Consider the following 288,358-nt stretch of genomic DNA (forward strand, 5'->3'; position numbering starts at 1 on the left):
ATGATATAAAATGATCAATTATCCTTACACGTACCACGTCGGACACTTTTCACGTGAATCACATGAGTAAAAACGACAGCACATCCAATGCACTGCCGTTTTATACCTTGTGTACACGACACTACCGCCACCTATATACGTGCATATCACTATCCAATGACTGCTGTCACCTCAACGTACGTGTGTGTGTGTTTGGCGCAGTGTCGCAGATTTGTAGCATAAAATGCCACAATTGAGTTACGTAGGTTATTTTCAGGGGACCAGGAGGACTAATTAGCGGTAGACAATTGGTAACTTGGCATTTGTGGTGCAGGGCGGCTGGACGCGTGGCAGCGACTGGTGCGGCAGCAGCGGGCGCTTCACGGGCGCCTGGTGCAGGTCGGCTCGGCGCCTCTGGGGATGAGCAGCACGCCCTGCTCTGCTGGAAGGCCCGTGGCGGTCGCTCACCACCTCAACCTCACAGACGTACACCGAGTAAGCCGCTGGACCTCGATCCTGAAATTTTTGCGATTAACTTGAACTGCCGCGCACATCGCATATGTGACTTTTGGGAGGAGCGCCGGCCCCAGTTCGAATTCACCAAGTGGCATGTGTTTGGACATTCATTCAATCCAGCGTTCATTCTTACTGAGGACATGTGGTACAGGTACAAAGTGAGCTGAATACCAAATGTAATGAAAATGAAAAGAAAAAGGATGATGGATGATTGGGACATGCAGTCTACAGGAAACGTACTCACATCGACTTGTACTTGCACGCTAATAGTTGTCACCATCCGGCTCAGCGTGAAGGGGTACTTCGTACCTTGGTACAAAGGGCACGTGTCGTTTCTGACGCTGAGACTTTGCAAGCTGAACTGTCCCATCTTGAAGTTACGTTTCGTCAAAATGGTTATAGTGATAGACAGATTGAACGTGCGTTGCGCTATCGACCAACTGTATATCGGGTGATTGATGATAATTCTGAGTCGACACCTAAGTCTATTGGCTATTTGCCTTACGTAGGAAACACTTCCAAGATCGGTTGTATTATACGGAAATACGATGTAAAATGTGTTTTCCGACCTCTATCTAAAATCAGAGCGCTTTTGAGCTCTGTTAAGGAAGATCCTGGTCTGCGTAAGGCGGGTGTATATCGCATTCCTTGTAGCTGCGGCATGACATATATTGGTCAAACTATCAGGACCGTGGAGGACCGATGTACTGAACATAAACGGCACACACGATTACAGCATCCAAGTAGATCTGCTGTTGCCGAACATTGCTTGGATACTGATCACCACATGTTATACACTCCTGGAAATGGAAAAAAGAACACATTGACACCAGTGTGTCAGACCCACCATACTTGCTCCGGACACTGCGAGAGGGCTGTACAAGCAATGATCACACGAACGGCACAGCGGACACACCAGGAACCGCGGTGTTGGCCGTCGAATGGCGCTAGCTGCGCAGCATTTGTGCACCACCGCCGTCAGTGTCAGCCAGTTTGCCGAGGCATACGGAGCTCCATCGCAGTCTTTAACACTGGTAGCATGCCGCGACAGCGTGGACGTGAACCATATGTGCAGTTGACGGACTTTGAGCGAGGGCGTATAGTGGGCATGCGGGAGGCCGGGTGGACGTACCGCCGAATTGCTCAACACGTGGGGCGTGAGGTCTCCACAGTACATCGATGTTGTCGCTAGTGGTCGGCGGAAGGTGCACGTGCCCGTCGACCTGGGACCGGACCGCAGCGACGCACGGATGCACGCCAAGACCGTAGGATCCTACGCAGTGCCGTAGGGGACCGCACCGCCACTTCCCAGCAAATTAGGGACACTGTTGCTCCTGGGGTATCGGCGAGGACCATTCGCAACCGTCTCCATGAAGCTGGGCTACGGTCCCGCACACCGTTAGGCCGTCTTCCGCTCACGCCCCAACATCGTGCAGCCCGCCTCCAGTGGTGTCGCGACAGGCGTGAATGGAGGGACGAATGGAGACGTGTCGTCTTCAGCGATGAGAGTCGCTTCTGCCTTGGTGCCAATGATGGTCGTATGCGTGTTTGGCGCCGTGCAGGTGAGCGCCACAATCAGGACTGCATACGACCGAGGCACACAGGGCCAACACCCGGCATCATGGTGTGGGGAGCGATCTCCTACACTGGCCGTACACCACTGGTGATCGTCGAGGGGACACTGAATAGTGCACGGTACATCCAAACCGTCATCGAACCCATCGTTCTACCATTCCTAGACCCGCAAGGGAACTTGCTGTTCCAACAGGACAATGCACGTCCGCATGTATCCCGTGCCACCCAACGTGCTCTAGAAGGTGTAAGTCAACTACCCTGGCCAGCAAGATCTCCGGATCTGTCCCCCATTGAGCATGTTTGGGACTGGATGAAGCGTCGTCTCATGCGGTCTGCACGTCCAGCACGAACGCTGGTCCAACTGAGGCGCCAGGTGGAAATGGCATGGCAAACCGTTCCACAGGACTACATCCAGCATCTCTACGATCGTCTCCATGGGAGAATAGCAGCCTGCATTGCTGCGAAAGGTGGATATACACTGTACTAGTGCCGACATTGTGCATGCTCTGTTGCCTGTGTCTATGTGCCTGTGGTTCTGTCAGTGTGATCATTTGATGTATCTGACCCCAGGAATGTGTCAATAAAGTTTCCCCTTCCTGGGACAATGAATTCACGGTGTTCTTATTTCAATTTCCAGGAGTGTATTTAGGTTCAATCTATATTTTGTACTCACTAGACTGTTCATTCGATTCAGGAGATTGTATAATTCTTCTTCACTTTCACTTTTCACTTATGATACACGCATGGGAGAAGCAAGGTTACCCAAGAGACTCATGGGTTCAGCAGTAGAGGGCAGGAGGAGTCGGGGTAGACCAAGGAGAAGATACCTGGATTCGGTTAAGAATGATTTTGAAGTGATAGGCTTAACATCAGAAGAGGCATCAATGTTAGCACTGAATAGGGCATCATGGAGGAAATTTATAAGGGGGACTACGCTCCAGACTGAACGCTGAAAGACATAATCAGTCTTAAATGATGATGATGATGATGACTTTCACTTAGGATAGCAATGTCATCAGTGAATCGTCTCATTGATATCCTTTCACATGAATTTTAATTCGAGTCCTGAACTGTTCTTTTATTTCCATCATTGCTTCTTCGATATACAGATTGAGCAGTAGGGGTGAAAGATTACATCCCTGTCTTACATCCTTTTTAATCCGGGCACTTCGTTCTTGGTCGTCAACTCTTATTATTCCCTTTTCGCTATTGTACATAGTGTATACTACGCGTCTCTCCATGTAGCTGGCCCCTATTTTTCTCAAAATTTCGAACATTTTGCACCATTTTACATTTGCGAACGCTTTTCCCAGGTCTAGGAATCCTATAAACGTGTTTTGATTTTTCTTTAGTCTTGCTTCGATTATTAACCGCAACGCCAGAATTGCCTCTCTGGTGCCTTACCTTTCCTAAAGCTAAACTGATCGTCATCTAACACGTCCTCAGTTTTCTTTTCCATTCTTCTGTAAAATATTCTTGTCAGCAACTTGGATGCATGAGCTGTTAAGCAGATTGTGCGATAATTCTCGCACTTTACAGTTCTTGCAGTCTTGGAATTGTGTGGATGGTACTTTTCCGTAAGTCAGACGGTATTTCGCCAGACCCATACATTCTACACACCAACGTGAATAGTCGTTTTGTTGCCACTTCCCTCAAAGATTTTAGAAATACTAATGGGATGTTATCTATTCCTTCTGCCTTATTCGATCTTAAGTCTTCCAGAGCTCTTTTAAATTCGGATTGTAATACTGTAATCCTGTCTTTTGTATATCCTGTTTCTTCACCTATCACTTGATTGGTCAAGTCTTCGTCCTCACAGAGGCCCTCGGTGTAGTCTTTCCACCGATGTGCTGTCTCCTCTACATGTAACAATGAAATTTCCATTGCACTCTTAATGTTACCACCTTGCTTTTGAATACACCGAATCAGTTTGATTAACGGATAACTCCATGTTTAATGACTCGTACTCGGTTGCTGGCGTGGATGGCGAAAAGGGTGCGGTCCACTAATTATGCAGAACACAGAATGCCTGCGTTAAAGTTGAATACTACAAGGACAGTTCCAGAAGTATATTCCGATGCTGTTCGGTGTGCTGTGGACTGGGGGTAGCGGAGAGATTTCAACATAGCTGTGTCGCCCGGCTAGGTACGAGTTTGGCAGTGCCGCGGAGAGGTTACTGAACTGTTGTTTGCAGTGTAACTGTAACTCAGTGACCGCCATCACAGGAAGTCCAATCGCTTTTGAATTACGTGTTATAACCTGAAAGCTGTAGATCTTCATAGTGGACTGCGTACAGTATGCCCAGAGAACATTATGTCTGATAGTGCTGTAAGAAAATCGTGCCGTTTGTTTTGGGAAGGTCAGACGAATGTCCATGATGAAGAATAAAGTGGACGATCACCGGGTGTGACAAATGAATTTGTTTCAAAGGTTAAACAAAGAATTTTTAAAAAATGACAATTCATGTCTGCAGAATAGTGTGACAGTTTTCCTCAGATATCACGGACAGCGTTGTTCGACATTGAAGCTTGGTAATCACAAATATCGTGCCCGATGGGACTCAAGGCTTCTGGCTGCTGCCCACGAAGCGAAGATGATGGGATTCGCATTAATGTTTCCGATGAGGTACGATCTACATCTAAATTTGCATGATTATTCTGCAATTCACAATTAAAAGCCTGGCAGAGGGTTCATTCAACCACCTATAAGCTATTTCTCTGCCGTTCGGCTCTCGAGCAGCGGGAAATACTAACGTTTAATACTTTCTGTGCGAGGTCTGATTTCTCTTATTTTATTGTGATGATCCTTTTTCCCTATGTAGGTGGACGCCAAAAACATATTTTAACTTTCCAAGGAGAAAGTTGTTGGTTGAAATTTTATGAGAATCCTGCCACAACGAGAAAAGCCTTTCTTTTAATAAATTCCACCCCAATTCGTGTATCATGTCCGTGGCACTCTCTCCCCTATTTCGTGATAATATAAGACGTGCTGCCCTACTTTGAACTTTTTCGATGTCCTCCGTCAAACCTATCTCATGCGGATCCCACATTGCACAGCAATACTCCAGAAGAGTTCGGACAAGCGTAGTGTAAACAGTCTCGTTGGTAAAGTTGTTACATTCTCTAAGTGTTCTGTCAACAAATCGAAGTCTTTGGTTTGCTTTCCCAACAACATTATCTATGTGACTGTTCCAATTTCAATATTTTAAGTATTTAGTTGAGTTTACAGCTTTTAAATTTGTATGATATATTGTGTAACTGAAATTTTGCAGATTATTTTTAGTGCTCATGAGCATGACTTCACACTTTTCATTATTTAGAGTCAGGTGCAACTTTTTACACCATACAGATATCTTGTCTAAATCATTTTGCAATTCGTTTAGATCATTTGATGACTTTACATGACGGTGAATGTCACAGATATCTTGTCTAAATCATTTTGCAATTCGTTTAGATCATTTGATGACTCTACATGACGGTGAATGTCGCCATCACCTGCGAACATTATCAGAGGACTGCTCAAATTGTCTCCTAAATCGTTTATGTAGATCAGGAACAATAGAAGGCCTGTAACACTTTCTTGGGAAACACGAGATATTACTTCTGTTTTACTAGATGACCTTCCGTCAACTAACTGTGACCTTTCGGACAGGAAATCACGAATCCAGTCACACGCCTAAGACGATACTCCGTAGGTACGCAATTTAATTTGAAGTCACTTGTGAGAAACCATGTCAAAAGCCTTCTGGATATCTACAAATATGGAATTAATTTGACGTCCCCTGTCTATAGTGCTCATTATTTCGTGAGAATGAAGAGCTAGTTGCGTTTCACGAGAACGGTGTTTTCTGAATACGTGATGGCTATTTGTCAATAAATCGTTTTCTTCGAGGTGATTCATAATGTTCGATCACAGTATATGTTCCAAAATCCTCAGTTTTGTACGAAATTGTGACTTATAACTTTGATAATCAGATGTTTTGTGGACGAAGGGACCCAAAGCTTCTGACTGGTGTCCAGCTAATGAAGAGGATGGGAACCGCATTAACGTTTCTGATAGGGTACGATGTAGAACGAAACGAATTCCTCAGTCATCTTCTGGCTTCGGATGAAACATAGGTTGCTTATGCCAATTTGGAGATTAACCTTTGAACGGAGCGCGGTCACACTAGCTAACCTTTAAAGTTTCGTGAAAAATTTTGTGCACGAAAACCGATGAAAATTTTTTTGGGATAGAGACGGAGTACACCTTGTTGGATTTATTGAGCTGTAATATACTGAACTTCGAAATTTACGGGGAAACCCTAAATAAACTCAAAAGGGCCATCCAGAACAAAGGTGTGGGCTGCTGAGTTCTGGCATCGTTTTAGTGCATAATAGTGATAGGCCGCGCGCTGCAGTACTCGCACCTTCCTAAATGTTGATTTAAAAGTTTCGTCTAAGAATCCTCCGAACAGCCCTGATTTATCAGCCAGTGATTTTCGCCCGTTTCCAGAATTGAAACAATACCTGACGTCACAGCCGTTTTTAGATGGCGATGAGTTAAAGAATAGTGTTAACGGATACTTTAGCCACACGTGGCAAAATTGTACAACGAGACCACTGAAAAACTCGCTGTTCAATATGGAAAGTGCCCTAAAGTTGGAGGCAATTAGGTGGAACAAAAGCAGCTAGTTTTACGTTTAAGTTGTACATATAGAAAAAAGCCTTTAGAGTAATGGCGTTTTATAAATTAACGAAACTTACTGAAGATATTTTAATTGCGAAGTGTTGTAACTAACGACCAAAGCGTCTAGATCAGTGATGGTCCAATGAGGTGTTTAACTCGCGGAGTGTATAGAGTGTAGCTCAGGCTGGAGGCGATATTGGTCGGAGAGAAAAGGGCCACTTGCCTAGGATGTTTTTAATTATTCTCTGTATTTTGAAGTGTATATGCGTGTTTATGTCAGCAAACGCGTTTCGTTTTATTGAAATAAAACATCATCAATGGTTTGTAATGAAAGATATTTACAATTCGGTTTGTTTTCTGGGTCGAAATAAAGTTCGCTAAAAAAGCTGTTGATTTCACCTACGGTATTTTATGTCTGGTTTTCGCTCATATCGCCTCTGCTTGGACATTTTTGAAATATTTCTTCGTCTGGCAGTGTTGTTTCTGGCCTAATACCGCATAACTTTGCAGAACTATGCATTTCTTGATGAGTAACAGGTCCTAATGTAGCACCACTATTGTTTGTTTGTATCTTCCTGACTAAATATGCCTCGCGTGTTTTGTGTAGCATTATTAACTTGGCCGCTAGTTCTTTCTTTGACATAAAATTTTTCTCTTCCTCTACGATACGTCATATGTTTGTTGTTGTTGTCGTGGTATTCAGTCCAGAAACCGGTTTGATGCATCTGCCCATGCTATTCTATCCTGTGCAAGCTTCTTCATCTCCCAGTGCCTGCTGGAACCTACATCTTTCTGAATCTGCTTAGTGTATTCATCTCTTGGTCTCCCTGTACGGGTTTTACCCTCCACGCTGCCTTCCAGTACGAAATTAGTGATCCTTTGATGCCTCAGAACATGTCCTACCAACCGATCCCGTATTCTAGCCAAGTTGTACCACGAATTCCTCCTGTCCCCAATTCTATTTAGTACCTCCTCATTAGTTACGTGATATTCCCATCTAATTTTCAGTATCGTTCTGCAGCACCACATTTCGAAAGCTTCTATTCTCTTTTTGTCTAAACTATTTATCGGCCAGTTTCACTTCCATACATGGCTACACACTGCACAGAAACTTTCAGAAACGACTTCCTGAGACTTAAATCGATTACCGATGTTAACAAATTTCTCTCCATTAGAAATGTTGCCAGTCTACATTTTATAACCTATCTAATTCGACCATCATCAGTTATTTTGCTCCCCAAATAGCAATACTCATCTACTACTTTAAGTGTCTCATTTCCTAATATGTTTGTTATATCGCGTAATTTTGCTATTGCGTATTTACTTAATGTGTAAGAGAAATGAAGGTGTAATGACGAAGGCACGAATGGTGAGTATGTGTGTGTTTGTGGAGGGAGGGAGGGGGCTTCAATGATGAGTGTACAGTAAGAAAAAAGTAGTGGAATGGAGAGAGTATTGGAGGAAAAGGGAAAAAGGGGTGAGGAGCAAGAGGTGAAAGGAAAGGGGGAGGTGTAGAGGGTGAGAGAGTGTGATGGGAACGGAAAAAATGTTTTTTTTCCTGTCATTATGCGATTTTTTCAATTATTTTATACCGTTTCTAGTTGCCAACTTTTATCTGGTCATTGAGTAACTGTTTGTTGTTGGTTAATGCTTCGTGTATCTGAAAGTTTTCTTGAAAATGGAAGAGATGTCAGTTTTTACTCATTTTATGACGTCCATATCTTTTTTCTGTTTTTGTGGCCTACGGCATTACTGTTTAATGTGGTCTGAAAATGTTGAATGGTTTGTACTGTATTTTCATGCTCTCATGCGCTCTTTATATCTTGTCTCAAATGTCCTGTCAGTCGTCTCAATGTAGATTTTTTTTCAGTCTCTGCAAATAAGTTGGTATCTGTTTGGTTTCGGTTTCTGTACTGAGTTCTTTGTTTTGTAGGAAGTGTTTATGCCCCCTTTTTTTTAAATATATTACGTATTTTGTATGTGAATGTACTGTAATCGGTCTTTGTATGCCATTTTCTTATGATTGTGCTGCTTATATGTATTGTTGTGCTTCGGTTTGTTTGTTTCATCATTTGTGTCTTTCTTTGATGATGTTTTATTTCAATAAAATGTAATGCGTTTAGTGACACAACTCGCATTCTATTGTAGTCGCCAAAATGGAATTGAAGCATTTTCAATAATTATAAAGTAATAGAGGACAATATGACCATACAAATTAAAAAATTAACGGATCTTACTTTTCGAATAGGATTCATATTTAATATTCCATCAGTATAATTGTTTTACGAGTTTCTATTTTTAGATGCTGAAACGGTGCAACCTGACCTTCACAGGCACATGTCACTGTGACAGGTGGGCTGTTACAGCAAGTAACATACGTGAACAAGTCGTCTGGTTATTCGCGTGCCATTTTCTTGTGTGTGGCGTTATATTTATGGAGACCACTTGGTCTTACATACGATTTTCTCTATCCGTTTAACAGGTCGCGTGTAGCGCATAGGTTTCCCAGTTCCTTTCCCACGCTCGGCCAGCACCGCTGTTGAAGCTACTAGAGAGTTGTATATATACTGAAGCGACAGGGACCAAAACAAGAGCACCGATGACAACTCGCATCCTCCCTGGAACATTTTCTGCTGTCCGCTTCTCGTAGCAGATCTTGTTTCCGACGGTTGTTACGCTGTAAAACATTGCTTGACAGGTGCTGTTGCGTTGGACTCGCAAATGGAAAGAACGAGCCATGTTTTTCTGCGTAAAAACCCGATCAACTGCATCGACCGCAACGCCAGAGAAAAATCGTTCCCGCTTGACTTACCAAACAGAGTGTGCGGTCTGTAAGCCTGCACGCTTGCGATCAATTAGAAAGTTAAGTAAAGTACTTGTCAATGAATCAAGACGCTGGTTGCTTTTTTTGCGTCGCAGTGGACTGTTTACACAGCGCAAGAGGTGGCACAGTAGCTGGGAGGTTCAGATGGTCGACTGGACATTCAGATTTCTGTTTTCCGTTGTTTCCTTAGGCAAATACTGGGGAAGATCCCACGAAAAAGACTTCCTGGAGTCTGTTTGCGGCTATTAGTACATTTCGGTGGAAGACAGCAAATTAGTGCACGTGTTACGGTTAGACAATGACTTCTGAAAGTTCGTACAGTACTGAGAGAGTATTTGGGCATAAATTAGTTTTGTCACAGATCTTCTGTATAGTATGCTATCTCAAATATACGTACCTAGATCCGTAGGTTTATATTTTGAGTACTGAGAAAGCAATTACCGGAAGTGTGGTCAGATATCAATATCCAAAAGGCAACTGGCAGGCAGTTTTTCAGTGCATCAAATCGTTGCTACATATTAGCCGTAATGTTTTGCTCGTTGGACACCGGGATCCGACCATACGCCCGATTATCTAAGCGTGTCTGCCTGCTCTGTGGGGGACCTGGATAGAATTACGAGTTGCGCTAAGGACTTTTTACTTGGGTAGACTAGTTCAGTGCTATTCTTCCGACCCCATGAGGAAAACACAGGAGCTGCTGGAAGGAGAAGTGGGAGCTGCGGTCTCGAAAGCCGATACTGCTCTTAGGGAAAGCGATATATTGTCTACACACACCTCAATAATACCGTCTTAAATAGTCTCTTAAGCGGGTGGTTAAGCGAAGCGTCAATAAATGGCCACTGAATTTGTCCCAGAACTGAATAGGCTAGCCAAGTTATGATACAGAGAGAACTGGTAATTTTGATAACTACTTCAAGTGCTGTGCCCGTAACATACCTACACCGCGTGATCATACCCTAGTAACTCGGCAGCTTAAGTGGCTAATTCCAGTATTTTCCTCTGGTAAAGATTTTTCATACGTTCTGTAAGTGTGTCGTAAACAAGCGGAGAGTGGTACTGGACTCTAAAATTGTTCTAACACTCGTCTTGTAGCAAATTAACGTAGGCTGGGATGACAAAGTTTTTGCTGCGAAATGGTTCTTTTTGTTTTTAATGGATATGGATTACGTACCTGAGCAACACATTGCATACCGAAATTTGGCAATGAATGGATCTGTATTTGTCAAACCGGTAATGAAATGAAACATTCTGTTAAAATGTGGCTGTGGGTCTGTGGTAGATATTTTTAAGGAAGTTTTCCACATAATAATGGCCGCCGTGGCAAATGAATTAACTGCTACTCCAACGATAGTGTCGTCTGGAATAATGTGGAGTGGTTTGAAATTTAATCCACCACATTGACGTAGCTGCTGAACGAATAATTTACATCACCACTTTACATCAACGTTGCTTTAATTTACATAACCACTTTTACATCACAGTTGCTTGTCAAAGCCGGCCGGAGTGGCCGAGCGGTTCTAGGCGCTACAGTCTGGAACTGCGCTATCGCTACGCTCGCAGGTTCTAATCCTGCCTCGGACATGGATGTGTGTCATGTCCTTAGGTTAGTTAGGTTTAAGTAGTTCTAAGTCTAGGGGACTGATGAATGGTTCAAATGGCTCTGAGCACTATGGGACTTAACAGCTATGGTCATCAGTCCCCTAGAACTTAGAACTACTTAAACCTAACTAACCTAAGGACATCACACAACACCCAGTGGGACTGATGACCTCGGAAGTTAAGTCCCATAGTGCTCAGAGCCATTTGAACCATTTTTTTGCTTGTCAGATACTGGCAATGAAAAGTCTTGCACCATCAAAGTACGAAACGATTACCAACGTGTTGAGAGCACCTGCACAAGCTACAGTACCGGATTCGGCTACTGTGTTCAATAAAGCTCAACGGAATTTAAAATTCAGCGATAAATAAATAATTTTGGATAGAAGTACAATGAAAAGCTCCAGGTTTTCCAGCCGGATGTTATACGAGTGTCATTACCACCATTTTCTGACGAAACCTGAGATGCGAGAGCTTTTAATCAGCAATTATTATTGTTATAGTCTTTAGACCGAGGACTGATCTGATGTAGCTCTACGCGTTAGTTTACACTGAGGTAACAAAAATCATAGTATACCTCCTGATCTAGTGTCGGACCTCCTTTTGCCCTTCATAGCGCAGCATCCCGAAGTAGCATGGACTCAGCAAGTCATTGGAAGTCCTCTGCAGAAATATTGAGCTATGCTGTCTGTAAAGCCCATAATTGCGAAAGTGCTGCCGGAGCAGGATTTTGTGCACGAACTGACCTCTAGATTAATGTCGGGATATCTGAGTGGCAAAACCATTCGTTCGAATTGTCCAGAATGTTCTTCAAACCAATCGCAAAAAAATTGTGGCCCAGCGGCATGGCACATTGCCATCCATAAAAGTTCCATCGTTATTTAACATGAAGTACGTGAATTGCTGCATATGCTCTCCAAGTAGCTGAACATAACCATTTCCAAGGAAAGATCGATTCATTTGGTCGCCGGTCGAAGTGGCCGTGCGGTTAAAGGCGCTGCAGTCTGGAACCGCCGGACCGCTACGGTCGCAGGTTCGAATCCTGCCTCGGGCATGGATGTTTGTGATGTCCTTAGGTTAGTTAGGTTTAACTAGTTCTAAGTTCTAGGGGACTAATGACCTCAGCAGTTGAGTCCCATAGTGCTCAGAGCCATTTGAACCATTTGATTCATTTGGTCCAGAGAATCGCCGGCTGGTGTGGCCGAGCGGTTCTAGACGCTTCAGTCTGGAACCGGAACCGCGCGACCGCTACGATCGCAGGTTCGAATCCTGCCTCGGGCACGGATGTGTGCGATGTCCTTAGGTTAGTTAGGTTTAAGTAGTTCTGAGTTCTAGGGGACTGATGACCTCAGATGTTAAGTCCCATAGTGCTCAGAGCCATCTGAACCATTTGACCAGAGAATCCAGTCCATTCCATATAAACATAACCCACACCACTACGGATCCACCACCAGCTTGCATGGTGCCCTGTTGACAACTTGGCTCCATGGCTTCGTGGGGTCTACGCCACACTCGAACCTTATCATCAACTCTTACCAACGGGAATGGGGACTCATCTGACCGGTCCACGGTTGTCTAGGGTCCAAATGACATGGCCTCGAGCCCAGGAGGGGCATTGCAGGCGATCTTGTGCTGTTAAGCCGTCGGCACACGGACCGTACTGTCGAACGTTAACGTTGAGCGTGCCAAGTTCAACGTGCTGCTGAACGCTCAGGCACGATGCGACTTGTGCATACGGTACGTGGGTACCAACGTGGTATACGCCATCGCAACGCACTCCAGCGGCAGTTTGAGGGATGTTTCTAGTTCGTAAATCACACTGTTTACTCAAGGGGCGCGAGTAAAATTCCCACGTTAGCTCTATTAAAACGCACATTTCTTCCATCGTCCAGGAAAAGGATAGTACCATGTCCAATCAATAAGGGCACAGGCTTAAAGTTCCATTACATACAGTGCGGTACAAATTTGGAATACTTCTCCGCATAAGATAAACATTATTTCATCATTCGCAGATTTTAGTAAAACCCCAAGTCAGTTTACTTGATCACTGTTCCTACCCAGTAGCAGAATCTTTGCAACATGTGAATTACGAAGCGTAAATGAAAAAGGAGCAAAATATCTTTTTACAAGTAGCGCAAGCTGTCCTGTAGATTAAGCCAAACCAACAAAGTCACCCCTCAAAAAAAGGTGAACTTATATTTACATAACATCAAATGTTACAGCATATAATTATATAAAACTAACCATAATGTGTGAGAACTAAATAAAAACGCGAATTTTAAGAAAAAAAAATGTTTAGGAGTAAGAGGACGCGAACCCCCGCCCTACCAATAATTCGTCTCTAGGCAAAGCCGTTACTCATTACCCTAAACCAGCAACAGGCTACTATTCCTTAAAGATATTGTGTTACCCCTTGCTAAAAACGTTAATCGAAGATAATTATGTTATTAATTGGAATTTAATTATAACAAATTGCACTAAGAACAATGCGTTTTGGGTGGATCTTCAGTGTGTCGCTAACTTCTAATAGCCTACTCTCATAATACGCTCATTACAATAATTCTGTTGCCATGAATACGATGTTTCTCATTATTTTATTGGAACGAATCACACAGCTAACAACGGGTTTTCCAGTGATTCTCAGTTTACTGGTGCTCAGAAACGGCATACATACGTATAGACTCTAACGAATGCCAATATGGCGACTCACAACTCTGTACTGAAGGGAGACGGCGTGCGTGTGACGTAGGTGGCGTTGTGCCATCTCATTGGTCAACGCTCAGCCGCACGCTCAGAATAACTGACATGCCAGATATTGCTCTGCACGTTCGGAAAGACTCCCGAACGTGCTATTCCACGCTATGACGTCAGAAACTGGGTACGCTCAACGCTCAACGTTCGGATGCACGGTCCGTGTGCCGACGGCTTTAGCAAAGGTACTCGTGTCGGGCATCTGCTGCAACAGTCCATTAACCCAAAATTTCGCCACACTGTCCTAGCTGATACGTTTGTCGTACGTCCCGCAGTTATTTCAGTATTGCTTGTCTGTTAGCACTTACAACTCTACGCAAACGTCTTTTCTCTCGGACGTTAAGTGAAGGCCGTCGGCTACTGCGTTGTCCGTGGTGAGAGGTAGCGCCTGAAATTTAGTATTCTGAGCACACACTTGACACTTTGGATCCCGCAGCACTGAATTCCCTGACGATTTCCGAAATGCAATGTCCCATGTGTCTAGCTCCAGCTACCCTTCCGCGTTAGCGTCTATTAATTCCCGTCGTGAGGCCATGATCACGTCAGACATCATCTCGCATGAATCATCTGAATACAAACGACAGCTCCGCCAATACACTGCCCCTTTATAACTTACGTACGCGATACTACCGCCATCTGTATAAGTGTGTATCGCTGTCTCATGACTTGTCATCTCAGTTTATCCTCTGCAATACTCTGCATCAGGGCATAGCATTGGTGCTTCTATCCGTTTGCACCTGACTGATATATTTGAGGCTTCGTGTCCCTTCACAAGCCTTACCTCTATTGGAATGGAAATGAAGTCCCATGCTTCTTTACAGAGCGTAGGGGAACGATGCGGGAGACCCGCACCGCCTTACTAGGCAAGGTCCTAATGGAGGTGGTTTGCCGTTGCCTTCCTCCAACCGTAATGGGGTTAATGATGATGATGAAGACGACACAACAACACCCAGTCATCTCGAGGCAGGAAAAATCCCTGACCCCGCCGGGAATCGAACCCGGGACCCCGTGCTCGGGAAGCGAGAACGCTACCGCGAGACCACGAGGGCGGACTTACCTCTATTACCAAATTATTATTCTTGTTGCCTCCTTTTGCGTCAGACCAACCTATCCCTTCGTCTAGTCAAGCTACAACCAAAGCTCTCATCATCCGATTAGGCTCAGTACCTCTTGACTGATTATCCAATCCACCCAAAAAGTCATTCGTCACATCACATTTGAAAAACTCGTCTTATTACCTGTAACGCTTATCCTCTACGTTTCCCTTCCACGTAAGGCTGTACTCCAGATAAATACTTTCACAAACGGTTAAAATTTATGTTCGATCCTACCGTGATATCCTCTTTCAGAATAGCTATATAAAAACTGTATTCTAAGTCCTGCCCGCGTAGCCGCCCGCATTAGCATGCCGCTCCCTAACTTCAAAGAGGCCCGCCGGTCCAGGCGGATTAAAGATGAGAGCATGTGTCCTGGCAGCCAGTCTGGATATGGTTTTTTAAGAGGTTTCCCATATCCAGCTTGCTCAATACCGGGCTGGTTAAGACTCTTATAACGTGAGATGAACTGCCCGCCACGTTTTCCCCAGAGTGTAGGATAAAAAATGGTTCAAATGGTTCTGAGCACTATGGGACTTAACATCTGTGGTCATCAGTCCCCTAGAACTCAGAACTACTTAAACCTAACTAACCTAAGGACATCACACACATCCATGCCCGAGGCAGGATTCGAACCTGCGACCGTAGCGGTCACGCGGTTCCAGACTGAAGCGCCTAGAACCGCACGGCCACAACGGCCGACCAGTGTAGGATATTCAAACTCGTTTACATACACTCCTGGAAATGGAAAAAAGAACACATTGACACCGGTGTGTCAGACCCACCATACTTGCTCCGGACACTGCGAGAGGGCTGTACAAGCAATGATCACACGCACGGTACAGCGGACACACCAGGAACCGCGGTGTTGGCCGTCGAATGGCGCTAGCTGCGCAGCATTTGTGCACCGCCGCCGTCAGTGTCAGCCAGTTTGCCGTGGCATACGGAACTCCATCGCAGTCTTTAACACTGGTAGCATGCCGCGACAGCGTGGACGTGAACCGTATGTGCAGTTGACGGATTTTGAGCGAGGGCGTATAGTGGGCATGCGGGAGGCCGGGTGGACGTACCGCCGAATTGCTCAACACGTGGGGCGTGGGGTCTCCACAGTACATCGATGTTGTCGCCAGTGGTCGGCGGAAGGTGCACGTGCCCGTCGACCTGGGACCGGACCGCAGCGACGCACGGATGCACGCCAAGACCGTAGGATCCTACGCAGTGCCGTAGGGGACCGCACCGCCACTTCCCAGCAAATTAGGGACACTGTTGCTCCTGGGGTATCGGCGAGGACCATTCGCAACCGTCTCCATGAAGCTGGGCTACGGTCCCGCACACCGTTAGGCCGTCTTCCGCTCACGCCCCAACATCGTGCAGCCCGCCTCCAGTGGTGTCGCGACAGGCGTGAATGGAGGGACGAATGGAGACGTGTCGTCTTCAGCGATGAGAGTCGCTTCTGCCTTGGTGCCAATGATGGTCGTATGCGTGTTTGGCGCCGTGCAGGTGAGCGCCACAATCAGGACTGCATACGACCGAGGCACACAGGGCCAACACCCGGCATCATGGTGTGGGGAGCGATCTCCTACACTGTCCGTACACCACTGATGATCGTCGAGGGGACACTGAATAGTGCACGGTACATCCAAACCGTCATCGAACCCATCGTTCTACCATTCCTAGACCGGCAAGGGAACTTGCTGTTCCAACAGGACAATGCACGTCCGCATGTATCCCGTGCCACCCAACGTGCTCTAGAAGGTGTAAGTCAACTACCCTGGCCAGCAAGATCTCCGGATCTGTCCCCCATTGAGCATGTTTGGGACTGGATGAAGCGTCGTCTCACGCGGTCTGCACGTCCAGCACGAACGCTGGTCCAACTGAGGCGCCAGGTGGAAATGGCATGGCAGCCGTTCCACAGGACTACATCCAGCATCTCTACGATCGTCTCCATGGGAGAATAGCAGCCTGCATTGCTGCGAAAGGTGGATATACACTGTACTAGTGCCGACATTGTGCATGCTCTGTTGCCTGTGTCTATGTGCCTGTGGTTCTGTCAGTGTGATCATGTGATGTATCTGACCCCAGGAATGTGTCAATAAAGTTTCCCCTTCCTGGGACAATGAATTCACAGTGTTCTTATTTCAATTTCCAGGAGTGTATGAGTCATGATGAGAGTGAAGATTTGCAATTATATGTATTGAAGGATTCATCGTAAACATGGGTGTCTGCTCAGCTGTAAACTACACTAACCATTTGAAAAATGGTTTTCGCTTGTTTAAATATCCATGTGAACGAAGAAAAATATGGGCCTATGGGCCATAAATTGTGGCAGAGGTATCTGGGAACCAGAACCTGGTACTCAATTGTGTACTGGAAGTATATGTTAATAAACGTAGTTGTGAACATGGAATCACTTCTATACAACTGCGTCTCCCCCCCCACCCCCCAATCTAAAACTACATTGAAAGAGTTCATATCAAAATGTTTCTGTTTTTGTGATATTTTTGCAATTGGGAAAGTGGAGACGAATATTTATTGTGATTTATTTATACATCGTTATCGTATACATACATCGTATATATACACAAACTGAGTATTGCGTAATCCTATTTCTTGTGTGTGTGTGTGTGTGTGTTTGAAGTTTACGGGCGCTAAACAGCGTGGTCATCAGCGCCCAAACGCATAAAAACAAGAACACATGCAGTGAAGGGACTAAGACAAACAGCGAAGAAGGAGAACGGCTAAAACACACAGACCTGATGCAGTTCCAAATCCTCACACACAGAGGCAAAACGAGAGGAGAAGGGACACACTAAAAAGGAAAGGAAACACAAGGAAAAGAGAACAGAAACCGAAGGGAAACAAGGAGGTAATCGTGACTGGCTGACCTCTTACCTAAAACCTGGGTGAGCCAGTCACCCAGCAGCACATTAAAACCCTCTCCCTAAAATCCGAGGCAACAAATTGGACAGGACACAAAACCGTAAGACCTTAACTACAGTCGTTGCGTCATCTTGTAAAATAGAGGGCAAATCCGGTGGCAAGGAAACCACCGCCCTCTGGTCAGAGAATAAAAGACAGTCAAGTAAAATGTGGCGGACAGTAATCTGGACGCCACAAGAACTGCAGATTGGGGGGTCCGCCCGCCGGAGTAAAAAACCATGCGTTAAGGGACTGTGCCCGATGCGGAGGCGAGTGAGGAGAACCTCACCCCGCCTGCATGACTGGTAGGACGTACGCCATGGCCGCGTGGTAGCCTTGACCAGACACAGCTTATTGTCACCGACTGCCAGCCACTCCTCTTCCCACTGACGCATAACACAAAACGCAGGAGGGAGGTAACAGCATGGAGGGGGACGGCACATTCAAAAACGTGAGGGAGGGAACATGCATCTTTGGCAGCCACATCCGCCAGTTCGTTTCCCCTAATACCCACGTGCCCCGGTACCCAGCAGAAGGACACCACCTTCCCCTGCCGTTGCAGGTGGAGGAGGGCATCATGGATGTTCTGGACGACCGTATCCGCTGGGTACAAGTGTTGCATGGTCTGAAGGGCACTCAGGGAGTCAGAACAGATGAGGAACCTAAGACTGGGAACACACCGCATCTGCTCCAATGTCCGCAAGATCGCAAACAATTCGGCATCAAAGATGGTAAACGCTGCAGGAAGCCGTAACTTGACGACTCGATCAGGGAAAACAACAGCACAACCAACAGAGTCCCCCTGTTTAGAGCCATCCGTAAATACTGGTACATGGTCGGGATGCTGGTTTAAAATATCATAAAATAAGGATATAGATAAAGTAGGACGAGTGGCGATTATGATATTTTTGTAGCAGACTGATCATTCCGAGGGAACCTACTCAAGTAACATAACCTTCACAGAATAAAGTTTTGGCCACAACTCAACAAGCAACAAATTTTCTGTCTTTCGTCTTTTTGTGTTAGTGATAAAGATATTTAATAACACTGCGAATTCCAGACACACAAATTTGCGTGCGTTTGGTGGGATTAGGGAGGGGAGGGGGGCGGTAGTTACGTAGGCAAGAACTAATTTAATCTAACGAACAAAAAGTGACATAAAATGTTAATTTTGAGTACTAGGCCTATACGAACATATTTATAGAGTTGAATTCATGCATGGTACAACTCCCCATCTCTACAATAAAACTGTCACACTTCTTAAATTACCTACTTATGATTAGAAAATAAACACCACTCTTGCAATTTGCTATATACGGGTAGAAACAAATGTATAGGCAGAGGGTATTACTGCATAACGCCAATATTTGAAGACATTGGTACGGAGTTGTTAACGCATTATATTAAATATTTAGGAACTATCACGAAAGTTAGGAGCCTAGATTTCTATAGCCGTGTAATTTTACATTCCAGTTCTTCTGTTTTACGAAAAAGGCGGCCTCTATGCACCTTAATTACTGTTCGGTACACTTCATAAATGCAATATCAAATTTTTTTTAAGAAATTTTGTAAAACGTTGCTTGAATAGGTTAACCAACCACAAGGTAAACATTGCCGAATACTCAGAATTGACGAAAGCATGGCGGACGATTCAAAGTGGTCTAGGAGCTCTGGGGCTGGTACATACGCCACGTGTCAGAGTCGGAAACGCTTCAAAGACATTCGCACATTTTTCACGTGGGATAACACAAAACACACACAGAGTTGGGGTACACAGATTCCGTTCCGGGAGAAAGGGTTGGCTACACCACCCTCTACTGCAGCAATTAATATGGCGAACCCGAGAAGATAAAGGGCTGGAAAAAGAAGATTTTATATCCTGTCTGCTTCTGCTATCGCCAATTACGAGGGCTCGATAAATGTGAGTGGCAGCACTGTCGTAGCATGAGGGATGTGCCTCTCAGTTGAAGTGTAGTGAGTCACGAAAAAATCAAATGGCTGGAATCACTATGGGACTTAACACGTGAGGTCATCAGTCCCCTAGAGTTAGAACTACTTAAACCTAACTAACCTAAAGACATCACACACATCCATGCCCGAGGCAGGATTCGAACCTGCGACCATAGCAGCAGCGCGGTTCCGGACTGAAGCGCCTAGAACCGTTCGGCCACAGCGGCCGGTTAGTGAGTGACGGATGTGTGATTCAGTTGCAGGTTCCACTGTCTGAAAGTGCGGGAGGCCAATTCAAACGCCCTAACGCTATTTTCAGGAAACTCGAACGACGTGCGTGGGTCGCAATTGAAGTGATACGTGGTCAGGGCGCACAACAAAGGCTTCTGGGACTGCGTGGAGCGTGTGGTGATGCAGCATTGCTATATCGTACGGTGTTTCGGGATGGCAAGGATGTCATTCAAGATCGGCCCCGTTCGGAACGACCCCCACGGATGACATGAAAATTGGTCTCCTCGCCCCTCTGCTGGTCTGCGCGTGAGGTAGCTGCAGAGGTAGACGTGTGCCATGAAACAGTGCTCCACATTTTGCACGATATTCTTTAGTGTAGCAAAACTGCAACAAGTTGAGTACAGCATGCATTCGGCCGCTGTGTTATGTGGCTAGTAGCTAGTGGGAATGATGCGTTATCGGTCAGCCGTTGAAACTGCGGTATTAGTTGACCTTCGTCCTCCATACGACAGCTTTCTTTACAAATTCAGGTATTAAGGGTTAATTGTAATGTTTACCGTTCAAGTGCGCCCCGACAGTATGCGTCCTGTGAAACACACACAAAATCTCTCCTTTTTGTCTTTCTTTACCGCGGTGTTATCGAGTAAATTTTTTCTAATGACGGAAATAAGTCGTGTAACAGACACGGAGATAGAGCACCTGCTTTTAGAAGTTGACGATAATTTCGGTGACAGTTCTGAAAGTTTTCAAGATATGGATGTTGAGGCTAGTGAAAGTGACTTCGATTCAGAATCAACTGAGGACGAGACAGTACTGTAGCGGATGGTACCTAGTGCATTCGTGTGTGCTAGTTTAGTTCGAGATCAAAATTTGTTCAGTGGCTGTAGTGGTACAGTTGTGCCTCTAAAACAATATGATGTGATGAATTGTTTTATGTGTTTTGTGAATGATGCTTTGTGGAAAATAATAGCTGACAAACGAACTTATATGCACAGCATTTCATAGCTTCTCGTCACAATTTATCAGTACGCTCAAGCGTTCGTAGTGGGCAGGACACTACAAGGGTTGAGGTAAAAACACTTATTGGAAATGTCGTGTGGCTAGGGCCTCCCGTCGGGTAGACCGTTCGCCTGGTGCAGGTCTTTCAATTTGACGCTACTTCGGCGACCTGCGCGTCGATGGGGATGAAATGATGATGATTAGGACAACACAACACCCAGACCCTGAGCGGAGAAAATTTCCGACCCAGCCGGGAATCGAACCCGGGCCCTTAGGATTGACAGTCTGTCACGCTGACCACTCAGCTACCGGGGCAGACCAAAACACTTATTGGAAAGCTAGTACTTCAGGTAATACTTCATAGACCAGAATACAAGATGTACTTTTGGAAGAGAGAATCAGGTGACACACGTTTCTTCATCTTTTGTTGAAGTTGCTGCAGTTTGATGACAACACCTCGTGTGGTCCACTAGTCACTATCAGTAGAAAAGTATTCAAAATTCACTCGATTATGGAGCATCTGTGGTTTAAATTCAGATCAGTATACATGCCAGAAAGGAACACAACCGTTTGCGAATCGTTGTTACTCTGGAAACAACAGCTTGGATGAGGCAATTTATTCCATCAACAGCGCAGCAGATTCGGGGTCAAATTTTACGAACTTTGTGAAAGCAACTCCTGGTATGTAAGTGACTGTATTGTTTACACTGGAAAGGACATTAAATATGGTAGCCACTATCCAGAATAAAGAATAACCTCTGGAATTGTTTTGGAGCTTGCACATGTTCTACTAGATAAAGGTCACTGTATTTATCTCTACGCCGACCGGTGTGGCCGTGCGGTTCTAGGCACTTCAGTCTGGATCCGCGTGACCGCTACGGTCGCAGGTTCGAATCCTGCCTCGGGCATGGATGTGTGTGATGTCCTTAGGTTAGTTAGGTTTAAGTAGTTCTAAGTTCTAGGGGACTGATGGCCACAGATGTTAAGTCCCATAGTGCTCAGAGCCATTTGAACCATTTATCTCGACAACTGGTAGACCAGTCCAGAAATGGTGGGCAAACTAACCACCAATAACACCGATGTTGTCGGAACTATGCAGAGGTTTTCCCGACTTCATAAAAAAGGAAACAAAAACTGAAAAAAGAAAGTACATAACAGGGTACAGAAGTAAGCAGGTGATAATTAAAGGGTATAGCAAAACTGGTGTTATGATCAGCACTTTGCATAATGATACATTTTTAAATGTATACTCGAAGAAGGGAATCGTTCAAAAGCCACATGTTGTCTTAGATTACAACGAGAATATAGAAGGCGTGGATAGGTGCGATTTTCAGTTGCACAGCTACCAAATGGCCAGGATCAGGCGGAAAAAGTATTATCAGCAGCTTTTCCGCCACTTGGTGGACGTAGAAAGCTTCAGTGCATACGTTCTGTGCAAGAAGCATGATGGCGAATAAAGTAGATTGACGTTCATGATTAGTCTTGGCGATCAGATGACCATATCTTCACCACAACAATGGACGTCAGCAGGACGCCTACCTAGAGTAGGAAGTTCACTGAGGCTTTTTGCAGATGATGCTGTGGTGTATCGAGAGGTTGTAACAATGGAAAATTGTACTGAAATGCAGGAGGATCTGCAGCGAATTGACGCATGGTGCAGGGAATGGCAATTGAATCTCAATGTAGACAAGTGTAATGTGCTGCGAATACACAGAAAGATAGATCCTTTATCATTTAGCTACAAAATAGCAGGTCAGCAACTGGAAGCAGTTAATACCATAAATTATCTGGGAGTACGCATTAGGAGTGATTTAAAATGGAATGATCATATAATGTTGATCGTCGGTAAAGCAGATGCCAGACTGAGATTCATTGGAAGAATCCTAAGGAAATGCAATCCGAAAACAAAGGAAGTAGGTTACAGTACGCTTGTTCGCCCACTGCTTGAATACTGCTCAGCAGTGTGGGATCCGTAGCAGATAGGGTTGATAGAAGATATAGAGAAGATCCAACGGAGAGCAGCGCGTTTCGTTACAGGATCATTTAGTAATCGCGAAAGCGTTACGGAGATGATAGATAAACTCCAGTGGAAGACTCTGCAGGAGAGACGCTCAGTAGCTCGGTACGGGCTTTTGTCAAAGTTTCGAGAACATACCTTCACCGAAGAGTCAAACAGTATATTGCTCCCTCCTACGTATATCTCGCGAAGAGACCGTGAGGATAAAATCAGGGAGATTAGAGCCCACACAGAGGCATACCGACAATCCTTCTTTCCACGAACAATACGAGACTGGAATAGAAGGGAGAATCGATAGAGGTACTCAAGGTACCCTCCGCCACACACCGTCAGGTGGCTTGCGTCTTAGAGCCAGGCATTTTCCAGACCTTCTGCCGCCCAGAACGAAGGAAAAACCAAGAAAGTGTGTGGTGTGCACGATAAAAGGCCTTCGCAAAGAGACTTCATACGCAATAAGTGAATGAATTTGACAAAGGCCGAGGAAGCCTACGTTTATAGACTTGATACTGTTGCGCAGAACGTGGAGTTTCTTTGTGTGCAGTATGTTGCTTTAAAATGTTTTGCACTGAAAGCGACTTGTAATATCGTGAAAATAAATTTTGGTTAACTTCTGCAACTTATTTTATTCATTCCCACACAATATCAATTTAAATTCAAAAATGATAACATGAAGGAAAACTTTTGTGCGTGAATACAATGTACCACCGCGCCAGGGTGCGCTGGCGCATCGTTACCCACTAAGGACGCCAACTACGTACTTAGCAGGTTAAATGGGACAATCCAATGAATCAAAATGCCCTGGTTCTACTCACCCATAGAACCAGTTAGTTCAAATGGCTCTGGGCACTATGGGACTTAACTTCTGAGGTTATCAGTCCCCTAGAACTTAGAACTACTTAAACCTAACTAACATAAGGACATCACATACATCCATGCCCGAGGCAGGATTCAAACCTGCGACCGTAGTGCGGTTCCAGACTGTAGCGCGTAGAACCGCTAGGCCACTCCGGCCGGCAGAACCAGTTGGTACCAAAGTGATGGTTATTGTGGCTTGTGTTACCTTTTGGTTAATCCCACGTTGTACCGCAGGGACAGACGGACACTGCGGCCTACTAATGCAATTTCTTGCGGCATCACCTACGTCCCGCACCGAGAAGAAAGCGACGGCACTTTCTGGCACTGCATCCCATCATCATTAATGACAGGGTACGATATCACGCAACGAATTCCGTGCAGGAACTCCTGTGTACCTGGGGGTGGGGCATACTGAAACATCCATCACTTCACCGAAATGAGTACGTGAGATTACGACCTGTTCGCCAAAATGAAGGAATCTCTTCGTGTCACGTGCTACAACACAAGAGAAGGCATCATCCATGCCATAGGGCGGACCTTAAGAAACATCGATAGAGATGGACATGCTGACGGTGTTCAACGCCTTTCATCTCCGTGGGGGAAGGTGATGGACATACGGGGTGACAATATTAAGGATATGTGATATGGTGAATGACTGTCAATGAAGTCTGGTGTGAATTATAAGAGTGTTGTCACTGATTTTTATCCAATCCACTATTTTGCTGTCCAGATAACAAAGCTCGTTTATTTTAATTTATTTTTTTTTGAGTCTCAGTTCCTAACGTAATTTCCTGTTGCCGCCTAATGATGCGGCTCCTACCATCCCCCTGTTTTATTGATGTTCATCTTATAACCTCTTTTTTGACACTAGCCATTTCGTTCAGTTGATCTTCCAAGTCCTTTGCTGTCTCTTACTCAACTTTAATTCCTTTACCAAATATCTCCTGGGTATCCTGCAGTGCTCACTCTGTGTACAGACTGATGAACACGGAATATAGGCTACATCTCTGTTTCACTCCCTTCTCTGTTAGAACAAACAACTATGTCCTTCATTTGACGGTAGGGTAAGTCTACATCACACAACAGGAAAAAAAATCTCCGTTTTTAAATGCAACGTAGCAGAATTTTTCAGAATATTTCAGAAACAATAACGACAATCTCGCTATCATGACTGAACAGGTTGAAATTGACCAAAGCTTTTACTCAGTAATTGTAAAATTGTGTGTGAGAGTGTCAAAGCCTTTAGCCAGAAATGTGAAAGCAGGTGCTTTTAAATTCAGATTGCAGTGTTTGATGTAGAACCGTCTTTGCTACCCTCCTTTTAAACGCGAACATAACTGTGCAAAATAATTTTGATGAATGTGATATCAATATTAATCTAAACTGCATCTGAATAGCCGGCCGCGGTGGTCTAGCGGTTCTAGGCGCTCAGTCCGGAACCGCGTGACTGCTACGGTCGCAGGTTCGAATCCTGCCTCGGGCATGGATGTGTGTGATATCCTTAGGTTAGTTAGGTTTAAGTAGTTCTAAGTTCTAGGGGACTGATGACCACAGATGTTAAGTCCCATAGTGCTCAGAGCCCTTTGAACCATTTTTTGCATCTGAATATTGGTAAATAAGATTGAATATAAAAAATGGTTATCAAGACTACTCAGGGTGGCTTTGTAATGAAACAGTCACACACAATGACTAAACGTTACATCAGCATCTACACCTACGTGATTACTCAGCTATTCACAATAAATTGCCTGGCAGAGGGTTCAATGACCACCTTCAAGCTGTCTCTCTACCGTTCCACTGTCTAACGGCACACAGGAAAAACCAGCACTTAAATTTTTCTGTGCGAGCCCTGATTTCTCTTATTTTATCGTGATGATCATTTCTCCCTATGTAGGTGGGTGGCAACAAATGTTTTCGCAATCGGAGGAGAAAACTGGTGATTGAAATTTTATGAGAAGGTCCCGTCGCAACGGAAACGCCTTTGTTTTAATGACTGCCATTCCAATTCACGTATCATGTCTGTAGCACTATCTCCCTATTTCAAAACGAGCCGCCCTTCTTTGAACTTTGTCGATGTCATCCGTCAGTCCCACCTGATGCGGATCCCACACCGCACAGCAATACTCCAGAATAGGAGGGACAAGCGTGGTGTAAGCATTCTCTTTACTTGACCTGTTGCACCTTCTAAGTGTTCCGCCAAAGAATCGCAATCTTTGGTTTGCTCTACCTACAACATTATCTACGTGATCATTCCGATTTAGGATATTAGTAATTGTAATCCCTAAGTATTTAGTTGACTTTACAGCCTTCAGATTTGTGTGACTTATCGCGTAATCGAAATTTAGCGGATTTCTTTTAGTACTCATGTGAATAACATTACACTTTTCTTTATTCAGGGTCAACTGCCACTTTTCACACCATACAGATATCTTATCTAAATCATTTTGCAATTCTTTTTGGTCACCCGATGACTTTACAAAATTGTAAATGACAGCATCATCTGCAAACAGTCTAAAAGGGCTACTCAGATTATCTCCTATGTCGCTAATATACACTCTTGGAAATGGAAAAAAGAACACATTGACACCGGTGTGTCAGACCCACCATACTTGCTCCGGACACTGCGAGAGGGCTGTACAAGCAATGATCACACGCACGGCACAGCGGACACACCAGGAACCGCGATGTTGGCAGTCGAATGGCGCTAGCTGCGCAGCATTTGTGCACCGCCGCCGTCAGTGTCAGCCAGTTTGCCGTGGCATACGGAGCTCCATCGCAGTCTTTAACACTGGTAGCATGCCGCGACAGCGTGGACGTGAACCGTATGTGCAGTTGACGGACTTTGAGCGAGGGCGTATAGTGGGCATGCGGGAGGCCGGGTGGAGGTACCGCCGAATTGCTCAACACGTGGGGCGTGAGGTCTCCACAGTACATCGATGTTGTCGCCAGTGGTCGGCGGAAGGTGCACGTGCCCGTCGACCTGGGGCCGGACCGCAGCGACGCACGGATGCACGCCAAGACCGTAGGATCCTACGCAGTGCCGTAGGGGACCGCACCGCCACTTCCCAGCAAATTAGGGACACTGTTGCTCCTGGGGTATCGGCGAGGACCATTCGCAACCGTCTCCATGAAGCTGGGCTACGGTCCCGCACACCGTTAGGCCGTCTTCCGCTCACGCCCCAACATCGTGCAGCCCGCCTCCAGTGGTGTCACGACAGGCGTGAATGGAGGGACGAATGGAGACGTGTCGTCTTCAGCGACGAGAGTCGCTTCTGCCTTGGTGCCAATGATGGTCGTATGCGTGTTTGGCGCCGTGCAGGTGAGCGCCACAATCAGGACTGCATACGACCGAGGCACACAGGGCCAACACCCGGCATCATGGTGTGGGGAGCGATCTCCTACACTGGCCGTACACCACTGGTGATCGTCGAGGGGACACTGAATAGTGCACGGTACATCCAAACCGTCATCGAACCCATCGTTCTACCATTCCTAGACCGGCAAGGGAACTTGCTCTTCCAACAGGACAATGCACGTCCGCCTGTATCCCGTGCCACCCAATGTGCTCTAGAAGGTGTAAGTCAACTACCCTGGCCAGCAAGATCTCTGGATCTGTCCCCCATTGAGCATGTTTGGGACTGGATGAAGCGTCGTCTCACGCGGTCTGCACGTCCAGCACGAACGCTGGTCCAACTGAGGCGCCAGGTGGAAATGGCATGGCAAGCCGTCCACAGGACTACATCCAGCATCTCTACGATCGTCTCCGTGGGAGAATAGCAGCCTGCATTGCTGGGAAAGGTGGATATACACTGTACTAGTGCCGACATTGTGCATGCTCTGTTGCCTGTGTCTATGTGCCTGTGGTTCTGTCAGTGTGATCATGTGATGTATCTGACCCCAGGAATGTGTCAATAAAGTTTCCCCTTCCTGGGACAATGAATTCGCGGTGTTCTTATTTCAATTTCCAGGAGTGTAGTTCAGGTACAATAGACGGCCTATAACACTTCCTTGGGGAATGCCGGATAATACTTCTGTTTTACTCGATGACTTACCGTCTATTACTACGAACTGTGACCTTTCTGACAGGAAATCACGGATCCAGTCGCACAACAGAAGCGATATTCCATAGGCACGCAGTTTGGTTAGAAGACGCTTGCGAGGCACGGTGTCGAAAGCCCTCTGGAAATCTAAAAATATGGAATCAATTTGACAACCCCTGCCGATATCACTCATTACTTCATGAGTATAAAGATCTAGTTGTGTTTCACAACAACGATGTTTTCTGAACCCGTGCTGACTATGTGTCAGTAAATCGTTTTCTTCAAGGTATTTCATAATGTTCGAACACAGAATACGTTCCAAAACCCTACTGCAAATCGACGTTAGTGATATGGGCCTGTAATTCAGCGGATTACTCCTATTTCCCTTTTTGGGTATTGGTGTGACTTGTGCAATTTTCGAGTCATTAGGTACGGAACTTTGTGAGCGAGCGGTTGTATATAATGGCTAAAGAAGGAACGAAACTGCTAAGTTCATTGGTCCCTAGACTTACACACTTCTTAAACTAACTTATGGTAAAAACAACACACACACCTATGCCCGAGGGAGAACTCGAACCTGCGGCGGGAGGGGGATCGTTTAGGTCCTACAATTATTCTTACCTTGCAACGGATAACTCGGTTCTGTACTGCAAGAATGATGAGGTGAATGATGAACTTTAATAAATCACTACGCGGCAGTCCGCCGTCTTCTCTTGTTAATTAAGCTGCTATAGCAAATTAATTTTTTGTCCTCTTTCAAAATGATAATCATTGTTCAAGCAACGGTGCAAGGCGTGACAGGGCAACCTTTTACCAAAAACCCCTCATTTAAAGAGCGAGGATGAAATTCAGTGTAATGTTTTATAAATAATTAGAAGAGTACTTTGAAATAATATTACATCGTTTTAATTACTCAAAAATGACCCTAACTATTGTAAATTATGTCCTTTCCTTAGCTTTGTCGCACATCGTACAATTTACTTTTGTACACGATCTTCAATCTACAGCAGTTTCACTCTTTGCCTTTTGATGAAATATTTTAACTAAGAGTTGAGGGAGGAAGGTAATTAAAATACTGAACACATGACTTATAATTCACTCTGGATACCAACACGTAAATACAAGCATCAAAATAAGTTTTGCATCACCCCGGTTCCCAGAACACCTGAAGACAGGCGTTGACTGTGGCTATTGCATCACAGACACAGTCCCTTTGACTGCTCAGAGATGTCACTAAACCTGCCCAAAGATGTAAATAACTATACATGAGCAGCGCCTATTAGGCGGAGGAGTTCCGACAGCCGATCAGTTCCAGTCATTCAACCAGGAAGGAGATACATGGCTCATTTTGTCTGTAGTTCAACCATGCCTAGACGGGAAATACTGCGGTTCGGTCGCGTCCGAATTGTTACTTTGTGCCAGGAAGGGCTCTCAACAAGTGAAAGGGAAGTGTCCAGGCGTCTCGGAGTGAGCCAAAGCGATGTTGTTCGGACATGGAGAAGATACAGAGAGACAGGAACTGTCGATGACATGCCTCTCTCAGGCCGCCCAAGGGCTACTACTGCAATGGATGACCGCTACCTGCGGATTATGGCTCGGAAGAACCCTGGCAGCAACGCCACAGTGTTGAATAATGCTTTCCGTGCAGCCACAGGACATTGTGTTACGACTCAAACTGTGCGCAGTAGGCTGCATGATGCGCAACTTCACTCCCGATGTCCATGGCGAGGTCAATCTTTGCAACCACGACACCATGCAGCGTGGTACAGATGGCCCAACAACATGCCGAATGGATCGCTCAGGATTGGCATCACATTCTCTTCACCGATGAGTGTCGCATATGCCTTCAACAAGACGCCGGAGACGTGTTTGGAAGCAACCCGGTCAGGCTGAACGCCTTAGACACACTGTACAGTGAGTGCAGAAAGGTGGAGTTTCCCTGCTGATTTGGGTGGCATTATGTTGGGCTGACGTACTCCGTTGGTGGTCACGGAAGGCGCCGCAACGACTTTACGATACGTGAAAGCCATCCTCAGACCGATAGTGCAAACATATCGGCAGAATATTGGCGAGGCATCGTGCACATCTTGTGAATGACTTCCTACAGGATAACGACATCGCTCGACTAGAGTGGCCAACATGTTCTCCATACATGAACCCTATCGAATATGCCTGGGATGGATTGAAAAGGGGTGTTTATGGACGACATGACCCACCAACCACTCTGAGGGATCTACGCCGAATCGCCGTTGAGGAGTGGGACAATCTGGACGAACAGAGCTTTGATGAATTAGTGGATAGTATACCACGACAAATACAGGCATGCGTCAGTGCAAGGGGACGTACTGCTGGGTATTAGAGGTACCGGTGTGTACAGCAATCCGGACCACGACCTCTGAAGGTCTCGCTGTATGGCGGTACAACATGCAATGTGCGGTTTTCATGAACAATAAAAAGAGCGAAAATGATGTTTATGTCGATCTCTGTTCGAATTTTCTGTACAGGAACCGGATCTGTCGGAACCGAGGTGATGCAAAACTTTTTTTGATGTGTGTATTATTGAACACAATGAAAACTTTACATCACAGTTTACCCTTTGCTTTCCTAGTAAACTATTTTTAACTAACAGTAGGGAAAGGGGGGGAAGGCAATTTGAATACTGAACACATGACTGATAATTCACTCTGGATACCAACACATAGATATTATTAAACACCTGAAATCTTCGCATTTCCTTCTTCGTGGCAATTCGCAGACACTCTCTCCATGATGCTCCTGTAGCATTTTCGATGTGAAGTGTTTGATCTCTTACAGTACAGCGCTGACTTGGTTCCCTCTGAGTTTCAGCTATGCGCACAATAACTGCTGGCAATAAAGACAATATTTTAGTTCAGATAACGAGCTGTAGACAAGTGTAGAGAATTGGCGGAAAGCACAGGCGGCTGCCGTTTGTGACGAAAGTATTGGAAAGTTGGCACAACGCTACAACGATTGTCTAAATCGGAACGGCGACTCGACTATGTAGAGAAGTAGCTGGAAAATGTAGCTAGTTGTTGCAAATAAAACTTTTTTGATTTTCAGAGTGGTTTCCATTTCGCGGCGGACCGAACGTTACTTTCCTATTAGCCTTCGTACAGCCTTTGGTAGCAGAAGAATACATATCACTCATGTGTTCAGGCATTCAAAATGCTTATAGTGGCAGTCATACCACATAAACCGTCAAATGTAACAAACTGTCAAATGTGTAAAAAACTGACGTTTCTGGTAATATGTACACCTTTCAAGGTTACAGGTGTGAGATGGGTCGTCTTCGCGGGAGCAGAGACTGCGGCCGACTATTCTTTGGAGAGTGCCCCTTCAGACAGCGATATGTTCCTAGTCCAGGCCACCGCTGGCACTACTGTGGATGTCTGGCGGTCTCGGGGAAACTGGAGCAGGGCGCTTTTTGGGCAGTGGTCCAGTGGAAAGTGGTACGCCCACCACTCTCCATCCATGGCCTACGACCTAGCAGGCATGCGCCTCGTCCTCGCCGTCCTCGCGGTTAGTAGCCTCGCATTAGTCAGTATGCTGATTGGTGAAGAACTTCATACTTTCACATGTACTGTCAGATTAAAAGCATGTGGACACCTATAACTGGACATTGATATGGAGTGTGTCCACCCTTCACCTATATGACGGCATGCATTCTACTCGGAACACTTTCAGTGCCTTATCTGAATCCCTGTGATGGAATGGCAGCCCATCCCCCCTCAAGAGCCGAAACCAGAGAGGGTAGTGATGCTGGACGCTGGGGTCTGGAGGGAATTCACCGTTCTACCTCACCCCAAATGTGTTCCATTGGATTCAGGTTAGGACTCTGGAGAAGCCAGTCCATTTCAGGAATGTTATCATCCACACACCGGTGTCTCATAGATGCTGCTCTACGACAGGGTGAATCGTCATTTTGATACAATCATCTCCGAGCTGGTTCTCTACTGGACGCAGTATAAAACGCTGTAAAATATGTTCATATCCTTCCGCAACAAGTGTTTTCTGTAGTTCAATAAGGGGATCACAACCCAACCACGAGAAACACACGCAAACCATAACATCACCTCCTCTGCGCTTCACTAAAGGCGCTACAAATGATGGTATATGCCACGTCTTGTAGGCGAGCCAAGTCGGGCGGGTTGCGTCAACAACTCGCTAGGCGCTCAGCGGGCAGGGCGTCACTATGTTTTGGCATTTTTTCAAACTGTTGCATCCTTGAGCCCCCGGTTCGCGATGTACGCTCCCCGGTTACAGAGGTCGAGGATCACACTTTGTTAATAATTATAGTACAAAGTAATATCTGCAGATACAGTTACATTTTCAGCTAGTGCATCAAGTCCCTTCATCCAAACATGAATTTTTTTCATCATTACTAACTTTTATACAGGAAAGTGTATACAAAGTAAATGGCATGTTACTACAAACATAGCTAGGGCGATGTACGGAACCGTTCCGCTGTGAGCTCTATCTGCAACAGCATTGAAGCACTATGCCTCGTCGACGCTGCCACCGCATGCCTGTCTACAAACATATTATTAGCCTCGAGAATAAACTTGGAGGAAGTAGAACAGCCCAAGCAGTTATATTAAATGGACCTATATTCTTCCGTGGCTGCAGGGCTAATTTTACTCTGGATGTCGCTACTGGAAATTCTGGTAGTGGTTGCTTTGCCCTAGCCATCGTTCGTTGTGAAAACGCCTCCCTTCCTGGACTTGAATCTTTCGCCGATCGAGATGTCATCGCCTACATGTGGCATTGTGGTATTGACCCGAAGAAGCAAAGTAGATGTGGCATTGTGGTATTGACCCGAAGAAGCAAAGTAGACCTAGCTATGTTTATAGTAACATGCCATTTACTTTGTATACACGTTCCTGTAGAAAAGTTAGTAATGATGAAAAAATTCATGTATGAATGAAGGCTAGCGGGCAGTGCGACACTATGTTTTGGAATTTCCGAGGGCTGTTTTCCTTTCAATTGTAACTATTCACGGTCTCTGGACGTGCAGTCATGTACAAAATTTTGTGATGGTAAATATCGTTCTCCAGGGATCCGCCAAAGCCAAACCATTCCTTCTGATTGGCACAGGGTATAGCGTGATTCTTCGCTCCGTATCACTCTTGTCCAGTCATCCATTGCTCAGTGGCGACGCAAGCGCCTCTTAGCACTGACTACACAAATGCATGGCTTATGAGGAGCTGCTCGATCATTGCACCCCATTATTTTCAATTCCTTAAATAAAATAATTTTGCTAATTGGCCTACTGGTAGCAATTTGGAATTCACGAGTGATCCCTCCCTCCGATTTCATGCGATATTTTACAACCACCCTCTCTGATCCTCGGCGGTTTCCGTCCTTCATGACGTGAGATGTGCCTAGTCTTGGCTCAGCTATGGTTGTTCCTTCGCGCTTCCGCTTCATAATGACACCACCAACAGTCGACATAGGCTGATTTAGAAAGGCTTAAACATACTGACAGATTTGTTACTCAGGTGACTAGCCGACGTTCGAAGTCACTGAGTTCTCCCGAGCGACTCATTCTGCTCGTCCAGCTTTTTACTGACAACAGAGCACTCTCTGTTTCCTTTTATACTGGCTGGTGCGCCTCTCGTGACATGGGGTGATTAATTAGGCGTCACGTAGGGGTGTCCGGATACGTTTGAGCAGAAAGTGTAGGTCATTTGCTTAGCGGTATCACCTTTCAACAAACCCTGGCCTAGACAATTTGTCCATCACACGAAATGAAGAAAATGCTGATAGTTTACTACAAATGTCGTAAGTAATGTAACTAATTTGTTGCATCTGTGGTTCCTAAACATATCAAAATTTTAATACTGTGTTAACACAAAAATAAAGATAATCTTGTCCTTTTCATTCTTATTTGTAATGTATGCATTTGCTATTTAGACATGAAATTAATTTTTAAACGAACATTTAAAGGCAATGTAAGTTCAGTTCAGAATTCAGGTCAAAAAGAGAGAAACAATCTTGAAGAAAATGTCCAAAAGTAACATGATCATTGTTTTGTATTTCTGATACATATTTTGCGTTGCTGTTTGCTACTTTCAGTAGTCCTGCAGTGTCCATCCCCCACCCCCCACCCCGTCCTCTTTTTCAGGTATTTGACCACCACTTTCAAAAAAGTTTACTTTTATTTGAAGTACTCTTTTCACTAAGGCCATGTACATCCGCTTTCTTTCTTCTGACCGCTGTTTCTTCATCCCCTTCAAGATTCTTTTAGCACATGCGTTACTGGTAAGAACTGAATATAAGTATGATGTAAGCCGAAGCAAGTTGGAACGAGAGATATCAATTGCAGTATACTGTTTAATGAAATCTACCCAGGTGTGGTCTTCTGCTTTACTTTTATCAAATCCAGCATATGCATTCAGGAAATCACAGAGTTCATTGGACAGCTGATCGCCACCCATGTTGACATTAAATTTGTTGGCAACGTTTTAAACATTGTGCCATTGCACACGAAAATATTCTTCTCAAATTGAAAAACTTGTGAGCAAATTGAACACATTGTTCATGGAAAAGTCATAGTTTTGTGATAATTAATCAGTGTAACATGACAAGAAAGATTCTCTATCTTTTTCAAATAGCAACCTCTATGATTTGGTATTTTTTCGAGGAGTTCATGAAGTTTATTTCCTAACAATTTATCTTGTTAATCGCTCTCTAGCTTGCTCCTCAGGTTCCTTATTATTCCGTCCAACTCGACAAAAATAACCGAGTTGTTTTCCAGGTTTTGAACAGCAGGTTCAAACAGGGGGAAAATATGTTGCAGAAAACGTAGAAAGCATTCAAGAAGTGATTGTTGAGTTTCTTGAGAATCGTGCTCCCCATTTAACGTCATAAAACACCAAATCAATCTTGAAAAATCTTTGTCACCATTTCAAATAAAATATGACTTAAAGGCAGGCTATAAGTATACAGTTCTGTCAATTGCAGTAAGTAGCAGGAGCCACCTTGTATGGACATGTTGTAACATGTAATGTTACACGTATTTAAGTGAGCTAATCAGCCCTCTTGGTTTGGTATTGAGGAGAGGTAAATTTGCTTGCTCAGCTGGGTGTGAGTCAGCGGGGAAAGAGGATGCGCGACCACTTCAGAAGAGCTCAGGCACCGAGGCAGTCAGTGTATGGCTGGACATGGAGTGCAAAAGATGCACCGTAAATGGCGAAATTTAAGGCAGTCTGAAATATGGGTTCTTACAGCTTTTATTAATTCAATTTTTTTCCCTTTATTGGGTTTCGATTCCCCCTAAAGGGGGCGGGCTGGCAGCAGCTTATTACGCCGCTCTTCAGCCTACAGAATTTGTTTTAAAAAGATGAAGATAATAAAAAAATAATAACAGTTGGCGATAAAATCGGTGACTTAAAGGTAAACATGGCAGAAAATTCTGGAGCGTAAAACATAAAACACAGGGTCGATGAAGCTAATAAAACACACAGGAAGCAGAAAAACAATAGACAGACAATTAAAAAACACGGCGACAGTCTGGGTTCTGTTCGCAAGAGATATAAAAAGCACATCCAGTGACAGCATGATTTCTGTTCGCAACACTGTGGAAGGACGCACAACACCGAACACTCACTTAAACACTGCGCTAAAAGTTGGCACAAATACGACATACCACACCCGAGAGCAGGTGGGGGGAAACCGGTCAGATGACGGGAAAAAGGGGGGGGGGGAAGGAGAGGAAAAGTGAAGGGGGAGGGGGGAAAGGAGCCAATGGAAGAGGAGGATCCATAAGAGGGGTGGTGGATTAATTCAACAGTAATTTACAGTTTCATAATAAAGCAAATCTGGATACATTTGCGAGCTCAGAAAAATGAGGTGCATCCAGTAAGGCAATAATATTTTCAATATCTTTAAGGGGAGCCGGAGGTGGTCAAATCCAAAAAAATACAATTTTTTTTGCTACAGAAAATTAATTGGAACATTCCTCTTTAATTTAAACTTTGAATTATTGTTCTACTCGCCCTAGAAGTGGAGTTATTACCATTTTCCCCCACGCCTGCAGAGGAAATGGGCGGCCGCTGAATGCATCTAACACCCTCTCGTGACTTCCTGGCGAACTGCTTGGGATTTTATCGGCCTGTTACGCATACAGCGCCTTATGTTACACATACAGCGAGTGTGCAAGGGTTGGCTACATTGTTTTCTGTGACAAATGAAGCGCTAAGAGGCTCAAACAAACTTTGGGTTCAAGTAAGCTCAGTGATGGAAAGACAATAGGAGGGAGAGGCAGGCTTACTGATGAGGTGATTGAACGTCTACAGAGATACCATGGGTATGCTATAAGGCAAAATACTAGTAATGTTAGTGACATGCGAAAAGCAGTGTGGGCATTGTTCCTTCATACTGCCTCTTCCAATGAATACCCTCAACAAAGCCTGTGCCCAAAAGATTCCTGGTGCAAATATAATGCAAAAAAGGACTTTGATCACAAACATGGTTTGCCAGCAGCTGTGATAAATGCAATAAAACCAATTTTTCATGACTTAGCACAGCCATAATTGTTACACAAATATCTACACGGAAAGACGCAGAATCCTAATGAGAGCGTAAACAATTTGATTTGGAAAGTGATTCCTAAAAGGGTGTTTGTAAGCATAAAAACACTGCACTTTGGCATTTATGATGCAATAGCAACCTACAACCAAGGGAACAGTGTGAAGTGTGAAGTTCTGGACGCATTAGGATTTACAGCTGGGGTGAACACTGTACGAGCACTAAGAAATATTGACAGAGAAAGGATAAGAGGAGCAGAAAGAAGAGAAAGGCATATGAAGTATGATGGAACAACAGGCCAGAAAAGAAGACAGAAGAGGAAGCTTTTGGAGGATGAAGAGGAAGACCCTGATAATCCATCCTATAGTGCAGGAATGTATTGAGAAACTTTGATAGCCATTTACCGTAAATTAGAATTTTTCGAATGTAAGGAACATTTGCTCAAAATCCACTCAAGCTAGAGAGATGAAAATTTTATACAGCACTCCTAGAGGTCAAACTTACATTGTAACATAGCCATTTGGCAATATGTTCAGTAGTTTCATTTCAGTTTAATTATAAAGCAATTATTTGTAAAAAAATTTGGGTTATTAAAAGAAAAAATAATTGGAAGGAAACTAGAAAAGATACTCCAAAATCCCTCTGTCATAACTGCAATAATAAACCACTCTATATGTAAAAAAAAATTCAAATTTTTCTATTTGGTAGTTTATTCATAAATGTTCCTCAAACTTAGTGATTTTAACATAGGCAGCATAGGCACCTCCGGCTCCCCTTAAAACAACAGAAGTTAATAATTTACGTTTGTATCCGTGGTCATCTTCCGCAGCAGCTGTTAACATCTGTTACTATAGATTATCTGTCTTTAGCTGGCTGCCATCTAATTATAAAGAATTACACCAAAGGCGTTTCACTTTTATTTACAGAGCATCGTCTACAGTTATTCTGATAGCACCAGTCACCTTTTACTCTCCAGTGCCACCCTTTTCATTTTAAGGTAATGCTCAGTTATTTGTTGTATGATCCGCTCGTATGGCTTATCAACGCTCTGCCGAGATCGGGTGAATCAGTCCCAGATGAAATCTGTACGGTGCATTCACGACTGTTGGTCTGGTACATTGCTCAACCTGAGTGCGGTTTTCAGGTGACTGCCTAAGTTTGTTTACGGAAATGCTGCGCTATTCCAACACCACTGCCTCAGAAAATGCAGTACACGAAAATCTACATTACAATGACACGTAGAACAGATGAACCACACGGCTTTCCTTCTTTACGTTAACTGACTGCTGTGGTGAAAGGAAGGGCATCCACGCACTATGTTAAAATAAAAATCAATTTGCCGAATCACGAAAACAGCAGATCCCATATGACGGGATAAATGGTGGGCAAGAGGGGGTGAATTATGCAAATGTAAGTTTTCGCTCTCTGGCACTACAACACGAACAAACTGCGGGTTGATGTGCTCAGGAACCTGAGAAAATTTTATTGCAGAGAATGAATTACACCTCCTGACAAATAGAAGTGGAGTACCTGGAAGGTAGCGAAATGAAACTTTTGAGAGGTGATGATGTTTTTTGTGTGTCCATCTTTGGCAGAAGATGTAGGTTGGGGCTGGCCGCAGTGGCCATGCGGTTCTAGGCGCTCGGTCCGGAACCGCGCGACTGCTACGGTCGCAGGTTTGAATCCTGCCTCAGGCATGGATGTGTGTGATGTCCTTAGGTTAGTTAGGTTTAAGTAGTACTAAGTTGTAGGGGACTGATGACCACAGATGTTAAGTCCCATAGTGCTCAGAGCAATTTTTTTGTAGGTTGGGAAGTCGGCTGGTCAGTTTGAAGTAAACAGCAGTACACCATCTGGCGAAATTTTGAACATTTTATTAAGCTCAGGTTTCGATGTTACATTGCATCGTCATCAGGCCCCTGTATAAACAACAATACAGTCAACACAATAATCAACAATAATGAAGAGGACAATGATCGGATGAACGGACAATAGTTTTGGTCAAGTAAATATTGCCAACAGGTCATATGATAAGTATATGAGAATCAATTAATAGGGAATATAACAGAAAATAATTGCCAAAACTGAATTAAGCAAGGTGCATCATCAACGTGGATGTAATAATCAGTAACTGGAATACATAAAAAATACACTTGCGTCCAAAATTAAAGCAAAAAACGAGAATTTTGCAAGGTTGCATTTATTTTGCCACAAAACAGTATAAACAGATGATAGTAAAATAGACACAATGTAAAGAAACTGCAACAACGGTATAACTGTAGACAAAAATGTTTATTTGCAACCAAACGGATTTGCACACACATTCTGACAACTGGCAAACGTGCTCAGTATGGTGTGTGTTCATCTCTGGCACCAGTACAGGCCTGATAACGACGGAACATATCTGTGAATGATTTTATCAATCTCATGTTGAGGCAATAACGTCCATTCTTTCTGTAGAGCTGCTCACAAGTCTTAGAGAATGGTTGGTGGATGCTGATGTGTGCAACCCGTCTCCCTAGTTCATCCCAGACATGCTCTATGAGCTTCGAATCGGGAGAGCGAGTAGGCCACGCCATGCAATGTCTTCCGTTTCTAAAAGAACATCAACCATCCAAGATCTCTTCACGGTAGCTGACAGTAGCTAAACCTCTGCTGATTCACCCTTACTATAGCATGAAGAGATATTCGAGTGGACAACATAATCACCGCCCACACCGTTAGGCATCCATCTCGATATCGGTCTCTTTACAATTCTTGGAATGCGTACAACAGACACGGTTGCACGCGCACAACAGATTCGCCGTAGCGAAAATAGCACTGCACCGCGAACGCACAATGTTGCTTCAGCTGGTGCGACATGATTGCTGACCTGTATCTGGAATGAAACTTGACACTCCGCATTACTAACAGACGATGCCACCGTCTCTGTATCTTGTTTTTGCGCGTGTTATCCAAATCTAATATCGTCAAAACATTGTGAAACACCCTGTAGTTTAGACAACGCTAGTAGAAACTGCTCTGTAACACTTCCTTGAAGTACGCCCCACACCATATCCAGTTTTAACGGTATAAACGACTTCCTGGGTTCAGTCTGTTAAAAAGTTCAGACCAATATCATAAAACTTCCTGGCAGATTAAAACTGTGTGCCCGACCGAGACTCGAACTCGGGACCTTTGCCTTTCGCGGGCAAGTGCTCTACCAACTGAGCTACCGAAGCACGACTCACGCCCGGTACTCACAGCTTTACTTCTGCCAGTACCTCGTCTCCTACGATCCAAACTTTACAGAAGCTCTCCTGCGAACCTTGCAGAACTAGCACTCCTGAAAGAAAGGATACTGCGGAGACATGGCTTAGCCACAGCGTGGGGGATGTTTCCAGAATGAGATTTCCACTTTGCAGCGGAGAATATCATAAATATTGCAGGCTCCTGTGGCAGAGAGGTTCTAGGCGCTTCAGCCTGGAACTGCACAGCTGCTACAGTCGCTGGTTCGAATCCTGCCTCGGGCATGGGTGTGTGTGACGTCCTTAGGTTAGTTAGGTTTAAGTAGTTCTAAGTCTAGGGGACTGATGACCTCAGCTGCTAAGTCCCATAGTGCTTAGAGCCATTTAAAAATCATAAATATTCCGATATGCCGCAGATATGTGTTTTGCGTACTAGGTAACAGTGCGGAACTGTTTCGAAGGATTTCCGTAAGAAACATGGTATCAGTCTATCTCCATTACCCATTTTCTCGATTTTTTGTGCGAAATGAGCGTACAGATTCCAGAACGAATCTTTCCTTCTACAGTTAAGTGTGCGCTAGTTTTAAAACCTCCTCTCCTCAATATCCTTTCTCCCAAGAGAGCTCGTCTTGTGAAGTATGGAAGACAAATTTTGCGAAATTTGGAAAGTAGTGTAGGCGCCCCGGTGGTCCCGGTCGCCTACGGTGGACTGGAGGCCGAGTGGTGACCTCTCCAGTTGACAGGATGCTAGGAAATGACTGTGGACGCGTCAGAAACACCAAGGAAACATTATTAATTCATGACACCTTTATTCCTGGTATGTACAATGTGGCATACGTAACACAGGCTGGTCGAGCTTGGTGATATCAACGACCTTCCCCGAGTCCTCGCTGACTCAGAACGATGACACCAGCTCCGGGCCGCACCAGTCTTGCTAGCGCAGCACTGCGTGCTGTGACGTAGCGATGGAATGCCCTTACTTCGGCCGCGTGTGGCTGTCAGCGCCCAGCTGGCCAGCCAGCTCGGCGGCAGACAGTAGGCCGCTGCGCACAGGAGGCCCCGGGTTGGAGTCCCGGCGCTGTCGGCACGAGAAGCGTTCTCCCTGCTCCTCCTGGTGGCTCGTCCGTGGTGGACGGGCGGAACGAGCTGCAGTCCCCCAGCATTGTCGGCTCACCCGGTTGTGACTACAGATGCACAGGGCCTAGGCCCCGCACAATCTCGACGACGGCTCACTGATGTGGTCAGCATTGGCAGCGAGCGAGTCTGCCGCGATGTCTGCTAACCCTGGGTTTATGATTGACAGCAGCAGCAGAGAGGAGCAGAGCTGGTACTGTCCCCTGCCGGCCGCGGTGGTCTAGCGGTTCTGGCGCTGCAGTCCGGAACCGCGGGACTGCTACGGTCGCAGGTTCGAATCCTGCCTCGGGCATGGGTGTGTGTTTGATGTCCTTAAGTTAGTTAGTTTTAAGTAGTTCTAAGTTCTAGGGGACTTATGACCTAAGATGTTGAGTCCCATAGTGCTCAGAGCCGTTTTTTTTTTTGGTACTGTCCCCTCACGTCTGCTGCTGGATGGGCCGCCCTTACTGCAACACCTCCTTAATAAAGATTAACATGTCGATCACCGAGCTGAGCTCTATGCAGTAACCCAGTACACGTCTAACTGCAAGTCTAACTGCGAGTGCCTTGTTGCTGTCAGAGCTGGCGTATTTAAAGGAAGCACGTCCTGACGTCATGCTCGTTTGTAATGAACGCATTCGTTCCACTTATACTGCTGATTCATCTGTCGTACTCGCCCCTTAGGTGTTCTTGTGACAGAGGTACGTGCTGTTACGGCAGACTTACACGAAGGTATGAAATGCAGTACAGCTGACGCTATACCTCTGTCTTACACTCTATGAAAGTTTCCGTCTAACACAAACCCGCGTGCTAAGCAATTCTCTCTCGCCTGTTGTGTGTAACCAGTCCATTGCCCCTGCATGATGACACATTCCGATACATGCGCAATCCTCTTACCCCTTGGCTAACCTACTGCCTCTGGCTCTCAGCATAGGCAACGAAACTTTGACAATATTCCACGTTTCCAACTCTTTACTATTCTGCGACACTACAGTAGGAAAGGATTATTGGTAAAAGTGAAATGGTTAGTCGTGCTTCGATAGCTTGCTAGTTAAGGCCGTTACCAGTTTCATGATTCAAGATCAGACTGTGATATAATTTTCATCTACCAGCATCATACAGCATCACATATCTGTTGGCGTCCGTTTGATAGGTCTGCAATTCTGCGCGTCTGTCCTGTGAGCCTTGTTCTATCTTGGACCTATTTGCACCTTATCCAATCAAGTGGATTTTGCATAAGTTATGGACGGCCAGTCATATAAGCGTGTGTAATATGGTACTTTCAACATCTCAGTTGCTTTTATACTTGTCTCATGTCATCTGACCTGAGCTGTCGCCTCATATAATATTTTACATAACTAGCAAGAGAAAACGATTACTAGTTAAGCACATCTTGTGTGTCATGTGAAATTATCAGTAGCTAATCCATCGGTGTGCTTTCACAGAACTGTAACTCGCCTCACTATCTCGACAATGAAAGGACTGCAGTGTTGGTTATACGAGCAGATGAAGTACAGTTTGGTGCAAACTCTTCATAAAATTTTTAGGCGTTATAAGGGCTATTTTCTGTTCTCGATTTCAAACAGTGAATAGATGTAGCATTACCTTATTATGTGTCACCTGCACATTTAGTTCACCAGTAAGATATATACTGAAGCAGAATTTAAAACTATGTTGCAGATTCCTGCGAATACTACGGAATATATCATCGAACACCCACCAGGGTACGACTTCTGGAAAGTACTGGCAGACATCTCGAATATTACGTAAGTACATTGTATGTATGTAGATTATCCGTGGCTCTCACGAACCATGGAGTTTGCCATGGTGGGTTGGCTTGCGTGTCTCAGCGATATAGACAGCCATACCAAAAGTGCAGCCACATTGTAGGGGTATCTGTGGGGAGGTCATCCTTGTATGGCTCCTGAAGAAGTTCAGCAGCCTTATCGGTAACTGCAGTCTGGATGATTTATATGACATTGTAACAATAGCTAGCAAGCCAGTGACGACTGGCTTCTGCCAAAACAAATTCAAGAATCATGAAATAAGGTTGTATACGTGAAAGAGACCTGGACAGACAGGAAGATTTGAGGTAAATCACATAAGTAAAAAATCAGTGAAGCTGGAGACAATTATCGAGAATCTCAATACCGACCCGTGTGCTCTAACAAAATGGGCGCAGGATACAAGGTTAAAGCTCAACCCATGCAAAATCCAAACACTGGTTGTTCATTCTAGGGTTATTAATCCGAATTATCGGGAATCCCTAACGTCTTTAAACCTAAGTGGGGCAAATGCCAATTTCTCTCCTTGAGCAAAGAGTTCAGGAGTCATAATAGACGAAAATCTGATTTGCTCTGAGCGTTTAGCAGCAATGTGCGAGAAGGCATCAGCATCCGTCCATGCCCTAGAAAAATATAAGAAGCTCTTTCCTCTTTAGCCGAAAAAGAAACTTGTATAAACACTCATACTTACAGTTATTGATTACTGCCTTATTATCCTGCAAGGCCTTTCACTGGAACGAGTTATGAATGCCTGTATTCGTTACATCTGCGTTATTCGACTTCTTGATCATATTTCACCATCATATGCATTGATATCCTGATTGCATGCAGACAAAAGCAGAGATTTTCATATTCTCCTCTCTACCTACCCTCTTCATACCCTCTTTCTATTGTCTTACCAAATTACACTGTCCCCCCCATATCTCTCCTCAACATTAATGCTCTTGTCCCCAAAATATAACAGCAACATCTGTTCCCATCAGACAAAAATCCTTTCTGTACCACTCCATCGTTCAACCACTTTCTCGAAGTCCTTCTCAGTTACAGGAGCCTGACTCCCGAGAAATCTCGCGGATTATACAGGGTGCCCCATTCAAAACTCCCTGATTTCAAAGACCCAGGAAAAAAAAACGGTAGACGCGACAATGAAAAATGCATCACATTGTAGAGCATCTCAAAGAATTTATTTATTTATTGTCAATACACCTCTACATATGAACCATTTGTAGCATAAAGAATATTTACTCTACATTCAATTTCTTGCCAAGTTCTTTGCAGCATTTTTTCTATTATTCCTGCAATCGCATTAGTGATACGATATCCCAACATAGGAATATCGTCCACTTTGGTGGCATACAAGCGGTCCCTCACGAATCCCCACATGAAGAAACCAAGCGGCGTAGTGTCGTGTGAACGTGGTGGCCAGGCAATGGGTCGTCTGCATCCGATCCAACGATTGGGAAATTTCCTATCCAGGAACTTGCGAACAGCCGATGACCAATGCGGCGGAGCTCCATCTTGTTGAAAAATGTTGGGTTGCAAGTCTTGTATTTGAGGGTACACAAACTGCTCCAACATGTCCAGATACACTGACCCATTCACTGTTGGTTCCGCAAAAAAGAACGATCCAACAATCCTGACGTGCATTAGCCCGCACCAGATGTTTAGTTTAGGACTATCACGAACGTGTTCAGTGACAACGTGCGGATTTTGCGAACCCCAAATCCGAAATTAGGCCTGTTAACCCGTCCTGATAGATGAAAGGTTGCCTTATCTGAGAATAAACATCTTTCCAGGAAGCTGTCATCCATATCAATATGCTGCAGCATATCTGCAGCAAATTGTTGTCAGCATGGTTTGTTGTTCAGCGTCAGATGTTGCAGACTTTGCACTTTGTAAGCACACATATGAAAACGCTGGTGAACTACGTGATGCAATGTTGATCGAGGTACATCAGGTTGCCTAGATGGTTGACGAATTGACTTACGTGGGCTTCTTATAAACGTTTGTCTCCTGTCCTTCGTTGTCTCTTCTGAAACTCCATAACGTGCATCGCCAGAATGTCTGAGAACATTTCCTGTTGCCAGAAACTACCTATACCATTATTTAATTTCTTTCACATCAGGTGGATTATAGTCATACACACGATGATAATTTCTTTGCACAGTAATCGGCGATTTTGTTTCTGCAAATCACACTACTGCTTGCACGTCCTACTGTGGAGTCACCATTTTCATTTCATGTGACCATGCTGCACTCTGGCGACGACACTTGGCTCTTCTGACAGGGGAATATAAATTCTTTGAGAATCTCTACAATGTGGTGCATTTTTCATTGTCGTATCTACTGTTGTTTTTCTCTCCTGGGTCCTTGAAATCAGAGAGGTTTGAGTGGGACACCCTGTATTAGGGAAGTGAATGACATCACCTTCAGAAGACAGTTAACGACGTATTTACAAGAGCAACAATAATTATTACCACTGTCCCTGTACGTACTCGTTACCATTGTACATCCTTCTTTCCAACCAGATCTTCCTCATTCCTAGCTGGTCTAGTCTTTAAAATTCCTTTCCCCAGAATTCGCTATAAAAAAGTCTGTTTTATACATCTGTAAATCCTTTTTGTATCTGCCACTATCATTATTATTATTATTTTGTTTATTAATACTATTACTATTACTATTATTATACTCATTAGTGACAACAACAGCAGCAGTAGTAGAAATACTGCCTCTATTTAGTTTGTTAGTTCATAGTCAGTATGTTACTCACATTTTCACTATAAACACTTAAACCTTTTGAATACGGCTTGTCATTGTAAAATTGTTATTTCTAAGGTAACTGTGATGCAAAAACGATACTGTATGGGTGAAACCCAGGTCCAATATGAGAGATGTCATGATGTCCCTAATCAAATCAGGTTAAATATATAAATAAAATAAAAAATAAAAATAAGTAACAGTAAGAAGAAGATATCGAAACAAGATTTTAAACTGCAAAACGTTGTCAACGGAGTGTTTGGTGATAGTTTAAGGAGAGCGGTAGGTATTTGTGTGAGATCGTCCGTACGTCTTGGTCTACTTCTCGTCTCAGTCCACTGATACTTGTGCCTCGTTGATCAGTTTCTCTTTCTTTATTTCCGATTAAGTATACTGGCAGAAATTTGTGGTCTTCGTTGGGTAGTGATAGTAATGATCCCATGTTGTGATGTATTTGTCCTTGGATGGAAAAAAAACATAATCGATTTCATCTCTGTTAGTGCTGATCGAAGAGACCACGAAAGAAGTCATTTGGAAGCAGAATTTGTGGGCTTTTACATTTTGAGTAAAGTGTTTTGATTCTGCAGTTTCCCCAGTCATTTAATGTAAAAATTCCTGTGGAGGTGCTTGCAGTGGTGGTAAGCCGAATCGTGTGACAGAATCCTAGTCTTTTTTTACTGAACTTTTTCACGTTGCAGCACTGGCAGATGTCAATTTTTCCTATTACGACGGGTTTAAGTTTGTTATATTCTTCCGTCGGTTCGTATTGGAATACTTCATTTGTTAGGTTGCACTGTTTACTTGTCCTCCACCGTGCTTCTCGTGGGGTGAAATTTTCAGCGCTGGCTTGAGTTCGCAATCTTTTATTATAAGATTGTGTCGCAATTCTTGATTCTTCAATCCGTTCACTTCGTTGTTCTTCGATTTCTCTGCTTCTCAAGGTGCTCATTATCGTTCGTTGGGAACTTAAACGTGCTTCGCGCTGTTCTTTTTGTTTTCGCCGTTTTGCTTCAGAAATGGCAAGATCTCAACTTTTACATTTGGGCATTGTCTAAAATATAAATAAAATTAACTTTTTATTAACAAATACTCCAAGTACACTTTACACACTTTTCAGACTTCATTTTAGATTTGTATTTAGTCACTGATTTACTTTGACTACTCACACTTCACCATTTGTTTTTATTCACTCACTGCATTACTTCTTCGGTTGCTACCTTCGCTACTGATTAGAAACTGACGTTAGAACCCACGACAGGTCTTTATCAGTAAGTAGCCCAATTCCAGAACGTACCAAAAAGGCTTCGAATGATCCATAATGTTCCAGAACATTCCACAACATCAGAGAGAGTTCTGGAATGTTCCACAATTATCTGAGATGCTCCAGACTATTTACGAACATTCCAGAACATTCCGGATCTTTGTGGAACATTTCGGAACATTCTGAAATGTTGTGGAATGCTTTCGAATGTTCTGGAATGTTCTCAAATACTATCGAATGTTCTGGAATGTTCTAGAAATTTCTAGAGGATGAAGGATCCCAGGCCTTATATGTTCAAAATCACGCCCTTCAGGTAAAAGAAGGAAACCTTCTTCATGGGGGGATAGAGGGCTACTGAGCTACATAACTCCCTTGAACGTACAGGGACTCTTTTATGAGTTTTAGCGGGACGTACACTGTACACTTAGGCTTGTAGTATGTATTGGATGTTGATTACAGGGTGCGAGCTAGTTCCATTGTGCAGAGAGTACGATTTTATCTGACAGGGAGAGCTCCCCAGTAGTCCGATCGAGTTTTCGTAACCATCATCTACACAGTGATCTAGACGAAGATCCCAGCCGTCAAACCCTGCAGTCATTCACCCTGCTGGGCCCTTGTCTGTGAGTTATTGACGAAAAAAGAATTTGTGAATTTTGCAAAACGCTTAGTAGTGTTTAAAAGCAGTGACATGTTGACCCTTCCTTTTTTTGTAAATTTTTGTCGAAGTTTCTTGATCTTTAACTTTATTCAGTTAATAGGTTTAAATGTAAATTTTTACTTCTGTTCCCTTATGACATCCTATTAATCGTCATATCTACTTCTTCATTTGCTGTCATTTTTATTTATATCATCTTCTTCCTAGTGAAATCTTTGTTCATGACTTTAATTAAGGTTATTATTAATTTCGATTTAATTTGTACAGTTTTATCACCGAGTTTTTCGTCCATGTTATTGCATTCATAATTTCATTTCCTCATTTTGCATGAATTTTGATATACTTATAACCCCTTCTTTCATCTAAATCATCTGCGTTATTCTGTCCACAGTGCAACAGGATTTTAGGCTATATTTTAAGTGACTGTGCGACGATTAGAATAAGAAAACGCACGTTTTGCAACGAAAACTACATTTTTGACACCATTAAATAGTCAATATAAATATACACTCCTGGAAATTGAAATAAGAACACCGTGAATTCATTGTCCCAGGAAGGGGAAACTTTATTGACACATTCCTGGAGTCAGATACATCACATGATCACACTGACAGAACCACAGGCACATAGACACAGGCAACAGAGCATACACAATGTCGGCACTAGTACAGTGTATATCCACCTTTCGCAGCAATGCAGGCTGCTATTCTCCCATGGAGACGATCGTAGAGATGCTGGATGTAGTCCTGTGGAACGGCTTGCCATGCAATTTCCACCTGGCGCCTCAGTTGGACCAGCGTTCGTGCTGGACGTGCAGACCGCGTGAGACGACGCTTCATCCAGTCCCAAACATGCTCAATGGGGGACAGATCCGGAGATCTTGCTGGCCAGGGTAGTTGACTTACACCTTCTAGAGCACGTTGGGTGGCACGGGATACATGCGGACGTGCATTGTCCTGTTGGAACAGCAAGTTCCCTTGCCGGTCTAGGAATGGTAGAACGATGGGTTCGATGACGGTTTGGATGTACCGTGCACTATTCAGTGTCCCCTCGACGATCACCAGTGGTGTACGGCCAGTGTAGGAGATCGCTCCCCACACCATGATGCCGGGTGTTGGCCCTGTGTGCCTCGGTCGTATGCAGTCCTGATTGTGGCGCTCACCTGCACGGCGCCAAACACGCATACGACCATCATTGCAACCAAGGCAGAAGCGACTCTCATCGCTGAAGACGACACGTCTCCATTCGTCCCTCCATTCACACCTGTCGCGACACCACTGGAGGCGGGCTGCACGATGTTGGGGCGTGAGCGGAAGACGGCCTAACGGTGTGCGGGACCGTAGCCCAGCTTCATGGAGACGGTTGCGAATGGTCCTCGCCGATACCCCAGGAGCAACAGTGTCCCTAATTTGCTGGGAAGTGGCGGTGCGGTCCCCTACGGCACTGCGTAGGATCCTACGGTCTTGGCGTGCATCCGTGCGTCGCTGCGGTCCGGTCCCAGGTCGACGGGCACGTGCACCTTCCGCCGACCACTGGCGACAACATCGATGTACTGTGGAGACCTCACGCCCCACGTGTTGAGCAATTCGGCGGTACGTCCACCCGGCCTCCCGCATGCCCACTATACGCCCTCGCTCAAAGTCCGTCAACTGCACATACGGTTCACGTCCACGCTGTCGCGGCATGCTACCAGTGTTAAAGACTGCGATGCAGCTCCGTATGCCACGGCAAACTGGCTGACACTGACGGCGGCGGTGCACAAATGCTGCGCAGCTAGCGCCATTCGACGGCCAACACCGCGGTTCCTGGTGTGTCCGCTGTGCCGTGCGTGTGATCACTGCTTGTACAGCCCTCTCGCAGTGTCCGGAGCAAGTATGGTGGGTCTGACACACCGGTGTCAATGTGTTCTTTTTTCCATTTCCAGGAGTGTATTATTTCGTCTTCTGTTTTTTAATAGATAGATCGGCATTTTCAAATATGTAAACATTGTAGTAGATAAATATAATTATATTCACATTCACAAAAGTTTCCAGTGGAAAAAGAATTATATAAAAATGAGAAAAAACGAAAGAATTCATGCAATGATTGAAATGAGGTGACAAAGCAATGGAAACAAAGAATTACATTTAAAGCCGTTAACTGATGAAAACTTGTGGTGAAAGCTATTTCGATAAAGACTAAAAAATTAAAAATTTAGAGCACCTGACGTGATTTGAACCAACAGCCTTCACCAGATGGAAGTCCGACCCTGTCCATTACACCATACAACCAGTTTACGAAATTACCTTCTTTTTGAGCGTCACGTAAAATCCCGGATTTTTTTCGTCGATTACTTGAAAATGTAGACCTGACGGATTGAGTGGGGTGCAGGGTGTGCTTCCCAGGATCTTAACATACATCAAAAACTCGAAACCACCAGTGGGCACCTCTCCTTATAAGACTGCATTTTACTTTCTTCATCACATTCTCTACGTTTTAAAAACATTCGTTTCTAGTAATCTTCTTATGGGCACTGATAACCTGGACGTTGACCGCCCCTAAACCGAAATACAAGCACACGCACCAGCCCACCCAACCACCCACCCACCCACCCACCCACACAGACAGACACAGACACACACACATCCACACACAGACACCCACCCACACTCACACACACACACACACACACACACACACACACACACACACACACACACACACTCAAACCCATCCACACACACACACACACACACACCCACACACACCCACACACACACACACACACACACACACACACACACACACACACACACACACACACACACACACACAGAGAGAGAGAGAGAGAGAGAGAGAGAGAGAGAGAGAGACAGAGATAGCGATAGAGATAGAGAGAGAGAGAGAGAGAGAGAGAGAGAGAGAGAAACTGGAACTGTCTTCGGCCTGCGTCGGCACTGTCAGCACTGTGTTGCCAAGTGTCTGCCAGATTGTGTGAGGAGGATGCTGGGGCGTTGCAGGTACGAGTTGCGGGTGCCGGCTGACGGGGGCTTCGGGCGCGAGGTGGGCGGCAGGTGGGGCGGCCTGGTGGGTCTGCTGCAGACGGGCGACGCCGACCTGGCCGTCGAGCTGCTCACCTTCATGGTGGAGCGGTCGCGCGTCATGCACTACATCATGCCGCTCTACGCCGACAGGTAGCTTGTTGTACTGCAAACAGTGTATTAACAGCAACAACGTATTAGCAAAATTTTTGCCAGAATTAACCATTTACACTACGGGCCATAAAAACTGCTACACCAAGAAGAAATGCAGATGATAAACGGGTATTCATTGGACAAATATATTATACTAGAACTGACATGTGATTACATTTTCACGCAATTTGGGTGCATAGATCCTGAGAAATCAGTACCCAGAACAACCACCTCTGGCCGTAATAACGGCCTTGATACGCCTGGGCATTGAGTCAAACAGAGCTTGGATGGCGTGTACAGGTACAGCTGCTCATGCAGCTTCAACACGATACCACAGTTTATCAAAAGTAGTGACTGGCGTATTGTGACGAGCAGTTGCTCGGCCACCATTGACCAGACGTTTTCAATTGGTGACAGATCTGGAGAATGTGCTGGCCAGGGCAGCAGTCGAACATTTTCTGTATCCAGAAAGGCCCGTACTGGACCTGCAACATGCGGCCGTGCATTATCCTGCTGAAATGTAGGGTTTCGCAGGGTTCGAATGAAGGGTAGAGCCACGGGTCGTAACATATCTGAAATGTAACGTCCACTGTTCAAAGTGCCGTCAATGCGAACAAGAGGTGACCGGTAACGTCCACTGTTCAAAGTGCCGTCAATGCGAACAGGAGGTGACCGAGACGTGTAACCAATGGCACCCCATACCATCACACCGGGTGATACGCCAGTATGGCGATGACGAATACACACTTCCAATGTGCGTTCACCGCGATGTCGCCAAACACGGATGCGACCATCATGATGCTGTAAACAGAACCTGCATTCGTCCGAATAAATGACGTTTTGCCATTCCTGCACCCAGGTTCGTCGTTGAGTAGACGGTCGCGGGCGCTCCTGTCTGTGATGCAGCGTCAAGGGGAACCGCAGCCATGGTCTCCGAGATGATAGTCCATGCTGCTGCAAACGTCGTCGAACTGTTGGTGCAGATGGTTGTTGTCTTGCAAACGTCCCCATCTGTTGACTCAGGGATCGAGACGTGGCTGCACGATCCGTTACATCCATGCGGATAAGACGCCTGTCATCTCGACTGCTAGTGATACGAGGCCGTTGGAATCCAGCACGGCCTTCCGTATTACCCTCTTGAACCCACCGATTCCATATTCTGCTAACAGTCATTGGATCTCAACCAACGCGAGCAGCAATGTCGCGATACGATAATCCGCAATCGAGATAGGCTACAATTCGACCTTTATCAAAGAAATCGGTTGGATACTTCCTCATGTCAGCACGTTGTAGGTGTCGCCACCGGCGTCAACCTTGTGTGAATGCTCTGAAAAGCTAATCCTTTGCATATCACAGCATCTTGTTCCTGTCGGTTAAATTTCGCGTATGTAGCACGTCATCTTCGTGATGTAGTAATTTTAGTGGTCAGTAGTGTATATAACGCATAATACGATTAATTTATGAGGAAATACTGTAATTAAGATTGGCATTAACATGAATTCCCAGGAAGAAAATAATACACAGTTATAATATTTGCAATGAAATGCAGGTGTTTGTATGACCACGAACTTTATATTTAAATTCAAAACAGTAGCAAAACTTCAGATGAACTGCTGATTTACTTCCGTTCTTACATTAACACTATCTTGAATTCTAATTAGTTTATATTCTGTTATTATAGGTAGAGGTATACAAAAGCTATAGTATTTGTAATGAACTAGAGCTGTTTGTATGAGCATGCATTTTATATTGTGTGCTCAATAAATGTGTGAGGTCATAATCCTCTTCTCGTCAAAGGACTCAGACTTCGCATGACAACATGAAGAGGCTCTTGCATTAAGTCAGTGTTTGTGAAACATGAAATTTTTGCCAGGTTGTGACTCGAGACCTGATTTCCCACTTGCTACGAGCGCTCCCCTTAACCTTTTCCGCAATCCGAGCATGGCTCCAGGTCCCATCCAAACCTTCATATGTCATGGAATCACAACCCTTGCGCTCACACGGTTCCTGAATCCCTCACAGGGAGACAAATCCTGCATCGTCATTTTTGACCGTCGAGGTATGGATGTATCATTGGTGGTTACAATGTCTCTCACAATACGATGTCCTTGAGACATGATCTCATGCCTGATAGACATTGCATTGTGAAGGTACACTATATAAAAAGACATTGTACCCATTAATAAAGCACACGTGAAAGTTGCACCCATACCGTAGTAACCTGCATCAAACGACTCTTCGGAATTTATTTATTTATCATAGTCCACTTTCTTGGTAACAGCAATGGACCGTTAGGTACAAAATTACATCTTTGTGTATTTTAAATATAATATATTTTACTTTCTCACATTTTTGGTCTGTTACTAACACTGAATTAAGTTTAGAATGTCTATATTACAATTTTTTCTTATCTTTATTTATTTCTAATACTATTGCTCTATCAGTAAATGCTACTGTACAAGTAATTCACCTATGGGATCTCTTTGCACCCTAGGTGTCACTTTACTGTGACAGAAAGAGAGCCATAGGTTCTCGTTATTTCAGCTGACTTGACTAATTTTACAGTTATCTTTAGATTTACTGCTATTATTATTGTTACACTCATGTTCAGAAGAAACAAAATACGTTGAACGACTAGAGATAGGACGTTTCTGTTCACAGGACATGTACAGAAATTATTAGCATTTGAACCATGTCGGCCCGTAGGTTGAAAATCAACATCGATATCGCGGCGCAACACCACCTACCGGTAAAATGCACCTGCGGCTCTCTTTGTCGCTATAAACCGAAGTGTGACTTCGTCAGCCGTGCAGGATACCTCGTAGACGTATGCGCGTACCGTACCGTCAAATCAGTGGAGTGAAAGAGAAGGCATTATAGGCATGAGAGAATGTGATTCCGGCCGCTGTGACCGAGCGGTTCTAGGCGCTTCAGTCCGGAACTGCGCTGCTGCTACGGTCGCTGGGTCGAATCCTGCCTCTGGAATGGATGTGTGTGATGTCCTCACGTTAGTTTGGGTTAACTAGTTCTTAGTCTAGGGGACTGATGACCTCAGATGTTAAGTCCCATGGTGCTTAGAGCCATTTGAACCATTTTTGAGAGAATGTGATGCATCCATTTCGGAAATTGCTGTTATTGCGAACGCTACTTCTCAATAATCACTGCCAGTGGAGGCGGCGGAACAATACTCTCTGGCGCGATCTCTGGCGCTGTGGCTCAGTGTAGCCACCTTTCACAGTACAACGGGCCTGTGTAGAATGCTTCACAGAAGACTGTAGAACACGACGAGATGGGTTAGGTCGCACCACCCAGAGCACCCTCTGAGAAGATTGACATGTCATCCGCATCCGAATAGCATTGCAGGACAGATCTGCGTTCTCCCCGGCTCTGGCGCAACGTTGGAACGGTGTAGCACCTCATACACCTCTACGCCAGCCTCTGACGAATATGCAGAAACATTCTAGATGGCAATGGTGTATGGAACGACGTTACTGGGGACAGGAATGGCATCAGATAGTGTTTTCGGCCTAATCCAGATTCTGTTTGTCTCAAAATGACAGCCGCATTTTGAAACAAACAGAATCTGGATTAGGCCGCATTTTAACAGAATTGGGGAGAAGAGGAGTTTGTGGCACAACTTGATTAGAAGAAGGGATCGGTTGGTAGGACATGTTCTGAGGCATCGAGGGATCACCAATTTAGTGTTGGAGAGCAGCCTGGAGGGTAAAAATCGTAGAGGGAGACCAAGAGATGAATACATTAAGCAGATTCAAAAGGATGTATGCTGCAGTAGGTACTGGGAGATGAAGAAGCTTGCACAGGATAGAGTAGCATGGAGAGCTGCATCAAACCCGTCTCAGGACTGGCGACCACAACAACAGCCGCATTTTGGTTCGCCGCAGACAGGGGGAACGGTATCACAGTGACTGCATTCACACGAGACGTACGGCGCCAACTCAAGGCCTTATGGTATGGGGTGCTGTTGTTTTCAACCACAAACCACAGTTGGTGTATGCCGGCCGGAGTGGCCGAGCGGTTCTAGGCGCTACAGTCTGGAACCGCGCGACCGGTACGGTCGCAGGTTCGAATCCTGCCTCGGACATGGATGCGTATGATGTCCTTAGGTTAGTTAAGTTTAAGTAGTTCTAAGTTCTAGGGGACTGATGACCTCAGAAGTTAAGTCCCATAGTGCTCAGAGCCATTTTTGAACAGTTGGTGTGTGCCTAGGGCACTGTGGCCAGTGTGACCTATGTGAATGACATCCTGCGACCTGCAGCCATACTCTTTCTACACAACACCCCAACGCCAATTCATGGTTCTGAATGAACATGTCCCTTCTTGGTGTCACAGGAATTCAGCCTTTTTCCCTGCCCCGCCATATCACCGGACTCGTCCGCAATCGAAAATGTGTGGGATATAGTGAAACAAGAGGTGCAGTGCTGTGACCCAGTGCCAACGATCACAGATGAACTTTGCGACCAGATGAATGCAGCAAGGGTGGTTATATCACAGGACGCCATTCGCCATAACGCATGCGATGTTATCAGGGCCCATGGCAGATCCTGTGCCTACTAGGCAACCATACACATGCTGAACCGAGGTGACTGAAATGCTAATCATTTCTGCAGAACATAAGAACATGCCCTGTCAATATGAACGTCCTGTTTTCAGTTGTTCAAGGTGTTCTGTTTTTTATGAACATGAGTGTACAACAGTACATACTCTTACTACAATAACAAATAATATAGCTATTACAATTGCAAAGAAAGTCCTTATTCCCACCACTACTACCTTTACTTTCTTGAGCAACTACTACTACCACTACTATCACTAATACTTTTATCAAGATTATATTATGATAATATAGTGGTCACTGACTCTCACAGAACACTGGAATAACATATTGCATTGTGTAGCTCATCTATTTCTCTTCACTGTGTCTGAAACACACACACACACACACACACACACACACACACACACATACACACACACATATATATACTGTATATATATATAATTTACTAATAACAAGATGTATCTACTTCCCTATCTTCCGTGCCAAGTCAGCCACCCTGTCGGGTCCAGCAATGTTTTGGTACCTCCAGATAGCATGGCGACAGATCAGATTGCATTACTCATATTTTACTGATTCTTTGGGTCTTCTAAGCTCGTGGCCACCCACCTTCACTGGACCACTTGGTCGTAGTTGCATCAGGCTTCATTCTCGTTGCGTAGGGTGGTATGCAGGCTTGGTCGCCTCCGCATTGGTGTCTGTTGACTGTAGTTAAGTTTTACTCCTCTTGAGACAGCATCAGCTACAGTATTTAATATATGAGAGTTCTCTTTCACACAGTATCATAACCAGTCTTACTTCTTAAAGCCCATCAAGCAGTCCTTCGACTAGAAGACATTTGCATAATACGTGTTCTGTTGTGTTCCTTTCGCCGTAGTCTCTTCCCAATCTCCTCTCCGGAAAGATGGTCCATTTCGGAAGAGTTATCAAACGTTTTTTCCCAAGCTGGAACCAAAGTGATAAAGACCGGAGCATGTAAACCTTTTTTCCCGAACATCTCAGGACAGTTATGAATGAATCAATCCAATCCTGGCCGTTGCACAGTTCATTTCCGGGCTGGTCGTGTCTCCTGTCCCACATACTTAACAGCGCATCTCGCTCCCTGCGGTCGATAACTGCCAATGCGGTGAACATAGATCTCCCGAACATATCGTGCTGTACTGTGAGTGATACTCACACACACATATGACGAAACGTAACAGGATCACAACAGAAACTGTACAACACACACTCACGCAGATGGGGACACATAAATGAACTAACAGACCGTATCTGCAAGACAAAACACACCATCTATAAATGAATGGTGTAAGGTTCGTGACTGATCAACAACAACTGCGTAAGCTGTGAATAACTTTGGTTTAATGTTGCAAACTTATCACAGAAATACACGCATTTACACAGTTTACAATGTGACAGTGTTATGACAGTTGCCAAACAAACGCATCTCGTCCTCAGAAAGTGAAATAATCCTAAACACAACAATGGGAAATTTTAACTAGAAGTTTGCTTAAAAAATTATTCTTACGACTACATCATATTGGCCGGTACTACGATAAATCTCGTTTAAAGTTCGGAACTATTTAGGATGACAATCAAGTCTACGGAGGATGGTTAGTTTTGTGACAAGTTGAGCAAAAGATTACCCAAGGTTGCTCGAGTTTACAGTGGACGCAAGCTGGTGAACCAACAAGTTTACGCCTCTGCTCGCGGTATTTACCTGAGCTGAGATGAGCTGTCGTCTGCGTGGCTGCTCTCGCCCACTGAAATCCCTATAAATCTAACTAAGCCTTTGCTGACTTTTTCAGCAGAAATTCTCCCTATGTTTCTCGAGATGCGAGAAAACATGCACTCATCCCTAGTCTTGGAATATGGCGATATGCACTTTCATGGCTGGAGCAGGGTGCATATTAAAATGCCCTCTCAGTCCTTGCAAGGACAATTAACTAACTGGCTGGTTCGTTTCTCCACAGTGGGAGCTCAATGATGCTACAGCTAATATCTAGCTGAATGTCAGCCGCCGTGAATGCAGTGACCACTCAAATTTCTCCTCTGCGTCGTACAGAGCGTTTTGCGCCCTGTTCTGCACTTGACCCCAGTTCAGAGAAGAGTCCAAGAAAATTTCGCTCTTGTCTTTCTCGTAGCCCTACTCTCTCCCCAGCTGGATTCTTTAGTTATCCACATCACGGTTTTTTCAGCCAATAGGGGCATTCCTCTTATTTTGTGGAAACTCTCTACTAATCGCAAGGGCCCTACCATTGAACTGCGCCGAAATCTTGGGACTTTTTCATAGTTCGTTTCCGCCAATCGAACATTTCATGCCCACTCAGATGTGTACCATTCGCTGTTTGCATGATCAACTGCATCACTGGTTTTGTTCATATCCATGTGGAATTCTGAAACTCAGTTTTCTAAAGCTTCTTTCTGTCCTACTTCTGGTGACCCATTACTCACTCTGTAGTATGCGTCACCTGTCCAGTCGCTGACCCCTGCCGTGGGATGCCCCCCTTAAGAGCTTTCCGAAGTATCTCCTGGGGTGCAGCCTCTGCATCTGCCCGCACTGACTTCCACACAAACCGTTTCCTCTCGCTACTTCTTTCACCTTCAGCTCATTGACATGCATTATATAGGAGTGGTGTGTTAATACCGTCGATTGAATGTCATCCCTTTTGCATTACATACTTATAGGCAAATCTGCCGAAGTATGTTAAGTGTCACATTCACCTTCCCGTTACGATGTATAAAACTCTTATGTAAGGTGCGAAATTGACCTTCACTCATTCTGCCACCTTACAATGCGACATACAGACATCGCAGCAGTCGATTGGTTTCGTTCAGATGAGGACAGCAATACACGGGTCCACTCTAACATCGAGGAGACAGCACACAGAGAAGAACATGTAAAAAAAAAAAAATCCAAATATAGGAACAAACACCAAACGAACAAAAGAGATTTATGTTATAATACGCTAGTACCCAGTTACTATATTGGGCACCAAGTTAAACCACTAACTGTAATGACAGATTATTAGTTCAGAGCATAAGTTAGAACGACAGTGCATATATAATAAAATACACGATGAGGCGCAACGCATAGCATATACAACACGCATCAAGAGTAACCCTGTATCACATAGTATACAGATACCACGTAGATTCAAGTATTAAGGAGATTAGCATATGATCATACTTTAGCAAGTAATGTATAGGGGTGTTGGGCTCGAGGGCACACTTCGACACCTCCTCCCTGGGCTGCACAGGTGGAGGGACATCAGCTACTTACTCCATCGTATCTTCTTTTATCGCTCTTATTAAATCATCATAATGGTCGTATCCGTGTTTGGCGACATCGCGGTAAACGCACATTGGAAGCGTGTATTCGTCATCGCCATACAGGTGTATCACCCGGCGTGATGGTATGGGGTGCCATTGGTTACACGTCTCGGTCACCTCTTGTTCGCATTGACGGCACTTTGAACGGTGGACGTTACATTTCAGATGTGTTACGATTCGTGGCTCTACCCTTCATTCGAACCCTACGAAACCCTACATTTCAGCAGGATAATGCACGACCGCATGTTGCAGGTCCTGTACGGGCCTTTCTGTATACAGAAAATGTTCGACTGCTGCCCTGGCCAGCACATTCTCCAGATCTCTCACCAACTGAAAACGTCTGGTCAATGGTGGCCGAGCAACTGGCTCGTCACAAGACGTCAGTCACTACTCTTCATGAACCGTGGTATCGTGTTGAAGGTGCATGGGCAGCTGTACCTGTGCACGCCATCCAAGCTCTGTTTAACTCAATGCCCAGGCGAATGCCGTTATTACGGCCAGAGGTGGTTGTTGTGGGTACTGATTTCTCAGGATCTATGCACCCAAATTGCGTGAAAATGTAATCACATGTCAGTTCTAGTATAATACATTTGTCCAATTGATACCGGTTTACCACCTACATTTCTTCTTGGTGTAGCAGTTTTAATGGCCAGTAGTGTATTTTACCTTCAAGATGAAGGTAAAATGTCATCGTAAAGTATTAAAAAGATTCCCTCCTAGACGCCCTCCGCTAGTACAATCCTGGGATGTCTATTTCTTTTCGCAGGGAGAGGATTTGACCAAAAACCTTCAAAACTACTCTTATCACGCCGAGAGAGAAAAAGAAATCACGTCCTGAGATGACTGCATCAAAATACATTCCATTGTAGACCAGTTCTACATTCTGCTGAGTGAAGTGCTGCATTGTGAGAGAATCTAATGAATGTAAAGCAAGTCTGTCTTCCTACAGGAACCTTAAAACAACCACGTTGGTTGGTTGGTTTACATGTGGCGACCAAACAGCGAGGTCATCGGTGCCATCGGATTAGCGAAGGATGGGGAAGGAAGTCGGCCGTGCCCTTTCAAAGGAACCAATTCGCTATTTGCCTGAAGCTATTTAGGGAAATTACGAAAAACCTACATCAGGATGGCCGGACGGGGGTTTATAGCGTCGTCCTCCGGAATGCGAGTCCAGTGTGCTAAGCACTGCACTAACACGCTCGGTAAAACAAGCACGTGACTGTAAATATGTGACGATTATAGCGTGTGCAAGGTGCCGAGAAAATTACTGTTTGCCCTGTTTTACGATGGATAATCAACTGTAAAACAATAATAGTATTTAATTTTACATACGAAGCACTCATACACGCCTTACAGTTCCTTCACGGAAATTATTTCAATTCCGTATCTTTCTTTGCCTTTTCTTTTCAGGCTTTTTATGAAAATATTAATTTATAAAGCGTATTGAGCATTCTTTCGATTTATCTGTAGTGAAAGTACCGAAAAAATGTCCACGTACGGACACGAATCCAAATTTCTGCGATTACAGTTCTGTAATCTTTCCGCTGCGCCAACCGCTGCCTGGAAGCTAGGCCAGCACGGATGGCTCTCGCCTCTCCCGACCTGCGCCAAAAACGCTGTTTTTAACCAAACGCCTGGCCATCTGAAACTCTCGCTTCTCTCACTTTCATTTCTATCTAAGCGCTGTACGTATCATAAATCTGGATGAAATTAGTGATGACGAGTAAACGCGATCTCCTTGTGAGGCTCACCCAATACTTTTTAAACGGGAGGGGGTGGGGGGGGGGGGAGTACTGTAATAGACCAAATGTAGCGCGGGAAAAAAGGGAACAAAAAAATGTATCACGAGACTTTGGATAGATGACTTCAACAACAACAGCGAATGAGGCACTCCGTCGTCAGGTCACTAGTGGCCTAACGGGACCATCCGACCGCCGTGTCATCCTCCGTGGAGGATGCGGATAAGAGGGACGTGGGGTCAGCACACCGCTCTCCCGGTCGTTGTGATGGTATTCTTGACCGAAGCCGCTACTAATCGCTCGAGTAACTCCTCAATTGGCATCACGAGGCTGAGTGTACCCCGAAAAATGGCAACAGCACATGGCAGCCTGGATGGTCACCCATCCAAGCGCCGACCACGCCCGACAGCGCTTAACTTCGGTGATCTCACGGGAACCGGTGTAACCATTGCGGCAAGGCCGTTGCCAACAACGAATGAGGAAAAAACACATTATCGAGGTGTGACCACGGCGTGATGCAGGCAGACGCTGTTCGTGCGCCGCGAGCAGGTGTCTCGGCGGCCCGAGTGGCGGGTGTTCGTGCAGCCGCTGTCTGGCCGGCTGTGGGCGGCGCTGGCAGGCGCGCTGCTGCTGTCCGCAGTCTCCCTGGCAGCCGCCCTCGCCTTCAGAGCACGGCGCGCCGCCTCTGTCCCCAGCGACGCCTTCCTCTACTCCGCCTGCGTCTTCACCGTGGAAGGTGAGCTCAACACCCTGCCAATACATACCGTGCCATCTCTCCAGTAAACCAAGTAATACTCGCACATGGAAACTGGAATACGCATTCATGAGCAACCATGTAGTCTATTTACACTCTCTGTGTCACCCTCCACGACAGCAACTCCCGTATCTTTCATCCCACTGCTGGCGTCCCCAGGGCCTCCGTCCTCTCCCCTCTCCTCATCTCCTGTACACCAACGATATGTCTGAGCTACCCCCTCCTGTCCACCTCCTCCAATATGCTGATGACGCCGCCTTCCTGGCTCTGTCCTACACTTCAATGGTCCCAACGCACCCTCCAAACCCACCTTGACCAGTTCACCACTTGGTGTAGCCAGTGGTTCCTTAATCTCCAAAACCCAGGCAATCCTCTTAGGCTGTACCATCTGCTCCTTCCGTCTCCATGATTTTTACCTCACCATTTATGATCGTCCCATCCACCCCACCCCTACCCTGAGGTTCCTTGGCCTCACCCTCGACCATCACTTCACGTGGACCCCTCATCTCCTGACCATCCAGCAGGAAGCCTGTTCCTGCCTCCGCCTCCTGAAACTCCTGTCTGGCCAGACATGGAGATTGCACCTTCCACCATCCTCCACACCTACAAATCCCTCATCTCTCCTATCCTCTGTTATGCCAGCGTTGCCTGGATCTCTGCCCCCCCCCTTTTATAAGGCCCTCCAAATCCTAGAACGCCACGTGCTCTACCTTGCCTTCCATATCTGCCTTCCTTCCCCCACACGATTCCTGTATGACCTCATCCCCTTCCCCCACCTCTTCCTTTTCCTCTAACATCTCCGCATCCTTTTCATTGTCCGCAGGCTTGATCCCCACTACCCCCTGATTGCCTCCTTCCTCTCCACCCCCCCCCCACCAATTGCCGCGCCTCTATCGCTGTATTCCTCCCTCTGTCCACCTCCACACCCTCCATCTCCTTCATCAGGGCAATTTCAAACACCTACCCCTCCCAGATGTTGAACTTTGCCGTGACATCTCCCCTTCTTTCCAACTGTAATATGGCCTTGTTCCCCCTTCCCCAGTGACCCCCTTTTCCTCTACCCTCCTTCTCCCAGTGCGGATTTTTCTCCTTCCCCCCCCCTGCATCCCTTCACCCCTCCTCGACTATTTCCTTTCCACATCCTTCTCTCCTCCCCAGCCCTTTTCGGCGCGCCCCCCGCCCGTCTCCCCCCCTCTCCTCCCATCCCTCCCTTCTTCCCTTCTCCCTCGTCTCCATACCCCTGGCAGATTCTCTGTTCGCTCATCGTCATCAGTTTGCTACATCAGTGCTGTGTTTGGCGTTGTCCTCCTGTGCATAAAGAGCTGTGATTTTAATTGGGTGCTGGACTTGTACATAGCATTACTGTCAGTGACTGTTATGTGCTATGTCATGTATCAATCCTTTTATGATCTGGTCGTACTTGGCCCTGTGTTCTTTAATTGTCCCAGTGTGTGGTTTATTTGTGTGCACTACTTTTTTACAGTATGCAGTTGCCCTTCTTTCTGTCTGTTCTCTTCCGTATTGTTCACCATTTTATGTCTATGTACGCCTTATTTTCTCCTTTCTGTTATTTTAAATGTCTTCTTTTGTATAATTTCTGTCTTTCGGCGGAAGAGCAGTGCATATGCTGCTGCCAGCCCATCCCAGATGGGGCATTGGAATACAATAAAGGAAAAAAAAATACTTACACTCATTGAGATAGCTCATTTAGTAAGATCCACACTAGTAACTCTACAGTTATAAGAGAAGGTGGGAAACCTGCTCCCTTGGCCGCAAGTGGAATACACTGATGAACCAAAACATTATGACCACCTGCTTAATAGCTTGTTTGTCCGTGTTTGGAGCGAGGTACTTCACTAATTCTGCTTATCAGAGATCCGACAGTTTGTCCGTAGGTCTGTGGAGCAGTATGCCGTTAGACGTCGACGCACAGGTCATGTAATTTTTGTAAATAACGTGCCGCTCATTTTCGTACGCAGTGATGGCACCAGATAGCGACCCAGATGGGTTCCATAACATTTACACCAGGCGAATTTGGTCGACGAGACATCAACGTGAGTTCACTATAATGCTCCTGAATCTACTGTAGCACGGTTCTGGCTCCAAGACAGAGACAGTTATACTGCTGAAAGATGACATCGTCTTCGGGAAAGACATCAACCATGAAGGGATGCAGATGGTTCGTAGGTGTCAGCGTGTCTTCGATTACTACCGCAGGTCCCATGCAAACGCAGGAGAATGTCTGCCATAGCATAATGCGGTTCCCACTAGCATGCATCCGTGACGCGCTGCACGTTTCGAGCTGCCGCTCACCTCGATGACGGCGTTCGTGGAGACGACTGTCGACCTAGTGTAGCGAGCCGACATGTCTCCATTGATGGACGGTCGAATTCCGATGGTCCCGTGCCCACTGCAGCCCTAATTGACGATGTCGTTGGGTCAGCATGCGAACACATACGGGTGGTCTGCTGCGTAGCTCCATTTTCTACAATGTACGATGAACGGTGTCCTCCAAAACATTTGTGCGTGCACCAGCATTGTGCTCTTTCGGCAGATGCCACAGTTAACTATCTGTCGTACTTTACAGAGCAGACAACCTGCGAACCCTCCTTTCTGTGAAGAGTCGTGGACGTCCACCCATTTAGCGCCTAGTGGTAACTTCACTGCCCTATTTCTTCCTGTACGTGTTCACGACAGTAGCACGTGAACATTCGGCCAGCATCGCCGTTTCCGAGATACTCGTTCACAGGCTTTGCGTAATACTAATCAATCCCCGGTCAAAGTCGCATTTGCAGCCCATGTTTTCGGTAGGATGATCACACTTCCGTTTCTTGTACTCTTACATACTTTCGTTACAGTATCACGTGCCCGCAACATCACCAGGCGGCATCTAACGTCGCGGTGGGTAGTGGTCATATGTTACGGCTCATCAGTGTACCTCGTTGGAAAACAGTCGCAAGTGAAATAGTGGAAAGAGTGCATATCGTGCCACGTCCCTGGCAAGCCAGAAGGCCAGGCTCCGATACAAGTGTCCTGGAAACGTCGAACACAACAAAGTTAACCCGTTCTCGACGGAGTTCGCAAGGAAGCCTACGCGAGACCTTATGGAACAATACTACCTCTCGTTACTCGGAGGCTAATTGCAAACATCCAGCGAATGTGGATCAGCAGCTGCCAAGTGTTACCTTCCCGTTTAAGGTAATAGTTGTGATTTCCAGAAGACAGATGTACCGGAAAATTCTACATCTACATACGTACTCCGCAAGCCTTCGGATGATGCGTGGTGGATGGTACCATGTAGCGCTACTGATCATTTCCTTTCCTGTTACACACTCAGATACAGCGGTGGAAAAACGACTATCTACAAGCATATTCCTCCACTCGCGCGCTAATGTCTCTTATTTTCGTGTCCTTGCGCGAAATGTACTTTGTCTGCGGTAGAATCTTTCTGCCATCAGCTTCAAATGTCAGTTCTTAGAATTTTCGCGATAGTGTTCCCCGAAAAGGACGTCATCTTCCCTCCAGTGAATTCCGCTTGAGTTCGCGAAGAAATCTTGGTAATAATCGTCTGCTGATCGGATGTACCGGCAACAAATGTAGAGCCTCGGAAGTGCTTCGATATACAGGAATCACCTGCTCTTTTGGCCAGTCGCTCGAGACCATTGCGCTGGGCAAAAGACCTGGTGGGGATCGTAAATACTCGATCAGTACTCGAGAATAGGTCGCACTAGCGTCCTATAGGCTGTCTCCTTCACAAATAAACCACACTTTCCTCAAATTTTTCCAGTAAACCGTAGTCGACCATTCGCCTTTCCCACTATCGTCCTTACGTGCTCAGATTTCATATCACTTCGCAACGTTACGCCCAGATATTTAATCGACGTGACCGTGCCAAGTAGTAGAATGCTAAGGCTGTATTCCAGAATCACGGGATTCTTTTTCATACTCATCGCCATTAATTTACATTTTTCTACATTTACAGCAAGTTGATATCCATTACATCACCTAAACATTTTCTCTATGTGATCTTTTATCCTACTACAGTGACAAAACGGCGACACTTTCCCGTCGAGCATCATCAGCAAACAACCCCAGATTGCTGCTCACCCTGTTCGTCAGATCATTATGATGAACACTCGTCGTCGAGGACAACGTACCGGTCTCTTTTAGAGAAAAAGTCTTCTATCCACAAACATATCTGGAAACCTATTCTGTATGTTCGTACCTTCTTCAACAGCTTGCAGTGGGGCACCGTGTCAAACGCCTTCCGGTAATCTAGGAATATGGGATCTGCCTGTTGCCCTTCGTCCATTGTTCGTGGAATATCATGTGAGAATAGAACAATCTGAGTTTCGCGCGAGTGATCCTATCTAAATCCGCTCTAATTTCTGGAAAGAAGCTCTTCCGTCACAATTTTTTATATTCGAATTGAGAATACATTCAAGAATTGTGCGGCAAACCGATGTTGACCTGTAATTGTGCGGATACATTCTTTTACCCTTCTCATATACAGGAGTCACCTGCTCTTTTCCCCAGTCGCTTGAGACCTTGCGCTGGGCAGAAGATTCGTGACAAATACAAGTAAGAGGCCAACGCCGCAACTCAATTGGGATTCCATCCAGACCTAGCGACTTATTTGTTTTCAACTCTTTCAGTTTCTTCTCTACGCCAAAGGTGTCTATAAGTATGTTCTCCATACGGAAGTCTGTACGTCGATCAAATGACGGTATAGTGATTAAAATTCTTCTGGGTATTATGCCGTGTCATTGCTAACAACAATAATAAACTAAAACCGACGTTTCCTTCCTTCCTCAGGGCACGACTGGTTTTGCATGGAGATAGGTGCTCTATTTATTACAGACTATCGATGTCTGACGTCACTGTTGTAAAACTTTTAATTGGCCCTCTAATATGATTGGCTAGTCATGACATAAGGGAAGATGGAAGGAAAGAGACTATTCGTGGATGTCCATGTCGTCAACGATTGGTAGCTGTCCGCCAATCAGCGTTCGGCTTCTGGTCGGCAAGTTTTCCTCCTGGTGTGCGCGGAAGTGGACTGACAGTTGCTCTACAGCTGTTTGTGCAGATACGTCCGTGTCCCGTGTAGCTTCTGCCCCGCGACCGCTCGCGGCCCGTTGGACTGGGATGGCCGGCAGCCGGGAGTCTGTTCAGAAAATGGTTCAAATGGCTCTGAGCACTATGGGACTTAACATCTATGGTCATCAGTCCCATAGAACTTAGAACTACTTAGACCTAACTAACCTAAGGTCAGCACACAACACCTAGTCATCACGAGGCAGAGAAAATCCCTGACCCCGCCGGAAATCGAACCCGGGAACCCGGGCGTGGGAAGCGAGAACGCTACCGCACGACTACGAGCTGTGGACAGGGGAGTCTGTAACCATCTTCTCTGTTGATGTTGTCAGGCTGCTTAATAATTTAGATCGCCTCTCGTATTCTGCGTTCTCGCTTCCACGATTGTTTCGCCAGTACTCGGGCTTCCTGGAACCTGATAGGTTGTCCACAGACACGGTGGTGTTCCGCTATCGCCGATTTATTATGTTGCTGTAATCGTACATAGCGTTCGTGTTCTGCTACTCGTAAGCTGACAGATCTCCCTGTTTGTCCTATGTAGGTAGCTCCGTACTCACACCGTAGTTCGTTAACACCTGCAGTGTTAAGATTGTTGACTACATCCTTGGCGGAACCTATCATTTCTTGGATCCTGTGACTGCTTCGAAAAATCGGTTTGAAGCTTCGTCGGCGGAGGACGTTGCTTAGCCGTTCACTGACGCCTGGCCTCAAGGTGAAGCGGAATTGGGAAACTTCCTCCAGCACTTAACTAGCCTGCACAAAAATATAAAATTCACACATTTGGAACATTTCTGGATGTGGAGGTATACAGAGCTGCCGAAGGTAAACTGGGACACAAAGTGTACCGGAAACCAACGCACACTAATCGGTACCAATTAAAAGTTTTACAACAGTGACGTCAGACATCGATAGTCTATAATAAATAGAAGCACCTATCCCCATGCAAAACCAGTCGTGCCCTGAGGAAGGAAGGAAACGTCGGTTTTAGTTTATTATTGTTGTTAGCAATGACGCGGCATAATACCCAGAAGAATTTTAATCACGATGACAGCGGCCGCGGAAGCCTACGTTCTTATACACTCCTGGAAATTGAAATAAGAACACCGTGAATTCATTGTCCCAGGAAGGGGAAACTTTATTGACACATTCCTGGGGTCAGATACATCACATGATCACACTGACAGAACCACAGGCACATAGACACAGGCAACAGAGCATGCACAATGTCGGCACTAGTACAGTGTATATCCACCTTTCGCAGCAATGCAGGCTGCTATTCTCCCATGGAGACGATCGTAGAGATGCTGGATGTAGTCCTGTGGAACGGCTTGCCATGCCATTTCCACCTGGCGCCTCAGTTGGACCAGCGTTCGTGCTGGACGTGCAGACCGCGTGAGACGACGCTTCATCCAGTCCCAAACATGCTCAATGGGGGACAGATCCGGAGATCTTGCTGGCCAGGGTAGTTGACTTACACCTTCTAGAGCACGTTGGGTGGCACGGGATACATGCGGACGTGCATTGTCCTGTTGGAACAGCAAGTTCCCTTGCCGGTCTAGGAATGGTAGAACGATGGGTTCGATGACGGTTTGGATGTACCGTGCACTATTCAGTGTCCCCTCGACGATCACCAGTGGTGTACGGCCAGTGTAGGAGATCGCTCCCCACATCATGATGCCGGGTGTTGGCCCTGTGTGCCTCGGTCGTATGCAGTCCTGATTGTGGCGCTCACCTGCACGGCGCCAAACACGCATACGACCATCATTGACACCAAGGCAGAAGCGACTCTCATCGCTGAAGACGACACGTCTCCATTCGTCCCTCCATTCACGCCTGTCGCGACACCACTGGAGGCGGGCTGCACGATGTTGGGGCGTGAGCGGAAGACGGCCTAACGGTGTGCGGGACCGTAGCCCAGCTTCATGGAGACGGTTGCGAATGGTCGTCGCCGATACCCCAGGAGCAACAGTGTCCCTAATTTGCTGGGAAGTGGCGGTGCGGTCCCCTACGGCACTGCGTAGGATCCTACGGTCTTGGCGTGCATCCGTGCGTCGCTGCGGTCCGGTCCCAGGTCGACGGGCACGTGCACCTTCCGCCGACCACTGGCGACAACATCGATGTACTGTGGAGACCTCACGCCCCACGTGTTGAGCAATTCGGCGGTACGTCCACCCGGCCTCCCGCATGCCCACTATACGCCCTCGCTCAAAGTCCGTCAACTGCACATACGGTTCACGTCCACGCTGTCGCGGCATGCTACCAGTGTTAAAGACTGCGATGGAGCTCCGTATGCCACGGCAAACTGGCTGACACTGACGGCGGCGGTGCACAAATGCTGCGCAGCTAGCGCCATTCGACGGCCAACACCGCGGTTCCTGGTGTGTCCGCTGTGCCGTGCGTGTGATCATTGCTTGTACAGCCCTCTCGCAGTGTCCGGAGCAAGTATGGTGGGTCTGGCACACCGGTGTCAATGTGTTCTTTTTTCCATTTCCAGGAGTGTATAAATGACGGTATGTTTGCACAATCCTCCTGCGTGAATGATTTCTTAAACGCTTGCTTTAAATCTTCGGTTTTCCCACTGATGCCCTCTGTTGCCGCACCAGACTGGTCAACGACTAGTCTTTTAGCGATTTTGTGTAGGGCTTGAATGTTGTCTGGTTCTCAGCAAGATATTTTGCTAAGGTATGACTTATTATTCATCTGGGAGGAGTAAGCAAGACGGTGGGGTAGTGGAGAACCCAGTGACGAACGTGAGCTCGACTCTAAGGTTGTTTACGAGATAACCAGCTAAAAGACGGAAGAAGCCAAGAATGTGTATCGGTGCATGGGAGCTGGACAGCAGCGACTTTAGTTGGTCTTAGGCTGGTGTTGGTCGTCCAAGGAGAGAGAGCCTGGAGTGCAATGAAAGACATTAAGACAGCAGTGGGTACGCTGCAAGAAGAAAGACGCAGAGCGTCGTAAGTGGAGTGGCGGGAAGTGGTGCGACGCTGTTCTAACTCTAGGCACTGTTCTGAAGGGAACTTGTAGTTTCATGGCTGAGGAAGGAACTTTCAAATGGCTCTAAGCACTCTGGGATTTAACATCTGAGGTCATCAGTCCACTAGACTTAGAACTACTTAAACCTAACTAACCTAAGGACATCACACACATCCATGCCCGAGACAGGATTCGAACCTGCGACCGGAGCAGCAGGGCGGTTCCACACTGAAGTGCCTAGAACCGCTCGGTCACAGCGGCCGGCAGGAAGGTACTATTTTCTGTAAAGGACTGGAGGATCCGTAGTTTTTATGTTAAAATGAATAGCTTCAAAACAGCACATACGAGTTCCAAAGGGAGTTAAGCCACTTAGTGAAGTTTTAGCAACTACGTAAATTAAGAAACGAAGCTTGGAACTGCTGGGGATTACTCTAATAGTGAACACTGGATTTAAACTTCATAAAAGCTCTTCACTCTTACTTTATATCGACGTATTCGTATTAGTGGCTAGTCTTTCCTAATTTGAAGTAGTTTTAGGTATTTTGTGTTATCACTACATTCCAATGTGTTCAGTTATATTTGTGTGAGGGTGATGTGAGTGAACGGAAGAGTCGTTCATTTAATTCGATTGATTGTCGTCCGTTTCCAACGTTGGTACCCCTACAGTTCACCGATTCTTTGAACGGATGTTGGGTCCTCGAGAGATGAGCAGTCAGAGGGCCTCATGTATGGCAGTTCGTGAATTACCTGTGTCTCACAGGGCATGCATATAATAAAGCCGTATAGAGTCCTTTTTGAAATATTCAAGCCGATATATTTGAAGTAAATAATAAAAGGACTCTGAATAATATTATAAGGACATAAACGACAAATTAATTAATTAATTATGAAAATGTATTAAATTAGCTTCAAAGAAAGACTATATAGATTGCAATGTAATAAAACATTATTTATATTAGATGAGATTGTTTTTTTTTGTTCTTGTACGTACCGAATAATTCAAGTGTAAATTCTGTGCTTAGTGGAAATATATTTACAAAAAGTGAGTGCATTGTGTTACTTAAAGAACCCATGCAAACAATTCTTCTTGAATTAATAATTGCAAGATGTTATTTAGCATTTTTTCAGTCTCTGTGAAGCGAGCAGCGATGATCTTTGACGGGCGACAATTGGCCGCCATTACGCACGTATTTAAATTTACTTTTTGTATAACATATCGCCACCGCCGGAGCAGAAAGAATCATTTCAAGTTATTCAATTAACTAAAGTGTAAAGCTTCACTAATTTTATTTCGTCAAAAAATGCATACTTTCAAAGATACGATTTATTCTAGGTCAGTGAACTTAGCCTGCATTACATTTCGCAGAAAGCATTTGAAATAATTTGTAGGGAGCCTGGCGCTCATTTGAAACATAATTTAATATTTATCATTGACCACCTAATCAATATTTTCTTATAATATCCCTTTCTTGTGTTTCACTTAGTAATAATAATAATAATAATAATAATAATAATAATAATAATAATAATAATAATAATTAATAACCACAAAAAGGAAGGGATTATATAGCCGGCGACCCAATTTTTTAGTTGTGTGCTCGGAGGTTTGACATTAAAGGCAGTCGAGAGTGGTTAGTTTAATTTAGGTAGCTCAGTAAAGAGGTTATACGTCATATTATGGGCAACTGTAACAGCGATACCTACCGGTCTGTGAGTCAGCATTTTACCCTGATGAAGGCGCCCACGCATCGTGGTGTGGACTCAACAAAAGACTTTAGGGACGCATCCTGATCCTCGGAATTTCCACCGCCTTTCACAACTTGCAGACATTGCTGCGCTCGATGCACTCACGCCCCCCTCAATGGCATTCAATTGCTGTTAACCAGAACTGGGGTTGGATAAACCGCAAGGACCAGGGAGGAGGATGGGGGCCAAACATTTCTGATACTCCTCGCACCATTATTACGCAGTTTAAAATCGATAAAGGGGTACATCGCACTGGCTGCGAATCTCCTTAGCAGTGCTGTTGGGTAGAATGCGATTGTACATTACCGAAAATTCGGTTCCAATAAGGTTCCCTGGCAAGAGAGAATTGCAGATGTTTTCAAGCCCCCTATCATTGTATGCGAATATCCTCCATTCGAAAATATATCAGCCTCTAGAACACTACTCTCCCTCTCGTTATATATGGAATGTTCATTTAGCGGTCGCAAATTTAATCAGGCTCGTCGGTAATATATTTGTATAAGGTGGCAACGGTTTTGCACCTTACATGAGTCCATTTAATGACTGACAGCGGCGCAATCGCTTGGTAGATAAGTAGTTGTTTGTTGGAATAATACTCTAAATTACGGTGTAGGAAACGCATCGGCACGCTGGCTAGGTAATACGACGAGAATTTTGCGATTTTGTAATTATAAGATTCTGCGGAAAGGCAGTGTGCGAGACAGAGCTCGGCTACGTCCCCGGCTAGCCGCCAAAGGCCACAGCCTGACCGTATGAATGGTGAACTGGGGAAGTTCTGTAATCCGTTTAGAGAGGCCACATTGGCCGCCAGTCTCTGAGGGACGCGCGGCTGCAAGTGTTCAAGTGTTTACCAAAACAGAGCAATGGATAGCTGGACGGGCTTTCCTGAGCGTGCTCTCGCCTAAGTCCCACTAATGTTACGCCTTTGAGTAGCTCAAGAGGGGCAGGGCAGGAGTTCCGAATAACAAAACTTTCAATGCAGGAGTCTGTGTTCGCTACGACGGGGAATTTGCCGGGAAAATCTTGAGTGGTCTCTCGGGAGAAAACTTACAGTAAACGTGTTATTGCCCACACCTGTGGTTCTTCCCAGCCGGCGTGGGAAGAGTTTACTTGTGAAATTTTGTAGAAATAAAAGAATTGAGGAAAAGAGTTCTATTCCCAGGCCGTAAATTGGTCGGCAGTGGCAAACTGGGTATTTTTAGAGCTTCTAGTGATGTGATTCGCTCGGTAAAAGTTGAGGTGGGAAAACAGAGGTGAAGAGCGATCTTGCTCGACTCTCTGTGGAAGACTTCCGTTCTGGGCTCTCGTACTGAGAGGGCGTTAGCCAAGTCGTCTCCCGTCTGGGTCTTTCGCTCTGAGAGGACGTTAGCAGTGCCGACTCATTGGTGACGGAAACATTGTCGCAATTAGAGAAGTTTACGGACAGCAGTCTGTTGTTCGAATACTGTAGGAGTGGACTTTCCGAGACGGCACACGCCGACCGCATTGCCGCGCCGTCGCCATCGGAGACCGCCGCTACAACAGGAATATTACGGTGAGATCTCTCCCGCTTCGGCCTGTGTTAGGAGTAACGTTAAATAGTTGGATCAACTGCAATTGCTGTTTCCACAGAGGTTTGAGGATACTTTGGGATTCAGTGGTTCTTCGTATTTTACGTTTGTGTCCATGTCAGTTGGTCAGCCAGTTTATAAGAGTTCCCGTCTTGTACCGATTTTGCCACAGTTCACTGCCAGTGCCAGTTAGGAGGGTAATTTGTAAATTGTTCATTGTGTTTTATTCAGCATTGATCTGAAGGTTATAATAAAATTATTGTGATGCAGTAGAGCCTTTACCTTCAGTAGCTGATCCTGAATTTGCCGTTATGCTTATTTTTTATATTTGTGTATGTTTTTGATGTCATTGAACACCCTAAGTGTTCGTGATCGATCATGTTTGGAAGGAAAAATAGGTGAGATTTATTGTCAACACTACCACAGCAGATTAATTAGGGGTGACAGGGCCACATTTAAATCTAGCGTTATCCATTTTTGCGTACAGTTCCACTCCCAGTTGTTTGTCACAAGCAAAATCGGACAAGCAACGGGTGGGGTGTTACAGTTGAGGATAAAAAAGTTACATAAAGATGTATTGGGGAAGGTCAATACCTGTGACCCCGCAGTTGTTACCAGTATTACGCTCCTGTTTCGATCGCTTGGTGAATGTAGGGACTCCAGAGAGCAAGTCGCACACATCATCCCACGCTAAGATCATTCGCAACAGTTTACGTCAGTTCCGCAATGATGGCCTGCACACGCTGTCGTGATATGCCCCATTCCGATGAGTCTCGTCGGTTGCCGTACGCGGTCGTCCACTCCGCACTCAGCTGAAAAGACTACTAATAGGTGCATCACAGTGCGGTAGTGAATGGTGCGACAGCTGGAGACTTTCGCCAAAGCTGAAGTACGCCGGAGCGTATGATTCTTGCGGGTAAATCGTTTAAACTGCTCACAGGTTCACCTTGAGATTCTGGCGATATATGAACCAAATGAAAAGTCGGGTCCAGCCTTAGTGAAATGGAGCACACTATTAGGTCAAGGCCACACAGACGTTGATGATTCTGATCGATAAATGCAGATCTTGCACGATCCGATTTCCATGTTATCGGAAAGCTGAAAATATACCCGGGAGGAAAAATTTTCCAAAGACGAGGACCTTCACACAGCGGTTTTCGAATGGCTCCGAGACAAAGGAGCAGTATCCTATCGTCGATGAATTGAACGGCTGGTGGAACATTTTAGTCGGTGCTTTGAGAGAATTGCCGACTATGTTGTAAAGGAATGTCGTGTATGCGTCACTTTGAAGTGTAATGAAGCATTAAATAAAAGTTACTTGGCCTGCCACAATAATGTGTAACTTTAAAAGCGGCGTCTTGTCCGTTAAAATGATTCGGGAATGACAGGACCTCCCCTTTCACTATATAACGTGGAGTCTGCTCACAACTACCCTATCAGTGTGATTTTCCCTTATCTAGAAGGGAGGACTTGGGTTGAATTTCATATAGATAACCAAATACAAAAGGTGACAGGTGATTCGGACGTCGTAATACTGCGCAGAAAATGGATATAACTTTTCGGATGAACACCCGGTAGTTCACAATTAATCAGTGTCGCCGTGGAAACCCGAGAGGTCACCGTCACTTTACGCTCGCCCTGTCGCTTTGTAATAGTTCTGGCTTAGTCAGCCATCATATTAGGCTCCAAGAAGCTGTTCCCAGAGCAGTGGAGATGCAAGAAGTATATAGATGACGAAATGTGGTGAGAGGTACCTGTTCAAATGGTTCAAATGGCTCTGAGGACTATGGGACTTAACTACTGAGGTCATCAGTCCCCTAGAACTGAGAACTACTTAAACCTAACTAACTTAAGGACATCACACACATCCATGCCCGAGGCAGGATTCGAACCTGCGACCGTAGCGGTCACGCGGTTCCAAACTGACGCGCTTAGAACCGCACGGCCACACCGGCCGGCGAGGTACCTGTGACAGATGTTAGATTCGGCACCATTCCCGTGAGAAAGACCGCCTGCATAATGCTACTGTTCTGTGATTGTCTGCTGTGTTCGGAGCAAGAGCGCCAAAACGTTATAGTTATTATTATTAGTTGAACTAGTTCAAATGGTTCAAATGGCTCTGAGCACTATGGGACTCAACATCTTAGGTCATAAGTCCCCTAGAACTTAGAACTACTTAAACCTAACTAACCTAAGGACATCACACACACCCATGCCCGAGGCAGGATTCGAACCTGCGGCCGTAGCAGTCCCGCGGTTCCGGACTGCAGCGCCAGAACCGCTAGACCACCGCGGCCGGCAAGTTAAACTAGTCATTGGAATGACTTCACTTTTTAATATAAATATCTGTGAACAGCTGACTATCAATGAGTCATTTTAGAATTATTAAAAACAATTAAAATCAAAAACAACAGACTGACGAAATTGCAGACGAAGCACTTCGGAAGCGTTCGGGTCACGCCTTTTCTAGTATGGCGCGCGAAGTGTTTCGGGCTGTTCGTCACTCTGGATTAGGCAGTCGAGAAGAACAGACATGTTGTCTGTCGTAGGATGTGTTTCAAATTTTTAGTTAAGTTCCTGTTCGTCACTCTGGATTAGGCAGTTGAGATGTACGGTCATGTTGTCTGTGGCAGGATGTGTTTGCCAGTTTTCAGTATTCACTCCGGTAGTCACGAGGCACAGACACGTGCCACAAGTAGTGTAAAGATACATTTTCGTAAACATTGTGTTTATCATGTACTTTGCTGTATCAGAAGATGTTGTATAAAGATCATGTAGTCTTCTCGTGTGGCTGTATTAAAATACGCGAGTGGCATCCCAAAGAAGTGATACATTATTTCAGACCAGAACCTCGCTAAATGTCAGTTTCAGCCTCAAGATACAGAACCTACGACCTGCGTGCTGTTTTCTGCGCTGGGGACATCAACTTGAAGACAGCAGGTTAGTGAACTATAACAGAACCTTCGTATTCCACACAGTGCAGTGGAAACAAGTAGGCGCCTCACGCGTACTGCATGCACAGAACAAATGTGCCGAGCGACACGTCATCTGCGGTAATGCAGAGGAGGATGATCGTTATTAACACCAACAATCAATTCATTCTTCCTTTCTTGCGGTAGCTTGCACGCCGCAGCCCGAGTGGGCAGTCGAGCCACGCGCCTGCAGGCCTGCAGTGTTGCAGTGACCACTGGCTGCGCAGGCTCCCCGCTGGTGGAGAGCGGCCGCCTGTCGGTGCGGCTGTGGCAGGTGAGCGCGACCGCGGCCGCCGTCGTGGTGCACGCCGCCTTCTGCGGGGCGCTGGTCGCCACCGTGGCCGCCCCCAGCCACGCGCCGCCCTTCAGCGGCCTCCACGGGCTGCTCCACAGCGACGACTTCAGCCTCGTCGTGGAGGCCAACACTTCCGTGCACTTCTACTTCCAGGTCAGCTACTGCATTAATGGTCGAACTATGTAATGCATTCTAGCGCACTGGCTCGCGTCACCGAGTACCCAGTTAAACCGTCCGTTCACATTAACGTGACCACATGTCAATAGCTTGAATAATCAACTTTCAGCTGCTAGATTCGCTGGGAGACGTGCAGGAAGACAATCAGCGAGGTCTTGGAAGGTACAGACAGCGATAAAGCGATGTGTAGCCATGCCTCTGTTACGGGTCAGTGGCACGAACAGCACGATCGAGGTGGTCACACAGATTCTCAGCTAGGTTTAAATCCGGAAAGTCTGGTGGTCAGGGGAATGTCGGAAAGTCATCCTGGTGCTCCCCGAATCACGCACGTACAGTACAAGCTCCGTGACACATTGCGTTGTCCTGTTGGTTACTGGCCATTAAAATTGCTACACCACGGAGATGACGTGCTACAGACGCGAAATTTAACCGACAGGAAGAAGATGTTGTGATATGCAAACGATTAGCTTTTCAGAGCACTCACACAAGGTTGGCGCCGGTGGCGACACCTACAACATGCTAACATGAGGAAAGTTTCCAACCGGTTTCTCATACACAAACAGCAGTTGACCGGCGTTGCCTGGTGAAACGTCGTTGTGATGCCTCGTGTAAGGAGGAGAAATGCGTACCATCACGTTTCCGACTTTGATAAAGGTCGGATCGTAGCCTATGGCGATTGCGGTTTATTGTTTCGCGACATTGCTGCTCGCGTTGGTCGAGATCCAATGACTGTTAGCAGAATATGGAATCGGTGGGTTCAAGAGGGTAATACGGAACGCCCTGCTGGATCCCAACGGCCTCGTATCACTAGTAGTCGAGATGACAGGCATCTTATCCGCATGGCTGTAACGGATCGTGCAGCCACGTCTCGATCCCTGAGTCAACAGATGGGGACGTTTGCAAGACAACAACCATCTGCACGAACAGTTCGACGACAAATGTTCAAATAACTTACGGGTTTGCTGCCGGGTGACGTCGTCGGACACCGCCGATATTTCGACAGGAGCACACCCTGCCATTCTCAAGGCACAAATGCAAGGAAGAAACAATGTGCAAGCAAATTTAATACCTCGGTTCATAGAGGAGAAACAAGGAAGATACCACATACAGAACAAGTGTCAACACAACCAAAGATAACCAACATCAGAAATATCGATGGTTACTATTAATCAACAGGTGAGGTAGCACTAATTTTGTCCCTCTGTTTTTTGAGGACAGACAGAGCCGGATTCCAAGCAGCATTTAAACAAAATCCACCATCTCTGTTAATAAGGTTGCTTGATAGTCTGATTTCAACAGCTTCCTTAATAACACTATCCCAATAGTTTGACGAGCAAGCCAGAATCTCCGTGTTGTTGTATTCCATAGGATGACCGGTGTCAAGGCAATATTCTGCAATAGCGGATTTGCTCGGCTGTTGTAAGCGTGTGTGACGCTTATGTTCAATACACCGGTCTTCCACAGTCCTGATTGTCTGACCAACATATGACATGCCACAACTGCAAGGAATACGATAGACACCAGCCTTACGCAAACCAAGATCATCTTTTACGGACGCCAACAGGGCCTTAATCTTGGAAGGTGGTCCAAAAACATTTCACATCATATTTCCGTTGCCGCCCGCGGTGGTCTAGCGGTTCAGGCGCTCAGTCCGGAACCGCGCGACTGCTACGGTCGCAGGTTCGAGTCCTGCCTCGGGCATGGATGTGTGTGATGTCCTTAGGTTAGTTAGGTTTAAGTAGTTCTAAGTTCTAGGGGACTGATGACCACAGATGTTAAGTCCCATAGTGCTCAGAACCATTTGAACCATATTTCCGTAAAATACGGTCAATCCTGTTGGAAATGCTTCCTGCGTAAGGCAAAAAGGCCGTAGACTTAGATGCCACTTCGTTGCTATCGTCACTCACCCGTTGCACAAAAGGCTGATGGCGCAACGCACGTTTGATCTGCCTCTCACTGTAACCATTTTGACGAAAGGTGACTTCGAGATGTGCTAGCTCAGCTGCCAAACTTTCAGGGTCTGAGATAACGTGGGCCCTGTGAACCAAGGTGCGAAGTACTCCTTTACGCTGAGCTGGATGGTGACAACTATCAGCTCGCAGATACAAGTCAGTGTGGGTGGGCTTCCTATAAACAGAATGTCCCAACGTACCATCAGTCTTCATTTTGACCAACACATCAAGGAAAGGAAGGCATCCATTCATTTCCACCTCCATAGTGAACTGAATATTCGGGTGGATTGAATTCAGAGGTTCCAAAAACCAGTTTAAATTCTCACTACCATGAGGCCACGCAACAAAAGTATCTACATATATGAAAAAATACGCAAGTTTCAAGGTCGCTGACTCCATTGCACGTTCTTCAAAGTTCTCCATAAACAAATTGGCCACAATAGGTGACAACGGGCTTCCCATTGCAACTCCATCAGTCTGTTCGTAGTACTGACCATTGAATAAAAAGTAAGTGGAAGTCAGCACATGTCGAAACAAATTTGTTAATTCGACACCAAACTTAACCTCAATTAGCTGCAACGAATCAGAGAGAGGAACGCGAGTGAAAAGAGAAACCACATCAAAACTGACTAAAATATCAGAGTCATTCACACGCAATCCCTGTAATCGACGTAAGAAATCTGCAGAGTTCTTAATGTGGTGTTCACACCTATATACTAGTGGGCTCAATAAACTAGCAAGATGTTTAGCTACACGATATGTCGGAGCACCAATATTAGAAACAATAGGCTTCAACAGGACAGCCTCTTTATGGACTTTAGGGAGGCCATATAATCTAGGTGGTACAGCACAGTAACAATTAAGACTCTTGATAGTCTCCTGTGACAAAGAAATTTTCTTCAGGAGACTATTTGTCTTTCTCTCAACACTCTTAGTGGGGTCAGCACCGATTTTGCGATACGCCGAATCAGAAAGTAGACACTGCATCTTTTGAATGTAATCGTGCTTGTTCAACAAAACGGTGGCGTTACCCTTGTCCGCAGGTAAAATAACAATATCAGGATCCATTCTAAGTGAACGTAAAGCAGCCGCCTCAGCTGCTGTAATGTTACACTTGGGTGGACGGGCCCCAGTCAACACTTGACAAGCTTCCCTCCTAACCTCTTCTGCAGCCTCGGAAGGTAGTTTATAAACAGCCTGTTCGATAGAACTAATAAAATCAACGACTGGCAAACTCTTAGGCGTCGGTGCGAAGTTCAAACCTGCACATTTTTTCTTCCTTGCATTTGTGCCTTGAGAATGGCAGAGTGTGCTCCTGTCGAAATATCGGCGGTGTCCGACGACGTCACCCGGCAGCAAACCCGTAAGTTATTTGAACATTCGATTCGCCGGGAAAAGTTAAGGTCTCACAGTTCGACGACGTTTGCAGCAGCATGGACTATCAGCTCGGAGACCATGGCTGCGGTTACCCTTGACGCTGCGTCACAAACAGGAGCACCTGCGATGGTGTACTCAACGACGATCCTGGGTGCACGAATGGCAAAACTTCATTTTTTCGGATGAATCCAGGTTCTGTTTGCAGCATCATGATGGTCGCATCCGTGTTTGGCGACAACGCGGTAAACGCACATTGAAAGCGTGTATTCGTCATCGCCATCCTGGCGTATCACCCGGCGTGATGGTATGGGATGCCATTGATTACACGTCTCTGTCACCTCTTGTTCGCATTGACGGCACTTTGAACAGTGGACGTTACATTTCAGATGTGTTACGACCCGTGGCTCTACCCTTCATTCGATCCCTGCGAAACCCTACATTTCAGCAGGATAATGCACTGCCGCATGTTGCAGGTCCTGTACGGGCCTTTCTGCATACGGAAAATGTTCGACTGCTGCCCTGGCCAGCACATTCTCCAGATCTCGCACCAATTGAAAACGTCTGGTCAATGGTGGCCGAGCAACTGGCTCGTCACAATACGCCAGTTACTACTCGTGATGAACTGTGGTATCGTGTTGAAGGTGCATGGGCAGCTGTACCTGTAGACACCATCCAAGCTCTGTTTGACTCAATGCCCAGGCGTAAAAAGGCCGTTATTATGGCCAGAGGTGGTTGTTCTGGGTACTGATTTCTCAGGATCTATGCACCCAAATTGCGTGAAAATGTAAACACATGTTAGTTCTTGTATATTATATTTGTCCAATGAAGACCCGTTTATCATCTGCATTTCTTCTTGGTGTAGCAATTTTAATGGCCAGTAGTGTAGACGCCATCAACCAGAGGAAAACAATCTGCATGTCCCGGTGGATATGATCTCCGAGAGTAGCTCTATACTTGTGTGGGTCCATTGTGCCTTCCAGAATGACGAAAACATTCCCCAGACAATAACACTCCCTCATCGGGGCTGAACCCTTCCGACTATCCGACTTTCTGCCCGATGGAGCATAAAATGTGATTCATCTGAATAGGCCATCCGACACAACAAAGCGGACGTACAGTTGCAGTACTGGCGTGCAGATTACAGCCTTCGTCACCGATGAACAACAGTCAACACTGGTGCGTGAACCAGGTGCCTTATGCGTATTGTAACTACCGTTGCATGCTGTGTGGTTCTTTAATGTCTACAGCAGTGAGAAGCAGATGCTGTTCCTGAACTGAGGATCCAGATATTAATCCATTCTACAATAAAAATAGACAAAATATTGAATAACTTTGTTGCTGTAATTGCACCGTCAGTGGCTAACAATAGATTTGAATGTAGAAATATACACAGATACAGATGATTTATAAATCTGTCATTCTTCAATACAATGTCCACTCAGAAGATGTCGAGCCCTGGTTGCACTGAATGTCCGTAGATGTTATTCAGCTGGTTCAAATGTTTCAAATGGCTCTGAGCACTATGGGACTTAACTTCTGAGGTCATCAGTCCCCTAGTACTTAGAACTACTTAAACCTACATAACCTAAGGACATCACACACATACATGCCCGAGGTGGGATTCGAACCTGCGACCGTAACGGTCGCGCGGTTCCAGACTGTAGCGCCTAGAACCGCTCGGTCCGGCTGGCTCGAAAGCTTCTATTCTCATCTTGTCTAAACTGTTTATCGTCCATGTTTCAATTCCATACATGGCTACACTCCATACAAATACTTTCAGAAACCACTTCCTGAATCTTAAATCTATACTGGATGTTGACAAATTTCTCTTCATCAGAAACACCTTCCTTGCCATTGCCAGTTTACATTTTATATCCTCTCTACTTCGATTATCATCAGTTATTTTTCTCCCCGAACAGCAAAACTCGTTTACTGCTTTAAGTGTCTCATTTCCTAATCTAATTCCCTCAGCATCACCCGACATAATTCGACGACATATCATTATCCTCGTTTTGCTTTTGTTGATGTTCATCTTATATCCTCCTTTCAAGACACTGTCCATTCCGTTCAACTGCTCTTCCAAGTCCTTTGCTGTCTCTGACAGAATTACAATGTCATCGGCGAACCTCAAACATTTTATTTCTTCGCCTTGGATTTTAATTCCTACTCCAAATTTTTCTTTTGTTTCCTTTACTGCTTGCTCAATATACAGATTGAATAACATCGGGGATATGCTACAACCGTGTCTCACTCTCTTCCCAACCACTGCTTCATTTTCATGGCCCTCGACTCTTATAACTGCCATATGGTCTCTATACAAGTTGTAAATAGCCTTTCGCTCCCTGTATTTGACCCCTGCCACGTTCAGAATTTGAGAGTACTCCAGTCAACATTGTCAAAAGCTTTCTGTAAGTCTACAAATGCTAGAAACGTAGGTTTTGCCTTTCCTTAATCTTTCTTCTAAGGTAAGTCGTAGGGTCAGTATTGCCTCACGTGTTCCAACATTTGTACGGAAACTAAACTGATCTTCCCCGAGGTCGGCTTCTACCAGTTTTTCCATTCGTCTGTAAAGAATTCGTGTTAGTATTTTGCAGCTGTGACTTATTAAACTGATAGTTCGGTAATTTTCACATTTGTCAACAACTGCTTTCTTTGGGATTGGAATTACTATATTCTTCGTGAAGTCTGAGGGTATTTCGCCTGTCTCATACATCTTGCTCACCAGATGGTAGAGTTTTGTCAGGGGTGTCTCTCCCAAGGCTGTCAGTAGTTCTAATGGAATTTTGTCTACTCCCGGGGCCTTGTTTCGACTTAGGTCTTTCAGTGCTCTGTCAAACTCTTCACGCAGTATCATATCTCCCTTTTCATCTACATCCTCTTCCATTTCCATAATACTGTCCTCAAGTACATCCCCCTTGTATAGACCCTCTATACAGGGTGAAGCGAAATTCGCGCACTCGGGCTTTGCAGTGCGACTTCTCACGTGTGAGCAATAAAAAAATGTCTCTCACAAATTTCGCCTGGCGATTACATCCGGCAGAAAAAGGACGTTAAAGGGCGGCAGTCTGGCAACACTGTAATAACATCTATGGTAACTACTTGTGTCATCACGATCAAATCGTGCTGTCCAGTTGGTGGAGTGGATAGAGTTTTGGATTAGCGCGCAGGAGGTCGAGGGTTCAATCCTGGATTCGGCCACATTTTTTTATTTGCTAATTTCATTCTGACATTCATACTGTAGTATACACCGTTTCCTAGGTCACACCTATCCTAAATTTACTACATTTTGGAACGCTGAACATAACAAATATGTGGTTAGACAAGTAAGAAATAGACAGTCGAAACAAATGACATGTCATAGGTCAGAATAACTACAAAAACAATATCAATTTCGCGATGATAGCACAGTACAATAACACAACATCTACTTGTCATTTATACTACATGTAATACGAGCACTTAGATGACGCACATTAGCAACGAGCGACAATTATAATGTCCATATCAATGACTGCATGACCTTCACAACAGAATACGTAGACCTCAGTATAACAGATACTCAAAGCGATCTACATGTAACTGCGCAACGAGCCGGATCGTACAACTCTGGACCCTTCGCAGCAAAGCTGTGCCCACAGTAACACGAGCAGCGTGAACACGCGCTACCAATTCTTCCACAATCGATGGCGGAGTAGAGTAAATGTGCTCCTCCAGATGTTCCCACAGGAAGAAATCCAGGGGATTTAGGTCAGGTGAAATGTGGTGGCTACACAACTGGACCTGCACGTCCGAGCCATTTCTCCGGAAATGTTCTGTCCAAATACTGTCGCACGTTAATTCCAGAGTGTGGAGGTGCACCATCATGGTGGAACCATATCCTCTGCCGAACATGTAGTGGAACATCTTCCAGCGCACCAGGCAGATAGTTTGAGAGGAATGCACGATACATTCTTGCAGTTAACCGTTCAGGCAACATGTAGGGACCCAAACACCTGTCGCCCAATATTCCAGCCCAGACGTTGATATCAAAGTGATATCAGTGGCGGGCTTTGTTCATATTGAAGACACCCTCACGAATGAATACCGTTTCATCCGACCATATCGCGGTGTTCACAATGCATCGTTGGCTTCCTGTTGTTAAAACCATTCACAGAATTGCAACGGCTGATGGCGATCTGCAGGATGCAGGTGTTGCGTTAAAGCCCATGCTCGTGTAGCACGTTTACGACCGTGCATTGCGAGACACGCCTTGCTACTTTACATGTAACTCGCTGAGGTTCTTGGCGTATGACCTCCAGAATAGCTTCCTTAGTAGCTGGAGTGCGTCGAGTCGTGTACGACCTCTGTCACGCGATGGTGGAAGGAGAGAATCTGACTCCCGAAGGTGCAGCGCGAGACCACGAAACACATTTTGATCTGGATTGCGTCGACGAGGATATCTAGTAGCATATTCACGAGCTGTAACACAAGCCCTGTTATCAGATGCACCAAGGACCAGAAGCACATCCACATATTCATCATTTGTGTGTGCCATACGTCTACCACACTGATTTAGAGGTTTACAATGAAAAAATTCGACACGTGTACGCATGTACATTGGAGTCTGTCACGGGCGCGTCACTCCGCTCGCATCTAGTCCGTGTCTGGTGGACAGTGCATACAGTATAAACAAGCCGTCAGCCCTGCGCGCCGTTCCACCTGACGCGTATTACCCCTCTGACAAATATTGTTCTGCATGACTCATCCCGACACCGTTAGTTATGGAATGTTCGTTTCGAAATACACTGTTTCCTTAACGGTAATAAACGGGATGTTTCCAAAATCCCATTGATAGAATAATAATAACAATAATAATAATGATACTAATAATAATAATAATAGATCACATAACATCAACAGATACGAAGAAAGTAAATTGGAAAAAGAAAACACTACATGGCAAGCACCGTATCATCTAACACAGCCACACATCGATCAAGACACATCCAACACATGGCTAACAAAAGGCAATATATACAGTGAGACGGAAGGATTCATGATTGCAATACAGGATCAAAAATAAACACCAGATGTTACAGCAAGCATATTATTAAAGATCCCGATACCACAACAGATAAATGCAGACTTTGCAAACAACAAATAGAAACAGTAGATCACATAACAAGCGGATGTACAATACTAGCAAATACAGAATACCCCAGAAGACATGACAATGTAGCAAAAATAATACATCAACAACTTGCCTTACAATATAAACTTACAAAACAACACGTTCCCACATACAAGTATGCACCACAAAATGTACTGGAGAATGATGAATACAAATTATACTGGAACAGAACCATTATAACAGATAAAACCCCACCACATAACAAACCTGACATCATACTCACCAATAAAAAGAAGAAATCAACACAACTAATCGAAATATCCATACCCAATACAACAAATATACAGAAGAAAACAGGAGAAAAAATTGAAAAATACATCCAACTGGCTGAGGAAGTCAAGGACATGTGGCATCAGGATAAAGTTGACATTATACCAATTATACTATCAACTACAGCAGTCATACCACACAATATCCACCAGTACATCAACGCAATGCAGCTACATCCAAACATATATACAACTACAGAAATCTGTAATTATTGATACATGTTCAATTACCCGAAAGTTCCTAAATGCAATGTAAGATATACCGTACAGTTAAAAGGAAGTCACGCTTGATCAAGGTCCGCGTCACTTTCCATTTTTAACCAGACCTAAGGTCTGAGATAGGAAAGAAGATAACAATAACAATAATAACAATGCATTGAGATATGTACTAAACAGCAGGCAGTTACCGGACTCAATGCTGAAAGGCATAATTAGTGGGACCATGGTGATAAGACATACAAATACGAGGGTCACTCCAAAAGAAATCCACACTATTTTCTTTTAAATTCTTCTTTTATTCTACATGTCTGAAAGTTTTACAGCGTGTAGATACATCCTTTAGGAACAGTATTTTCATTTCTCCACATAATTTCCATCCCTCTCAACTGCCTTACGCCATCTTCGAACCAGCGCCTGTATACCCGCACGGTAAAATTCTGGACCAACCTGTTGGAGCCACTGTTTGGCAGCGTGCACAAGGGAGTCATCATCTTCAAACCTTGTTCAACGAAGAGAGTCTTTCAGTTTACCAAAGAGATGATAGTCACAGAGCCAGGTCAGGACTGTAAGGCGGGTGCTTCAGTGTCGTCCATCCGAGTTTTGTGATCGCTTCCCTGGTTTTTTGACTGACAATGTGGTCGTGCATTGTCGTGCAACAGCAAAACATCCTACTTTTGCCGATGTCGTCGAACACTACTCAGTCTAGCTTGAAGTTTCTTCAGTGTCGTCATATATGCATCAGATTTTATGGTGGTTCCACTTGGCTTGATGTCCACAAGCAAGAGTCCTTCGAAATCGAAAATCACCGTCGCCATAACTTTTCCAGCAGAAGGTGTGGTTTTGAATTTTTTTTCTTGGGTGAATTTGCTTGATGCCACTCCATTGATTGCGTCTTCGTCTCTGGTGAAAAATGATGGAGCCATGTTTCATCATCTGTCACAATTCTTCCAAGAAATTCATCTCCACCATTCTCATACTGTTCCAAAAGTTCGCTGCATACCGTTTTTCTTGTTTCTTTTTGAACCACTGTCAACGTCCTGGGAACCCCCTTGGCACAAACCTTTTTTTAACGCCAACACTTACAGTATTCTGCAAACACTTCCTTCCCCTATCCCAACGTAGCGTGACAATTCTTTCACTGTGATGCGTCTGTCAGCAGTCACCAGTTCGTTAACTGTGTGCACATTGTCTGGAGTGTGTGCAGTACGAGGCCTGCCGCTGCGACAATCCTCAATATTGCCGTGCCCGCTTTCATCACGTAACCTGCTTGCCCACCGACTAACTGTACTGCGATCGACAGCAGCATCTCCATACACCTTTTTCAACCTCTTTTGGATGTTTCCCACTGTCTCGTTTTCACAGCACAGGAATTCTATGACAGCACGTTGCTTCTGACGAACGTCAAGTGTAGAAGCCATCTTGAAGACATGCTGTGACGGCGTCACTCACGGGAACAGGTTGAATCAAGTTTGAAAACAAGCGGGAGGGATGTGTCTTCACAATGTCACAATGTAAAACTTTCACACATGCAGAACGAAAACTGTATTCTTGTATTCTTACAAAAATAGTGGTTTTTTTTTTTTTGTAGTAACCGAGATTGGACATTATTCGCAAAGCACGTTGCTAGTCCTGCTGGTAACGGAAGGACCTAACGAAATGTAATGGATATGAATGAGGCAATAATAATAGTTGGTACTAACCTATGGGACCATTGGAGGAGGGTACAAAGAAAACATATTTCGCGTCGTGTAGATGAAGTAGTGCAGATAAATTCACGCCCACGACGTGGAAGGGGCTTCTTCCAAAGCTGACCGACCATTTCTACGATTGTAGTATGTAAGTGTAAATGTTTTCTAGGGGACCCGCTGCTATCGCTGTTGACGATTAAGATGCCAGATACTGTACCGCCTGGAGTACACTTACCAAATAAAAAACATATGCCTCACCCAGGATCGAACCATCGACCTCCTGCATGCTAATCCAAAACTGTATATACTGCACTAACTGTACATCAGAACTTCAAGTTGCTGACAATGGTATTTACCATACATGTGGTTACAGTGTTGCCAGATTGCCACTCTTTAACGTCCTTTTTCTGCCGGATGTAATCGCCAGGCGAAATTTTCTGAGAGACATTTTTTCATCGCTGGAATGTAAGGAGTCGCGCTGTGAAGCCCGAGTGCGCGAATTTCGCTTCACCCTGTGTACTCTTTCCTCTTTTCTGCTTCCCCTTCTTTGCTTGGAAGTGGGTTTCCATCTGAGCTCTTGATATTCATACAAATGGTTCTACAACTCGTTACAGCTATAATTATGAGTCTGAAAATGATGTAAATATTGATGTTCTTCAGTACACCGTCTTCGGCCATCTGCAGAAACCAGCACGGTTTTTGGAAACAGCGGTCATGCGAGACACAGCTGGCCGTCTTTGTGCATGATATACAACAGGCTCTAGATAACGGCTCCCAGGTTGATGCCATATTCCTCGACTTTCGAAAGGCATTCGCTCAGTTCCGCACTGTCGCTTGATCCAAAAAGTGCGCGCTTACAGTCTATCCGATGACATATGAAGTCGGATAGAAAGTTTTCTAACAGACAGAGAGCAGTATGTCGTCCTGAATGGGAAGACTTCAACAGAAACTAGCGTAACATCAGGTGTGCCCCAGGGCAGCTTAATAGGTCCGCTGCTTTTTACGATCTACATAAACGATCTGGTTGATGGTGTTGACAGCGTCATTAGACTGTTTGCTGATGACGCTGTAGTCTACAGGAAAGTAGTATCACATGAAAGATGTGAACAAATCAATGAGGATTTGCAGAATATAAATGCGTGGTGTAATGCTGACAGTTATCTCTCAATATTAGTAAGTGTAACCTACTGCGTATAACAAAGTGAAGATCCCCATTAATGTACGAGTACAAAATAAATGCCCAGTCTTTGGAAGCGGTAATTTCCGTCAAGTATCTCGGTGAGACTATTCGAAATGTTCTCGAATGGAACGATCAGATTACGCAAGTAACGGGTAAGGCGAACTGTAGATTGCGGTTTATTAGTAGAATCCTGAAGCGATGCAGTCCTTCAACAAAGGAAACTGCTTACATACTTTAATTCCTCCAGTCTGTATAGTTTGTCTGTATGGGGCCCTTACCAGTTGGGTCTGATTCAAGAGACTGAGAAGGTCCAAAGAAGAGCGGCAAGATTCACCTGGTACATTTAGCCATCGCGAGTGCGTTACAAATCTCACAGAAAGTTTGAAGTGGGACACACTTGCAGATAGACGAGGCGTTAAACGGAAGCGGCTGCTCACTAAATTCCAAAATCCTATCTTCGCCGAGGATGTAGAGAATATATTATTACCACAATCTTTCAAATCGCGCAATGATCAGTGAACCGTGATTTATTTTCAAAGAATATTCTTAAGAATTTATTTTATTTACTAGCGATTCAACAAGAACATTAACACGTTTAATCACACTATGTAAGCATGGAAGTAGTTGACAGGGAGTGACTGATGAAATCATAACCAAATTCCTGTTTACTAATGGGAATTTTATTCACTTTAATAGTGCCTAAAAGCATTTTTTAAAAGAAAGATTTAAAATTATATTTAGAAAGCACCCTCTAAATATCAAAGTTACAATTTATTCAGAGGCAGAAAGAAACAAGTTTGACTGTATGAGCTTTCGGGCAGAGAACCTTGCCGTTCCCTTTTGACACGGCCGTAGTTGCGACCACTCACAACAGCCTCTGAAAGACTACACTGGTGCAAATCTGCAACACACCAGATTACTTTAAACTAAGAGTTTAAACAATTTACACAAGCACACAAACTATTCCCTCCCCCTCCCGTAGGGGGAATGGAAATGGTACAAAACACTAACAATTAAAATATTAACCTTACCACCGAAGGTGCAACTTGATTTTAACTTCTAAGAAAAGTCTTACGGTGAAAGGGTGGCTACTATATACTAAAATCATCATTTAAATAAAAACCCATGAAATGCAATCTTATAATATTCTACAAGGTTGGCCAAACAATAGTTAAGATGCTCTACAGTACACAGATACCGCCTCTCAAGATCATAGGTAATAATATCAAAGTTTCCAAAGATCAAAACATATTTCAGGTATTAGGCCGTTGCAATCCAACGAATAAATTCGTTAACACACAAAATCCGACAAACATGACAGAGGCAGCTACTAACGCACGGTAGATTGATAGGGAGATTACCGAACAACCCGAACCGCAGGTTGCTCTAACCCGCCCCTACTCCACAAGGGAAAAAACGGACCACCCAATTTATAAACAATTACCTTCCCGCGGGTGGGCAAACGGAGAAGAATGGTGGCACGACCCTAACGCAAAATGGCTGGTGACCTCACCAAGGAAACAAGTAGAATTTAACAAGAGTAAATCAAACAACTTATCATCAATCACTTAACTTCTAATAAAATGCGATTTCTGGAGAAGACCTGGCGCAGCACCCCCAAATCGCTCTCCCGAACCGTCCGCTGCCAGCCGCTTCAACGGACGCAGGAAGGCGCGCCGATCTCCCGTCTCACGGCATCGCAGCTCTCACCGGCCAGACTGATGTCGTGGGTTGACTCCTGTTGCTCTCGTGTCGACCGCGAAGTCACTACCCCTCGCTATACGCCGCGGCCCACTGAACTGACGTGGCGACCTCACATGCGCCGACGCTGAAGACGGACAAGTCATCCTGTGTCTCAATGCGCGACCGACCAAGCGATCGATCCAATCGCCATTGACCATTGCCTGAGCAAACTCGAGTAGACTGGTGGCCTAACGCGCAGACTCAGATGCAGAAACTAAGCCCCGACCGAGCGACCCCTAACTGAGTTCTCTTACTGGCGGAGTGGAAAGACTCTCGTTTTGCCGGCTTTAAAGGTTGATCCGAACGACAGACATACTAGCACTCCGAACGACAGACAGACACTAACTGCCTAACAAATGCGGACGAGAGACAGACTGGCAAGCTCGGGACGAGAGACTGACCCAGACTGACCAACTGGCGAGCTCATAGCGCCCCTTCAATGCACGTGAACAGGCAACCTTTCCCCTTTCCCACCAGAGGGAGACAGCAAAGCTGCGATTGCCACAGCGGCGCCAGCGCCAGAAACGGAGGGCGACTGCTTCACACTACGCGCTGCGGCGCGCTCTTCAAAACCGCAATTTTTACCACGGCTCAATCAGCATTCAAAGATAAGGGAAGTTAGAGCTCGTACTGAATCGTTCAGACAGTCGTTTATCCCTCGCGCGATCTGCGAGTAGAACAGAGTGGGGGCATAAGACTTTGGCGCGAATAGCATAAAGCTTGGTGGCTAGCGGAGTACATATGTAGATATGTAGATGTAGAAACCACTGTATTCATTCACAACAGTATCTCCATGAATCAATACACAGCTGAAATTGTTTTAAAAGTGTTTTAGAAGTGTTTTTCGGAATTGGGTTTAGTGCTGCGGCACAATTTTCTTGTGTGTCCTTAACTGTGTTGTAACTTTCATTGCCAACTTCAATTAGACGAACAGCTAGAAGTCTCCATCTACATGCACATATAAATAGATACTCCGCAAGCCACCATACGGTGCGTGGCGGAGGGTACACTGTACCACTAGTCGGCTGGTGCCAAATCGAGCGATTACGGCGGTGAACCAGGACTGCAATTCGTTTGCTGGTCAGACACTCATGCACTATCTTTGTCTTGTGGGATGGGTGTTGGCGTGGAGGAGTGACCATACCTTTCGACATTCAGATGAATCCGACGAATTCTCGCCCACGGATAGAAAACTAAAAACTTGAGGCTGCCTCGCTGGTCCACCGTCAATTTTCCGCAGACTGACAGGAATATAGTGTATTGAGAAGCACTGTGTATGTCACAAGACCTACTGTCTGGGCAGGATGAGGTGAAGGTTCCAGCATGGCACTTGGCTGACGTGGCATGGTGTCACCCACCTGGGAACAACCTCCTCACTTTCTATTGGCCAAGCAAGGTTCCACTATACATAGTAGCACGAAATTACCTTTGCTGTGATTGGTTAAATCGCTCGAGGCAGACGCTGTCTTGAGTCAGCAGGAACTGGAAGGTCAGGGCTGGTAGCGTCAGTCTGGTAGTGGAGGTTACAGTGGACAGTCGTATCGGTGGTGGCTCTCGCCAGTTATGTTAATTATTATGTTATAGTTGAGACTGACAGCAGGCGTCACGGTAGACGGTCGAAACAGTAGTGGCGTTTGTCAATTTTCTGCTAAAATGTGTTAATAAATGCATGAAAAGGGCTTAATCTGTAGTTGGTGAATAGTGCGGTCTCGTATCTGAGCTAGAATATGAGAGTGACTTCAGAACTGTAAGAACAAACGATTTTTTTGTAATGCCAGAGTAATAAGTTTCCAGTGGACATCATAGTTTTGTTTCTGTATGCTCTTTTCTCTACCTGTTGTATCTTCAACCAAGGGCGTTTTGACCAGGCTGACGGCGTAGTCAAGGGCAGCCCTGTCTCCCTTGATGACCAGCTCTTTTGTAAATGATTTCGAGGCACGAGCTATGTGGACGATACTTTCATCGTGTGGTCTTATGGGGAAGGTTAATTAACGGAGTTTCTGTTATGAACACACCAATAAAAGAGTTTCGCACCACCTCGGTTCCGAGAGTTTCGGAACCTGTACAGAAAATTGGAATAGATCTAACATAAACATCATTTCTGCCCTTTTTATTGCTCATGAGAACCACACACTGCATGTTGTACCACCATACAGCGAAACCTGCAGAGGTGGTGGTCCAGACTGCTGTATACACCGGTACCTCTAATACCCAATAGCACGTCATCTTGCGATGATGCATGCCTATATTCCTTGTGGCATACTATCCACAAGTTCATCAAGGCACTGTTGGACCAGATTGTCTCACTCCTCTACGACGATTCGGCGTAGGTCCCTCAGAGTGATTGGTGGGCCAAGTCGTCCATAAATAGCCCTTTTCAATCTATCCCAGGCATGTTGATAGGGTTCATGTCTGGAGAAGATGCTGGCCACTCTAGTCGAGCGATGTCGTTATCCTGAAAGAAGTCATTGACAAGATGTGCACGATGGGGGCGCGAATTGTCGTCTATGAACACGAATGCTTTGCCAATATGCTGCCGATATGGTTGCACTATAGGTCAGAGGATGGCATTCACGTATCGTACAGCCGTTACGGCGCCTTCCATGACCATCAGCGGCGTACGTCGGCCCTACATAATGCCACACCCAAACACCAGGGAACCTCCACCTTGCTGCACTCGCTGGACGATGGAGGCAACCCGGTCAGGCTGAAAGCCTCAGACACAAACACTTCTTCGTCGATTGGTTGAAGGTATATGCGACACTCATCGGTGAAGAGAACGTGGTGCCAATCCTGAGCGGTCCATTCGGCATGTTGTTGGGCCCATTTGTACCACGCTTCATGGTGTAATGATTCGAAGTTGGACCTCGCCATGGACGTCGGGAGAGAAGTTGCGCATCATGCAGCCTATTGCGCACAGCCTGAGTCGTAACACGACGTCCTGTGGCTGCACGAATAGCATTATTTTACATGATGGAGTTGCTGTCAGGGTTCATCCGAGCCATACATAATCCGTAGGTAGCGGTCATCCAGTGCAGTAGTAGTCCTTGGCGGCCTGAGCGAGGCATGTGATCGACAGTTCCTGTCTCTCTGTATCTTCTCCATGTCCGAACAACATCGGTTTGGTTCACTCCGAAACGCCTGGACCCTTCCCTTGTTGAGAGCCCTTCCTGGTACAAAGTAACAATGCGGACGCGATCTAACCGCGGTATTGACCGTCTAGACATGATTGAACTACAGACAACACGAGTCGTGTACCTCCTACTAGTGGAATGACTGGATCTGATCGGCTGTCGGACCCCCTCCGTCTGATAGGCGCTGTTCATGCATGGTTGTGTACATCTTTTGGCGAGTTTAGTGACATCTCTGAACAGTCAAAGGGACTGTGTCTGTGATACAATATCTACAGTCAACGTCTGTCTTCAAAAGGTCTGGAAACCGGGGTGATGCAAATTTTTTTTTTTGATGTGTGTACATCACATCATCTAAAGTCGTAACAACTTTCGATTCACTATGGAAATAGGGAAAGAGGGTTGTCTGCCTTTCTTGGGTGTTTTAGATAGATGGAAGAATTATGGCTCTCTGGTGCTTTCGGTATATCGTAAGCCCACTCATACTGAAGTCTTTTTGAAAGCGTCAAATTGTCACCATCGTCGCAAACTATGAGTGTGCTTAAAACACTTGCACACAGAGATTACACAGTCTCGAATCTAGATGGTTTGCCTCAGGAGCTTGCGCACCTAAAGACAATGTCCAGGAATAATGGTATTCTACTATCAGTTGAAAACTAAGAACCAGGAAATGGATAAAGAAGAGAACACGGCGGCAAAATCTTATGCTTTTCTTTCATTTGTGGATAACATTTCGTTGAGGGTAGCAAGAGTCCACCGTAAATTTCAGGTGAATATGTTTTTCCTGCCACCAGCTAAGATTGCAGATCTTTTGGGATTGGCGATGGACGATGTTTTACTGCGAAAGGCCGGAATTTACGAAATACCTTGTCAGTGTGGTACGGTTTACATCGAACAGTCCATACGCACCGTTGAAGAACGCTGCACTGAACATCAACACTGCACTCGCCTTTTGCAGCTAAACAAGTACGATGTTTACAAATATTGTATTTCTACTGGAAATTCAATGGAGTTTGAGAAAACAATGGTTCTGACCACAGCAACGTCTTTTTGGGACTACATTACTAAAGAATCCGTGGGAACACGCCTGGCGGAAAATCTGATGAACTGTGACTGGGGCTACCAGTTTGACAGTGCACGGAACCCCATCATGTGGACGATTTGCTCTAATCGAAGAGACCGAACGAGGTGGCGCAGTGGTTACCACACTGGACTCGCATTCGGGAGGCCGACAGTTCAAACCCGCTTCCGGCCATCCTGGTTTAGGTGTCCAGTGGTTTCCCTAAATCGCTTCAGGCAAATGCCGGACACGGCCGATTTCCTTCCCCTTCCTTCCGTAATCCGGGCTTGTGTCCGTCTCTAATGATCTCGATATCGACGGGACGTTAAACACTAATCTCCTCCTCCTTCACCTCTCATTGAAGACGACGGAGTGAACCAACAGTCGCGACGGGCGGTAGCGCAGCTGAGTTCCGCAGTTCCACCATCGAGGGCGTTGCCGCCGGCTATTGCGGTCCGTCTGTTAACTTGATTTTGATGTAAGGGCGGAATACTTACAGCGCGCTATATATTGCGGAACTGGGGACGTCTTCGACTGGACCTCTGCCTCACCTAAATTCTGTAAGTCCCTCGAAATCCTGGAAAGACATACACTCAGCCTCGCCTTCTGCATCCGGTTACCGTCCGCAGCTCGCATCGTGTACCAACTCATCCACTTCCCACAACACCTTCTCTTCCTACAGCACATTCTGATCCGATAGATTAATCACAAAACCCAGTCCCAGCACACGTTTCCCACCTGCTAATAACCAATCCAGAGGCACTGCTGCGCCTATACGTCCATATTCCACCCTCCACACGTCCGTGCCTTATTCATCCTCTCCCTCCGGAATTTTAACCGATTTTCACATCCCAGCGATAAAATCCGCCCTGAGATATACCCCTCCTTTCAAATCTAATCGCAGTGCTCCACCTCACTCCATTCTCCCACTTTATGCTTCCCCTTTCATCCACCTTGCTAACTTCTAGACGCTACATGCTGTTGTACAGGGTCCCATAGTCATACCCATCATCACACCTTCATCATGATAATTTTTTGATGTGCCGCCCAGCATCATCATTACACCATATTTCTCATTCATCTGTGACTATTTTTAAAGCGCCAAGCCCGTAGGTTCTACGGGACAGCGTATTTTGTTGATTAAAAAGTACTGACTATCGATATGCGATGTTTACACTGATTTTTATTAGTTGCACGAATAGATGGTGTGAATGTGCGTCTAATTTTGGTGGTATTTGTTCGTTATGAGTCACCGTTTTCGCCTGCGGGAAGAGCACATTAGTGACATCCTGTGTAAGAGAAATGGCGCGCCGTGGTTTATCTGATGAGGAAATTGCCGATTTGCTGAACTCTTGAAGACATTGCTGATGCTCTAGATGGTGAACATAATTTGGACGACACAAGTGTCTTTGAAGGCGACTGCAGTACAATGTGTTTAGTCACAGAATTGTAGAATGGTGGCGGATACTGTTTTTCCATTTGCTCGTACTAGGAGTATTGAATGCATTTTGGTTACCTAGTTCATTTCAGACCAAGAAAATGACAATAACTGATTTCATTACCAATCTTACCAATTGCTCCAAATAACTGAAACTGACTAACACATTTACCGTCCAGAAGGAAAAAACATGCCACTCGTGTATGCTATGTTTGTCCTTGAAAAAGAAAGAGAGAAAAATGGGAAAGCAAATCGCAAGAAGACACGTTATCAGTGCGAACAGTGCTATGTGGCGTGTTTATAGGAACCTGGTTTAAAGCATTTCATTCGAAAATGCAGTATGAATCCATGCAGAAAGTGCTACTGCATTTAAATACGATGTTCAGCACTGATCATTATATACTTATGAACTCATTTACTCTACCTATATGAATGTGTGACTTCTTTAGTTTTAGGAAAATAGTGTCATATATAGTAATATAATTTGCCCATGTTATACCAGACAAGGTTTTGTTCATACTTGCATATTAAAGAAAACAAGGTAGACTAAAGATACAGTTAATTTTGCATTTGTAGGTTCGATACTTTCCAAGATATAAACTTTTGAACACAGCTGGAATTGCCCGGATTCTGCGGACATGGACAAGTATTGGGCCTGAGAGTGTTAAAAAGCATCAATATCTGTAATTTACAAAATCGTCGTTGACTGAAACGCGTTTTTATGTAAAAATCGCATTATCGTCCACCTACGTATTTTTTACAAAATCTTCTGTTATTGCTAACTTTTCTGTATTTTAACCGTCTTTAAATACATTTAGGTTAAAATCGAGAATCGAGATCGCAATAATATTTGTTTATTTACCGATTTCGGCTTACGTTAAAGGTATCTTCAGAAATTTTGGCCCGCTATGGCTGGTGCTGGCGGCTCCTCGGTTTTCTCGTGATCCCACGATTGTGCTCTCTACAACCAGTAAATATACAAATATTATTGCGATGTCGACCGCTGATTTTAACCTAAATATAGCACCAATCGCTGTACTCCAGGGTCAATTTGTCTAAATGTATGATCTTTGAATAAAGTTTATGTAACCTTTGGCGGAACAGCGGTTTGTATCCGCTGCCAGCCAGCTCCCATTGTGGGGAATTGAAATAATAGTAAAAAAAAAAAAATCTTCGTCAGTCTTCGATGGCTCACTAAGCATGACTGGCAGGTGCCCAGCTGAAATATTGTGGAATGTGTTTTTGTTTGAACATTCAATTCGCCTGGAAAATTTCAAAATTCACAACGAGTGTACTATTGACCGTGCTGTGATTAAAACCACAGGAATTTATACGAAGTGCATTCAAGTTCTAAGGCCTCCGATTTTTTTTCTCCGGACTGGAAAGAGAGAGAAACATGCGCATTGTTTTAAAATGAGGCCGCGTTCATTGTCAATACGTCCCAGAGATGGCAGCACTGTACGGCAGATGGAATTTTACTGCCAGCGGCGAGAATGAGAACTGTTTTAAATACTTAAAATAGCGACGTTTTCCTTACTTCAACAGCGTGCAATCATTCGTTTTCTGAATTTGCGTGGTGTGAAACCAATTGAAATTCATCGACAGTTGAAGGAGACATGTGGTGATAGAGTTATGGATGTGTCGAAAGTGCGTTCGTGGGAGTGACAGTTTAATGAAGGCAGAACATCGTGTGACAACAAACCGAAACAACCTCGGCCTCGCACAAGCCGGTCTGACGACATGATCGAGAAAGTGGAGAGAATTGTTTTGGGGGATCGCCGAATGACTGTTGAACAGATCGCCTCCATAGTTGGCATTTCTGTGGGTTCTGTGCACACAATCCTGAATGACGACCTGAAAATGCGAAAAGTGTCATCCAGGTGGGTGCCACGAATGCTGACGGACGATCACACGGCTGCCCGTGTGGCATGTTGCCAAGCAATGTTGACGCGCAACGACAGCATGAATGGGACTTTCTTTTCGTCGGTTGTGACAATGGATGAGACGTGGATGCCATTTTTCAATCCAGAAACAAAGCGCCAGTTAGCTCAATGGAAGCACACAGATTCACCGCCACCAAAAAAAATTTCGGATAAACGCGAATGCTGAAAAAATGATGGTGTCCATGTTCTGGGACAGCGGGGGCGTAATCCTTACCCATTGCGTTCCAAAGGGCACTACGGTAACAGGTGCATCCTACGAAAATGTTATGTAGAACAAATTCCTTCCTGCACTGCAACAAAAACGTCCGGGAAGGGCTGCGTGTGTGCTGTTTCAACAAGACAACGCACCCGCACATCGAGCTAACGTTACGCAACAGTTTCTTCGTGATAACAACTTTGAAGTGATTCCTCATGCCCCCTACTCACCTGACCTGGCTCCTAGTGACTTTTGGCTTTTTCCAACAATGAAAGACACTCTCCGTGGCCGCACATTCACCAGCCGTGCTGCTATTGACTCAGCGATTTTCCAGTGGTCAAAACAGACTCCTAAAGAAGCTTTCGTCGCTGCCATGGAATCATGGCGTCAGCGTTGTGAAAAATTTGTACGTCTGCAAGGCGATTACGTCGAGAAGTAACGCCAGTTTCATCGATTTCGGGTGAGTAGTTAATTAGAAAAAGAATCGGAGTCCTTAGAACTTGAATGCACCTCGTAAAAGGCATCCTCTGACAAAGATAAATTTTATGGTCTTTATTGCAAAGTAGTTAAGGATTTTCTGCAATTATCACAATTCCAGCTCCACATCTACACGAGGCCAGGATCGAGCGCAACCCCGCGGCGATGAGTAGGACTACTCTGTTACGACCAGAGACCGGGGCACCACGCAGTTACTGAAGCAAGGAGAGTACTGTACAGTCCCGGATCGAATGCGCTCTGGGCGTTAGCGACCGTGGCTGGTTCACAGGCTAGTCCGAGTGTCGTTTTTAGGCGGTTTCTCATGCTCGTTTAGGCAAATGCTGGACCGGTTCTCACTTCCCGTCTCAGAAAACCCATTGCACTAAGTTAAAATACGGTCATACACGGAACACGGTTTACACGATTCACAAACAGTTGGATCGCCCGACCTCCCTTCCTTAGGTAACTGAGGGCTGCTGTGACAGGAAGGACATCCGGCCACAGAAGTTAAGTGAAATAAATGTCAGACACCAAATATATATTATACCTGTAAGCGTGACTGCTATGATATCCTCAGTTGCACAGTAGGTTCCAAACCTCTAGCGGGAATACAGGAAACGCTGCGGGGAATGAGGTAGATGGATTGGGATGCTACTTTGTATTGTGCGATAAGTTGAGAATCTGGGTCGGACGGAAAGCGTGTTCAGATAGCCGAAACGATTAAGACGACCGCCCGCGTAAAGCTGGAAAACCAGATTCGAGTGCCGGTCTCGTAGAAATTTTCAATTTTCTCCATTGAATTATTTCATTGGCCAATTGCGGCTAACGTCGGTACATCCCACGAAATACGAGGGCTTTTAATAAGTACTGCAACGCGTTTTTTCTCAGCCAATTTCGACTGAAAAATGCGGAATTCGTTGTGGGACAGCGAGGAATATTCCCGCTTCACCTCCTATAGTTTCATGAAGTTTCGATAGGCCTTCAAAATGGCATTTTTACCGCGGTGTGGTCCAAGCAGAGAGTTGTCATTGAATTTCTTTTGGAGGTCCAAGATGCTACTCCAGGCGGGTGTAAAATGAATGTGTGCAACGGAAAATAATAAACACTAAAATGAAGATTTGGCCGTGTCTGACTACCCCCTGAAGCAGAGCTTAGGATCTCTTAATGGACTTTAACATATAAATTACAATCTAAACAGAAATGAATGATGAAGGCAACTGATCCTACTAAATGATAAACGTAGTTCCTGCTTATATATCTATTATAGATTAAAAACACTCTTTATAATACAACGTTTACATTTCCTACATAAAATCACTAATCAATTGCCCAACTCTGCTCCTTATTATGAGTGTGCCGTCTAATATCAATAACGCGGAATGACAGACATCATCTACGTACGAAACACTAGAAGACACTGCTTCCAAAGATGATCTACGGTGTTGTGGAACCTCAGTGGAAATAAACTAACGTGATCACAGCTGTTTAGCTTTTATAGCCCTAATAAGCCGAATCAATTCGCGATATCACCGTATGTACTGCGTCCGGTGCGTCGAAGTGATGTTTCTCGTACTCGTCTGCGACGATGGAAGAACTCCACTCAAGTGGCAGACTCTGCAAGAGAGGCGCTCTGCATCGTGGTGTAGCTTGCTGTCCAGGTTTCGAGAGGTGCGTTTCTGGATGAGGTGTCGAATATATTGCTTCCCCCTACTTATACCTCCCGAGGAGATCACGAATGTAAAATTAGAGAGATTCGAGCGCGCACGGAGGTTTTCCGGCAGTCGTTCTTCCCGCGAACCATACGTAACTGGAACAGGAAAAGGAGGTAATGACAGTGGCACGTAAAGTGCCCTCCGCCACACACCGTTGGGTGGCTTGCGGAGTGTAGATGTAGATGTAGATGGATATTATGGGTTTTCTAGATAAAATAGTGGGGAATAATAAGTTGCACTGGAATAAGACCAACATGCTTTCAGCAAAAATTGTTGCTTTACTTACTGAACACCCATCGTATTAAAATAAGTTTTCTAAAATTTTACATCGTGCCCGTCCTACATGGGGTAAACGCTAACGAAAAGAAGAAGAAGAAGAAGAAGAAGAAAAAGTCTGTCAGATTCTCGAATGCTGTGCAGCAAGAAAGATGATCTCTAAACTGCTGATTTTATTGCCACTTTCATCTCCCGACATACGTTCGGGATTTATAGAGTGTCCCATGTAAGATGTGGAAGGGATATTTATTTTCGCAGAGAAACGTATTAAAGGTTATTATTTCTATAGAGCTAGCAACTCAGTTAATTTAGTTAATTTCCAGAGAGTACAGCAACGAATTAAATTTTTTTTAAATAGTACATATTCCTTTTGTATAGCGTAGCTGACGTATTTAAACAAGCTGTGTAGAAATAACTTAAAAACAAATTATTCGCGTTTTCTTTAGCGGGAGGTTTAGGGGCAGATGCAACATGCTGTTCACAACTGGCTGCGTTCGGATGGGTGTTCTGGCGTTGGAACGCCCATTTAAGTGACTTGTCGAACAATTGCTCATTTTCCTGAATGAACAGCTCAGTGCACCTACTAAAAGACATGTGGATGTCATGTAAAGTTGCAGGTATCACAGAGTGTCAAGCTTCTTCGATGCGCTGTTTGAAGCCATCTGGGTTGTGGGTTGGGTGACTTAAGCACGATTGTGTAAGATACCGCCACAAAAAGAAATCTACTGATGTTAGACCGGGAAAATCATTTCGGAGGTTCACGGCTTCTTAACCACCTTCCAGAAAATACGTTGTAGAGTTCTCGCACAACATTTGAATATGTGCACTCCACTAGTAGTACATATGTGTACATCTCACTAGTAGTGGAGTTTACATATGTAATGTGAAGCGACTTGTAACACTGATGGGTAATATGCTATAAAAATTTGAAAGCCTAAGATCCGATGACGACAGCATAGTTCTGTCGAACCCGCTCATCCAATAAAATGCTTTTTAGAGATCTTGGCTTGTGAAGTTTCCTTCAGTTTCCATATCTGCAGATCTCCCCCAGACTGGCCATGACAGGAATATAGGTTTCAAAGTAATTGATAGCCGAAATAGGAAAGTCTTTATGTCTTACTTAAATACCTAAGGATATTGTTTTCACCTGAACAACACTTTTCGCATCTAACATTTTTTATGTGATGGAAGCTACAAGAAAAATTCAGAACATCAATGCGACGGCCGAAATTGTTTTTCTTTAAGGAGCTCCTTATCTAATTAAAGCACATGTAAGGTTACTCTCCACGTACTGGAGATAGCGGTGTTATGTTTTCATGAGGGCTAATGTCGAGATCCGGTCTCACATAAGTATGTAGACGAGAACTGTACGAGGAGTTTTTAGGCTTCCTTTGTCACTACTGGAAAAGTAGCAATAAAAATGGTCCAAAATATTTTCCTATTTTTGAAACCGTTCTTCAGCAATCGAATCTAATTTTTGTTCAGGTGCATCATCTTGTATTTCATCAAGAAATGCATGCACGTCAGTTGTGAATGGTGATCTCGCTAATTTGCACTGTCAGTCTTCTGAAGACAAGTGAGGGAAATGAAGTTTGAACTCTTTTTGAAACAGTTCCAGGTGTTCGCTGATTACAATTCTCCATTCGTTGACATCACACTGTTGCCAACCCAGAAATTAATTCAGTCGCGGGAATGACGGGAAGTTAGTAAGAGGATCATCCAGACAATGCTTCCATGGTTGTGTCGTTTCTATGAAGGCCCTTATGGCATCACTGGCATCCATTATTGTCGCGTTTCTACCATGTAGGTTCAAATTCAGATTATTCAGGGTTTCAAGGAAGTCTGCAAGGTATGCTAAGGAAATATAATGTCTGCTAGGGAAAATATAATCAATGACTGAAGATGAAGTTAATCTTTCCTTGTCTCAAAAGAAATACTTCTGCCTCTGATTTCAATTCATACAAACTGTTTGTGTATGAAAGATTAAAGATTGGTGTTCAGCTCAGAGTTCATTACATGGGACTTGGAAGAAGACGAGTATTAATAGCACTTAACTTAAGCTGGGCGTGTATGTGCACCATACAGTGAGAGCAAATAAGATTACGATATTTTCTTCGGCGTTATTCAGAGAGCCAGAACGTGAACCTAGCGTGGCCGGTGTCTATCCAAAGACAAAATATTCCCGACCAAAATTTTATTAACGAGATAAAATAAGTCAGAATCTTTTGATGTTGTTTCATATTTTTTAGAAAACAATTGTGCTTCCATTTTTTATTTTCGTCCACAGATCGGCAGTATACTATTAAGTGAAGCTATTGAGCTACACTATGTGATCAAAAATATACGGACACCTGGCTGAAAATGATTTACAAGTTCGTGGCGCCCTCCATCGGTAATGCTGAAATTCAGTATCGTGTTGGCTCATCCTTGGCCTTGATGACAGCTTCCACTCTCGCAGACATACGTTCAGTCAGGTGCTGAAAGGTTTCTTGGGGAATGGCAGTCCATTCTTCACGGAATATTGCACTGAGGAGGGGTATCGATGTCGGTCGGTGAGGCCTGGCACGAAGTCGGCGTTCCAAAACATCCCAAAGGTGTTATATAGGATTCAGGTCAGGACTCTGTGCAGGTCAGTCCATTACAGGGATGCTATTGTCGTTTAACCACTCCGCCAAAAGCCGTGAATTATGAACAGGTGCTCAAACGTGTTGAAAGACGCAATCGCCATCCTCGAATTGCTCTTCAACAGTGGGAAGCAAGAAGGTGCTTAAAACATCAATGTAGGCCTGTGCTGTGATAGTGCCATGCAAAAAAACAAGGGGTGAAAGCCCCCTCCATGAAAAACACTACCACGCCATAACACCACCGCCTCCCAATTTTACTGTTGGCACTACACACGCTGGCCGGCCGGTGTGGCCGTGCGGTTAAAGGCGCTTCAGTCTGGAACCGCGTGACCGCTACGGTCGCAGGTTCGAATCCTGCCTCGGGCATGGATGTGTGTGATGTCCTTAGGTTAGTTAGGTTTAATTAGTTCTAAGTTCTAGGCGACTGATGACCTCAGAAGTTAAGTCGCATAGTGCTCAGAACCATTTGAACCATTTTGAACTACACACGCTGGCAGATGACTTTCACCGTGCATTCGCCACACCCACACCCTGCCATCGGATCACCACAATGTCTACCGTGATTCGTCACTCCACACAACGTTTTTCCACTGTTTAATCGTCCAATGTTTACGCTCCTTACACCAAGCGAGGCGTCGTTTGGCATTTGCCGGCGTGATGTATGGCTTATGAGTAGCCGCTCGACCATGAAATGCAAGTTTTGTCAGCTCCCGCCTAACCGTCATAGTACTTTCAGTGGCTCCTGATGCCGTCTGTTATTCCTGTGTGATGGTCTGGATAGATGTCTACCTATTACACATTACGACCCTTTTCAACTGTCTGCGGTCTTTGTCAGTCAATAGTCGAGGTCGGCCTGTACGGTTTTGTGCTGTACGTGTCCCTCCACGTTTCCACTTCATTATCACAGTGGACCTAGGGATGTTTAGCAGTGCGGAAATCTTGCGTTCAGACGTATGACACAAGTGACACCCAATCACCTGACCACTTTCGAGGTCCGTGAGTTCCGCGGAGCGCCCCATTCTGCCCTCTCACGATGTCTAATGACTACTGAGGTCGCTGATATGGAGTACTTGGCAGCAGGTGGCAGCGCAACGTACCTAATATGAAAAACATATGTTTTTGGGGGTTTCCGGATACCTTTGATCACATAGTGTGTATCAGTAGAGTTGTTTCACTGTAAGGCAAAAAATGGAGATATTTTCAGTTTCTTTGATCCTACATGGCTTACTGCTGTTTGGAAGAAATTTCTTGTCCATTTGTCACTGACTATGTTTCCCAAAACCTATTCTGGTTGCTTTAAGAATGGAAGGTTTGATTAACGTCCCACCAGTAGCATGAGTTTTGTTATGCTTTGCTGTTAAAAGAGATATTTCATTTGATGCTTCAATAACTTTCTCATTTTTCTGTTGAAGAATCCTAGTAGAATACAATTTCACGTGATTTAGAGAATTTCTTTTTCCAATAAAAAACTCTTTTTTTATTTATTATTCAACGCAGGTGGGCTACTGTTAGATGACGTTGCAGACATAAAGGCCGCAATGAGTCGTTACTTAGGACATTACGACAGACTACACACTGCAGCGTTTGGATACTGTTTATTTCAATAAACGTGAATCCATACTTGATATATTGTTAACTATACAATTTTCTTTAAGCAGACATTCTCACTCAACGCACTAAACCAATAAAACTATTATTTATTTCCACGGAGCACAACAAGCGTAATACTGAGTTAAGAATGCAGAGTGTACACTCAAAAATGTGTTGTGTCACCATTAACTTGGTGAGGCGCGAGCAAAGCTGATGCTGCCAACTCTACAAAATGCACTCGCTACTCGCTAACTGTAATAAGAATATAAAATTTTTCACTTGTCTGACAACATGTTTCTGCCTTCTTCTGCGCTTTATGTGTCCGCCCCTCCTCCCCCGCCAAATATAGATCTCTCACATCTCCCCCCCCCCCCCCCCGCCCCCCGTCACAGGTGCCCCCTTCTCCCAGATTGGGTACCACCGATTTAGACATATTTTCAAGGAGAGTACCTGAATTGTCGACTAAAATAGCTCGATAAACCTCACTTGTCAGAGTTCCTATAAAGGAATGTGGATAGGGTGATTTCATCTCCAAGGATTTCACTTTATACTTCAATGAACCACTTCCCACTGGCCATTATTCTTAAGTATGTTTTTCATTATAGCAATTAAAATGTGTTGTGCTGTATGTAAATGGGGCATCTATTTTTTATGTTTTCCTAACTTCTTTATTACTTCTTATTATCACTTGAAGCTGTCGTAGCTTTCCTTATCGTTCATAGCAGCAGGTAGTTTGATAATGACCATGGTGGTGAAAGTAGCTAATTGCTAAATAATGAGATAAAGTATTTGGAAATAAAAGAAGAGGCTAAGCAGGAAAATGACTTTCTTTATGAAATTACGTGACCTGGAATACACACTCACACGCGCGCACACACACACACACACACACACACACACACACACACACACACACACACACACATATATATATATATATATATATATATATATATATATATATATATAAAAACCAACTAGTGAATGTCCACATGCTTAATTGTGTAAACATAGTTGTATGTTAACATAGGTCTCCTGTAGTTAACATATAGGACAGAGTACGTGGGAGTACAGCAACAAAAATGAAATACACTGCTAGCCATTAAAATTGCTACACCAAGAAGAAGTGCAGATGATAAACGGGTATTTATTGGACAAATATATTATACAAGAACTGACATGTGTTTACATTTTCACGCAATTTGGGTGCATAGATCCAGAGAAATCAGTACCCAGAACAACCACCTCCGGCCATCATAACGGCCTTGTTACGCCTGGGCATTGAGTCAAACAGAGCTTGGATGGCGTGTAAAGCCCATGCAGCTTCAACACGATACCACAGTTCATCAAGAGTACTGACTGGCGTATTGTGACGAGCCAGTTGCTCGGCCACCATTGACCAGACGTATTCAATTGGTGAGAGATACGGAGAATGTGCTGGCCAGGGCAGCAGTCGAACATTTTCTGTATCCAGAAAGGCCCGTACAGGACCTGCAACATGCGGTCGTGCATTATTCTGCTGAAATGCAGGGTTTCGCAGGGATCCAATGAAGGGTAGAAAAAAATGGTTGAAATGGTTCGGAGCACTATGGGACTTAACTTCTGAGGTCATCAGTCCCCTAGAACTTAGAACTAGTTAAACCTAACTAACCTAAGGACATCACACACACCCATGCCCGAGACAGGATTCGAACCTGCGACCGTAGAGGTCGTTCGACTCCAGACTGTAGCGCCTAGAACCGCACGGTAACTCCGGCCGGCAATGAAGGGTAGAGCCACGGGTCGTAACACTTCTGAAATGTAACGTCCACTGTTCAAAGTGCCGTCAATGCGAACAAGAGGTGACCGAGACGTGCAACCAATGGCATCCCATGCCATCACGCCGGGTGATACGCCGGTATGGCGATGACGAATACACGTTTCCAATGTGCGTTTACCGCGATGTTGCCAAACACGGATGCGACCATCAAATGGTTCAAATGGCTCTGAGCACTATGGGACTTAACATCTTAGGTCATCAGTCCCCTAGAGCTTAGAACTACTTAAACCTAACTAACCTAAGAACATCACACACATCCATGCCCGAGGCGGGATTCGAACCTGCGACCGTAGCAGTCCCGCGGTTCCGGACTGCAGCGCTTAGAACAACACGGCCACCGCGGGCGACGGATGCGACCATCATGATGCTGTAAACAGAAGCTGGATTCATCCGAAAAAATGTTTTGCCATTCGTGCACCCAGGTTCGTCTTTGAGTACACCATCGCAGGCGCTCCTGTTTGTGACGCAGCGTCAAGGGTAACCGCAGCCATGCTCTTTGATCTGATAGTTCATGCTGCTGCAAACATCGCCGAACTGTTCGTACAGATGGTGGTTGTCTTTCAAACGTCCCCATCTGTTGACTCAGGGATGGAGACGTGGCTGCACGATCCGTTACAGCCATGCGGATAAGATGCCTGTCATCTCGACTGCTAGTGATACGAGACTGTTGGGATCCAGCACAGCGTTCCGTATTACGCTCCTGAACCCACCGATTCCGTATTCTGCTAACAGTCATTGGATCTCGACCAACGCGAGCAGCAATGTCGCGATACGATAAACCGCAATCGCGATAGGGTACAATCCGACCTTTATCAAAGTCGTAAATATGATGGTACTCATTTCTCCTCCTTACACGAGGCATCACAACAACGTTTCACCAGGCAACGCCGGTCAACTGCTGTTTGTGTATGAGAAATCGGTTGGAAACTTTCCTCATGTCAGCACGTCGTAGGTCGCCACCGGCGAAAGCCTTATGTGAATGCTCTGAAATGCTAATCATTTGCATATCACAGCCTCTTCTTCCTGTCGGTTTAATTTCCCGTCTGTAGCACGTCATCTTCGTGGTGTAGCAATTTTAATGCCCAGTGGTGTAATATCGTTCTGAAGTAAAATTGTCCGAAGTGGCCAAAGCACTATTGCTTTTTTATCATGTGTATGTTGGTAAGTTTCCGTTAATTAAGATAAAATCAGTCTATAATACAAAAGACCCAGTACCTCTTCGTAGCGCCTGTTCTCTCGGTGATCCAGTAATCTACGAACTACATAAAGTACATACCACGATTCTTAGTCTTGGTACTGCAGTGTACGTCCCACTCGTATACGGCAAAATGCGAGCGACTGGTGCGGTTTTCAATTCGAAAACTGTTAGTATCTTCGAGTGAAACGCGGTGTGGTGAATTCTTAGCCTGAACTAGAGTAGCTAGATCGATTACTTAATCGATCAATTGATCCACCGCCACTGTAAGGGCATCAATCACGCTTTCAGCAACCACTCCGCAGATTGTCGATTTACTAGCCGACATCGTGATTGATGTTACGTTGTAAACCGCACGAACGCGACCTGAGCATGATTTGCGGCCTATCTCCTTACATGATCGCTCTTCTGTGCTCGTAAATCTGCTTTGCATACGAGACCGGTATTGCAGTTGCGTGTTTAAGGCTAGTTTTGCGCAGTCAGTATTTCGCTATCAGCTAGTTGATTCTACACATGTTTCACTCAGAAAATAATCGATATAAAGAGGTATTTCTGCACTTGCCCTTGGAAGTATATTCTGATTACATTAACAGTGTGACTCATCCTTCTCAGTCACTAAACATAGAAGTGGGAATGCGAGCCGACATATTTAATCTACGACAATATTTGGGAAATATCTAACCATTTCACAAAGGGTTACTTTTTTATTCAGGCCATAACTGGTTCCATGCATGTAGGTTCGTCTTCAGATTCGCATTTTAAGCGCTGAATGCTGTTAGCACCACATAGTCTATTGTTTCACTGCGTAAAATATAGTTATTTCGTCGTTATTGTCTCGTATATGTAGTTCGGATCAATTTATGTCGTTAAAAATGCCAAATGTGTTCTCGTCTTGTACAGTTGGTTCATACAGGCAGGACAAGTTAACACTGAATGATTGTTGTACTGTTACACCCAGTAATTATGGTAATTCCTTATTTGACGATTTACTTTTCTCACAAGACCGTGTTCGGAACAATGATAGAGGTTAGTCGTCACTCTGGATCGTGAAATACAAACTAATTTTCATCATCGCGTCTCAATTCATTGATGTTGTATTTCTTAAACCAATATCGTTTATATACAAATTGTTCCCATAAGAAGTACATTGAGGACGGAAAGGTAAAATATTTAAAGTTTACGTTAACTTTTTGTTCACATAAGAAATACCATGAGGACGGAAATGTAAAAATTTAAAGTTCACGTAACCTTTGGTGTTAGTAAAAATCAAAGCTACCACCTTCCTGTCTGTATTAGAAAGTCGGAGTTCTTATTAGGCTTAGGATAAGTTTTCTTTCTTTGTAGTAATCTTATGTCGCTGAGAAATATTCATATAATTTTACAGTTACCTTAAATTTCCGTAAATAAAACCTTCTGCGCTAAGTAAGGTTAAAATCAATAAACCAATGAATTTATATTTATACATTCACTGTGGTAAGCGGAATATCTTGACGGCTGTAATGTACTTTTACTTCACACGTAATATAAGCAGCGTATGTTTTCTCTTGGATGTTAGCAAGAAATTAAAAAATCCTCCAATCGATATACAATACCTACCAATTAAACACAATACATTATTTTTTGTCGTTACAATTAAAAAAGGTACAAAATTCATTGCTTGTCATTTTAGCGCGATAAAAGCGGAGGTCTGCAACACTGAACGGCGTTATCTTCTCGTTAGCCTCGGTTGTTTGTGTTGTTAACCTCATGCCGCCTGTGGGTTCAGCGTATATGGTTTCTATTGTGAAGATACTGCCGTCGTACATGTTGCTTCGACCGTGTGCTCCACATGAAATAAAAGGAAATACGCATTCACTAAATATGAGTTTATAATAAATAACGTAAGACTCAAAATTAAATTAATTGTGTTCATAGCACAGCACTTTATTGTACACCATATGTTGTTACTCGTTCTTACCTGCGATCGCGAGGCGAGACGTACAACAGCGCCACGGTCATAGTCTACACTACACTGCAGTATTTACTTATATTCCAGTTTTTGGCTTGTAAATTCTCTTTGAGATGTACGATATTGAATATTTAGAATTGCTCGGTCATCCGATAGCGTACAATAATTTGTTCTACATACACTGCTTGCGGCCCATGCGAATGACGCCGCAATTAACAGCTAAACAGTTGATGGTTTGGTCGGCGATAATGCCCCCTGATATTTCATTGTTTATGCTCCAAAAATGGGCAAAACCAAACCTCTGTATTTTCCTGACGTGACCGCCTGTATCTTCTTCCTATTCTTGAAGGCATGTCGATCTGAAAACAATGAAGAGAGAAAGGCAGAACCGTTAGATTTCATAAACACTATGACGAAACCGGCATTGCATGAGTGCTTCGAAGTAAAGAAAAAGCATGGTTGTATATGCGAAGCCGACCTCAGGGAAGATCAGTTTGGATTCCGTAGAAATACTGGAACACGTGAGGCAATACTGACCCTACGACTTATCTTAGAAGAAAGATTAAGGAAAGGCAAACCTACATTTCTAGCATTTGTACACTTAGAGAAAGCTTTTGACAATGTTGACTGGAATACTCTCTTTCAAATTCTAAAGGTGGCAGGGGTAAAATACAGGGAGCGAAAGGCTATTTACAATTTGTACAGAAACCAGATGGCAGTTATAAGAGTCGAGGGACATGAAAGGGAAGCAGTGGTTGGGAAGGGAGTAAGACAGGGTTGTAGCCTCTCCCCGATGTTATTCAATCTGTATATTGAGCAAGCAGTAAAGGAAACAAAAGAAAAATTCGGAGTAGGTATTAAAATCCATGGAGAAGAAATAAAAACTTTGAGGTTCGCCGATGACATTGTAATTCTGTCAGAGACAGCAATGGACTTGGAAGAGCAGTTGAACGGAATGGATGGTGTCTTGAAGGGAGGATATAAGATGAACATCAACAAAAACAAAACGAGGATAATGGAATGTAGTCGAATTAAGTCGGGTGATGTTGAGGGTATTAGATTAGGAAATGAGACACTTAAAGTAGTAAAGGAGTTTTGCTATTTGGGGAGCAAAATAACTGATGATGGTCGAAGTAGAGAGGATATAAAATGTAGACTAGCAATGGCAAGGAAAGCGTTTCTGAAGAAGAGAAATTTGTTAACATCGAGTATAGATTTAAGTGTCAGGAAGTCATTTCTGAAAGTATTTGTATGGAGTGTAGCCATGTATGGAAGTGAAACATGGACGGTAAATAGTTTGGACAAGAAGAGAATAGAAGCTTTCGAAATGTGGTGCTACAGAAGAATGCTGAAAATTAGATGGGTAGATCACATAACTAATGAGGAAGTATTGAATAGGATTGGGGAGAAGAGAAGTTTGTGGCACAACTTGACCAGAAGAAGGGATCGGTTGGTAGGACATGTTCTGAGGCATCAAGGGATCACCAATTTAGTACTGAAGGGCAGCGTGGAGGGTAAAAATCGTAGGGGGAGACCAAGAGATGAATACACTAAGCAGATTCAGAAGGATGTACGTTGCAGTAGGTACTGGGAGATGAAGAAGCTTGCACAGGATAGAGTAGCATGGAGAGCTGCATCAAACCAGTCTCAGGACTGATGACCACAACAAAAACAACAACATATGCGAAAGAGGGACAGAGACAGGGACAGACAGAGAGAGAGAGAGAGAGAGAGAGAGAGAGAGAGTCAAGTGAAAACGAGGCACTTGGGAAAAACTATTAGGTCTACAACTTTGCCTCACCCGTTTTGCAATAGACGGCAGTAGCGGCAAGTGGGGTTCACGTGGTTGGTTATAGGTGCAACACAATAAGCTTAGTCATATGTAAACATAATGCCATAAAAATATTAGTTGATTTGTGATTGCATCGTAAGGTTATTCTCGATTAAGTACGTCAACTGACGTACCCCGTTTCTCTCCATTTGCGGGCAGTTTTAATTTTCTGCTTTAACATGAAGAAATCTGCGGCTGTGACTCTTAAAATGCTGGGTAAGACCAATGGTAAGGGAACTATTAGTGGAAGAACGTGCAGAGAACGTTTTAAACGCCTTAAGAACGATGATTTTGATGTCGAAGACCGGCATGGTGGTGCAAGACAGAACGTTTTCGTAGCTACTGAAACAGACGAAGACAGTCACAGGACATCATTATCGAAAGCAATTGATGCGTTCGAGCCCAGCACTGAAACACAAACGGCCACAATACAGGGATAGACACGTGAAGGTAATATTGCAGCAGGTCAGTGCTCGATCCCTTGTCGCAAAACTCGTCAAAACATACATGGAATCGTTGAAATGAGAAGTCCTATCCCGCCCGCCGTGTTCTCTATACGTTGCTCTCTCTGACTATCACCTTTTTCGATAAGTGCCATACAGTCTGGCTGACCAGCATTTCCGATCATATGAACAAATGCAAAATTGAATCGATTCATGGATCCCTACAAAAGACGCCCAGTTGTTCCGCCACGGGATTCGTATTCTATCCGAAAGATGGGAGAATATAGTGGCCAGCGATGGGCAATACTATGAATCAAAATTTGTTTGTAAGTTTTTCACAATAAAGCCCCGAACTTCGAGAAAAAAAAGGCGGAAGCAAAGTTATAGACCTAGTAAGTAAATTGTTCATTATTTCAAACGTAGTCGCTATAACTCTTAACACATTTATCCCCCTGTGAGACAAGACGGTCATGGCCTTCATGGAAACATGTTTGTGATTGCGTACGGAACCATGATTGTGCCCAGGCATGTACCTCTTCATCCGAAGCAAATCGACGGCCACGAATGGACTCCAAAAAATACGGAACTCGCGTGGGTAGAGGTCGGGACGTTATAGAGGATGTGTACGGGCTTCCCAGCGAAACTTCTGCTGCACAGTCAAAACAACCTTTGCAACATGTGGGCGGGCGGGTATTACATTGAAACAGAATGGTGCCCTCCAGTGAGGTTCCTGAGTGTTTGGATCCGATGGTGCGCTGCCAGTTTTTGCAAAGTGTCCGCATTCGGCTGTGCATTAATTTGGCGCCTTGTTCCAGAAAGTCAATAAGCAGCGGGTCCTTGCAGTCAAAGAAAAATGTCATCATGACTTTGAGCTGGCGCGCACGGCTTTGGATTTTTTTTGCAGGGAATGAATCCATGTGCTTTCATTGATGACTCTAATACTTGCTCTCCGGCTCAAAATGATAACACCGTCATTCACCTACCACGACACTGCGGGGAGTGAAACGTATTTTTCATCGTGATCCCGTTCCAGGTGCTGCAGTGATATCGACTAGTGCTCTTCCGTCAAATTGTGTGGAACCCACTGCGCACAGATTTTCCGAAACTGTAGGTGCTCTGTCATGATTGAGTAGTACCGTGACTGACGCCCAGCATGAAACGCATCTCTTCTACCGCCCACCGCCGGTAATTTCTGTTGGCAACATCCACCACAGCAATTACAGAGGGGTAATGGCACAATGAATCTGTCCTGGCATGACTGCTGTCTTTCAGTGACACCCGACTTTCTCCACATCGTTTATTCTACACAAACACACGCGCATTGTTCTCACCAAACACAACGGACATTCTGGTATAAATTTCACTTCCTTACTCTCCTTTCACATACAAATACCTCTCTACATCTCGCTGTTCCTTTTCCTGGGCCTCGATATTGAAGTCGAACACACACGTGACACTCTGACCTCACGTCCACTACGTCTGTCTGCCGGCCGGTGTGACCGAGCGGTTCTAGGTGCTTCAGTCTGTAACTGCGCGACCATTAAGGTCGCAGGTTCGAATCCTGCCTCGGGCATGGATGTGTGTGATGTCCTTAGGTTAGTTAGGTTTAAGTAGTTCCAAGTTCTAGGGGGCTGATGACCTCAGAAGTTAAGTCCCACAGAACCACCTACCTGGATTACCACCGTCTATGCCAAGCTCGTTATATACTCTGTCTCGTTTTCATTTGACTGATCCTTGTGTTAAGCTCATATGCAGTCCTTTGAATAGGAAAAAGTTAATATCCATTTATAAATTAACCTTTCTTGATGTTAATTGTTATTTGATATTTCTGTATGAAACCTGATTCATTAGACGCGACTAGCCACAAAGAGCTGTGGATACAAGAGACGCCCAACTACTCACTGTATACTGATGAGCCAAAACATTATAACCACTTGCTTAATAGTTTGTCTGTCCGTATTTCTAAGGAAAAATATCACTCATTCTGCGAATCAGGGATCCGACAGTATGTTGCTAGGATTCTGGAGGTATGTCTACACAGAGGTCATGTGATTCACGTAAATGTTGGGCTGATGATTTAGGTATGGAGTGAGGTGCCCGTTAGTGACCCATCTGGGTTCCATAGGATTTACATCAGGCGAATTTGCTCGCCGAGACATCAACATGAGTCTACTATAATGCTCCTGAAACCAATATAGGAGGGTTCTGGCTCCGAGACGATAACAACTGTACTGCTGAAACATGACATTGCCGTCAGGGAACACATCAAGCATGAAGAGATGTAGGTGGTTGGCAACTGTCAGCCTGTCTTTGAGTACTACACAAGTCCCATCAAAGCGCAGGAGTATGTTCTCACATAATAAAAATACTTCCACCAACCTGCGTCCGGTGCGCTTTGCACGCTTCGAGCCGCTGCTCACTTCGATGACGGCGTTTGTGGAGACTCCCATCGACCTAGTGCAACGAGCTGACACATTTCCACTGATCACGGTCGAATACCGATGATCTCATGCACACTGCAACCGTAACTGACTATGTCGTTCGGTCAACATGTGAACACGTAGGGGTGGCCTCGCTTCCCGAGCACGGGGTCCCGGGTTCGATTCCCGGCGGGGTCAGGGATTTTCACCTGCCTCGAGATAACTGGGTGTTTGTGTTGTCCTCATCATTTCATCATCATCCAGGAAAGTGGCGAAATTGGACTGAGCAAAGGTTGGGAAATTGTACGGGCGCTGATAACCACGCAGTTGAGCGCCCCACAAACCAAACATCAACATAATCATCAGGGGTGGCCTGCTGCGTAGGAACGATGTATGATGAAAGGTGTGCTTCGAAACACTTGTGCATGCATCACCATTGTGTTCAGCAGAGATGGCACAGATCACCATCTACCCTACTTTACAGAGCAGACAAGCCTCCGAACCCTGAATTCTGTGAAGGGACGTGGATGTCCGACCATTTAGCGTCTAGTGGTAGTTCCTCTGTCCTTTAATCTCTTTTCGTAGTTGGTGACGACAGTAGGGCATCAACATTCGACTAGGTTCGCTGTTTTCGAGATACTCTTTCACAAGCTCTGCGTTACAACAGTCTGTCCTTTGTCAAAGTCGCTTATCTCAATGGATTTCCCTATTTTCAGCCCGTATCTTCGCTAGGGTGCTCCCCCGTCCGTGCCTGTTCTGTTTACGTTACAGCGTATCGTGCCTCCAATGCCACCAGGTGGCATCCAACGTCGCGATGGGCAGTTGTCGTAACGCTTTGGCTGCTCAGTGCACACGGTGTCAAAAGTATAGGTGCGTATATTGCGACCACTGATACCATTACATGTATCCACTTCAGTGTCAGACATTTGTCTGCTTGTGTCTGTGTATGTGCGGATGGATATGTGTGTGTGTGCGAGTGTATACCTGTCCTTTTTTCCCCCTAAGGTAAGTCTTTCCGCTCCCGGGATTGGAATGACTTCTTACCCTCTCCTTTAAAACCCACATCCTTTCGTCTTTCCCTCACCTTCCCTCTTTCCTGATGAAGCAACCGTTTGTTGCGAAAGCTTGAATTTTGTGTGTATGTTTGTGTGTCTATCGACCTGCCAGCACTTTCGATTGGTAAGTCGCATCATCTTTGTTTATATATATATATATAGTAAGTCACGCGTGTCTACTATTTTTCGCGTGAATGGAATTACACACATTCCACTGTGTTTAAGCAACCTATATATAACAATCATTACCAAAGCTAGCGAAGTTCATCGCGCTATGTGTCTCATTTCTCATAAGCATTGCTTTGCCTCCAAACAAATGTGCCTTCTAAAAGTCGACCCTTGGTCTGGTTTAATGAACCTGTCAGCCTCGGCCGCAGAGTACTAGGAGAGTACTACGATAGCAGTGACATGTGATCCATATCAATTGTTTACATGGACCTTGTATACAGCAGACGACTTCGATTGTTTGAATGTCGCCCATAGCTTGCGACACCGTTCTAAATTCAAAGTTAAGTATTGTCTATCTTCTGTATTATAATAAAAACTATTAACGTAATTTGCTTCAACTGTTGCATACCGATCCGATAAGGTAGCATCCTTTAGGCACCCTATAGGAGACGAGTGGGCAGGACCTCGCAAACACAACTTTCGTGTTTTCTGCGAAAACCGTATGTGAGGGAGAAAACAGAATAGCACGTCGTTTTGTTACAATTTTTGTTTAAAAATTTACTTAATGAGAAATAATACATATTGGAGAAACAATTTGAGTAAGGGTTTTAAATGGCCAGGTGTCTCAGTTAAAACTGACTGCTAGAGAGACAACAAAACCAAACATTTTCACAGTACAGGAAAGCACAGCAATTTCTTTCCCACAGACGGTTTTTTCTCTGGTTATGACAGTCTTCAGACAAGCACGAGGCATTAGTTTCCACCTGATGTTTTCTGCTTGGTCGTAATTGCGCCACTAAGCAGAATGTGCCTCTCAGCACACACAATTTGTTTTGCGTCCATGCATCCATACTTTAGTATCTCACCTGCTGCAGAAGAGAAAATAAATATTATCATGCTCTTCTCGCGAATTCTTGTGAGCTACTGACCATACTCATAATAGCTACATTATGTGGTCAAAAGTATCCGGACATCTGGACAATTTCGTGGAGCCCTCGATAGGTAATGCTGAAATTCAGTATGGTGTTGGCCCACCCTTAGCCTTGATGACAGCTTGATGGCAGTCATACGTTCAATCAGGTACTGGAAGGTTTCTTGGGGAATGGCAGACCATTCTTCACGGAGTGCTGCACTGAGGAGCGGTATCGGTGTCGGTCGGTGAGGCCTACCACGAAGTCGGCATCCCAAAACACCCCAAAGGTGTACTATAGGATTCCGGCAGGACTCTGTGCAGGCCAGTCCATTACACGTATGTTATTGTCGTGTAACGACTCCGACACAGGCCGTGCTTTATGAATCGGTGCTCGATCGTGTTGATAGATGCAGTCGCCATCTCCGAATTACTCTTCAACAGTGGGAAGCAAGAAGGTGCTTAAAACATCAATGTAGGCCTCTGCTGAGATAGTGTCACGCGAAACAATAAGGGGTGCAAGCCCCCTCCATGAAAAACACGACCACACCTTAACACCACCGCCTCCGAGTTATACTGTTGGCCCCCCACACCGGGCATTCGCTATACCCACACCCCGCCATCAGACCGCCACGTTGTGTATCACAATCTCAATTCGTAACTCCACACAACGTTTTTCCACTGTTCAATCGTCCAGTGTTTACGCTCCTTACACCAAGCGATGCGTCGTTTGGCATTTACCGGCGTGATGTGTGGCTTATGAGCAGCCCCTTGACCACGAAATCCATGTTTTCTCACCTCTCGCCTAATTGTCATAACACTTGCAGTGGATCCTTATACAGTTTGCAATTCCTGTTAGATGTCTGCGTATTACACATTGCGACCCTCTTCAACAGTCGGCGGTCTCAAATGGCTCTGAGCACTATGGGACTTAACTTCTGAGGTCATCAGTCCCCTAGAACTTAGAACTACTTAAACCTAACTAACCTAAGGACATCACACACATCCATGCCCGAGGCAGGATTCGAACCTGCGACCGTAGCGGTCGCGCAGTTCCAGACGGTAGCGGCTAGAACCGCTCGGCCACTCTGGCCGGCTCGGCGGTCTCTATCAGTGAACAGACGAGGTCGGCTTGTACGGTCTTGAGCTGTACGTGTCCCTTCACGTTTCCACTTCACTATCACATCGGAAGCAGTGGACCAAGGGATGTTTAGGAGTGTAGAAATCTCGCGTACAGACAGATGACAAGTGACACCCAGTGACCTGAACACGTTCGAAGTCCGTGAGTTCCCGCGGAGCGCCCTGTTCTGCTCCCTCACGATGTCTAATGTCTACTGAGGTCGCTGATATGGAGTACCTGGCAGTAAGTGGCAGCACAATGCACCTAATATGAAAAAAAAAAATATGTTTTGGGGGTGTCCGGATACTTTTGATCACACAGTTTATAATTATTAGTCTGAAAATGAGATAATTATTGACCTAATCTGGTGCAATGCACTGTCCTCAGTCACTATTTCCACTTATATCCCTAACGTCCTCTGTGTTATCCTATACAAAGGGTGGGCCCAAAAAGTTTGAAAAACTTGTAAGAGTGTTGGAGGGTAGGCTGTGCTTAGAAATAACTGCTAAGAAAAAAATTTGACAAGTTGAGCCACTTCCGATTTCATTAACATTGAAGTTAGCCAATTAGATCGTTGCTTGTCCAAATTCAAACACATTGCCAGATGCAATTAGTGTCAGTTGTCTGCATAGCGTAAACGTTAGTGCACGAGACTACTCAGTCTTTCACTCGGGTTCGATCATTACTATGGCCCCACCTCCTGTTTTTCTCTCTCTCTCTTCTTTGGCTTTAGGAAACCAAATGAATAACATTTGACAACACCGTCTCTGGCAGGCTGCTTGTATCTGTGCTAACTTCAAAGGTAATTAAATCGGAAACGGTGGAACGTATCGAATTTTTTTCTTAACAAATATTTCTCAGCATGACCTACCCTGCAACGCCTTCTGCAACGGTCCTTCTGACCACCCTGTATATTATTCGTCATTGCACATTTCTGTCCGCAGTGTTCAATGATTCGTTCATGGTATGGAAATTTCCACAAGCATCACCATCCAAACTTTATATAGCGAGGAAACATTCTTTTCTCTATGTGCAACTTAGAACAAGCCTTACAAAAATGTGTCCAATAATACGCTGCCCACTGCGTTGTTAATCCATTTAACATATGTGCGTCAGGAGAAAGTTCGATGCCATTATTCTTCGTCATTTTAAACACAAAATGAACACACGTATGAAAATAATTGATACAGTGGTGGATGGTTCCGTTGATTAAAAGTTAGTAGATGAATCTAGCGGTTTGCGATTCCAAACAAGAAAATTAAAGTTGGAATTTAAAATCTAGTCCTTCGGTTGCGATGAAGGAAAACCGCGGGTAACCCTGCTTCTGAATGGCCGCCTACAAACATACTTCTCCCATTTCGGTTCCGCTCATCCGTCAGGTTCAAGAACTCGATGAAAGACAGATGCTGTACAGAAGGAAATCTGTGGGATACTCACAAATGCCTTGTTGTAAATGTTTTAATCAAATTGTTTTTGTCTGGAATTGCGTTATTCTATTTTTTTTCTAACTGCCGTGATCGTTACAACAGTAAGTGTTAAGTTTGTGACTTAATCTGTTTGCTTTTTCGGTTGAAGTAATCTAGGCAGTAGCACTGGTTACGAAAGAAAAGAAAAAGTAAAAGTTGTCTTACTACTGCCATATCGAACTCTCTCGTGTGTCACTTTACAGCTACTAAATACCGAAGAAGCTGGGCAAGGGAACACCCTGTACGGAAACTGGATCAATGCCACCGGGTTCTCTTCATCTGTATGCCTGACGCCCGGTGATCGCCAGAAAGAAGTGCGGAGGCTGCCAGGTGGCAGTGTAGCCCCACTGTTTGTACAAAGCGGTGGGTTGGTCATACTTTCGTGTGGATATCGCACGCATCTCATCTTTATCGACGGTAATTTGAGGGCTGTGTAGTATTGGTAGAGGATTCTCCAACCTATCACACTGCGATGCAGTCAACGTTTCTCGATGGGTTCGTCTTTTAAGAGAATAATACAGGAATAAATCACGCCCAGGTTGTGAACTCTTTGATCCATGAGGTAGGACTGAACTGAGCGGAATGGTTTGCAGAATCTGCTGACATGATGCGGACAGGGCGTAGTTGGGCTTTCATCCAGTCCCTTGTTGACCAGTCTGATATGGCAGTTGGACATAGCAAAACGGAAGCAGAAGTTTTAAATTTCACATTTAAGGGGGGTAGGATGTCAAACGATCAGACTTGGAGCAGGAGAAACACCACAGGACATTTTAATTTCCACTGTCTATACTTTTACAAACAAATACATAAAACTTTGTCAGCATGGCCGGGAAGGATACAGTATTCACACTCATAGCAGTGGAAGTTCAAAAACTGAACAAAATAAAAAATTTTACATGTGAAATTTCATCATTTTTCCACTTAGTATTGGCTGCATTTGTTGCTATAGGTACACTTTTCTTCATAACTGAGAGAGATTCTTCGATGAATTTTGCACAGCATACAATACATACTTACCGGTGTATGAAACTCCAGAATTTCCCAAATCTATTAAAACTGTGGAAAAAATTGAGATAATTAACTATGAAGTTTGAGTTTTATCTAAACATGATGTTTAAAATGTAACAGCTCATTCATTTTTTCATAAATTTAATAAGTTCTAGAGTTTCACACACATGTAAGTATGGTTTGTATGCTGTGCAAAATTAATCGAAGAGTCTCTCTTACTTATGAAGAAAAGCGTACCCATAGCAACAAATGCAGCCAATAGTAAGTGAAAAAATGATTAGATTTTACACGTAAAAAAACTTATTTTATTATGTTTTTGAACTTCCACTGCGATGAGTGTGATTCCTTAATCCTTCCTGGTCACGCGGACAAAGTTTTATGAATGTATTTGTAAAAGTACAGCTAGTGGAAATTAAAATGTCCGTGGTACCTCTCCTGCTCGAAGTCGGCCTCCACACTTCCCTGTCAACTGCATCCCATGAAGCTTACAGGTAAGTGACGACGAATATTGTAGCTGTGGCTGCACTTAAAACAACACTGAACTTTGCGTTGCGCCTATTGTCGTAGCCTTGACTTCTTTTTACACTTGCAGTATAACACTGCAACTAATACACACTGAACAGTTATTCTTACTAAGCACGTCGCACTGCAGTGTGCATCTTCACACAGCATTCGTACTCAGGTCGTTCGTCGATAGCGTTCGTTTACAAAACAGTCACATTTGCAGGTTTCCTCCATTGGTACAAAAAGACTTATATTCTACTATTTACAAAAGATCACTTACAAGCTAATTTTTAGAATTAATGGTCACTCCTTTGGTTAAGTCCAGTGAACAACTGCTTCATGAATGGACTCTTTATATCTCAGGGTTTACTTTCACTAGTAAACCTAAAACATTCTTTCAAACCTTTCTTTTTTTAAGGGCTCATCTCCTCATTATGAAAACTACAGATTTCGCAACACTCGTTGCATTTATTCTTTAGTGCACTCAAGATCATTTTCTACTGCCACATACCGTATCTACTACTTAACGAACAAGCATTTAACGCTGAACCTTTTCTTTTGTGCTTTCCTTTGTGCTGGCCAAAATTTTTATATTTGAGGGCAGACTGGATAACAATAGGTCTCCCTCTTCGCTTCATGCACTCAGCAATCGTTCTCTGTATAATATATATAGTAAGTCACGCGTGTCTACTATTTTTCGCATGAATGGAATTACTCACATTCCACCTGTACATAACAAACATTACCAAAGCTAGCGAAGTTCATCGCGCTATATGTCTCATATCTCATAAGCATTGCTTTGCCTCCAAACACATGTGCCTTCTAAAAGTCGACCCTTGGTCTGGTTTAATGAACCTGTCAGCCTCGGCCGCAGAGTACTAGGAGAGTACTACGATAGCAGTGACATGTGATCCATATCAATTGTTTACATGGACCTTGTATACAGCAGACGACTTCGATTGTTTGAATGTCGCCCATAGCTTGCGACACCATTCTAAATTCAAAGTTAAGTATTGTCTATCTTTTGTATTGTAATAAAAACTATTAACGTAATTTGCTTGAACTGTTGCATAGCGATCGGAGAAGGCAGCATCCTTTAGGCACCCTATAGGAGACGAGTGGGCAGGACCTTGCAAACACAACTTTCGTGTTTTCTGCGAAAACCGTATGTGAGGGAGAAAACAGAATAGTACGTCGTTTTGTTACAATTTTTGTTTAAAAATTTACTTAATGAGAAATAATACATATTGGAGAAACAATTTGAGTAAGGGTTTTAAATGGCCTGGTGTCTCAGTTAAAACTGACTGCTAGAGAGCAAAACCAAACATTTTCACAGTACAGGAAAGCACAGCAATTTCTTTCCCACAGACGGTTTTAATAAAAATTTTTGGAAATTTGTGGTAAGTTCCTATGGGACCGAACTGCTGAGGTCATCGGTCTCTAGGCTTACAAGTTACTTAATCTAACTTAAAGTAACTTACGCTACAGACAACACACACACCCATGACTGAGGGAGGACTCGAACCTCAGTCGGGTTGAGCCGCGCGAAACAGTTTTGATAGAAAACCTATACATTATCGTTTAAAAAATACCTAACCTATGTCTGTCCGAATGTAAAAATTTGAAGTAAATTTAGCCTATGTGTGTCCGGCGTTTATTAGAGTATGGTGTAAATCTGAAGTATTTCAGTTACGAAGTTTCAAGTTTTTGGTAATAACGTTTCCTCTTTATATGTTCCATATATATTTATGTATAATATGTATTAAGGAATATATAGCCCATATCCGTCCGAATTCTCGTTGGAGTATACTGCAAAAATCTGAGGTAAATTGGTGAAGAACTTCCCAACATTTTTGATAACTTTTCTTCATTGTAGATTGTATACATACATATTACCTATTATGTATATAAATTATGAATATAGAATATATCAGCTGGCCACTGTGGCCGAGCGGTTCTAGGCGCTATAGTCTGGAACCGCGCTACTGCTACGGTCGCAGGTTCGAATCCTGCCTCGGGCATGGATGTGTGTGATGTCCTTAGGTTAGTTAGGTTTAAGTAGTTCTAAGTCTAGGGGACTGATGACCTCAGATGTTAAGTCCCATAGTGCTTAGAGCCATTTTACCATTTTTTAGACTATATCCGTCTTAATGTTCGTTGCAGTATTGTGTAAGAAATCGTTCAAATGGCTCTGAGCACTATGGGACTTAACTTCTGAGGTCATCAGTCCCCTAGAACTCAGAACTACTTAAACCTAACTAACCTAAGGACATCACACACATCCATGCCCGAGGCAGGATTCGAATCTGCGACCGTAGCGGTCGCACGGTTCAAGACTGAAGCGCGTAGAACCACTCGGCCACTCCGGGCGGCATTGTGTAAGAATTTGAAGTAAATCAGTGAAGTACTTTTCGAGCTTTTTGGTAACAACGTGCAACGCCTACTTTTCTTCATACAGGGTGAACATTAATGAAACCGGCAAACTACAGGGACAGATTCCTTGTGTGTTGCAGATGATGGATAGTAGCGGTTGTCATGCAGGATAGACATAATCGTACTTTGGTTTACGCTATGTTGACGGGACACTTGCCTGGAGCCAGTACTAGGTTTCGTCCTAATATGCTGTAGTACCCGCTCCTCCAAATCTAGTATACGCACAGTCTGCTGCTTCTCTGTGCGTTCGTCTGTCTGAAAGGACCTGTGATCACACTAGTTTTGCCTCTCGACTGATCCCATCTGCTTGGCCGTACACAGACACTATCTTGGCTTTTTCCCGACATGAATACCGGACTATTCTGCTTCTACAGTACGCTGCGCCAGTCACACAGCTTGCAACTCAGGAGGAACACAGGGCGAGTGGTTGGAGGAAATGTCATTCCTCAGCGCCATCTATAGTGGCCACGATGCATTTCCGTATGCATGTTCATAGTACTTTTTCTTCCATTTCTAGTAAGGAATCAGTCCCTCCAGTTTGCCGATTTTAGTAACGTTCACCATGTGAAATGGTTCGATTCCCGACCGGGTTGGGGATTTTTTCTGCACGAGCACTGGATGTTAGTGTTGTCCTTATCATTTCATCACCACCATCCTCATTATCCGTACCAGTTGATCGACTGGATTCTGTAAACATTGGGACTATGTACGGGCGCTGATGAACGCACAGTTGAACGCCCCACACACCAATCATCATCATCATCAACAACAACCTGTGAAATAGTCTACAGTGAAGAACCAGAGAAAGTGGTGCACCTGCCTAATATCGTGTCGGCCCCCGCGAGCACGCAGAAGTGCCACAATACGACGTGGAATGGACTCGACTAATGTCTAAAATAGTGTTGGAGGGAATTGAGACCTTGAATCCTGCAGGGCTGTCCATAAATCCGTAAGAGTATGAGGAGGGTGGAGATCTCTTCTGAACAGCAAGTTGCAGGGCATCCCAGATATTTTCAGTAATGTTCATGTCTGGGGAGTTTGGTGCGACTTCAGAGAAGTGTTCTTGGAGCCACTCTGAAGCAATTCTGCACGTGTAAGGTGTCGCATTGTCATGCTGGAATCGCCCAAGTCCGTTGGAATGCACAATGGACAAGAATGGATACAGGTGATCAGACAGGATGCTATCGTACGTGTCACCTGTCAGAGTCGTACCTAGATGTGTCAGTGGTCCCATATCACTCCAACTGCAGTCGCCCCGCACCATTACAGAGCCTCCACCAGCTCTAACAGTCTCCTGCTGACATACAGGTCCCTGGATTCATGAGGTTGTCTCCATATCCGTACACGTCCATCCGATCGATACAATTGTAAACGAAGCTCGTCCGACCAGGCAATATGTTTCAGTCCAATGTCGGTGTTGACGGGCCCAGGCGAGGCGTAATGCGTTATGTCGTGCAGTTATCAAGGATACACGAGTGGGCCTTCGGTTTCGAAAGCCCATATCGATGATGTTTCGTTGAATGGTTCACACGCTACTTGTTGGTGACCTACCATTGAAATCTGCAGCAATTTGCGGGAAGGTTGCACTTCTGTCACATTGAACGATTCTCTTCAGTCGTTGTTGGTCCCGTTCTTGCAAGATCTTTCTGCGGTCGCAACGATGTCAGAGATTTGATGTTTTACCGGATTCCTGATATTCACGGTAGACTCGTGAAATTGTCGTACAGGAAAATTCCCATTTCATCGCTACCTCGGAGATGGTGTGTCCCATCGCTCATGCTCCGATTATAACACCACGTTCAAACTAACTTAAATCATGATAACCTGCCATTGTAGTAGCAGTAAGCGATCTAACAACTGCGAGACACTTGTGTTATGAGGGTTGTCCAGAAAGTAAGTTCCGATCGGTTGCGAAATTTGAACCACAGTGAAAACCAGAAACGTTTTATTTGCAACGTTTGTAAGTAGGCTGTTTAGGTTCTTATATTGGTAACGCCACCGCCACCTAGCGCTCTGTATGAAAAGCACTGGCTGTGCTGTGTGCAGTCTGTGGCTGGTTTGCATTGTTGGAATTTGCTATTGTAGTGTTGGGCAGTTGGCTGTTAACAGCGCGTAGCGTTGCGCAGTTGGAGATGGGCCGCCAGCAGTGGTGGATGTGGGGAGAGAGATGGCGGAGTTTTGAGAGCGGATGATCTAGACAGAGACAGTAAATTTGTAATATTGGATATCATGGACTGATATAGACATTATGACTTTTGAACACTATTAAGGTAAATACATTGTTTGTTCTCTGACAAAATCTTTCATTTGCTAACTATGCCTGTCAGTAGTTAGTGCGTTCAGTAGTTTGAATCTTTTATTTAGGTGGCAGTATTGGCGCTCGCTGTATTGCAGTAGTATGAGTAACGAAGATTTTTGTGAGGTAAGTGATTTGTGAAAGGTATAGGTTATTGTTAGTCAGGGGCATTCTTTTGTAGGGATTATTAAAAGTCAGATTGCATTGCGCTAAAAATATTGTGTGTCAGTTTAAGCAGAGTCATTTATAATTTTTCTACGGGGACGTTTGAACCTTCCATATCCTTCTCTATATAGTCGCCGCTCCAACATCGAATGTTGTTGTAGTGTTGTATCAACTTTCCAATATCCTCTCATGGAAAGCAGGAGCTTGTGCTTTCGGCCAGTCTGCAGCTCGTTGTCTGTGGAAAATTTTTGTCTTCATAGCGAGCGATTCTTGTGAGATGAGACTCAGGGGGAGCCATTTACGCACTGTATTGTGGGCGATCAGATACTTCTCATCGGAAACACCGCAGGAGCGTCTTCATTGCCCCTGCAGTGTGTGGCTGAAAACTGAACTGCTCGACAGTTGTGTTATGTGGGCTGCATGACACAGGCGAAATCTCTAATCAGGCCCTCGTACTTGGTGGGAGATGCTATTCCCTACTCATCTTTACGTGCCCACTGTACACTCACAACTGAAAAGAGCGACGCGACACGATCGACAGGCATACTAGAGACACTGACCAACACATCTGTGCAAAGCTTTACCGGATTTTCCCTGTGGTTTCCATTTCGGTACCGATTGGAACTTACTCAACAATCCTCGTATACAGGCTGTTACAAAAAGGTACGGCCGAACTTTCAGGAAACGTTCCTCACACACAAATAAAGAAAAGATGTTATGTGGGCATGTGTCCGGAAACGCTTAATTTCCATGTTAGAGATCATTTTAGTTTCGTCAGTATGTACTGTACTTCCTCGATTCTCCGCCAGTTGGCCCAATTGAAGGAAGGTAATGTTGACTTCGGTGCTTGTGTTGACATGCGACTCATAGCTCTACAGTACTAGCATCAAGCACATCAGTACGTAGCATTAACAGGTTAGTGTTCATCACGAACGTGGTTTTGCAGTCAGTGCAATGTTTACAGATGCGGAGTTTGCAGATGCCCATTTGATGTATGGATTAGCACGGGGCGATAGCCGTGGCGAGGTACGTTTGTATCGAGACAGATTTCCAGAACGAAGATGTCCCGACAGGAAGACGTTCGAAGCAATTGATCGGCGTCTTAGGCAGCACGGAAGATGATGATGAAGACGACACAACACCCAGTCATCTCGAGGCAAGTGAAAATCCCCGACGCCGCCCGGAATCGAACCCGGGACCCCGTGCTCGGAAGCGAGAACACTACCGTGAGGACACGACATGCGGACCTCAGTATAGATCACGAAAAGCATGAGCAGCACGGGGTACCGGATTCGATTCCGGGCGGTGTCAGGGATTTTCATCTGCCCCGAGATGACTGGGTGTTGTTGTGTAGTCTTCATCATCAACATTCATCCCCATTACGGTCGGAGGAAGGCAATGGCAAACAACCTCCATCAGGACCTTGCCTAGTTCGTCGGTGCGGGTCTCCCGCATCGTTCCCCTACACTCTGTCAAGAAGCATGGGACTTCATTCATAGATACTACACTAAAGTGCCAAAGATACTGATACAGGCATGAGTGTTCAAATATAGAGATACGTAAACAGGTAGAATACGGCGCTGCGATCGAGAACGCTTATACACGAGGATTGTCCAGAAAGTATGTTCCGATCGGTAGCGAAATGGAAACCACAGGGAAAATCCGGTAAAGCTTTGCACAGATGTGTTGGGCAGTGTCTCTAGTATGGCCGTCGATCGTGTCGCGTCGCTCTTTTCAGTTTTGAGTGAGCAGTGAATACGTAAAGATGCGTAGGGAATAGCGTCTCCAGCCAAGTTTGAGGGCCTAGTTAGAGATTTCGCCTGTGTCATGAAGCTCACAGAACGCTACCGCGAGGCCACGACCTGCGGACCTCAGTGTAGTTTATATCACGAAAAACATGAGCAGTGCGCTGATTTTCTCCCCTTTCGTTGATGTATTTCTTGGTGAACGAATTGCATTCATCTACTTTTTTGTTCCTGGTAGATTAAAACCGTGTGCCGAACCGAGACTCGAACTCGGGACCTTTGCATTTCGCGGGCAAGTGCTCTACCGACTGAGCTACCCAAGCACTACTCACGCCCCGTCCTCACAGCTTTACTTCTGCCAGCACCTCGTCTCCTACCTTCCAAACTTAACAGAAGCTCTCCTGCAAGGTAGGAGACGAGGTACTGGCAGAAGCAAAGCTGTGAGGAGGGGGCGCGAGTCGTGCTTGGATTGCTCAGTCGGTAGAGCACTTGCCCGCGAAAGGCAAAGTTCCCGAGTTTGAGTCTCGGTCCGGCATACAGTTTTAATCTGCCAGGAAGTTTCATATCAGCGCACACTCCCCTGCAGAGTGAAAATCTCATTCTGGATCATCTTTTTTGGTTCTGAGCCTCCAGTGGTGTTAGCGATGCGGCAGCTAATCAGGTCGTTGCTGTGCCCCCTGCAGTCGTCTTCGTCGCCGACGGTGCGCGGGCTGTACGAGCGCTGGCTGCAACCGGAGGCGGCGGCGGCGGCTGCCGGGCGCCTGCAGCCGTCCCTGGTGTCGGCGTTCAGCGCCACCTGCTCCCAGCCGCACGCCGCCTTCATGGGCATGCGCGGCCTGTACGCCAGGATGGCGCCGCGCCTGCCCTGCACCCTGGTCGAGGTGCCCGGCGCAGCCTCCACCATCCTGTACGGCTTCGGCGTGCGCCTGAACTTCCCCTACCGGGACGTCCTCAACCGCAAGTCAGTGCGCCTGCTGGCCCGTGTAACCTGAGTGGCCAAAAGTCACAGGTCGGCGTGTCCCATCTGAACACGCATCCCGTATACTGCCGAAGGAAGCGGCTTGATGAGGTTCAAATGGCTCTAAGCCAGTGGTTCCCAACCGGTGGTCCGCGGACCCCCAGGGGCCCGCGAGCTGTGCCAGGGGGGTCCGCAAGACGCTGTTACAATAAAAAATATATTAAATATGTTTCGTATGATAACAGATTTTTTGTTTCGGCCGCTTCCTGCATGAGCATTTTTAAGCTCAATATTTTTTTCAATCATGAATATGTCAATGTTTTTTGTAACTACGAAAAACAGAAAACGTATAAAAAGATAGGTGCATGATACTGTGATATGACAAGGTACCAATCATGATCGATGAGAGGGTCCTCGAGCAAATTTTGTTGGGAACCACTGCTCTAAGCACTATGGGACTTAACATCTGAGGGGCTTGATGAGGGATGTAGCGCAAGTGTAGACACGTCTTCAAAAACGGCCTGGAAAGCTTGTAAAGCTGTTGCAGGGTATGTTGTGTTGAGAAACTACTGTTACTATACGTTCTGGCGTTTCCGAATTAATTAACATTGAAGTTAGCCAATAAGGTGACTGCGCGCGCAAATTCGAGTGGCCAGAGACGGTGTCGCCAAATGTGTTCTTCGTTTCGTTTCCTAAAGCCGGTCCGCAGCTCGTGGTCGTGCGGTAGCGTTCTCGCTTCCCACGCCCGGGTTCCCGGGTTCGATTCCCGGCGGGGTCAGGGATTTTCTCTGCCTCGTGATGACTGGGTGTTGTGTGATGTCCTTAGGTTAGTTAGGTTTAAGTAGTTCTAAGTTCTAGGGGACTGATGACCGTAGATGTTAAGTCCCATAGTGCTCAGAGCCATTTGAACCATTTTTTTCCTAAAGCCGAACAAGAGAGCAGTACGAAAATTGGACGTGGGACGTTAGTAAGGATCGAACGCGAGTCAAAGGCTGGGCAGTCTCGTGTGCTATCATCTACACATTGAGAACAACTAACAGTTGTTCTGTATGGCGGGGCGATTGAGACCGTGTAACTAGCTCATTGGCTAATTTCAATGCCAATTCTAATTAATTCTGGAACGGCGCGACGTACCGAATTTTTATCTTAACAATTACCTGTTGGCACAACCTACCCTACAACATCCTTAGAGCTTTTCGGGCTGTTTAAGAAAAAAATGGTTCAAATGGCTCTGAGCACTATTGCACTTAACAAATGGTTCAAATGGCTCTGAGCACTATGGGACTTAACATCTGAGGTCATCAGTCCCCTAGAACTTAGAACTACTTAAACCTAACTAACCTAAGGTCATCACACACATCCATGCCCGAGGCAGGATTCGAACCTCCGACCGTAGCGGTCGCGCGGTTCCAGACTGAAGTGCCTAGAACTCCTCGGTCACAGCAGCCGGTAGACTCTTTCTGACCACCCTGTACGAGCAGTGAGCTACAGATATGCGCGCTCTTAACATGGTAGCAAATCGCAAATTAACCGACTTTGAACTTAGGATGACTGGACGAGAATCATATGTCATACCTAGAGACATAAAAAAGTCGTTTTATTTTATGGCCACACTGAGTGTGATTTTTTGCCAAAATCGCAGTTATTTTTGCAAATTAGTCAATACTTTTGGTAATCTCGTTTTATTTAGTTGCAAAATTCGGTCTGTTTTTTGCCAAATTCGGTTTTCTTTGCCAGATTTGGTGCTTTTTTTTTTTTGAAAATTCTGTCTTTTTTTGTCACATCTGGTATCTTTTCTGCCAAAGTTCGTGTAGTTTTTGACAAATACATTCTGTCTTTTTATTCGCAGATTAGGTGACTTTTTTGCTAAATTCGGTGTTATGTTATTGAATTATTTGGTGTTAGGTTATTCAAATATTGGTTATTTTATTGGAATATTCTATGGTTCTTCTGCCAAATTCGATGTTTTTTGCCAAATTCCATGTTTTCCTACAAAATTCGATGTTTTTTCCATATTTGGTGTTTTTTGCCATATTATGTATTATTTTTGATAATTTCGGTGCTATTTTCCTTATCACATCAAAGCTCCTTATGCTGGAAATGACCAGTAAGTTTAAGATTATACACAAACAGCAGCCTAGAGGAGAAGTCAAAATGCGGTTGTAACATTCAATAACAGTAGTAGACTGTCGTCCTCAGATTTATAACATATTTACATGGTGAAATTACAAATTTCACGATATGTAGTAGAAATCGCCGATTTCCCTTTATTTCACTAAAAACCGCTAATTTCGTGTTATTTTTAGCGTAATCGATTCCGCGAAGTTTTCCTGTTCCTAGTTATATAATATCGGGCATTAAAACAACGATAAGGACTTCCGAAATCAACGGTGTCTAGGGTGGACCTTACGTATCGTAGGGACAATATTTCCACACGCTTAAAAATCCGCACAGGAGGATCACAGGTGTGTGAGAAACGGATGTCATGTCACCACCTCAGAGCCATACCGTGCGATGGCCGGTCTACTTGTGAGTCAGACTGCCGCGGATTTGAATACGGGACTTGAGGAACACATTTCTACTACGACAGTACGGAGAGAAGTGCACCGCATAAGACATAGAATACAGAGTTTCACAGCCGGAATTTGCGTTGTTGGTGATATTTGTTTTATGGGCTTTAGGCCGTGATCCAGGCAATAACTCTCTGCCTAACGTTTCGTCTTCCAATGCTGGAGACATCATCAGAGGTTTTAACTACTCAGAAAGTAGTTGCAGTATCAAACAAGCTCACCTACCGTACTGTTTATACGTATCAACGCAACGATCGTTTCGTGACGTCATTAAAACGCTGTCTAATTTCGCGGAGTCGCTCCGACCTATGTTATGTAGCGTTTAGGGACGAAAAGTCGGCATTGTTTGTTTTATTTTAAGGCCCACAACTTGTCTAATTTCAACCATTCTTCTTTTCTTTCGAAGTTATTTTGTGCTTTTGAATTTCTACGGCCTATCTGAACATTTTTGCTATGATACGTACAAACAGTTCCGCCTGCTAAGCTTCTTTTTTATTTTGAGTCTTTAAAACCCTGACCTGTGATGATGCCTCCATCATAGGAAGACGAGACGTTATGCAGAGAAGTACAACATAGACCATGGCCTATTGCCGTAAAACAAATATCACCAATAACACACCTTGCAGACTTCAGCAGCCGGTAACTGACAGCACATACGGTCCCTTTCTATAACTTTTGGCCACTCAATGTAGTCAAAATAAAGAGCTGGAGTAATTTGCTGTAATTTACCATTAAATTATAAATGTATTAGTGTTCTGTTTCTCTTCATGATGCACATATAAGGTGATAGGTAAATGCCTCTTACTGCAGCCACAACTTACTTCTTCTGTCTAACCGTTTCATCGGTCTTGGTAATTCTGAGAGTTAGCTGGTAAGGGTAAGTTTAGGAGGTAAAAGCTGATGTACTGTAGTTCTTATTTGCCATGAGAAGTCTGGCTTTAAATCGCTGTGATGGCAACCTCATCGCCAGTTTTGCCTATTTCCTGACGGTGACCCGTTCAGGGACATTTCTTGTACATTTACAACATTTAAAACTGAAGCGGTTTCCGAGTGTTCTTATCATTTCATAAATATTTCATCTTTAACTTACATCTTTGTGCTGCTTGCCCCTCTGATTAATCAGTTCTGAGATCTACCCTTCCTATCAACTATAGTGTAGAATGACTTTCCACACTATGCAAGCGATTTGAAACTTCCTGGCAGATTGAAACTGTGTGTCAGAAACGGGCCTCTGCCTTTCGCGGGTGACTGCTCTACCGACTGAACTACCCAATCACGCCTCACAACCCGCCTTCGCAGGTTTACTTCCGTCAATACCTCTTCCCGTACATTCCAAAGTTCACATACGTTCTCCTGCAGCCGTATGGGACTAACACTCCTGGAAGAAAGGATATTGCGAAGACATGACTTACCCACAGCCTGGACGATTGTTTCCACAATGAATCTGCACTTTGCGACGGAGTGTACACTGATCTGAAACTTACTGGCAAATAGGCTCTGTTATTCCTAGACAAGGCACCAACTCATCTTTTCTCTGCATACCATCTCTACGTCGCTTTTCACTCTTCCGGTACCCATCCCACAAGCTTTCTCATACCACATCCTGTTACAGCCTATCTGCGTCCAAATTTCTCCCGAGACACTGTAAAGGTACTATATTCTTGAACGTTACTTATATTGACTTAACTTGGCCTGGAGTTCATTTGATGAAAGAATATAACAGTTTCCAACTTCACAAAATTTATTGACAAACTGAGCTGCATGCTCGTCAGGTTAACAAAACACTGACCGACATACTTCACAGATCTCTTTGACTGACTGACAAAACAACAGCTCAGCAACTAACTTGTAGCCTCGCTGCATCGATTTATATAGAATTTTAACAATAAATTTAAAAATAGCCCGTTATTAATTTTGTACAATTCTGATGTTACGATTAAAATTTACAAAACCTAAAGAAACTAATGTTACAGCCAAATAAGGTATAAAATACAATATCGTATTACATAAATTTTTATAGTATTATCACTAGTTTTAAATATGAAAATCGATCTGAACTTTAATTACAACATTGTCTCTTGTATTATTTTAGTTACGGAATTAATTACAGTTTGCATTTGGTTACTAACATTCAATGATAGTACAGATCTCGTGCTTTATCTGACTGCTACGAAAAGTTACAAATAAGGCCTCAAATTCTGAAAATCATTAAGTTGTGTGATGTAAACAATTGGAGAGTTAATTAGAAACGTAATTACAAGGAATATTAATTACAGAGCAGCACATAAAAATAGATAGAAAATGAAAACACATCACTTGGTAATAATTTTTAATCCGTTTCTCAAGATAATGAGGTTCTCTGTGTCAACTCACCAATCAACTGCAAGTATGGTAATTAGAGGCGCCAGCCACATATGCCAACATTTCCTCAGCCTCGTAACATTTGTTACTAAATATCTCTTACTTCAACTTCTCAACTAGGTTTTTTATTTGGAACCTGTACATAATTTTGTTAATGACAACAATCCATAGATAATTACGATAATATACGTCCTTCCAGAATAAAAAAACTTTGTTTTGGCCAATTGAACTGAATAATGAGTCCAAAACACTCTCAAAAGTCTCCAAGAAGCACTGAATTGTCCGAAAACCACACTGATGCATAAAAATGGTAGTATCAGACTTTCATATGAATCTAGGGGAGGTTGTACCGTTATAACATGTTGCTAGGACACCATAGCACCATCATCCTTAGAGTTTCAATACGACTTACAACACTGTCTCATCATGCATAAGACTATTCGTTTTTAACGCTATTACTGGACAAAATATTAGTCACCCTTTTCAAAAGAGTATACTGGCTGTTCTGCAGAGCTGTAAATGGTGTACAGCTAATAGTAAGAAGTCCTATGAGCCTCCACAACTGACATAAGGCATGGCAGTCAAGTCTTGCATGCGCGAGTTGTTCTTTTCTTGCAAAAACACAACAGAATTTACAAAGAATCTCCTTACTAACATTCAGTTGCAGTTGGAATTGCGACGGAATCCTGAAACAGTGTATTATTAAACTAGCAACTGAAGTCAAGACAGACTAATGTTTTATGAGAAAGATCATTCTCGATATAAAAACAAATACGTTATTTCTTCACTGCTGTTATTGTAAACTTCACAGCAATTCTCGTTTCACCAGCTATCGATGGAATTTAAAAATTACGTTGTTACTTTGCAAAGATATGTAGTTACTTGTAAATTGCAGTTCATAAGAAAGATACCCAAATCAACCATACGGCAAAATACTCACCTCATTGCGTACTATCATTTGCCAAAATCTGGTTTCGATATCTGAAATCATTTTCGAATTAGGAGGGATGTTATGAATATTTCACTCTCGCTGCATCATCTGCATGTGCAAGCGAAAGTGAGTGCGCTACATATAAACAAAATTCCTGAGACAGGGCCCAATCACAGTAATGTGACCACCTCTCAAAAGACTGTAAACCAGATTTTGAACCGTGGACGTACAGTATCAGAGAGGTTCTGGAACGTACTGGCAGGAATGTGGAGCCATTCGACTCCAGTGTCCTGGTCAAGTGCTCTGGGTTTCTCGGTTGAGAATCAGTGGTGGGAACGACCAGATCGATTTGATTTACATCCGAGGAGTTTGATGACCAGGGGAGAACGATAAACTCATCTCGGTGCTCTTAGAACCACTCACGTACACTGCGAGCTGTGTGCCACGTTACGTCGTCCTACTGATAAATGCCATTGTGAAAAGAAAATAAACGGCATGCTGAGGCCATGGTTCCCAAGGATAGAGGCGTAGCTATGCTGATCCACTGTGTCTTTAAGAATGACGAGATCACACAAGGAATGGCTCGAAAACGTTCCCCAGACCATAAATCGTGCCGGATGTTTGCTTTCAGACCTTTCGATGCCAATGGTCATTTGTCCGATGGAGGAAAAGGCCACCAGTCGCCACTCAGTGGACGGCGGTATGGCGTGCAGATTCCAGTCTTTGTCGTCGATGAACAGCAGTTAGTAGGGGTGTATGAACCAGGCACCTGCGGCGGAGGCCCAAATGGTGCAACATTCGCTGAATTGTCATTGAGGTGATACTGTTGATAGCTCCTTGGAACATCTGATTCGTCAGACGTTAACAACTGCATGTATGTTCACATGTACACATCTCCGCAGCCATTATTCACCGCTGTTCTCTATGGTCCGAGGCACACCGCAGTTGCCTCGGAGCCGATTTTGGGTAGCGCCATTTTGCCGTTCACAGTACGAGGTGCATTCAGGTTCTAAGGCCTCCGATTTTTTTTCTAATTAACTACTCACCCGAAATCGATGAAACTGGCGTTACTTCTCGACGTAATCGCCCTGCAGACATACACATTTTTCACAACGCTGACGCCATGATTCCATGGCAGCGGCGAAGGCTTCTTTAGGAGTCTGTTTTGACCACTGGAAAATCGCTGAGGCAATAGCAGCACGGCTGGTGAATGTGCGGCCACGGAGAGTGTCTTTCATTGTTGGAAAAAGCCAAAAGTCACTAGGAGCCAGGTCAGGTGAGTAGGGAGCATGAGGAATCACTTCAAATTTGTTATCACGAAGAAACTGTTGAGTAACGTTAGCTCGATGTGCAGGTGCGTTGTCTTGGTGAAACAGCACACACGCAGCCCTTCCCGGAAGTTTTTGTTGCAGTGCAGGAAGGAATTTGTTCTTCAAAATATTTTCTTAGGATGTTCCTGTTACCGTAGTGCCCTTTGGAACGCAATGGGTAAGAATTACGCCCTCGCTGTCCCAGAACATGGACACCATCATTTTTTCAGCACTGGCGGTTACCCGAAATTTTTTTGGTGGCGGTGAATCTGTGTGCTTCCATTGAGCTGACTGGCGCTTTGTTTCTGGATTGAAAAATGGCATCCACGTCTCATCCATTGTCACAACCGACGAAAAGAAAGTCCCATTCATGCTGTCGTTGCGCATCAACATTGCTTGGCAACATGCCACACGGGCAGCCGTGTGGTCGTCCGTCAGCATTCGTGGCACCCACCTGGATGACACTTTTCGCATTTTCAGGTCGTCATGCAGGATTGTGTGCACAGAACCCACAGAAATGCCAACTCTGGAGGCGATCTGTTCAACAGTCATTCGGCGATCTCCCAAATCAATTCTCTCCACATCCTCGATCATGTCGTCAGACCGGCTTGTGCGAGCCCGAGGTTGTTTCGGTTTGTTGTCACTCGATGTTCTGCCTTCATTAAACTGTCGCACCCACGAACGCACTTTCGACACATCCATAACTCCATCACCACATGTCTCCTTCAACTGTCGATGAATTTTAATCGGTTTCACACCACGCAAATTCAGAAAACGAATGATTGCACGCTGTTCAAGTAAGGAAAATGACGCCATTTTAAGTATTTAAACCAGTTCTCATTCTCGCCGCTGGCTGTAAAATTCCATCTGCCGTACGGTGCTGCCATCTCTGGGACGTATTGACAATGAACGCGGCCTCATTTTAAAACAATGCGCATGTTTCTATCTCTTTCCAGTATGGAGAAAAAAAAATCGGAGGCCTTAGAACTTGAATGCACCTCGTATATTTAAACCACTGCGCCACGCGAACAGTTTACGAACTTAGCCATATCAGGAGTGCTTCCACTCTTGACCCGAAAGCCAATGATAACGCCCTTTTTGGACATCGGACAAATCGCTCCGTTTCTGCATTATGACAATGACTGCATTTAGAATGAGATTTTCACTCTGCAGCGGAGTGTGCGCTGATTTGAAACTTTCTGGCAAATTAAAACTGTGTGCCGGACCGAGACTCGAACTCGAGACCTGTTGCCTTTTGCGGGAAAGTGCTCTACCAACTGAGCTACCCAAGCACGACTCACGCCCCGTCTTCACAGCTTTACTTCTGCCAGTACCTCGTCTCTGACCTTTCAAACTTTACAGAAGCTCTCCGAGTTCGAGGCTCGGTCCGGTACACAGTTTTAATCTGTCAGGAAGTTTCAATGACTGCATTCACTGCTTGTGCTGCCAGCTGTCGTCTGTAAGTGGTTAATGCATGCGGACGTCGAGCATAGCCAGTGATCACATTAAAGCCACTAGACATGTAGATCTTCTTCAAGATTTAGAGACGTGTTCAATTTGTTGGCTACGCATAGCGGCTCCTAATTTCCATTACAAACTATTCATATTTTGTGTTGTAGATTACCTAATTGGGAAATATTACATAACTATGACCATTAACGAAATGATAAGCATGTCACCAAGAAGCTAAAAAAAATGAGGCTACGAAATGTGAAAGACTCAAATTTTATTACCTAGTAGTTTCAGTAAAACCATTTGAGAAAAGTTTCAGAACGGCTGGCAAGCTCATGGCTTTCTACTTTGCTTAATCAGCTTTGTCTTTGAGTCACTGCCTTCTAAGTTGTGACATCAGATGCTGACAAGATACATGACTGTACATTGCATGTAGTTTTCAGCGAACCCTATAAGGTAAATTGCACCAAGGTCATCACATGAAAACATGAAAAGCTCCCAGAAGTGAAGCAGTCTAGCAGTTGATGGTGCCTGCTTGGGACACATTGGGTGAGCCAGATTGTACGTTTACAGTAAATCGTTCCTCAAGTGAGATTGATGTTACTGCAGCTGGCAGTAACTTGCCTTATGCTCGCCATTTCTGCAGCGTTCCATGGGCAGGTCAGTGATGTGGCAGCCCAGTGGCTATGGCCAACAGATGCCTGTCAGAGGCTGCACGACCAGACGCACATCCACAAAATTTTGTCGGCCATTGTCGCTCTAGGGGCAACGTCTTTGACTAGTAATCAAAACGTCTTCGATCCCAAGTTGGAACACAGCCACCGTTTAAATTTTTAATTAAAATCATGAGTAATAGCGGCCGAAGACTTTCGGCGTAAGAAGTCACTCTCATTTAGCCAGCGGCCCTGTCAAAGAGGACAGAGGAGCGGGCAGAGGTTGCCCTCGGGATAGGAAACAGCGGAAGTATCAGCGATGATCAATGGCATGAGGATGCAGAAGGCAATGGAGACCACATCGTTAAAGACATATAAGATGCATCCAGGAAATCTGGCCCATAATTGAAGAAGTGTCATGATGATGTCTCCATTGGCGAAAGAATCCAGACTAGACTCCCATTCGGATCTCCAGGAGTGAACTGCCAAGGGGGAGGTGAACATGAGAAAAATATCGAGTAACCAATGGAAGGATGACGTTCTACGAGTTAGGGTGTGGAATGTTAGAAATCTGAACTTGGTAGGGAAGCTAGAAAATCTGAAAAGGAAAATGCTAAGAGTCAATCTAGATATCTTTTGGGTCAGAGAAGTGAAATGGAAAGAAAAAAAGGGTTTCTGGTCAGATGAGTATAGGGTAATATCAACTGCAGCAGAAAACGGTATAACGTGAGTAGGATTGGTCATGAATAGGAAGGGAAGGTAGAGAGTGAGTTACTGCGAACAGTTCAGTGACAGTGTTGTTCTCATCGGAATCGACCTCAAACCAACATCGATATCAGTTGTTCAGGTATACATGCCGACGTCGCAGGCGGCAGATGAGGAGATAGAGAAAGTATATGATGATACTGAAAGGGTAATTCAGTACGTAAAGGGAGATGAAAATCTAATAGCCCCGGGGACTGGAATGTGGTTGAAGGGGAAGGAGCAGAAGAAAGAATTACTGTACAATATGGGCTTGGTACTAGGAACGAGAGAGGAGAACGACTAATTGAGTTTCGAAATAAATTCCGCTATTAATAACAAATAAGCTGCTCAAGAAACACAAGACGAGGAAGTGTACTTGGAAAAGGCAGGGAGATATGGAAAAAACTTTAGTTAGATTACATCGTGATCAGGCAGAGATTCCGAAATCAGAAACTGGATTTTAAGATGTACTCAGAAGGAGATTAGACTAAGATCATGATTTAGTAGTGATGAAGAGTAGCCTGCAATTTAAAGAGGCTAGTCACGAAGAATTATTGAACAATGAAGCGGAATACGAAAGTACTACGTAATGAGGAAATGTGTCTCAAGTTCTCTGAGGCTGTAGATGCTGCGGTAAGGAATAACTCAGTTGGCGGTTCAGTTGAAGAGGAATGGACATCTCTAAAAAGGGCAATCACAGAAGTTGCAAAGAAGTACATAGCTACCAAGAAAGTAGCTGCGAAGAAACCGTGGCTAAGAGACAAAATACTTGATCGGTGGAAGAAGGGAGTACGGAAATGCTCAGTAATGGCTGCATGAAAAATGTGAAGAAATCTAAAGAGAAATGATTGTTGGAAGGATTGACTCAGCATATAGAAATTTCGAAACAACATACGGCGAAATTAAAAGTATTGGTGGTAACATGAAAAGTGGAATGGGAAATCCAGTGTTAAATGCAGAGAAGAGATCGGATATGTGGAAAAAGTACATGAAGGCCTCAGTGATGGGGAAGAATTGTCTGGTAATGTGACAGAAGAAGAAACAGAAGTCGAGATAGAGGGGTTAGGGTTTCCTGTATTAGAGTCAGAAATTAAAAGAGCTTTGGAAGACTTAAGATCGAATAGGGCAGAAGGGTTAAATAACATTCCATCAGAATTTATAAAATCATTGGGGGGAAATGGCAACAAGTCGTTGATTTAGGTTGGTGTGTAGATTGTGTGAGAATGGCGATATAGCATCTGACTTTCAGAAAAAACATCATCCGCACAATTCCCAAGATTGCAAAGCCGACAAGTGCGAGAACTACCGCACAATCAGCTTAACAGCTTATGCATCAAAGCTGCAGACATGAATAACATACAGAAGAATGTAAAAAAGAAAAAAATGAGTATGTGTTAGATGACGATCAGTTTGGCTTTAGAAAATATAAAGCACCAGGAAAGTAGGCGTGAGCCATAGTGAAAGACGGATAATATACAATACGTACAACAATAAGAGTGGAAGACCAAGGACAAAGTGCTCGGATTAAAGAGGTGTAAGACAGGAACGTAGTCTTTCGCCCTTACTCTTCAATCTATGCATCGAAGAAGCAATGACAGAAATAAAAGAAAATTTCAAAAATGGAACTAAAATTCAATGTGAAATGACATCGTTGATTAATTCACTGATGACATTGCTATCCTCAGTGAAGTAAAAACGACACGCTGAATGGAATGAACAGTCTAATGAGCACTGGATAAGGATTGAGAGTACACCAAAGAAAGTCGAAAGCAATGAGAAGTAGCAGGAATGGCAACAATGAGAAACTTAAGGCCAGGGTTGGTGATCAGGAAGTAGAGGAAGTAAGAAATGCTGCTACCTAGGCAGGAAGATAATCCCTGACAGACAGATCGAGGATGACATAAAAAGCAAGACTAGCATTGTAAAATAGAGCATTTCTGACGAAGAGAAGTCTACTAGTAGCTAACATAAGCCTTGATGAAGAAATTTCTGAGAATGTATGTTTGGAGCACAGTATTGTACGGTAGTTAAACATAGGCAGTGGGTAGACAGGAACAGAAGGGAATCGAAGTATTTGAGATCTGGCGTTACAGAAGAATATTGAATATTGGGTGGACTGATAAGGTAAGGAATATATGCAAGAAATAATTGAGGACGTAGTTTGCAGGTACTGATCTGAGATGAAGAGGTTGTCACAGGAGAGGAATTCGTGGCGGGCCGCATCAAACCAATCAGAAGACTGATTCGAATGTAAGGCCATTGAGCCTGGCTGTATGTCAGCAATGGTGCCACACAGACGATGAATGTGTCAGCACTGCCAACAGAGAAGTCCAGTTGTGCAGCGAGTGTTTAATTGTGAACTGTCGATCACCTCGAATGAGAGTGTCCGCACGTTCCAACTTTGCAAGTGTTAACAGCTATCTGCGCACGGCCAGCAAGTGGGAGGTCGGACAGGTTTGCGCGATTTTGTTCCGTTGATGACAGAAGTCCCGTTCAACGACTGACCGTGCTTTTGTTCACTGCCAGGTCGCCTATGAATATCTGCAATGCTCTGTTTTTTCCTCCAAAATAAACCCAATGACAGCTTTATGCTTGGAACGCACCGCCATTGCAGGCGCCATGTATAGCGCCGACACCTTTGTAACTTCATGAAACTATACAGGGTGTTACAAAAAAGTACTGCCAAACTTTCAGGAAACATTCCTCACACACAAAGAAAGAAAATATGTTTTGCGGACATGTGTCCGGAAACGCTTACTTTCCATGTTAGAGCTCATTTTATTACTTCTCTTCAAATCACGTTAATCATGGAATGAAAAGACACAGCAATAGAACGTATCAGCGTGACTTCAAACACTTTGTTACAGGAAATGTTCAAAATGTCCTCCGTTAGCGAGGATATATGCATCCACCCTCTGTCGCATGGAATCCCTGATGCGCTGATGCAGCCCTGGAGAATGGCATATTGTATCACAGCCGTCCACAATACGAGCACGAAGAGTCTCTACATTTGGTTCCGGGGTTGCATAGACAAGAGCTTTCAAATGCAAGAGGGTTGAGGTCAGGAGAGCGTGGAGGCCATGGAATTGGTCCGCCTCTGCCAATCCATCGGTCACCGAATCTGTTGTTGAGAAGCGTACGAACACTTCGACTGAAATGTGCAGGAGCTCCATCGTGCATGAATCACATGTTGTGTCGTACTTGTAAAGGCACATGTTCTAGCAGCACAGGTAGAGTATCCCGTATGAAATCATGATAACGTGCTCCATTGAGCGTAGGTGGAAGAACATGGGGCCCAATCAAGACATCACCAACAATGCCTGCCCAAACGTTCACAGAAAATCTGTGTTGATGACGTGATTGCACAATTGCGTGCGGATTCTCGTCAGCCCACACATGTTGATTGTGAAAATTTACAATTTGATCACGTTGGAATGAAGCCTCATCCGTAAAGAGAATATTTGCACTGAAATGAGGATTGACACATTGTTGGATGAATCATTCGCAGAAGTGTACCCGTGGAGGCCAATCAGCTGCTGATAGTGCCTGCACACGCTGTACATGGTACGGAAACGACTGGTTCTCCCGTAGCACTCTCCATACAGTGAAGTGGTCAACGTTACCTTGTACAGCAGCAACTTCTCTGACACTGACATTAGGGTTATCGTCAACTGCATGAAGAATAGCCTCGTCCATTGCAGGTGTCCTCGTCGTTCTAGGTCTTCCCCAGTCGCAAGTCATAGGCTGGAATGTTCCGTGCTCCCTAAGACGCCGATCAATTGCTTCGAACGTCTTCCTGTCGGGACACCTTCGTTCTGGAAATCTGTCTCGATACAAACGTACCGCGCCACGGCTATTGCCCCGTGCTAATCCATACATCAAATGGTCATCTGCCAACTCCGCATTTGTAAACATTGCACTGACTGCAAAACCACGTTCGTGATGAACACTAACCTGTTGATGCTACGTACTGATGTGCTTGATGCTAGTACTGTAGAGCAATGAGTCGCATGTCAACACAAGCACCGAAGTCAACATTACCTTCCTTCAGCTGGGCCAACTGGCGGTGAATCGAGGAAGTACAGTACATACTGACGAAACTAAAATGAACTCTAACATGGAAATTAAGCGTTTCCGGACACATGTCCACATAACATCTTTTCTTTATTTGTGTGTGAGGAATGTTTCCTGAAAGTTTGGCCGTACCTTTTTGTAACACCCTGTATATGCTGAAGCGGGAGTATTCCACGATGTCCCTTGACAAATTCCGAATTTTTTTCAAACGAAACTTGTCGATTAAAATGTGTTGCATTAGTTACTGAACGCACCTCGTCGTGGTGTGGAACGTCCCAGGTAGCGTCTCTAGCACACTCCTCACTCCTCGACGTACAGCTGTTCTGTCGCTCGGCACGGAGTGGGTGCGGTGCGGCTATGAGCTGACTCCAGAACTGACTGCTGATGGCGGCAACAGCTGAGCTGAGGCTGTGCGTGTGTTCTGTTCGCAGCCTGGTGCGCCTTCGCCAGTGTGGGGTGATGGCGCGGCTGGCAGCGCTGGCCTCCCCGCCGCTGCCCGAGGAGGAGGCGCCGCCTCTGCAGGGCGTCTCACTGTTCAGGCTGGTGCTGCCCCTGGCGCTGCTGGCCGCGGGGATGGTGTCTGCAGCTGCGGTGCTCCTGTTGGAAGCGAGGACACTCCGGCAGCCGCCTGCCGACAGCAGCCGTAGCCGGCGCCACCTGCCCTTTGTTAATTAGCAACGCTGCTCACCTTCTTTTGACACGCAACAACTGACGTATTGTCTGTCGGTAGACCAACTGGCGACCAGGCCGACCTTCTACAGACTGTTTGACCACGGAGGTGAAACTTAGTCTAATGCATAGTCACGGTGCTCTGTGATGTGAAAGATGTTACCGTTTAACAGCTGGAACGATACTAGCGCACCAAGCGTGAGAAAGCAGTCACATATGCCGCAAGGATAAAACTTGTTTTTAATTATTTTCTACTTAATTAACGAATAATTGTTATATTTTTGAGATCCACGCTTTAGTAAATTACTAAGAGATATGAATTATCGCGAAATACATCTAAAAAGACAGCCGAATTACACTAACTCAATGATACAAGCTACGACTTATTCATGATGAAAGACTTTCGAACATGTGTATATTTGCATCTTACTCCACTGAAAGCAAGAGAACATTTATTTCATGTATGAGAAGCATATATTTCCGTGTTTTGTTGTTATTATCATAGGCACTTCCCTTGACACTATAAAAAAATTTTATAGAGTCTTCTGATTCTCCTATTCTTACACTTCGCTCGGCATTCAAATACCGAATATTCTTGCAAATTAACTATTTTGGTTCAAAAGCCCAAGTGTTGAAGTTTCTTACTGCTTGTGGCTCCAATTAAGGAACAATTGTGCAATTGAAACTTCCTGGCAGATTAAAACTGTATGCCGGACCGAGACTCGAACTCGGGACCTTTGCCTTTCAGGGGCAAGTGCTCTACCAACTGAGCTCCCCAAGCACGACTCGCGACACGCCCTCACAGTTTTACTTCTGCCAGTACCTCGCCTCCTACCTTCCAAACTTCACAGAAGCTCTCCTGCGAACCTTGCGCAACTAGCACAGCTGGAAGAAAGGATATTGCGGAGACATGGCTTAGCCACAACCTGGGGGATGTTTCCAGAATGAGATTTTCACTCTGCAGAGGAGTGTGCGCTGTTATAAAACTTCCTGGCAGATTAAAACTGTGTGCCGGACCGAGACTCGAACTCGGGACCTTTTCCTTTCGCGTGCAAGTGCTCTACCAGGTTCGCAGGACAACTTCTGTAAAGTTTGGAAGGTAGGAGACGAAGTACTGGCAGAAGCAAAGTTGTAAGGGGGGGGGGGGGGGGTTGCTGGTCGTGCGTGTGGAGCTCAGTTGGTAGAGCACTTGCCCGCGGAACGCAAAGGTACCGAGTTCGAGTCTCGGTCCGACAAACAGTTTTAATCTGGTAGGAAGTTTCATAACAGCGCACACACCGCTGCAGAGTGAAAATTTCATTCTGGAATTGTGCAATTGGTTTCTTGTGTGCGGGGAAACAGTTTCATTGTTTTTATGGTTTATTATCAGGTCTGTGTGGCTTTTACATAAGCTACAGCTGTAGTGGCTTATGTGGTAGGTTAAATAATGTAGGTCTTACATTCCATATAGGCTTCCTACGTTCTACATTCAGTGATTTGGCTAAAAGTGTAGCGAAAAAACTCTGCTTTGTTGGGTCGATAAATAACGCCTTTCTGCGAAAGGTCGAGTCTTCACGTATTTATTAGCAGTTTTTTGTTATTAAAGCGACATGACATTATTCAACACAATGACCAGTCCATGGACGGGGGAAGATCTTCAACCCGGCCGGGAATCAAATCCGGGCACGCTGCACGGGAGGCAAGCACATAGCCAGTCATCTAAGCAGGTGGACTAAAATACGACAGTAGTTGTGCAAATGATTTTACAAATTATTCTCAGGTACAATAAACATATTTTAGCAGAAATAAACGAAGATTTCGGTGGCCTCCATTAAATGCTAGAGTATGAAAAACAGATGGTGACAAAATAATGTAGAGTACGAGCAATATATTTAGAGGGCATTCGAATCGAGTTGTTCACACACAGATTCATAAGCCGTAACAAATAGACGTGAGTCCACAGAATATCATGTGACGAAACCAGATTCCGTTTTATATGGAACAAAAACAAGTATGGTATCATTTACCCCCCAACCCCGCTTCCACCCCCCATCAATATTACGGATGAGATTAAAAATTAAGCAGAGTACGAGCAACATATTTACAATGCAATTCAAAGAGCGCAATATGCACAAGATGGTCGTAATTAGGCCGTAATTTCTACATGATAACAGCCACACGGTTGAAACCGCAATATTTTTACAAATATGTACACTTTACCACTAGGCTACCAGACCCACCCACAAAGTATAAATGAAAAATATTATCATCTAGTGCTAGTGTATCGAAAAGCAATAATACTGATTTCCTCGCTGTATTTCTCGTATTAAAAGTTCACTGCTATGCCACTTGGAGCGCTGCTGTCGTTCTCTGCATCCGCGTCGTAACGTGAATCTTGCACTTTGGATATTTTGGTGCCTGTGTTGTTTTACAGTGCTGTACCGACGCTTCTGCTACTCGCGCCTTAAATCAGTGGCGACGCAGTATGCACTTACGTCCGGGCAGTGTTTAGTTTTAGATAAATGACTTAAGACCACACATAATACAGAAGACGATTATCTCTTCCTAAACCTATGGATATACTACTGACAGCCCTGGGAGAGCGAGGCCTAACAGAACTCTACCATCTGGTGAACAAGATGTATGAGACAGGCGAAATTCCCCAGACTTCAAGAAGAATATAATAATTCCAATCCCAAAGAAAGCAGGTGTTGACAGATGTGAAAATTACCGAACCATCAGTTTAATAAGTCACAGCTGCAAAATACTAACGCAAATTCTGTACAGACGAATGGAAAAACTGGTAGAAGCCGACCTCGGGGAAGATCAGTTTGGATTCCATAGAAATGTTGGAACACGTGAGGCAATACTGACCTTACGACTTATCTTAGAAGAAAGATTAAGGAAAGGCAAACCTACGTTTCTAGCATTTGTAGACTTAGAGAAAGCTTTTGACAATGTTGACTGGAGTACTCTCTTTCAAATTCTGAAGGTGGTGGGGGTAAAATACATTGAGCGAAAGGCTATTTACAATTTGTACAGAAAGCAGATGGAAGTTGTAAGAGTTGAGGGACATGAAAGAGAAGCAGTGGTTGGGAAGGGAGTGAGACAGGGTTGTAGCCTCTCCTCGATGCTATTCAATCTGTATATTGAGCAAGCAGTGAAGGAAACAAAAGAAAAGTTTGCAGTAGGTTATAACACTACAACTGCGTTTACGTAGCTTACGTAATCAATTTCCAAATTTGGTTTATTACGTAGTATGCCCCAACAGAACAAATAGTCCTGTCACGGAAAAGCCACGTATAACACTCCCTTTCTGCTACCACTGTACCATAACCTCAACGCTAGAAGCAGATTGTAACATAAAACAATTTTGTAAAGGAAACTATGGCACAAAGCAACAGAGCAGTGTTACCCTCTGAGAGGAATTTTGTTAGTTTGACCGTGTTGTTCCTAACGGAGGTGGCTTATCGGAAATGAAAGTAAGAATTATGTAAATATTGGAATAGTGACAAACAAAATTTTGCCTAGCTATACTATTCCTAGAATAAGGGAAACGGTCGCCAGCCTAATTAGGCAAGAGAAAGATTAACATTCTCGTTTATGAAAGTAGGTATAAGTAACTATAATGGACAACACAACAGACACAACCTAGACTTAGTAACACGCGAGTGCAATGTACTCTGACACACATATGTTTTAAGATTGAAGCTAACAGTTAGAGCAGTAGGAACTATTTTCAAAATTATAACAGGTACAGAAAAACACTATCACTTTCAGGGTTTACACAAACTGAGTGGTCTTTATACTGTTAATATGCACACAAGAGAGACAAACACTTGACATACATGAGAATGTAACGTTTCACAACTGCAGCTTTCTCACTTTTACTACAACGAAACACAATGTTGACAAAATTGCAAGAAACTGACTCTCCTTTTAGAATTTACTACAGGCAACAATGAGTTCATTTACTTTACTTAAGGACTTTTAATTTTACCGTTAGCAACAGTACTTTGATAAGCAGTTTTACTAGGAAAATTATTTCAACAAGCATCATTGAATTTTAACTTTCTCTTTACTAAGTTCAAGAGGCATTATTTAACAAAGCTCTAGGCTTCAACGTACTTTCAGTAAGGACACTCGGTAATCACTTTACTTCAAACGGAGAGGACCCTGAGAGGTGTTATGATGAGGAGTAAAATCAAGGTAGGTAAATAAATTCCGATATGAATTACCTTATATTTCAGCACACTAACACATCCATTAGGCTGATCCTTCACTGTACATCAATATAGTATTACGTTACAGTGATTGCGCAACGTGGTGGCAACTGCATGTTGGTAGGTGAATTCGCAGACAGAATTGCTGGACTCTGTCATTTCTTCGTGGCGATGATTCATACAAATTCCAGAATAGTTCCAGTTATTTGTCCATCCATCCGAGGCCTTGGAAAGAAGCAGGAAAAGCCTCTCTCTGAATCATCACAATATGCACCTTTATACTAACAGTGCACGGACTCGTGGCTCGTCTCCGACTGACTGCTCGTCTCCGACTGACTATCAGTTCCACCTTTTCCACCTATGCCAACCACAATTTGCGCGCGCTACACATTTCCGTTCCAGAGGGGAACCACTACACCATTTACATACAAACTAACTAAGAACCCTAAGTGAGGATCAGCAATTTACATAACAGCAAACAAATACATTAAATAAAACAGAACATTTTCACATATTGACACTTCTACAAAAAAAATTATTCACACAAAATTACAATTACATACAATAAGTTCTGTTCCCTCCAAATGGGACAAAGAACTTTAAATTACAGATACACTACTTTGCATAGAATCACATCACGACATCAAAGGTTTGACAAAGAAAAGAGTACACAATTTTATGTTATTGATTCAATCACACTTACAGAAGATCAACAATGTAACATTAAATGAAGCAAAAGCAAAAATAAATCCATACAGCATAAGAGCTGTGGTGTTACAAGGTATTAAAATCCATGGAGAAGAAATAAAAACTCTGAGGTTCGCCGATGACATTGTAATTCTGTCAGAGACAGCAAAGGAAATGAGACATTTAAAGTAGTAAAGGAGTTTTGCTATTCGGGGAGCAAAATAACTGATGATGGTCGAAATAGAGCGGATATAAAATGTAGACTGGCAATGGCAAGGAAAGTGTTTGTGAAGAAGAGAAATTTGTTAACATCGAGTATTGATTTAAGTGTCAGGAAGTCGTTTCTGATAGTATTTGCATGGATTGTAGCCATGTATGGAAGTGAAACATGGACGATAAATAGTTTGGACAAGAAGAGAATAGAAGCTTTCGAAATGTGGTGCTACAGAAGAATGCTGAAGATTAGATGGGTAGATCACATAACTAATGAGGAGGTATTGAATAGAATTGGGGAGAAGAGGAGTTTGTGGCACAACTTGATTAGAAGAAGGGATCGGTTGGTAGGACATGTTCTGAGGCATCAAGGGATCGTAAAAAAATCGTAGAGGGAGACCAAGAGATGAATACACTAAGCAGATTCAGAAGGATGTAGGCTGCAGTAGTACTGGGAGATGAAGAAGCTTGCACAGGATAGAGTAGCATGGAGAGCTGCATCAAACTAGTCTCAGGACTGAAGACCACAACAACATTCTGACAGAATATTCAATACAAAATAGTCCAATTATTCTGTAGAATTTAAGACTTATTCTTATGCTTTGTTTCAGCTAACAGGTAGAAGTGTTCTTAGACGGGCCGCGCCGAAACGCAACAATTTTTGCTGTATGAGGACTGTTAAAAAAATAACAGAGAATTTATAAATTCTCGTGTTGTATCAATCAGATTTTTTTGTCATTGTGTTGGTAAACAGTTGAGAAGTATCAGTACTATGTTAGCCATATCAAATCATTAGACTAATGTTAGCTGTGAAAAAGCTCTTGTACAACCCGTTTTATAAATCAGATACGCACTGGCTAAAAATCCAGCATTACAACAAATATTCCCCACAATACCCCAATTGTTTCCACTAACATTGCCGTCAACACCAGGTCCCTGTTGCCTTTTTCCATGTTTAAGTATTGCTATTGTCCATCCAAGTCTCATCAATATAAAAGAGCTTTTCACCTTGCTCTTAATTTCTTTAGCTGAATGAAGTATTTGCATTGCCAAACAATTACATCAGTTCTCTCTATCAAAATCTTTTTTTTTTCTCTTACACATCTCTTCCAGATAAAGACCACTTCACGCAGTGTCTAGTGTTTTTTTTCAATCTATGTAAAAGTCCTCTATAGTTTGTCAGTTATCCGCTTTGTAAAGCCGGCTATAAAGATGGGTTTCCTCAGAGAGTTCTTAGCGCTCTTTCTTCGCGATTCCAGTAAGCCATGTGCTTTATTTTTGCATTTCCTTATGATGAATCCTACTGTGACTTTTAAATGTATTGGATTGGGATTGTCAATATTAGCAAAAATTTTGTGTAACATTTTAACACAAGCTGTAATTACCTTAGAGACGACTGAACGTTCTTTACTCCACCAATACTTTTTCTTCATGTTATGCAAATTTTCTTACAATGTAGTACGCTTATCCATTAATTCTGAGTAACTAAGTATATCACTAAATATACAAGCTGAGACTGACTGACACTGGTAACTAAAATCGCACGAACAGAAATGACATTAACCACAGCATGCTGCGCTGTACTACTAGATAGGAAACGGGCACCTCATTTCATGTGCCGCTGTAGGGCAGTTGCACGGCTGTTCTGGGTAAGCCCCTCTTCTTCCACCAAGAACGCTGGTCACTTGTAAGTTATATACCGACAGACTATAGCTACATCTCGTCGAACATATCTACGAGGCAGTCATGAATTGATGTCCGATTTGCTATTAAAAGGAAACAAATGCTGTTAGTCTCATGATGATTGAGTGGCTGAAAAAGAAGACTATGAAGTTATATGTTCAAATGGTTCAAATGGCTCTGAGCACTATGGGACTTAACTTCTAAGGTCATCAATCCCCTAGAACTTAGAACTACTTAAACCTAACTAACCTAAGGACATCACACACATCCATGCCCGAGGCAGGATTCGAACCTGCGACCGTAGCGGTGGAGTTATATGTAAATTGTAGTTGGAGGGGGTGGGGTGAGCAAGAAAAGGAAAAGGTTTAATGACGTCAGCCGCATCGAGACACTACACGGAATCTGCAGCGCCGAGAGAAAACGTGTACTCAATGCAGATTCGAAGCCGGGATCTCCTGCTTGCTAGGTAGGTGCGCTAACCACTGCACCATCCGGGATACAGTGTTACTGCAACTGCGTGGACTATCTCGTAACATGTCATGCCTGACCCATATTCTCACCGAGCAGCACCTATCTACAGTCCCTGTCCATTTTCTCCATCCTCGCTGTTCTGCAATTCCTTTTTTTCCCTTTATTGTCTTTCAGTGCCCCATCTGGGGCAGGCTGGCAGCATATGTGGTGCACTTCAGCCGAAAGGCAGTTATTATACAACAGAAGACATTTAAAATTACAGAAAGGAGAAAATATGGCATACATATATATATAAAGGGGGAACAGTATGACAGAGAACAGACAAAAAGGGGGCGACACTAAAATGAAAATAAAAACTGTAAAAAATAGAGCACAAAAAAACACACACTAGGACAATTAAAGAACACAAGGCGAAATATGACGGGAGCATAAAAGTATCGACAGACGGCATAGCACATAACAATCGCTAAGAGTAGCACTGTGTAGAAGTCCAGCACACAAAAGTGCAGCTCTTGACACATGGGAGAACAGTACCAAACGCAGCACTGAGTAAGCTCACTGATGATGGTGAGCAAACTGAGAGGATATGCCAGGGGCACGGAGGTGAAGGAGAAGGGAAGATGGGAGACAGGGGAGAAGAGGGGGGAGACGAGTGGGATGCGCGCCGAACAGGGCTGGGGAAGGAAGGACGTGGGAGGGAAACAGTCGAGGAGGGGGTGCAGGTACTCAGGCGGGGAAAGAGGAAAATCCTCTCTGGGAGAAGGAGAGGAAAGGAAAAATGGTGCCCTGGGCCCTGGGGAGGGGTGGAGGGGGGGGGGAACAAGGCCAGGTTACAGTTGGAAGGAAGGGTAGATGTCATGGCGAAGTCCAACATCCAGGAGGGGGAGGTGCTGGAAATTGCCCTGATGGAGGGTGTGAAGGTGGAGAGAGGGAGGGATAAAGCGATAGAGGCATTGTAACGGGTGGGGGGTGGAGAGGAAGGAGGAAACCATGGGATGGGGGGGATGAAGCCTGCGGACAGTGTAAAGGATTGCAATTCCTGCAGGAGGTCGGATGTACTTGTGCATCTGCACTGAAGAAGGTGACTCCGCTGTCTGTTTAGGCGAATCAGTTACTTGAATGCCTGGTGTCTGTTCTATCGGATTCGCCTAGATGGGTAAATGGGCAATGTCCAAAAAACAGGCACCAAGCATTCATATAACTGATTCGCCTAGGTGGGCAGTGGGTGCACCTTCTTCACGGCAGATGCACAAGTACGTCCAGCCTCCTGTGGGCATGGAGGAAATGGAGAGGGACTTTGGATAGGTGGCGCTCGGTGAGAATGTGGGTCAGCCATGAGACGTGGCAAGAGAGTCCACCTAACTGCAATAACGCTGTATTCCGGATGATGCAGTGGTTAACGCACCTACCTAACAAGCAAGAGATCCTGGGTTCGAAACCCAGTTGGTACACATTTTTCACTCATCGCCGCTGATTGCGCGTAATGTCCCTATGCTGCTGACATCAGTAATCCCTTCCCTTCCCTATCCTTTCTCCCCCCCTCTCCCCCACCTTCAATTTACATGTAATGGATCGCAGCGGCGTATACCACGTGGTGTCTGTTCTTTCGGACAAAGAGCCGACACCAAGAATTCATGTAAAAGGCTTTTAAGATTACGTTCCATCACTCATCTCAATGTTTCGTTCGTTCGTGTGTTACCAGCAAATGCCGGAAATGAACAATGCTACTGCCTGCCCCAACAGTTGCGATGTATGTTCTGTCATTCTCTTCTTTCATTCGAAAGGAGCCAATGCCGCCGATATTCATCGCCGACTGTGCTGTGCGTTTAGGGAGTGGGTTGCGAGTGATGGTGTTGTCAAGAGGTGATGCAGAAAATTTAGGCTGCTCGCGCAGATGGGCATGACGAAAATCTACGAAGAAGACATTTAGATGTGGATACTTGACCCATGTTCACAATTTACGAACTGTCTAAAGGTGTACCTCAGATATAAAGGACGAACCTCTTTAACGTTGTCACAGAGACGTTACGTTACCATATGTTTTGTGCACAGTGGCCACCAAAATATCTGATGTTCACAAAACTGAAAGAAGGAACGACCGTGACATTACTTCATAGCTACCACGAAGAGGGGGAGGAATTTCTGAACAGAATCGTGACTGGCTGCAAGACATGGGTGTAGTACGTGAATTCTGAAAGTACTGAACTGTCCAAACAGTGGATGCACTCTCGTTTTCGTAATAGACCCAAAAAATTCTAGCAGACGCTGCCAAATTGCAAAATAATGCAAAGAATTTTCGCAACAGATTATGCGAGAGTAGCTCGTGAGAATATTGTGACATCACACATTCATTGCGAGACTCAATTAAAAACAAACAGAGCAGAATGATTATCGAATGAATCATTCTCGACTGGGAATAAATAACCACGGCTAAAACGAAAACTCGGATTTATTTGTTGTAAGATTTCTCAACGCCCTTCCTATATTCTAGACTTGGCAAAAAGCGACTTTCATCTCCTCTTCAAGATAAAGGTCTGGCCAACTACTCAGCACTTCATTACGTGCGATGAGCTCAAAAATTTTGCAAGCAGCTGGTTGAAGCACCAGCGGCACTATATGTTGATGAAGGGACAAAGAAGCTGGTATGACAGTACCACAAATGTATGAATTTGGGTGGCAACTGTGGGGAAATAATGTCAACATATAAGCACAGCTTGCATATAACAAAATTTACCAATTTTTTATTTCTTCTTGCTGTCCTATCGGAGGTTAATTCGTGAATAACTTAAGTATTTTATATTTCATTATTACTGAAACAGAAGTTCATTATATCCACTTATGTTACAGTATATTATAAATTCTGTGTGTACAAAACAATAGATATAGGTTGTTCGTGTAAATTAAATTATAAGGGCGCACTTAAATGCACTTTATTAATGTCGTTGAGAGACTCTTATGTCACAATGCATTTAATACGGAATTATGTGTGAAATAGAACTCATACGTTTTGTAGATGATTGCCAGAAATGTCCCTTTAGCATTTAATTATACATTGCATAGTGCTGAATGTATAACAGCTTAAATGAAGTCCTCAGAACAAACAAAGATAACAGTGTTTCATCGTCATGTGTCTCTAAAATCAGTTGTGAGTAACAACCACTCAGACGATCAACATCCCATACACGTAAATGCACCTGTTTGTAATTCACTAATATTAACATAGAAGTGTTTTATACTCCTCAAAGGTTAGTGTCAAACAATGATGTTGTTTATGTAAAAAAGTCTAGATTATTTGACATACACGTCAGTGCATAGATATAGTCACATATTAGCATTTCGGTAATGTAGTTACTAATGTTATTCTAATGTACGTCGTATGCTGTTGCAAACGACTTCTAGATCATAAGTTTTATAAACGATTGTCGTAATTGCTCGTAGCTCACTTGTGATTGTACAGCACGTATTTTTGAAGATAATCGTAAGGATATTATTTGGGTAAATATCGATATAAGGAGGCTTTCTGCACACTATACCGTATCATCTTTGCATCCCCTGTGTATAGAAATCAGTGTGCAGACACCAGTATGTGTAGCGTCTCCACACGAGAAAGTCAACCAGATTACAACAGTAGATCATGATTAATAGTGTTAGTAGATGTTACTGTTAATTATGTTCCATATTTACTACTGAAACCAAGTGACATTGTACAAATATATCCTATTCGAATATTTCTTTTATCTGTATGAACCATGTTAGTTTCAGCAGTAACACTTTGTGTTGTAATTTCACGGACGCAAGGTGGCTGACATGGGCGGCTGTTGTAGACTAACTGAGAGTGTGAGGTTGTGATTTGGTAGTTCTCGTGAGCATGCGCACCACGTAACTTTACATTATTTATATAATAATTTATCTCGTGTGTTCTGTGCTTTGATACAAAGCAGCCTGAATTTCAAGTTTCTGTTTTGGTTGAAATGACCGTGTTGTGTTGTGCTTAATGAAATGGATAACGCTCTTTCAGAACTGTTATACTGTATACACAGTGATACAGAAGTCCATTAAATGTTGTATCGGTAAAACTCTTACTTTGATTTATTTAAAATTACATTGTATAAAAAATGGTCGCCAGTCCACAAGGACATAAATTGTCTCGAACAAATGTTACCAGCGTAAATATGAAGGAAAAGCTAGTGGCTTGAAATACGACATGCAATGAGAAAAACCACTTTGAAACTTCGATGTTTGTTCGCTATAGTAATTATTTATTTAAACACCACTGAATTTCAAATCTTTCTGACATTTATGCCAAAATTGTTAGGTGGTGAACAATCGCGGGAAATTTAAAAAGAATGTCTGCACTATGTTATCTCACATTATCGTATAATTCATTGGAAACTTTCATTACGATTATTCAGAACCGCATTTATCAGATTCCCTAACCCAGGCGCATCCCTTAGCATCAGTTCTTAAACTTAGATCACATTTTTTCTTGTAATTAAAGTGTTACTAGGTTGTCTAACTCCTGAAGATGTACCAGTAATGCCGCGCGGAGTGGCCGCGAGGTTTCGGTGCCATGTCACGGATTGCACGACCCCTCCTGACGGAGGTACGAGTCCTCCTCCGGGCATGTGTGTGTGTGTGTGTGTGTGTGTGTGTGTGTGTGTGTGTGTGTGTGTGTGTTCTTAGCATAAGTTAGTTTAAGTAGTGTGTAAGTCTAGGGACCGATGACCTCAGCAGTTTGCTTCTATAGACATGCACACACATTTGAACATTTTTTTGTACCAGTAATCATACAATGCTTTTATACACTGTTCTTGAAGTGGCTGTAAAAAACTTCTAACTTGCTTTGACAGTAAACATAGATAAAAATTACAAATTTTGTTATAACAGAATGGTTTTCTCATATTACAGTAAAAGGTAAAAAAGTGATACACTTTATAAATAGTTGTAGCATCGTGTTGTATTTACGTGTTACAGATAGTGTTGAAGTCTATCAAACCTATGGTACGGTTGTTTTGGTATACTACATAAATAACGTGGTAAATGGTAGGTAATTAGAACCGCACATCATCCAGTGTTAGTTCATAGTGTATTTTACATCCTTACAGAATATAAATTGTATTTTTAAGTAATAAAAATTAGTTCATCACGTAACTTTTGCAGTTTTATGTAACCAAAGCAATTACTTTCAACACTGGTGTATTTTACATGCACAAATATAAAAATATATACTGTATAATTACTGTTATTTCGTACTCAATACAACATTCTTTATCATGATCAAAGGTAACAGTTTTCTGTTAGTACTGATAAAAGCGAAAGTTGTTTATGATTAGCAGAACTGTGTTTTACACGAAGTTCTGAAGCAATGTTTGATAAATTTTTGTTGTTGCAGTTTTACTTTGTTTTACCTTTTTGTAGAGGAAATTGCGTTTTCTAGCTGTTTCCTTTATTTTTACTACAACATCCCTCCGATTCGTGGTGCAAATAAAAACTTTTCGAATAAAATCTGAATAAAACGTTGAAAACTTCGGTTTTGTAACAGACAGGATAGTTCTGTACAACAGAAATGTTTCGTAGGTTACCTGGCGCTTTATACATTCCTCACTCAGTTTCTAGATGGTTCATGACTTCCGGTTTATAGGGGAATCTAGTAAGACGCTGGTTGCATACGTAAATAAAGCGATCGTTATGAGGAATATATATGCAACACACATAACATACATGCAACCCAGATATGACCTTAACTGGCCAAGGCAACCAGGAAAACTGCTATTGTCTACACTTACTTATGGTAGACTACAATGGCCTACGGTATTTTTAAAACCCCAATTACAAATTGATGTTTGGAAGTTTTAGATTACAGCTATTCGTCTTCATCTGCAGTGCAATAGGTCACAATTCGTTAAATAAATCGGAAAATACTCCGCACCCATCACCATCCTCTCCAGTACATATTACAGTTATTAACGCCGTCCACCCCACCCCTAGTTCCAGGTTCCGCACAAGATTCTCCAGCAAATGTTAATACTTACACTGATGAACCAGGACATGACCACAAACCTACTGTCGATATAAACCCATCCAGGCGATAGCAGCGTCACCTGGCGAGAAATGATTGCTGGTCAGATTCACGCATACTGCATGTAGTATCAGCGGGCGTGCTGTCCGTATGTAGAATGGCGAAGGTGCGCGGTCTATCTGAGTTTGATCGAGGGCAGATTGTGATGGCCCAGATAATCAGCACGACCATTTCGGAAACTAAAGGACTTGGGTGATCGAGGAGAGCTGTGTTGAGTGATCAGCACGTGGCGAAACTAAGGAGAAACCACGTCCAGACAGCGTGGGATCTGGAGGCCACCCCTCACTACAGATGTCGGCCGGACTGGTAAAACAGGATAGGCGGCGAACTGTGTCGAAACTAACATCAGACTTTAATGCTGCGCAGAGTATAAGTGTATCTCAACACACAGTGCACCTAACACTCCTAACGATGGGTTATCCACAGCTGATACCCTCGCACGTGCCAGGGTTTTCATCACGACATTGGCAACTACGACTGAAATGGGCACGGGACCATCGGCACTAGACGTTGGCGTAGGTGGTAGAGCGTTACATGGTCTGATGAATCCCGATACCTTCTTCATCATGCCGATGGGACGACACGGAACAGTCGTCTTCCAGGGGAACAGCTCCTTCACACTTGTACTGTGGGACGGAGAAAGGCTAACGTCGCCTCCATTATGTTCCGGGGAAGATTCACGCCGGAATACATGGGTCCAGTGGAGCTCGTGCGAGGCACCATGATAGCAAAGGAGTATCGTACAATGGTTTCAGAACACGTAAACCTCTTCATGACGTCCATATTTTCTAGTGGTAGCGGCATTTTTCAACAAGATAATGCGCCATGTCGCAAGGCCAGGAATGTGATGGAGTGATTCGAGGAAAACAGTGGAGATTTCCAGTTGATGTGCTGGCCCCTCAACCCGCCAGATCTGCTCGATCAAACACATCTGGAATGTGATTGACTGTGGCGTCAAAGCTCATCGCCCCGTCCCCAGGGTTAAGGAAATTACGTGACGTCTGTGCGTAGATGTGGTGCCAGCTTTCTGCAGCGACCTACCAAGGCCTCACTGCTTCCATGCCACGACGTGTCGCCGCTGTTATCCGTGCCATAGGTGGACATACCGTGCATTAGGTAGATGGTCATGGTATTCTGCCTGATCAGTGTAAGTTGAGGGACGACACAAAACGGGTATACAATATCACTTCATATTGTGTGTGATATGGTAAATATGGGATATTATACTTGGCTGTGGTTGAACCCAGTTGACGTCAGCTCCGCAAATGACGGCCCTACTTCCTAGAGCTATATGATTACAGCCTAATGTCACCTTCCTCTAATACCGCATTAGGTCGTATCTCTCTTCTTCTGCAAACACTGCACCCCAATGGTCTAACACCGAGTTGAATAGGGGCAGATAAAATGTATATTCCGTAGATCAAGAGTCTGAAGATCCTCGATAGTGTAAAATATGTTAAAAAAGAAAAGTATGTATCCATATTCACAAAGATAGTGATAGGTTTACGTGAAACGGTCCTTAAAGATGTGAAAAAAGTAAGAAGAAGATACTTTTTTTTCATTTACAAAGATTACCAGATTAAATGCATCCATGCTAAGATACATAATTTATTTCCAAGATTATTGCAGCCAGCACCTATTAATTATAAAGCTCGCCACAATCATTTACAGTAAGTGTGCACGTATTAAACTGCGTAACATAATTACAAGAACATTGTAGTCAAACAGGATCAAAAAGAAGAACATTTGGCAATACTTGCGTGCATCACACGAGTTCAGTGAAACTGTTGCGTAATAAGGTACTATACTGCATTCAGCATTATGTTCTGTATTCTCCGGCCGGAGTGGCCGAGCGGTTCTAGGCGCTTCATCTGGAACTGCGCGACCGCTTCGGTGGCAGGTTCGAATCCTGCCTCGGGCATTGATGTGTGTGATGTCCTTAGGTTAGTTAGGTTCAAGTAGTTCTAAGTTCTAGGGGACTGATGACCTCAGCTGTTAAGTCCCATAGTCTTCAGAGCCATTTGAACCATTTGTTTTGTATTCAGTAATAAGTTCGTCGAATGGTTCTGCTGAACTGTTAATTTGAAAGAGAGAGGTGTCACTTACGACAAATTTCACAATAGATTCAATAGAAGCAGCTATTCAGAATTGTCTCCTGGAAGACTTTCTTGAATTCACCCCCAAAATGATTCGTATTAATTCATAACCAAAATAATTCTCAAGTTATGGTAAATACACATATTCTGACATCCAAACAAAAATATTTTTGATGGGTCTGTTAATGGTTTATATTCCTTATTCCACTTTACATAGTTAACTGATTACTTTTCTACATTGCAATGAGCGCAGAAACCACAATCGACATCTGAATGTAATAATTCCAAATACTACAATATATTAAATACTTTGTCATCAGACGTAACTGACGATGGAACCAGTAGTGAGAAACTTCTCCGTCCTACAAGCCAACTCCGCGGCATACCTCTTACACTAACTGGCTCTACCAATACGTAATAATAATAATTAAGGATCTCACGATACAATACCAGCCTGCTGAAGCGAGTCGCATTAAATCTTGATGATCTCAGTGTGACATGGTGTCGTAATAACGTAGTGTCCCGATATTACCTTATTGACTTTTACACCACTCATAATGATTCTTTCGGGCAAAGCATCTCCCAGTTCATTAATACGCATACCTATAGGTGAGGGCCTAAATATACCTACCCCTTAGCAGAGACCTGACTTTCAAACGAGGAACACACTTTGCCACTGTACCGAAGGTGACTCTGGCTTTCAGTGACCCCGAGGGACCATTCTGGAGGGAGATGAATTACTTAACTTCGGTGTCCGTGGGCAATGCGCCGATCTTGTAAGCCGCAGAAAGCTGCAGACAGCAATTGGTCAGATGCACACATTTTGGAATCTGAGTACCTTTAGGATCACTGTGTTTTGCCCAGCTTCAACAGAGTTCCCATTCACGTTCCTAGCCACAATGCCAAATCTCAGGTGATCTGGACTTGGAAGCGAATGTTTAGTACTCGTATCCGTAGTTATGTGACCCAGCCAGGTTTGACGAATTACCATCAAACACGTTAACTGCATATCTCATGCTGTCTACGAACAACTGTTTCCCTGAGGAGTAGAGATAGGTCGTTCAAACCGTTTTAGGTGTAACTATCATATGATCTGCCAAGGGTTGTGCACATCACTCAAAGGAGAACTCAAATACCACTTATTTCTAAGTGTGGTCCAACACCTCATACGACTTCCACAGGAGTTACCCCATATTTCCCTTGCCGGAGCATGGCAGTCACGCAGGCAAGATTTCTACTATCGCATTGACGAGTTCCCATCGGGGACGCATGTGCGACTGTCTAGCGCACCTCTCAGTACATTCACGTTCCTAGCCACAATGCCAAATCTCAGGTGATCTGGACTTGGAAGCGAATGTTTAGTACTCGTATCCGTAGTTATGTGACCCAGCCAGGTTTGACGAATTACCATCAAACACGTTAACTGCATATCTCATGCTGTCTACGAACAACTGTTTCCCTGAGGAGTAGAGATAGGTCGTTCAAACCGTTTTAGGTGTAACTATCATATGATCTGCCAAGGGTTGTGCACATCACTCAAAGGAGAACTCAAATACCACTTATTTCTAAGTGTGGTCCAACACCTCATACGACTTCCACAGGAGTTACCCCATATTTCCCTTGCCGGAGCATGGCAGTCACGCAGGCAAGATTTCTACTATCGCATTGACGAGTTCCCATCGGGGACGCATGTGCGACTGTCTAGCGCACCTCTCAGTACCTATAAACCGTAGAATGCCAGCTGCTCAAGACTCTGGGATTGGGTAGTTCTTGATGGTTTTGTGGGTAAACACCATGAGGTCTGCAAGGAGCATCGCCGTGACCACACAGGGGCTCAGATACTAGTAACTCAAAAATGGTTCAAATGGCTCTGATCACTATGGGATTAACATCCGAAGTCATCAGTGCCCTAGAACTGAGAAGTACTTAAAACCTAACTAACCTAAGGACATCACACACGTCCATGCCCCAGGCAGGATTCGAGCCTGCCACCGTAGTGGTCGCGCGGTTCCAGACTGAAGTGCCTAGAACCGCTCGGCCACACCGGCCGGCGATACTAGTAACAGCTGCGCTACCACATGACACGACACATCAAAGAGCTCTCTGCTTGTTGATAGAGTAACAACTCACCATACTACTCGTGTTTACTTCCCTCGCATCATGTGACGAGAAACTGCCAAGGAAGCTTTCGTGATCGCCTATTGCACATTTACACTGCCAACGGTGATCTTTACCCTAATTGGATCTGCTACCAATTCGGTTGCATCGTGGCTATTGCTGACAGGCATGTGGCACTTGGTTCTGCGTGAATCACGCCTTAAATAAAATGGCCTGACTCCACAGCCCATGGCCCCAGACGATGCCCAGACGAATTATCCCTCTTCTATGGTCCTACGCAGAGTCACCTATTCAATGCATTCGGTAGCAGCCCCAACTACTGCTGACTAAGTTCTAAGCCCTGCGGCCATTTATTCAGTTTGTGACCTACATCAGATCCCGGGACTCAGTACCGCTACCTGTTATGGGGACCCCCAAACTTGGAGCCGCAGGGCTTTAGGCTGGAGTCACCTATTCAATATATCCAGTAATAGTCTCCTACAAGGTGGGGAGGGGGGGGGAGGGAGTGGGCAGACTCTGAGCCATAGGGTCGTGGTATGGAGTCACCTATTCAAAATATTCAGAGACAGAACCCTATTACGATCCTGCCCCAGCTTAGCATCACTAGGTTGCGCGTTTCGTCTCCCCTGCTACCGGCTCATAGGTTGCTCCAAAGGCTGGGGTCTTACAGCCTCAAGGTGAGTCACACAGGGTCAGGAACCGTCTTGAGAGCCACAGACTGTCAGCACACCGACTGTTGTCGTGACCTCCCATGAATCGGAAGTAGAGAGATGCACTCCGACTGTGGTGTCCCCAAACACAACATTGGAGGCACCAGATGGTCTTTTCAGGTGTCTCGCTTCTGCGTACAGCTTCGCAATGGACGTATCCATGTGAGGAGGCTTCACAGGCAACAAACGTCACATTGCTTTCCTTATCGTCATACTGGTCCATTTCGTGGCTTGATGGTACGGGATGCCATTCAATACGCAGCACAATTAGACCTAGTTCACACATACGACAACTTGATCACACGAACATACGAAAGCTTCACATTCCCGAAGTCATTTTTAAATAAGATAATGCAAAACTGCAGGTTGCCAATATTGTCTTTAACTACCTTGGTATAGAGAGTGTCTGATCGTTGCCCTGAAGAGCATCTTCGCTAGATTTATCACCCATTAAAAGCATACAGCCATGAGTTTCGGAAAGACAGCACGTCACCAGTCTCCAGTCACTACGACTGATCAACACAGGCGTCGACTTGAAGTAGCTCGAAATGGTGTGAGGGTCCACTTCTACGTGGTGCCCGATTTTGTAATATGTTTCATGAAAAATTACATGAAATGGTTATCACCTGTAGGAGAGATTGTATCTTTGATACCACTGAACCAAAGAAGTTGCATGAGTGGCAGAATCGATTGTAAGTAGGGGCGCGCGGAGGACAGTGGCAGTTGCCATTGCACTCTGTTAAAGGTAGAATGCTAGTGGCTAGCTGTAAGAATGTAGCTTTTGGCCTATGGACGCAGCATAATAGTTTTGTAAGGTAATGAAATTTTGTATATTTAGCTTAAGTATGCAGTAACGCAATGTGGCTTTTGTTAATTCTGACAGTACCGACCCTTGAATGTAGGAATCAAGTGTCCAAGATGCTATTCCAGGAGGGTGTAACATGAATGTGCGCAATGGAAAATAATAAACGCTAAAATAAAGATTTGGCCCTGTCTGACTACCCCGTGAAGCAGATCTTAGGATCTGTTAATTCTAAAAATTACAATCTAAACATAAATGAATGATGAAGGTACTAATCCTACTAAATGATAAACGTTGCTCCTGTTTATATATATATTGTAGATAAAAGAAACCTTTACATTACAGAATTTACATTTCCTAAGTAAATTACTGATCAGTTACCCAACTCTGCCCCTTATTATGACTGCGCGGTCTAATATCAGTAACGCGAAATCACTGACATCAGCTACGTACCAAACTCTAGAAGACGCTACTTTCAAAAATGATCTACGGTGGTGTGGAACCTCATTGGAAATAAACTAACGTGATCACAGCTGTTTAGCTTTTATAGCCCTAATAAGCCGAAGCAATTTGCGATATCACAGTACGTACTGCGTCCGGTGTGTCGAAGTAATGGTTCTCATACCTGTCTGTGACGATGGAAGAACTCCAGCCACAAATAAACTCTTTCAAACACTAGGACGGCAGAAGGCGGTCCTCTAATATACTCTAATACTGTCTTCTCCTCTCTGTGTTCTACAGATGAGAAACGCGAACCCAACCACAAGGACGGAGTTCAGATAACGTCTCAGCATCAGTATAGGCATAGGAAGTGCTTTCAATTACTGAACACTGCATACTCAACGACGACTTCCAACCCGGAGGTGAAGTCCAGAATCGCATAGGTTCGCAACATTACAGCGCCTAACTGTTCTAACTATAAACTCTGCTGAGGGCAAAGGCAGCAAGTCTGTCTGTACCAACAAAAGCTGATATCGAGCGCCCCTCACACACGGACGCTCACAACGGAAGACCTCGTCTCTCCAGCACTGGCTTCCCAGCAAGGCTTGGCTCCCCACCATCGTAATTACGAAGACGAATTATCTTCCCGAAACCGTGGAACATTTTCCCTCTCTACAGATTCTTTCGAACGCCGACCAACCATATTTTAGTCTTTTGTCGTCCAGCGCGGAAAGTTTGCGAGGAAAAACCTATACTCGTACAATGGTACGCTTATGAGTAAAAATCCTTGGAAATAACCCAGCCTGCGTGGTTTCCGAGGTGCTGCTTCTTCATTCCTCTCACCTGCGTCCAAGATTTTCAGCGTTTCCGAAGTATAATCCTTCCGGTTCGGCTACAATGCCGGCTAGTCGCGACTCTATTGTGTCCCAACGTTCAGGTGCTATGACGACCGTCTTGCTATTTCCTGTGTTTTAGCAGGACAGGACACCTGTGTGGACCTTCCACCCAGGGCTTCAGTTGCACCAGCCATTTCATTTCCACTGGTGTTCCAACCTCTACTAGAATAGGCAATCATTCATTACACCGTTTTTATAATAAAGACGCTCCATCACCTTTCATGCAATAAGCTTTAACAATTATTTACAAGACGTACGTGACAATGTCAGTCTACTTTATATATTCATATATACGATGTAAAACCTGTCACATGATACCTAAATGTGTTTGTAGATCACGGCATAGTAAGACTGCTTGTAAGGTGCGAAATTATAGCCACCTTACAAGTATCTTGCATCAGATTTAATGTATAGGTTGATTAGGTAAACCCGATTTGTAATATTTTGTGTATTTTGTAAACACGATACAGTGAAGTTAAATTTTGGAATCTATTTTGTCAAACGATGTCAGATCTTTTGTCATTTCACAATCCAGTTATTTTTAATTACGACAGTAAGTGAGAATTATAGAACAGTTTGGAAGTTCACTGATTTTTTAATACAATTTTCATGCTGAAGCATTCGGTCTTAGCTCATCCCGTTATCAGTACCTCATCCTCTTCCATGTCTTGTTTGTTTAAATCCAACGAGTATTTTTCAAATCAATGATTTTTCAATGAGAGTCAGAAAAATATTAATGTGCCAGAATCAGAAAGGTATTAATGACTGTAACAGCTTTAATGCGGGCAGCATTGCACAGCGCTGAGTCAATATCCAAAATTATCACTGAAAATTTGCAAGATTATTTATTTATCAACCAATCTACGGACATTATTTGTATGACACTATTTTACGGCCGCCATTGAACTTCGCTGAGCCAAGATTGAATATTTTGTATGCCTACTGTGGAGAGAACAGACTACCAAGATTACATCCGTTACGACTCAAGAGCTAAGGAAAATGTATTTCATTGCTTATTTGCATAGGGAATTTTATCAGTTTAGTGCACAGGGCCATAGTACTCGATTCTCACGAGACTGAGTAAATTTCAGAGGGACTGATTTGATTATAGGCATTACATACTGGTTTTCCAGATTAAGTTGTTTAATTTTTCTTTGGATTACAATAAACTGATTAAGCACTCCATCTGCTCAACAACACATTACACAGTACATTTCCATAAGACAAACATTACGCACTGTATATCCATTAACAAACACACCCTAATATAATTTTAAAGAACGTTACAAAGGTGTACACTTATCTGTGATCCAAGGCAAGTTCAAAGCGATGGCCGACCGTGTTAGAGATGCATTGCTTCTGAAATTAGGCGATCGAAACAAACTGCGTCCACTGACAACACTTGAGCAGTGCTATTGAAATAAAGTGCCAGATATTTTAGTAACTAAATAAACGGCCTTGTTAAAGATCACGGAGGAGCGGACAGAGATTCAGGCTACTCACCTGCCCTTGAGGAGCGAACTACCCTTAAAAGGTAGAAGAATCAGCAACGATCAAAGACAAGAGGATGCAGAAGGCAACAGAAACCACTGGGTCAGAGACACATAAAATACGAATAAGTGTCATTATGACACGGATTAGTCCCCCATTCGGATCTCCGGGCGGGGCTGACAAGGGGCAGTTGAGCTTGAGAAAAGATGAAGTAACGAACGAAACGATAACACTCTACGAGTTTGGGCGTGGAATGTCAGAAGTTTGAACATTGCGGAGGAAGGTAGAATGTCTGAAAATGGGGATGCAAAAGGTCAATCTATATAGCGGGGGTTCAGTGAAGTGAAATGGAAAGGTAAGGATTTCTGGGCAGACGAATATCAAGAGCAGCAGAAAACGGTACAACGGGAGTAGAGCTCGTTATGAGTATGAGGATAGGGCAGAGAGTGAGCTACAGTGAACAGTTTATTGATAGTATTTTGTTCTCATCTGAACCGACAACAAACCAACGACAACAACAATAGTTCAGGTATACATGCCGAGATCGAAAGTAGAAGAGGAAGAAATAGAGAAAGTATGCAAGGATACTAAACGTATATTTCATTGCGCAAAGGAAGGAGAAAATTTAATAATGGCGGGGGCATTGGAACGCTTTTGCAGGGGAAGGAATGGAAGAAAGGGTTACTTGGCAGTAGGAATGAGGCAGGAGGAAGACTAACTGAGTTCAAATTCAACTAGTAATACTAAATATTCTGTTCAAGAATCGGAAGCGAAGGGAGTGTACTTGGAAAGGGCCAAGAGACACGAGGAGATTCCAACTGGATTACATCATGGTCAGACGGAGATCGCGAAATCAAAGGTATACTCGGGAGCAGATACAGACTCAAATACAAATTAATAATGATGAAAAGTAGACTGAAGTCTAAGAGAATCGTAAGAAAGAATCAGTATGGTAGGAAGTGAAGAAGGACGAGACGCTTTTAAAGTTCGCTGAAGGTGTGGATACTGCGATAACGAATAACACACCCGGCAGTTCAATTTAAAATCTTCATTTTCTGAATAATTAATAGAATATGCCCCAATCTTTTAATTAAGGCTAAACTACATCAAGAATAAATTTTCTCTGTGTAAATAAATCTGTAAAGTAATGAGTAAAGGTCACGATTTAATGTAAGGAACATATTTTTTTGCTGTTCCGATAAAGAATATTCCAGAGAAATGTTTATGTATCGAAACTGTAAAGCAAGTTGAAGGCAGTCGCCGTAATTTGTTTTTGGATTATGTAAAAGCAGGAGCTGTGAGCTCTCTCTCTCTCTCTCTTTCTCGTTTGTTTTCGATGGCTGTTCCACAAAATGTAAGAGTCGCTCTCGTATCTATAACTTTTGATTAAATAGTTACGCTAATTTAATTGCAATAACAGTGTTTAATCAACTTTCCTTTTTCATTAATTCCACATATCAGACTATTATGCTGCATTTTAGAACCTTTTCAGGTTGCAGCGAAGGAGAGTTGCCGACGAATTGTTTGGTGGTCACAGCCGAACGCTACTAGTGTTCAGTCGGCTACTACTTTATCAAACTTTTATTTCTGCGTCCCTGAGATCTCTTTTACCGGTCATTTCTATCAGTAATCTAATTACGCAAACTGCGTAATTTTGAGATCGGTCACTGGCCTCTAAACAATGCCGTCAGTCAACGCTTTCATCGGACTGATGGGAATCAATTGCTGGTTGGCGTCAGTCAACGCTCTCATCGGACTGATGGGAATCAATTGCTGGTTGGCGGAATATATAATTTCATTATCCATAACCAAAAATTTTCTATGCACCATTTTATCTTTTCAGAAGCTTTGCCACCAGCAAAAGCGTTAATTATAATATTATTATTTTTATAAACACCAGTAATATTATAAGTGGGAGAGAAGAGGACAACTCTTAAAACGGCAACAATGATGTTCGGTAGTCGAACATAGGTATTGGGAAGGTAACTGAGAAGAAGATTTGGGTAACAGAAGAAATACTTCAATTAATAGACGAAGGAAGAAAATACAAAAATTCTCAGGGAAAGGCAAGAATACAACAAAATAAATCAGTTAGGAATGAAACAAATAGAAAGTTCCAGCAAGGCGAAATGACTGCAGAAAAAATGTGAAGAAATAAAAAAAAGATATGATCCCCGAAAGTACTGACTCAGCATTCGGAAAAACTGAAACATTCTTTGGTTATCAATAGCAAGGGCGGCATCATTAAGAGTGCAATGGGAATTACGAGGGCTATTCGGAAAGTAAGGAACGGTATGTCGCGAAATGGAAACCACAGTGAAAATCAAAACTGTTTTATTTGCAATGGTTAGCTATACCTTCCAGCTACTTCTCTTCATAGTCGCCGCTCAGACAGACATCTGTCGTAGCGATGTACTATCTTTTCAATTCCCTCGTTATAGAAGACAGCCGCCAGTGCTTTCTGACAATTTTCTACCCTGGACCGCAGCTCGTTGTCTGTGTCAAAATATTGTCTTCATAGCCAGCGGTTCATGTGAGCAGAGATGAACCTCAGGGGTTGCCAATTACGGGCTGTACTGTGGGTGATCAAACACTTCCCATCGAAAGCGCTGCAGGAGCATCTTCATTGCCCCTGCACAGTGCGTTAGAGAATTGTCGTGTAGAACGAACCGCATGAGAGTTTTGTGAATTGCATAGCTTCAGGCGAACTCTTTCGCCAGGCCCTCATACTTGGCGGGAGACGCTAATTTCTAGCCATCTTTACGTTCTGACTGTGAGCGCAGAACTGAAAAGAGCGACATGATGCGATCGACGGACGTACTAGACACAGTGCCCAACGCATCTGTGCAAAGCTTCATCAGATTTTCGCTGTATTTTCCACTTCGCGACAGATCGTTCCTTACTTTCCGAATAACCCTCATACACTGTTAAACGGTCCGCCCCCGGTAGCTGAACGGTCAACGCGACATAATGTCAATCCTAATATTCCGTGTTCGATTCCCGGCTGGGTCGGAGACTTTCTCCGCTCAGAGAATGGGTGTTGTGTTGTCCTAATCATCATCATTTCATCCCCGGCGACGCGCAAGTCGCCGAAGTGGCGTCAAATCGAAAGACTTGCACCCGGTGAATGGCCTACCCGACAGGCCGCCTTAGTCACACGACATTTATTTACTGTTAAGCGCAAATGAGTTAGCAGGTATGTGGAAAGAGTTGCTATATTGAAGGCCACTGTGATAGCGAGAAATTGTTTGATAACGTGATAGAAGAAGAGACTGGAGTCGAGTTGAAAAACATAGGGGAGTCCAGTACAAGAGAAAGAGTTTTGGAAGACTTAAGTTCTACTAACGCTAAAGGGATAGGTAACATTCCATCGGAATTTCTAAAATCACTGGGTAAAGTGAAAACCGGAATTGGTATTCAAGGTGATGTTTAGAATCTATGAGAGTGGCGACAGATCATCTGAGCTTCGGAGAAACATCATCCACACAACTTCGAAGATAGCAAGACCCGATAAGTGTGAGAATTACTACACAGTCATCTTAATAGCTCATGCACCCAAGATGCTGCCAAGAATAACATACAGAAGAGTGTAAAAGAAAATTCAGGGTGTGTTAGATAATGATCGGTTTGGCAATAGAAAAGGTAAAGTCACCAGAGGTTCATTTCTGACGCTACGGTTGGGGATCGAAGCAAGACTGAAGAAAACTCAAAACACATTCATCGAATTTGTGGAGCTGGAAAAAGCTTTCAGCAATGTAAAATGGTGCACGATGTTCGAAATTCTGAGAAAAGGAGGGATAAACTATAGGAAAAGACGGGTAGTACGCAATATGTACAAGAACCAAGAGGGAACAATAAGATTATAATGCCAAGAACGAAGAGCACGGGTTGAAAAGGGTGTATGACAAGGAATCACTTTTTCGCCTTCACTGTTCACATTGAAGAAGCAATGACAAAAGAAAAAGAAATGTTCGAGAGTGGGTTTTAAATTCAGGTTGAAAGGATATTAACATTAAAATTCGACACTGCTACCCTCAGTGAAGGTGAAGAAGAATTACGGTATCAGTTTAATGGAATGAACAGTGTAATGAGTACAGAATATGAATTGAGAGTAAAGTGAAGAAAGACGAAAGTAATGAGAAGCAGTTGAAATGAGAATAGCGAGATACTTCAAGATTAGTGAACACGAAGTAGGCGAAGTTAAGCAATTCTCCTTCCTTGGAAGCAAAATATTCAGAATGGGTGAAGCACGGGGGACATACAAAGTTGTCTGACACAGTCAAAGAGGCATTCCTGGGCAACAGAAGTTTGCAGTTTCAGACATCGGTCTTAACATGAGGAAGAAATCTCTGAGAATGTAAGTTTGGAGCACAGCATTGTATGGTAATGAAACACGGACTGTGAGAAACCCGAAGTAGAAGAGAATCGAAATATTTACAATGTATGCTACGGAGGAATGTTGAATATTAGGTGAACTGATACGGTAAGTGATAATTAACTGAAACCCTCAGCTGCCGACAGGCGTTGATGGGGACAGCTGAAAATGTGTGCCCCGACTGGGACTCGAACCCGGGATCTCCTGCTTACATGGGAGGCGCTCTATCCAACCTTTTTTTAAATCCTGTTTTCTTCCCTCTTTTTATTTATTTTTTAATAATCTTTATTGAACAAACTAAAAGTACATATATGTTCACTATGCAAGAGTTCTTGAAGGTATTATTCAAACATATACAAATGACATAGTTAAACAAAAAAAAACATTAAATACAGCAAAATATAACATATTCTGTCTTCTTCCTTTTTTTAATCTTTTTTTTCTTTGGTCGATGCATGAAAACGTGAATAAGGGTGTTGCATCATGTGACCGGTAGGCATGGCACACCCCAACTTTGAGGGGGTCAAGGAAGACGCTGCGGATATAACCGGCAAAAGTTTGTCGGTAAGATGGTTTTCGGGTGAGGGTGCTATGCGCGGTCACAACTTTGTACCAGAAGTCAAGGACTGTATGCGGACCACTCTGAAACAGGTATTCTAAAGCCTGTCCTCGAAACCAGATTAGGGTATGGTCCTTAGCAAGAGGGTAGTGAAATGTCTGGGGCAACAACAGGAAATCCGGGGTTACTGTCGTTGGCGGGGCAGGGAGGTAAAAGCCCACGATTCGTTGGATGAGGAGCGATACGTTTTGTTTCAGGGGGCACGAAAGACGGTGCTCGTCGGTGTCATCGAGCTGACAGTCAGGGCAGAGTGGGGTGGTAGCCAGTCCCATGCGATAAAGTCGACTATTAGTCGGGAATTTTCCATAGACTAAAACGTACCAGAGTGCAGACACAGACGACGGTAAAAAGGGTGCACGCACACACCCCTAAACCGTTCGCCAGTTAATGTTAGGATGCTGTAGCACCATGGGGTCGCAAGGGTTGGACAGCATAAACAAACGATAATAATCTTTAGTACGGGGAGGACAGGTGACTGGAAGATCGGCCCGATCGTAGCTGAGTTCTGACTGAGCCACCGAGGACACAGATGTATAGCGCGACTGCACTGACATATCCCTTGCACGCTTCCCGTGAGACCCACATTCCCAACTGTCCACAATCTACGTACGTAATGTTTCTAATAGATACTGTAAGGATTGAGGAGGTTCTCCGCAGAATTGGTGAAGAAAGGAACACATGAAAAACAGCAACAAGAAAAAGGGACAAGATGATAGGACGCGTTAAGACAGTGGAGAAGATCTTCCATGGTGCTAGTGGAAGTTGTCGAGGGTAAAGCCTGTGGAGAAAGACAGTGGCTGAAATACCAACGAATAATTGAGGACATAAGCTGCAAGTGCTACTCTGAGATGAAAAGGTTGGCACAGGAGAGAAACTCGTGGCGGGTCGTAGCACAAACCAATCAAAAGACTGCATAAAAGGTTCACGGGTTACTTACCGCGTCAAATTCGGGAATTTTATCCGAATTTGACGCAGCAAGTAAACCGAGAACTTTTCAAGCAAGGACGCCATCGCGAAAAACTTCTTAGCCATATCATAACAGACGACTGACGACTCAAAAAAAAAAATCAATAATGAGCCGGAATGTTGATTCCAACGGGCAAGCACTAACTAATGAAAACATAATTTGAAAAGAAATAGCGATAAACCACAGTATATAGTCATATCGTAGATACATAATTTATATTATTTTTAAATTATTAACAATAACGGTAATTTAAATTAATTAACAACAGTAAGAAACCCCAAACTATGTGACCTTGCAAAAAAACTAAAGACGATACATAAAATTCTCTTCCAGATTAATATACAATAATCGTGTCAGCAATAAGTTTGCATTCATCAAAAGACCCGCGCACAACGAGCGAGAGATTGTATCCAAGATTTCCCAAGCAATGTAAGTGAAACTGAGAAATAACATGTAGAGGACCTAGTTTTGTAGTGTGCTTAGAGGTATAGCTTGAATAGCAGTATGCAAAAATAAATGCATTCTTGTGATTTTCCTCACCGACAGTTTGACGGCTACATAAGGGACGCGGGCATATTCGTTGCAGACATCAGAACTGAGCTCCGTATATTAGCTTTAAACTCGACAGCAAGTTCTGTGACATCATCTCCGAAATCGTCTCCGTGTGCCCGTATACTGAACTCGTGAGTCTCTGCCACAGCCCACTTGTCAGCCGATTGTGTTGTCGGGTACAAGTGGACTCGACTCGATCAGGAATGAGAGCGAGTACATGAGTCCGCAAGTAAAATTGATGAGTCACGTCATTTCTGCTACATACGCAACCGTATTGAAAGAAATTTCCGCCATTAAACTGTAAATTACTGTTCATTAACTTCACATAATCATGATTTCGGCTTTATAGAATATTGTCAAGTACAAGCCGACCTGCCTAAATAACAGATGAAAGTTTAATGCCAATGTAGGGTGTGTCAAACCTTTTGGGTCAAGTTGAAACAGTGGTAGCACGTCCACAGGCTATTATGTACTGGTCAGCGAGAACATTATGAGCACCTACCTAACCTACCTAGCCTTTGACACGGACAACAGCGGTGACGTGTCTTGACATGAAAGCAACGCGGCCTTGGTAGGTTGCTGTAGTGAGCTGGCAACACATCTGCACGCGCAAGTCACGTTAATTTCCGTTAATTGCGGGAATGGGTTCGATGAACTCTGACGCCACGTTCAATCCCTCCCCTTCCCAGATGTGTTCGATCGGGTTCAGATCTGGCGAGATAGGGGTCATCATATCAGCTGGAGCTCGCCTCTGTGTTCATCGAACTACTCCATCATACTAGCATAATTATATCTCGGTTCAGTTTTATAGGGAAGTTTGTCTGCAACTGTCAGCAAAATTACTGTTCAATCGTCTTCGTCTTGTTCATATGAGGGTTCAGTCATCGAAGTCTGTCTGACGTCCATGCCTATCTCAGTCTATTGCTGGTGAGTCTCGCGAATTTCGTCTTTCTATGTTACGTCCATGTTTATTTCCTGTGTGGCACTACTATCCGTCTTTATCTGTTCTTAATACCTAAAGGACATCTTCAGTTCATTATTCTTCCCACGCCTGCAACAGTCTCGTGTGCTTCACAGCGGTGTATGACTGGTTGTATCCTTCAGGCGTACCACTGAGTACAAGTACAGATATGGTGAAGTATTCCGCTCGATTCAGATGTTCCTTATCGTCATTTAATTCAACTGAACCATGTTTCTTCTCTTTCTCGGACTGTTCGCTTCATGTCGGACCTTAAAATTATCTAGAACACAAAATGTTTTAAGTTATCTGTGGAGATTCGTCTTCAGAAAAACGATAGTTTGTCTATCCTGTTTTCAGAGTTAACACGCTGCTCGTTCTTTCAAGTTAGATGAATCGGTGATAAACGGCGAAATGTCGTCAGTTGTTTCATAAACAGAAAATTTCCTGTAGATGTGGATCCATAGGTAAATGCATTATTAATAACATCAGAAGATTACACCTTGGTTTGTGTATAGATATAAACGGCTCGTTAGGTTAAGGATGTGAGCTATTCCACTTGAAAGAAACTGAAAATAAAGTAGAACTGGTGTGTCAGAAATGGAATTGTTCGTTTTATTCAATAACCTAAGAGCTACAGTGAGCTCCTTGAACTGGATACAAAACACATTATTCCCATTTCCGCTTAGTGCTTCCTCCAAAGACGTTAAGAACTTCCTATGCTCTTTCTGTGCCATCACTATACTCATATACGGTAAAATAGAGCATTTTTGAGTCATCAGTCACTAAACTTACATCCTCTAAAATTCGTGAGGCATTTCGTAAATTTTTTGAAAACAATTTCCACATATAAATATGTTACCCTGTGTGACACATTCTAAATCATATTTTACTGCGTAAAAGTTGTGGAAAATATGAGTGGCTCGGCAAGTGCCAACCTACAAGAGCATATTTCGATTTGCTACATCTTGAATAGTCTTCGGAGATACTTTTTCGCATATCGCCTCATCGATAACGGAGTTTCTGGCAAACGTGGGATTAACACTATAATGTAATAGACATCCCAGAGAGCATTTTAAGCAAACAAAAATTAACTTTTTGAAATTTTCCAAGAGAACTAGCCCCTTAAACCGCCATGCACCAATCCACTGTTTACTATCGATATTATTTTTGCAGTAAAGTTGTATAACATTGTAGATTAATTTGTGAACCTGTTTTTTACTTCTTTGCACATATATTTTCCTAGAATGAGAGTGATTCGTCGGGCTGAATTATAAGGGTTGTTCTGGAAGTAAATAACGATTACAGACCACTGCCGGCAGATAGTTAGCACACGTCTCACTGTGGGCCAAGCTTTGTTGGCAAAACAAGAGACGTGGAATTTTGTCGGCAAAGGTGTTTTTGATTTATGATTTTATACAGTCTTATGCATTAGCACGAACACAGCAACAACTTCAGTCTTGCCATCAAGTGATTTTCACTTATTTCTGAAACTGAAATAATTTTTGGGTGGATAACATATCTTTGAACGAAAATTAAACTTACTCTAGAGAATTAATCGCCTAAGTAAAATCCAGCAGACAAGAACGGCTAAGAAGAGGGATGCATCGCTGGTGAAACAGAATTTACCACATGCGATCACTTTTGATATAGAGAATACGTTGTCTTCAACAATGCTGAACACAAATCTAGTGTACCACAAGAGGCAGATTTGGACATGCAACTTAGGAATTCGTGTTAGCAACACGCGTCAAGTTTTCATGCAAATGTGGTCTGAAAATGTTGCATCACGTTGATACGTGCAAACTGATTCGTATCTGTTGGACTACGTCCAGTCCCTGACGCCGGACATTAAAAAACTAACTTCTTGCAGTGATAAATGAGGTCCGCGAAACGGAAATAAAATAATGGCGCGCTTTTGTCTTTCCACTGTTGCTAACACTCCGATCGAAGCTGTAGGTCACAAGTTTCAAGTACCAGAGCACAACTGTCTTAAAGACGACGCTGATTTTGCTCATAGTGAAACAAAAATTAATTTTATATTTGTTCCCCAGGATTGGATGCAGCTAGATGTCAACACCAGGTCTTCTTTTCAAACTCTGAAATCTTGACAGAAGATTCTGTTTCAGCGAAACCGATTGCTGGCGGCCTTACCTATGAGCAATATTACCGCCTTTAACTACACGAAAGCGACAAATTAATAATTTACATTGACGAAAGTGATGGGCTCTCCGAAGTTCATTGTCTTTAAAATCAAAGCCGTACAACTGGCATTTCTGAAACACTAACTACAGTCGAGAGGGTGAAATTAACTTACTTGTTCTTGACAGTCTTATTTCAAACATATTAAGTTTATTTTCTTCTCTGACGCAGTCTCTTTTATATATTGTATAATAAACGCAGTGTATAATTCTTGATATTAACACTGACTCTAAGATTATCCTTCAAATCTTTCAAAGCTGTTTTTGCAAACACATAAAATGTTACTTGTACTGAAATAGTTTCAATTCTTCAGTTAAGATGTTGAAATTACGACCACATGATTTATTGACTTCTAAAGATTATACTTTTTCCTTGACACGCGTCTCCAATTTATTGAATATTCTACTCGTATGAAACTTACTGTCAGTGGATATCGCGCTCTTTCCAAGGAATTATGTCACAGATATCAGAAGAAAGGCTTGATTCACCGTATAAAATGAAATGAGCATCAGTACCTTCCAGTCAATAGAGTATAATAAGAACCTATCCTGTTAAAAATCATTACTTATATTTAGCGACGTCCGGAATCTATTTTCTTCTTCAGAACTTCAAGGCTTAGGCAATGTGTCTATTCGTAATTAATTAACGCCACCTATTACTCGGCCGTACTACGTCTTTTCTTCCTCAGAGTTTGTACTGGATTACAAAGACTGGATTTCTGTCTTCACTCATCCACTTGAGTTGTTGTCTCCATTCTTCCCGATATTCTTCAATCTTCTTACTTAAATGAAAAATTCCCGGTGCTGACCGGATTTCATAATTTTTTTAATGTTGTCCCTCCTTTAGCAGTCTTTGATAGTTCTTAAAAATTTCATATCTGCTGACTCTGTGTTATTTTTATCTCCCTTCTCTCTATACAGGATTCGCTGCCATAAAACAGCACCTCCACTGCCATTATTTCATACAGTTTCAGTTTCGTGGCTTTTCTGACTGTATTTTTTAAAGTTTTGCTTAAAGTTCCACAAACATGTTGGAATTTATTGGTTTTCTTTTCTATGTCCTTGTCAATCTCGAGACGTACACTAAGTGATCAAAAGTATCCTGATACTTGGCTGAAAATAACTTACAAGTTCGTGGCGCCCTCCATCGGTAATGCTGGAATTCAGTATAGTGTTGGCCCACCCTTAGCCTTCATGACAGCTTCCACTCTCGAAGGCATTCGTTCAAACAGGTGCTGAATTGTTTCTTGGGGAATGGCAGCCCATTCTTCACGGAGTGCTGCACTGAGGAGAAGTATCAATGTCGGTCGGTCAGGCCTGGCACGAAGTCGGTATTCCAAAGGTGTTCTGTAGGATTCAAGTCAGGACTTTGTGCAGGCCAGACCGTTACAGGGATGTTACTGTAGTGAAACCACTCCGCCACAGGCCGTGCATTATGAACAGGTGTCCGACCGTGTTCAAAGATGCAATCGCCATCCCCAAATTGTTCTTCTGGGAAGCAAGAAGGTGCTTAAAACATCAATGTAGGGCTTTGCTGTGATAGTGCCATGCAAAACAACAAGGGGTGCAAGCCCCCTCCATGAAGAACACGACCACACATAATACCACCGCCACCGAATTTTACTGTTGATGCTACACGCTCTGGAAGTGACGTTCACCGGGCGTTCGCCATACCCACACCCTGCCATCGGATCGCCGCATTGTGTACCGTGATTCATCACTCCACACAGCGTTTCTCCACTGTTCAGTCGTCCAATGTTTACGCTTCTTACACCAAGCGAGGCGTCGTTTGGCATTTATCGGCGTAATGTGTGGCTTATGAGCAGCCGCTCGACCATGAAATCCAAGTTTTCTCACCCCCAGCCTAACTCTCATAGTACCTGCAGTGGATCCTGATGCAGTTTGGAATTCCTGTGTGATGGTGATTGTCTGGATAGATGTCTGCCTATTACACATTACGACCCTCTTCAATTGTCGGCGGTCTCTGTCAGTCAACAGACGAGGTCGGCTTGTGCCCTTTTATGCTGTACGTGTCCCTTCACGTTTCCACTTCGGTATGACATCGGAAATAGTGGACCTAGGGATGTTTAGGAGTGTACAAATCTCGCATACAGACGTATGACACCCAATAACCTGACCACTTTCGAAGTCCGTGAGTTCCGCGGAGCATCCCATCCTGCTCTCTCACGATGTCTAATGACTACTGAGGTAGCTGATATTGAGAACCTAGTAGCAGGTGGCAGTACAATGCAAACGTATGTTTTTGTGGGTGTCCGGATACTTTTTATCACATAGTGTATTTTACTGCCTAAAAACTAAAACTGGAGACCTGCTCTTGTTTTGGATAATAATGGTAGATCTAGCTGCGAATTTTCCGTAGTGGGCCATAACTTTTGCTTTCGTAGCAGTTATTGTAATTGCAATGTTTTCTTCCCACGTAATATGTACACAACGTGTTGTAAGCCTACCCCCGTATTCTGTGACGTATTTACCTCATCTACATGCAGCATAACATTTGGATGGCAGTTCATTTTCAGATTAATGAATTTCCTTCTGCCAATTACTTAGATTGCCAATATAGATGTTAAAAACAGTCGGTGACATACTGCATGCCTGTTGTTATTATCTTATCCATGTATGAAGTGCCTATATTTATGTTTTGGTGTCTTCATATACGCTTTTGATTATAAGAAGCATGGGATATCGTCAATTGTCCATTATTGTTCATAATCTACTTCTAAAGACCGATTCAAAAGCTTTTTCGACGTCAGTGAAAGCAACATGTGTTTTTGTAATACTCTCTAGACGCTTAAAATATACTGTAGCTACAAGAGCGTCCTTACCTAAATCCATTTTGCCCTTCTCCCAAACATGCATCTACTATTACTTTCAAGCGACTGTTTATTATTTTTGAGTTAACTTTATAAACTGTATTCGTGAGACTTATCTACCCTTCTAATCGTCATATGTACTTCTTTGGTCCTTTTTGAAAACATAAATTATTTAAGCATTATCTCTTTTTGAATGATTTGAGTTTTTTAACAAGTTATATGCAGAGTTATATTTTCCATATATATCATGTTCGATGTATGTAATTAATTTGTCCCAATAGTCTTGGTGTATTAGGAGTCGGTATTCCGTTTGTTTTTCCTTCGCAACCTCTTCAGTTTCCGTATTGCGTATTTTAACCCTCTTCTCCTTCTCAGCTTTTTCTTTTTACCAACCGATTTAAAAGCTGTTCTTTGTGTACAGTCCTTCATATTGTTCTACCCTGCCTCCACATCATCCGCACATGAAATTTTTACCCGGTATTCCGGTACTCTGTGTCGATATAATTTTTCAATACTCTCCTCCTGCAATAAATATACTTTTAATACTTCTTCTGAAGAAGCTGGCTTCCTTTTCACAAATGACTTCCATCTTGCTATTAAAGTTGTTGTTCCAACTGAGAGAAAGTGGTGTGAATATATATCTGTTCCTCTAAACACCCTTACATCTTGTACCTAACTCCTCATTTTTTAGTTCATAATAATAATAATTTGTTACTGATTTAAAACCTCGCGCAGTCCATGTTTATTTATGAATAACATTTCCCCTAAAAATGAATTACATATTTTCAGTTGATGTATGAGGCCAGCCAGCTGTTATAGCTCTCGGTCGTTATCATTAATGATTTGTTCTCCTAAAGTGACATTAATTTCACGTACTTCTGATACTGATTGACTTCTTATCCTTCCGTTTAGGTCACCACACATTGAACCATTATCTGTCTTATTTTTTTCCGTAATTCCTTTTGGAGACTTTTATAAAATTTCTGGATCTCCTCTTTCCTCCCTTCTTCTGGTGCGCGTACTCCAGCTGCAGTAAGATAACCTTTGTCTATTCTGAATTTGAGTGTCACTAGTCTCTCATTTATATAGCTATAGTTTGCTATCATATTCTTCCATTTATTATTAACTATAATTGCTACATCACTACAGAGCCTTCTATTTGGAAGGACTCCACTAAATGTGATTATACAATCCACTTCTTCTATTGTGCTCTTTCAACTGAGCTCGTAACTTTGGCCGCTGAGGATTCATGTTGGTTAGTGCATTTTTTTAAAAGGTTTAAGAAGAGATTTGGTATCGTTCATTGCGGTTCTGACTTCTTTCTGCAAAGTTGGCGTGGAGTCCTTATGTGACTCGGAAATATCGTTTTCCTCAAGGGACTGTAGAGTTTTAGTAAAATATTCTCTTTTACCAGCAATGACAATGATATTACCCTTATCAGCTTTCGATACCAGAGCATCTTTTGCTGCAAACTCAATATTTATGATTTTAATTAGTTTTTTGTCGGAGTTAACAAAATTATGAGAATTAGTTAGGTTTCTGATGACAAACACCTTTCAGCTGTCTAATTTCCAAACTGTTATGTTGTTTGGCTACCAGTTTCGGCGATTTACTGCGCCTTCTTCAGGCCCTCTACAGACGTGTAGGAAGATTGCAACCTCGGTTTCGGTCAAAGTAGGTGCCAGCATTGAAAGACTGGTATCTGTAGATTCCTGCTTAATACAGCGATCACTTCAACCGTCGTCCGCCGACCAGATGAAGTGATCGCTGTATCAAGCAGAAATCTACAGATACCCGTCTTTGAACGCTGGCACCTACTTTGACCGAAACCGAGGTTGGAATCTTCCTACAAGTCGGTCAGGGGGCCGGAAGATGGCGTAGTAAATCGCCGAAACGGTAGCCTCATAATATAACAGTTTGGAAATTAGACTGCTGAAAGGTGTTTGATCCGACATTCTGTACTGAAGAGTCGAGTCCCGCAATCATGCAAGCAGATATTCAGCTTAGCAGCGATTGATAGAGTTGTTGGATGTCCTGCAGAGAGATATCGTGCCAGATCTGCCCAACTGAGGCGTTAGATCGTCAAAATCCCAAGCTGGTTGGAGCGCCTCGCCCATAATGCTACAAACGTTCTTAGTTGGGGAGAGGTACGGCGACCTTTCTGGCCAAGGTAGAGCTTGACAAGGACGAAGACAAGCGGTACAAACACTCGCCGTGTGCGGGAGGGCAATATATTGCTGAAATGTAAGTCCAGGTAGCGACAGAGCACCGCACTGGTTCTTTTTTGCACTGCTTGAAGTTCAGAACCAAATACTTTCAAAAGTTTAGTGCAAAAAATCATGTCTTAAGAAATAGGAGCCCTGAATACTAAGAAGGATGTTCTAAATGAAAAAGTATATGATTTGTACTTAGAAATAACAAAATTTTTTAAGGTTCATTGTAATATTCAAATTGATGATTTTTGGTCCACATTAACGAAAGCTTAGACAACTGTAGACAAAACATTCTCATTAGACATGAAAAGAAATTAAGCAAACTGCAATGCATTCTACCTGTAAAATCAGGTAACCTGCTTTGTTTTAAAAAAAAGTGATCATAAATTCTAAGACAGAAATTTTACAAAAGCTGAGGTGTCAGTACTGGAGAAAAGCTTAGAGTAATAAGGTCATTGCTACCGATCCTACCCGAAAAATTGTTTATTGGGGTCATATTACGCTTCCTTGTGCCACAAACGACGTTATTTTCGTTTCTGCGGTACATTCACCGTTCAATACAACGTAATCGATTGTGTTAGTTAAGCATTCTTCAAGCCAATAACATATTTGAGGAGATACTCCACATGTTCGTAACTCGGTCAGTAATCGACGGTGTAGTACAGTCTGGAATGGCTTTCTGAAATCTAGGAAGGCGGAATATACCTGTTCACCTGCAACCATTTTTTGCAGGATGTCGTGTTTGAACAAAACTTATCGTGTTTTTCCTGAAACCGTGTTGACTTTACGACAGAACCATCTTTACCCCCAGGGCAGTCATAATATTTGAGCTTAGAATTTGGTCTAGGACCCTGCAAAAAATTGGCGTCAGAGATATTAGTATACAATACTGTCAAGCTGATCTGTTAGTCTTTGTGCAAACAGGAATGACTTGCACTTATTTCCAGCGAAGCAGGACTGTTCGCAACGAAAATATTCAGAATAAATACGAACTAGGCAAGGAGCTAATTCCACAGTGTATACAGCGTGTAATCTACCTAGCATTCCATAAAGGCTTAGTGCGTTCTTCGCATTGTTTTTCAACAGAACGTGTTGGCTGGGGTTGCTAACACCAGTATCTATCATTGGTACGGCAGTATCCTTACGTGTGAATACATTATTAAACGTGATATTTCTCCTTTGCATTAGGTTGATGGATAAGTTCGTAGCATAAGCTTAATAAACAACAGATACACATAACACAGACTTTAGTCATCAATAACATATTCTACTTCACTATTTACAGCACTCTACCAACACTGGGGTAGCTTTTTGATTCCGTGACTGTAGAAATCTCGTGGTTTTCAGGCAAAGAATTCATCTAGCCATGTTCGGAGAGCATTTTCACCCGGAAAGGAAGTTCCTTGAAGGTTATTCGACAGAGAACGAAAAAAATGAAAAATCTGAGGCCCCAGTATCAGGTATATAAGGGGGTGCTGAATGACTTCCCAACCCAACTCCTGTAGAGTGTTTATTGCCAGTCTAATAGAATGCGGACGGGCGTTATCGTAGAGTAGCATCACCTCACGCAGTGTTCCCGATAGTTGTTCTTGGATTGCGTATGCAATCCGTCTCAGATGTTGATAATAAATGTCAACAGTGGTCGTTGCACCTGGGAGAAGCAATTCATAGTATACCACACAATCGCTTTTCCACCAGATGCATAACATTATCTTTTGTGCATGCACGCGGGTCTTTTTACGGGGAGTTGCTGCTTGGTTTGGGCTCAAACATTCCTTTGTTTTCCTTACGTTAGCATAAAGACACCATTTCTCATCATCAGTAACGATACGGGATAGAAATGGTCTGTTTTTTTTTTTTTTCACGGGCCAATTGATGACGGCAGGCAGAGGTGCACATATAGCCACCCGCAGATTTTTGTGATTTTGGCTTAGAGCATGCGGTACCCGTATACCCAAGTTTTGAACTCCTCCCATCGCAAGCGAACGTTCCACGATGATATAACGATTACAGTTCATCGCATCTGCCAGTTTTTGAATACACTGATGTGGATGCTTGTGGACTAATACGTTCCAATGATCTTTATCAAACTCCGAAGGTCTCCCTGAACGTGGAGAGCCACTAATGTCAAAACGATCCTTCTTAAAACGAGAAAACCACTTTCTCGCCGTGCTCTGTCCAGTGACATCATCCTCATATACTTCGGAAATGTTTCCGGCTATCTCCGCTGCTGGCATTCCTCTACTGACCTCAAACAGAAGAAAAAGTCGGAAATGTTCCTATTTCTCCACTAGACACTCCATTTTCTAGTCACACACTGTCTCCAGAGGTCAAAATGGCAATATGTACACTCAAGTAGCAACAGTGAACTACAACTGAACAATGATAATCGATAAATAAACCCAGAGCAACCGGAATATCAACAAGAAAACAAAAACGCTACGAACTTACGCACCAATCTAATATCAGCTGTCTTCAGTTTCAACACTAGGTGGATTCATTAAGGTCAAAAGTTGGTTTTGGTGCGCATTTGAGTTACGGCATGGCCTCTATTACACAACAAACGTGGCTCGGTTAAACGATCATAACGAAATGGGTCCCTTACAGGGGTCCACATGACGAGTAGAGATGCTTTATCTCTCAATAGTCAGCCGGACGCCTAGTTCACGAGGCACACACCGGCCTCTCAGTTTCCTACAAGGACGAACGAATCAAATATCGGGCAATCCATCAAAGTCAGTAGAAAAACTTACCAGCTGTCAGTTGTGTACGCGCCGACACCAGCGTTCGTGACGTGGTTGCAAAGAATGAACACGCGGTTCGTACTACTTCACACACGTTGCAATTGGTCACGTGGAACTAGGAACGAGGTGTAACTGTCCAGCTGTGACTGAAACTGTGCCCAATACTTCGAAGGAAGCACAGCTCACAACCATCTGCAAGAACGGTAGCAGAAGTGTTCCTCAAAGCTAGCGTACAATGCCTTCTATATGCATTGGTGTAGAATCTTAGAATATATTATGAGGTCAAAAATAATGAGATTTCGACAACAGAAAGATCATCCCAGTGCCAAACAGCAAGGATTCTGAAAACATCAGATCTGCGAAGGACAACTCGCGATTTTCTCACGGGACATCCTGAAAGTTGTATACCAAAGAAGTTGGTAGATGCAGTATCACTTCACTTTCGAATAATGTTGATACAGTAGCACAGAAACATTTATTAACGAGAGTACAATCATATGGCGTTGTGACTGGACTGAGGATTCTTTTGGTAGGAAAGATGCAGTATTTTTCTTGGATGGACAATACACGACGAAGTAATTTCAGGCGTATTCCAGGGAAATCTGTTAGAATCCTTGCTATTCATGGTGTGTTAATGCTTGGTAGACAATAATACAAAAACCACCGACTTTTGGCAGATATTCAGTAATCTATAATAAAGTAAACATACACAAATAGTTATAGATAAGAGTTCAAAGTGGTTCGAAGTTCGGCAACTAGCTTCAAGTGTTCAAAAACGTAGACTTGTGAACTTTACAAAAGGAAAAAAAAGTAGTCGTGTCTTGTGACTGTAGCAGTATCCTATAACTACAATGTCAACGAGTCACACGTCGAATCATCCATTTCATACAAATACATAGGTTTATCAAATTCTAAGGATCCGAAGTAAAATGATAACACAGGTTCAGTAGTGGTAAAGCAGGTAGAAGATTTAGACTCGTTTGTAGGATAATGGAAAAATGCAATCAGTTTGCAAAAAAAAAAAAAAAAAAAATTACTTACAAAACACTCCTGCTAACCGTCCTAATCTGTTGCTCAGCTCTGTGAGACCCATACCAAATAGGTCTAACAAGGGATATTGAACATGTATAAGGGGCAGTCAAATGAAAACGAGACAGATGGGAAAAAGAGGCAAATTGGATATTGTTTCAGAAGTAACCGCCGTAACTGTTAAAATATTCATCCCATTGTCAGACAAAAATGTTAGCGGATGCACAGAGTACACTGATATGAAGCTTCCTGATAGAGTAAAACTGTGTGGCGTACCGAGACTCGAACCCAGGATCTTTGCCTTCCACGGGAAAGTGCTCTACCCCACTGAGTTACCCAAGCACAACTCACAACGCCCCCCTCCCCCCCCCCCCCCCCTCAGTCTTACTTACCGCTTTACCTCGTATTCACAGAGGTTCTGCTCTGAACCTTGCAAGACTAGCGCCCCGTGAAAACGGATTTTCGGAGACATGGCTTAGCCACAGCCAGGGTGATATTACTAGAATGAAATTTTCATCCTGCAGCGGAATGTGCGCTGATATGAAACTTCCTGGCAGATTAAAAATGTGTGCCAGACCGGGATTCGAACTCAGGACCTTTGCATTACTTCCGCCAGTGAAGCTGTGGGGACGATTTGTCAGTCGTACTTGGTTAGCTGAGTCGGTAGGTCATTTTCCCGAGAAAGGCAAAGGTCCCGAGTTCGAGGCCCGGTCCGGCACACAGTTTTAATCTGCCAGGAAGTTTCATGGTTGTGGTTGTCTACGGAACCATGGTTGTAATCAGACGTGCACTACTCAGTCCGAAGCGTATCAAAGGCCACGAATGTCATTCTTCAGGGCTCCAAAAACATGTAAATCACACGGAGAGAGATTGGTACTCTATGGCAGATGCGTAAGGACTTCCCAGCGTAATAGAAACAACTTTGGTAACATGCTGGTGGGCATTATCTTGCAACAGAATGATGTCGTCCGTCAACATTCCCGGGCCTCCGGACTGGGCTGCAGAAGTTCCCCGGGGAATCCCTTACGTATTCTCCATACAGTCCCGATCTCTTTCCATGCGATTTTCATATATTTGGAGCCCTGAAGAAAGGCATGCGGACGAAGAGGTACATGACTGGATGCAATGATGGTTCCGTAGGCAGCCGCAAACATTTTTCCATGAAGGCATTGACCGTCTTGCCTCACACTTGAATAAATATATTCACACTTCTGGCGATTATTTTTGAAATTATAAGTAACTTACTTACTCCGCCTCCTTTTCAGTTGACTGCCCCTTATACGAGGGTAATCCCAAAAGTAAGGTCTCCTATTTTTTTACAGGTACATAACCCTGTTTATTTCTACAATGGCTTACATCAGTTTACAGCTTGAACATTTAGCTATTTTTCGACGTAATCACCATTTCTGTCGATGCATTTTTGTTGACTCTGTGGCAGTTTTTGTATGCCCATGTCATACCAGCTAGCCGCTATGCTGTTCAGAAAGTTATGAACCTCTTCTTTCATCTCGTCGTCGGAGATGAATCGCTGGGACCACAATTAACGCTGACATGTACTGTGAGACTCTGAAAAAACTCAAACGGGCAATTCAGAACCGGAGAAGAGGAATGTTGAGCAAGGGCGTACACATTCTCCACGACAACGCTCGCCCACACATCGTTCGGCAAACCGTTGCTCTCCTTCAGCAGTTTCAGAGGAATATAATCACCCTCCCACCCTATAGTCCTGACTTGGCGCTCAGTGACTATCAACTGTTCCCTAGGTTAAATGAACATTTGGCCGGAAAGCGATTCAGCTCCGACGACGAAGTGAAAGAAAAGGTTCATAACTTGAACAGCATGGCGGCGAGATGGTATGACATGGGCATACAAAAACTGCCACAGCGTCTATAAAAATGCATCGACTGAAATGGTGATTATGTTGAAAAATAGCTAAATGTTCAAGCTGTAAACAGATGTAAACCATTACAGAAATAAACAGGTCTATGTACTTATAAAAAGATAGGTGACCTTATTTTTGGGATTTCCCTCGTACAATATGTTGCGAAAGGATACTTTCGAAGTATCTAAGATCCAATTTAAATAAAGAATACACTGCAATCCCCTAAGTATTGCTCCAGCAGGGACCTGATAGACAGGTTTATACTAATTACAGCTTACACATCTGCCTTTAATTAATCATTACTTCCGTGCTCCAAACGTGAATGGAACTAGGAGAAGCTTTAATCTGTGATACACAGAAGTATCCCCTCCATTTACTTGAGTGGTTTTCACAGTGCAGATGTAGATGTAGAAGACATAACTGTCAAACAGTTGTAAGATGTATCAGGGAAAAAGTACTTCCTCACTGACAGCGAATAAAAGAAATTTTAGGTACTATTCCTGCGTGATATCGAAGTACAGTGTATCAGCAAGAAGTAGCAATGTTAAGTTACGAGCTTTTTGTGCACTGTAGTTACTGCAGTAACTGCCGCAGAAATGAGATTTTACAGAGCAAGTGATATTGCAGCTGTTCTAGAATTACTAAAATATCGAAGATTTGAAATTAGCAAGGCAGAATGAGGATACAAACCAGCCACAAACACGCAGAACGTCGGGCCGTTTGTGGATAAAAGTGGAGTCGACGGTAGACGCGTAGGAAGAGACCGGGAAACCACGAATACTAACTCGTTCAGGCTCGAGTTCTGTGGTGTTCTAAATACAACACCAAAATCAGTCAGTGCACACACTGAAATGTGGAAAGCTGATCAGACGTAGGGGAGATTCTAAACTGTGAACTGTATATGTCCAATATGTTACACGGTTTGAACGGGCATAAACTGTATCAGTTATGAAACTTCCTGGCAGATTAAAACTGCGTGCCGGACCGAGACTCGAACTCGGGACCTTTGCCTTTCAAAATGGCGAAAGATTTGTAAGCGTAGGTCGCGAGAATGAGGAATTTAGAATAAATGTTATCTAGTTTGATGAAGCATTTTTTTGAACTGTACGGTATTTTAAATCGTTATAATTCGACCTCGGACTTTTAGGTACTAAAATTCCTAAATTATGTGCCTAAAATAGGTTATATCACTTACAAAATGGTTCAAATGGCTCTAAGCACTAGGGAGTTAACAGCTGAGGCCATCAGTCCCCTAGACTTAGGACTATTTAGATCTAACTAACCTAAGGACATCACACACACCCATGCCCGAGGCAGGATTCGAACCTGCGACCGTAGCAACAGCTCGGTTCCGGACTGAAGCGCCTAGAACCGCTCTATCACTTATAAAAATCAGAAAATAGGTGACTAAAATCTGACATTTTATTGTCTAGTAAGATAAATAGATTGACAACAATCGACATTATGTTGTTATCCATGTCCATAATTACAGTCACAGTAAATAAATAACACCTTATCGAGATTTTCCGTTGAGAAACTGCATCTCTTGTCTCTTAGCAGCATCTTCTATGCCGAGAATGAGCGTTCCACATCAACAAATATCACCGGACCATATTTCAATGACGATATTAGACGCAATGGGACCGCACACTCATGTTCTCTTGATTTATCTGATAAGATGGCAGCCACTGTACAGAGGGCGGTCGGACCTTTTTTTTTTTAGCGCTGTCTTTAGTTTCTCACTAACTTTCATACCAACACAACCTGGCACCAGGCTGATATTTTCTGTCACCTCTTCTATCAATCGCAGTTGCGTGTAGACTGGTTTCTCTTAACACTCTAGAGTTTTAATAATAGGGACCAAAAATGCAAAATGATATTTTATGTAAGCAATGTCGTTGGAAATTGTTGGGTCCTATAGAAGATCTGTACCTGAAATAATGCTCACTGCGTCCTCCCGCAATTTAAGAACAACGTTCTTAATGTCTTCCAAATACTCGCTGTAATATCCCACGGCTTCTAGCCGCGTTCCTCAGCGAGTCAGTATAGGATGGGAAGTTCCTCTCGAAATAACTGGATTTTTGTAGGTGCTTTAATAAAAACCTCTCTGATGGTTGAAACTACCTTATTTACATGTAGATATTCGAGACGTATCGTCTCAGATACACGAGTCATGGCATGGGCAAGACATGTGACATGGAGCAAGGCTGGGTAAAATACTTTCAACAATGTAACTGCAGCAATCGTGTATGCGGCTACATCAGTATAGATTAGAAGTACTTTAATTTCGTCGAGACTGTTGGGAAAAGTAATTTGAGGGCTTCATTAACAAAGAGAGCAATTGTTTCCTGGTTAGTTTTTTTTAGTTCCTTGCTCGAGATCAGATGAGGTGAGGAGCAAGTGTCACGATCTAACTTTCCAACAATCAAATGAGCCACATATCGATCATGTCTGTTGTCTCTTCGACAGAGATGCATGTGCATGAGTCGCCTATATCTTCCTTTATCCTGCTCAATGTATTTTCATAAAAAGTATCTAAATAATTCTTTGTCGGTGTGGATTCTGATGGCATTTCTCTAGAAAATTTTTGGACTGGCTATTTTCAACTACATTGAATCGTATGTTTGCTGCAACAATGGCTCGATACCGGTCAAGATGAAATCCGTTTTGGTTTGTTGCATTATGTTTAGTTAACAAACGTTTGTTTCAAGTTTGATTTATTTTTTAAACTTACCTGGTGTTTAATCCTTGCAACATGCTGACTTAAATGCGACCTCTGCTCAGAACGTACCTAAAAACAAAAAGAAGTGAGGGATACTTTGTGGAAAAATGTACTGAAAAAGTCTACTTAGCAAAATTAACGTACTTTAAGGGTTTCGAAACAATATTTTTGCATTCGCATGTGTCTGGTCCAAGTTAACTCGGGAAAAACAGTGGCATCACTGTTCTCTGAGTAGGCGTAGCAGATAAAAGGTTAACATTTTACTTACGTCTTTGTTGCGCACATTCCAGTGAATAGCTCTTCCGTGGTAGAGAAATCAGGAAATTCTTGTAACCACTGACGAATCAGAGACGATTTGAAGCTGGCTACTTTCGGCGTGTTTGACTTTCCATAAATGCCAGGAATGCTCCATGTTCTACCTAGGACAAATAGGCCAAAATTTCAACATCAGGTACACAGAGCACATGAAAGCCTACACGCAGAAAAAACACATTACATCAGCCATAACAACACACATACATGATACAGGACATCCATCTGGAAAAATAGAGCAAAATATCACAGCACTTCACCGACTAAATAAAGGACATCAAATGGATTTACTAGAAGAACTGGAGAGATATTCACATTACAGAAAATATGAAGATAAAATATTAAACGAAGAACCTGAAAGTGAATCAGTGAATTTCTTCAGTGTTTCGATAGTACGCTTAAATAAAAATAGTAAGACACAGAAGTAAGCACAATTGTGAAATCGATATAAGTAAATTATGATCTAAATTGTTAAGATAAATAATCTCTGCACAAAAGCATATCATAATATTTGGAAGACCTATAATGTTATCTCTATGGACTACTTGTAAGATCATCTTTGCAAATGTTTTGTTTGTATAAGATATTTTCGATGTTTAAAGTGTACAACAAATTGTGTGTGATGTTTAGTGTGTGTGAGACTCTGCACAAATGGACCATTAGAAAACTGTAAGCACAAATTCTTCTAAATTTCGCCACGAACTTCAAAAAAGACTCCATAACCAACTAAGAAATCGCGTGTTTCTTATGTCTGCAGTAAAGTCAAGGAAATGAAGCAGATTCTCACACATCGACAACATCAATAGAAATGGCACAACACACACAAAAAACGCACTTGAAAATGGGAATCGTTTCCCGAAACGCGTCGTGTGAAAAGTTCAAAATGGCTCAAATGGCTCTGAGCACTATGGGACTTAACTTCTAAGATCATCAGTCCCCTAGATCTTAGAACTACTTAAACCTAACAAACCTAAGGACATCACACACATCCATTCCATGGCAGGATTCGAACCTGCGACCGTAGCGGTCGCACAGTTCCAGATTGTAGCGCCTAGAACCGCTCGACCACCCCGGGCGGTGTATGAAAAGTAAATTTAAAAAATCGTGACTGGTAGCAGAAGATTTATTTATAAACAGACCTATTGTTCTCACAGTCGCAGCCACGAGGAGTGGCCACGCGATTTGAGTAGCCATGTCACTGATTGCGCTGCCGCTCCCGCCGGAGGTTCGAGTTCTCCCTAGGGCATGGATGTGTGTGTTGTTCTTAGCATAGGTTAGCTTAAGTTGGTTTAAGTAGTGAGTAAGTGCAGGGACCGATGACCTCAGTCGTTTGATTCCTTAGGATTTCACACACAGTTGAACATTTTCACAGGCGCAGGCTTTCAAAAACTATTTATAACGGATCAAACCAGAGCTAGTGTTACACCTAGACAACGTAATAGAAGGAAACAAGTGACGACAGAAGAGGAAAAATTAATGTTCTTGTTGCGGTTGTAGTTGATCTGCACGTTAGCTCCCGCGCAATCGTACGAGGAGTTGGCATGAGTCAGGCAAGTGTGCTACACATTCTCCATTGATATAGGTCCCATCCCTATCACACCTCTCTTCATCAAGAGCTGCATGGAAACGATTATGAGAATCGTGCAAACTTCTGTATCTGTGGATTAAGACAGGATACTCCAGATGTTTCATGCATCTTGTTCAGCGATAACCCCACATTTACCAATCATGGCCGGATCGCCGAAACATGCACTAAAAGTCTGTTGACAATCCCCATTGGCTTCGTCAAATGGAACGTCAGCGTCCATGGAGTGTAAACGTGTAGTGTGGGATAGTGAACCATCAGCTCATAGGCCCACCTTTCATAGACGGAACACTGAACGCGCTCAAGTATAGCAGACTCCTAACAAGCAATCTTCCACGGATGCTAGAAGAAGACCCTTTGCAGACGAGTACCGACATGATAGCTGTTCAGCCTATGGTGCACGAGGTACTGGAGAATGTTTTCATGAATTGTTTCCAAATGGTTGGACTGGACGCAGAGGACCTGCTTCTTGGCCGGCCCGTTCCCCGGATTAGAGGCCTGTAGAGTTTTTTCAGCGGGGAAAATTGAAAGACGCAGTCCACAAGGACATACCAACCACACCCGATTATATGCAACGACGATTTACTGCAGCCTGCTAGGACATCTCCTCCTAAATGCTAGCCCGTGTGCAACAGTCGTTCCATAGCAAACTGGAAGAGTGTATTGCCGCTGCCGGTGGTGCATCTGAATACAGCCTGTGATGGTCAGTTGTCTCCTTACTGGAAGCAGTCCTCATAAGTAGTCTATACACTTGTGTTTTTTAGCCGACCGGAGTGGCCGAGCGGTTCTAGGCGCTTCAGTCAGGAGCCGTGCGACCGCTACGGTCGCAGGTTCGAATCCTGCCTCGGGCATGGATGTGTGTGATGTCCTTAGGTTAGTTAGGTTTAAGTAGTTCTAAGTTCTAGGGCACTGATGACCTCAGACGTTAAGTCCCATAGTGCTCAGGGCTATTTGAGCCATTTTTCGTGTTTTTTAGTGTGTGCTGCCGCAAGTATTGTACAAGTGCTGGACTGGGAACTTTTCAAAATACGATACCTAGTAACCGACCCGCACCAGAATGCTGCAATAAACACCACTGACATTCTGATATACCCTTATTTCATTTTGTTAGTGTCAATAGGCATTGTTCCGTTTAAAAAAGTGTATATTTGCACAAAAAGTACACTTTGTAAGTATTATTGCAATATGGTGATTGGCTGAAAATACGAGCCCCTGACTGCTAATCTACCCTGTGAAAACAGCACATCAGTAGCGCTTTCCATTTCCGCAATATTTGCGGCGCAAGTTTTAGGTGATTTACCTTGTATTCAACTAATAATGAAGGATATTTCATATAAGTGCCACGTTGATATGGGACGGGTTGTTGTTGTTGTGGTCTTCAGTCCTGAGACTGGTTTGATGCAGCTCTCCATGCTACTCTATCCTGTGCAAGCTTCTTCATCTCCCAGTACTTACTGCAACCTACATCCTACTGAATCTGCTTAGTGTATTCATCTCTTGGTCTCCCTCTACAATTTTTACCTTCCACACTGCCCTCCAATGCTAAATTTGTGATCCCTTGATGCCTCAGAACATGTCCTACCAACCGGTCCCTTCTTCTTGTCAAGTTGTGCCACAAACTCCTCTTCTCCCCAGTTCTATTCAATACCTCCTCATTAGTTATGAGATCTACCCATCTAATCTTCAGCATTCTTCCGTAGCACCACATTTCGAAAGCTTCTATTCTCTTCTTGTCCAAACTATTTATTGTCCATGTTTCACTTCCATACATGGCTATACTCCATACAAATACTTTCAGAAACGACTTCCTGACACATCTATACTCGATGTTAACAAATTTCTCTTCTTCAGAAACGCTTTCTTTGCCATTGCCAGTATACATTTTATATCCTCTCTACTTCGACCATCATCAGTTATTTTGCTCTCCAAATAGCAAAACTCTTTTACAACTCATTTCCTAATCTAATTCCCTCAGCATCACCCGACTTAATTCGACTGCCTTCCATTATCCTCGTTTTGCTTTTATGGATGTAAATCTTATATCTCCCTTTCAAGAGACTGTCCATTCCGTTCAACTGTTCTTCCAAGTCCTTTGCTGTCTCTGACAGAATTACAATGTCATCGGCGAACCTGAAAGTTTTTATTTCTTCTCCATGGGTTTTAATACCTACACAGAACTTTTCTTTTGTTCCTTTACTGCTTGCTCAATATACAGATTGAATAACATCGGGGAGAAGCTACAGCCCTATCTCACTCCCTTCCCAACCACTGCTTCCCTTTCATGTCCCTCGACTCTTAGATCTGCCATCTGGTTTCTGTACAAATTGTAAATAGCCTTTCGCTCCCTGTATTTTACCCCTGCCACCTTTAGAATTTGAAAGAGAGTATTCCAGTCAACATTGTCAAAAGCTTTCTCTAAGTCTACAAATGCTAGAAACGTAGGTTTGCCTTTCCTTAATCTTTCTTCTAAGATTAGTCGTAAGGTCAGTACTGCCTCACGTGTTCCAACATTTCTACGGAATCCAAAGTGATCTTCCCCGAGGTCGGCTTCTACCAGTTTTTCCATTCGTCTGTAAAGATTTCGCATTAGTATTTTGCAGCTGTGACATATTAAACTGATAATTCGGTAATTTTCACACCTGTCAACACCTGCTTTCTTTGGGATTGGAATTATTATATTCTTCTTGAAGTCTGAGGACATTTCGCCTGTGTAGATGAGAAAAAATCGTGCGCGGCCACATCAAGACTGCTGACAAGAAACAAAGTTATGTACAGGTGTAAGAAACAGAACAAGAAATAAGACGGGATAAGACAGCATTGAATCAATCGAAATACCGAACACTTAAGAACGAGCATATCTACTCCATAAACGTACTTCCAGAAGAAGCAGTAGAGAGACTATCTAGATCTCAGAGACAAGCAAAGAAGACAAAATCATATTGTACAGAGCTGGAAGTTATAACTGTCAGGAGGCAGAGGATGTAACGTTCTTGTTCTGATTGCTACCGCTCTGCACAGATCCGAGGGGCTCTGCATATCTGAAGCTTTCTTCGTTAGTGTTTCCACCGGAGAATCCCGATGACAGCGTTACATGTTAGAGGGACGTGCTCTTCGGACTGGTCGTTATTTGTTCCGAACGTATACGAGGCAGTTACACTGCTGGAATAACCCACCGGGGCGATGTGTACACGTGTTCTGCTCCACGACTCCCACAGGCAGTAAGTCACTGGACACTCCAGAGAGCTATGTAGGCGTCCGTAGGCAACGCCTTTGTGTCCACTAAACTGGCCTTCTCTCCCTCCCTCCCTCCCTCCCTCTCTCTCTCTCTCTCTCTCTCTCTCTCTCTCTCTCTTCCTTTCTCCCTCCCTCTTGATCCACGCTAGTGAACTGTAAAGAGCAAATGTTGAACAGTCAAGTACTATAGCAGGAATGCCAATCCCGCGATGCGCTGTAGGTGGTATCTCGTTTGCTGCTTGAAAACATCTTAAGCTCCATCCTCATGGTTGGTGCACTTTAAGGAGGGGGAAAAAACGCACCACGGAGGAATTATTCAAATGGGATGCTAACAAGTAGATGTGAGGTACGTGTACAGGAAAACAATTTCTGGAGCGGGAAGGAGCGCCTGGTCCCCAGCACGAATCCGCCCGGCAGACTTGTGTCGAGGTCTGGTTAGCCGGCCATTCTGTGGATGGTTTTTACGTGGTTTTCCATCTGCCTCGGCGAATGCGGGCTGGTTCCCCTTATTCCGCCTCAGCCACACTACGTCGGTGTTTGCTGCGCAAGCAAGTTCTCCAGGTACACATACACCACCATTACCACGCAAACATAGGGGTTACACTCGTATGGTGATGGTGAGAGACGTTCCCTGGGGGGGGGGGTCCACCAGGGGCCGAACCGCACAATAACCCAGGGTTCAGTGGTGTGGGGCGGCGGAGGGGTGATGTGGACTGCGGTAGTCGTCGTGGGGTTGTGGACCACTGCGGCTGCGGCGGGGACGGAGCCTCTCCGCCTCTTCTAGGTTCCCGTTAACATACAACATACATACAGGCAAACAAATGATTACAATTTTAGACAAATTGGATAATTTATTCAAAAGTAAGAGCTTACAAATTGACTAAGCCAATAAAGCGTTGGTCCACCTCTGGCCCTTATGGAAGCAGTTATTCGGTTTGACGTTGATCGATAGAGTTGTTGGATGTCCTCCAGAGGTATTGTAAGTAGGCTGTTTAGGTTTTTATGATGGTAACGCCATGTATCGGTCTATATGAAAATCACTGACTGTGCTGTGTGCAGCCTGTGGCTGGTTTGCATTGTTGGAATTTGCTATTGTAGTGTTGGGCAGTTGGTTGTTAACAGCGCGTTGCGCAGTTGGATGTGAGCCGCCAGCAGTGGTGGATGTGGAGAGTGAGATGGCGGAGTTTTGAGAGCGGATGATCTGGACAGAGACAGTAAATTTGTAAGACGGGATGTCATGAACTGATATATATATATATATATATATATATATATATATATATATATATATATATATATATATATATAGAGTCTTTTATTTAGCTGGTTGTATTGGCGCTCGCTGTATTGCAGTAATTCGAGTAACGAAGATTTTTGTGAGGTAAGAATTCATGAAAGGTATAGGTTATTGTTAGTCAGGGCCATTCTTTTGTAGGGATTATTGAAAGTCAGATTGCTTGTGTCAGTTTAAGCACAGTCATGTATAATTTTTCTAAGGGGACGTTACAGTATATCGTGCCAAATTCGGTCCAAATGGTGCGTTAGATCGACAAAATCCCGAGATGGCTGGAGGTCCCTTGTCACTTGGATACAGATTTGGCGACCTTGCTGGCCAAAGTATGGTTTGGAAAGCACGAAGGAAAGCAACAGAAATTTTCGCCATGTGCAGGCGAGCATTGTTTTGCTAAAATGTGAACCCAGAATGGCTTGCCATGATGAGCGACAAAGCAGGGACTCGAATATCGTCGACGTACGACCGTGCTGGAAGGGAACCGTATATGACAACCAAAGGAGTTTGCTGTGGAAATAAATCATCATTCCTGATTGTCGGGCCGTATGGCGGGTGACAGGTTGGTATCCCACTGCTGTCTGGGTCGTCACCAGATACGTCTTCGGTCTGTAATCTCATTGACTCGAATATAATTGTCTTCAGTGCTGCTTCGAATTGAGCACCACTGACCAGTGAAGAAGTGTCTGGAGACGCCCCAGACAATGATGGGTTACCAGTTCAAATGGCTCTAAGCTCTATGCGACTTAACATCTGAGGTCATCAGTCCCCTAGACTTAGAACAACTTAAACCCAACTAACCTAAGGACATCACACACATCCATACCCGAGGCAGGATTCGAACGTGCGACCGTTGCAGCAGAGCGGTTCCGGACTGAAGCGCCTAGAACCGCTCGGCCACAGCGGCCGACTGGTTACCAGTCCGACAGTCGCCCGCCGTACGGCCTGAATATCAGGAGTGATGATTTTGCTTCTCATCTGTGACACTCTTTACAACACCGCCGAATGTAGACGATATTCTACGCCCCGTTTTGTTAACTTTCATGGCGAGCCATTTTGGGCTTACATTTCAGCAAGATAATGCCCACCCGCACACGGCTAGAGTTTCTGTCGCTTGTCTTCGTGCTTACTGGACTCTACCTTGATCAGTAAGCATGAAGACTAGATATAGGGCGACTTTGGTCAGCTTGTACTGCCAATTGCAGCGGCATCGAGCTTGATGTCGAAACAGATACTATAACGAAGCCAAGTCCTCCGTTACTAGTGATCCTGGTGTCGATATCAGTCCGACTGAGAACTTCCGCAGCATTATGGGCAGGGCCCTCCTACCATCTCGGTAATTTGTCGATCTAACGCACAAGTTGGGCAGAACTTGGCAAGGTATCGCACAGGAGAACATCAACAACTTTACCACTCAATTCCAAGGGAAAGAGCTGCTTGCATAAGTGCCTAAGGTGAACCAACGCGTTATTGACTTGCTCTATTCGTGAAGTTCCTTCTGTTGAATAAATGATCCACTTTTTCTGTAATTGTAATCTTCCGTTTGTCTGTATATGTACATCACGTTTATCAGTTTCCGTCCCATTCGGGTCATTTCTATGTGGTCGATTTTTTCCCTTTGTTTTTGTCTTAGAGTGTATTTTGACTACTTGCGATTTCTGAAATGCGTGATTTACGTGTGTGGTCTTCATTGTATCATTACGTTCTGTTAAGTAATTTTGTGACGATCAATGAAATCGTCCTATAGCTGTAACAGCGAAGGCAGTGCCTGGAAAATTTAAAATAAAACAAGCGCATAGGTCCTATGCAGGAGGAGACCAGTGCAATATTGGTCCAGGTTTACTGGAGCTAGCTTCCGGTAGTTGTCCTGAAACACTAAAGTTACGTGGATTCATCAACAAAGCTTCGCCCTATTAAACTCTTGTTCCTTGTCAAACCTGTGGTACGTGTATAATGATCTCATCTCCGTAGGGAGACTGTGACATCATTATAAATAAACACGTGGCCACTTACTCTTAGAATCACGTGCTGAACACGTGGACTACAGAAAATAGAAGGAAATATTGTGCAAGAGGTGTTTCAGTGTTTCTTGTTGGTGTCATGCTTGCGTACCTTTGTAGTGATGAATTACAAAGATTGAACTTTGTAAGCCAGTACTTATTTATCGATAAATTGACCTTAACTAACTGAAATGTATAATCTATTGATCGTTAAAAGACAAAGGAATTACAGACATTGGCTGCGAGTGGCGCTGATGTAAATCAATCGAGAAATTTGAAAATTTGTGCCGGATCGGGACTCGAAGCCGTAGTCTTCTGCTTAATAGACAGATCAGCTGACCACTATGCCGTGTTTTTCTTTATATATACAACTGTAATTTACTGAGTAGTCAGTACAAGAGTTAACTTACATTGAAATAAAAATCATAAACATGAGTATGATTCAGTTTACATACAGGAAAAAGAATGAATTAGAAAAAGCACAACAGGAGTATTTGAATATTCGTGCAAACAGTAAATACACTTTACAAAATCAATCAATAATGGTCATAGACAGCTTCAGGCTAGTGGAGACAAGGTGGGCAGGGGTCGAAGAATCCCGAGGCCTGGCCAGAATGCCTTCCCCCCCCCCCCCCTCCCAAACCACCCCTTCAGCCAGCATGCCCCGTCGTCACTGAGTTGCTCCCTCACATAGCTTCATATCTTTTTGTTGTGTTTTAAGTATCCAAAAAATTATAACAATAGCTCAAAAAGAAGGAATACAGAGGAAAAACAGAGACGAAAGGAACAGTGAGGGCAGCAGCCGCTGCCCAAACTATCCAACACACCGTCTTTGGAAGGTATGATACAGCACGTTGCAAAGAGTAAGCCGTAGACATAAACCGGCGAAAAGCCAAATGATTATTGCCTTCACCAGTAACGACAAAATCTACAAAGTGCCCAACCAACCAAATTATCGTGTTATGAAGTAGCTTCAACAGTGCGAGTGAGGAAAGCCAACTATTTCCTGAGTCAGGACCAGGTTTCTATGTGACCACGACAAGTAAATCGGTGCTACAGTGTACCTAGGGACGCACACCTACTGCATTTATTTGGGTCACTAATCCCTATGTGATTAGACGCTCGTTGGTGGAAATCAAATTGTTGGCCCCACTGTACTAGGAGACGGCCGCCGCCATTGATAGAACCGGAAGGCTGATGTTGGCTCACACAATTTTCCAGGATATTTGCGGTGATAATTGTTCAGCGGGATTGGGGCAGGAAATCCATTCCCACCAGATCAACAAAAACTTGGTCGCGAGCACCAGCCCCCGAATAGCTCACTGACAAGTAGAACTCTCGGATGTCTCTCAGTTTAAAATTCAGACAACCCACGGCAACAGAGGGATCAGGGCTTTCTGGACGCACAAAGTTAAACAGCCAAGACGTAAAGGTATAATAGTCCTGAGTGATAGCCAAAACGGTGCGCCGAACATATGAGACAGACCCTTCCTCTTAATGTCAGAAAGGCCCAGTCCACCGAGAGAAAGCGGCTTTTTCACAATCTCGTATCGCAACTTGAAGATATGATGCTTTCATAAAAAGCGACCAGAAGAAGGCTTCAGTTTCTTGGTCATCATAGAGGGAAGCGGTAAGAGTTGTACGATATAGTAGGCACTGCACAGCACAAATGTATCCAAAATTCGTACCTTCTGAAGAAGTGTAAGAGAGCGTGGTTTATATTTCAGTATTGGTCCTTTGATCTTATCAGTAACCGATGTACAATTGAGAGTCGCCATTTGGAGCTGATAACAATCAGTAACAACTCCCAGTCACGTATGACGATCCACAGGAGTGGCCCACCCGATTGTTGTTCCAGTGAAACCCCGTAAATTAAAGAGTTTACTTTTGCCCTCGTTGAGACACGCTCCCGAGACACGGCATTAATCATCGATGATTGTCTTCGGCAGAGACATCTCTGCACACCGACGGAATATAACCATCACATCATCAGTGTACGCAAGAACAGCGAGGTTCCTGCCAGAAAGCGTCCAACCTTGAAGCCCTGACGCAACCTTCCTGAGCAGCGGCTCCGGAGATAGACAAAGACATTGAAATTGGTCTCCCCTGTGGCACTCTCCGACAAATGGGAATTAGGGGCGTCAGTCACCAAATCACAACTACTGAAGCTGCAGTTCAATAGCGGCCTACAAGTCTCAACAGTAAAGCCATTCATTTCCAGTATCCAAAGCTGAAAGTCACTATTTACACGATCGAAAGCTGCATTAAAATCCAAAAATGCAAAGGCACCATGGATAGAAGTAACGGCAGCAACCGGAACCACATTACGGTATTCCACCACATTGGTAAGGATAGAGCGACCAGGGAGACAACCCTGATACGTGGTGACGACAGTCACTAGCAAGGCACACATCCTGTGATTTACCACCCTCATCACTGTCCTATGATCAGACTTCAGTAACGTGAGAGGACAGAAATTATAAACAGTATTACGACCAGGATGTCTAGGTATCAACACAATTTTCCCTACACTGAATGGAGGGCCACAGCTACCCCCATTATCACCTCGTTCAACATGGACATAAATGTGACGCCCAAGAGGGGCCGAAAACGCATGTAAAATTCTTTAGGGAGCCCATCCATACCTGACGATTTGTGAGACAAGGAGAAGTAATTATGAGATCATATTCCATCCCACCCCATCTGGGTGAAAGATGAGCAAGAATTCGGTGTCCTGCTCAGGTGTGAATGGTGGTTGGGGTGGGAAGAGGAGGGGGGGGGGGGGGATAGCCGGGTCGAAAGGAAAGTCGCTAGATATATCCACGTCGTAACGATACACAAAGTACTGGTTTAAGGTGTGAAGTGCGTCAGCTTGTACTCTCAACTGCAGCGACACCGAGCTTGATATCGCAACAGGTAGTATGAGGTGTGATTGGAAAGTTTTAAGAATGGGCTTATAATTGTGCAATAATGGTACTTACATGCTACTGTGATGCATCTCCTTCAGAATAGTCCCCTTCCGACTGAACACACCGACTCCAACGGTGTTTCCACTTTTGGAAACATTCCTGGAAATTTTTTTCCTGAAATGTGTTAAGGACGTTCTCCATATTTGCCTGGATGTCTTCAATCGAGTCAAATCGCTTCCCTTCCAGTGAAAATTTCAGTTTAGGAAACAGATAGAAGTCCGCAGGGGCCAAATCAGGGGAATATGGCGGTTGTGGAAGCACAGGAATTTTGAATTTGGTGAAAAATTCAACGACGGAGAAGGCACGATGAGCTGGAGCATTGTCATGGTGTAGCGCCCAGCTCCTGCCTTCCCACAGTGCAGGCCTTTTCTTCCACATCATTTTCTCGCAAACGCTCAAGGACATATTTGCAGTGTTCCTGGTTAATTGTCTGTCCTCCAGGGGTAAATTCATGATGCACAATACCGGTAGAATCGAAAAAAAAATCACCAACATTGTCTTAACCTTCGACCGACTTCGCCGTGCTTTTTTCACTCGTGGTGAACCTGGAATCTTCCACTCCTAAGACTACACTTTGGTTTCAGGATCATATCCATATACTCACGATTCGTCAGCTGTAATTACCCTATTTAAGAAATCTCGGTCATTTTTAATCCGATTAATCAGTTATTGGCACATTTCAAGTCGGTATTGTCTCTGGTCACTTGGCAACACTTTTGGAATGAATTTTGCGGACACTCGACACATGTTCAGATCTTCAGTTAAAATTGACTGAACTGCATAGAAACTTAAATTAAGTTCATCAGCCATCTCCCTAATTGTAGGTCTACGATCAGAGCGAGCTAAGTAGCGCACTTTCACAACATTTTCATTCGTTTTTGAGGTGGAAGGACGGCTGAACTGTGGTTCATCTTCAAATGATTCGCGGCCATTTTTAAATCTATTGAACCAGACAAAAACATTTGACTGGCTCATACAATTATGTTCAAAAGCTGTTTTTAGTAATTCGTAAGCCTCAGAAGCTGATTTCCCGGTTTTAAAACAAAATTTCACACAAACTCGTTGCTCCGTTTTTACGTCCATTTTCACGCAGACAGAATCTGGCAACAAGCCCTAACAGACCCGCACTCAACCAGCTGCCACAACAAACTGAATGAAGGAAACGCAGTTTACACTCCGTAGAGGGCAATGACTCACTCCCCACCCTCCATGTACCTGCCCGCCAAACCAATAAGCAGTAGCGGATCCATTCTTAAAACTTTCCAATCGCACCTCGTATAATGAAGCCAAGTCCTCCGTTACTAGTGATCCTGGTTTTGATCGCATCACGAAACTTCCATTTCCCTCAGTTTCAACTGCAACATCTTTACTTTAATACATCGTACATCTGCAGTCTGCGCTGGAGCACGATCCGCACCGGCGTACAATTCGCGCAACAGAGAATAATAAAATTTATGAGTTCTACGAAAATCTCTCGCTCTAGCAGCACACTAAGTGACTGAAGTTTGATGGAGCTACGGTTTAGCCAGGGCAGAGTGGCTGAGTACCTGCCAGCGGATCGAAGACAACACTCCCACACATTGTGTATTGGACCATCGAGGAAAGGATCTGACGAGTGAATGGCATTTCACACAGAGCACGGAATAGTTGCACGGGTTGTCAATTAAGATGGAGAGCGGCGGTCAAAGCACAATGATCAGTAAAGCTCGCAGGGATATCCAATCGGATAAATAGAATCGGTTAATCCTGCTACTAGAGGTCGCAGTAAAATGATTAAACGTAACCAAGGTCGGATATTTACACTCCTACATATCTTTCAAGTGCATATCAAGTGCATATCAAGTGCGTATCAACTTGTTAAACCTCAACAATAATTAAAATAGGGAGACTGATTAAGAGGACTTCACATTGAAATCACGAACCAACAACAGTCCCCGAGGACTCGTACGTAAAAGATAAATTATCTTCTATTTGTAAAAACGCGAATTATCCACTGTTTGACCAGAACCAGACGGAACAGACAAGACAACCAAAGTGAGACCACCTCAACACTGGGGATGACTTTTCGAAAGAATAAGGCAATTCCTAACGAGAATTCGAGCGCCACATTAAAAACGGCACGAAATACAGGAAGAGGGAAAATGGTAAACAAAATACAGAAAGAGGGAAAATGGTAAACAAAACTTCTTGCAGGAACACTATGTCTGCATAGGAGCCATATAAATTGACGCAGCGAAGCTAGGCACAGCGCTGACACCATTCGGTTAACATTTAGTGTGACAAATGTATATGCTTGTGCTATCATTCAAAAGAAAATACATAGGCAGTTGTAATGACACATTCCTATGCAGAGACATACAATATCTTAAAAGCTGCGCCAAAGATAAATTGAGAGGCATGTATATTATAATCTTTGTAAAGTTCATATTGGATTCTCTTTTGTTTGATACTCCAAGGAGCTAAGGGACACTCTCGATTGTTGCCTCGTGGAGGATGGACGTGATTTTTGGACTGTGCGGAAAGGCAGCCGTGTTGTTAGTAATTATGGTTTGTGCGACGAGCAGAGCAAGTCTTATTGTCCTGTGAATAAAAAATAGTGAGAAGTATCGAAGTGTTACGAAAATTATTTAAAGCAACGTAGCATTGTATTCCTTGGTTTCCACCGTCTTCGTGAAGTGAACCGATGCCGACTTAGGAAGATACACACGGTCAACAAAGAGAAGAACTTCGATGGCGACTGATGAATTAATATTGTGGCAGAAGGACTAATTCTACGTCTAAGGTGAGAACTCTGATTAAATCAACAATGACGTAGAATTCAAAATGTAATTAATCGGAATGGTAAATTATATTACAGGCATATTTCACGCAGCACTGTATTTGTCCGCATTCAAGCCGGTCAATACAATCCGTCAAAAAGCCTTTCAAAAATTCTAAAGTTAAAAAACACAATAAATTCAAATGTTTTTTTATTTATTTCGCCACACTGGCGACCGTGACAGGACAGTGCTGGTGGAACAAAGAGTAAGTACTTCATTGTTGTGCTACAAATGTACTTGTACTAATTACTATTTCTCTGTTACATGACGCACATGGAAAATGACGAATAAGGTGAAACAATATTAACTGTATAAACGGATGGCACAATAACCAGAAGGAACAAGGACGAGGATTTACAAAACTAACGTAATCGTGAGTGACGCAGCTCAGCCGGAATTAAGGTAGGAAAGCGCAAACGCATGCAGTGGCTGCACCTTGGCTTAGCTCCACTTAAAGCAGAACCTTTTCCTTTCCATATTAAAATCCTGGTAGTGTTTGTGGCAAAACACAATTACACTTTGATAATTACTTTTTATGTTCAACAATCGCAGAATTAGAAGACGTAGTGCGCCATCTTGTAAATTTCCGACGCGCAACAAATAACAATCGCGAGATATTTTTATTAATTCAACTGCGAGAGAATTTAAAGATTTAGATTAACAGTAAAGTACAGATAAAAATAATATCTCCACAATGGAATCGGAGAACTTTAATTTGACAAATGTTCATGGACACGTCACCGATTCTGACAATAGTGACGTAAATGATGACGCAATTAGTTTTTCAGCACAACATAATGTAGAAGTAAATACGATTCAGTTGCACTCCACAGGGATTAACAATAATGAACCACTTGCAAATGAAACCTTGTGCACAGTCGATGAAGCATCGATTACCAGATCAGATGAAAATATTTCGCGTGAAACCAGTGAACCTAGCCCGGTTTCGATTCAATCAGATCGTGGTAGAGAAACAATGGCTACAAATAATGGAATAAAGACAAACACACAAGCTTCGTCAGTTACGCTTGAGGCATTATATAGTCTGATGTCAAACGTGAGCGAGCAATTATCTGATTTAAAGATCAGTCACAACACAACGAACACAAAACTGGCGAACATGCACAGACATTTCGATCAACGCTTAAATAAACTCACCAATGAAATCGATCAAAAGATCGAAGACAAAGTCATCAAAACCGTCAATAGTGTATACAATGTATTGGCAAATAACTTAGAAAAGAAATTGTCAGATCTTACAAACAAACAGGAACAGGAACTGTCAGAAATAGTAGAAACACACAATCAAACACAAACCGTACAAAAAGAAATACATGAAAACGTACAGGCTATTCAATTAAATTTAACAAGAGTACAGTCCGCATGTGAAGAAATACCTGACCAAGTTAATAAAGTTAACGAAGAAGTCGGTTTTCTGAAACAGGAGACTCGACGTATCAACGCGGACATTATAAAAATAAATGAAACTTTAGAAAACGGTAATGTAAATGAATCATTAACTGACCGGGAAACAAAACTTTTCGAAAAATTAGGTAATGAAATCAAAGTAGCCGAGGATAGAATACGCAAGGAAATTGCTGGTAGACTGAATGTTTCAAATGATTTGCCTACGTCAAGCAGCAGGCAGCGCGACACTTATTCGCCCGTGCCAGATTACGATGTCAATAACGCAGAACATCACGCGCCCAGTTCGGCGTATGTGCACGCACCGGCGCAGGCAAACAATGGCTATTCGCCAAACGCGGTGCTGCAACAGGCAGTAGGCGTGTCGCCTTGCATCTCGACGATTCTAGTCGATGAGAGCCTGTTGAAACATAGACAGTTTCCAGTTTTCTCCACAGAATCCAGAAAAACTCATCCAGTCGTATTTGTAAGAGCATTTAAAAATGTCTTACCAAGAAACTGGACTGAGGCACAGAAGATTAGATATGTAGTAGGCTTCACACAAGGCGACGCACTTTTGTGGGCCACAGACATGGCTGAACAGTGCGTCACCTACGAACAATTTGAACGGGCTTTCTTGGAGAAATATTGGTCTGCTGGGGTCCAAGAAAGACTGCGCCGTGAGGTATTCAACCCAAAACCTATCAACCTCAAAAACGGCGGGTTGAGAAAGTATTTAGAAAAGTACTTGAATAAGACGCGCTATTGGAACAATCCAATACCGCACGTAGATGTTCTCAAAATTCTGAAAAACAAACTACCCGCGAACTTACGCGAAAAATTGGTAACCATACCGGAGAACGACCTTGAATACTTTCTTTCCGTGCTTGACTCAATTGATCTAATATACGAAGAAGAGCCGAGCACAAGTAATCGGAATGAACACTCCGTAACCAATCAAAACAACGGTAACGGGAATCATTTTAATGGCAATGGACAAAACCAGCACAGTTGGCATCCGTATGCGACAAGGCCAAATAATGAAACCTGGAATTACGGAAATCGGAGGAATTCGGCGCCACAGAGACGTGAAGACCGAAGGTATAGTACAGATTACGGTCCTCGGCGGTATGGAAATGATAGAAATCACGTGAATAATTGGTCAGGCCCGCGTGATGAAAGGCGGCACACAAATGAAAATTACAATAGTTACAGTAATAGGAATGACAGACCAAGGAGGAATAGCGACGACCGGTCGCAAGAAAATGTTGCACGCAGCGGTCCGGAAACTAATTGGCGACAGAATAACCACTCAGTACACTTTGTAGATGTAACGGACAGTACTGAAGCAACGCCGTTGTCTCCCCCGGTAAACAACAATCGGTCGTAATGAGCCCCCACCGGCCGACCGATTTGACAACAGGGGGCACAAACAAGCACACATTACATCTTAGACAATTATTTTTAAGATATGATCAGGATGCGACCGTAGAAGATGATCTATGTGAAGAAGAGATGAAAGCACCAGACAAGGTAAGTGACCTCGTGCAGGCTGTAATAACAGCAAAGATAGGAACTATAATTACCAACGTAATTTTAGATACAGGGGCATCTACGAATATTATTTCTAACAGTTTATTCAAAGAAGTTTCGAAAGCATTAAAAGTACCAGTGTTGCCAACGGAAAATTGTAAAATCTTGACAGCTGTAGGTAACAAGTCAAAAAGTATTAAGTGGCAGACGCAAATACCTGTTACCATTAGCGATGTCACGATAAACTGTACATTCTTAATCGTTGACAAGTTAATCGTCAACTGTATTTTAGGTATGGAAGTTTTCCGGCAGCATAAAGTAAACATTGAAACTAGTAACCAACTGGGGGCATATGCCAGCTAAAAAACGCATAGTCAACTACACCTAATGAAACATGTGTTACTGTGAGTCTTAACGCTATAAAATAAACCATATGGTACTTTTGTAGTCTAACTCAGTTATTTAAGAGAGAGGAACGAAGACAAATTAACGCGAAGGCCAGGGTTTGTTCGCTTGAGACGAGCAACAAGCCACGCGTCGAAGTTGCAATTCAACGCTCAGCTGATGTGCACGCGATAGCTGCATGTCAAGACAAGGTCATTGGCCGCGCTGTAGGCAGCGAGCCGGGGAGAAATCTTCCCCCTTCCCTGTCCGATCAGCTGAGTGTATACAAAGCGCGAAGGCGCATGCGCGGTCGAGTCCAGACGACACGTGACTCATATTACACGATGGCAGCTATCACGAATAATGTTCACCAACAATGCAGAGTTTTCTCCGCGCCTGCAGTCCAGTCATGGTACACAAACGTGCATGCGCGGAACGTTTAAAAGTTTTGAGACCACGCTTACTATGAGACACAGTGACGAGAGCCATTCAAAAACAAGAAAGAAAAGGATACTCAAGTCTTGTAAATAGTAGCTTAGAAAATTTAATTATAAGCTGGAATTACGTAATAAAAGTGAACATACAAGGACATACTGGTCATGGACGGTATTGTAATATTATATTATATTGAGTAAAATCTTAGCTTGTACGGAAGGAGAAAGAAAATAGAAAAAAAAATAAATAAATAATGCAGATAGATAACAGAAAGAAAGGCTATGTACACGAGAACAACACACCATTACATATAGGGAGAAAGCAGCAAAGAGGAAAACAAAGAGATAACGCATACATTTACATTACACAGTAGCTAGCGATTTTCAGAATGAACAACAAGGTAAACGTGTGAATTTTTGTGACTAAGGAAAAGAATGACACAAGCCTTAAAATAGGAAAATAATAAACAGATCTATGCAGCGTGAGTAATGAACTGAATCGCTCTCAGAACAAATACCTAGGATTTATAGAGAGAGAGACACACACATTAACGTTAGGAAACACCTAAAGCACTCAGCAAACAACTTTGTAGAATATATAAGCTATACACGAGGGTACATGTACGAAAGCTAAAGTGTAAAGGAGGAAAATAGGGAATGTTGCGCATTAATGGACCGTAAGGCAGTTATGTATGTAAGAAGAAATATTTAGTTGTAAGTATTATTAGTATAAGGGACGATGCTCAGCACACCCTGAACTATTTTGGAATATTGAAGGAATGGTGCAAGGTACCGAAAAAGGGCCTCACCAGCAATGTGTAGATTAAGTGGTAGATATTTCTTGTGTGTATAAACGTATATATGAATGTGTGAAAGGCGAAAGAAGCTCTGTACATGTACGGAACTTAACCAACGTAGAAGTGTATAAGGAAAATTAAACTCTTAAGACAACCTTGTATAAACAGGTATACCTAACGTCAAGAACCAACTTAATTAAAACCGTAAGACTCTACGAGTTTACGAGAAAATGCGAAAAACCTGATACAAAGTGCAACATTAGCGATTCTTCACTCATGTATGCAGAAGGAAGGTATGTATTACTTTACACACTTGAAACATGAAATGATAAATCACGTTAAAATTATATCTTACATACATATCACGATTTACAGTCACAAAGAATGAAAATGATATCGCCGCTGTACGAGAAACAGGTAAGTAGTGTGATCGACGACCTGTAAGCAAAGGAATCGTCTATAAAATAAACTGTGAAAAAAAAAGAACGTCATACAGAATTTCATGCTGCACTGAAGCTATGCAAGTCTGATTATTCGTGTACATAGATTTTCATGACAACCGATGCATTAAAATGTCTGTATTTTTTCTCCCATGATAACACAAGACGCCTATAAGCGTACTTAAATTGAAAATGATACACGCACACAAGGGCGTGCTGCTATTATGAAACACTGTACATATTAATAGTAGTTACACCCTGAACTTCAAAATTTTATGTTTATATGTCCATGTTAATGTAGGAAATTTTATTAGAGGTAATGATTTTCAAGCACACCAGTACGTGCTTAAGCACAAAACACTGTACATATTAGGGTTATGCTACATATAAATTATTATTTCGTGCATTTTCAGATTTTATAGGTAAAAAACCGTAGCATACACGTAGTCGTTGCCACTACCCTAAGTAGAAGGTAGAAAATTCCCTTCCCAAGCTTCAGTGGAGCGGCTACAGGTGTATTCTCTGCATGCTGATGCATGTCGTTGCGTATGAAGAATACGTAACGAAGGTAAACCTTAACTTACACTCGAGTTCAAGAAGGAAAACAAAGGACTTGTTCCTTCTAACAGATTAATGGAAAAAGGTGTGTGTGTCAGTAAAATCCAAGACGAAGAAGCCACTACGAGTGGTCAAAACTATTTTCAATTTTAGTCGATAGTTTTTTCCTGTAATTAATGTAACTAATGTATTGTATGTGTTTTATGTTATTCCATTGTATGTGATGTACTTTGTATTTCATGCCAAGTCCCGTGACTTACAAATTTGTGAATATTTATGTACATTGACCAGAAGTATTGAGGGGAATGAATCTCGGTACAATAGGTAAAAGGGGTTAATGCGAAGAAAAAAGTAGTGAAAAGAAAGTTTCGATCGCAATACTCGCGGTTAAAGTGGTGTGTGTAGAAATTGAAATTGTGCAAAGTAGTGCTACGTTGCAAGTGTCAGCGAGTCTAAACAAGGGACATCGAAAAATTGAAGCTAGTATCGTCAAACGACCCATGGCGTCACAATAGGAAAGGACAATGCCAAACAAGTTTGACATGGTACGCTTCTTACCTGGTGCTGCATCGACGGGATCGTCCTCCACCTCGCACATAGTGTGGTGTGTTCTTCGGGGCACATATTCCAATGTACCTCGTCGTATCCTGTCTAAGTACTGGAAGGAACTGCAAAAAGCACACGCATACTGAGGTTCGGAAGTCTCGACGGTACCCGCACGTCGGTGTATATTCAGTGCACTGGCGCGTGCATTCAACCAACGTCGCCAGCTAACGGACGACCAAACAATCAGGCGCGCGTATCACCCGCCCATATTCAACACGGGCTAGCGAACAAAGCTCGTCGCCCCAGAATAAATACAGAAAGCAATACAAGGACTTAATTTTCACCTCTGATGAGGAAGGAAACATTTGTAAATAACGTTGTATTCATTGTATATTTTATTGTACAAACTTTACCACATGATGTTTTCTCAATATTAACCAAAACTTTGTATATTAGGATTAAGGTTTGTAAATATTAGCATAAGTATACCAAAAACTGACACACACTCAGTAATACCAAAGAATTCACAGTGCCATGAAAATGAGACAATAAAAATGAAGGTTGTAAATAAAAGACCCCCAAACCTATCAATTGCAAGGTCGACTACTGTATCCTGTCAACCAAATGAAATTTTCTAGTGACAGTATACAGTAGGGGGGCAGTTGTAATGACACATTCCTATGCAGAGACATACAATATCTTAAAAGCTGCGCCAAAGATAAATTGAGAGGCATGTATATTATAATCTTTGTAAAGTTCATATTGGATTCTCTTTTGTTTGATACTCCAAGGAGCTAAGGGACACTCTCGATTGTTGCCTCGTGGAGGATGGACGTGATTTTTGGACTGTGCGGAAAGGCAGCCATGTTGTTAGTAATTATGGTTTGTGCGACGAGCAGAGCAAGTCTTATTGTCCTGTGAATAAAAAATAGTGAGAAGTATCGAAGTGTTACGAAAATTATTTAAAGCAACGTAGCATTGTATTCCTTGGTTTCCACCGTCTTCGTGAAGTGAACCGATGCCGACTTAGGAAGATACACACGGTCAACAAAGAGAAGAACTTCGATGGCGACTGATGAATTAATATTGTGGCAGAAGGACTAATTCTACGTCTAAGGTGAGAACTCTGATTAAATCAACAATGACGTAGAATTCAAAATGTAATTAATCGGAATGGTAAATTATATTACAGGCATATTTCACGCAGCACTGTATTTGTCCGCATTCAAGCCGGTCAATACAATCCGTCAAAAAGCCTTTCAAAAATTCTAAAGTTAAAAAACATAATAAATTCAAATGTTTTTTTATTTATTTCGCCACATATAAATTGACGCAGCGAAGCTAGGCACAGCGCTGACACCATTCGGTTAACATTTAGTGTGACAAATGTATATGCTTGTGCTATCATTCAAAAGAAAATACATAGGCAGTGTAAGTAGGCTGTTTAGGTTCTTAGGTTCTTATATTGGTAACGCCGCCGCCACGTAGCGCTCTCTGTATGAAAATCACTGGCTGTGCTGTGTGCAGTCTGTGGCTAGTTTGCATTGTTGTCTCCCATTGTAGTGTTGGGCAGCTGGACGTGAACAGCGCGTAGCGTTGCGCAGTTGGAGGTGAGCTGCCAGCAGTGGTGGATGTGAGGAGAGAGATGGCGGTGTTTTGAAATTTGTAATACTGGATGTCATGAACTACTATATATATTATGTCTGTTAGGGTAAATACATTGTTTGTTCTCTATCAAAATCTTTCATTTGCTAACTATGCCTATCAGTAGTTAGTGCCTTCTGTAGTTTGAATCTTTTATTTAGCTGGCAGTAGTGGCGCTCGCTGTATAGCAGTAGTTTGCGTAACGAAGATTTTTGTGAGGTAAGTGATTTGTGAAATGTATAGGTTAATTTAGTCAGGGCCATTCTTTTGTAGGGATTATTGAAAGTCAGATTGCGTTGCGCTAAAAATATTGTGTCTCAGTTTAAGTACAGTCTTGTATAATTGTTCAAAGGGGACGTTTCAGCAGAACAACAGAGCAGCATGTCTACTCCACCAGTCATCCAGCGCAGTCCATGGCGGCGTCCAATAACGAATTCGAGAGCGGCTTGCACGCCGCTGCATGTTCCGGCTGTACACGTTGTTTAACCCGGCTGTGAGACTTAAGAACCTCTGCAGGAGGCAGCCTTCCCCTTGTTCGAGGCCTGCCCCACAGAGGGGTCACTTTGCAACGCATGCCGACTGCGTAATGAAGGGCAATCAGAATGAATTCCATAGAGAACGGGACACAACTCTGGGGTAACGGTTTCCGCAGCGGGAGTGGCACAGAGTGGCAAAGCACGATCCCCGTCGCCGAGAGCAGTCAGAGGAACAGGAAAGTACTGCTGCATTACTGATTCGACTTGTGGTGGAGGCTGCGAAGGAGCCGACTCCGACACACTCTCGCTCCGGAGTGGCACCATAGGAGTCACCCCTACAGCAGCAGGAATACGAGGTACTGCCACCCCGATCTCCGCCTCTCCAAGGCCGGTAGGAGTGACAAACACGGCTCAGAGGAAAGTGGGACAGGGGAAGACACAACTAATTCATCACCATCCTAGTGCTGTGCCGCTTATTACGAGTCATGTCCGCCGCCGTCCAAGCAGTAGCACGAATGGGGTCTGACTTCGTTACCAAGGGCGGAAAATCAGCTGCAATGAAAGTGGAAACTGCCGGATGACCGTCAGAAATGAGGGAAGATGTAGCCCCAAGTTCGTTACGAGGGGGGACAAGGTCAGCAACCGTCAACTTACGGCGCTGTTCCAACGAAGACCGTAAAACAAGAACTCTCCGCGGACAGTTAGTTCGGAGATGCCCACAGAAAATTGGTCCCCACCTGTCCGCTGTGCGTAACATGAAAATAGCCACAAACTTGCAGATGAGACGGGATGTTCTTTTTTATTTTCATTTCCACCGAACGCATGCCGCTTTTCGCAAGCAGCAACATACCGACCGAACGATCTCTGTACTGGAAGGGAACCTGAGTAGAATGCTTTATTTGTCTACTTGTAGGGGATCAAAAAGAACACATATACAAAAAGTTATGACCACTGCCCACCGCGATGTTGAATGTCGCTTAGTGGCATTGCAAGCACGCCACGCGGTAACAAAGGAGTAGCGGAGCAGACGTGGGCGGGGGATCACCCTAGCAAAGATATGGTTTACAAAAGGAGTAATCCATTGGGATACGGGACTTTGACAAAAGGCGTATTATTAATACACAAAATCCGTGAACGCGTATCTCTAAAACGACGTAGCTGTTCAATTGTTGACGTGTTACTGTCGTGAGCACCTACGGAAGGAAGTAAAAGGACAATGAAACTATCACTAAGCACTAAATGACTGGACGTCCACGACTCTTCGGATAACATGGGATTCGGAGGCTTGTCTGCTCTGTAAAGTAGGATAGACGGTGATCTGTGGCATCTCGCAGAAAGAGCACAATGATGGTGCACGCATAAACGTTTCGGAGCACGCCGTTCATCGTGTATTGTTGAACATGGAGCTCCGCAGCAGACCACTCCTAAGCGTTCACATGTTGATACAACGATATCGTCCATTACGATTGCAGTGGGCCAGAGACCATCGGTATTCGAGCGTCTATCAATGGAAACGGACGGCTGTTCGGGTGGATCACATTTTTGCTACACAAGGTCGATGGTCCAAACGGCAGCTCGAAACGTGCAGCACGCCACGGGCGTAGGTTGGTGGGAGCAGTATTATGGTATGGGAGACATCTTCTGCGTTTGAGAGGGACCTGTGGTCGTAATCGAAGACACGCTGACAGCTGCGCACCACCTGAATTCAAAAATGGTTGAAATGGCTCTAAGCACTATGGGACTTAACATCTGACGTCATCAGACTTAGAACCACTTAAGCCTAACTAACCTAAGGACATCACACAAATCCATGCCCGAGGCAGGATTCGAATCTGCGACCGTAGCAACAGCGCGGTTCCGGATTGAAGCGTCTAGAACCGCTCGGTCACAGCGGCGGGCCCACCTGAATCCCTTCATGCTTGATGTCTTCTCTGATGGCTATGCCATCTTGCCGCAGTATAACTGTCCACGTCTCGGAATCAGAACCGTGCTACAGTGGTTTGATGGTGCGGCGACCAAATGTAAATGCTATGGAGCCGATCTGGGTCGCTGTTGGGCGCCCTTAGGGAGTACGCAAATTATATGCCTGTTGTTTAAGTGAATTACACGACCTGTGGTAGATAGCTATTGCTGCATACCCCCACAAACCTGCCAACAAACTATCGGATCCGTGGTACGTAGAATTAGTGATGCTTTTCGTTCCAAAGACGGACATACAAGCAACTAAACAGATGGTCGTAATGTTTTGACTCATCAGTGTAAACCTCAGTATCAAAAAAACGATATGCACTTGGTCCAAGGTAACAAGTCATAGATTTCTAAAAGTCGCAGCTGCACGTTACGTGTCGACTTGTCAAATGAAGCCGGCCGCGGTGGTCTCGCGGTTCTAGGTGCTCAGTCCGGAACCGCGCCACTGCTACGGTCGCAGGTTCGAATCCTGCCTCGGGCATGGATGTGTGTGATGTCCTTAGGTTAGTTAGGTTTAATTAGTTCTAAGTTCTACTGATGACCTTAGATGTTAAGTCCCATAGTGCTCAGAGCCATTTTTTTTTTTTTTGTCAAATGAAAAACCCACAGAATGTTTACGTGAAACACTCTCGCTGCCGTGAGAAACAAGCAGGAACGGAGCAGGCCACTGTCAGACACATGGCCAACGTAGGACGAGAGAGCAACGACAATGTCACACACACACACACACACACACACACACACACACACACACACACACACAGACACCACTCAAGTGATAAACTTTCAAATACTTGCGACGCTGCGGCGGAGCGAATACGTAAAGAACGACCTGCTCGTTTAGCGCACGACACAGAACTGCACAAGTGGCCATTTGTGCAAATCAATGGAGATAGGCGAACATTTGTGGTGGGCCGGTATTCGAACACAGGTCTCCTGCTCACTAGGCACATGCGCTACCCATTGCGACATCGCAACTTCTCGGACTACTCTAGTACGCCTCCCGTCATTCACAAATTCTCACGCACTATTAATGCCATGGGCCGGCCGTTGTGGGCGAGTGGTTCTAGGCGCTTCAGTCCCGAAGCGCGCGATCGCTACGGTCGCAGGTTCGAATCCTGCCTCGGGCATGGACGTGTGTGATGTCCTTAGGTTAGTTACGTTTAGGTAGTTCTATGCTCTAGGGGACTGATGGCCTCAGATGTTAAGTCCCATAGTGCTCAGAGCCATTAGAACCATTTGAATGCCGTGCTCCTTGTCCATTATCCTCATTATTCTCTGCATTATGCCTATTCCGCGTAAGAGCTCGAGCCTTGTGTTCATCTGCACTGAAGAGATCATTGGCAGTCCTCCTCATAATCCTCATAATTATAAACAGGGTCTCCCAATTATCTTGCTCACCCAAAATAACTTTTTCCTGATGATCTAAATGGAAAATGGTTTCAAGCAATGTTTTTTAACGTCATTCGGTAGTTCTTGATGCGGGTATATGTTTTATGTATTCCCACAGATGTATAAGGTACAGGGTAGAAGTTAAATTTTTTAAATGGAACCATGTAAGTTTTATTCAAGAATTCATTTACCCTCTCTAAGAACCTTTAAAAATGTATCACACGGTGCCATTTTTGTCAATAAAACGTAGACGTGCAAACGATAAATAGTACACAGATTGTGAAGAAACCAAGCTGTTTACTGCCTTGATTGTACATATTACGTATTCATTGTAGTGCTGTAGTAGAGGTGCGGGCTTTGTTTATGATTTCCGACTCATGTAAACACAGGTACTCCTCTCCTCCCCCCCTCCCCCCCTCCGTCTCAACTCATTTATTGGTTTTTTTTGTTTCCAATGGGCCCGCAGCTCGATATAGGTCGGATAAACAACCAAAGACATAAGCTAAGCCAAACCAATCACTCATTCACAGATAAAATTAAACAATGCGGTAACTAAGGGAAATCGATAAGTTACTGCTCTGATGTAAACTTATAACATCGTTAGTTAAACGTCAAACAAAGAATTGTTGCACACGAAAAATAAAATTCAGGCTATAACTTCCAACAGATATAGCCTATGAAAGCGACGTCATAAAATAACTTTAAAAGACGTAATAAAAACACTTAAATGACTAACCAGCGATGTTACAGGTAAGTTAAGAATTCCATAAATGTATGGTTGTCAATCTGATATATGACAAGTAGGCTACCATCTGCCCTAGAAAATAGTATATAGTAAAACCATTACTTTCTCATCGCCTGATGAAGGCAATAGTGCTGAAACAGGCCTGTCGTGATTAAATAAACATCTCAAAAAAAGAAGCAGCTTTTTGGACAATTCATAATGTCATTTTTTGGTGTTTTAGCGTTGTAGTCGCGCATCAGGGTAAGTTAGTAACTGCATGGCGGTAGTACACATCGTGAATAAAAATTTTGTTGTGTAAAGGTGTCTCATGTACACGCATGACGATAAAGTGGAAAAACTGCTAATCTACGGAGGAAGTACGTTGACAGGAAATAATTTGGTAACTTGCATTTTTATGTTCAGTACTGTTAGAGAACAAAAAAAAATGGTTCAAATGGCTCTGAGCACTATGGGACTCAACTGCTGAGGTCATTAGTCCACTAGAACTTAGAACTAGTTAAACCTAACTAACCTAAGGACATCACACACATCCATGCCCGAGGCAGGATTCGAACCTGCGACCGTAGCGGTCTCGCGGTTCCAGACTGCAGCGCCAGAACCGCGCGGCCACTTCGGCCGGCTGTTAGAGAACATTATCATTATTATTTTATTATGTCTGTCTTGTACTCTACTGTACATACCTGTACTGTAATTTGCTGTAGGCTGTCGAAATTCCGTTCAAGCACAACTACTGTACAGCAGACGATATTTTTCTGTGGAGAGCGATCAAGGATGCTGACTACCAAAATGTTCTAACAACATCAGAGGACATGCAGCAACGCATTATTGATGCTTCTACATCCGTCACAGAGCAAGTAGTAGCGCGATTTAGGGCGTTCTTCATCAACAGAATGATCCTATGCCAATGGTCACCATTTTGAGCACTTGAGCTAAATGCTCTGTTTTTCATGTAGTGGTATTATCACAATAAAAGGACAGTAAAAGTTACTACAAAGGGCCGTGTTACTTCTGCATTCTCATAAGTACTGTAAAGCGGTACTGTAAAATAACAAGATCCAGGTACTGTACAGTCCAGTACTATTGCATTCAGTTTTTTTTTTTTTTTTTTTTTTTGTAGTTTGTAAAATGTTCAAACGCGGCTTGGAAATTCACTGAAGTGATATTTAAATCAGAGATGTTATGTATTATTTATCATTTCCGTCGCTACTAGTTTCGTGGATAAAATGGTACAGTGCGATACAGTTTTGAATAGCTCTTGGAGAGGGCCACTGTATTCTTGAATAAAATTTACATGGTTCCATTTAAAAAATTTAATCTCTACCCCGTATCTCCTATATCTGTGGGGGGGTGCATACAAAGTATATACTCAGCAAGAACTACACAATGATGTTAAAAATCATTGATTGAAACTATTTTTCACTTAACGCATCAGAAAAAATTTATATGTCCGAAAGAAGAGACACGGTTTTAAGTAGCCACGATGAATTAAGAGTCAGAGGAATTACAGATATTGGCTGAGCATGGGCACAGATGTAAGTCAATGAGGAAAGTTGAAAATTTGTGTCTTAATCCATAGTGGTTGCTGGATCAAAACGGTTTCTGTTCTTTTGAACCACATATAGAGCTGCTGATTGTTGTTTTTGCGATTATTTATTGGGTGTTAAGCAACAGTATACTGTGATGAAGAATGACTAATCACAGTGTGTGTTGACATCGTGATGTCCAGAGGAAACGATTTTTGAACGCTCGATTTTTATTAATATTTTCATCAGCTGAAGACAGGAAATATGTGAAAGAGGAAAACAAACCTAGACGAAAAGGATGAAGGAGTGCTGTCGATGACGAGGTCATTAGAGTCGAAATACAAGCTCGGATCGAGTAATATGAATAAAGAAATCGGCTTCGTCCTTTACAAAGGAACTTTTCCCGCATCCACCTTTATCGATTTAGGGAAATCACGGAAAAATGAATTCAGGATTGGTCAGATAGCAGTTTACATCACGCATCTCCACGGTGCTGACCACTGCGTTAATACGTTCAGTACAAACATAGACGGTTTAAGGGAACAATTAGACTACACCACATTTATAGTGTTAAGCATATTAAAATTTTTCGCTTTAAAGCTCAGGCATTCCCGAAGTGTAAGCATACATCTCATAATGTCAGTGAGTGAAAGCACAAATAACACTATAAATGTGTGAGCCGTATAATTCTTCTGAATTTTTGTGTTATGACCGTGACATCGTTTCCGACTATCTACGCATAGGGGGAAAAAATTCGAAAGATGGAGGGAAGTTAGTGTTTAACCTGTCATCGACTTCGAGGTCATCAGAGACGCACGGAAATCTCGGTTTACGTATGGATAGTGAAGAAAATCGGCCGTACTCCTTCTAAAAGGAACTATCCCGGAAGTTCTCTGGAGCTATCAAGGGATAAATCGGTATGGCTGGACGCCGTTTTGAACCGACGCCCCTCACAACGCGAGTCTGTTGTTGCTGGCCACTGCGCCACCTCACACAGTACAAATATACGAGACAACCTGGAAAAGTGATTGGACCTGGCAGTAATTTTCAAGTCGCGAATGACATTAAGAAGCAGAACCATCGTTAGTAGACAAGCCTAACGCTTTGTACGTGGCCACCCTTTGCACTGCTGTGTGGTGGCTACGCGCTGTGCTGTTTCACAATCGTTCCTTCTAGAACCGAAAATAAAAAGAACGTTTGACTACAGAAACTACGTAACTTTTCTTTTCAGTGAAATCGCCTACTGAATTAGTGCCCTGAAAATAAGAGTTTCTTTCATTGATGACAAGTGGTATCCCACGTTACGACTGTTGCGCAACAAGAGAGGCGCATTGTCAGAAGGAAGTACCGGGTGAGTCAAAAGTCGCAGTACACACTGTTGTGTCACAAATAGGAATAGGAAAACCTGAACATTCCAGTAAGGTACAAGTGATGCAGTACACACTGTTATGTCACAAATAGGAATAGGAAAACCTGAACATTCCAGTAAGGTACAAGTGACGTAGTCTATCTTTTACGCTACGTACCGAACACTGGTGCCGTCTTGAAATTGGCCATCTTGAATCTAAGTTAATTTTTTTTAAATGGAAAGGCGGTTGTGTGATATACCAGATAACGTCGGTATTTTGTGGCAAATTCATTCCTGTAAACAAATAACATCGACATTTTATGGTAAATTCATTGCTGTAAGTAGTTTCGAAGAAGCACTCATGGCTGAAAAGTTACAATACTTTTTGTGTAGGTAACTGAAGATGGCTTCGACCAAGGAGGAAAGAATTCAGGTCATTTTGATGTCTGGAGAACAGAGTTTCAGTGTCGTAGTGGCAGATTTTAACAACCGGCATCCAAAAAGTTCTCCAGTTTCACACAACACTGTCAGGTGCTTAATTTCTAAATTCAGGGAAATTGGGACTGTGGGTGACAAGGCACGGAGTGGCCGTCCAAAAAGTGCTACTGACGACACAACCGCAACAATGGCTTTGGCGTCCTTCGTGAAGAGCCCACAGCGCAGCACAGGACGTTTCTCAGCAAAATGTGGAATCAGCCAGTCATAGATTCTACGAATCCTTCGTGCTTATCAATGGCATCCATTCAAGTTTCAGCTAGAAGAGGATGACTCAGACACACGTATGCAGTTTCGCACGTGGGCCCTAGAGTACGTTCAACAAGGTCCCTATTTTGCACAAGATATCTTGTTTAGTGATGAGTCAAACTCGACAGTGGTGAGGTCATCCGTCACAACCACAGATAGTGTAGTGACCACAATCCACATTGGGTAAACCTTCCAAGGTAGTTCGTGACGTAAAGGTTGTGGTGCGGAGTGGAATATGGGGTACCTTACACGGGTAATTGGCCCCATTTTTATTGACCAGAACTAAATGCTCAACGTTACCCGGAAATGGTGCAAGAAATGGTGTTTCTCATAGCTCTGAATTAAGATTTCAGTTTTCTCCCTTACACTTTCAACAGGATGGGGCTCCACCACACTACGGAGCAGTTGTTTGTCAGTGATAAATGGTCAATTTCCTGATCAGTATTTTGGCATACGTGGGTCTGTGGAGTGACCACCCAGATCACACGATCTTTCGTTTTATCTGTGTCATTTAAAGCAACACGTATATGCAGAGAAAATAATAAACAAACGCCGTCGCGAACAACTCATTGAAGAAGTGTGTGCCAGAATTTCTGAAGTTCCTTCTGCGAGTCTATGACGATTGGGATCAGTGCCTTCAAAAGTGCGTCGACCTAGAGGGACACGATGCTGAACACATTAAATGACTGTTCTTTATGGAGAACAGTCCAGCCTGTAATTGCAACCAAAATGTGCTCAAACTGCTACTTCGAATCTGTTTATAGGAATGAACTTGCCAGAAGATGCTGATGTTATCTGATATATCATACCACCTCCTATCAATTTAAAAAAACTGATTTATATTCAAGATGATCGATTCCAACATAGCACCCATGTTGTGTAAACACCGTAAAAGATAGACCACCTCACCCATACCTTACTGGAATGTTCAGATTTCCACATCCCTGCAGGGTTTTTCACATAACAAGGTATACTACGGCCTTTGATTCACCCCCTTTGATTCACCTTGTAAATGTTCGGGGAATATTGCAGAGACAATTCTGATGCGGTACGGATAACAGCTCCATCACAGTGCGCCAGTGAAAGACCCACGACAACTAGAAATATATTCTAAAGTTAAAGTACGCAGGGCATTAGGATTCTTATGGGCAAAAAGTCTAAATTGCACACATATTCACCGTGAAACTCTAGCGGTATGTGGACCAAATACACTGTCGAGTCCGTCCGCAGTGAAATGGTGCAGATAATTTGACCAAGACCTCACAGACGTGTAACGTTGACCGAAAGGAAGGAAGGAGAATTTTTTTCGGGAAAGAGATTTTCCAAGAATGAGGACGTTCACACGGCGATTCTCGAAAGGCTCCGTGACCAAGGAGGGGATTCAAATCATCGTGGAATTGAACGATTGGCAGAAAGTTCCGACCATTGCTTACATAAACTGTATCATGTATATTTGTTACTCTGAAGTGTAGTGCAGCATTCAAGAAGAGTTAGGTGAACTGCTATAATAATGTGTCACATATTGAAATTATCTCGTGTCAGTATTGGTGGTACTGCAACACTACTGCTTCGCTTGTTATACCGGCCGGCAGGTTAACCTACTGACGACAAGATTTATTTCTGTCACAAGGCAGCCACGTATAACATTACTGTGGTTGTAAATTTGCCAAATAAGGCCTAAACTTGCAGTAAATGCTACCCTCTGAGAGGAGTTTAGAAAACTGACCGAGTTTGCCTAACGGAAAAATTGGTATCGAACCTTAATTTCGTTAGAATAGCTGTAGGTAGTTAACAGAAACAAAATAATTTTTCAAAAAATAACAGTAACTGATTACTGTTAATTGAAATAATTATACAGTCGCCAGCATAATTAGGCATAATAACGTAAAAGCATTATTTATAAAGAACCTATTTTTACTAATTCAAAACGAACTTTCATTAAATACTGTTCTGTGAAGTGCAATGAATACACCCAAATGGACAAATTACACAGTCATTAGCAGCAGCTGTCACTTTAGCACTAAAGCAGTCACAAGATTTGCAAATGAGGCCTTTCTCTTGTTTACTTTTATCACTATTTTTGCATTTAACTAATATAGTCTAAACTTGCTCTTCACACCCCAAAAAAGACCAGATAGCACATGATAATAGTGAAGTACAATTAATAATTACATTTACTATACAAAAGCAATAAGAAGACGCAGAATACACATCTTCTACCTTTGCTTCTCAGTAATCATTTCAAGATTCATTAAACAGAAACCTACTAATCTGATTTATCCTTTTTATTATGATGGAAAAGAAATGTGGTCCCACAAACTATCCCTTTCATTGTAAAAACAAAACTATACACACATTCAAAATTATGTATCATTAAGGTAGAATTGGATTACTCTTTCATTTAAGACCATCAATTTCGTACTAGTTCAACACACTTTACCCTGAGAAACCTCTACAAAGTCAGAGATAATCACCAGTACACTTTTATTTCAAACAACCTGAAGACAAAGTGTTTTATGATACCACTTGTGAGGGAAGTAGTTTTTGGAAACAACTGTAAAGCAACAAACATTAGAACACTTTTGTTTTCCAAGTAATACCCTTTCCTAAACTGATATTCAAGTTCATTTTCTAGTTAAGTTTCGAAATGCTCAAACATAAACAGTCTCTTTTATACGTATGAAAAACAAGTAAATCTTACTCTGAACATTAAGAGTACTGGCATAACTTTGCCACACATCGATAAAATGCTCTGTAAAACTGTTAATTCTTCTTCTGCAAAGGATACTCTCGGATTTCATCACTTAAACGAGAGGATCCTACTTGGATAAGTGCATAGGATGGACACATTGTCCAAGTACATTTTGCTCATTAGGATTATATTTTCACAGATCCAAACACAACATTACTGGTTCATACAGTAATACTGTTCAGACCTTTCCTATGTGTGACGAAGTGGTTGCGCAATCGTGGTGGTGAGCATGTGGCGGCTAGGTGGTCTTTCCATTGTCAGTAATTAGCTCTGTGTACCTCTTCTTGGCGTTGTTAATATCAGTTTTAGAGCTTTTTCCAAATCGAGAGCACTATTTTGCAACCGTGTATTAAAGCCGAGGTCATTCCATTCCAGTTGCAACACTGCAAGCCGCACTCTGACTACTGTGCTCTCTCACTTGCCGCCCAGACTGAGCGCCATATCCACCTTTTCCTAGCGCGCCAACTCACTTCCGTTGCAGAGGGATCTACTTTAGGTTTCTCTTTATACAATACAAAGTCCCTATATATGAACCAGTTATTACATCGTTGATAGCAAACATATTTTTAAAAATGTCATTATTTAAAGATATTACGAAGTCAACAAAACTATACAGGGTTATAACAAATGATTGTAGCGATTTCACAGCTCTGCAATAACTTTATTATTTGAGATATTTTCACAATGCTTTGCACACACATACAAAAACTCAAAAAGTTTTTTTAGGCATTCACAAATGTTCGGTATGTGCCCCTTTAGTGATTCGGCAGACATCAAGCCGATAATCAAGTTCCTCCCACATTCGGCGCAGCATGTCCCCATCAATGAGTTCGAAAGCATCGTTGATGCGAGCTCGCAGTTCTGGCACGTTTCTTGGTAGAGGAGGTTTAAACACTCAATCTTTCACATAACCCCACAGAAAGAAATCGCATGGGGTTAAGTCGGGAGAGCGTGGAGGCCATGACATGAATTGCTGATCATGATCTCCACCACGACCGATCCATCGGTTTTCCAATCTCCTGTTTAAGAAATGCCGAACATCATGATGGAAGTGCGGTGGAGCACCATCCTGTTGAAAGATGAAGTCGGCGCTGTCGGTCTCCAGTCGACTTCCGCGGGCTGCGCGTGAAACTTACCCGCACGTGTTCAACCGTTTCTTCGCTCACTGCAGGCCGACCCGTTGATTTTCCCTTACAGAGGCATCCAGAAGCTTTAAACTGCGCATACCATCGCCGAATGGAGTTAGCAGTTGGTGGATCTTTGTTGAACTTCGCCCTGAAGTGTCGTTGCACTGTTATGACTGACTGATGTGAGTGCATTTCAAGCACGACATACGCTTTCTCGGCTCCTGTCGCCATTTTGTCTCACTGCGCTCTCGAGCGCTCTGGCGGCAGAAACCTGAAGTGCGGCTTCAGCCGAACAAAACTTTATGAGTTTTTCTACGTATCTGTAGTGTGTCGTGACCATATGTCAATGAATGGAGCTACAGTGAATTTATGAAATTGCTTCAATCATTTGTAATAGAAATGTACATAATTAAATACCACTTCCCTCCAAATAATACAAAGAACTTAACTTGCAAGGAGTAAACATGTCGCACTACCTTTCCACTTCTTGACAGCAGATCAAAGATATCACATAGTAAAGAATATACACTCGACATCATGCAGAATTAATCAGTACAAGTTATTAATATTGATTGTAGTGTTACAGGACCTGCGAAATTAATGAAAAATGATTGTAACTAATGAACGGTTCTCGGTGCGAAGAGAAATACTAAATCTGTTTGGGAAGAAAAAATAGCTTCATTATATGGGGTAACAGTTGTGAAGCTAATTAAGGTTCACGCACTCTGAGGTGACAAACATCAATGGATAGCGATATGCACGTATACAGATGGCGGCAGTATGGCACGCACAAGACATAAAAGGCCGGTGCCTCGGCGGAGCTGTCATTTGTACTCAGGCGATCCATGTGAAAAGCTTTCCGACGTGCTTACGGCCGCACGACGGGAGTTAAGACTTTGGACGAATAGTGGTAGTAGGAGCTAGACACGTGGGACATTTCATTTTGGAAATCGATAGGGAATTCGGTATTTCGCGATCCACAGTGTCAAGATGTGCAGAACTATAGACCTATATCTCTAACGTCGATCAGTTGTAGAATTTTGGAACACGTATTGTGTTCGAGTATAATGACTTTTATGGAGACTAGAAATCTACTCTGTAGCAATCAGCATGGGTTTCGAAAAAGACGGTCATGTGAAACCCAGCTCGCGCTATTCGTCCAAGAGACTCAGAGGGCCATAGACACGGGTTCACAGGTGGATGCCGTGTTTCTTGACTTCCGCAAGGCGTTCGATACAGTTCCCCACAGTCGTTTAATGAACAAAGTAAGAGCATATGGACTATCAGACGAATTGTGTGATTGGATTGAGGAGTTCCTAGATAACAGGACGCAGCATGTCATTCTCAATGGAGAGAAGTCTTCCGAAGTAAGAGTGATTTCAGGTGTGCCGCAGGGGAGTGTCATAGGACCGTTGCTATTCACAATATACATAAATGACCTGGTGGATGACATCGGAAGTTCACTGAGGCTTTTTGCAGATGATGCTGTGGTGTATCGAGAGGTTGTAACAATGGAAAATTGTACTGAAATGCAGGAGGATCTGCAGCGAATTGACGCATGGTGCAGGGAATGGCAACTGAATCTCAATGTAGACAAGTGTAATGTGCTGCGAATACACAGAAAGATAGATCCTTTATCATTTAGCTACAAAATAGCAGGTCAGCAACTAGAAGCAGTTAATACCATAAATTATCTGGGAGTACGCATTAGGAGTGATTTAAAATGGAATGATCATATAATGTTGATCGTCGGTAAAGCAGATGCCAGACTGAGATTCATTGGAAGAATCCTAAGGAAATGCAATCCGAAAACAAAGGAAGTAGGTTACAGTACGCTTGTTCGCCCGCTGCTTGAATACTGCTCAGCAGTGTGGGATCCGTACCAGATAGGGTTGATAGAAGATAAAGAGAAGATCCAACGGAGAGCAGCGCGCTTCGTTACAGGATCATTTAGTAATCGCGAAAGCGTTACGGAGATGATAGATAAACTCCAGTGGAAGACTCTGCAGGAGAGACGCTCAGTAGCTCGGTACGGGCTTTTGTCAAAGTTTCGAGAACATACCTTCACCGAAGAGTCAAGCAGTATATTGCTCCCTCCTACGTATATCTCACGAAGAGACCATGAGGATAAAATCAGAGAGATTAGAGCCCACACAGAGGCATACCGACAATCCTTCTTTCCACGAACAATACGAGACTGGAATAGAAGGGAGAACCGATAGAGGTACTCAAGGTACCCTCCGCCACACACCGTCAGGTGGCTTGCGGAGTATGGATGTAGATGTAGATGTAGAATTGTACCGATAATACCAAATTTTAGACATTACCTCTCAAAGCGAACAACGCAGTGGTCGACGACCCTCACGTAACGACAGAGAGCAGCAGAGTTTTAGTAGAATTGTCAATGCTAACAGACATGCGACACTGTGTGAAGTAACCGCACAAATCAGTGTGGGACGTCCGATGGGAATCCCAAAAGTAAGGTCTGATCTTTCCTTATATCTATGTCATTTAAAGCAACTCGTATATGCAGAGAACTCTGTTTGTGTGGCAGTTGGTCACACTGTTATGAAGAGTGCTTCACGCGCTGTTCGTAAACATGCGCACGCCACGCTGAGGCGCTCAGTCTTGGCCTGGGAGCCATTGAGAATGGAGCTCCCGTTGGATGTTACCGCCAAATGCGAAATGCGGCAAGTTATTTTTTTTTTTGAACGCAAAGGGCACTGCGCCGATTGAAACTCATCGCCAACTGACGGAAGTGTATAATGAGTCGTGCATGGATGTCAAAAATGTTTGTAAGTGGTGTAGAAAGTTTGCAGCTGGTCGGACCGACATTCACGACGTACAAAGGAGGAGACATTGTTGAAGGTTGAGCAAAGCATGCGTGAAGATCGGCGGATCACCCTGGATGATCTCTGGTTCCTGAGGTTTCCCGAATTTTAACGGAAACAGTGAACTACAGGAAGGTGTGCGCAAGATGGGTGCGACGCATGCTGACTGAGGACCACATGCGGCAACGAGTTGATGCTTCCCGCGCATTTCTTCACCGTCTTGCAACCGAACAGGACAACTTTCTGGACTCAATTGTCACGGGTGACAAAATCTGGGCACACCACTTTACTTCTGAGACCGAGCAACAATCACGCCAGTGGCGGCATCCTCCTTCGCCAAAACCGCGGAAATTCAAACAAACACAGTCTGCCGGTAGTCATGACAACCGTTTTTTGGGATCGAAAAGGGGTATTGTTGGATGACTTTATGCCCACTGAGACCTCAATTAAAGCTGACAGGTACTGTGAGTCTCTGAGAAAAAACTCAAACGGTCAATTCAGAATCGTAGAAGAGGAATGTTGAGCAAGGGCGTACACATTCTTCATGACGACGCTCGCCCACACATCGCTCGGCAAACCGTCGGTCTCCTGCAACAGTTTCAGTGGAACATAATCACCCACCCACCCTATAGTCCTGACTTGGCGCCCAGTTACTATCACTTGTTCCCTAAGTTAAAATAACATTTGGCGGGAGAGCCATTCAGCTCCGACGACGAGATGAAAGAAGAGGTTCATAACTTTCTGAACAGCATGGCGGCGAGCTGGTATGACATGGGTATACAAAAACTGCCACAGCGTCTACAAAAACGCATCGACAGAAATGGTGATTATGTCGAAAAATAGCTAAATGTTCGAGCTGTAAACTGATGTAAACCACTGTAGAAATAAACAGGCCTATGTACTTATAAGAAATAGGAGACCTTCCTTTTGGGATTACCCTCGTGTCTACTAGGACAGAGCGACGAAATTGGGCGTCTGTAAGCTATGAGTGGAAAATGGTTATGTTCGGCTAGTTGGAGACCATTTGCAGCGAGTTATGGACGTCATATTCCCAAGCACCGATGGCATTTTTATGGATGAGAATGCATTACATCACCGGGACACAATTTTTCACAATTCGTTTGAAGAACATTCTGGACAATTCGGGCGAAAGATTTGGCCACCCAAATAGCCCAACAAGAATCCCACCGACTATTTATGGGGCATAATCGAGAGATCAGTTCGTGCACAAAATCCTGCATTGGCAATACTTCCGCAATTACGGGCGGCTGCAGAGGCAGCATGGCAGGGGCTTCCAACGGCTTGTTGAGTCTATGCCACGTCGAGCTGCTGCAATAAGCCGGGCACAAAGTGAGGGGCTGCCACGATATTAGGAGGTATCCCACGCCTTTTGTCATCTCAGTTCATTGCCTTTGAGACTCCAGTAAGAACACAGTATCGCGTATGGAGCGTATGGTTTTGCTTTTTGTCAGTACTACGGTTTTAAGCACCGTTCTTCAATTTTATGGTGATAACATGTCACCAGGATTTGTAAGTAGGCTGTTTAGGTTTTTTATATTGGTAACGTCACGTAGCGCTCTGATGAAAATCACTGGCTGTGCTGTGTACAGTCTGTGGCTAGTTTGCATTGTTGTCTGCCATTGTAGTGTTGGCAGCTGGATGTTAACAGCGCGTAGCGTTGCGCAGTTGGAGGCGGGCCGCCATCAGTGGTGGATGTGGGGAAGTGAGATGGCGGATTTTTGGGAATGGATAATCTGGAAGTGTGTCCATCAGAAACAGTACATTTGTACGAATGGATGTCATGAACTGCTGTATATATTATGACTATTAAGGTAAATACATTGTTTGTTCTCTATTAAAATCTTTCATTTGCTAACTATCCCTATCAGTAGTTAGTGCCTTCAGTAGTTTGAATCTTTTATTTAGCTGGCAGTAGTGGCGCTCGCCGTATTGCAGTAGTTCGAGTAACGAAGATTTTTGTGAGGTAAGTGATTTGTGAAAGGTATAGGTTAATGTTAGACAGGGCCATTCTTTTGTAGGGATTATTGAAAGTCAGATTGCGTTGCGCTAAAAAATATTGTGTGTCAGTTTAAGCTCAGTCCTGTATAATTGTTCAAAGGGGACGTTTCAGATTACACACCTCCTTGTTCAGGACGAAACTAGTGGCTTCTTTATCTTGCTGAGCGGTGCGCAGTATTTGCTTGGGAACCGCCATTTCTTTTAATCATAGTTTTGAGCAACAAGGATCACGTAACTTCAGTCGCTGAATAAAAACTTAGCGGTTTTCGAGCCTCATCACTGTCGATAGTTGTCGCCGCTAACGTCATCAGGAGTAGAAAACCACTGCCTTCCGTCGCTGACTGGGGAATACCTCAAACTGGCCTAAAAAAGCTACGTAAGAGACCGTGCATGTGCGTCGGGCGAGATTTTTAACATCCTCTCATACTCTTACCCCACCAGCTTAGTCCGGTATTTTGTTAACATTGTAAATTTTAACTTTGCTGTGAGAAAACAAAGAAACAAGACTTTTCTAAACGTAATAGAAAAACTAATTACGTTTACAATTATAGTAGCTTGACAGTAAGAAGCCCAAACAAAACGATTTAACTTTATGGCGTCAAAATTATCAGTATTTTGAAGTAAAATTAAAACAAATGGCAGTTTTACATTTTGAAAATGTAAGAGCAAGGAATTTTTTGAATATTCATGGAAGATTTAGCATGCAAGGCGTATATGTGTTGTGTACCAGATGGCTTCTATAGCATATTTGAGGCGCTTTCCGACTTTATATACCCTAAGTGTCCTCTATCAAACTGTTCGCCCAGACTTCACTTACACCATTGTGGCACGACGTACAGATTAATCTTTTACACCATGTATAGCGTAGATGGCGGCTTATGGAACCTTTTAGAGACGGCGAAAGTGACGTGTGCAAGGGAGAACAGTTTTATTCACGAATTTCACCGCGAGAGACTCCCAGAACTTTAGTTCCTATTCTTTCTTTGTTGTTTCCAGTTTCTCCAGTAATCATTCATACCCCTCCCCCCCCCCCCCCCGGTCCCTCATTCTATCTTCTCCTTTATTCTGCACGTGTCATTCCTGATATCTTATCTTGAAAGCTTATAAACATAATATTTTATACTTCATAAAATTTCTCTGCCATTTCCGCTTTTTGGATTGTTTCCTAGATTGTTTTGCAGTCTACGTTATTTTCGACTTTCCGGTCCAGAAATACTGGAGAATTTGGTTCATCAACTTCTTCTTATTCATTCTATTGAGGTATCAGAGATTGATTAATTAATTTGAATTAGTCATTTATTTTTGAAAGTGTTGTCCCAAATCGGTTTTAATGTTTCCAGCCGGCCTGTGTAGCCGAGCGGTTCAAGGAGCTACAGTCTGGAACCGTGCGGCCGCTACCGTCGCAGGTTCGAATCCTGCCTCGGGCATGGATGTGTGTGATGTCCTTAGGTTAGTTAGGTTTAAGTAGTTCTAAGTTATAGGGGACTGATGACCTCAGAAGTTAAGTCCCATAGTGCTCAGAGCCATTTGAACCATTCAACGTTTCCAGCATTAGGGCAAGTTAGTGATATAACACTGTTTCGTAACACAGAGACATTATCACCTTACATTAAAATTTCTTAAAGTTCTGTTGTTTTTGCTTTAAATAAGTTAGCGTTTCTCTAAGTCACACAGTATGCTATCTAACAAAAATGTGAACAAGAAAATGAAAGTTCAAATAAAACATTTATCTGCGTCAGTTCCTCTCTTTACTTCATCCCAAGACGTGTTTTGAGAGTTTATACTCTCGTCTTCTGGTGGAAGAATCATACTATGTTACACTTTTGCTAGCTAGGTGCAGCCAGTTATTTGCTGTGGTTTTATTTAGAATCTATTCCGTGCACGTAACACTGTGGCTCGTCATAAATATACATTTTTCACTTAATTTGTCTCACAGAACACGAACGAAATGAAACTACAGCAAACAACTGGCAGCATCTTGCTACATTACACAATATCATTGTTTCACGTGAAGATGAGAGTGCAAATTCTAGAAACGTGGCGTGAGATAAAATAAAAAGAGTCACTGACGCAGGTACTTTTATTATCATAAATAGTCGCAGTTCGTTACAACAGGCCAACACGGACGACATAAATGTAAACATCTCTATGATACTGTAGCCATTTTATTTTACGTTCCAGAATTTCATTGCACGCCCCGTTCCAGCTTCCGTTCTTTGATGAGGCCTCTCCCCACCTCTTCCACAGAAAGACTGACAGCCTTGCGTGTACAAAAGGGAAATCAGTCAATGCTGAAGACCTTTCCGTGCACGTTCTGTGGAAGGACGCCACAAAACACGCCCGAGTTCCCTAAACGGCAAGCGGAGAGGTCACCAGTCGAGCGGAACGGAATTTGTATTCCGCGTGAGAGCCGCGTCTGCGGCCCGAGATGAGGACTTCGGCCGGCCTCCACGGCCCAAAATGAAGCCGCGGACTCTACTGCGTACGGCGGAGACTTGTTTACGGCTCCAAATTGAGACGTACATCAAAACCTGATAGACAGCGGCTCCACGAGAATCGCCATCACTGAAATATATTCATAACCGCCTCGCGTAAAGGGAATACGCACAGTAGCCGCCGAGCGAAATATCTGGGCTCGAAGTATGCCGTCCAATCTGTGTACGGCGTAGTCTAGAGGTCAGCGCGACGCGGCCGTGACACGAACGGCCATACTGTGCGCCATCTGGATACCGGTAGTCGGTCGCCCGAGATGCTGTCCACCTGATAAAGGCAGTAAGGAAACCCCGACGACTAGACTCGAGGTCGGCAAACGGCCGCTCAGAAACCACACGCCGCCCACTAAAACTGCAGCACCAGGGAGAACGTCAAATGACGATACATTAACAACACATTGCCATGCCTAATACGGTATAGGAAAATCATTGGCTTCAAAATAGCTTCCAATCGTCCCGGAGTGTATAAATACAGGTCTTGCTTGGTTGTCAATGCAATCATATACAAGGCGCGTGAGTAAAGCAATGGGACTTGTTTTTTACCCACCAAAGTTTCTATTTTTTCAAACAGCAATATTGTCGCCTTCAAAGCAGTTCCCTTCGGCAGTAATACAGTGGCTGGTTCAAAATGGCTCTGGGCACTATGGCACTTAACATCTGAGGTCATCAGTCCCCCAGAACTTAGAACTACTTAAACCTACCTAACCTAAGGACGTCACACACATCCATGCCCGAGGCAGGATCCGGACATGCGATCGTAGCGGTCGCGCGGTTCCAGACTGAAGCGCCTAGAGCCGCTCGGCCGGCTATACATTGGCTGAGTCGTTGCCCCCAGTCTTGGTAGCCGCGCTGAAAACTTCAACGTGTCGATCACATTGTTTCGAATGTTCTCGAGAGTCCCAAAACGACGTCCTTTTAAGACATTTTTCTATTCTGGCAAAATAAAAAAGCCAAAAGGACTCATATCAGGTGACTGGAAAGACTACAGAACAGGAATGTCTTTTCAGGTCAAAAATTTCGTGACGGAAGCGGCCTTATGCCATGAGGCGTGGTCATGATGCAGCATCTACTTGTCTCCAATGTCCGGTCTCACTCGATTCACCATTTTACTGAGCCTTTCAAGAAAATCTTTGTAAAACATTTGGTTCACAGTTTGCCCTGGAGGAATAAATTCTTTGTCCACGATTGCCCTACTGCCAAAAAAGAAAATCAGCGTTGTTTTGATCTTTGATTTATTCATTCGAGCCTTTTCCGGTCGAGGAAATATCTCAATGTGACACTCCTCATTTTGCCCCTTTGTCTCAGGGTCGTACTCATAAATCTAGGATCCATCACCTCTGATCACACGAGTGAATTTTTCGTGGTCATTGGCAGTCTTCTCAAGAAGATCAACGGACACGTTTCTTCGGTTGTCCTTCTGCTCAGTTTTGAAGTTTTTAGGAACCATTTTGGCACAAACCTCTTGCATGTGCAAAACGTAGGTCACAATTTTATGTACAGAGAAAATGTTTAAGTTTAACGGGTCACCCATCACCGTTGTTGTTAAAAATTGGTCTGATTCCACGAGAGCAAGCACACGTTCGAGGTTTTCGTCGGATTTTGAAGTTGAAGGTCTCCCTGAGCTAGGTCCATCTTCAACGTGTTCTCGGCCTTCCAAAAATGGTTCGCGCCAGCGAAAAACTTGTGATCTTGAAAAGGAATGTTCCCTATAGTCCTGTTTCAACTTTTCAAATGTCACACTTGCGGATTCTCCAGATTTAGCACAAAACTGTATTGCATAGCGTTGCTCTAAATCCATTGTTCCATTTCCGTAACACAGCAAAGTCAGAGGTTCCCTGATGGAGCTCTCAAAACTCACGTGACAGCTGTACGTAGCTGAAATTTAGACTGAACATTTGGATGTGATGAACACAGCCGGTCTACACAAGCAGAACAGCGCAGCTTAACCAGATCGCTCGAAGTTTTGTCAGTCTCATTACTCTTCTTGCACATCACGTATCATTTTTCCTGCAAAGTAGTGGCAAGTTCAAATACCGTTCACGCACCCTTCTCTCTAACGTGGACCACAAAGACTGAATAATATTGATATCTAGTGAGTGTGATGGCCACAGAGATACAAGAATTGATCAAAGTGCTTCAAAAACCAGTCCTAAACGTTGCGAGCTGTGTGTACAGGGGCCCTGTCGTCTTGGAACACAGCATCAACACTGGGGAAGAAACATCTGATCGTCTGAGAATACGTCGCAGTGCCACACCTGCAACCAGTGTGGAACACATTACAAGTTTTCTAGTTTAGTTTTGGTATTCTAGAAAAAGGAAGTGCGCTGTGTTTTCGTTCGATGCGCCGTATTCCACATGTATATGCTGGATATTTTTAAAACAGTAGTTTTCGATAGTTGGTATTTTACGTCACAGAGATTCTGTGTACAGCCAGTGTGATCTTTGGTCGCTAGTAGCATAGCCCTTGCAGGACGCATTCTAAGAGCGGGTGTTGACTATGCTACTGAGCGGATGGACAGCACAGAGATAAAGACACAGGGAAGGACGAATTGTGAAACTTGATTTTGCAAAGATTAATTGGAAAAGTGGAGATCTTTGAAGGGAAATTTTGCTGCACTGTTTGCGCTCATGTAATTATGTTTTTCAAGGACATCATGTTCGTATTTATTTCACTGCTGCAATTTCGGCCTATGGCCAATTTGAAGTGGTACTGAAAAAGCTAAAAGAATAAAAAAATAAAGCACAGACTGTACTCGAATATACAGAATTTCACAGATGTTTCATGGAGACAATAATACACGGCAAAAATGGCGAAAATAATACAACGCTTACATTTTGCTTCAGCACAAGTCAGACTTTAAAATCCTCCGTCATGTATAGGGGGGGGGGGGGGGGGGAGGGGCGAGGACCCGCCCTTCACGCAGTAGAATTTAATGTTAACTTAGATGTTGATACAGAAAACAAGGATACATATGTGCTATGAATTTAAAATTATTTGAAGAGTGACGTGAATGCGAGGAATATAAACAATATAATACTGCCTTCATGAACTTTTTAAAAATAGTGATAAAAATGTGAATGGACATCAGAGTTAAAAACTTGAAAAATACTTGAAAAACACTGAGCATTTGAAACGGAGCACTGTGCAGTTCCACTATAACTAGAAAACGACCTGTCCTAGGACGGTAGATGGTAGATAAATAGAAAGTGAGTTTGGAGGGAGATAGGAGAGTGGTGGTGGTGGGACAGGATGGCTGTGGGGGACAAGGAGAGAAGGGTAATGGAATCTGCAGATTAGAGAGGAAAAGAGATAGGTAGGGCGACAGGGAAAGGTGGAGGTGTAACATAGGGAGAAGAATAGGAAGGCTGGTGAATGGTGTTGGGGTATATGGTATAGTGACGGTGCTGCTGTAAGATGTAACTCGTGCATGTGTTGCAGGGACAGTGGTGAATGTGGGGAAGGTAGGGAATGGAGGATAGGCAAATGAAAAAGTGGCAAGGTATTGTGGGGAGCGGAGGGGAGGCAGCTGTCGTGGCAGTGGGTCGAGAATTGAGCCGAAGCAAGGGCTCCATGTAGTGATGGTGGAGGCAGAAGGGAAGGTGGTTGGAATGTCCATTATGGATCAAAGAGCGCAGGGACACAAAGTAGATGATGATTACGGGTGACAGAGCTCGCCTGATGGTGGGGGGATGATGGGTATGGTGGGGGATGACGGCAGGGACGTACGGTGTGATGTGACAGCAGCATGAGGGTGATGACGACACCAGCGACGACGAAAGAGGAGAGATTACTGCTTCAGTGGCGGCAGCTGTGGCGGCAGTTGCGGCTGTGACGATGGGGCGACAGCTGAACACGAGAGCAAAAGCGACAGCGACGACGATGGCGACACGCGAACAGATGATGTACACACACAGAAGACAGTGTCGACGACGGAAGCAAACTAATTGGATAAAAAGACGCAAATCGTAGGGGAGTGGCTCCTACCAGTCTATGCACAACAAGAGTAGCAGCGAACGAAAACGAAAGACAGGGACTTCTAGTCGGTGGATACTGGTACACGGTATCGTCAAAAGGAGAACCCTTCACTGTAGAAATACATTAGACGAGTTGAAGCTCTCTATATAATGAAATGATGTAAATTATTTAGCATCATTCCTGCAAGTCGTTACAAACTCATGTTCCAGCTACCTGATCGTATCCCCCATGCCACAGCCTTCCTGCAACAGGCCTTTTCAGATGCTGTCTCCACCCATATCGCTACTAAAGCCATGTATCCTCATCGCCCCACTTGCCCACCAGAAGCCACACTCCACCGTGACTGCCGCCGCTTATATCGCTCCTTCCTGTGGACTAAATGCCCAAGATACACTCACACGCCACCAGCAAATACAGCGACACCTTAGAAATTTACTTAACGCCAAAAACTGCGGGAGTGGCCCCAGAGATGCATCAGGCTCAATGCTACACCCCCAGTTAACTTTTCCAGGTAGTGGGAAGCATTTCACTGACTTACTGACACCCATCTCATCCCTGACTACCTGATCCTTCAAAACAACCTTCCCTTACCGGACGACCTAAGGAACGCCAATCGCTTTCCATACTATCTCTCCGATATCTTCTCCATCCTGGACGACCCTCAGTATCTCTGGCAGCCTCCTTCCCAACCTTCAACCCCCTCCCACCCACTCACATGGGATGAGGGGGGGGGATGAAATAACAATAAAGAGAAAGAAAAGGATGAATTACTGCTTTTTCCTCTGCGCCTTTCCATGTCCCTTTCTTCTTGTACGGGGATTTTCTCTGCCTCGTGATGACTGGGTGTTGTGTGATGTCCTTAGGTTAGTTAAGTTTAAGTAGTTCTAAGTTCTACGGGACTGATGACCATAGATGTTAAGTCCCATAGTGCTCAGAGCCATTTGAACCAGCCTTCTTGTACGACTATCCTTCTTACCCACCATTACCCCTCTTCACCCTCTCTCCTTCCCACTGTCCGTATTCCCACTTCCTGCCTGTCATTCTCATCGTTCCCCACCTAACAGACACCTATCTCTTTACCTGTGAACCTCAACCTCTATGGAACATATTCTCTCCTTCCACAATATTCTCACCCAGTGCAGGTCCTCCAGATGCTCAGTTAAAGTACAATGCTCCAGTACTTTTTTCATAGTTGAATGTCACCACATTGCATTTGTGTTTTTAAAATTGTATGTATTTTTCGCGCTTTTAACTGTCTGCCATTCATCTTTTTAATTTAAAACGACAATAGTCCTCACATTCATTCTTCTATCATCTTTACTGTATCATTCAGGACGCTCTTGTCTGAAAAACGGAGTACTGAGCCACTGACAGCTCACCTTCCGCCCATATGGGGCATGGGGGATGAAATAACCTCAAAGTAAGAAAATCGATGACGTGTCGGAGGATTTTAAAGTCTAACATATGCTGAAGCAAAGTTTTGTGTAGTCCTGTATAAGGGAGTACACTCCGTGCTTCTATTTTCTATTTTTTTAGATTTTTCCAGTACCACTTAAAAATGGATCAAAGTCCGAAATTGTAGTATTGAAATAAATAACTTCCATAGTCAAGGGCGAATATGACGTATTTCAAATGTTGTGCATGACTGTGAACCCCGACCATGAGAAGTTAATTATGAATGTATGAATAAAGGAAGATTTTAGTGGAATCTCTTTTTGTTGGTTTGGGTTAGTCGGTTTTATTGTTCAAATGAGAATAAGTAAAGTTTTCTATTCCTACGACTTGCACTCAGATGTCACAGATTTTACCGCTTCTTTACCATTTTTCAGAAATTATTACTTGGCAGAGAAATGTTAGTTATAAAAGATATCTTCTTTGTAAAGATGGTTGTTATAGTCAGACAATGAGTTTCAGTTTCTGCAACAGAGTTTTTTAGAAGGTTAATTACTTGTCAGTCGTTTAGTAAGATCAAATTCCATCGCCGTCTCCTCACAAAAAAATCTCATTTCTGTGCTTATTTGTCTCGAAGTATTCCACATTGTGGAACACAGTGATGCAAGCATACTCTGCTTAGAATAACTGCACGTCCTTGCATTGCACTATGCAAAGCTTTTCTTTTCTTTTTAGATTAGTTGCTGCTGCGCTCCATATTTTCTGTCCATCACTTCGAGCAGTACCGAGTTTCTGTTGCCACAGATAAGCTGTACAAATTTTTAGGAGCAGTTTTACAGCACGAGGTGCATTCAAGTTCTAAGGCCTCCGATTTTTTTTCTAATGAACTACTCACCCGAAATCGATGAAACTGGCGTTACTTCTCGACGTAATCGCCCTGCAGACGTACACATTTTTGACAACGCTGACGCCATGATTCCATGGCAGCGGCGAAGGCTTCTTTAGGAGTCTGTTTTGACCACTGGAAAATCGCTGAGGCAATAGCAGCACGGCTGGTGAATGTGCGGCCACGGAGAGTGTCTTTCATTGTTGGAAAAAGCCAAAAGTCACCACGAGCCAGGTCAGGCGAGTAGGGAGCATGAGGAATCACTTCAAAGTTGTTATCACGAAGGAACTGTTGCGTAACGTTAGCTCGATGTGCGGGTGTGTTGTCTTGGTGAAACAGCACACGCGCAGCCCTTCCCGGACGTTTTTGTTACAGTGCAGGAAGGAATTTGTTCTTCAAAACATTTTCGTAGGATGCACCTGTTACCGTAGTGCCCTTTGGAACGCAATGGGTAAGGATTATGCCCTCGCTGTCCCAGAACATGGACACTATCATTTTTTCAGCACTGGCGGTTACCCCAAATTTTTTTGGTGGCAGTGAATCTGTGTGCTTCCATTGAGCTGACTGGCGCTTTGTTTCTGAATTGAAAAATGGCACCCACATCTCATCCATTGTCACAACCGACAAAAGGAAGTCCCATTCATGCTGTCGTTGCGCCTCAACATTGCTTGGCAACATGTCACATGGGCAGCCATGTGGTCGTCAGTCAGCATTCGTGGCACCCACCTGGATGACACTTTTCGCATTTTCAGGATTGTGTGCACAGAACCCACAGAAACGCCTACTCTGGAGGCGATCTGTTCAACAGTCATTCGACGATCCCCCAAAACAATTCTCTCCACTTTCATGTCGTCAGACCGGCTTGTGCGAGCCCGAGGTTGTTTCGATTTGTTGTCACACGATGTTCTGCCTTCATTAAACTGTCGCACCCACGAACGCACTTTCGACACATCCATAACTCCATCACCACATGTCTCCTTCAACTGTCGATGAATTTCAATTGGTTTCACACCACGCAAATTCAGAAAACGAATGATTGCACGCTGTTCAAGTAAGGAAAACGTCGTCATTTTAAGTATTTAAAACAGTTCTCATTCTCGCCGCTGGCGGTAAAATTCCATCTGCCGTACGGTGCTGCCATCTCTGGGACGTATTGACAATGAACGCGGCCTCATTTTAAAACAATGCGCATGTTTCTATCTCTTTCCAGTCTGGAAAAAAAAAAATCGGAGGCTTTAGAACTTGAATGCACCTCGTACAGGCCAGTGTTAGCAACGTTCAGTTCAGATTTAATGTTATGCAGACAATTTTATTTTCCCAATGCAGTGTTACATTAGCGTGTGCATTGTTCTGCATCTAGAAGTATTTCAGTCAGACTGCGTACGTACATTCACGGGACATTTTTGGAGAAACTTTTTGGTAATTCATCCTTTCAAAATTCAATCAGTAATTTTGCGTAGCTTTTCATTCTGTTGCCTTTGTGTGTGTGTTGGAATTACAAGTCACTTATTGTGACGTCACTCATTATAGCACTGCTCAATTTATCGCACACAAAAGTTTCAGGGGATAGTTTAGTTAGTTTACAGTCCGGGTTTTGTAATTTCTTTGTTAATTAAGAATACAGTTCTACAGTTTTAGTTTTGGCGACTCATTTTTATCAGGTAGCGTTCCTGTAATTACACAACTTGTACTGTCCAGTATTACAGCGTAAAGAATAACAGTTCTGTTTACTCTAGTTTCAGTTGACATCTGGTAAACATAAACAGGCACCACACATACAAATGAAAACTTTATCATTATAAAATTCCTGAAATGTACATTGTTACCATGCCTTTAAGTTCTGAAATCCTCAGCGTCTATTTTATGAACCATGAAAGGTTTAGCTAACCTTTCTTTCTGTATGACTAGCCACTAATTATCAGGTGAAAAAACTGAATCAACTTTATACTGGTGGCCCTACATAATAACTGAGCAGCACGCAGGAACAAAATTATGCTTTGTACTTTGGTCCCATATGGAAGTGAATAACAGAAAAATCTATGAGACAGCTTTTTGTGAATGTTCATATAGATAGTGTGGTGTCACCGCCAGACACCACACTTGCTAGGTGGTAGCCTTTAAATCGGCCGCGGTCCGTTAGAATACGTCGGACCCGCGTGTCGCCACTATCAGTGATTGCAGACCGAGCGCCGCCACACGGCAGATCTAGAGAGACTTCCTAGCACTCGCCCCACTTTGCTAGCGATGGTTCACTGACAAAATACGCTCTCATTTGCCTAGACGATAGTTAGCATAGCCTTCAGCTACGTCATTTGCTACGACCTAGCAAGGCGCCATTACTAGTTACTATTGATACTGAGTCATGTACAGTCAAGAGCGACGCTCATCATTAATGGATTAAAGTTAAGTAGTCCACCAGCTTCGTCCGTTTTTTCTAAAGTCTAATTTCCTTGTCCTGTTCCAGACCTCACCGGCGTGAGCTAAGACGCGTGCCTTTCGGCTTCCTCTAATAATACGGTGTTGGCTCTCCTGCCAACCCACAACAGACAGCACAGATAAAACTGCTTCTTCAGAAGATCAACAGATGTCATGAGTATGCATACTTGCTAAAAGCTCAAAATCGAGAATGGTGTACTTTACGACTTTACGGTTCTCAGCGTATCATTTATATTTAACCAGCTACGTAAGCTACTAAACGAAATACACTTTACTGCTCATGCAGTGTTTTTAGGCTACCTGTGAGCATATGTTCATGCATTTGCTGGTGTATCATAATACGACACTCGTCCTTTCATCGTACGTACTACTGACGTGTACTCCCATCTCTCCGTCACTGGCATAGTCACTCACCCCATCAACTCTGCTAACATGTGCGAGACCTGTGTTTCTGTCCCTAATATTTACTAGGAAATTTCGTAGTTTTTTCATAGATGTTTGTTACAAGGTTCAGTAATGTGAATCCACATTCTTAATTAACAGTTGCGTTTCGCTCTGAGAGATTCAGGAGTTCTAGCTTCTACTTGGAGACACTTTAGTTACAAGTAAGCAGACAAATACGAGTATCGGCAACAAATGAGTACTACTACTACTACTGCTACAAATCTGTAGAAGTGATATGAAGCGAGAAGGAAGGGCAGAAGATTGGGGCTTAATGCCCCGTCGAATTTGAGGTCATTAGAGACGGATAGTAACACGAGTTATTCGCCATTCCTACCGTACGTATTACGCAAGAAATGTATTGGGGACAAGAACAGAATACTTGAACAGAGATTCGTTACTATGATACCAGTTTAGACTTCTGGCACACAAAGTTATTCTATGCGAGTACCACCTCAAGAGCGCAAAGAAACCAACGATCGAGATAATGCTTAAGGAACAAAAAAATACTGGCAGCTCGGAAAGCAGTACTACGGGTACACAATGGTGAAGTACGAGACAGCGCTCCTGAAATTAAGGAAAATAAATGTCACGTCTGCAGAGTCGGAGCTGAGGAAACAATGGAACGGGAGCGCGCACGTGAGAGTCGCGAGATAATCGCCGGGTGAGTCACAGGCGCGGCGAGACGTAAACCCGGTCCCAGGGCGTCCGCTTGTCGCCCTGGTTTGAGATATGTCGCCGGCTGCAGCTTATCTCACACCGACCTCTGCACTTAGCGCCGTTTTTGAGACGCGGGGGGAGCGCACGCCCTACCGAAATATGAGCGCGCCGGGGTCTGAATTTGCGCTGGGCATCTCTGTTAGTGGTGTGAGGATTGTTTTGTTACCAGGAGTCAGAGGCGGACGACAGCGAGGCAGAACGGAGTTCATTCCCTGTGCAGTACAGTAAGCATAACGCGTTCCGTAGTCTGCAAGTAGCGGCACTATCTCACGAAGCGTGACAGTGGTGACAATGACAACACTGTTGGGCCGCACGACAGAGAAGTCCTCAGGTTCTTATTACAGCCTGACGAGACGACTAAAACTGAAACTGTAGAGCAGCCAGAAGTCGCATGTTACTTCCTTTATTTACGAGCTTCACTCGACCAACATGAACCCGCCAGGGTGCCTATTCTGTATCTTTGTGCCGATCGTTTCGGTATTCAAGAGCACCGAACGGTCTAGTACTCGAATTAGAGTTCCTGCATTATTCAGTATGCATTTCGGTAGCGATACCGTTCGGGTCTAGAGAACCGAAGCGCTGTTGTCGGTTCGTGTCGCGCAAGCCAATCAAAAGCAAGCGGCTGCAGATCAGGGCATGCGCACTGCAGCGCGCACAGCGCCACGAACACAAGGCGGCTAGCAGACGACACAGGCGCCAAAAATTGCGTTTACGTTGCCATAACGCATGACGCCGCAATCCACCGAGCTGACGTGCCCGCTATCATCGCCCTTGCCTCCTCCTTAACAGTATCAGGCGCAGTATATCCATTTTCATGATTCTCAGCTGAAATGCATAAAATGTTATATAGTTTGTCTGACCGCATGTTTATTTGCATGCATAATAACGATAGCGTATTTGACTGTGTTCTGCAGATTGTCGTAAATGCCGCATTATGTCATCTTATTCTCATTCACACTGACATCATGTTTTGGATTGGATTGGATTGTTTGGGGGAAGAGAGCAAACAGCGAGGTCATCGGTCTCATTGGATTAAGGACGGACGGGAAAGGAAGTCGGCCGTGCCCTTTCAAAGGAACCATCCCGGCATTTGCTTGGAGCGATTTGGGGAAATCACGGAAAACCTAAATCAGAATGGCCAGACGCGGGATTGGACCGTCGTCCTCCCGAATGCGAGTCCAGTGTCCTAACCAATGTGCCACCTCGCTCAGTATCATCATGTTTTGGATTTTACATTTCGGAAAATGAGTTAGGACTAGTGTGTAGTACCACATTGTACTGATACTTCTATAAAAACGCCCGAAAAATTGATTATGATAGTTTCAAAGAATAAGAAGATAAACAGAATGTGGTTATAACTAAAGTGTCTCCAAGTAGAAGCTAGAACTCCTGAATCTCCTAGAGATCCAAATGATCAAGTAGCCCACTTCCCTATATGATACGTCAACGATTTGGGTCTTAAAAACAAAATCGAAAAAAATACGCATTTTCGAGGGCTCCTGCAGTTTGTCGAAATTTATAACATGCATCTCATGAATGAAAATGTTTCGTATATTGTGTTACAGTCTAAACATATTACGGCAGAGATCTTTCATCTCTGTCTATTGTGGTTGAGGATTCGATCGCAGATAAATACTTGTGACAAGCAAGTTTATGAAGATGACTGCTGCTAGTTACATTCCCAATAATTTAAGTTGTGCTCTTAGATTCCTGTTTAATCGCATACTCTGAAATCGCTACATATTGGCAAAGAATGGTGATCTATTTCTGACAAGAAAAAATATAAAGGTCACTGTCGGTTGTTTCACACACAGCAATTTCATCTCCAACAATTTCATATTTCGTATTTTAAATACACAGAAATCACGAAATCATTACTAAAGAAGTGCACTCTTACATGTAAGTAATAACGAATATTGCACAAAAATCTTAACTTACACGAATAACAATGTCTCAGAACGTGTTGCAAATATGAAGAGGAAAAAAAGAAAATTGCGTCCCACCAACCGCGAACCCGAGTCCTTTTGTACTGCAGTCTCGTGCGCTAACCACTTTTTTTTTTTTTTTTAAGAGAGTTTAAAACACCGCACTCCCGGTCGTTATGACCGTTTACTTTGACCCGAGCCGCTACTATTTTTTTATTTATTTATTTATTTTCCATAAAGATCACTCTGTTAAAAGGAACTTGTAGATGATTTCATGGTATAGTATGTGCATTATATATGGAGCGGTGAGAGAAGCGTGAGGTTCATTATCAGCTGTCAAATGTGCACACCGACTGCAACCGGCACATTCCAACTGCGTGGGGGGTCGATGAAGACTGCCTGAAGATAGTTGGCAAAGGTTTTCCGATAGTGTGACCATCTATGAACCTCATTGTGGGCTTGCTGCAAGAAATACCAAAAGTCGAGTCGCGACTTGGCAGCATCCCCATAGAGGTACGCGATCGTCCAACCTTTGACCCAGATGATCGAGTGTGATTTAGTCGCCGGAAAGTAGTCACTCTCCGGATGTAAGAAGGAAGCAGGTGTAATATGTTGCGGGGTCACACGGAGGTAGCAAGCCACCATCTGTCTTCCTAGGAGCCATACGTCCTCCACGGCGATACAAGTTAAGCGGTGATGGTCGTCATCCACTTGGCGACATTTCGGGCATAGTGGAGTGTCCACTAGTCCAATTGCATGGAGTCGTTGGTTGGTGTTGAACTTGCCGCAGGTGACAGAGAACCACAGTGCCCGAACGAAGGTAGGAAGGAATTTTTGGTGCACATGTCTCCAAATCTTCGGCCAATGCAACTTGGGGTGTTTGAGTTCAATGACATTACGACTTATCCGTCGTAGCAGCCAAACATAAAAATCCTTCGCGCATGGTGGTCTCGTGCGCGGAAGCTCGTCTCTGATATAACTAAGTTCCACGATAAATGTTGATACATGCGCAAAATGTGGCGTAATGTTGCCCACCGCTACCGGAGGTGTGAGGGACGCTGGAACTAGGAGATCCAGTAGGCGGGATGTAAGGGAATCACGCCCGCTACGCCATTGCTTGTACATCGTGGCTAGAAGGAGCGCCGTCGCTCGGCAGTGAACATTCGTAAGTCCGAGTCCCCCCTTGTCCGTAGGGAGCGTGAGCGTTGTGTATCGCACCTTGAGGGGCGATCCAATCATCACAAAATAGCCTAGTGCTGATTGAAGTCGACGTCCGAGCGTGAGTGATGGGGGCAGCATCTGCGAAATATGCACCATTCGAGAAACCACATAAGTGTTCAGATATTCGACCCGCTGCAAAGGATCAAGGCGCCGTAGGAGATGTTGTCGGACCATGGTACGTGTTGTCTGTAAAATACGTCGGTAGTTAACTGCCGCAGTATGTTTTACAGATGAGGTAAAGTCTATGCCGAGATAGCGGAATCGTTGCACATAAGGAAACGGACTGATTTCTTCCGGCGTAAGGCCCCTTCCAACCGGCATTGCTGCCGATTTGTTCATGTTCACTGCACTACCCGCCGTCACACTGTGGTCCAACAACAGTTCAAGGACCGTCTTCACCTCTTCTTCAGAACGAACGAGCAGCAGGAGGTCGTCCGCATAGGCACGACATTTGAAGGTGTAGCCCCGCAGTTCCATCCCAGAAAGAGAATTTGTTAGCTTCCCAATTAATGGTTCCAACGCTATCGCGAACAGCAGCATCGAAAGAGGGCAGCCCTGGCGAATGGACCGTCGAATTTGAACGGGCCCTGCTATACGCCCATTAACCTGTACCAAGGATTGTGCGCCCCCATAAATCCTTCTAATGAGACCAGTAAAACAATCTGGAAATCCCATTTGTTCCAGTACAGCGTACAGATAGTTGTGGCGCACTTTATCAAAAGCACTGTCAAAATCAACCGCCACCATCGCCGCTTTAAGCCGGCACTCCTCCGCCAGCGCTATCACATCACGGCATTCGCCAGTAGCTGTTTGCACATTCACCGATCCACCCGGTGTCGTCTGTTCTGGAGAGAGAACGCTACGAATTAACATACGACATCGGGACGCTAGCAACCGTGCAAAGATCTTATAGTCAACATTAAGCAGGGTGATGGGGCGATAATGTGTGACCGTAATTCCTGGCTTCGGTTTATGTACTGGCACCAAGAGGCCTTCCATAAAAGCCGGTGGAATAGGCGCATCGGAATTTAACATCTCGTTGTACATTTCCGTCCATCGCGGTGCCATTTCGTTGCGAAATTCTGGATAAAATTCAGCAGGAAGTCCATCAATGCCTGGGGACCGATTCAACGCACCCTTTGCGATCGCATCATGTACTTCCTCAGAGCTAATGGCTTCCAGTAAGGTTCCCGCGGCTTCCACCGTCAGTGTACGGGAGACGTACGTGGCTATACGTTCGAGGTCATCGACAGGGGCTGCTTCTTCCCGATAGATGTGTTGGTAATGGTCGACGAATGCAGAGACAATGTCCGCTTGACGCGTCACTCTTCGGTCTTCGCGGGTAATTAATTCCCGTACCAAAACGCGTCGTCGGTGCTTTCGTTCATTCACGACGTGGTGCATGGAAGGAATCTCGTGCATGATCGTATCGTGACATATAGCGCGCACCATGGTTTCCTGAAGATGTTTCCGAGCTAAAGCCACTAGTTTAGCTTTTATCCTTTTGCGTTCGATCCACACGTCCTGTCCCGGCGGACCATCGTCCAAATCGCGCAGCGCTGCAAAATAAAAGTCGGTCGTACGGCGGCGCCATTCTGCCATCTCCCTGCTATATGCGATGAACGTACGGCGAAGCGCCGGTTGAGCACAAGTCAGCCACCAATCAAGCTTCGTCGCATACCTTCCAACCCTTCGCTCGCACATCGTCCATGTCTCAAGGATCCGGTGACGGCATTCAGGATCATGTAGATGTTGAATGTTTAATTTCCACGGGGCCTTACTGTTCCACACCTCTCTACGGGGAAGAAGCACCGTACAGATGTAAGCGCTGTGATCGGAAAATGCCAATGGCCAGCGTTCCGCGTCCTGGATATCATTTGCATGAGCCCGTGAGATATAAATGCGATCTAACCTGCTCGCCGAATGACTTGTCACATAGGTGTATCCTGGTGCATCTCCATGTCGTAATTCCCACGTGTCACTAAGTACAAGGTCGTTGACAACGATTCGCAACTCCTGGCTGATGTTTGCTTGCGGCCATTGGTCTTTCTGGCTGAGAACACAGTTGAAATCTCCACCAATTATTACACATTCATAACGTCCATGGAAAAGTGGGGCAATGTCTTCTGCATAAAATCGCGCCCTTTCCCGCCGCCGATTGTTTCCCGACGGTGCATAAAGATTGATAATGCGTGTCCCAAACGTCGTGAAAGCCATTCCCCTGGCCGACGGAAGGTAACACACGTTTTCCACTGGGAAGCCATCTCGCACGTAAACTGCCACCCCACTCCCATTGTGATCTCCATGTGACGAATAGGATTGGTAGCCTGCGATGTATGAGAGTGCAGCTATGTGGACTTCCTGCAGCAAAGCAATATCCACATCAGATGCCCAAATCGTTTCCTTCAGTAGTTGTATTTTGGCCGGTGAACGCACGTCATTTATATTTAATGTCGCAATACGGTTCGCATGGCGTTGAATCCCACTCTGTCGAGGCGCAACAACATCTCCCTGCATCGGCGCTGGGGGCTGAGTTAGAAGACGTTCTCTCGCCCCTCTCCCTTCACCTTCAGCAAATATTAGGCCGTCTCCGTGAGTGCCGGCTGCCTCTGTATGTCGTCCGGCGCCTCCTCAATATCGTCATACCACATCTTTGCAGGCAGTGATATATTCGTGTCCATTGCCACAGCATCTGCGTCTGGAGAGCCAACTGGTTGTGATTCCTCTTCAGCATCACCACGTCCCGGTACCGTCAATGTGACAGACCGCTGCGAGTCTGATCGAACAGTTTCCATTGCCTCATCCTGTTTTGTAGAGGTTGTTGTGTCGTCTTGGTCCACAGGCACATCGTCGTCGGGGCATGGGGAGTCATCCCTAGGAGATGACGTGCGACGACGCCGTTTCCTCCTTTTCGGGGAACGTTGTTTGCGCGATCTTCCTTCCGTGTCCTCAGATTGTAGGGAATCACGGCTGCCCGACAGAAAAGCATTCGTAGGAACAGGAAGTGTTTCGAGTCCCATCGTTGTATTTGGCTGGAGTTCGGTCGAAACTGATGTTGTTGTCACAGAGTGCGTTCCAGACGGAACAGCATCCGTAGTGGCTGGAACTGCTTCGTGTACTATCGGTGTGCTTGGTGAGAGTTCGGTCTCATCTGATGTTGGCGCCGTAGATCGTATGCTCGATGGAGCAGCATCCTCTGTCATCCCGACGTCTGCTACAAGGTTTCGGAGAGTGCCATCTTGATCTTCCACCGGGGCTGTGTCTTTTCGGTCATCAGCGGACGCAGTGAGGGCTTTGGCATAGGTGATCGGTAGTACTGTCATCGCCGACGACGGCTCCCGCACATCTGAAGGCAGTTGCGTAATCCGCCGTTGCATACAGTTCGACCTGAGGTGTCCCTTCTGGCCACAGCCAGAACATGTACGTGGTTGACCATCGTAAATCACCACCGCCCGACAACCACCAATTGTCAGATAGGACGGTACATGCTTCTGAAGATCAATAGTGATCTGTCGCACTCCGTTAAGAACTGGGTACGTGGCGAATTGTGTCCAGCGTTCTGCTGTGTGACCATGTACCGTGCCGTATGGCTTAAAAGCCTCGATAACTTCGTCAGCCGGGAGCTCAAATGGCAGCTCAAAAACACGTATTGTCCGTACACCCAGTCCAGCATGTTCTACAGTTACCGTGCCGACATTCCCGTCACTATGGCAAAATCGGAGACCTGCTTTTGTCGCCTGTAGAATTCTCTCACACGCCGCGTCATTTACCATCTTAACATACACCGTGGGACTAACGATGGACAGATGAATTCCGACAATATCGTTGGGCGGTATCTTGACGTCCTCTCGAATGACTCGTTCCACTGCTAAAGCCTTTGGTCGTTCGTAGTCTTTGCAGAAATTGAATCGTAATGTAGTTTTCCTGTACTTGTTCGCCATGATCATTGTTACTAGACCGCGCGCAGACTAAGTCCACAAGTAAACAAACACTCGCACACACCGCACAGGCGGAAGTATCGGACCTCCGCTTCGCACGGCCGCTAGCGCCGAACTGACCACTTGGTCACGCCAAACAATGGAGACGCACCACTCAACTATTATGTAGATGAACGTAGGCTGAGTTCGTCGCCAAATGGTGTTGCGAAAGTCATAAATACGTGATAGTTTGGAAGGTTTCCAATATCAGGCTTCACATAATTGCTTTCCATTGTTACTTGAAAGTTGTAAACACGTTTTGATAATTACTAACTAAACAATTTGTGGGAAAAAGTGCACAAAGGCATTAGTAACTTCAGTTCACACTTATGTAATATACGCAACCAGAGCCGATGTCTTGATGTTTAATGATCTTTAAACTCTTATTTGCATAAAAATGACACATATTTTGAGAGGATATTGACCGAAAACGTTGTTTTTTTTATGTAATCATTCACAGTAACAATCTAATCTAACCATATTTCTAACAACGGAAAGTAGTCTATTATAAACTCACTTTTCAACCGAATGCGTTCTCTGGCGATTCTTTAGTAACACAATCACTAAATCCAAAGCTAAAACCGCTAAGTATGTTTAAAATAACAAATTATAGGTGTACATAAACCACAGCTCACCGATCGACAGGGCCAGACCGAAATCCAAAACCTCTCGATACAATTGTCGTAAAATCGGTGGGAGGAACGTTCGTGATCAAGTTCAAATGGTTCAAATGGCTCTGAGCACTATGGGACTTCACATCCATGGTCATCAGTCCCCTAGAACTTAGAACTACTTAAACCTAACTAACCTAAGGACATCACACAACACCCAGTCATCACGAGGCAGAAAAGGTGATCAAGTCTCAGAAGCTTACTGGATAGGATATTTCGATAAAGAACCGAAAATGACGTCACTACCGAGACTAACCTACTATACTGATCGGTACGAACGATACAGAACAGGGCCCAAGGGCAGCCAAGAGCGCTAACGCGCTGTTTCCTAGACTCGGGTAGGTGCGCCAGCCCCGGATCGACGAGGGCCGGTATGCCAGCCAACCTGGATGTGGTTTTTAGGTGGTTTTCCACATCCCACTAGCTGAATATGGGGCTGGTTCCCACGTTCCGCCTCAGATACACGATTCACAGACATTTGCAGACGTCCACACTATTTCATAGCTTACTCTAGACGCAGACATCTGGGGTACACTACTTACATCCGGGAGGATACGGGGTGGCCGCAGGAAGAGCATCCAGCCACCCTCTGCAACTAACAATGCCAAATCCGTAATACGAGTAACATGGCCGACTCCACGTTGAAGCGGGACAAGGCTCAAAGAAAGAAAACTCGACCAATGTATCTTCAGAAATTAGGTAGCCAAGGGCAACACGTTAAATATAGCAGGCTGTGTATAGCGCTCCTGTCATTTTATGAACGAAGACGGACCTATACACAGCCCAACACACACAGTGTGGACAAAAATATGGAAACACAAACACAAGGCATTATCGTGCTTAATACGGTATAGGAAAATCGTTGGCATTCCAAACAGCTTCCAGTCATCTCGGAAAGGATAAACACAGCTCATGTATGGTTTTGAAGGTAATCTTAAACCATTCTTCCTGCAAAATAGCGACAAGTTCAGGTAGCGATGGTGGAGGTGGATATCGATTACGAATCCATTCCTCAAACGCAGATTTTGAGATCTAATTGCCAGAACAGATGCGACAAATTAGCCTGGTGCTGACAAAACCAGTCCTGGACGATGCGAGCTGTGTCAGCAGGGCTTTGTCGTCTTGGAACATGACATCACCTTCAGTGAACAAACATTGTACCACGGGATGGACCGCATCAGCCAAAACGGCCACGCAACCCTTGGCAGAAATGCGACGTTATAGAGTAACGATGGGGCCTATCGAGTATCACGATATAGCTGCCTAAACGTGACCAAACCCCCACCATGTTTCACTCCTGGGACGTAAACTAGGCCAGAAGTTAGTGTGATACCTCCAAATGACCTTCTCCACTGCTCCAGTGTACAGGTTGTTTGGCTTCGACACAACTTTTTCCTGTTAAGGGAATTTGCATAACCGATGAGTGATTTTGAAATGCCTCCTCTCCCTGCAATTCCCTGCTTGTAGAGCTCCCTTCGTGTTGTTTCGGTGCAGACAGGGATCGCAAATAGGACATTTACGGACTTTTGCAGGTGTTGTCGTCTTATTGTTTGCCACAATTCTTTTCAATGAGCGACCGTCACAATCACCGAACACACACTTTCGTCCGCGTTGTGAACTAACAGATGATATTTTTCCGCTTTCCCTGTATCCGTAAAAATCTTCGATATGGTACCTCTTGAAACACCAACTCTTCCGCTACCTTGGTTACCATAAGAGTACCAACAATTTGCCCATGTTCGAATTCGCTTATTGTTAGCTTCGACACAATGCACTCACAACTACACAGAAGACTGTTCTGACCACAGCTGACACTGACAACGTAATGAGCACAATGCACTGATGCCGTTCGTGGTCAGATCCAACAACGAAACCCGTAATCTTGTCTAGTATCTGCGTTTATGTTCAAGTGTGTATTCCTCGCCGTGTTTCCATATTTTCGTTCAATCACTACATTTAACTTCTGTCCATTGTCTGCTTAATTGCTGAAGATCCCCGCGTTGGTCGAGTGAAACCCATACCTGCTAAATTCCTCGTCTGTTCCGACTCCATGACTGTCGTTCAGTTTCTGAAACTTACGTATACAGCTGGAATGATAGTCCAGGACATCCAGGACGATCTACTCCACTTTCAAAGACTGTGGAAGGAGGTATCTTTCTGCTGGGGGCCAAGGCACTTTGGTATTGCGGAGAACGAAAGGATGGATATAGCAGTCAATGGGGCCTGTCGTGATCAGTGGCGGCTCGTGAGCTTACATTCTGGGTGTTAACAAATATTTTGTAGAGATACATATGCGAGTGTGAAATTAATAGCATCTCCTGTATAACATTTAGGCTTACCAACATATTTACACAACTACAACCACTGCCATTAATAATAACAATAACAACAGTATAATAATAATAATAATAATAATAATAATAATATACATAAATTATCTGAAAAAAAACATTGTTTTTGGGTAATTTTGTTATTTTGTAAATAATTAAGTACAGTTTAGGGTAAGAACGAAATAACATGTAAGTATCCGCTACTCTCCATTTCGCATTTTTTCTGTAGTTGGGAGTTCTCGTGCTGTTTTATTTTTTCGGACAAATTTAAAAGAAGCCTACCACCTATATTAGTTAACGAATTAACTTTTGGGCTGAAAATCAGATGTTCTTACGTTGCACCCACACAACAAGTTCCGCATATTATAAACTTCTTTGTTCCCTTGTAGTCATACTTCTTTGATTTCGTAACTTATTCAGTCAATGTTTTTCGTCGGTGACGCCGTCATTCGTTTACGGTTAATTTTTCCTGGTAATTTACTTTTCTGTTAGCACTTAGATTCAACAAAGTTCATGTTGACACTACACACTAAAGCACATTCCAGCACAACACACAAGCAAGTTCAAACACAAACTGCTGTTTGTGGAAATAATTAAATTCATGTAGTACTGTCCGCCAACATGATAAATTAACTGGAATAGAAATGAGGCGCTGAGAACCATAAGGGCCAAAAACAAGCAGTTGCCGATCCCATTTTTAACTGAATATCAAAGAAACTAGTAAGACAGCTTATCGTGAATGTTCATACACACATAAAGAGTTTTGCGTCACCCCGGTTTCCAGAACTCCTGAAGATAGACGTTGACTGTGGGTATTGTACCGCAGACACATTCCCTATGACTGTTCAGAGATGTCACTAAACGCGGCCAGATATCTAAACAACCATACACGAGCAGCGCCTCTTAGACGGAGGGGGTTCAACAGCCGATTAGTACCAGTCATTCTACCAGGAAGAAGGTACACGGCTCCTGTTGTCTGTAGTTCAACCATGCCTAGACGGTCAATACCGCCGTTCGATCGCGTCCGCATTGTTACTTTGTGCCAGGAAGCTCTCAACAAGGTAAGCGTCCAAGCGTCTCGGAGTAAACCAAAGCGATGTTGTTCGGACATGGAGGAGATACAGAGAGACAGGAACTGTCTATGACATGCCTCGCTCAGGCCGCCCAAGGTCTACTACTGCAGTGGATGACCGCTACCTACGGATTATGGCTTGGAGGTATTCTGACAGCAACGTCCGCAGCTCGTGGTCGTGCGGTAGCGTTCTCGCTTCCCGCGCCCGTGTTCCCGGGTTCGATTCCCGGCGGGGTCAGGGATTTTCTCTGCCTCGTGATGACTGGGTGTTGCGTGCTGTCCTTAGGTTAGTTACGTTTAAGTAGTTCTAAGTTCTAGGGGACTGATGACCTCAGATGGTAAGTCCCATAGTGCTCAGAGCCATTTGAACCATTTTGAACAGCAACGCCACCATGTTGAATAATGCTTTTCGTGCAGCCACAGGACGTCGTTTGACGACTCAAACTGTGTGCAATAGGCTGCATGATGCGCAACTTCACCCTCGACGTCCTTAGTGAGGTCCATCTTTGTAACAGCGACACCATGCAGCGCAGTACAGATGGTCCCAACAACATGGCGAATGTACCACTCAGGACTGGCATCACGTTCTCTTCACCGATGAGCGTCGCATATGCCTTCAACCAGACAAACGTCGGAGACGTGTTTAGAGGCAACCCAGTCAGGCTGAAAGCCTTACACACACTGCCCAGCGAGTGCAACAAGGTGGAGGTTCCCTGATATTTTGGGGTGGCTTTATGTGGGGCCGACGTACGTCGCTGGTGGCCATGGAAGGTGCCATAACGGCTGTACGATACGTGAATGCCATTCTCCGACCGATAGTGCAACAATATTGGCAGCATATTGGTGAGACATTCGTGTTCATGGACGACAATTCGCGCCCCCATCGTACACGTCTTGTGAACGACTTCCTTCAGGATGACGACATCGCTCGACTAGAGTGGCCAGCATGTTTTCCAGACATGAACCCTATCGACATGCCTGGGATAGATTGAAAAGGGCTGGAGGACGACGTGACCCACCAACCACTCTGAGGGATCTTCGTCGAATCGCCGTTGAGGAGTGGGATATTCTGGACCAAAAGCGCGTTGATCAACTTGTGGATACAGACATGCATCAGTGCAAGAGGACGTGCTACTGGGTATTAGAGGTACCGGTGTGTACAGCAGCCTCGACCACCACTCTGAAGATCTCGGTGAATGGTGGTACAACATACAGTGTGTGGGTTTCAGGAGCAATAAAAAGGGCGGAAATGATGTTTATGTTGATCTCTATTCTAATTTTCTGTACAGGTTCCGGAACTCTCGGAACCGAGGTTATGCAAAACTTTTTTTGATGTGTGTATATACGATGTGGGGCTACAACACAGGTAAACCTAATCCACCATAAGATCAACAGATGTCAGAAACATGAATAAATGCTACCCTCTCTCAGTCGACGATGATGTACTTTATGCTTCTCAGCGCCTCAGGTGGTTTACTGTACGATAAAATCCAAAACTTAATATACTGTATTTCACTCATAAACCCACAAAATCGGTTTTTTTGTCAGTACAACTGTAACATGTATTGATGTCCGACCTAATTTGACTTTATACTGAGCGAATTGGCATACCTGACGTGTATGCTACCGTCTAGCGGGTTTTATGCGAAGCCAACGGGGATAAAAGTCTGCTGCAGTGTGCTGCCACCTAGTGGCTTTGACGTAAACTTTTAGTTCAGTAGTAAGTGTTGTTTATCAAATCCGTACGTATTTGGCCCGTAAGGCAATTGCGTCACGCCAGATGAGCATGCGCAAGAGGACCCTAAAAAGTTAACACCTGAAAGTGTGCTCGCGACACTGATGCAAAGTTTCACGGAGTTCAGAGGAATAGCAATGAAGTATAGCGCTTTAGATTTAGCGCCTTGTATTTCACTTTACCACATCGAAATTATTTTTAACAGCATTCAAAGAAAAATAACCAATAATTCCGAAAGGTGTCAAAAGTTAGGGTATTCACGTGCTCTTATGCTCTTACGCATCAACTGCCACTGGTCGTGATCCTCAGTTACTTCAGTGCGCCCTCCCCCTGAGTGTTATCGTCGCTGTTGATGTACAGAGTCAGGCGTTGATGGGAAGATGAGTGGCCGGAAGTGGCAAACAATAAGCTCCTTCTAGTGAAGCTCGTAACGTGGCCGTGGTTTATCTCCTTCCAGCCACGCAAACTGGTTGAGGTTCTCCTTACTCGCCATCGTGTGGGTCACAGCCCTATGACGCATGTCTTATTCGTTCGCCGAGAGGACCCACCACGGTATGATGCTTGTGCCGTTCAGATCACTCTGCGCCACATGCTAGTAGACTGCGTTTTATTTTCAGATCAGAGGGCAGCCGACAGTTCTGCCATCTATTTTAAGTAACGTTCCAACGAATGTGGTGAGAGCTTTGTAATTTGTCCGACTTGTTTCGTAAAATTGTAGGGAGATGTTATTAACGTGTTAACAGGGTGACTGGCTCACCCAAATTTTTTGTAAGAGGGCAGCCAGTCATACTTCCTTGTGGCGTTATTTTAACTCTCTTCCGTTTTACTTATGTTCTGATCTCAGGTATAGCATCTTTCAAACTTTGTCCGCTGTCTTATGCCGGTTGCGGGTCAGTGTGTGAGTTAAAGTGTGTGAGATGGGAGTGACTGAATGGGGCTCATTTTATAGGTTTCTCCTCACCCTGACGACAGTTTTAGTCATTTCATCGACATTCGTTTCTTTTAACACGTCTAAGGGCATTGATAACCTCGCTGTTGACCGCCCTTAAGCTCCAAACACACACACACACACACACACACACACACACACACACACACACACACACACACACACACACACCACACGAATGAAACACGTAAATAAAGGGAAGTTGTATGTGATTTGTGGCTCGCTAAATGAGTCAAGAAAATATACTACAGTGAAAAATGTAATGAATTCGTAGGTGAAACGTTAGCTTTCGAAGTTGAGTGGTCAACACTTCTTGCAGTTATGCGGAGTACCTGGCTACGATGTCCGGAACTGCAGGCGTTTTTGCGTGGTGGGCGGTCTGGAACGGGGTGAACTCAGCATGTAGAGTGCCAAATAAGGAGCTATTTGAGTGAGAAATATGGATGTAAGGCCTGGGGAGCTGACAACGTACGGAAGAGCGATGCGCTGACTTCATGCTCCACAATGGCATATCCAAAAGACATAGTGTTGTGGATTGGCAAGACAGCCAACCCACTATAAGGAAGCCGAAAGGCACGCGTTTAAACTCACACAGGCTGGCGTGAGGTCTGGAACAGGACAAGGAATTGAGACTAGCAAAAAACGTACGTATCTTCTGGAATACTTAACTTTAATCCATAATTGGTGAACTTCGCTCTTGACGGTACATGTTTTACAGCATCAATAGTAACTGGTAATGGCGCCTTGCTAGGTCGTAGCAAATGACGTAGCTGAAGGCTATGCTAACTATCGTCTCGGCTAATGAGAGCGTAATTTGTCAGTGAACCATCGCTAGCAAAGTCGGCTGTACAACTGGGGCGAGTGCTAGGAAGTCTCTCTAGACCTGCCGTGTGGCGGCGCTCGGTCTGCAATCACTGATAGTGGCGACACGCGCGTCCGACGTATACTAACGGACCGCGGCCGATTTAAAGGCTACCACCTAGCAAGTGTGGTGTCTGGCGGTGACACCACACATAGCATGAGTCTTATCGCGGAGTTCCTTTTTTTATTACGGAAATAAGTAGAAGCTCTGTTTTTTGGTCTCTGACTTGCCGATCAGGTCCGACCGACCACCATGTCGTCGTCAACTAATGGCGTCATTTGGATGAAGTATGGAGCGACATGGGGTCAGTAGACCGCTCTCCCGGCCGCTGTCAGCTTTGCAGACCTGAAGCCGTACTTATCATTCAATCAAATTCTCAGTTAGTATGTCGAGGTTGAGTGAACCCCACTCCAGTAGCCCCTCCAAGGAAAACTCGCTTGCAGTACGAGGAACTGAATCCGGTTCCTACACGCGACAGTCGGCCACGCTCACTACTCAGCCACGGAGGCGGACACGTAAATAAGTAGCAGCGACAAAATACACACACACACACAGTGAAGATATTGCTAATTATGAGAGACAATTTTTTCTCTTTCTTCTGCTTCATTTACTCTGTACACATATGTTTGATGTTTTAGAATATTATTGGTTGTTTTGTTATATAATATGAACTGTAACTGTTTTTTTGCTTTCATAATATTGTTGCATGAAGTTACTTTAACAGAGTATGCAAAAGTGTCAGTGGATGTTGGGTCTTCTTCGTAACGCTTTTATGAAATACGCTGTATGAAAACAAATATAATATGCAGCACTGTTGTATGAATTGTGATGCGAGAGTGATAATGATAGTTGGCACTCGAACAGTGACATGGAGTGATGCGCGCGTGTGCTGTGTAATCATGGTGTACAGAAGCACACGTAAAATTTGTGGCAGCGTTCTTATTATTTTTAGATCACGGCATAAACTAAATTTCGACGTGGATGTTTTGGAACAAAATGTTAGCCTGTGAATACTGTGAGCTTCATTGAATACTATAAACAGCAGTGCTGTGATATTCTCGTTTGTTCCGTTTATACATTTGGAAAGATGAATCACAGATTCAGTCACATAACTGCTACAGGATCATGTCTTTTCCTGTTTAGAGTGGATGCATCGTCAAATCTGAGAGCCACCTGTAAAACTTCACAACTTTTTAAGAGACATGATTGCACGAAAAAAAGGACTTCCGGTTCAGTCGTTTCCGAAAAGGGATGTCAATTTTTTCATCCAGACTTGAAAATGGTACATACAACCATCAAACCAATCAATGCCTCAATTTCAGTTTGGTCTTTATCTGTATAACTCGAGGAGGAAGGATTCTTTAATTTATTCCTTATGACTCGCAATTATGAGATGGTGTGCACTACAACCTCATCCAAAATTTCAGTGTTGAGAAAAAAACGTCATATTTCTTTTGGGTCTGGATCGTTACCTAACTGATTGGCAGGACCTAACTGTGGCGACAATACAATTTTTATCAATTTTTCGTGTACTGTCTTAGTGCCGTAAATGGGACTCTGGAACTCCAAGTGAAACAGTTCATCTTGCCATGGTAAACTATGTCAGTTTCGGTGTCATCGTTTCCCCTATTCTGAAACGAGTCAGCAGTACCTTCTTCATTCTCGAGCGAGTTGAGAACATCATCCACATCTTTCTGAGAATCACTGTCGGTCTGGGTCTGATAGGTGATTTTCTTCAGGAACATAAAAATCGTCTGATAGAAAATCACCATCGCTCTTCTCGAATTGCTCTAAAGCTATCTGTCCAATTCTTTTGTTTCTTCGTGAAACATCAGGTATTCCCCCACTGATAGCCATCTATAGATAGATATTTGTTACGTGTAAGGAGTATAACACAATAACGCGCTCTTTTAAAGTAATATCCGTCTATCAGACGGAGGAAAATTCTTACCTTTCCAGTGCCTTCGGCCTGTGAGACGACGCAGCAGACGTGTGTGCGCAAGTACGACGATACTGTCGCGAAAATGAAACAAAAACGTCCCCACAATAATAAGTTCACATCATGACTGAAGCATAGTCTAAATATCATATGAAACTAACACTACAAGTGTGCAACTATGCGTCGAGAAATTTTATATCCACCAATGAGACGGACGTTGGTAACATCCAACTGAGGGCTAAAGGGATGGAACGCAGGATAATGTTGCAGCCAGGAGAGTAATACACTGAAGAAGAGGACGTTTTCATGGCAATTTCATGACTGATGGGACCACAATAACTACGCTTCCAGCATCAATGAACCGCTGTCGACGTCACAACGCAATGGTCACAGATAGAGAATAGCTGCAACGCAAAGACAAAGACTTAAATCATCTCATGTAGTTTCAACTGTAGTTCCTTCCTATTTTCTGACCAACGCGTCTCAGTATTTAATTTCCTTAGATATAAATGTAAATTCAGTGAAGCATGTTTGCTTTCTATCTTGATATTGTTGGCTGGCTCTGAGCACTATGGGACTTAACATCTGTGGTCATCAGTCCCCTAGAACATAGAATTACTTAAACCTAACCAACCTAAGGACATCACACACATCCATGCCCGAGGCAGGATTCGAACCTGCGACCGTAGCGGTCGCGCGGTTCCGGACTGAGCGCCTGAACCGCTAGACCACCGCGGCCGGCTGATATTGTTGAGTCCACCCCATGTAGTTACTGCTGTTTGCTTTCTCTGTCTCATTCATTTATTTTATGGTAGTGGTTATTGCAGGTGTTTTTTAATCTACTTAGGGGTGTGTTTTTCTGAATTTGAACTGTGTTTTTATCAGGTACATTAACGTGTTTTGTTGTGGTATGTGGCAGCCTGCGTAAGTTGCGGTGTCCGCCGTTAAATTCTGAGCGCCGACCAATCACAGTTAGGCGGCTCGTCCGCTATTGATGCAAGGCACACTATAGGTGGGAATTTTGTATCTCAGCGACGTAAACAGTATTTGCTTTCTGGAAGACGTCATGTTACGACGTACTCATGACAAAATACGAGTTTATTTTGCTCTTCCATTTATGAACTGAACAAAATTAGATGCATTTTCTTAATTACTTACGAATTTATTTACGAGAGTTTTCATGTTTTATGTTCTTTTGTTGTTTGTTGCCAAGCTCTGACGTGGTTACTTTCGTAAAGTTTGGAAGTGAAACATGTTCTTTTGAGTTTAAATAATCCAAATTTACTATCAAAATTGCCCAAAGTAGATCTTTGAGGACCATTTTCTTCACATATTGCTCTATTTGTGACAGGATTAGGTAACACGGCATATCATGGTTCAGTTTCGTTACATTACTGAGTCATTTTCTTCACAGCACACACACACACACACACACACACACACACAAACACACAGATACACACACACACACACACACACACACACACACACACACACACAAACACACAGATACACACACACACACACACACACACACACAAACGCGCGCGCACGCGCTCTCGTGCGCACATACGTATACACGCATTATAAAAGCCTTTACCTTACAAATCAGTTAAAATGACAGACCTCATTGAGAAAGACATACGACAGCAGACACGTATGGCTGGCTGCTTACCGTAGTAAAAACGAATGATTCAGCTGCTCTGCAACAGACTAAAACATCCATCTTAGGAGTTGAGGTTGGAATCACTGTTGCTGCTAATTACTTGTGACCTCCTCGCTCATCACAAAGGAACGGCTCGTAGGGGAGGACAGAAAAATTTTCTGTGTTGTGTTCTTACACGCTTCCTACGTCTCTATGTCAGTTTGCTGAGTCTCTCGAAGCAGAGATCGTCATTTGGCCTTCGTCTAGGCCATAAGTATGGGTTACGGAAGGAGCTTCATGGAGAAGCCCATCCAGCTCCAATTACTAACGCTACAAGAGATGCGTCGCCCATAATACTTCATGACTTCAGACAAGAAGTCTCTGAGAAGATCTACAAGAATGTTAGCACTGATGATCATACACTCGCCTTGGCCGACAAATGTTTTTATTTAACTTCTCATAACACATATCGGTTTATCCCATAATCAGAACTTTATCATCGATACAAAGTATCTTGACACGCCGGCCGGTGTGGCCGTGCGGTTCCAGGCGCTTCAGTCTGGAACCGCGTGACCGCTACGGTCGCAGGTTCGAATCCTGCCTCGAGCATGAATGCGTGTGATGTCCTTACGTTAGTTAGGTTTAAGTAGTTCTAAGTGCTAGGGGGCTGATGATCACAGATGTTAAGTCCCATAGTGTTCAGAGCCATTTATCTTGACGCTTCTACTCATTTCACAACACAACCAGTCCCCGAAACTGAAGGGTAGTGGAGGTGTTCGGTACAACCAGTAGAAGCGACGAGACCTTTTGTATCGATGTTATAGAACTGGTGACGAGGTAATGTGAAAAGCGTCATGAAAAGTTAAATAAAAAATTTTGGTGACCGAGGCAAGGGTATAACCATTGGACAGATTACAACTAAAATTACTAGAGTGTATGTTCGAAGAAGTTTCGGCTACATTTTAATTACGTCTATCCACATTTATCATACACAGTGAACAATATGGTCAGATCAGAGAAGTTTGAGCTAATTCAGGGGCTCGTTGACATTCGTTCAAGCGATGCACTATCCTTGCATGAGTAAGGAAACGCAGGAATATACAATGGTCTATAATGTACAAACACCAGGCAGACGACGCGAATAGAGTCGGAAAGGAGTTTCCCTTCCCACGCGCAATGGACTTTCAACCCAGTGTCTCGGGTTTGTCGTAAGTCTATCTGTTGAGTGTGGATGAATTTAATGGTTGTATGTATACAAAGAGAATCTGAAGAGTTCGGGGATTGGTCTCAAAAAAATGAAGGAAACAAGAGATACAAACAAAATCAATTACTGGCCTTCAAAATAATCACCATTAGCTAGAAGAAACTCCTGAGAATGACAGTAAACTGAGGGAAACTGTCAGTAAACACTTCTTGTGGAATCGCTGGAAACACAGTGATCACACATCGCTGGATATCCGTATCATCACCGGAGATTAGATCTGGAGCTATCATTACGATACCGCAACCAGACGACAGTCAATGGCTTGGTGTGCATCGTCTTCCACACCTCTCAAATATAGTCGGCTGACAGAAGTCAAGATTAAGACGATGTTGATCGCCTTTTTCGACAGCAAGGGCTTGATCCATCATGAATTTCTAACCGAGAGGTGGCAAGGAAGACGACGAACACCATGACACTGGCTGTCAATTGGTCTCTGACTCATACTGATAGCATCAGTTCTCCCGTAGCGATGCGGATATCCAGCAACGCGTGGCCATGTTGCTTCGAGCGATTCCACAAGAAGCATTTCTGACAATTTGCAGTAGCTTTACAACCGACGCCGTGTCTTGCAGCCAATGGTGATTACTTTTAAGGACAGTGAAAGGGCTTTTTTTGCAACAATTGATGCCTATATTTTATGAGACCATTCATCGAACCTTTCAGATGCCTCTTGTAGTATGTTTTCGTGTTTCTGATGAATGATGATGACAAAAAGTGGAAGGATTGGTCATTGCCAACACCCTCACTCAATGCAATACTAGGAGATTTTGGGGATTTAACCCAGGATATAGGCACAAAGACTAGTGATCAGGAATTTTACACTAGCACCTCTCCTCCTTTTGCACCGAGGGAGTTGGCACATTGGTGATATTTCGGGAGGACGTCGGTTCAAATCCCGGTCCATGACCTCCCTTAGTCGCTTCAGGAAAATACTGGAATGGTTCCTATTAAAAGCGCTATAACCAGTTCCTTCGTGGTTTTATAATCCTAGCTTGTGGACCGTCTCTGATGACTGCCTTGTCGATTGGACGTTAAACTTTATTCTTCCTTCCTTCCTACTTTTGCCTACTACATATTGGCGATGAAAATTTTCCCCGTAACCAGAGTTTGAACTGGTTATGTCAGGCAGATGTGCGTTAGCGGCTTCGGAACGGAGTCGCGTAGACAGTTTAAATTAAACGTGAAATGCTAAGTTAATGTACGCTGGATATTCTAAATGCTTTGTTTGTTTGCAAAAGCATGACTTAGACGTCCAAGGAATACGTCAGCTCCCGTTTAACCAAGTTCCTTAATGCCTTTTTCCTAAATAAGTTAAAAAAGAAGCAAGAGTCGACAGATTTCATGCGCTAAACTACTAACCTCGAAACAGCAGACGGTGTCTCTGTCATCTGTTCGACGTCGCGCAAAGGTTAGGACGCAAGATACATACTAAGAAGAAAAGATGTTGAAATATCTGGCCCAAGACATAAGTTCATGGCGCGCGCTGCTTCTCTAAATCTCTTCAGGAGATACTGGGAGGGTCTTTTAAACGAAGCCATGAATAATTTGCTTACGCATGGTTTCACAACTGAACTAGTACTCCGCCTCTATCCACCACGACGTCGACGAAGATTAACATCTAACGTTTGTATTTCTATAGTGTCTGCCTTTCGTGGTATGACCTGGATTAGAATAGTTGTCTACTGAATGCACGAAGAAGTGAATATGGTGCCATTGTGGTAACGACCAATCATAAAAAATTGAGAGCTCCAGAAACGAAGAGATGGCCGCTGTCGATAGAGACAAAAGCTAGATGTTCATGTAGTTAGAAACAGAGACAACTGACTTAAGTTAAAAGTCATGTATGTTTAATGTCTTAGGAAGACCAAGAACAACGAATCTCTTCTGAATGAACAAATGCGCTATGGTGTCGTGAGACTACATAAATTCCAGCTGCAATTGGAAGGAGCATTCGTGGTCTCCCAACGCAGGTATATAAATTGGGCATATGACTCTGAGCACTATGGGACTTAACATCTGAGATCATCAGTCCCCTAGAACTTATAACTACTTAAACCTAACCAACCTAAGGACATCACACACATCCATGCCCGAGACAGGATTCGAACCTGCAACCGTAGCGGTCTCGCGGTTCCAGACTGAAGCGCCTAGAACCGCTCGGCCACGGCGGCCGGCGCAGTTATATAAGCGCACGTCAGAGACTGCTTGTCCCTGGAATTCTCCATTCCTTCCAAGTTACTCAGATCCCCTGTAACGATGGTGTGGAGCAGTAGCCTTCAGAAAACTAATACTACGATATATTTTACTTCACAGAAGTCCGATACCTATACAGACAATAAACTGTTTTGATTGTTTTTGATGAGTTCAAATTCTACGTCCCAGACGACAGTCGCCATGACTTTATCGGCTAAGGGAGCGGCTTTGAACTTTTTCTTCTGTGGAAGGATCGTGTGGCGCCTCTCCGTGGATTAGCTTTTCGTTTGCGGTTAGAAGTGAGCTACGCATGTTTCATCGCCTTTGACTAGATTCTGAGAAGCTCATCTGCAGAAACCAGCACGGTTTTAGGAAACAGCAGTCATGCGAGACACAACTGGCCCTCTTTGTGCATGATAAACAACAGGCTCTAGATACTGGCTTCCAGGTTGATGCCATATTTCTCGACTTTCGAAAGGCATTCGACTCAGTTCCGCACTGTCGCCTGCTCCAAAAAGTGCGCGCTTACGGTCTATCCGATGACATATGCGGCTGGATAGAAAGTATTCTAACAGACCGGGAGCAGTATGTCGTCCTGAATGTGATGACTTCAACAGAAACAAGCATAACTTCAGATGTTCCCCAGGGCAGCGTAATAGGTCCTCTGCTTTTTACGATGTACATAAACGATCTGCGGCGTTAGACTGACAGCGGCATTAGACTGCCGATGATGCTGTAGTCTACAGGAACGTAGTATGACACGAAAGTTGTGAACAAATCAATAAGGATTTGCAGAAATTAAATGCGTGGTGTAATGACTGGCAGTTATCTCTCAATATTAATAAATGTAACCTACTGCGTATAACAAGGCGAAACTCCCGTTAATGAACGAGGACATAATTAATGTCCAGTCTTTGGAAGCGGTAACATCTGTCAAGTATCTGGGTGTGACTATTCGAAATGATCTCAAATGGAATAATCAGATTACACAAGTAACGGGTAAGTCTAACTCTAGATTGCGGTTTATTGGTAGAATCCTGAAGCGATTTAGTCCTCCAACAAAGGAAATAGCTTACAATACGTTAGTTCGTCCAGTCTTAGAGTATTGTTCGTCTGTACGGGACGCTTACCAGTTGGGACTGATTCAAGAGATTGAGAAGGTCCAAAGAAGAGCGGCAAGATTCGTGACTGGTACATTTAGCCATCGCCAGAGCGTTACAAATACCATAGAAAGTTTGAAGTGGGACATACTTGCAGATAGACGGCGCGCTAAACGGAATGGGCTGCTCACTAAATTCCGAAATCTGATCTTTACCGAAAATGTAGAGCATATATTATTTCCACCAACTTTCCAATCGCGCAATGATCACCACTGAAAGATAAGGGAAATCAGAGCTCGTATTGAGGCGTTCAGACAGTCGCTTTTCCGTCGCGCGATCCGCGAATGGAACAGAGGGGGGAAATATGACTTTAGCGCGAATTGTGCCCTCCGCCACACACCGCTTGGTCGCTAGCGGAATATATATGTAGATGTAGACGTAGATGTTGGTCAAAAAATTACCGCGATCAGCCTCATAACACATGCAAGCAGTTCCGCACAAATGGTTCTTCGTTACTCTTTACGGTCTTGTGTTAGGAGGCCAGGTACCAGCGAGCACACACTTTTGAGTAACCCAACTTTTGGGCGGATGTGTCAGCGCTATCAACAGAAACGTCCCGTTGAGCAGCGAGGTGTTTGATTGTGGTCCGTCGATCAGCTAGAATGGGAGTGTCGGCACGTTCCAGGACTGCAGGAGTCACAGCTGTATGTGGCTGGCTGCCACGTGAGAGGTCGGACAGGTTTGATTGGTCTTGTTGCGATGATGACAGACGCCTTGCACAACGACAAACTATACTTTAGTTCACTGGCAGGCGTCCGTAGACACTCCGGAGGCGTCAATGAAAGTCTGCGGAGCTCTAGCTTACGGCCCAAAAGAAAATCTGTGACAACTCTCTGTTAGGAACCCACCCAAGTTAGAGACAACGTTTTGAAGGCTAGGTATAGACCTATCGGAACTTCATGAAACATTAGGGACTGAAGCGGGAATATTCCACGATGTCACATAACTTCTACACTTTTCAACCGAAGTTACTCGTAAGAAGTGTCGCATTACTTATCGAAAGCTCCTGGTATATTCGCACGCATATTGCACTCTAGAACCTAGGAAGTCTTTAACCTTAACGACCTTTTTCTTTACACACACACACACACACACACACAACTTTCACATAAATTATTAATCTCAGGCAGTTTAGAAATCGTAATTTTGCGTAAATGTTTTGCCTACATTACGTTGTATATAGTTGCAGGTGACAAACTGTAAAGAAAAACAGACACTATAAAAACGTAATACCTTACAGCAGGAATACCTCACCATGTGATAAGAAGGTATGAATACACAATTTTATGTCCTCATCAAAAACCTGTAATTATGATTTAGCAACTAATATTTGTATGTGTTTAAACAGAAAAGAACATTCCTTATGTTTAACAGCCATAACAATAAAAAAACACTGATGATGCTGCAACTGCAGTGAAACATGTCTGGGACAAAAACAAAATAGTTTTTGCTAGGCGGACTCCACTGAAAAACAGAAGTTGAAACACTATTCAATCTTGAAACAGGCGCAACACCGATTTTGCAGCTCCAGTATCTTGATGAAGGTAATATTTGCACTGTCTGAGGAATAACTACAAAACATTCTAAACACGTTCAGCGCGGAATATAACAAACTGGAACTGACAGATTGATAAACCTACCGTGAGGAGGATATTTTATCGAAACTGGTAATAATATCAATAAAGGAAGCTTAATACAGCTTTGGGTCATGTGTTTCCTCAAGTATGTAACTGCTGTTGGAAATCGCCTGAAAAATGTATGATTCAGTTTAAAAGCAAAGTAGTGACAAATGAAATTTTGTGCCGGACTGGGACTCCAAGCCGGATTTCCAGCTTACTCCCAGCGGTCGCCGTAAATACAGACATAGTATAAACACAGACATTGTAACCATCGTTGATGTGTCCGTGCCTAAATTGGCGATAAAATATATGTCTCTCCTTGAACAGGGAACAAGATATATGCGAGTGTAAGAACTGCGAGACATTCGGAAGTTGGGGTCGATCCTGGATTTGCAATACGCTTGTGGCAGGCTAGGTATAGACCTATCGGAACTTCATGAAACATTAGGGACTGAAGCGGGAATATTCCACGATGTCACATAACTTCTACACTTTTCAACCGAAGTTACTCGTAAAAAATGGTTCAAATGGCTCTGAGCACTATGGGACTCAACTGCTGTGGTCATAAGTCCCCTAGAACTTAGAACTACTTAAACGTAAGTAACGTAAGGACAGCACACCACACCCAGCCATCACGAGGCAGAGAAAATCCCTGACCTCGCCGGGAATCGAACCCGGGAACCCGGGCGTGGGAAGCGAGAACGCTACCGCACGACCACGAGATGCGGGCAAGTTACTCGTAAGAAGTGTCGCATTACTTATCGAAAGCCCCTGGTATATCCGCACGCATATTGCACTCTAGAACCTGGGAAGTCTTTAACCTTAACGACCTTTTCCTTTACACACACACACACACACACACACAACTTTCACTTAAATTATTAATCTCAGAAATAGCCACAACAGTTTAGAAATCGTAATTTTGCGTAAATGATTGCGTACATTAAGTTGTATATAGTTGCAGGTGACAAACTGTAAAGAAAAACAGACACTATAAAAACGTAATACCGTACAGCAGGAAAACCTCACCATGTGATAAGAAGGTATGAATACACAGTTTTATATCCTCATCAGAAACCTGTAATTATGATTTAGCAACTAATATTTGTATGTGTTTAAACAGAAAAGAACATTCCTTATGTTTAACAGCCATAACAATAAAAAAAACCACTGATGATGCTGCAACTGCAGTGAAACATGTCTGGGACAAAAACAAAATGGTTTTTGCTATAGGCGGACCCCACTGAAAAACAGAAGTTGAAGTAGTATTCAATCTTGAAACGGGCGCAACACTGCGTGACATTCGGAAGTTGGGGTCGATCCTGGATTTGCAATGCGCTTGTGGCAGGCGAGCTGTTTACTTACCCGCCACTGCGGGTCGAGCGCTGAGGCGAGTGGTGAGTAAACTTGGAGGGGAGCGCGGTTGCTAGGACACGGCAGACATAATATTGACGTAACGACGGCATCCCAGCTCCGTAAGGACACTCTGAAGTTTGCTCTTGACGAACCTATGCATAACCAAGGCCTTTCGAAGTAGAGATATTTTCGTGAGATGTGGTAAAACTAAACTTTCATGAAACCATCGGAATTCGCTTGGCGATTGTTATCTGCAGGGTCAATGTGAAGATGATAAACACAGAATGCTGTGAAACAGTCGTAGCGTTAAAGGGAGAATGATCTAAATTTAACTATTGTGACGGGATTGCCAGAGAGATAACAGCAGAAAGGGTAGGATTTGGGGTCAGTACCGTAACGATCTTTGAACTTCAGCTCGAAGTCACTCCACCACAAATAACTCCTGTTCTAAGCACGTACGTTACGGTCCTGAGTAACACTGCACAAAAATGGACAAGTTTCCAACCGTCCCCGTCATAAATAGTATTAGAAAGTTTATGACTGACCTCCGCCGACATGTCTCCTCACATATATCAACACCTGTGAATGTAGAGCGATCGCCGGCCGTTGTGGCCGAGCGGTTCTTGGCGCTTCAGTCTGGAATCGCGTGACCGCTACGGTCGCAGGTTCGAATCCTGCCTTGGGCATGGATGTGTGTGATGTCTTTAGGTTAGTTAGGTTTAAGTAGTTCTAAGTTCAAAAATGGTTCAAATGGCTCTGAGCACTATGGGACTCAACATCTGAGGTCATCAGTCCCCTAGAACTTACAACTACTTAAACCTAACTAACCTAAGGACATCAAACACATCCATGCCCGAGGCAGGACGAACCTGCGACCGTAGCAGTCACGCGGTTCCGGACTGAAGTGCCTAGAACCGCACGGCCACCGCGGCCGGCAGTTCTAAGTTCTAGGGGACTGATGACCTCAGATGTTAAGTCCCATAGTGCTCAGAGCCATTTTGTAGAGCGATCGTAAGGTTCAAAAGACAGCCCCTAACATGTTCAGGTTGTGGAAAGGAAGGACATGTAGCAGTCAGGGGGACGGGGACAGAAACTTTACATGCTAGGAGAATGCTTTAGAACTTAGAAGTGCCGCGTACTAGGGAACGCATCACACCATTGGACGAGGACCAAACAGAGGCGACAGAATCATCCCCTGAATCAACGGATCAATGAGAAACCAGTGATAAATCAGAGACGTCGTAGCTGAAAACACTGGATGACAGGAGGTAGCCGATCCAATGCTGCCAGATCCGAGCGCGCTCACAGATAGTGGCGTAGGTAGATCCTGACACTCACCACGAGAATACAATAAAACGACGCATAGTGCCACCAAATGCGAGCCACACGTCGAGGGAAATGAGTGAAAGAGCGCAGAGTATCTCCCGCACCCTTATGGCCTGCAAGACGGAATTCAACAAACACCTCATCCGGTTGGGCGCTTCAGTCTGGAACCGAGTGACCGCTACGCTCGCAGGTTCGAATCCTGCCTCGGGCATGGATGTGTGTGATGTCCTTCGGTTAGATAGGTTTAAGTAGTTCTAAGTCTAGGGGACTGATGACCTCAGATGTTAAGTCCCAAGTGTTCAGAGCCATTTGAACCATTTTCATCCGGCTGGTTAAGGCGACCACTCGCGAAAGCAGGAAATTCGGTTTCGAGTCAAACCTCGGTACAAATTTTCATTTTTTACAAACAGCTGACGTCAATCTATTTCTGAAAATTTTACACATAAAAGCCTCAGGAGCCCAAGAGTTTTCGGGTAACAACAATTAATTAACAAGCCACCCCAGGATTGTAGTTACTCTTCACAACTGCGATATGTGTAAGGAAGATGTTATCAATGTGACGCACGTCTCAAACATTAGAAAAAACTAAAAAGTGAAACAGAATGTCAAATCAAATACCTTTGAGCCGTCTAATTTCGAACCTATTATTTTATTGGGTTTCCAGTTCGGCGATATATTACGCCATCGTGCGATGATTCCAACCTCGGTTCCGCTCAAAATAGGGGCCAGCACCCAAAGCCTGGTATCTGTAGGTTTCTCCTTGATACAGTCACCCCTTCAAACATCATCTGCCGGCCCAATGAAATAGAAGGGTGGAAATCAGACGGCTGAAAGGTGTATGATTTAACATTATTTACTGAACAGCCGAGTCCCGTAACCATATGTGCAAAGATGGACCTCCAGAGGAAACAGTAAAACCGTACGATAAGGCTCTGAAGATCACATGATGTCAACCGGCTTCCGTCGTCATCCTCTGCCAAGTGGTAGATGCGACATTTAGGGGATTGGGGTCGGCACACCACTCTCCCGGCCATTGTCGGCTTCCCAGACCCTGGAGCCTCTACCTTTCATGCACTAGTAGCTCCCCAATTGGCATCACGAAGTTGACTGCACTACGTGGCAGTCCTCCTACCAACAACAACTCCATGGCATTACCGGGAACTGAACCCGTTTCCTCCACATGACAGCCAGACGAGCTGACAGTTGCGGTGGCGCACCTCGTTGAGCCGTGTCGGTTCATATCTGTAGATGGAATCTCTGGTTGGTTTTCCCCCTGGTCGCCTGGCGGCGCACTTGCACCGTGGGAGCGAAACAGACAGTCACAGGGGACGAGGAGGAAACGTGTGTTGTCACGCGCCGGTGGTCGATGTCTTGACCGATGCGCTCTAAGGGAACCTTTGGAACGGGGTGGACTTTAATTATGATTAGCTAAATCCGGGGCGCTGAAAGGGCACCTCTTTCCCGTTATCGAGGCGTGTTGCGCGCTGTAGTTGGGTGGCGGTTGCGGGCTCTGTTGTTACAGCCCTGCCCTATGTGATTCTTTCCTGAGTTGTGAATCTGTGTTTTCCGGGAAGTTTGGGTCTTCGTTAGTCTGGTCTATGTCGCTTATAGAAACTGTTTGAGCCTGCCCACCTCAGCGTCCGCTGAGCGCTCTGTGTTGCTTTTCCGCAAAGCAACGTAGTTGTGACCCCCCAGGTGTGACGACTTTGGTGATAGCTCTTTACTGTTTGGTTTTAAGATACCTCTGGCAGCCGTGTCCATTGCCCTTAAGCCGTTGGAATGTGATCGCTGTCGCATGTGCTACTGGTGCTGCCATGAACATTTGTGATTAAAGATGTAACCTCAATGGGGACAGCTGAAAATGTGTGGCCCTACCAGGACTCGAACCCGCGATCTCCTGCTTACATGGCAGACGCTCTATCCATCTGAGCCACCGAGGGCACAGAGGATAGCGCGACTGCAGGGACTTATCCCTTGTACGCTTCCCGTGAGAGGTATAGCAACAACGCCTCTTGGCAGCTGAGGGTTTCGATTAATTACCATCTCTTTCTAGAGCAGCTGCATGGTCATCATTAATATCTGTTATTTCGAAACAGTTACTATCTGCATATAGTTAAAGGCTACCCGGCCACTGACCTTCTTCTGTGTGAATGCACACGTTTTGCCTGAACTGTTGCTGGAATCGTTAAGTTAGTTGGCGTGACTAATGAGTAAATGGGCAAATATCCTTTAGAAACATCACGAATGTAGGTTGGGGACAGTTGGGAATGTGGGTCTCACGGGATCCCCTGTGCCCTCGGCGGCTCAGATGGATGCCGGCATGGTAGCTTCGCTTGTTCGGTCAGAGGGTTTAGCTACCCTTCGTAATAAAAAAACTGAGTAAACGGGTCAACGAACAACCCTAGCGAGTGTCGTCGGACGTCCGCCACGAACAAATTCAACGAAGAATATAGAACAAAAATGAGATAAAAAAAAGTTGGATAGAGCGTCTGCCACGTAAGATGGAGACCCCAGGTTCGAGTCCCGATAGGGGCACACATTTTCAGCTGTCCCCATTGAGGTATAACAACAACACCTGTTGGCAGCTGAGGGTTTCGATTAATTATCGTCTCATTTATAATTAATGTGCTCTTTTAATTATGTTTTAGACACTGATCTGGTCAGATCTATTAATATACCGGATATGCTACCGGATATCTGTGACATTTCCTGTGTTGGCACCCCGTGGATGGTGTAAGACGAGATTCGTTACCAGGTTCTTAGAGCCTGACTCGATCTGCGGGCCGTCTTTTGCTGGTATCTGACAGTTATATTATTAACAGAACCAGGATTTCAATCAGGAAGAAACTTCGTGTTCTGACTTGGCTTGTCATGGGAGAAGCCTCGTCAGGGAGGTCCACCGCATTAGCGTCTAGGGAAGTGTCCAGTGGTGGTTTCCCGTTGCCTTCCACTGATGATGATGAAATGATAATGAGGACAACACAACACCCTGTCCTTGAGCGGAGAAAATCTCCGACTCAGCCGAGAATCGATTCCTGGCCCCTTGGCGTGGCAGACCGCCGCGCTGACCACTCAGCTATCGTAGCGGAAGAGACGTTCAAAATTGTTATTTAAGGTCTACTTAAACTGTTTGTAGCTTGGTTATATTAATATACTTATTCTTGGTTCTGGCCAGTGTTTAAATTGTACTACTCTCGAAATCCTTAGTTTAGTCTCCTAATCGCCGTTTGCCGGGTGTCGTATCTTATTCTGGATTCCTTGTTCAGACAGCTATTGGTTGAATGTGTGTGTCTCGTAGTAATTGACCTGTTGGTGTTTCTAGGCATCTTCTCGTCGCATGACGCTTATTTTACGCTGCTGCCTGATGGGTAATGTACTGGTTCTGCCGTCTATACGTGCAACTGGTTCAGCTTGACAAGTGGGAGTGCACCGGCGGCACGATATTACTGGCCGGCATTTGGGGTTGGCCGCTGTCGTTACCTTGCGTGACGCTACTCTACGGCGCGGTGACTGCTGCTTAAATAAAAATTTATCTTCGCTGGTTGGCGTGAGCCTAAATCTTTTCAGAGTTCTCGTATTTTTTTCCTTTTGGCTTGGATCCCTTTCGGGCCATGCCCTTCCTGTATCAAGTTTTCTCTAGTCAGCCAGGTCATTTGTTGGGCCATGTATTTGTTTATATTTGTCAGCTCTCAAAGAACAGTGTTAAATACTGGTCTGTAATTTAAAACCATTCTGTAAGCTGGGGACATGTAAATTTGTTTAAGAATTTTTGCCAACTTTGTGCTACTCGTTGTTACATTTGACTTTTAAAAATCTCTTAAAGGGCTGTGTTAAATCTCGGGCCAGTAATTTAAGACCATTGGGTTACCCTGGGATATTTAAGATACCATCTTTCTATAAATTTTGCTATCGTTGCTAAACAGGTTAAGCCATTGTGCTCCTTTGAACTTAAAGCATTCCACTCACAGCTCTAAAAACTGCTAATTTCTACAAAAATTATTTAATTTTGTTTTACTATTGTTGCTTTTTAAAAGTTGTTTAATAAATGTGAATCACTTGGCAAATAATGAGTGCTGTCATAATCTGGGGGCGCTACCTTTTGTGAAGTAGCTCTACAGTACAGTAGATCCAAAGTTTCCTTTCGATTTTTCTTTTCAGTACGATTATGAAAAGATTAATAAATACAATGTATTGAATATTATTTCGGTTTATTTGCAGTGCAAGTAGCCTAAAAATTGAAAATAAAATAAATTTTTTGTAACAGATTAACCTCTCTCTCAGAATCAGAGATCAAATTGTACCCTGCACTACTAATTTTTTAAAATAACTGAGGAGCGAAACATCTGCTCTTCACTCTTTTTCTTACATCTTGCATCATGTAAGCATACCATTTTGTTTTGTTCCCTGTAATATTGGTATAATAATAAGATTAATTAAACGAAGACATCTTTTATCCTTAATACTGGTACCAATATCCTTTAATAACCATATGTAAAGCCTTTGTCTGCGTGAAGCATTTCAGTAATGTTGTGAAACAATTGGTTCGATCATTTGTTGATTATGTGCCACCCACACACATTTATATGCGCATTTGCATTCTACACTCCTGGAAATTGAAATAAGAACACCGTGAATTCATTGTCCCAGGAAGGGGAAACTTTATTGACACATTCCTGGGGTCAGATACATCACATGATCACACTGACAGAACCACAGGCACATAGACACAGGCAACAGAGCATGCTCAATGTCGGCACTAGTACAGTGTATATCCATCTTTCGCAGCAATGCAGGCTGCTATTCTCCCATGGAGACGATCGTAGAGATGCTGGATGTAGTCCTGTGGAACGGCTTGCCATGCCATTTCCACCTGGCGCCTCAGTTGGACCAGCGTTCGTGCTGGACGTGCAGACCGCGTGAGACGACGCTTCATCCAGTCCCAAACATGCTCAATGGGGAACAGATCCGGAGATCTTGCTGGCCAGGGTAGTTGACTTACACCTTCTAGAGCACGTTGGGTGGCACGGGATACATGCGGACGTGCATTGTCCTGTTGGAACAGCAAGTTCCCTTGCCGGTCTAGGAATGGTAGAACGATGGGTTCGATGACGGTTTGGATGTACCGTGCACTATTCAGTGTCCCCTCGACGATCACCAGTGGTGTACGGCCAGTGTAGGAGATCGCTCCCCACACCAAGATGCCGGGTGTTGGCCCTGTGTGCCTCGGTCGTATGCAGTCCTGATTGTGGCGCTCACCTGCACGGCGCCAAACACGCATACGACCATCATTGGCACCAAGGCAGGAGCGACTCTCATCGCTGAAGACGACACGTCTCCATTCGTCCCTCCATTCACGCCTGTCGCGACACCACTGGAGACGGGCTGCACGATGTTGGGGCGTGAGCGGAAGACGGCCTAACGGTGTGCGGGACCGTAGCCCAGCTTCATGGAGACGGTTGCGAATGGTCCTCGCCGATACCCCAGGAGCAACAGTGTCCCTAATTTGCTGGGAAGTGGCGGTGCGGTCCCCTACGGCACTGCGTAGGATCCTACGGTCTTGGCGTGCATCCGTGCGTCGCTGCGGTCCAGTCCCAGGTCGACGGGCACGTGCACCTTCCGCCGACCACTGGCGACAACATCGATGTACTGTGGAGACCTCACGCCCCACGTGTTGAGCAATTCGGCGGTACGTCCACCCGGCCTCCCGCATGCCCACTATACGCCCTCACTCAAAGTCCATCAACTGCACATACGGTTCACGTCCACGCTGTCGCGGCATGCTACCAGTGTTAAAGACTGCGATGGAGCTCCGTATGCCACGGCAAACTGGCTGACACTGACGGCGGCGGTGCACAAATGCTGCGCAGCTAGCGCCATTCGACGGCCAACACCGCGGTTCCTGGTGTGTCCGCTGTGCCGTGCGTGTGATCATTGCTTGTACAGCCCTCTCGCAGTGTCCGGAGCAAGTATGGTGGGTCTGACACACCGGTGTCAATGTGTTCTTTTTTCCATTTCCAGGAGTGTATATAAACCGAACCTTGCAATCTTAATTTCTTGTACAAAGTCCGATTACTCCTTTTATGTGATGCACATTATTCTGTCGCATTATAAATCATATTGTCATGGCCTGCGTCACCATGCTCCCCAATGATGACTCTGTACTGCACTTCAAGAAAAAAATTATAATACAAGGTGGTAGAGGCGTTTTGGCCAAGTAAGAGGTTTGATAGTAATGAACATTGACATTTTAATTGCAAAAACTTTTTATTGTACTTTTTATGTGGCCACTGTGACGATACAAAGTCCAAAAAATTAGTTTTTGGAGGTTTGAATTCCATTTCCTTTCACGATAACTATTCTTTAGGCGGGGTACATAAAATTGGCTACACTGGAACATAACTTTATATAAGCGTTATATATGTGATATGTAAACTTTATTATTATCTCAGTGTCATAACATTACTTATTTTTGTGTCATGAACAATAAATCAAATAAATGGCAAGAAGAGATAGATGATAGAATGAAAAAAAATCATTGTAAATAACAACTAAAAATATGCAGTTGGAAGGATTAGAAAAGTTTTAAAATTATTGGACGTTTCCTGTTTATGCTACATTGTAAAACAAATGGTGAAAATTACATCGTCCATTAGCCTTGCCTGCAGATAAAACAAATTTGTGCATAATCTGTATTAATTCAGAAACAAATGTTGCTTGGTAGATTAAATTTTGCAGATTTTACAACAGCAGTTATCTTTAACATTAGGGAAAATCTAATTTTTACAAAACGACTGACTTCACACCGCGAGCCCATGTAATGTTGCAGCAATATTTTGTTGTTTGATTTTAGTAATGTCATATTCCAGAATATTCTTCTTCAGCAATATTAATCATTTATATGATGATATTAAGCTGGATTTCGTGATTTCACATTTGTGGTTTCAGTCATTTTGTATGTTGTGGCAACGAACGGGAAACTGTCCAAATTCAAATTAAACACTAAATGAAACTGAGTTTAATGATAATGAGAGAAAATTTGTTGCCAATGTGACAGACAGTGTAAACGCTTCAGCTCATAAAACTGAATTGTGTGCTGAAAGTGGAGTAATTAATCCTATGGTTAGTACAACCAACGCCATATACGAGATCTAAATACCACAATGCTTAGCTGAATAATGTATATGAGGAAGGCAATGTCAACGAAACAGGATGAATTCTGTAATGATATTTCCTCTCAATTAACAAGATTGATCACCACTGTATCAAATTTGACATTACAACAAAATATTAAGAACACTGACATGACAACTACATTAACTACCAAAATAGTTGCATTGAAAGATGCATACAAGGGCCTACCTGATACAATGGTGAGCAGGATGGGAAGGTGGTCACTACCTATAGGGTCAAGGACGTCCGCAGTAATCCGCCCAAGGAGGTTTGGGGAGGCAAGGACTACGTCGGAAGTGGTACTGGATTCTGGGTGGGTATGTTGAGGGAGAAGAAGGAGGTCACCTTGGAGGGTGGCAATAAACCGATGCCACCGCCTAACTGGGTAGGTGTGCGTCTGTGGAAGTTGAGGTCGGCAGCAATCACGGAGGATGGCAACTCCACCATGCACAACAGGAAGGGGATTGTCGGTGCAGTGAATGGTATAATGGGAGGTGCTAATCGTGTGAGTAGGACAGAGAAAGGTTTCATTGAGGATGAAGGCATCTACGCATTGGTGGGAGAGGGTGTGGTGAAGGAGATGTTTGTTGTTGGGGAGGGAGCGGATGTTGTGGGAGTAGGTGGTGTAAGTGTTGAGGTGTAAGACGGATCTGGCAGCAAGGGAGATCTGGTGCAGGGGAGGGGGGGCGCTGGAAGGGATGGATGTTTTGAAGTATGATGGTTGCAAAGCGATAAACGTCCTCAGCCATGGGGAGTGGGTGAAGGGTGTTGCCGGGATGGGTGGGGTCATCAATGGGGCAGACGGGAACGGTTAGCTCGGGAGAGATGGAGGGAGGTTTGGACTCGGACGTGGGATGGGGCAGGTTGCAGGTGTTACAGAAAGGGGGGGGGGAGGAAGGGAGCCAAGGTTGGGGCACTGGCGGAGAAAGTGGGAGCCTTTGCAGTGGGGGCAGGTGGGAGGATCACGGCAGTCGAGGCTGAGGTGGGCGTTGTATTTTAAACAATGCTGACACAGGTGGAATTGGGGCTGGGAACGGGATGGGTCGACTTTATATCTACGATGGTAGATGAGGGCTCCTCTTTGAGGAGGCGGTCGATGGAGGGGGCACAGTTCGCATTTCTCAGTGGCGTTCTGAACGTTTCATCTGCAAAGTCCTACACTGAGAATTGCTCTCATTTTGTGTCTGTAGTGACTACCTAGTTTAAGGCTAATATTGTATTGCTCGTTTTACTGTTGGTCAGGCTAGTGCACGTTTAGTTATAAAGGTATTAGCTTTAAACTGGAGGCCTAGTTTAAGCTACGGCTAGCGCCGATCATCTAAGTCGTAGCTTGCCATAGGGGCTTGCTGGAATAGTTACTGGACACCAACAAGCTCGTTAAGTTTAACTAAATACGAGGTCCCTACTGTAAGTAGGTTGAGTGAAGTTAATAGCCACTACTCTGTCTGTTGATGGCTAGTAACTATTATTACTAACTGGGCATGTGAAGAAATATTAACTGTGTCAATAACTGAGGTTTCAATGTTAAATATTTGAGGTGAGAACGCTATTGTTTTCCCGATTTATTTTGTGGTGGTGGTGAGTTCCTATGGGACCACACTGCTGAGATTGTCCGTCCCTAGACTTACACACTACTTAATCTAACTTAAACTAACTTACGCTAAGGACAACATACATATCCATGCCCAAGGGAAGACTCGAACCTACGACGGAGAAAGCCACGCGAACCTTGGCAAGGTACCTGGACCGCGCGGCTACACTGCGCTGCCCCGATTTAGTTTTATGGCAGTAGTTACCGGAATAGTTTTTTGGATATGGTTTTAAACGATATCGGAAAGGGGTGATGCCTGGAGCGGCTCAAGTTGTCTGTGCTGCAGAGCAAGTTTGTTCCACTTTCCGTGTGTCTTGCTATCTCGGCTGTCGATGGGATGCGCTGCCGTTGCAACCGATCCCGCGCTGGTCCAGATGGCAAGGGTCCTCACTTCCGGCACCAGGCTCACTCAACAGGTGCCGCATTCAGGGAATTGCTGATGAAATTTATGAAAATACAAAATAAACAAAAACAAAGTACCTCAGTCGTGAACAACCAGTGCTTCATTCCACCTCCCACGCTCCCTGCCAATATCCTTTAATAATATGTAAAGCCTTTGTCTAAGTTTAACCATTTCAATTGTTGTGGGTTGGCAGGAGAGCCAACACCGTGATATTAGAGGAAGCCGAAAGGCACACGTTTTAGCTCACGCAGGCTGGCGTGAGGTCTGGAACAGGTCAAGGAAATTAGACTTTAGCAAAAAACGGACGTAGCTGGTGGAATACTTAACTTTAATCCATAAATGATGAGCGCCGCTCTTGACGGTACATGATTACAGTATCAATAGTAACTGGTACTGGCGCCTTGCTAGGTCGTAGCAAATGACGTAGCTGAAGGCTATGCTAACTATCGTCTCGGCAAATGAGAGCGTATTTTGTCAGTGAACCATCGCTAGCAAAGTCGGTTGTACAACTGGGGCGAGTGCTAGGAAGTCTCTCTAGACCTACCGTGTGGCGGCGCTCGGTTTTCGCTCCTCAATGACAACTCTGCACCCGACTCCAAGAAAAAAATATAATAGCAGATAACAGAGGCGTTTTGCCCAAGTAGGAGGTTTGATATTAAAGAACATTGATATTTTAATGGCACATACATTGAGCTGGGAAAAGTCATGACATACCTCCTATTATAGCATCAGATGTTCGTTTCCCCGGTGCAGCGCAGTAACTCGACAAGTCTTTGGAAGTCCCGGGCAGAAATACTGAATCATGCTGCCTCTATAGTCACCCATACTTGCAAAAGCGTTACCAGTGTAGGATTTTGTGCACGAACTGATTTCCCGATTATGACCTACAAATGACCGACGGGTAGCCAAATCATTCGCTCTAATTGTCCAGAATGTTCTTCAAACCAATCGCGAACAATTGTGGCCTGGTGACATGATGCATTGTCATCCATAAAAGAACCGTCGTTGTTTGGGAACATAAAGTCCATGCACGGCTCCAGATGGTCTCCAAGTAGTGGAACATAACCATTTCCAGTCAATTAACGGTTCGGTTGGACCAGTGGACCAACTCCATTCCATGTAAACACAGCCCACACCATTATGAAGCCACCACCAGCTTTCCAGCTTTCATAGCGCCTTGTTGACAGTTTGGGTACATGGCTTCGCGCGGTCTGCACCACACAAGATCCCCATCAACTGAAATCGGCGCTCATCGAACCAGGCCACAATTTTCCAACCGACATGGTCACGACACAAGAAGAGGCACCGCAGGAGATTTCGTGCTGTTTGCAAAGTCATTCGCGTCGATCGTCTGTCTCTATAGCCAATTAACGTCAAATTTCTCCGGGCTGTCCTAGCGGACACGTTTTTCGTACGTCGCACAGTGATTTCTGCTCTTAATTCACGCATTGTTGCTTATCCGTTGGCACTGAAAACTCTGCGTAAACACCATTGTACTCGGTCGTTAAGTGAAGGCCCTCAGCCACTGTGCTGTCCTTGGTGAGAGGCAATGCTTGAAATTTGGTATTCTCGGCACGCTCTTGACACTATGGGTCTCGGAATATTGAATTTCCTAAAAATATCTGAAATGGAGTGCGTTTATCTCCATCTACCATTCCGCGTTTTCAGTCTATAAAGTACTGATGTGCGGCCACAATCACGTCGGAAACCATTTCATATGAATCACTTGAGTACAAATGACAGCTCAACTACTGCACTGCTCTTTTATACCTCGTGTATTCAGTACTATCGCCATCTGTATATGTGTATATGCTATCTCATGACTTTCATCACCTCAGTGTAGTCGGAAACATCCGGTGTTCCACTCCCTCTCCCCCGCTCTCTACCGTTTCAGGTACCACTACTCTTTAAGCGTTTCTCTACGTCCAAGCATGTCAGTAACGATGGGAAGCGACTGGTTTGGTGACGTGGCGATTACGCACCGTCCACTTGCCATCATACGCACATCTGCATTCTTTATAAGTCGAACCTTGAAATCTAAAATTCGTCCTCGATCGGCTCCTTCCCCCCTCTCGCCCCCAACTTCGTCTTTTCCTCTCCTTCCCCCCCCCCCTTTTCCTTTCCCATCATCTGTCGAGGTTCCCCCCATCTGGCCTCGGCTGTGGTATATCATATTTGTGCCAATTTTTTAGTGCAATGTTCAAGTGAATATTCAATGTTATTCGTCTTTCCAAAGTGTTGTGAAAAGGAACCATGCTGTCACTGCGTGTAAAATTTATATCTCTTGCGAACAGAAACCAGACTGTCGCCTTGTTTTTTTGTCTGTCTATTCTTTTACCTGTCTGCTACATATTGTAAGTTTATGTTTTCTTTACTATGTAAGTAGGCTGTTTATGTTTTCTTTATGTAAGTAGGCTGTTTATGTTTTCTTATTGGTAACGCCGCCGCCACGTAGCGCTCTCTGTATGAAAATCACTGGCTGTGCTGTGTGCAGTCTGTGGCTAGTTTGTATTGTTGTCTGCCATTGTAGTGTTGGGCAGCGGCAGCTGGATGTGAACAGCGCGTAGCGTTGCGCAGTTGGAGGTATGGAATGGAATGTCGTGTGACGAGGGCCTCCCATCGGGTAGACCGTTCGCCTGGTGCAAGTCTTTCGATTTGACGCCACTTCGGCGACTTGCGCGTCGATGGGGATGAAATGATGATGATTAGGACAACACAACACCCAGTCCCTCAGCGGAGAAAATCTCCGACCCAGCCGGGAATCGAACCCGGGCCCTTTGGATTGACAGTCTGTCGCGCTGATCACTCAGCCACCGGGGGCGGACGCAGTTGGAGGTGAGCCGCCAGCAGTGGTGGATGTGAGGAGAGAGATGGCGGAGTTTTGAAATTACATATATTATGACTTGTGATGATATTAAGTTAAATACATTGTTTGTTCTCTATTAAAATCTTTCATTTGCTAACCATCCCTATCAGTAGTTAGTGCCTTCTGTAGTATGAATCTTTTATTTAGCTGGCAATAGTGGCGCTCGCTGTATTGCAGTAGTTCGAGTAATGAAGATTTTTGTGAGGTAAGTTATTTGTGAAAGGTATAGTTTAATGTTAGTCAGGGACATTCTTTTGTAGGGATTTTTGAAAGTCAGATTGCGTTGCGCTAAATAATATTGTGTGTCAGGTTAAGCACAGTCATATACAATTGTTCTAAGGGGACGTTTCAATATGTATTTTATTAGCATCATCAACCCTTTCTTCTATGTTTTAAGTTCCACGATTTTCCGCCACTTTACCCTTTAACTCACCGATTTTATCCCCTGCTTTTATGATTTCTTATCTTCATCTTTTTAAAACAAATTCTGTAGGCTGAAGAACGGCGTACTAAGCTGCTGCCAGCCCGCCCCTTCGGGGGGAATCGAAACTCAATAAAGAAAAACAAAAGTCTAAAATTCTTGTCACAAAGTCCGATTACTGCTTTTAGGTGACGCAAAACATTCTGTTGCATTATAAATCATATTAGCTCGGTCCTCGGTCACCAAGCTTTCACGCCATTCGTAGAAGACTCTGCACCTGAGTCCAAGAAAAAAACTATAACAGCAGATAACACAGGCATATTGGCCAATTAGAAGGCTTCACATTAATGAGCACTGATATTTTAATGACAAATATATATCTCTATTGTACTCCTGCTGTGGTCACTGTGACGTATCCTGGCCCCAAACAATTAGTTTTCGGATCTCTCTCTCTCTTTTTTCATAACAACTATTCTTTTTGACGGGTCCATGTATTCATTACAGTTTCCGCACATGGACTCGACCCCTGGGTCCCTGGATTATCGTTCTGAGCTCTTCACACTGTGCCGGCTTCTCCCTAGACGCTAGGCTAGCATAAGTGGCTGATGCGTGGCCCGACCCACGGCAGAAATGCTTTCTTCTCTAAACTCTTCGCAGTCTGGGACTTCCACTTCTGCCAAATCCTGCATGTGTCACAAATTTGGATAAATCGGCTTTGACGAGTAGGTAGGTGCGGTCCCCGCGTCAGTACCACAACACTTATTAACGAAAATACTATCATATGGAAATTTGTGACAGAAGTGAGGCTTTCTTGACAGGCGGGGCGCAGCACGTTATCTTGGATGGAGAGTCATCAACAGAGGAGGTTCAAAATTATTCAAATGGCTCTGAGCACTATGGGACTTAACATCTGAGGTCATCAGTCCCCTAGAACTTAGAACTACTTAACATAACTAACCTAAGGACATCACACACAGCCATGCCCGAGGCAGGATTCGAACCTGCAACCGTAGCGGTCGCGCGGTTCCAGACTGAAGCGCCTAGAACCGCACGGCCACATCGGCCGGCAACAGAGGAGGAAGTAGGTTCCGGTCTGTTGTGACCCTCCCTTATCAGGTTATGCGTTAACGACCCGACAGACAATATTAATACGAGGGTTGTCCAGAAAGTAAGTTCCGATCGGTCGCGAAATGGAAATCACAGTGAAAACTAGAAACTTTTTATTTGCAACAGTTAGGTACACCTTTCACCTACTTCTCTACATAATCACCGCTCCAACTTCGAGTTTTATAGTGGTTTTGTATCAACTTTCCAATATCCTCGTCGTAGGAAGCAGCCGCCTGTGTTTTCGGCCAGTTATCTGCACTGGTATGCAGCTTGTTGTCTGTGGAAAAATTTTGTCTTCATAGCCAGCGGTTCTTGTGAACAGAGATGAGACTCAGGGGGAGTCAATTACGGACTGTATTGTGGGTGATCAAACCCTTCTCATCGGAAAGGCTGCAGGAGCGTCTTCATTGCCCCTGCAGTGTGCGGCCGAGAATTGGCATGAAGAAGGAACTGCTCGACAGTTGTGTTATGTGGGCTGCGTGACACAGGCGAAATCTCTAACCAGGCTCTCCTACTTTGTGGGAGACGCTATTCCCCACGCATCTTTACGTGCTCACTGTTCACTCAAAACTGAAAAGAGCGACGCGACATCTTCGACGGGCATACTAGAGACACTGCCCAACACATCTGTGAAAAGCTTTACCGGATTTTCCCAGTGGTTCAATTTAGTGACCGATTGGAACCTACTTTCTGGACATCCCTCGTATATGAAGATTGTATCTGTTCTTTCGGACATGTGCGGAAGAACAGATACCATCTTCATATAGTTAAGGCTAACCGGCCATTTTCTTCTTCTGTGCTGGATGTACACGCATTGCCCGAACTCTTACAGGTCTCGGTACGATTGTCTGCCGCGAGTAATGAGTGTAATGGGCAGATTGAGCTCTTTGGGAGCACTTTCAGTGAGGTGTCTGAATGTTTGGCAGCCCATTCTTCCCCAAGAGCGGAAACCAGAGAAGGTTGTGATGTTGACCAGTAGGGTCTGGGGTGAAGTCAACGTTCTAATTCATCCCTAATGTGTTCCATTGGGATCGGATGTGGACTCTGAGCAGGCCAGTCCATTTCAGGAGCGCTACTGTCCACAAACCATTGACTCACATGTGCAGTTTTGTGATGGGCTACATTGCCATGACGATACAGTCATTATCTCAGAACCGTTCCTCTATTGTACACAGTACACAGTTTTGTAACATGTGTTCATATCCTTCTTCAATTTGCTTTTCTTAAGCGCAATAAGTGGATTACATGGTACCCGTGAAAAAACAACACCATACTGTAACACAACCTCCTCAATATTTCACGGTTGGCGTACTCTTGATGGCAGGCAACGTTATCCAGGTATTTACCAAACTGAAACCTTTAGACCGGATTGACATAGGGTATATCGTGTTTTATCATCCCTCCTTTCCACTTACCCACTGTCCAGTGGTGTTGTTCTTTACACTACCTCAAGTATCGCTTAGTAATGACTACAGAAATATGTCGCTTATGAGGAGTTGCTCGACCATTGTATCCTATTCTTTCTAGTTCCATTGGCACAGTCATTGTGCTAACTGGGATGCTGCTAGTACTTCGAAACTCACAAGTGACTCCATCCTCTGATTTCATGCGATTTTTTACAACCAGCCTCGATCAATTCGACTGTCCCTGCCCATAAGTATGTGATGTCTGCCTGGTCTTGGTTTAGCCATGGTTGTTGCTTCATGTTGGAAACGGCCTTGCCGCAGTGGATACACCGGTTTCCGTCAGCTCGCCGGAGTTAAGCGCTGTCGGCCGTGACCTGTACTTGGATGGGTGACCATCTGGGCCGCAATGCGCTGTTGCCATTTTTCGGGGTGCATTCAGCCTCGTGAATCCAATTGAGGAGCTACTCGACAGAATAGTAGTGGCTTCAGTCAAAGAAAACCATCATAACGACCGGGAAGCGCCCCTCCTATCCGCGTCCTCAGCTGAGGATGACACGGCGGTCGGACGATCCCGATGGGCCACTTGTGGCCTGACGACGGTGTTGTTTCATGTTTCTACTTCACAATCACGTCACCAACAGTGTACATGGAAGCTTCACAAGTTTCGAAATGTCCCTGATGGACCTGTTACTCCGGTGACAACGAAAGTCTAGCCCACGTTCGAAGTCACCGACCTCTTCTGACGGACCCATCCTGCTGTTACTGCTCCTGTGCTGACAACCCAATATATCCCGCCTCGTTTTGTTTTGGGCGGTCCACCTCTCGTAATGTGTAGTGATCAATTCCACGTTAACCAGATTGTTCAGATACTTCCGATTAGACAGCGCAGACGTACTGCAAATGATGACAGAGCGAGGACAAGATTAATTACAAAGCGTATAGAGGTGTTCAAGTAGTCTTTTTTTCGTTGTCCAAACGCATACGAAACACAAGGCAATCCTTGTATATAGTGCAGTGAGAAGTATCCTCTGCTATACACTTAATTGTATTGCAGAGCAGTGATGTAGACATAGCTGGTATGTAAGGTAGTTACGTCATTTTGGTTTTTGCAGGTTATCGATGAGCACGTCAGAGAGAAAGTTACATTATTGTTAAACAATCTTTGGTCTTGTCGTGGCACAGTCTTTGCCTCTGCGCAGTCTGATACGTTATTAGTTTAAGTGTGGTAGCTGATAGACGTATTCAGTAGTGCTGTGTTGATTCTGATGGTATCTGTTAGAGGAAGAAAGATTAATTTTAAAGGACAGCAAGGATGCATATGATGTATATATTGGAAGGCGAAAAGGCTATAAATTTTGAATAATGTTATTATTTGTGAAGAGAATGAGTTTGAGGTAAGACTGCAGCAATGCGCAGCTAGGAATGATTATTGTCAGCTAGTTAATTTGCTCAGAGCTGAGAGAAAGACCACCCCACTTCCCTGAGTCTTGCGTTTTATAGAAACTCTCTGTTAACATTGTAACCTCTTTAAATCATTCTTCACTTTGTTAAGCACAGTATTGTTGAGACTAATCTTATGTGTGACGATCACGCGAAGATTTACTCTCTTTGTGAATACTTACTTCATTCTAAAATAGGTGTCTTGCAATATCATTTCATAGGAATAGTTATCATCCCCACCCCAATGTTCATCATTACGCTTTACCATATGCAACAATTTGAAAATGTATTTAGGAAGAGAAATTTAGCTTAGCCGCTGCCTGTTTGCTGTTGTCCTTCCGAGACATCTGTAACAATGTTGTCAAGGAGCGAGGTAAGTGGAAATTTTGATTAGGGCCAGATAACTGTTTTACTTCAGTTGCGCATTTAATATAAAGGCAAGTTGCATTCAGTTCAGTTCAAATTAGGTTCTGCTTAGTCAAAGGTTAGCATGCAAGTTTAAGTTGGATAACAGTTTGTGGGGACATAGTTTTGGTAATACTACACTTTTATAGAGTGGGAGGTAAAACAGGGCTAAATTTTCAGATGTAAACAGATGTAGTGGGGAGATTAAAGGTATGTATCCGGATCCCACTCCAGCTACTGCCGGGTAAGGTGCTGACGAGTCCTCTCCATTTGGCTTGGTCCTCCCACCACGATTCTTCCTCCACTTGCTGCCAGGTCACACCTCTTCTTTCCACAGATGTTCTCATTCCCGGGTGTTCTTGGGAGCCCTCTAGGTCTCTTTCCATCCATCTTTAGTTCTTCGGCAGGCGCGGTAGTCGAGCGGTTCTAGGCGCTTCAGTCCGGAACTAAGCGGCTGCTACCGACGCAGGTTCGAATCCTGCCTTGGGCATGGATCTGCGTGATGTTCTTAGGTTAGTTAGGTTTAAATAGTTCTAAGTTCTAGGGGACTGATGACCTCATTAGGTTTAAATAGTTCTAAGTTCTAGGGGACTGATGACCTCAGATGTTAAGTCGAATAGTGCTAAGAGCCATTTTTTTAATTCTTCCATAATTTTGGAAAGTCTCTGGCGACGCATCCTCTTAACATGCCCGTACCACCTCTTTTTTTCTATTTCTTCACTCATACTTTCTTTTTTAAGGTCCTTTCTAATATCTACATTCCTTACCTGTCCATTATTGCTTTTCCCTTAACTGCTCTGAGAAATTTCATTTACCCTGCTTGCAGTCGACTCCAGTCCCTTTCTGTCATTATCCATGTCTCTCCTCCATAGGTGACAACAGGGAAGTAATAACTCTTATACTGGGTGATCAAAAAGTCAGTATGAATTTGAAAACTGAATAAATCACGGAATAATGTAGATAGAAAGGTACAAATTGACACACATGCTTGGAATGACATGGGGTTTTATTAGAACCAAAAAAATACAAAAGTTCAAAAAAGTCTGACGGACATTTGATCAGAATAGCAGTAATTAGCACAACAAAGTAAGACAAAGCAAAGATGATGTTCTTTACAGGAAATGCTCAATATATTCACCATCATTCCTCAACAATAGCTGTAGTCAAGGAATAATGTTGTGAACAGCACTGTAAAGCATGTCCGGAGTGAAGCATTGGCGTCGGATGTTGTCTTTCAGCATCCCTAGAGATGTCGGTCGATCACGATACACTTGCGACTTCAAGTAACACCAAAGCAAATAATCGCACGGACTGAGGTCTGGGGACCTGGGAGGCCAAGCATGACGAAAGTGGCGGCTGAGCAAACGATCATCACCAAACGACGCGCGCAAGAGATCTTTCACGCGTCTAGCAATATGGGGTGGAGCGCCATCCTGCATAAACATCGTACGTTCCAGCAGGTGTTTATCAGCCAGGCTGGGGACGATGCGATTCTGTAACATATCGCCGTACCTCTCACCCGTCACGGTAGCAGTTACAAAACCAGAATCACGCATTTCCTCGAAGAAAAAAGGCCCGATAACGGTAGATGTGGTAAATCCAACCCATACCGTGACTTTCTCGTCGTGCAATGGAGTTTCCACGACAGTTCTAGGATTTTCGGTAGCCCAAATTGTGCAGTTGTGGGCGTTGACAGAACCTCGGAGCGTGAAATGAGCTTCTTCGGTCCACAACACGTTATTCAACCAATCGTCATCTTCCGCCATCTTTTGAAACGCCTACACCGCAAATGCCCTCCGCTTCACTAAATCGCCAGGTAACAGTTCGTGATGCTGATAGATTTTGTACGGATAGCATCAGAGGGTACGCCTAAGTGCCAACCAAACAGTAGTGTATGGAATGCCGGTGCGACGTGCGACTGCACTAGCGCTGACTTCCCCGTGCATAGACGAACCCGCTACAGTCTCCATTCCTTCCTGAACTGTCTCAGCAGCATAACGCCTTGTGTTCGATCGGCCACTACGGGGCCTACCGTCTAAACAACCCGTGGCTTCGAACTTCGAAATCATTCTCGCCACAGCTGCATTTGTCAACGGACCTTTACCCGTTTGAATCCCCTTCCTATGGTGATAGGATCGTAACGCTGAACTAGCACATTCCCCATTCTGATAATACAGCTTTACTAAAAGCGCCTTTTCAGGTAACGTCAACATGCTGCGACTGCTGGCGCATCTGATTCTCTCTCTCAGTACAGCTCCTTTTAGACACTATTGTCATGCGCGATCACTGACGTTTTGCTGTCCAACGTTATCTGTCGCACATTTTGCGAACTTTTTTTTTGTTCTAATAAAACCCCATGTCACTCCAAGCATGTGTGTCAATTTTTATCTCTCTATCTACATTATTCCGTGGTTTATTAGGTTTTCAAATTTATACTGACTTTTTGATCACCCGGTACATAAGGAATTTGCTTTTTCTGAAACTTCCTTATTCCAAATTAGATGTTTTATTGTTTGGTGGAAATTGCCTCTCTTCTGTAACCTCCTATTAATTTCGTTGGTTATTCTTCCATCACTAGATATTTCACTCCCTAAGTAAGTGAAACTGTCTAAGGTTACAGATAATGAAATGAAGTGCTCGTATGGCATTAATGGCCGAGCCTTCCCACCTGGGGAAGCTGGTCGCCGAGGTGCAAGTCTTTTCAGATGGCGCCACAATGGGCGACTTGCGTGTCGATGATTATGAAGATAATACAGTACCCAGCCCCCGAGCGCAGAAAATCTCTGAGTCGGCCGGGAATCGAACCTGTGCCCGCTGCATGGCAGTTAGAGGTGCTGACCACTCAGCTAAGGGGGCGGACGTAGACAAAGATAAGAACCAACTTTATTACGTCACCTGTTATGCCATGTTGCGGCTACCCTTCAGCCTTGCACGTTGATCCTCGGACATTGCGTAGGTAGCGTTTGCATTTTACACGAGGTGCATTCAAGTTCTAAGGCCTCCGATTTTTTTTTCTAATTAACTACTCACCCGAAATCGGTGAAACTGGCGTTACTTCTCGACGTAATCGCCCTGCAGACGTACACATTTTTCACAACGCTGACACCATAGTTCCATGGCAGCAGCGAAGGCTTCTTTAGGAGTCTGTTTTGACCACTGGAAAATCGCTGAGGCAATAGCAGCACGGCTGGTGAATGTGCGGCCACGGAGAGTGTCTTTCGTTGTTGGAAAAAGCCAAAAGTCACTAGGAGCCAGGTCAGGTGATTAGGGAGCATGAGGAATCACTTCAAAGTTGTTATCACGAAGAAACTGTTGCGTAACGTTAGCTCGATGTGCGGGTGCGTTGTCTTGGTGAAACAGCACACGCGCAGCCCTTCCCGGACGTTTTTGTTGCAGTGCAGGAAGGAATTTGTTCTTCAAAACATTTTCGTAGGATGCACCTGTTACCGTAGTGCTCTTTGGAACGCAATGGGTAAGGATTACGCCCTCGCTGTCCCAGAACATGGACACCATCATTTTTTCAGGACTGGCAGTTACCCGAAATTTTTTTGGTGGCGGTGAATCTGTGTGCTTCCATTGAGCTGACTGGCGCTTTGTTTCTGGATTGAAAAATGGCATCCACGTCTCATCCATTGTCACAACCGACGAAAAGAAAGTCCCATTCATGCTGTTGTTGCGCGTCAACATTGCTTGGCAACATGCCACACGGGCAGCCATGTTGTCGTCCGTCAGCATGCGTGGCACCCACCTGGATGACACTTTTCGCATTTTCTGGTCGTCATGCAGGAATGTGTGCACAGTACCCACAGAAATGCCAACTCTGGAGGCGATCTGTTCAACAGTCATTCGGCGACCCCCCAAAACAATTCTCTCCACTTTCTCGATCACGTCGTCAGACCGGCTTGTGCGAGCCCGAGGTTGTTTCGGTTTGTTGTCACACGATGTTCTGCCTTCATTAAACTGTCGCACCCACGAACGCACTTTCGACACATCCATAACTCCATCACCACATGTCTTCTTCAACTGTCGATGAATTTCAATTGGTTTCACACCACGCAAATTCAGAAAACGAATGATTGCACTCTGTTCAAGTAAGGAAAATGTCGCCATTTTAAGTATTTAAAACAGTTCTCATTCTTGCCGCTGGCGGTAAAATTCCATCTGCCGTACGGTGCTGCCATCTCTGGGACGTACTGATAATGAACGCGGCCTCATTTTAAAACAATGCGCATGTTTCTATCTCTTTCCAGTCCGGAGAAAGAAAATCGGAGGCCTTAGAACTTGAATGCACCTCGTAGAGCAGACCACGTACGGTCCCGGCCAGTGTGTGTCTCCCCACCACACTGGCATCTTCAGTACGAAGGGAGCGCGCCAATACCGTGCGTGACGCTGAGCCGGAGGGAACAGGAACTGGTTGCGGCCAGCGGACGAGAGGAGGCATTTGTCGGCGTTTAGTTCCGTGCCTGCCGGCGGCTGCGCGCACAGACTAACTGGTCACGAGTGGCCAGGCGTTCCGCCTCAGAGCGCCGGAGTAACTCAGGTCCGGCGCGCTGAGCTGTACAAATTAGCGGCGCTGAAAAACCCGGTGGCACGGGCCGGTTGCTGTCGGCGCCTGCCCGCTGCCCGGTTATTGATCACCACCTTGTCCTCCCAGCCTACAGACTTTCATATTTCTCCTGGTTCTCCGTCAGTAACGCTTTCTTCTGCAGCAGGATTCGTACCTGCAATAAACCTTTCCACACAGCTCACACTCGGAAGGGGTTCACATGCGCTACAAAAGGAAACAGTACAACACGTTAACTCATAAACACACCTAACAAAAAATCAGTCATACCTGAAGCATATCACACTAATACCGTGACGACGACCTCTAGCCTTGATAAAACAGGTCTAAAAATGTATATTTTGAAATTTATTAAGGGATCTAAGGTTTCTGATATGCCAAGTTCAGAAAAGCTAAAAGTTCCCTTCTATCATTATTTTCACAAAATAATGATGAAGATCCAGAAAACTCATACATCATCAGGTTGCCCTCCATGGGGTGGGTGCACGCAACGACTGTGGTTATATTGGGTTAGATAGAGCAGCAGTCAGTCGTAGAATTAAGTTGCTTTAATATGACATTTATAGTCACAACGCAGATCAGATTTCGACCTGTGTCAGGTCATTATCATTAATTGTTGAACTGTGTAAGCATTCACTTGAGCACGAACAACTGCTACAATTCCGCACTGCATTGATAATGACCTGACACAGGTCGAAATCTGATCTGCGTTGTGACTATAAATGTCATATTAAAGCAACTTAATTCTACGACTGATTGCTGGTCTATCTAACCCAAACTCATACATGATATGTACAGGCAATATATATATAATACAGGAATCGTGATAAAATAAGTCACTCTTAAGATTATAATAATGAAGTATTACGTTATTCAGGTCTAATGCAAAGTCATAAATCTTAATGTTTCTTCTTGTTCCCCTAAAATATCCAATCCTTTCGTTCTGTGTACTGAAGAGGACACCCCTTTTGTAACATACACCTATATTGAGCTACAACGCTGACATCTGAGCCGTCCTCATAATCCAGTTTCATTTCTTTAGTGTCCGCCCCTGGTAGCTGAGTGGTCAGCGCGACGGAATGTCATACCTAAAGGCCCAGGTTTGATTCCCGGCTGGGTCGGAGATTTTCTCCGCTCAGGGACTGCGTATTGTGCTGTCCTTATCAGCAACATTTCATCACCATCGACACGCAAGTCGCCGAAGTAGCGTCCACTCGAAAGACTTGCACCAGGGGAACAGTCTACTCGACGGGAAGCCCTAGCCACACGACATTTCCATTTGTTTAATGTTTAGGTGGAATCTTTCTCCCCGTTCCTAACCAACAGCACCTAGATTTTCTAGAAAACAGACGAAGAATGAGTCTAGAAAGTGTAGCTTAAAGCTGGCTGAGGCATACGTTGAACTTACCTAGCATGTTTTTCACGAATTCTTGTAATCAAGGTCTTTGTAGTCGCCGAGAAACGTGCTGCCAACTTGTTTAAAGGATATGCAAGGTGATGATCAA

The 288,358-nt window shown here is 44.1% G+C and overlaps 1 protein-coding gene and 1 pseudogene across 1 annotated transcript; one reads left to right on the forward strand and one right to left on the reverse strand.

The window, feature by feature from the left end:
- The first annotated feature begins 10,765 nt into the window (after positions 1-10,765).
- Positions 10,766-142,045, forward strand: LOC126176509 (glutamate receptor ionotropic, kainate glr-3-like). The gene is made up of 8 exons (XM_049923665.1): positions 10,766-10,792; positions 31,300-31,554; positions 42,585-42,670; positions 50,361-50,534; positions 60,704-60,918; positions 75,502-75,722; positions 127,001-127,278; positions 141,802-142,045. Exons 1-8 carry the CDS (start codon positions 10,766-10,768, stop codon positions 142,043-142,045), a joined length of 1,500 nt encoding a protein of 499 aa, XP_049779622.1.
- LOC126177800 (5S ribosomal RNA) lies at positions 60,532-60,649 on the reverse strand (annotated as a pseudogene).
- Positions 142,046-288,358: the final 146,313 nt, after the last annotated feature.

This window comes from Schistocerca cancellata, chromosome 3 (genome assembly GCF_023864275.1).
Source record: "Schistocerca cancellata isolate TAMUIC-IGC-003103 chromosome 3, iqSchCanc2.1, whole genome shotgun sequence".
Taxonomy (NCBI): Eukaryota; Metazoa; Arthropoda; class Insecta; order Orthoptera; family Acrididae; genus Schistocerca; species Schistocerca cancellata.

Coding starts and splice junctions, on each gene's coding strand:
- LOC126176509 (XM_049923665.1), top strand. CDS start 10,766: ATGAATGGATCTGTATTTGTCAAACCG. Junction 31,555..42,584: donor TCGTCCTCGCCGTCCTCGCG/GTTAGTAGCCTC, acceptor ACTATGTTGCAG/ATTCCTGCGAATACTACGGA. Junction 42,671..50,360: donor GCAGACATCTCGAATATTAC/GTAAGTACATTG, acceptor GGGGCGTTGCAG/GTACGAGTTGCGGGTGCCGG.